At 37.0% G+C, this 260,292-nt stretch overlaps 1 protein-coding gene across 50 annotated transcripts; it reads left to right on the top strand.

Moving 5' to 3' along the window:
* Window positions 1-54,671: 54,671 nt before the first annotated feature.
* On the top strand, window positions 54,672-203,823 carry COBLL1 (cordon-bleu WH2 repeat protein like 1). 50 transcript variants are annotated; one of them, XM_070241920.1, is made up of 16 exons: window positions 54,926-55,500; window positions 82,237-82,357; window positions 142,705-142,893; window positions 156,379-156,580; window positions 158,503-158,731; window positions 159,506-159,544; window positions 164,352-164,449; window positions 164,561-164,797; window positions 182,027-182,180; window positions 182,659-182,733; window positions 184,026-184,163; window positions 187,926-188,160; window positions 189,184-189,278; window positions 193,169-194,736; window positions 196,814-196,990; window positions 202,543-203,823. In XM_070241920.1, exons 2-16 carry the CDS (start codon window positions 82,245-82,247, stop codon window positions 202,627-202,629), a joined length of 3,636 nt encoding a protein of 1,211 aa, XP_070098021.1. In that variant the 5' UTR covers window positions 54,926-55,500; window positions 82,237-82,244; the 3' UTR covers window positions 202,630-203,823. The 50 variants fall into 50 exon arrangements, with proteins under 50 accessions (XP_070098070.1, XP_070098065.1, XP_070098021.1 ...); XM_070241957.1 differs by lacking the exon at window positions 82,237-82,357 and adding an exon at window positions 149,419-149,459 and having other exon boundaries at window positions 55,406-55,500; window positions 184,044-184,163; XM_070241955.1 differs by lacking the exon at window positions 82,237-82,357 and adding an exon at window positions 149,419-149,459 and having other exon boundaries at window positions 55,409-55,500.
* Window positions 203,824-260,292: the final 56,469 nt, after the last annotated feature.

Here is a 260,292-nt window from a genome sequence, read left to right as displayed (position 1 = left end):
GGAATCTATCTAATTGAGATATATTTAACTCAAGTTTATAACCCACCAGGAAAACTTACGTTAACCCCTTCATTTAGTATTATTTCTAAAGAAACAGAGAGTCAAAACTTTAAACTGAAATGTATTTATGGTTTAAATGCAATTATCCACTGGCTTAACCTCTGCAGACAGCTCAGTAGTTTGATAGAGCACTGGAAAGAAGAGTTGCTTTAGGAACACACAAGCAACAATTGAAGAAAAACACCTCAGGCAACATGTCAGTTTGCAGTTTAAAATTGGAAAGACTTTGGAAATTTTTATTTGCAAAGCACAGTGGCAGCTATGTATTTATCACTTTTTAATTTTGTTTTGCTGGAAGACAACAGAGCCAGTGCCAGAAAAATGAGTTCCATCTAGGCTTCTCATAGTCAGGTCCCATCGCATAACAACATTGTTCTTTAATTCTTTAGGTTCTGAGAGGGAAAATAGTAAAGCATCTTCTAAGAAAAAAAAGAAAAATCCCTTTTTCCCGGAACAGCAGCCTTTGGGTGACTTCTGACTTTTCTTACATAATTTTGGATTCTTATAAAGTCTTAACAAAAATTTTCTGTTACCTCTTTTAACTGTTATTCCTTCATGTGCAAGATGTAGACAAATGGAAGTTGAGAATATGACCTTGGGTTTTCTGTGCTCTATGTCTCAAAGCATTTCCAAATGAATTTAGATTTGTTTCAAGAACTATAAGTATAGACAAGGGAAGGAAATTAACTTTAAACGTTTAGAAAAAGAGGTCTTAGAAAATCTTTGGGTTTCATAGAAGGGACTTCTAGATTGCACAATCAAGTGGGAGGTGCTCCCTCTTCTAAAGATAATCTGCCCTTTCAAAGTAGACATTTTAAAGAAGAAAATAAGAAATTTAAAAATATTAGCTTCAGGCAGAAAACTTCCTTGGAATAAATGATTTTATATGTGTAACCTAAATGTCAGCTGAGGACCCCTTACCTCCAAGTGATCTGTTTAAACTTGATCTTAAAATCCATTCCACGATCAGGAGCCTACTCCATAATTTTGGCAAATTTTTCTGATGTGCTTTCTAATGAATCTCTATGCCACTATAAACCTGTGTTCTTTCGCTTTGTACCTGTAAAACTCCACAGTACTTCAGATGCAAAACACAATCCCTTCATCATTTTCCATAAAAATCCACTCACATCATGCGTTGTGCTAACTTTTCATTGTTGTTGCATCTTTCGAAGATTTAGAGTAGTTACAAGTAAGGGTCACATCCTAGACCATGGCTTTTGACCAGTCTTCAGGCTTCTCCATCCAAATTCCTCCTCTGCTCTTCTCATTTTCCATCTCCTTCTCCAGATTAACAAGCAAATATTTCCCTCTGACTTCCTCAATGAAGTCCCAGCACTTCCAGGCCTCTAGAAGGCCACTCTCCCACTTTACCCCACACCATGTCATGGTATTTTTCCAGTACAAATGCCATTCTCTTCCTAAGAAGAAGGAAGATGGAAGCTGTCAACACAGCCATATTTTTCCATTTCCTTACATATAGGTGCCCTGTCATTTATATTCTGAATTGCATTTCTGATGACTTGCTCTCCATAAAAAGAGAAGCCCAGAAGACTTCTGCCTCGCCTAAAATTAAAACTTGGCTTCATGGCTTTAAATAGGACCTGTTCCATCAAAATAGGGAACAGAAGGTTGACCAGCTCCCACTGTGGTTTCCCAACTTGGTAAACCCACATGGGTTAAAGCTGTGCTTCCATCGGCCCCTATAGCTTATCTTCAGCCATTGTAATTTTTCACCTCACCACCTGTACTATTCTCCAAACATCAGCTGTGTTTCTGCCTACTTCCTTTGCACTCTGGATAAATTTGGCTTTTCAGAATTAATTAGCTGTAGTGGGTGAATAATCATCTGCTTTATAAGTAAGGGGAATCTGAAAAGTCTCTCTACTCATTTTCTCATATATCTTCTATGGAATGATACCATGGTATCTGACATATTGTTGATTGATCGTTAGTATTTAAAATAGAGACATCCTGGGGTGGGGGAGGGTGAAGGGATTGGTGAAATAGGTGAAGGGGATCAAGAGGTAAAAGCAATTCCAGTTATAAACTAAATAAGTCACAAGGATGTAATGTACAGCATGGAGAGTTTAGTCAATAATATTGTAATAACGTTGTAAGGGTACAGATGGTGACTAGACTTAGCATGGTCATCATTTTGTAAGGCATAAAAATGTTGAATCACTATGTTGTACACCTGAAACTAATCTTATATTGTAGGTCAGTTATAATTCAATAAAAAAGTTAAATTTAAAAAGTAAAATAAAATAAAGCCATCCCTTAAGACTGGGGCAATAATTAGAGAATCCACATTAACAATTAGGATCCTCTAAGAGGATGAGAATGCTGCCCTCCCCATTTCTCTTCACCTCCCTAAATTCCAGCAGAACTTAAGATTCTGCCCAAATGCCTTATTCTCTGATGAGGTCATTCATCTCTTTTCAGTGCTTAGGCAAACTTGCACAAAATAAGTGTCAAAAAAATGTATGGGTTGAACCATGACAGCTGGTTTTGAGGGGGGCTTAAGAAAGGGAAGGGAGGACAACCTGGAGTCAATAAAGCATATGTGGAGCAGCCCTACGAAGCACCAGATCTCTGGGGATTAGGTCCCACGGAAGAATGGAAGCTCATAGGGAGTGAGAGGGCCCTTCAATATCTTCATTTATTCTCCCACTGTGTCCGCACAGGAGTCATTGCCACCACTGCTAACCAGCATGCAAGCCCAGGTTTCATTCTCTTCCTTCTTGTCATCATTCTTGATTTTCTGCTTAGGGGAAATATATTTGCAGGAAACACTAAACCAGCTGTTTAATAATTGTGGCAAATAGATTCATAAATTCTTTAACTGCCCCCTTTGATTGGAGGAAATTCCCTAAAAGCAGAACAGAACCCAGTCACAGACAAGATACAGACAAATGCGTCAAACCCATAATTGGATTCACAGATGTATGGCATCTACTGGCGATTAAGAGCTGGGAGGTGGTTATACTGCTTCGGCTGAAAAAGTATGGTCTGTGGACCAGCAGCACTGGAATCCCCTGGGAGCTCTTTAGAAATGCAGAAGCTCAGGCCCCACCCCAAACCTGCCAAACTAGAATCTGCATTATAACAACAGACACAGTTTGGTTCATGTTCGAGTTTGAGAAGCACTATTGTCCTTTGGGGTCATATCGGAATCAGCTATGAAACTGTTAAATAAGAAACCACCTCTCAGAGTCTACCATGCCCACACTAGGGCTTCTGGCACTGATGAGAATGTGTGATAACACATTTCTGGAGATTTGGGGAGGTAAAACAATTGTAAATCATTGATTCATGGCGATAGCACAATTTCTGTTTGTTCTGTTTTTTTGCAGAACAATCATGCAGTCAAAAAATGATTTTTTTCCCCAACATTGTCTAAAATTACAACACACTGGCCATGCTTCCTCTTTAGCTTATAATGGCAATTTCTTTTCAACTACAGTAGAAACAATGCTACAAATGAAGAAAACTTGCAAGACATCCTGTTGACTTCTAGTTTGTATGTGAAAAAGCCCCAATGAATAAGTCAGAAAGTTTTTAGTGTGAGAATGTGCTTTGAATTTATGGTCATATCTGTAATCAAACAAACATGGGGGGGGAGGGTGGAGGAGCATCAGTGCAATGAATGTTTAAATCCTGAACATGGCATTCATATTTGAATGCATTACAAGGACAACGTATTAGATAAATGTATGAAAGTCTTAAAAAATACTCTCCATGTTGCTTCTAGATTGAGAAAGTGGTTGACTAAACAAAATATTCACTATCGTAAGACATGTTCTCCAATTAGACTGAGGAAGAGCTTAAAATACATTTTACTTTAATAGAGATACACACGTAATTACTTTTTAACATTAAAAGCTTAATGAAAGAAGCATGCTCTATTTAGAACCCAGTGATAACTGAGTCATACAACTTAATTTAAATTTAGTGAGTGTCTGGTATTTAGAGAAGGGAAAATATTCCTCATTCTAACCACAAGAACTCTTGACTAGGAGGTTGAGCCACAAAATGTCTTGGCTAGGTGGGGGCCACCCAGGTTTCCTCAGTCATCAGTGTAATAGGTTTTGAGGTCTGAGTCCAGAGTCAGAAGGATGAATCTCAACTTTGTCGTTATTCATGTAAGCAAGTGATTTAATCTTTGGATCCTCACTTTCCTCATCTGTAAAATGAAGAAATCATTATATACTAGGTTTCTGTGAGAGTTTTTCCTGTGTTTATTGATCATTTGAATTACTATATACTATTTATTACATTTACTTATTTTCTCCCCATAAGGTTTTTGCTTTTTCCTTGATGAATTAATGATATCATGCCTTTATGAATAATGTTTGTAGTAATTTTAAAAAATTTTGGTATTTACCTTTTAACTTTGTTAATTATTATTTTACCTAATGATGTTTTTCATTTTATATAGCCAAAATATATTGTTTTTGTTTTTTCAATAGTTCTTATCAATGTTCTTCAACTCTAGATAATACTTTACATAAATTATCTTCTAGTTTTGAATTAATTACAATTCACTCATGTTCTTAAGTATTTTTATTATATAATTATAAAGTGCATATTGTAAATAGAAGTGGAATAACAAAGCGTAAAGAGAAAATAAAAATCACCGCTCTGTTAATAATTTGGTTTACTACCTTCCAGCCATTTTTCTTTGTATATTTTCTCCAAAATTGGGATAATGCAATTTTGACATAATAAAAAATATATATTTGGTCTCTGCCCCCAGTCCCTGACACAGAACTCCTGAAACCCTTGGAATTTCCTAAGTGATATGGGTGCTAGGAGCATCTTTTGTTCTAATTTTGGTCTTGGACCCAGATTCCTGACACAAGAGCTTCTGAAATCCTTGGGATCTCTGGAGTAATAAGAGTGCTTTTTGTATGCTAATGAGACGAGTGGTGACTAGGTGTCCCCAGACAGCTTCAGTATAGGGATTCATCACCAGAAAGACTAAGGCATGATTAGAAGGTTGAACTTTGATCTCCACCTTCAGACTCTGGGGAGGAGGAGAGGACTAGAGATTGAGCTAGTCACCAACTGCTAAGGATTTAAGCAACCTTTCCCATGGAATAAAGTCTCTGTAAAAGCTCTAAACAATAGAGTTTGGAGAGCTTCCTAGTTGGTGAATACATTGAGTTGCTGGAAGGGCGGCATGCCTGGAAAGGATGTGGAAGTGCCTTGCCATGCCCTCCACCCCAATACCTTGCCTATGCATCTCTTCCATTTGGCTGTTTCTGAGGTGTACCCTTTATAATAAACTAGTAATAGTAAGTAAACTGTTTTCCTGAGTTTTGTGAGCCCTTCTAGCAAATTATCTGACCCAAGGATGATATTGTGGGAACAACTGATTTATAACTGGTTGGTCAGAAATATGGGAACCCTGGACTTGCTTTTGGCATCTGAAGTAGGGGCAGTCTTGTGGGACTGGGCCCTTAATGTGTGGGATCTGATGCTAACTCCAGGTAGATAGTGTCAGAATCGAATTGAATCGAATTGTAAGACTCCCAGGTGGCACCAGAGAATTGGTCAGTGTGGGGAAAAAAGTTCACGCATTTGGTGACTAAAGAAGCGTTGTGATGTCAGAGAAACAGGTTTTCCTTTAGCTATACATAATGTACAGGGTCCATTTTTTAAAAATATTTACATTAGAGCATTTTCTCTTGTTATTAAAGTGTTCATGGTAGACATTTTTAACAGCTGCATAACGTTCCACTTTTCATATGTTCCATAATCATTCTCCTGTTGTTGTTTTTAGGCTATTTCTCATTTTTTCTATAAATAACATTAATGAACAATCTTTGACGTGAATCTTCATACCATATTTCCGTTATATCCTTAAGAGAATTCCATCCATTATACCATTATATCCTTAAGATAAATTCCTAGGAATACCATTACTAAATGAAGGAACATAGAATTTTTAAGGCTCCTCTTTTTTTTGTTCTGAAAAAATGAAATCTAGGTGTCACTGACTAACTGCCTCTAGTAACTCAAAGGAGATTTTGAAAGCACTTAACTGTTTCTCAAAGTTGCTTTCAGTTATGTTAAGAGAAGCAATCACCAGTCACCTTGAATCAGTCCAAACCCCACCACAAGGGTGACATCTTCACAGACAGGTAGAGAAGTGTCCAGAAGCTACCTTTGCTTCATTTTAATGTTAAGATCTCTGCTCCAGGAGGACTTAAGCCTTATTAGCATAACATTAGATGTATGTGAAAGTGGGTGTTCAAACTATGCCTGTGTGAGCTTATAGCTACCTCTACACGTGATGATGAAAATTCCCTTTTGAATATTCATTCCCCACCTGAAATAAAAGGTATCTGTTTTCCTTTGCTGGGGGAGCCATGGCTTTAGAAATGATTCCCCATGGTCTCCTTAAGTGATGCAAATAAATTATACTTTGTGTGACAACTGCTTCTGGGAAAGGCTTTGATTTTAACTCACCAAGAAGCGAACTCACTTTGGTTCAGTAACATGAGTAAGCTATACTAATTTAAAATTTCACAAGTATGCATGAAGGTCCATTTGCCACACATTAACACTATATGTTACCATTTAAAAATATTAGCCATCAGAGAGGAGCTGTTCTAAATGACTTTAAAACACAATATTTTGACTGTACACCACTAGAGAAATATACTTTAAAACAAAAAGAACATTAACAAATCCCCTGCAGTTTGATATAATCTTATTGATGGTATTTGTGGTGGTGTAGGAATTGCTATTCCAAGATTATTATGTAGATATTGTGGTTTAAGGCAAATGAGTAATTATGATGATGTCCTTCAAAATCAAGATTTCTGACATGGGATGCAGATATAACATCAATAACATTTTGTAAAATTCCTGTAGTCCTAAAATCGAATTGAAAATATTTGTATAAATTCAAAAGGTTTTTTTCTTAAAAGAATTAAAAATATATTTCTTAGTTCTGTCCACTGCAAAGGCCTAAAAGCAATGATGAATGCTTAACAGGTTGAGCACAGCAACGGCAAGACTGTGGCTTCCAAATACCTTTCCCACTAAGAGGAAGCCAGGCCTCTTGAAGAAATGGCTTATTTCAGGAGTAGAACAGAAAATATACAAGATAAGAACGGAGCATCATTTGATGACAGAAACAAAGAAGCAAAACCATCAAAAGAACTTGGAAGTCAACTTAAAGAGGTTTTCTCCCATTGGTTAAGGATGGGACAATATGAACATCAATTGGGACAATAATAGCAGTGGTTTAAATTAAATTCTGTATATGTGTTTTAAAAACCCAACTCATTCATCATCTTTGAAGGATTTGAAGGAACCAATGCATTATTTGAAAACTAATAAACTAGAGGAAAATTAAGCAGTTTTAGTCTTTCCTTTACAAGATGTACTACTAGGTAACCAAAGATTTGATGGGAGAAAGTTTCCCTTTTTGAAGTATTCAAAATAATAAATGAAAAGGGAATGTAGAATTAAAATATCACCATTTTTTACTCCTAGTGAATGAGCGTAAGCAATGATCATCAACTGCTGTCACAAAAAGAGGTAACCTGATATTGTATGCCATCAATGGAAAATTGCAACCCCACCTATCCAAAAATAAAAAAATAAAAACTCAGACCTGAATTATCAAGCTTCTAAATCTAACTTCCAATTTGTAGAAAAGAAAGAGGACAGAGGAACTATTAAATGACACCACTGGGATGCAATTGGCAAAATCCAGACTATATAAAATTCTACAGAGGAAATGATGTAGTTTCTTCAACAAATAAATTGCAAAAAATAAAGATGAGGAGTGAAGGAAGGTGGGGAAGAAGGGGGAAAGAGAGAAAAGAAGAGAACTTATAGATTAAAAGAGACTTAGGAGGGGGCCAGCCCCATGGCTGATTGGCTAAGTTTGCATGCTCTGCTTCAGAGGCCCAGGGTTTCACTGGTTCGGATCCTGGGCATGGACATGGCACTGCTCAACAAGCCATGCTGCGGGGGCATCCCACATGCCACAACTAGAAAGACCCACAACTAAAAAAATGTATATACAACTATATACTGGGGGGGTTGGGGAGAAAAAGCAGGAAAAAAAAAGAGACTTAAGAGACATGTTGTCCAATCACAATGTGTGACTCATTTAGATTCCGATTAAAGCAAACAAGTTGGGGTAAGGGGTGAGATGGGAAAATTTAAATGCTGATTGAATACTTGATGATATTAAAGGATTATTTAATTTTTTTAAGTGTGAAAGTAGTATTATGGTTCTGTTTTGTGACGGATTTCATCTTTTATAGACACACACTGAACTATTTATGGGTGAAATGGTATCTGAGATTTGCTTCAAAATAATCCATCAGGTAAAAAGCAAAGTGGATGAAGGTATAAATGAGAGAAGATTGTTCATAAGGTGGTAATTTTTGTCTACCTGGGTAATAGGGACATGGGCATTCATTATTCTATTCTTTCCTTTTGTATGCGTTTGAAATTTTCCACAAAAAAAAATGTTTTAAAAAGAACAAAGTAGTTTTGGAGTGTCCTCCAAAAGGGGAGAAGAGGGAATGAATCTAATTACAAAGAACTTTCCAGGCCTACAAGGAGGAAATTGCATAATGCGACACTTTTTGAAACTATTTTTTTGAGCATTAAAAAAATGTGTGAGGGACTGGCCCAGTGGCATAGTGGTTAAGTTCATGTGCTCCACTTCAGTGGCCGAGGGTTCACAGGTTCGGATCCTGGGTGCAGACCTACACACCACTCATCAAGCCACACAGTGGCATCATCCCACATACAACACAGAGGAAGATTGGCACAGATGTTCGCTCAGGGCCAATCTTCTCACCAAAAAAAAAAGTGTGAGCTCACAATCTTCGGGTCATTGTAAAAGAAATGTTATCTTTGAACCAACACCTGTGCCCAACTTAAAGGATGATATAAGAGGAGAGAAACAGCTCTCGGTTCCCAAATAATAATTATTTTCTTGGGTGCAAAACTGAAATGGAAGTGAAAATAACTATCCTCAAATATTCTCCCTTCTTAGCTTTCTATTTTTTCTTTTTTAATATTAAAAATGGAGTTTGCTAGAATATAGACAAAGCGAGCTTGTCTTCTAACAGTGTTGAAGACATAATTATTATCTGCTGTGAGTTTTTTTTTAAGTATAGTTTGCCAGCGTACACATGTGACTAAAAGACATACAGTGTCCAAACAGGGTACTCAAATTTAAGGCACGAAAAGAAGCCTCTCCTTAGTGGGTTCCCTTTGACACTTGCTTTGGAGAAGTTTCTGGATAATCACAGGGCAGGATAGCTCCCCACAAAACCACAGAGGGAGGATCACTGTCTTCTTTTTTCACTTTTCCTCCCAGCAATACTCAACCTTCATGCTGTTCACAGCAACACAGCATCCTCAGGATGCATTAACACACACAACTCTTTAGGATCACAGAATCCTCGACTGAAACATTGGGAAAGGCTCTGAATCTCTATTGTAGTGTGAGAAAATTTCAGAACACAAATTATATAACGTTGAGGTAATTTGCAAGTACACAGTCTCACATTCCTCAATAAACTTGGCACAAGTTTAAAGCCTTAAACAGTCAGTTCTTGGATGGCTTACTTTTATTCCCTTTGGAGGCAGCTGGCCCCACCTTTGGCCTTGACCCAGGGTCACTGTCCTTTCTGGCTAGGCCTACCGTCATCCCAGGCCTCCTCTGAGTTTTATTTCCACAGATTTCCGCAGCCCCTAGAAAGCCAAGCTCCTTTCCAGCCTGGGGCCCGAGTCAGGTTCTTTGTGCTCACTTGAAAACTGTTCTGGTAGCTCCAAATGTGAACTGAAAATTTTTTCACCAAGCTTCCTCTGGAGTGTGGGCAATAACACAGTTTACCTGAGCTAAGCATCCTCCTATAATGAATATGTTCTGAATGAATGTGCTCTGAATGCACATGTTTCTCTTAATTATTTTGCTTTTTTCTCCTCCCTTTCCTATGTTTCAAATTTTAAGTAACTAACATTAGCATCTTCTTTCCCATCCTGATCACAGACACCTAAGGATTCCCCCCTACCAACCTCCGCTCGCAATTTCCATTACAGTTTCTCCGAAAATGCCCAAGTTCCAGGTGTGTCCTCGGACTTGTAACCTCTGCCTCACAGTTGAAGCCTTTGGCCCAGAAAACCTGGAGAATCATGGTTCCCAGCTTAACTGTAGATTTATGGCAGAATTGTGACAGCCATGTGTAGCAAAACCCCCTGGGGATCACCCAGACCCCCTCGGATCCTCTCTTCCGAGGACTGACCTTGAGCTGCTACAGCCCCTTCTGCCCTTGTGTTCTGTACAGAGAACCGGAAGTGCCTGAGAGGCACGACATTCCCGGGAAAACTCATAACCAAGTACTGACTTGTGTGAGAGTTTGACAGCCCATCCTGTACCTCAAAGTGGGACAAATCTGAGATGTAATTTATGTTCCAAAGCACCGTGCAGAATTGGTCTGAGGCTGAGAAATCACCTGAAATTTCTCTTGTGCTCGTCTTCTTCCTTCTTTCCAGTCCTGCTTCCTCCACTCCCTTTCCTCCCTCTCCCAGGAGCACCTCCTTAATAAATCTCGAAGATTTATGCATGAATCCTCATTTCAGGGTCACCTTCTGCAGAATTCAACCTGAGTCCATGCCATAAAAATGCCAGTACTTCATTACAGTCAATCTTTTGCATTCTGTACAGATGATCATTCCAGATTTAGCAAAATTTGGGAGAAAGTTTGCACTCTATTCTTGCCCCAAAAATCTAGAGATAAAATTATCCCCTGCTAATTTTTTATATTGTATTATTTTCTTGAGTGATAATTTTTTAAAACACTCGTGTCCAATTTTCATATTTTTAAGAATCAAAACTCATGTGGAGGGGTTTTTTTTAAAATAAATTTCCAAGAAAAATAAAGTATTTAATTTGTCCATAGAGTTGACTGAAAACAATCTTTCGACCTGTCACTTTGCTCCCAAGTATTCTGGATTACTTTTATTTGTAACACATTGTTCAGAAACATGATCAGTTCCAGAAGCCATTTCAAACAATTGGCTTTAGTTTATAAGTCAAACTAAGATGTTTCCAAGTTTATTATATGATATTTAAGTATAACTATGTATATAGAATTTCATATTGTGAATTTTTTCACTTATTGTATCCTTAAGGTTTTTTCATGTTATAAAGATATGTTGAAATACATCAAGGTCATATTAATGGACACATTTTTATGGTGAATAAATCCACTTTAATTTTATTTTTTCAGATTTTTCTCAGTTATGAATATGATACATATAGACATTTTTTAAACTATGTATAAAAATCTGAAAGGAAATACACCAAAATGTTATATTTATGTTGGGTTGTTTTCCTACTTGTCTATTTTTGAGACTATTATAAGAATATTCTATTTTCATAATGATAAATTTTAAATACATGTACAATAAAATCAAAGAAAATAGAAATATTTAAATAGCAAAACTTCCTAAAATACGTAAGTTCAATTTTAACAGTTTTTTCAAGACATCTCCTATAATAGCTCATAAAGAAAAAAATCCTAGATTACTGTTATTTATATTGAAAATCACAGGTTATGCTTCCTCCATCTAGTAGATTGCCTAATACTGGAACACAATTCATATCTGCCAAATAAATGATATTTTATGGTTGAAAAAAAGTAGCTCTTATTTAGCTTTGTGTTCATTAACTGATTAAGCAAGATATTTCACAATGAGCATCACCAAGATATGAGGAAGGGTTTTGGTGCTTATATTACAGATAGAAATTCTAAATTCCTATTCACATGTAAAAACTCCTAATGAAAAAAGAAACATCAAGAACTGGCCCTGATGGCCTCGTGGTTAAAAGTTTGGTGCACTCCACTTTGGCAGCCCAGGTTCCGTTCCCAGGTGTGGAACCACACCACTCATCTGTCAGTAGCCATGCTGTGGCAGTGGCTTATAGAGAAGAACTAGAAGGACCTACAACTAGAATACACAGCTGTGTACTAGGGCTTTGGGGAGGAAAAAAAAAAATGGAACATCTATTTACATAAGCAGATGAATGTTAAACAGAAGATACAAGAATTTAATATTTGTCTTCCCTAAATGCAAACATTGATGTAGTAAGGACTTGTTTTTGAGATTTACACTTGTCATAATCTGGTTATCATTTTACAAATTTAGTCACTGCTTTTAATATTGTGGTTCTAAGGAAAGCCTGTAGAAAGTGCTTTATATGCTATTGAGTACATCTGACTTCAATTTCAGACTTCTCATACGTCAAATGCAAACTTGTCTTAATCCATTGGCAAGAATGTAGAGACTTGAGCTAATTTAGGAAATAGAACACCTCTGCTGAGAAGAGTTGCGCTCTCCTATCAACAGTAGATAAAAAATGACACAGTGTTGATGTAAGAATTTCAGTCATTTGTAAGAGAGGTTCCACAGTTATTCTTCCCTTAAATTTGTATGAAATAATTAAATTAGTTGTGACATCTCTATATCAACACTCAAAAAGCATTCAAACATCTAAAATAGCAAAATATCACCAAATCTCAGCTCCTGCTCAATTTTCACTCAGTAATCACTGTCATAGTATGTCTTTTGTCCAGCTGTTCTGTCTTCAAGAGCAAAATCATAGCAAGAATGGGCATAATTCTTAATAACAGAAATTAGACAGATAAAGCTTCATAGAACAAACAAACAAAACAGGATGATTTAACATGAGACAGGCTACTGTAGCAAGAGGCTCTGGGTACTTTGTCTCAGGGAGTCTGAACAATACAATAACTGTCCATGTGTAGTGGACCCATCTGGATTCAGGCTGAAATGTGTCATTTTTTTTTTTTTTTTTGCTGGGAAAGATTTGCCCTGAGCTAATATCTGTTGCCAATCTTCCTCTTTGTGTTTTTTCTCTCCCCAAAGCCCCAGTGCATGGCTGTATATTATAGTTGTAAATCCTTCGAATTCTTCTACATGAGCTGCCACCACCACATGGCTACTAACCAAAAAGTGGTATGGTTCCATGCCCTAGAACAGAACCCAGGCCACTGAAGCAGATCTTGCCAAATTTTAACCACTAGGCCATCAGGGCTGTCTCTGAACTGTGTCATTTCTTGACGACTTTCCAGTCGTGTGAGCTTGTACTTATTCACGGAGGAAACTCTTTTGTATAATCTACAATATTTGACCTGTACAACTTCAGCTTTATGGAAAAAGTGAGACAAATTTATTTTCCAAGCAACGATTTAAAGAGGAAAAATATTTATGAGGTACTAGATTGTGATGTCTTGCAAGGCAAGATGCAATAAAACAAATGAGATTTTCTTTCACCTAAGAGGTATTTTTCACTAATTCAGATTAAAAAAATACTTAAATGTACTTGTACATTACGAAGGAATTTGAAGGGAAAGTTAACATTTTAATAGCACGTGTAATTAATGATGTCTTGCATGAAGTCAAAACAAGAAAAGTCAGTGTGAATAACCTTTGGATTGAGAAAAGGCAGCTGAAATGTCTTCAGTAATTATTTTGGCTGCGTAAAACCTGAAGCAATGAAAGCCGTTTCAAAGTTCTTTTACAGAACCCGTAGGACTCAATATAATTCATAAGCAGTGAAGTCTTGAGAAGAATTATGGCAAATTATTTAGATTAAAATATGAAAACTTGTAATAACTTTATTCTAGTTGTAGTCACCATGTATAGCCCAGCTTTGTCAACTTCATGAAACAAGAAACAAAACAAAAACTTTTTCTTAAGTTATTCTAATAATTTTGATCAGTTATTGCTAGTCTATGAGAACACAAATTTTTTCCTAAGGTATTTTATCATGCCCTTTATTTAACAGCCAGTACATATTCCTTATATTTACATACCAATTAATCTTTCTCATTTCTCAGAAATATAAATACATCTAGACGACCCAATGACAGTGCCAAGCCTTTCACGTTGTCCCTTATGTATTAATCACACATATGAGACAACTAAGATATTTTTGCTGGTTAAGAGCAGCACTTAGGGTGTATCCCTGGCCTGATTCATCACCAAAGGGACTAAATGTAGAGCACCCCGGGATCAAGCCTTCCTTCCAGCATGTTCAGGCCCATTGTAGCATTCTTGTAGCTTTTGCTGTTTGTTCAAATCTATGCAAGTAAGTTATGAAATTTAGCTCATGTGTGCCCCTGGCCAATTTCCTTTGCCCTACACCCCTCTCTATTACTTGGAGATTCACCCCAGCTGCCTCTTCCAACTCTAATCTGAGGAGGGCCCTTTGTTGCCTTGGCTGTCTGCCAAATTTACCCAAGAAAGGCCAAGACAAACAGTACCATCAACAGACGTTACAAAATGGCTGTCAACTTAGCCAGGAGCTCCAGCAGACTCACAGGCCCTCAGGGGGTCTTTAGGGGTGAGATGAGTCAAACATACAAATCTCCAGACCTTCTGGAACTCTCTGCTGCCTAAGGATCAATGCTCTTCTCCTAAGTAGGAGGTGAGGATAATTTCAGGACGACTTTTCTGAGTCATTTACAGAACTTGCCCATGACCTCTGAGTATAAGAGGTAAAGACAATATTCCTTCAAAAGGAGGTAGGTAGGTAAATAAATGGCTACTCAGTCACACCAGGAAAGCAACAGCACTCCAAATGCACTGGGTTATGCCTGTCCGCTAAGAACCCACGGTATAGTATTTTTAGGTAACGTAGAACTTTACCAACAATAGAAAACCACTGGAGGGCTTTAAGAAGAGGAGCTGTGTTTTTAGAAGGTATTCTGGCTGCTCTGCAGAATATAAACTGAAGAGGACAAGAATGGGAGTGAGAAGATCAATGCAGAGTCCATTGTAATGGTATGGTAATAGAAGATTGTGACTTGGTTTAAGGTGCTGGTATGTGGGGAATGTCTATAAGAAAACAGTGTTCCACATTAGAAGGGCTTATCTGAGGACTGTCTTTGCAGCAATAATCACATGGCAGAGCTGATTACAAAGGTCACTTCAGTACCCCAAAATACAACTGTGTCACCAAATATAACAGTGTGCCGATTAGCTAACCACTCGGTTCTTCAACTTCTCCTTCCATAAAATGGGCTGATAGTAGTACTTACCTCATGAGGTTGCTTTGAGAATTAAAAGTATTAATACATGTAAGGCTCTTAGAACAGAGTTTTGCACATAGAAAGTATAAATAAATAGTTATTATTATTAACCTCACATTATATAGTGACAAACGGAAAGGCACAAATCAAAGATAGAATTTACATTAAATCAGTACATTTTACATTGCAACATAAAAAGAAGGAAACAGGGATAACCTTGCTTTGCCCCACAGATAAATATCTGATCTCTGATAAGCCAGTCCTTCTGCTTACTCACTTGGGTCCTGTAGGACTCGGAATGTCTCTACTGAGCAAAATTCAGTTTAGCTCATGGCTGATTCCTGCCCTCAGAGTCAAAACACAGAAGGAGCCTTTGAGGGACACAAGCAAGATTCTGTTATCCTACCACAGTTTTCATTACAGGGAGAAATTAGGGTATTTCTTCCCTTCTCTCCTGGTGTCCTAAGGAATCTCTGACACTGCCCACGGCTCCAACTCCTCTAGGCAGCACCCCCACCCCTTGCCCCCAGCAATCACTGGTCTGCATCTCATCATGGTTCAATCTCCAACCTGAGTCCAGCTTCTGGTTTCTGGTAACCACACAATCACCTGTTGTCCTCCTCGGCTGAGGGTGATTAGCGCTTCTCTGCGTTGCCTCACCAATCCATGTTTAGCTGCTTTGTTTTCCATCACCTGGGTGATCAATTCCCTGTATTAACTCCTCTATTCCAAAGACTGAGGGTGGTTTCTGTTTTCCTGGCTAGATGCTGAATGATAGACTATTCATGGAGTTGACAAAGTGGAACACAGTGGCAAAGATCAGAGCCCACTGTTCACAGCATTACATAAACATTTGGAGGCAGAAAATTTGGGGGAGGTGGGGGATAACTTTATCTATCGAGAGCTTTCAAGCTTTCAAAATAATTTTAAATAATGCTTAAACTTTTGTTGTAAAAATAATAACTGCTTATTTTAGGAAAAAACAGAAAAGTGTCAAAAAATAAACTTTTCTATTAATCACAGTTAATATGCCTCTTCTATATTGTACTTGGCCACTTCACAGTAGTATTTGGGATACGGGATCCGGAGGGGGAAGCAGTATTTACATTTAACCAACTAAATTTCAGCTTGTTAGGTTTGACCATTTAAGATAATGTAGATACCAATTTAATTTAATTCTATAATAGCAGAGCTCAAGAGAGGTGGGAAGGAGAGGAATGAGGATCTATTAAGACTCATTTGACTTCCTTTCCTGCTAAACGAAAGACCAGCAGGAGACAGTGACAGTTACTAAGGAGGAACAAGCAGTCTTCAAAATGGGGGCTTTCTGCTAGCATGGAGCAAGAAAACATGGAGGAAGAGAGAGAAGATAGTTCCTTCCAGGGGCAGAATGGATATATTCCTTTGACGTACACTCAGGCATCACACTTCACATTCCACCTTAATTCCTAAATAACATCTCTTCAAAGACTTATCTCTTGAGCTTTTCCTTCTTATCCATGAACACAGAGCACTGCTTGTATATTGCATTTAATAAGAATACCAGCATGTCACTCACGTGACTTTAATTAAATCTCACAAATCAATTATATTCTTCGTGGTAATTGACACATTCCTAAGACCTCAAAAAACATAAATTAAATGTTCCAGAATCACTCCATTTGAAAGAACTTACCTCCAAAAATATAAAATATTCTAGAATTTGAAAGAATGTAAAGAGTTCATTACATCTATCATAAGCCAACCAAGAAAGTTTATGTGTCACCCAACAATCATTATGAATTCATCTATAAAGTTCATCATTGAAATGTGTCCTTTAATTTCTCTTCATTACTTGCTTTCTTGTTGTCGGTGTCTATTCTACCACCTTAAGATTCTAGGAAGGGATCAAATAGCAAATGAGGGTCTTATCCTCAAGGGCAGAACTACCTTCCATTTTACAAAGGCTACAAGCAGTCCATCTTCTGTGCTGGAGGCGGGAGAAGAGGGAAGCAGACACAGCCTTGTCGGTAAGACAGAGCTGGCAGCTGTCTCTGAACAGCTGAATTCCAAGGTCAAACAGCCCTGCAGCTTCTTATTGCATCAGTCCTGTGGAGAAGGTTGGACGGTCCCATTTTTTAAAAGATTTAAAATAATAGATTTTACAACTTTCTACTATTGTCTTTTAAAATCAGAATATGTTATCAAAGGCTACCTCATTTTGAGGTTGATAATAAAGAATCAAAAAGTGTTGCAAAATTATAAACTGGCCAACAGAATGTTGACACAATGTATATATGTGGTATTGACTACTGGCTATATATAAAAGAACATAGTTTACTTATATTGTTCTTGTGCCTGAAAAAATACTTGATTTTAGGAGGTGGCCTGGTGGTGCAGCAGTTAACTGTGCCGGGTTCAGCGGTTCAGATCCCGGGTGCGGACATGGCACCGCTTGGCAAGCCATGCTGTGGTAGGTGTCCCACATATAAAGTAGAGGAAGATGGGGATGAAGGTTAGCTCAGGGCCAGTCTTCCTCAGCAAAAAGAGGAGGATTGGCAGTAGTTAGCTCAGGGCTAATCTTCCTAAAAAATAATAAAAAAGAAAACGATTTTAAATGCTTTCCGCCTTAATTCCTAAATAATTTCTCTTCAAAGACTTATCTCTTGTACTTTCTCTTCCTATCCATAAGCACAGAGCACTCTTTGTACACTACATATGAGAATACCAGGATATTGCTTACATGACTTTAATTAAATGTTGTACCAAGTCAATTATAATAATTAATATTTTTTACTGAAAGGTCTTTTTCTCTCTCTCTTCATCTTCCCTTCTCTTTCTCCTCTTCTCCCTTCTCCCATTCATTCCACTTCTCTTCCTCTCCATCCTCCTCTTCCTTCTTCTTAATGTTTCTTTATTTAGCATAAACCTGATCCTAACACTCTCTCAAGTTCCAAATGTAGTCCTGATGCCCACTCCTTTCCTTCTCCACAAAATATCTTAAAAATTTATCTGCACTCACTTCCCATCTCTTTAAACCACTTCAAATCAAGACTTCATCACCATCTTTTAAAATTTCAGTTGTTATTTGTGAAAATTAGCGACAATATCCCAGTGTCACTAGCAATCGAGAATAACAATGTTAGAGTATTAAGAAAATTCTTCAGCTATTGGAAACTAATTTTGATACAAAATGTAATCTGTCCACTATACTCTGACTATGATCAGGTTTGTATTCACATAACAAAGTTTCTGCAGATATCAGAATAACTCCAATCAAATCAAATTTGAGTCACATTTTGTGATACACTCGTCAGGGCCACAGGCTCACTATGGGTGAGGCTTGGGCATCCCTTAAAAGAAGTTAATATTCCCACTGTCAGTCATGGGAAATGAGAAAATGAAGCCCAGAGGAAGGAGGCCTTATGATGGATGAGGAAAAAACATGCTCGGTCTGTCTCTGGGACCGGTGGTCTGCTTAGACTCCAGCCTTAGAGAGCCACGGGATTTCTGGTGGTGGGAGTGAACTGCCCTGGTCATGGAAAGAGGCCTGGAAAGAAAAAGCTGGAAGCCAGTGCATCTGGGCCTAGAGTAGTTGTAAATATTCTGTGTGTTTTCCTTCCATTGCATCATGCCCTCCCTTTGTGTTGTTTTCTTTAAAGCTATAACACGGTCTCAGTTGTACAATGAGTAAATAGAAAAAGATCTGTGCCCCAGTACAGAGCAAAAGGGTAGTGAGACCAGTGCTTCCTCCCCAAAGTCTGGAATGGGCAGAGAGATAGTCTCAGCAGCATCGGGGGCAGCAGCTCAGAGGAAGAGATGAAGAGGCCAAGCAGAGGAACCAACAGGAGGGCCTGGTTTCTAAGCACCCCCGAGGCTTAATAAAACCGAGAAACTCTCTAGTTTCTGGCAGACACAATGGGAGCTCAAATCATTGTGATTTGGGTTACATTTATGTCCATATCAAATTTAAAGAAAATTAAAAATAATTCACAGAAGCCTCAGATAATAGGAAACTATATAGTGAATGTTATAGATTTTAATACAACACAGTAAACATTCACTCAATGTTTATGTATAGAGAAGGAAGGAAGTTACAGACTGAAGGAAGTTACAGACTGCTCTTGAGGAATTTACAATCTACTAAAAAAATTCCAAATAACAAGAGGAAATCATAAGGACCTTAAAAGTAGCCCAGAATTTTATGGAAGTACAGAAGAAGGAAAAATTTATTTCTGAGGTGGGGATTCGAGTAAGGTTTGATTTGCTCCATGAAGGATGCAGTGATGATGTAGTTTAAAGTAGAATCCGGGTGACACAGATCTATGGATGAAACCCAGATCTATCGAGAACCAGCTAGAAATTGTGACAAGTATGAACAACAGAAAACCCGATGAATAGGTTAGCCAAGTTAAGCTTTAGTCCTTTTACCCAGCAAGAATTTCTGGACAGGTGACAGTACAGCAGCTCCCAGTATCATCCCAGCAGGCTCTTTTCATCTTTTTGCTCTACCTTCCTTAGTGTTCGACTCAACCTGATAGTCTCAAGATGGTTCCTGCTTCACCAGGCACCTCGGTCCTGCTTCCTAAAGAATAAAGAGGAAGGAAGTGACAGGGACGAGACAACAACATATTGCCCAAATCCCCAGAAGACTGCCGTTAAGTCTCCTTGGCTAGAACTATGTCAAAAGGCTCATTCCTTGCTATAAAGGAGGTTGGAATATGTAGTTTTTTGTTTTCTTTTTGTCTTAGCTGGTCAAACTGCTACTCCCCTTCCCCAAAAAATCAGGGTTCTGCTGAAGAAAAAAAGGAAGGAAGAGTGTAGGTTGGTAAGTACTCAGATGTGCCACATACCGTTTATTAGTTGTACAGCCTAGGGTAAAAATCACTACCATTCGCGAATGTCCATTTCTTCACCTGTGAAATGGTTGTAACAATATCTTGCTAGGAGGTGTCTGGGTGGGAATTACAGATTATGTATTTACAATGTTCAGTATGATCCTGACATGTTAGGAGCTCAGGGCAAAGCATAGCTGCTGTTATTATTGTTTGGTGGGTTGGGTCCTTGGTTGTTTGACTAGGACTTGAAGGAGGAGTCAGATTGCAATACATAAATATTGGCAGAATAAAATTTTAGATGAAGCAAACAAGATTGCAAAAACATGGAATTAGGAAAAAAGTATTTAAGAAAATTTCGAGTGTATTCAGGAAATTTTGTATAGTTTAGGAAGACTGTCATTCATGTGAAAGAGAAAAAAGGGATAGTAAAGCTGGAAAGTCAGGTTGGAACTGGGTCATAGGATTTGTTGGCAGCGGCCAGAGAGTGGTGGAAGAGCCACGTCAAGGAGTTCGGATGCCTCAGCAGGTGGTGTGGAAGCCCCAAAGGTTTCAATGCAGGATTAAGCCCAAGCTGTGCTTTGTGCTGACCACTCTGACAGCAGGGCTAAAATACTTGGGAGCTGGAGAGAAACCAAAGCAAGGAGAAGAATAAGGGATTTATTTATATCCAAGCAAAACATTTAATAAAAGCCTGAAGTAAGATAGTGGCAACAGGATGAAGAGAAACTGATTCAGGAGGCATTTTTTAAAGCAATAATTGCAGCTTTGGCATCCAACAGAATATAAAAGGTCAGGGGAAAGAAGGTGCCAAGGTAGCAGGCTTTAAACTTGGAGTTTAGTGGTGTCATTACCATTAAATGGGCGGAGGGTAGAGAGCAGGCCAGGAAGAAAGAGGACAGCCTTGAAAAAGTGAAAGCAAAGAATGGAGAGGGAAGTTAAAGGGAGGGGAGAGATGGAAAAATACTGAGAGTAGAAATGTTTATTCATGGAAAATAAGATGTATAAGAACGATTATATTCTATGGGGTTGTTTAATCCGTAAAAGGAATTTTCTCAGGCAAATTAATGATTCTGTAACAGCTAGATGCCTAATCCTAGTCAGGCGCTCATCTGGCTGTGTGGGGAGGCACTGCCCTCTACACTTTAGAACATTTCTTCCTGTTGCAATTTCATTAGCATAGAAATGGTCCAAAAGTATGCAAACGAGTTTCTCAAGGAAATTCCTGCTTCTTAGTTTTTCACTCTCATTAGGATGCAAAATTAATCCTTTGGAAATATTTGGGCACAGCTTGCCCTTCCTAGAGGCAGAGGAATGAGTTCATTTACCTCTTCCGAATCGCTTCTTGCAACGTTCAGATCCTGTGATCCTGGGCTCTGGGCTCAGTTTCAGCAGTTAATGGGTCACAATGGAAACCCGAGGAGAAAGCAGACTGGGAATCATGGCTGGAATCAAGGCGCTTTGTCACTCTGAGAAGAACAGTGTAAGGAATATAAGCGGTCTATTGACAGAATTGTTTGCTTATCATTTTTAGCACCAGACATTTCAAACAGGGCAGGAAAGACCTTTGAAAAATGATAAGCTCAAACAGTTTAGAATTAATAGAGTACTTTCATCTCTATTTCTCGGATTTGGGGTCATTTTGATTTTAACATCGTATGTTGCCTCAAATCATCTAAATACATTCTTAAGGTTGCAGAAAGGGATAATTACAGTCTAGATTCATAATTTTAAAGAATTGTTCTGAAAATGATTTTAGCGAAAGCTTTTATACAGACACACTCTTTTCAGTAATTATTCTGTATTATTTCAAGTAAAATCTTAGCTCAATTTGAGCTTCAGAAATCCCTTTTAAAAATGTCATATGTGTTTTCTTCCTATTTTTTTAGTTTGCTTTAGAGTTAGTCATTTCTCCCCAAATGAAGACACGGGAATTTATTACCCTAGCATTTAATTTGGTACTTGCTCTGCCTCAGGCACTCAATTAGCACTGATATGAAAAGGCATAATTTTGTTATGCTAAATTATCTCACTTGTAATGTGTGATTAGGACTAAATCATCTTAGGAGTCGAAGTGGTTGTAAATAAATTCATATTAGAGGGCCGATTGGTTGAAAATCACGTGTTTCTCATCTTCTGGATTTTATTACGTGTGAGTTTACAGATCCCACGAGCTTATGGTACTTAACCTAAAGCACTATAAATGCCGAGCTGCATATATGATGATATCCATTAGTCACCTGATAATAAAAAAGAAAGACTGTGGCACATCCTCAAGTTGGCAGCTCTCTGGAATAAAACTAAGCTCCCAGGAATAGAACTCTTTCCTATTTGTGGAAGTACTCCGTTAGTCTGTCTCTCACTCTGAGGGTCCCAGCTTCTAAAGTAATAATGTCTTGAACGTAAATAGAACCTTCCTTGTACAGTTTTTTGGCATAAATACCAAGGAAGGAAATAGGAGATACCTGTTATAATCTCCTCTGCATTCCTATGGCTACGTCTTTTATAGACTTAAAAAGTAAGGGTTAAATCAAGGTCATCCAGTTAGAGATTAATTTTTTAACACAAAGTCTAGTGTTCCATTTATTACCTTATCTTTATTACCTTAAAAATCACACTCAGCATGCATTACAAGTGTAAACTTTGTAAAACACTTCAGATGGTTAGCATCTGAATGAAGGTATCACGCCTTACAAGCAGCTTGCTTAATAAACCCATTTGCTCAGGACATAATGCCAAGTTCAAAGAATCCAAAGAACTCGGATTGTGTTGCTTTTAGTAATTCTCATTATGACCTACTAAATCAAATTACAAATTGAAATGCAGCAGAAATAACCCTGTAACTGGTGCTGTTATGGCTCATGAAAAGGTTTCAGTCTCTAACACCCATCTCTGGGACATTTATTTTCATGAAAGTGAGGTCCATTTGCCAAGTACTAATGAGACATTTGTAGGACTGAAACTTTGTGTTTGAGTTCTTCAGGAAATCACAGCACCCAGGGAAGTGTGGGATATGGATGGGACTTCAATTAATTGGCATTGATTTCAAGTAGTTCTATTGACCTCCAACGACATGCCAGAGCCTGTGCCAGGACGCTTCTTGAACCTTATGACATTTAATTCTCCCTCAAACATGGTGGGATAGGCATGGCAATCTCCACTTCACAAATGATGACATTTCAGGACTCTGAAAGTTAGTTTAATGTTTTGTCCATAAGCTTCAGAGCAGCAAAATAGGTTGATGTTGTCAGCACCTTGCATTGGGGCCCAAGGATAAGCTAATATATGATCAAATGTTAACATTTATCATGAGTTAGTTAATTCATTTATAAATTGGGCTGATATTATTAGCAAACCGCTGAACTTATACATGAATAACATGCAACTTCAGCTGGGCTGTGGCAGTGGAACATATTGTAGGACTTTATATATTTCTAACTGTTTAAATGTTTATTAGACTAAATATTAATTAGAACTAATACCAAGTAAAATATAAGAAAATGGTAAGAAAACTTTGGTTAGATTTCTTTAAAATCTGGCACATCCACTTATTTTAATTTGATGCTGATTCTCCATACTAGGTGTGGCAGAAATCAATAATAATAACAGGAAACATGTATGTTCTATATATTCCAACATATTACTACATGCCATGTATGTTCTCTGTATAACTCATTTAATCCTAACAACTCTTTGAATTGGAGATTATGATTATCCCCATTTTAGAGATGAGGAAATTGTAGCACAGAGAGGCTAAAGAACTTTCCGAGTTTATAGATGTAGCAAGTGACACACAACCCAAGGATGCCTCCTAAATACAAGCCATTTAACCCCTACTCTTGATTCTCATACCTGCTTGAACTCCCCTATAGTGTAGTGTCATTTTGATACTGGTACTTTGTCAATGAATCTGCAAATTTCTAATCTTTGCCTGATTTAGTAATTAGAGAACCAAATTACATTCAATTCAATTCAACACATATTTCTGGAGAACCTGTCAGATGCTAGACAATATGCTTAAGATATATTAGCTATGTTTGGGTAGCTGAAGTGGTAGAAGACAGAGACAAAAAAATTCTTCATCTGAATTCTTCATAAAGCAGCACCTGTGACCAAGGCTTAATTAAATATAAGTGGTTAAGAGTATGATCTCAGTGGATGTGGGAATGAAAAAAGAATGGTGAAAGAATCCGTTAATGGATGCAATAAGTTGGCCACCACTCTGGTTAACTGGGTGTTCTATTCCATGGGATATTTCATGAAAAGCACCCTGGAACATCAGCCTGAGGGAAGAGAATGCCCACCGCCCATTGGTCAAGGGTAGTCCTGCAGGATTAACTCCTCCACCTTCAGATTACACTAATTTTGTACCCAGAATGTTCCCAAAGGCAGTCTGCAATATCAGAGAAGCCCTAAAGAAGGAATTTAAGATGTGGGTCTGAGACAAGGCACTATCAGGTTGCAACTGCATGGAGCTGGTCAAAGCCTGCAGGACACTAGTGACCACTGCCAAAGCTGGAAACATAAATGAGGCCAGCAGGATTAAAAGCTGTGCACAAGCTGTGTTCAATGTAATAACGACTAAAGGTGAGTAAATCCCATAGTATCTGAGAAAGTGGCAAATGCTATTGATAAATAAAAAATAAAGTAAAGCAGTGTAGGGAAATTTGGAATGGGTAGGATGAAAGCATTAGGCTTAACCCTAAATACATTGGTCAAGGTATCCTTTGTTAAGAAGGAAATAATTGGGACCAGCCCAGTGGCATCGTGGTTAAATTGGTGCTCTGCTTCAGCAGCCCAGGGTTCACAGGTTCAGATCCTGGGTGAGGACTTAGCACCGCTTGTCAAGCCACACTATGGAGGCAACCCACATAAAACAGAGGAAGATTGGCACAGATGTTAGCTCAGGGCTTATCTTCCTCAACCAAAAAGAGGAAGATTGGCAACAGATGTTAGCTCAGGGCCAATCTTCCTCCACATATAAAATAGAGGAAGATTGGTACAGATGTTAGCTCAGGGCTAATCTTCCTCAGCAAATAATAATAATAATAATAATCTGAATACTATCAATTATTAAGAACTGTTGAATAATTTCCTTCTGTAATCTTTTTGCTTCAACATCTGAAGTTGGGGGGGAGATTTTAAGTGTTCATTAAAATCTATTATTAACTAGAACTTTTGGTTTGTTTTCCAGGCATTCCATTAACTTCTTTCAATTTGCTGTTTTTGTTTATTTCCTGTCAAATATGGCAAGCTTTCATTAACCTTAGGTAAGAAATTAATATGGCAATAATGTAAAGAATGTATGTTTCCAACCCAGACTTCTCCCTTGGACTGCAGACCTCCAGAGCCAGCTGTGGACTGAACACCTCCATTTGAATGTCTGATGGACTTTTCAAACTTATCACATCCAAAATTAAGCTCCTGATATCCTCCTCATCTCAAAAGTGCTCATTTTACTTTTCAGTTCAGTACAATTCCATTTTTCAAGTTTTCAGTACCAAAATCTTGGTGCCATCCTTGATTCTTTTCTTTCTCTTACATTCCGCATCTGGTTTGCTATCAAATCCTGATGTCTCTGACTTCAAAATACATCCAGAATTTAGCTCCTTCCTCACAGTCAGAGGCTGGTTTAAGTCACCACCAGCCCTCACCTGAATTACTGCAATAACTTCCAGTGGTCTCCTTACTTCCCCCCTTTCTCTCCTACAGACTACTAAAGCTTGCTTCAGATCACGTCATTCCTCAGTTGAAAGCCTCCAATGGCTTCCTGACCCACCCAGAGTAAAAACCAAAGGCCAGTTCTGGCCTTCAAGGCCATACATGCTCTGACTGCTCATTGCCTCTCTGACCTCATCTCCTCCTCCTCTCTTGTTTCAAGCAGACACACTTCCTTCCCTTAAGCCTTTGAACTTGATATTTTTCTCTGCCTGAAATGGTCTTCCCCTAGATATTGGATGACTAACTCCTTCAATTCCTTCAGATTTTTCTCAAAAGACACATTCTCAGTGAGACCATCCGCCCCATGGAGAATAGCACAACTTCCCCACACAACACTTCCAGTTGCTCTTCTCTGCTTCATTCTTCTCTTTAGCATTAATCGCTTCCTAACCTTTCTTATCTCTTATTGATTGTCTGCTTCTTCCACTAGCATATAAGCACCTGAAACTGTGCCAAGCACATAACATATGCTCAATGCATTTTTGCTGAATGAAAGAATAAACAAAGGGTTTCAGAGGCATCCATTTGCCTCTAGGATAGTTATGATGAACAGAGTAGAAATCCAAAGAAGAAGAAAATGTTCAGCTTTTGACAACCAAGGTGTAATTTTTCAGGTAATCAATAGGTTTCAATATCAAAATTTGTTGAGAAACAAAATATTTTCCAAATTATTTTAGCTCTTCAGATGTATATTACGATCTGCCTACACCTCTCAGGAGTAAAATCATGGCAGGTGGGATATTAGTTAGGTTGAAAGGAGAGCCAGAAGCAGGAGTTTTGGCCCTATCTCCCAATTAGTACCGTGGGAGTAGGTACTGGGAGACCATCCTCACACTGACACTGAGGCAGGGAGAGGAGAGTTGTAACAGTGTTGAGGCAGTGGAGGGAAGTGGTTAAAAAGGTGGTTACAATGAGGAAATCAAAGCACTCCCATATTAAAGAAGTTTGAGGCAGACACTCAGACCAGCCAGCAAGAGGGAGACACACCCAGAACAAATGGGGGATCCGTAGTGCTAGGATCAAGATCGTATGTAGTTAAAGGGAAAACAATTAGGTTCTGACTTAGTCAAGATAGACCATCATTTCTTAGCCAAAGACTTCACTGATGAAAACCAGCAAGATGCTGGTGGACTGGACCAGACTGATCATAAGTCAGTGGATATCAACCACCAACCATTGTAAATTCAGACCATCGCAAAGAGCATCATGAGGATACTTTCCCCTGCTCTAGATGCCCTCTTATGAAGGAGGTAGGCACAGGACAAACAGTCCTGATAAAGAGTTGATCTTTGAATGGACTAAATGTCTGCCTAACCAAATTGTTTTAACAGAAAGAAACTGTCTAAACTGAAAGAAAATGATATACCTCGAATTGGCAAATTGAAGTTTTATTCCCTACCTCAATTACCCCCACTGAGTGAACTGAGGTCTCAGGAAAATTTTATCAGTTATTGTTGTTGGGAAAGATTCACCCTGAGCTAACATCTGTTGCCAATCTTCCTCTCTCTCTTTTTTTTTTTTCTTCCCAAAGCCCCAGTACATAGTTGCATATTTTAATTGTAAGTCATTCTAATTCTTCTGTGTTAGCTGCCACCACAGCATGGCTGCTGACAGATGAGCACTGTGGTTCTGCGCCTTGGAACCAAACCTGGGCCACTGAAGCAGAGTGTGCTGAACTTAAACCGCTAGGTCATCAGAGCTGGCTCAAAAGTCATGCGTTCTTTGCATGTCTGTATAACAATGAATTTTCTACCCTACAACCACAAGAGATCCATCACACCTTACCTCTCTAGCCAGTTCTGAATTAAAATACTATGGCTGATGACAAACCAATCTAAATAACCAATTCTTCATCAGTTACTTTACACTGATCATTATAGGGCCCAGAAAGAATTTCAAACCTGTCCAGGGTCTTAGAGTCTACACTTCTGAGAAAAGTTATGTAGACAGGAAAACTAAGCTTTTGTAATAACAGAAATGTTGATTCTCAACATAATCAGAAGTTTATCAAATACAAAATTATATGTGTAGAAAAAAGATGTATACATAGTTTAGTCTACTTTCTTCTCCCGTGGTTCCAAGGAAATTCAGGACATACTTTCCTCTATATTCATTAAGCAGTCAGTCAATCAATATCCAAAGTAGGAACTCACACCCTAAAGTGTCTCCAAATGGAACACTGACCAAATATATGGTCGTGTGACTTCAGGTAAAACGTACAAATCAGGAAATCCCTTAATAAACATAACACTTCTGAATGAAAAAATTTCCTTGAAAATCATATAAAATATCTTGTTTTTATTTAATGGCAGTTTCTTCCTTTAACTCTATGTTTAATCTGGGAAAGTCTAGTTCAATGTCATCTGTAATAGAATCTCAGCTTTTGCATTGATCGTGTAATAAAGGAAGCTAACCTATCATTTGATGAATTTAATCACTATTTTTTGAAATAAAAATAAGGAATTATATCCTGTTGTTGTTTTTGTTTGTCCGTAACTGATTAGGAAGAGTTTCCTGGCTAAGCAGTTAAGCTAACGCCATAGTAATTACTTAAATTATAGATTGGTGTCTAAGACTTGCTGGGGAAAATTGATGGTCACGAAGACTTATTGACTAACCAAGACGAACTGTTCTATCCATCTTATAAAATCTCTCCCCAGAATAAGACAGGCAAGAGTAATTGAAATATCATTTGACAAAATATCATTTTGATCCAGGTATTCAAGTCATTTAAAATACTGTAACTGGTTTTAATGTGTACATCAAAATGAAAGACATTGTATAAGAAATCGAAGGTGAAGTGAGATACATATATTTCACTGTTTTTTTCCCATTTGCAATTTACTAAAAAGTTATCTCATTTGCCCCATGAAAAATAATTTTTTTAAAAAGTTTTCTTTCACTGCTAATACTCTATCTACCTGTTTCTCCAATTGACCACATTCTACGCTCAACGATTGGTATTTACTCCTCAGTCTCCAGTACCAGCTCGCACTTAGCCAGTTACAGGTGCTCCTAAATAGTAACACCTCATACTCAAAAAGTATGCTCTCTCAGCTTTCTTTAATGTAAAAATGGCTAGAAATGTATGTAGTTTTCAAAGTAAGCAATGAATTTACTGATGAGAAAATACTGTTGTAAATTTAAGACAAGTAAGGAGATGACAAGTTACCAAAAAATAGATCTGGTGATTTTTACGTTCAAACAGAGTGATAATCTGAATTAACCAGTTGGTTTAGAGAAATACAATCTTTTCTTCTCATTTAACGTTACAGAAATTTCAGAGATCAAGAGCAAGGTGACCCTCAAGGTGATCAGGTGATACAGTGTTTCCTTTAAGATTTTAAAAGTTAATGGTTTAAAAGTTAAACAAGCTTTATCTTGGAATAAAATCCCAAAGTTAAAAATCATTAATCACAATAAAATTGTAAAAAGTTAGGTGTGAAACCTAAAGTGGATTTAATTATCTTTTTATATTGTATCATTTTCAAAAAGTTGAAAACATGACGCTAATACAAATATAGACTAAACACGTGTCAAAGATTTATTTAGCTCATTAATGGGGGAAACAGGATGTTAAATGTGGTTCCAAGAGAAGAAATACCAAAAGTTACCAGTCCAGATCTCAAAAACGTGTTCTTTTCAGTGGGCATAAAATATTTTCCATTTCACTTGAACTCACAAATATACAAAAAACAAACACCAAACAAATAATCTCCAAAGGTTATTCTTGGAAACAAAAGAAGGCTGGTCTCCTTTTATCTTGACATGTGGGTGTCACAGGAGATGTTAATTAACCATAGAAATCTCCTTGCTGACGTCAGCTCATCTAGAGCCATACAGTGTTGAACAGCTTACCCAGGCCAGAAAATTTACTTCTGTGAAAATTTCATAAAGAATCTCAGGTTGCCGTTTCAATAGCCTCTATTACTCCAGAAATAGTTTTTAAATTGCTCTTATTGGCTATTTTATTCTGAGACTAAGGATCCAAACCAAGAAATTCATCTCAACAGAGTTCACCTGTAGGATCTATAAATTTGGGTAAATTCTCTTCTCCTCAAAGTCCCTAAAATACAATGAGATTTCTGGTCTGCCACAGAATGACATTATTTATAGCCTGTAAGTTCTAGAACGCATATCAGACCAATTTTCTGAGACTGTTTTATGGGCATTGGTTTCACCTTAGAAGTATAACCTTTGTTCCTTCATGGTGGGCTTGTCAGAACTGATGAAATGAGATTTCCTCTCACATTTATCACTTCCAGATATGGTCTTGGTTGCACAATCAATTTATCCAATTACGTCCTGGTATAAAGAAGGACAGATTCTTATTGAACAGGTACAAATTAACTATCATGCCATTAAAAAAGAAGCTAAAAGACTGAGGAAAGTATTTGTTCCCGAACTCTGAAGCCTTAGGAGAATAAGTTACCATTTAAAGACTGTTTCATTTCAATTTGCAATGAGATAGTCTCCTAAATTGAGGGCCAGGGAGAGAGATCAAAAAAAAGAAAAAAACTTCCCTATATACCCAATCAGAAAAAAATAACACAAAAAATAATGTCAACAGTTAGATTTCTCTATTATTTGAATCTTAGATATTACGTCAAGTCTGCTTTGTGCAGTTGTCTTTCTCAGGATTAAAAAGAGTATTGAAAATCCTGACTGGATCTTTTAGTGCCATCTGACAGTTGTCTAACTGGTGACAGTTGTCTAACTGGTGACAGTTGAAGATCCATATCCTACACCTGCAAGTCTCTGTCTTGAAATATCAATAGTTAAGAGTACAGGGTACAGTCCATATTTGTTTCCTATTGCTGTATGATAAATTATCACAAATATAGCAGCTTAAACAACTTCCACTTATTATCTAACGGTTCTGTAGGTCAAAAGTCCTCATGGGCTCAGTTGGGTTCAATCCTCAAGGTCTCACAACGCTGAGATCAAGATTTTGGCTGGAATGGGCTCTTAAGAATCCCACTTGCAAGCTCATTTAGGTGGTTGACAGAATGCACTTCCTTGCCGCTCTAGGTCTGAGGTCTCATTGGCTGTCAGCCGGAGCTCACTCTCTGCTCCTAGAAGCTGCCTGTGTTCTTCCACATCTAGCCCCTTCTATTTTCAAAGCAGCAACAGTGAGTGGAATCCTTCTCACACTTCAACTATCTCTGGCTTTCCCTTCCGCCACCAGCTAGAGCAAACTTCCTCCTTTAAAGAGCACATGTGATTCAATTAGGCTCAGCTGGATATTCTCCCTCTTTTAGGGCAACTGATTAGTAACCTTAATTACCTCTGCAAAATTCCATTTGTCCTGTAACATAACATAATCACAGACCTGATAGCATATGACATTCATAGTCCTGAGGATTAAGAGGGAAATCTTGGGGGTTGGAGGGGAAGCATTTTAGGGTTCTGCCTACTACATAATCCTTTTAACAAGGCTCTGAGATTTTCTTTTTTCTTTCTTTCTAGCCTATAGTTTAGATCAGAGCATTCAGAGAAGGAAGAGAGGAAAGAAGTCACATGCTGATTATATGACAAAGTTTAAGGTTAATTTATTATAATAACTACCCGTATCAGAATGGAAAAGAGTAAAATCTTCTATTGAAGTGTCACATAACTATTTCATATGGATTTGATCAATGTATTTCTTAAGAAAAAAATATGGAAAATGTGGGAATTGACAATTCTACATAGAAATATTCTGAGTATTACAAATGAATTGCTACTTCATAATTTCACACTCACTTCTCCTTACCTATAAATGACATTTTCAGAGCAGTTAGAGTCATTAAATAATAGCAGTGTGGGAGATTTTTACATGTTTCATATTCTTTTTTTTTGAGGAAGATTATCCCTAAGCTAACATCTGCCAATCCTCCTCTTTTTGCTGAGGAAGACTGGCCCTGAGCTAACATCCGTGCCCATCTTCCTCTACTTTATACGTGGGATGCCTGCCACAGCATGGCTGCCAAGCTGTCCACACCCAGGATCCGAACCTGCGAACCCCAGGCCGCCGAAACGGAACATGTGCACTTAACGGCTGCGCCACCGGGAGGCCCCTCATATTCTTCTTAAACCTCTCTCAACTACATAGAAGATGCTGAGTTTGAACACCAACATCTTTCCCAATCCACGCGTTGCCTTCTCCAGCCCCGACAAAAGATTTTAAAGGAGAAAAAGTAGTTAAAGGTTTAGCTACACTCCATTTTCTTTTTATTTGAGTTCTTGCTATTAGAGTCGCACCAAATCACTATTTTTTTTTTGAAAAACCGACCAGGTAATAACAATTTCTGTTCAGCAATAGCTTCTTTGTTAAAAAGAAGAAATGTTGCCCCCCAAACTCCTATTTTGTCGTCTTTGTCCTCTTCTTTTCCTGTCCGTGTCTCTCATTTTTAATTCAAAATGGTGTTATCCCTCCACATCATCCACAGAGCACAAAATGTCCTATGTTATAATAGAACAAACACTGCTTTATTTTTTAAGGCCTTTTAAAATGTTTGAAATGCTCATATTCATGAGAACCCACAAGATAAGAGGTGCTACAAAAAAGGTGTCATCTTTGTTTTCAGAGACGATGCTATTAATTACTCTCAGCAGGACAGTCAACAGTAAATTATTACTCAAACAGTGCTGATGAAATTACACAAATCCACTTCAGTTTATACTCTATTTTTATGACTGCTATCCAGGGCTCACTGTGAATTTAGGGAACGTGAAACAAAGTAATCCATGCGACACAGAATCTTTAGCCTGGCAAAAGAACATGTGGCATTGGACTTCTTCATTGTTTTTCCCCAGACACATATATTTGAAAACATCCTGCCTATGAAATTTTATCAGATTTACACAATATAAAAATTAAAAGAGAAGATTTGATATGGCATATTGACATGATAGTTCACTATACCAGGGACTGGCAAGCTTCTGGAAAGGGCCAGATAGTGAATATTTTAGCCTTTATGAGTCATCTAGTTTCTGTCTCAGCAACTACTTGATTCTGTAGTCCCATGAACATAGCCGTGGAAGATATGCACAATAAACATATAAGTGTAGTTGTGTTCCAAAAAAATCTTTCCTTATAGATGCTAAATGTTAATTTCATATAATTTTCATGCATCACAGTATTTTTTTCTTTCACTATTTTTCAACCATTAAAAAATATAAAAATCAATCTTAGCTGGCAGTTTGCTGAGCCCTCCACTACACCATCTATTAGGCAAACCCTAAGAGTGCTTCTCAAGCCAGCATCTAGTAGTCATGGGGACAGAGAATGGAACACTGCTCTCATGGAACAGTGCAGCCACAAAACTCAACCTCTCTTTAGGGCTGATGTAGGAAGGGAAGTCTATCGTCTCCATTTCTCAGGTCCTTTTCTAATAGGGAAAAGTCAGTAAATGTTAGTAATTGCTATTATTATATTTGTCATTTCCCAGATGTTATTAGCACCTACTATGCACAAATCACTATGATAGGTACTTTGAGTGCCTGACATCAAGGGTGTGTATATTGAAAAGGAATAAGGGAAGTACAAGTAAAGACAGGACAAGACATAATAAACTAAGAGACTGTGCAGCTAACAGTAAGGCAAAAGCTTGTCTGTTTTGGGGTGGGGAGTGGATTTTAAGAAAGGCTGCCTGACGGAGGTATGATTTGACCTCAGCTTAGAGAAGAGGTATGACATCAACATTAAATATTGAAAAAGGACATTCTGGTTATAATTTAACTAATGAAGTTGCATAAAAAGCCCTGTGCACAATCCAAATCCTCTCTTTTTTAAACAAATGATACTTATCCACTAATAATCTGTGAGCTCAAATATTAGAAAGCACCAAGAGAAATACTTTAGGCACCCTAAAAGCCTTGAAAAAAAACCTCTGTATATTCACAAAAATATCAGTCTTTACTAATTATTAAACCCAGAAAAATCCGTCTACCTCCCCATTCAGTTCAACCCAGTGCTAAACCAATGGCTTTCCATTTTGTGTTTATCTGCATAATACTTCCGCAGTGTTTCAATTTGTGCTGTGAATTTAGTACGTACATAGTACTATGAGGACGTTTGTACCAAATGATAACAATAAACTAAGTGCTATGTAAATAGATAAGATTTTTCATTTGTACATTGTATATTTGACTTTGCTCTTTGCATTAGACGTAGTCCATTAAATCATCACAAAAAACAAACATCTGAGTGTGATATCACATTTTTTCACCGACTTATAGCAACATTTCAGAGACACTTAAACACTAAAGAAAGTTTATCCAAAAACATTGTTACAACACATTTAATCCTAGCATTTACTTTAAAAATCCCTCTTTACATGCATATGGTACACGTTCTCAAGATTTGCCTGCATTTCCACTGACGTTTTTCTCTAAATTAGAGAAGGTAGCTAAGCTTTGAAAAATCTAATTAAAATGAGTCACCCTAAGATATGTAATAGTTGGTAACGATGTTAATTTCCTATAGGCACTGCTTAAACTGCATTCAACAAATTTTTATCTGATATATTTTCACTAACAAAGTTAGAAATATTTTCTTTTTCTTTTTTTTCGTGAGGAAGATTGGCCGTGAGCTAACATCTGTTGCCAATCTTCCTCTTTTTTTTGTTGTTTGAGGAAGATTGTCCTTGAACTAACATCTGTGCCAATCTTCCTCTATTTTGTATGCAAGACATCACCCACAGTGTGGCTTGATGAGCAGTGTGCAGGTCCGTGCCCAGGATCGAAAGCTATGAACCCTGGGCCACCAAAACAGAGTGCACACACTCAACCACTATGCCACCAGGCCGGCCCTGAAATATTTTCCAATTTCCCTTTTCATCCATGATTTCACTCTGATTTCTCTTTTTGCCAAGAACTATGTAGAAGTATATTAATTTTCAAATATTTAAAATTTTCTTTAAATACATTACTGTTACTAATTTCTAGTTTTGTCTCATTGCAGTTGGAGAATATACTCTGTATGATTTCAGATCTTGTAAATATACTGAGGTTTATTTCATAGCTCAGCATATGGTCTATACTGGTGAACATATCATGTACATTTGAAAATGTATATTCTGCTCTTTTGGGGGGCTATTGGACTATAAATGTCAAGTAGGTCTTAATGATTTATAGTGTTGCACAGATTGTCTATTTCTTTACTGATTTTGCTTTTGCCTAGTTAATTAGAACTAAATGTGGTACATCTCCCTTCTTTAGCCCCAGTCAAGTTCTTATAGGTGCCATGCTAAAATGAAAAAAAAGCAATCCAAGAGAGCAATAACTAGCTTTAGAATGAGTTTAGGATAAAAAAGGAAAAGGAATGATTCATATGCTTGTTGAAAAATGGCATTTTGGTTTTTTGGTTTGGTTTTTTGACAAGAAGCAAGCAGCTGTTGGAGTATTTCTTAACTAAAACAACTTCAACAACCAAAGACATCAAAGAGAGCCACCCTTGCTTCCTCAGCCAAACCCTCGCAGTTTACAGCCAGCCCAACCACGTCAAGTTGAAAGAGGACAGTTACAAACGGAGGGCGAGGATGGAAACAGCTGCGCAGAATCAGAGGATTGGGTACCAACTTCCTTGCTTTTTTCCTGTCTCCAGACTGCCGCAAGCAGTGGTTGATCATCCCTTTTTCTGCCCCATCCAGAATAAGCACATTCTGCTTGATACCTCGGTGTATTTAAAGGAAGGATGGCTGAATCATGCTAATCGTCGTGAGCTCCCACCCGTGAGTGACATGGCATGAGGGTTATGAAGTAATCTTGCTGTTCCATGTATCAGTTTTAAATGGTTCAGTCTCTTTCAAGTAAACTTTAAGTTTTTCATATGTATTTCTCTGTGATGTGGCCTCTGGGCATATAGGGGCTTATGTGAACTCATGGAGGAAAGGGATAATGGTGCCAGAGATGCACACATGTGCTGTCTGCTGGGCCAGGCTGATCTCTGTACTTGTTAGCACTATGATGCAACTGGATGCTTATTGCATGTGAGGCATCCTTGTACACTAGCGCTCTTTGTCATGACCCCAGGCCAGCCTATATCAGCCTTATGGTTCTCTCAACACCTTCTAAGAGCATCTGGCCAAGGAAGACTGCATGAAGGCTGGAGCACTAGGTTGAGCTCGCTTATCTCACCAATCTCTTACACCAAGGCACCACATTGGTATGTCACCAAGCTGGCTCCTTCTAGTGACCTCAAAATGTAGGCCACATGCTTTAAGCATTCTCAGGCTATCTTGTACTTATCTGAGCATTTCTAATACATTCCCCTTTCTGGAATTTGCACCTTTCAAGAGAGGAGATGAGGACACAAGATCTGACTTTCTCCCTCTGCCTCTATCAGTTTTCCTTACTTCCCAGGCTGGAAAAGCTAAGTTTTCTACTTCCTCTTCCTCTCTGGCAAGGACTTCAATTTAGTTACAGCCTCTTTCTTCAAGGAAGACTTAGCTGTTGGCTGAGCCTTAATGGTGGGTGTTATGTTTCTCTACTTAGTGGCAGATACCCTAGGATCTGGCTGTATAAGGCACGTACTCAAAAGCAAGCAGCTCCAGGGGCTGGCCCCGTGGCCGAGTGGTTAAGTCTGTGCGCTCCGTTGCAGGCGGCCCAGTGTTTCGTTGGTTTGAATCCTGGGCACCGACATGGCACTGCTCATCAAACCACGCTGAGGCAGCGTCCCACATGCTACAACTAGAAAGACCCACAACGAAGAATATACAACTATGTACTGGGGGGCTTTGGGGAGAAAAAGGAAAAAATAAAAAATTTTTAAAAAAAAAAAGCAAGCAGCTCCATCACCAGGATCTGGAGATGACTAAGCATGAAGATATATTGGTATTATGCCAGATAGAGTATTTCTGTTACAGACATTTACAGTTTCCAGCATCTGGGAACACATTTGCTTTTTAAAGCAGGGTGAAAATATTTGTGGGAGAGACCATACCATTGATTCTTTATTTTTCTCTTAAAACATGAATGAGGTTATGGATTATGTGAGAATGAGAACTATTTGAGTAAATATGTATCAATATTCCTCGAATAGTTAAATGTATATAATAGAATATCATACATTTATTCATTCATCTCTCAAAAACTTACTGAACACTTATGAATTGCAACAAAATTTACATTTCTTTAATTTTTATGAATTGAATTGAAGCTCTTCTAACCTTTGCCAGTCCACCTGGAGGGAAAGCCATCACCAACCTATTGTTGGGTTATCCTCGTGCCATCTCCCATTAGTTGGAGAACACATGGACTTAAGCAACCCAAGAAAATTAGGGGAGGGCCCATCCTCGGTTTGCTTTAGTCAGTGGTGTTCCTGTAGCTTCTTTCTGTTCAGGCTCCTCTGTTGTATAGGATAGTGGTTCCTCCGTGGACAGACCCACAGGTTCTTTCCAGGCACTATTTGAAATGTCAGAGATACAGCAGTGTAAAAAGCAATTAGAGCCACTGCTCTTAAGGAGCTTTCACGTGAGGCAGGGAGGTCTACGCTGAACAAACATAGGGCATAAAATATAATATCCTTAGAATCTCATTACACTACTGTGGGAACCATGGAGAGACGATTTCCAAGGCAACATTATATTGGATTGCCTTACAGGAGACACAGTGATCCTTTTAGGGAAGTTTAGTTGCTATCGAAAAATATTTTTTTATCTCCTCCCTTATCGGGAATGAAGGTGCTAAAATGTCTTTCCTGACCACTGTAATGATTGTAAAGTCGTTTCCTGTCCCTGGGTGAACAGGCTGGCAACGTGTTTTGCTAAAATTAATTTTGGTGAGGAATACCCTACTACTACAATAATAAATGCTTGCTAAATGTTAGTTTTAATTATTTGTTCAATGCCATCACATGCCAGGTGATGTGAACCAAGTATTAACGGACTTGAGGACTGAAAACTTGAAATATTACTGAGAAAAGGGAAGAGTCAGCAATAGTTGATAAAAGACGGAAGGAAAACTGAAGACATAGATTTCAAAAGCTGGTGGTCTATGTTACTCAAAAGATAATGATTTATTGGTGATGAGAAAAGTAGGAAAACAGTGATGAACTCAGATTTCAACTTGCGAACTTTCATAATTTCAATATGTAATATATTAAATATCAAATCATTGTATATATAGATGTAAAATTGGGAGAACTATTAGTGTCGATTTGGGAGTTATTAAAAACATATGCTGAGGCTGGCCCCGTGGCCGAGTGGTTCAGTTCGAGTGCTCCGCTTCAGCGGCCCAGGGTTACGCCAGTTCGAATCCTGGGCACAGACATGGCACCGCTCATCAAGCCACGCTGAGGCGGCATCCCACATGCCACAACTGGAAAGCCCCACAACTAAAAATACACAACTATATACTGGGGGGCTTTGGGGAGAAAAAGGAAAAATTAAATCTTTAAAAATAAAATATGCTGGGGCAGGTCTAGTGGTGTAGCAGTTAAGTTCACACATTCTGCTTCAGCAGGCCGGGATTTGCAGGTTCCTATCCTGGATGTGGATCTACGCACCTCTAGCCAAGCCATGCTGTGGCAGGTGTCCCACATATAAAGTAGAGGAAGATGGGCATGGATGTTAGCTCAGGGCCAGTCTTCCTCAGCAAAAAAGAGGAGGATTGGCAGCAGATGTTAGCCCAGGGCTAACCTTCCTCAAAAAAAAAAAAAAAAATATGCTAGGGGCCAGCCTGGTGGTGTAGTGGTTAAGTTCCCATGCTCCACTTCAGTGGCCCAGGGTTCATAGGTTCAGATCTTGGGCACAGACTTAGCACCTCTTGTCAAGCCATGCTGTGGTGGCATCCCACATAAAATAGAGGAAGATTGGCAACAGATGTTAGCTCCAGGCCAATCTTCCAAAAAAAAAAAAAAAAAAATGCTAGGTGAAGCCATGACAGTGGATGAATTTCCTCAAAAACTATATATAAAATTGAAAAATACTGAAAAATATGGGTCCAGTATTAAGATTGAATCCATAGATAGGAAAAATAAAGTCAGCAAAGAGATTTTCACTCATTTAGAAGTAATTCTTTCACTGCCTGACAAACGAGAGTGGAAGTGCTCAAAATACAGTAGCAGGGTAAATTATTAATAAATTAACTTAGGCCTTTTTTCTGACAAGGGTTCATAAGCAAAAAGAACATATATTTATTTTCATCTTCTTTCTTACAAGGGGTATTTCTAGCCTCGTCATGATCTTCGTGAGGTAGGGTGGGGAGGAGATGCTGTTATTTTGTTCTGGAAGATTCTGTCCATCAGGGAATTAATTGGAGTTGATAAGAAAGTGGAGGGCATGATTGCTGGTGTATTGAATTGAAGGGAGGAAGTAACCCAAACCCGTTAGCGCCTAAAGTGAGAGATGGGCCGCGACTGAGAGATTTGTGCAGGCAGCAGGAGCCTGGGAGTCACTCAAAAGTATGCTGCCAGAGGAAGCATAGTCTTTGGGAACTGATAGTGTATCAGACTTGCTAAAAATGGAAAAGAACCTGCAGGTCTGTCCGCTGGCTCACACTGAGGAGCCACTGTCCTTTACAACAGAAGGAGCCTGAGCAGAGAGAAGCTACAGGAACACCATTGACCAAAGCAAGCCAAGGATGGGCCCCTCCCTAATTTCTTGGGTTGCTTCAGTCCACGTGTTCTGCTCCAACTAATGGGAGATGGCACGAGGATAACCCAACAATAGGCTAGTGATGGGTTTCCCTCCAGGTGGGCTGGCAAATGTTGGAGGAGATTCAATTCAACTCGTAACAATTAAAGAAATGTAAATTTTCCTGCAATTCATATAAGCTACACAAAGTGATTTAAGATATAATCTCTGCCTTCAGACAAGTATGGCACCTAGACAAGTATCTGTCTAGACAAGTATGGTGTGATAAATGTTACACACAGGATACAAAAGGAAAAGAATGTCACTGCTTAAGAAAGCACAATTCGGGGTCTGGCCCTGTGGCCGAGTGGTTAAGTTTGCGCGCTCCGCTGCAGGCGGCCCAGTGTTTCGTTGGTTCGAATCCTGGGCGTGGACATGGCACTGCTCACCAAACCACGCTGGGGCAGCGTCCCACATGCCACAGCTAGAAGGACCCACAACAAAGAATATATAGCTATGTACCCGGCGGGGGGGGGGGGGGTGCTTTGGGGAGAAAAAGGAAAAAAACAAAAATCTTAAAAAAAAAATTAAAAAAAGAAAGAAAGCACAATTCTTAAGCACACTAAAGGAAAGTACAAAGAAAAATATCAAACACTGAAAATGATGACTGTTAACATTTTGATATATTTGAATTTTAAGAAGGAATTTGCTTTTTCTGGCCCATTCACCCTACAGTCTTCTTACCCATGATAGTAATGGTAGCCAAAGAGACAGGAAATTTGATTCCAACCGTACCTGCTCTTTGTAATTTTGAAATATGTAGAGACTAAGGGCACTGGCCGAAAGAGAACTCACTTGTTCTGAATCACATCACATTATTTAAGGGGATAATTTTACTTCTTTAAATAAGAGTCTAAACTTCATCTAGCATTTCATTTGTATCTTGCATACTAGAAAACTATAAATCTTTTAGATCTCATCTAGGATTGCAAACCCTAAAGCCAGGGATAAAAATAAGAGGAAAATACTGAAAAGAAAACTCACCAAAGACCCTGTGTAAGGCCATAAAAAGCAAATATGCAAATTGTGGCTTTGCGTTGAAAAATTCCATAAATTGCATAGAGCACATATTGACTCCTTTATAGTCTAATAGGGATTAAATTCCAGGCCCCTGACAGCTGAAGGAGACAGGAATGGAGCTTACGGAGACTAAAAAGAGCAAAGTACGGGAAGGGGTGATTTCTTAGGAGTACAGAATTGGTTTATCTCTTTTGTGTCCCAGAATATGATTACTTCTACCCCATCAAGGGCCAGGTCTGGGATCATAAGGAAAAGATGGAAGACTTCAGGGGGTATTAAATTTATGAGACAGTGATTAACCACTACTGCAATTAGGCTCATTTTATACATATTTTTATATAAATGTGCAATAATTAACATGAAAAAACTTGAGACGCATGAGGCGCTTTAAGCCATCTGCTCTGAAAGACAATTTCCCAGTGCCTCTGACTATATTTGTTTCATTGATTTCTTGACTATTTCATCTTTATACACAACAGCTCAACTATTTAGTCAACCAGTCCTAAGAGATAGCAGCTATCTAAACTGTAAGTCACCTCCTTTGCTGTCTGTTGTTCTTGTTTTTATTAGACAGAATAAAAAGTTGAATTTAAGCCGGGATAAAGGATTTAAAAGGTGCAGGTATGCACCTGGTTTTGGCTGAATAGAATCTCCAGTTTATCCCCTCAAGAAGTAAGTTAATAACTAAGCAAGGTGGATAATTGTTAAAGGGGAGATTATTATCCTAAACTATAGCTAAAGTTATGCCAAGGTTAGCCTTTGGCTGCGTTAGACTCATTTGTGGAGTCAGCATTTCCATAACTAGTAGGCAAACAAAAGACTGGTTATCTTAGTTACATGTGACACATATCAGAATTGGCCTGTTTGCCTTGTGTGACTTTCCACATTTTGAATCACGATTATTCATAATTATGTTAAATACCAGTAATCATAAATTGGCAGGTACAAATCAGTAGTGGCGTGACTATGACTCGTTTTCACATGTACCCTGCATAGGGCAAGAATCTTTCAGTGGAGGGAAATGTTTAAGTTGGTAAAAACAAGGTATTAAACTTTAGAGTCAGAAACATCTACCCGAATTTGTCACTAACTCGACTTTATGTTTTTTTAAAAAAATTGGCACCTGAGCTAACAACTGTTGCCAATCTTTTTTTTTCTGCTTTATCCCCCCAAATCCCCCTGGTACATAGCTGTATATCTTAGTTGCAGGTCCCCTTCTAGTTGTGGCATGTGGGACGTCACCTCAATGTGGCCTGATGAGTGGTGCCACGTTCCTGCCCAGGATCCGAACCAGCGAAACCCTGGGCCACTGCAGCGGAGCGCGCGAACTTAACCACTTGGCCACGGGGCCGGTCCCCCGACTTTATTTTTAATCTTATGATGAATCATGGGAGTCAGACAGGTTTACTTATTTATTCAGTGTACAACAACAAATATAAAACAATATTTGCACAACTTTGCCCTCTCGAGTAGACTGATATCTCGTGTGGCAGTACTCATGAAGAAAAGATACCATAATCTCTTTCCAAGAAAGGAACCTCTTGTCTCATATATATAGGATGGCTGCACAAGTATAGTCATTGGTGCGTTTTTTGTTGAATGAATGTTACTTTTTTTAATGAGAAGAATGATTGATATTACACATTTCTTTATTGAGAAAAATAACAATCAGAATAGGAAGATATCTATATGGTTTTTGTGTGAGGAAGAAATCTCTAAGTATAGCTATAAAATAATATAACACAATTTCTTCTAATTGTACTGTCTAGTACTGAGACTGGCAAATGGAATTTAGACAGCATGGTAATAGAATTCTAACAAACCTCTACCTTACAGGGTAGTTGAAAAGGACTAGGCCTCTCTTCAATAAAGATCAATAATTTTAGTAACATCAATGCAAATAGAGACCTCACTGATTTTTTCTTTGGATAACCTTTAAACTTACCCCACAGTAAAAGTGTGGGGTATGTCCAATAAAAAACGGACAGGTGTAGAACTCATTTGAGGGCACTGAGGCCAGAATTATACAATAAAAGTTCAATTACATATTTAATAAGAAGTTAGGAGGCCAGCCCCATGGCCCAGTGGTTAAGTTCGTGTGCTCTGCTTCGGAAGCCCAGGGTTTAGCCGGTTCGGATGCCCAAGCGCCGACATGGCACTGCTCATCAAGCCATGCTGAGGCAGTGTCCCACATGCCACAGCTAGAAAGACCCACAACTAAAATATACAACTCTGTACCGGGGGGTTTTGGGGAGAAAAAGGAAAAATAAAATCTTTAAAAAAAAAAAGTTGGAAAAGAATAAATGTCATTTGTTTCCATTTTGTCCGACCAAAGCTTCCTTTACCTAAATGTCTTATGTGAAGGTAATCACAGATATTTGAGGACAATACAATTGGATGAATGTGGGACAGAAATTAAAAAGACTAGTGAAGGATCTGTCTTTTATTTGCCTGTCATGGGCCATGGCCTTCTCTTCTTGGATGAGAAACGCTCTAAGTCAATATTACTATTTATATAAAAACTCATTAGCGTCTTTTAATAAGAGCCTATTGTGGTGCTCTACTACACCCCACCTTAGGTTTGTGAAAAACGTGCTAGTGGCTCATGCATGTTATACTATAATACTCTGACGTGCTTTTTGCGATAGTGATTATGTTTTTTCTCATCAGTAAAACGAAGGTAATGATAACCATGCTGTATTTTTTTGACTCTTAAATAACGTCTACAAAGTGCTTAATACAGTGCCTGCAATACAGTAAGTCTCAAATATATGGTAGTTAGTCGCTATTTTTTTTCTTGGCTTCTTAGCAGAAGACAGATGATTTGAGGTTGTTTGAAGAAATCTAAAAGACTGCTTAAAAAGTGACTGTAAAGAAGCCAACTTAGAAGATTTAAATAGTCTTTTTGCGTCTTGTTCTCCTGGCGCTGGCTGGCACTATCTATTACAATTCATTATGCATTCGTATTGTTCACAGTTGCATCAGCTCTCTGTTCCCACACGCAGCCCTTTGAAGTGCCTCACCAGAGTCTCTCTCGGAACAGAGTTCTGTGAGTGCAGCCACAATCTTCCAGCACAGAGCCGCCAAGGAAGAGGAGTCTGAGTTCTTTAAAGGAGTCACAGTTTGCAAAATTAGTTGAACTTAAATGGAAATTTCTTAAATGAAAATTCTCCATTACTTTTCCAGGTATTCAAATATGATGAGGTAGTGATTTCCAAGAAAGAAGACTTTTGTGAAAATGGATTTGCCTTTTTTTGCCCTAAAACTTTTCCCTCTAGGAATCATAAATGTGTAATTAGAGTCAGAAACAAATACATGCATGCTCTTGCCTGTCTTAGCCTCAAGTTCGTTTGAATTTCAAGACAGAAAATGTTTGCAGTCTACATGGCTAGTTTTTAATCTCCTGTGGTAAAGCAAACGTGAGTTTGTGCCTGCTGAGTGTCACCTTATGGAGCAGTTTGCTTAAGTAGCAGTCAATGGCGAGCCAGACAGGAGAGGTAAAATGGCGAACGTTAAAACTGGAAGAGACACTGAGATGATGAAAGACCCAAAGAGTGTGAGATTCAAAACATTACAGAGCACATCAATTTCTATTTTAAGACAGGGTGGGAGAGGATGAGAAAACCAGGAATCAATATGTTTAACATAACATGTACACTAAGTGATTATACTGCTCAGCCAGGTATGAAATCCTGTCTTTGATAAAGACCAAACCCTAGAAAGGTCACAGAATTATTAAACTCCATAATTGTGGCCTTATCTAGATACTTCTTTTAACCTCTGCTTTAAGCAAGACTTTATTAACATAATTAGTGGCCAATGATAATAAACTAAACATTTTGAATTTATCTTTAAATATCAGCTCTGCCCCCTAATCTGGGAGGCTGGCCATGGTATTTTACTGCTCTGAGAGTCAAAATGGGGCTTAGATGAGTGACTCCTCAGGGTTTTTGCCAAGGTGATATTGGAATCTTGACATTATTGGTGTAAATCATCATAGCAAGTATTTACCAAATATCAAATAGTATATTTTGTTTAGATATGAATATTAATTTTCATTAATATATTTTTGTCAAATACCTAGGTAGTAGATGTAAATAAATAATAAGCATAAATAAATAGTGAAGGCATAATACTACATAGCAAATGTGTAATACTGTTATTACACATATGTATAAAATGTAGAAGTAAAACTAAATATATAAATAAAACCAAATGTATAGTACTAAGCAGTAAATATATAATACTGACAACATAAAAATAGTTCCCAGACCCTGGAAATATTCCCACACACCACTCAGCTGTTGTTTTAACAGCCCCTCAATTTATCTACATTTAGTAACCAAAACCCTCCAAAAGTACCAGGTACTTAAAAGCATCTCCTATGAGCTTGAGTAAACTTGTTAAGATAATTATAGAAAAATACTGTTTGTCTACAAGTGCCATCTACTTATGAAGACAAAAAATATGACAAGTAAACAACATTTTGACATATTCTTTTAAAAAGTGATTTACCCATTTGTTCTTTCTTAAAAGATTTCAAAATATATAGTTGATTTTGAGATCTATTTTAAGGCTTAAAAGACTTTAAGTTATCTGTATATTGCACTTTTCTTATAAAACAGTATGTTTGGATAATGCCATCCTGGCATGATTGATTATTTTTATAGGAGAAATTTGAACAACGTTCTAATCCATTTTTACTCCATTTTGTTATTTTTACAGTGATTCTATTATCATTGATTAATTATAATAAATTAGAATAATCTTAATCTAAAATAACTGAAAATAAAGTTATATTCCTTAAGTAATTTAAAAATAATTCCTGGCATTAAGGTAAGCTAACGTACTGTGTTCTTTACTAAAGATGTGGAGACTTAAGCACTACTCTTCCACTAATTTGTGGGTCCTTGGGGTAATACTATAACAAATCTGAGCTGCATTTTATTCATCTTTAAACCAAGAATAATTATGCCATCTCTTTGCCTTATGAGGTGTCACAAGAATTAATTACATCTTTAAAATATATAGAGCTCTTTACCACCTTACAAGTAAATATAACAAATACCAAACATATTATTACTGTAACATTAGTATGAGATTTTTCTCTTTCTTTATAGCTTGCTGGAAGGCAACATGTCTTGTAGTTTGCATTTTGAATAAAATCTCTTCTATAGAATTTCAAGATCTTTTATTTTTGATCATGTTTTCTTATTTCAGATATCTAAGGACTACTTTTATAAAAGAGAATTATAATTTGGAGTTAGCTACAATTACTAAATGCGCACAGCTCTCAAAAACAAAGCTTGTTAGATTTGGAGAGTATCGAAAACATTGGTCCAACTTCCCCTTAAGGGCAGGTAATCATCTCTATAACTTGCCTCATAAACTGACTTCTAACTCCAATTTGACCTTTTCCTAGGGACCATTTCACAGAGCAACGCATTGCATTTAAAAAATTTGGAAATAAATATGCAGTGGAGATCAATAAAGCCACAAGTTGGTTATTAAAAAAAGTTTTATAAAATCGACATAACTCTGACAAGGTTAACAAGAATAAAAGAGAGAAGACATAAATAAAAGCATTTAGAATGAAAAATGCAGTGTAATTACAGCTTTTCAGAAACTAAACAAATAGGATATTATTATCAATTTTATGTTGATAATTTTGAAAACCTATATAAAATGATTAAATTAGAAATTTCAGGGGCTGCCCCGGTGGCACAGTGGTTAAGTGCACACATTCTGCTTCGGTGGCCCAGGGTTCAGCCAGTTTGGATCCCGGGTGCGGACATGGCACTGCTTGGCAAAAGCCATGCTGTGGTAGGCATCCCACATATAAAGTGGAGGAAGATGGGCACAGATGTTAGTTAGCTCAGGGCCAGTCTTCCTCTGCAAAAAGAGGAGGATTGGCAGCAGTTAGCTCAGGGTAATCTTCCTCAAAAAGAAAAAAAAAATTCAAAAAAGAAATTTATATGAAAAGGATAAATTTACTCAAGGAGAAATGGAGAAGCCTAAGAGCTTTGGTGACCTCACTAGGTAAGGCCAATTCAATAGGCCCTGCCTCAGTTTCCAGGAAGTCCCCTGAGTGACATCCCTATCTGCCTCTGCAACTGAGGCTGTTTAATATACTAGCACTTCAATGCTAAAATCTTGGATTTGTTTTAAGTTACACACAAAAATGAATAAAGGTAGTGAGAAACAAAAATATAAAATAAGTGACAACAATCTAAAACATCAAGTTCAGATCAGAATAGAGCTATAAAACGATTTTGAAAGATTCTAATTCTTATTTTTTTTTAGCTAAGATTTTAACTACACTTAAAAATGACTTTAATTATTGACTAAAAGTATTCAGAAAACATGCTCTGAGGAATGGCTGCTATTCAGCTCTGGTTAACAGTGATGTCTAACCGAGCTACTCATGTTTTGACAAAAAGAAAAAAAGAAACCCTGATCCTTAAATGTGAACAGTTTTCAATTTCTGAGAGAATCGAGTAATTCAGAGCTTGGTAACTAGGGTCAATAGAATCAAAAGTTTCCATTTTAAATGATTAGACTGTTTTCAGTTTCTTATGAAGTTAAGGTTATGAATATGGTTATTTTACTTTTCTAAAACATACTAGTATAAAACTTAATCTCTTGTAGGAATGCTCTGTAACCTCCTTAATTATTCAGATTCTATTCCTGCATCAGCATATAGTTAGCCGTATGCCCTTTGAAAAGAATTATGATACATCTATGGGTAGTATCGCCAGATAAAACACAGGATACCCGGTTAAATTTGAATTTCAGATAGACAACAAATAATTATTTAGTATAATTAAATATTTATAACACATACATATGCCAAAAATTATTCATTGTTTTCCTGAAATTCAAATTTAACTGAGCATCCTGTATTTTTATTTACTAAATCTGACAATCCTATTTATGTCTCAATTTTCTAATAAATGTAATGGATGGCCTCTAAAGTCTTTCTCAAATTTAACATTGTATGATCCCTATCTGTTACAGTTAGACTTTTTTTATCGACTATAATCATTTGTCATATATATTCATAATTCAAACCTTGCAACATAGTTTATCACCATTTTATTTATGATGAAACTAAAAATTACAAAATTATTTTCCAAATTTTCCTTCAGATTTGGGATTATGAATTCCCACTAATAAAACTATGGTAATTGTAGAAGGATTAGCTTCACTGAATTGACTTGACTTTGAAATTTAAAGACATGTTAATACTGAAATAATTAGGTAATTTATTGTTTTTCTCTAGCCTGCTATAACTAATGTCAATTGAAACACAGAACTCACCAATAGAAGAATCGTATTTCAAACCTACCATTAACATGTTTCACCAACTTACTTTTTAAATTCCTCAACTTCCTCTAACATTGTGGAAAAAAAAAAGGTGAGCTATTTCAGAAAGAATTGGAAGGAAGCTCTTGGGTGTTGAAATCGTGTTAGTAATAGCTCAGCTTGTTCTGCAGTATTGACAGATTGCAAAATTTAATTTATAACATGCAGAAGAATCATGCTTCGAGCTATGAGGCAACACTTAATCCAAATCAAGATATATAGAGAGGAAAGTAGCCTCACATTTGCCAGGTGTAAAACTATGTCTTAGTAACAGTCCAAGGAAAAGGTCACTGATTGTCATGAATAGTTCCTATGCAGTCAGGGAATTCAGAGGTTAAAACCAATATGGTTGTACATCATTTCCTTTAGCACCCTTAGAAAGAACATCTTAATCCCATTTTCATGTTTTTATTCCAAAGGCAACCATATGTTTATTTAGTACATTCTTAAATCTCTGTATGAGAATATTCTTTCCTTGCTGACCAAAGTCATCTACTTTATTACAACAGAAAATCGTAAAGATCTAGAAAATAGCTATTACTACCCCTGAAATTTACCCAATAGCTCCTGTAAATATGTAATCATATAAAAACATACCAAATAGGAAAATCACCTTACTCAAGTAATTTCATCTTCTACCTACTCGTTTTGTGATGTCTGATAAATACTGCAAGCCTAGAAGAAAATATTTCAGTCAACAGTGATTTCTGCAAAGCTCTTTCTAGTAACTTTTTAATTGCAGACTTAGACTCATATGGCCAGAGCTGCTGGAGTGTCTTCTGTGTGCTAGTTCCGTCCAGTCTGTTAATGAAATAGGTATTATTTTTCCCATTTACTAGATGAGCTTAAAAAAAAAGACTCAAAGTTGACATGCTCACACACATAAATCAGTTTATAACTCCATTCTTTTCTGCTTTCCTATCACATCTTTCCACTTCTACTACAGTCACCAGAGCAAAATAGCTAAAATAGCCAATAATTAATATTCAAAAAGATATAAAACAGTACAGTAATTTCTACACACTAGATGGACTTTTGGTGGTGTGCTCTTTCCATCATACTATCAGTATTCCAAATATACATTTTGTGCGTTATTTTCCTTGTCTGGCAGCCTTTGTGTATGCAGATAGATTTTGTTTTTTCTTGTAAGGAGGGGGAAATATACAGTGTAATTAATTTAACTGCAAATACCTCACAGGGCAGATCTTAATAGGAATACAGAAGCATGCAACTTAACTTAACTCTGTTCTGTACAATTCTCAGAATATGTTGGGCAGTTCTGTGATCTCAGAATAGAACACGGATTGTTAATAACAGGATTTCACATTTTATAGCATCTGCTTTCTTGGTTTGGTCAAGGGTAGGTCACTCCAGAATGCGTCTGAATTTCTGATCACCCTTGAATTTTTCTGTTTTGTGTCCCTGACCTTCAGATTCCTTGGGTGAAACTGGAAACATCCACAATCTCAAAGTCTCCCCAGACGAGAGTGAGTCCTTTGGGATAAGGCAGGTTTGCGTAGCCAGTACCTTTGAAGCTGACAGCATTCAGAGACGGGAAAAGATGTTCAGCATGCTGTTTACACAATAACATTAATTTGCTGTGGAATAACTTTTAAAAAAATGTGCTGTGCTTGCAGCAAGTTAGCTGTAATATCTCTAAAAAATAAAAAATAGAAACAAGAAGTAATTTTTTTTTTTTGAGGAAGATTAGCCCTGAGCTAACATCTGCTGCCAATCCTCCTCTTTTTGCTGAGGAAGACCGGCCCTGAGCTAACATCCGTGCCCATCATTCTCTACTTTATATGTGGGATGTCTACCACAGCATGGCTTGCCAAGCCGTGCCACGTCTGCACCTGGGATCTGAACTGGCGAACCCCAGGTACCCAAAGCAGAACATGCGCACTTAACCGCTGTGCCACCAGGCCAGCCCCAAGAAATAACTTGTGATCTTAGTTTTGCCACTTCACTAGTATCGAGGGTTCAGGCAAGTCATTTGCTCCAGTTTCCGGAACTGTAAAGTAGGGATATGAGTGTCTATCTCTGTAGGCTCTTAAAGGGCTCAAACTAGACTCAGTAAATGAAAGTACTTTGCAAGGTATTATAACATAAAGTCTTGTTATTCATTGTCCATATATATAAATTCAAAAGTTTTTAACACAGTGAGTTTGATTACTCAACATAGAAAAGAGTTCAGATCATAGAATATTTATAGATTCATTGTAGAGGTAAGAAAATTGAAGATTCCACAGTTAAGTCACTTAATCAAAGTCATCATGGGAATAAGAAGCCAGACCTCTCAGCGTGGGCAAGACTTCTGCTTTACAGACCCCACCTTAAGCAAAACACAGGCAGCTCCCATTTGTAACATTCTTTAAAAAAAGGGTCTCCATTACCCTCACTGGACGCTTATTGTATCTTCACTGGATGCTTTTTCTTTGCTAGGAACAGTAACTCTCCTAATGTCACCCAGACAGTAAGTGGCCAAGCCAGAGATGTAAACGCAAATCTGTCTGGCTCCAGAGGCTGAGCTCTTAACAGCTGGGGTACTTAGTTAACCACACACATGCTCAGCCTCCCAAGAGAAAAGGCAGAGGAGGGGAAGAGAGCCCTGCAAGAAGGAAATATGCCAAGGCTTGTTAGGTTTTAGGCCTGGAAAGCCAGAGTCAGTGGCTGCCTGGCTCAACGTTGTACATTTTGAAATACATGGAAACTGACAAGCAGTTAAAAGTTTACCAAACTCTTTAAGACTTATAAAGGGAGAAACACAGCTCTCAGTTATGGTTACAATTTAATAGGCAATATTAAAATGCTAAACACCAAGATTTAGTTAATAGTATCATATCAAATAAACATAATTTGAATTTTTTTTTTATCCTTAGACTGTTTGGGTTCTTTTTTAAGAGAAGAGAAGAAACATCTATATTTGAATGGTGTTTAAATTTTCAATCATGAGGGTTCTTTAAACAGAGCTGATACTATGACATAAAAGGGTTTATTCTCTTCTGATGAGTAAGAAAATTACTGCCAACCAGAACAGAATTATAGAATCCAGAAACAGAAATTCACTGTGACAAAAGGCCATCTTAAAGAGGGCATGAGAAAGTGGATTTTGGACAACTTGGTGCTGATACATCAGAATCTGTAGGCTGGTATTTGAATAGGGACTGAAAACTGTGCCCATAGTACTATATATTTTACCTGTCTGCATGCCCATGCACCTTTCTCCAGGCCTCACCTCTATCCTGGAATGTGTGCATGTTAATAAGAGAGTCTTGGCCTAGAAATGTATATGATAATACAAAAATATAGTGTCATTTATAAGAGATATAGTATACTAACCTCAGTCATTTCTTCTTTTGATAATTAGGATTGAAAAAATGTTTAATTTTATCTTTTAGAAGAGAGGTAGAGGTTCCTACACTGATCGTTGACCTATTTCCTTTAGATTTTCACTTGACCGAGGGCCACAAAAGCATTATTACACCCAGAAGTCTGTGAGCCCCTCAGGGCAGAGGCAATGTCTTTGCTGTCTGTTTCCCTAGTCCAATGCTTGGTATTGCAGACATTCAATAAATATTCCCTTTATTGAAATAAAGTTTAATTCATGAATATATAATCTACTTAGAAATTCTAAGAAAATGTACAGTGGTTGTCCAAGTTTCAACACATAAAATCTGGTGAGTTAAAAGCTCATTAAAATTGACAATAAAGCACATCTAATTCTACATTTAATCTCTAGAATGCTTGGTTATAAATAGCCTCCCAAAAGATAAAATGTATAACGTGATAATACAATTATAATTCCAAACATAGGGCCATGAACAGTGTAATTTACATTTTACCTTATAAATAGTATTGTTCTTATTTTTTTCAGTCTGATATAGGTAAATATTAAACTTCACAGAGGAAAAACAGGGGTTTACTTATATTTAGTAATGTAATAGCCAAATAGGACTTTTCTTTCTTTTAATAGTGTAAAAACAACTGTATAAAAATATAACGTCCTCCACACTCACCCTCTAAAAACATACCTCTGATCTACAATACTTAAAGAGGAGGCCTACATTATAGTAAACACTTGATAATATGAATAGTTGTATAACCACTTCATTAGAGTATGTCATTTATTTTATATGTTATAAATTATAGCAACTTGGATTACCAGTTTGCTAATGAACTATGTACCCAGAAGACTACGGGGGGGATAGTTTAGCATCACATGAGAACACCAAGTCTAGCCATTAGTGATTCTCAAAGTTGCCAAACATTATTATACCCAAGGTCAGCTAAGTAACGCTGGGCAACAGACTGCTATGGAACCAAAGTGGGTTCCCTACCTGGTGAGTTAAAATCAGACACTTCACCAGAAGTAGTTGTCACACAAAGTAGTTTCTTTGCAGCAAATAGGAGACCGCAAAATCATTTCCAAAGCCGTGGCTCTCCCTGAGCACAGGACAGCAGGGGCCTTTGATTTCAGATGCATAATGAATATTCAAAAGGGAGAGGTGGGAATTCGCTTGTGCAGGCTCAGATGGAAAACATGCTTCCACATACATCGCAGGTTATGGTAATAAGGCCTAAGCTCCTCACTGTGGAGATCTTAGCATTAAAAATAAGCCAAAGAGGGGCTGGCCCGTTGGCGCAGCAGTTAAGTTAGCACGTTCTGCTTCTCAGCGGCCTGGGGTTCACTGGTTCGGATCCCAGGTGCGGACACGGCAACGCTTGGCAAAAGCCATGCTGTGGCAGGCGCCCCATGTATAAAATAGAGGAAGATGGGCATGGATGTTAGCTCAGGGCCAGTCTTCCTCAGTAAAAAGAGGAGGATTGGCAGTCGATAGCTCAGGTCTAATCTTCCTCAAAAAAAAAAAAAAAAAGTGAGGCAAAGGTCATCTCTCAGGCACTTTTCAGCCCAACTGCGTAGGAGTCACAGGCGTGGCTCTTGTGGTGGGGTTTGGACTGGTTCAGGGTGGCGGTGATTACATCTCTTAACAAAAAAAAAAATGATTTAGAGAAAGTTAAATGCTTCTGAAATCTCCCTTGAGTTCCTCAGGGCAATTAGTCAATGACAAGATAGCTCCAATATTTCAGGGGCTTAACCCAACACAAGTTTATTCTGGTTTATGAAGATTCTGTTGTAGGTCCTGGGGCTCTCCAGGGCAGCTGTGCTCAGGGTAATAGTTTAGCATTCCAGGATCCTTCAGTCCTGTCCTACCTCCATCTTAATATGTATTTCCATGCTCCCAGCAGCAAGGGAAGAGCATAGAGTCAACAGTAGCCCTTAAGTGATTCCACCAGGAAATGAAACATTTCACTGTCTGCTCACATTTACTTACCCAAACAAGTTACATTACCATACCTCATTTCAGGGGAGGTGGCAAGGTGGGGGCAGAGGGGGGGCTTAGTACAATCCTCCCCTAGCCTAAAACCAGGAAGGGCAGGAAGAATTGGTGAGCAATGAAAATGCCTTCAGCAGATATGAAAATGTTTTATGTTTCAGATTAGCTTAATGGAGTCAATATTACTAACGTCATAAATTAAGGTAGAAACTAATTAAAGATTAATCTTGATCTCGTGATTGAAAGTTATAGACTTTAAGTAGTTTCACTATTACTCAACGTTTGCATTATTGTCTGAGCAAGCAACTGGAAAAGCTAGTCATTTAGAGGCATAAGTGATTCGTGAAACTGTTTAACCTGAGTTGTTTGAAGGCTAAAATCCAGACACATTTAAATGAATTGATTTAATATTAAGTAAAATATTAAATAGCAACTTTTTCTGACACGGTTCCAACATTGTAATCCAAATAAACCATTTTTTATTTTCCTATGTAAAGATACACTGAAAGGAATATATGATGCACAGGAAGGAATAAATACCAATGAGTGTCCATAATAGACAAATGGCATATTACTGGGTATTTAGTATGTTACTTAATTTCAGCAATCTTTTTGGTTGCTACAACTAAAGGAGCATTTAGTCTAGCCTTAGTTCTAAGTACCAATTTAATTTTCACCACCTACCAAATATTATCCTACCGGTAGGGTGAAGTGGCTAACACAGATTTGTTACTTGATGCTAATACCACAGTAGAGGCATCCTTTAGGATGCTGTTTCATCTACCCTCTCTACAACAGTTTATTGCAACATTTTTTTATTTTTAAACTGTAAAGTTAATTTCACGTTATTTTGCTGAAAACAAGCTTTTGGATCTTCAAAAATTGCTTGCACCTTACAACAACTGGCACTTATAATAATATACAAGATATGCAAATACACCTGTTTGCCAGGTGTAAAGAACTAGCTAAAGAGCATGCACATGGGAACTAAAGCGTACAAACAGCACGCAGCTCTGTATGTGATTCCTTTATTCGTGTAAAACTTCCAAGAAGTGAACAAAATCCATCATTCGCTTCATGGCTTATAAATCGTCATCAGACACGCTATTGTTCAGTTCTCATGTCACAGCTGTTACAGGCTTAAAAAAAAAAAAGGAAATATTCCTCTGAAGACAGGGCAAGCTTAAACCTGCCACAGATCAGAAAGATCAGTGTCACAGGTACGCTTTTAACAGACTAGCAATCTTTGAGGTCAGGTTGAAAAACAAAACACCCAGAAGGTGGGAGGTCAGACTGCAGGAGGGCCAGCTGCAGCCCGGTTCCTTCTGCCAGTTTCTCTCCCCACTTCCGCGGCAGCCCGGGCGCTCCCGTCGTCCTCGCAGGGCAGGTGCCCTCCCGGCCTCCCCACCTGTCCCGCGGGCGCGCCGGGCCAAGCGACGCCCTAGCGGTGGGAATGGGAACACTCCGCACGGGAGCTTCCTTTCCGTTCGGCCGGCCCCGCCGGACCCCAAAGACCCGAAGCCCTGGGGGGGAGGAAATGCCAGCTCGCTCCTCGGCGCACCCCACCCCCCGCCCTGTTTCTCGCTCCGGCTCGCTGCCTCCCTCGCTCCGATGCCGCCGAGCCTCGTCGCCACTTGTGGGTGGCCGTCTGGCGGAGGTGGCAGCGAGCTCCGGGGCTCCGGACAGGGACATGGGGCAGGGTGAGTTAGCCGGCCGGGGGGAGCCCCGCCGGGACCCGCAGCCCGGGGGAGGCTGCGCTCTCTCCTCCGTTCAAGTCCCGGCTCGAGAGCGGCCGCAAGCGCGCGGCCCGGGGAGGGCAGAGTGGGAGAGGCAGCCGCGGGCGGGAACAGGCGAGCCACTGTCTCCTTTCGATAAGCAAGTCGGAGCCCTGGGTGGGAAAAGAGAAATCAGCCCTCCCGCCTTTTCTCCCCGGAAGGAAAGTTTCCCCGAGGCGTCTGGTTTGGGCCAGGTCGGCCGCAGCAGCCGCGGGCTGCGCTGCCGGCGTGGCGGCGGAGCCTGGGCGCCTCGCCCCTCGCCCCGCTGCTCCTCCTCCTCCAGCCTGGGCCGTCCGCTCCCTCCCCGAGACGCGCCAAATGGCTACCCAGTAACCCCGCGGGGCGGGGGCTGCAGCGCCGCCTCCTGCCGCCCGCAGCTCCAGCCAGCCGCCGCCTGGGAGCGGGGCCCGCAGGTGGACGCGCCCCCGGGAGCGAGGCGACGCGAGGCGAGGCGGGCCGGCCCCGGGGCTGGGGCGGCTCGGGGGGGCTCTTGACGCGCGGCCAGGCGCGCTCGGGCCCGGGCCAGGCGCGGCCCGCCCTGACCGGCCGGCCTCTCCCCCTGCAGCCGCGACGCGCCGCCTCGGAGCTGGAGCCCGCGCAGCGGCCCGCCGGGCGATGGACGGCCGAGCCCCGCGCGCGCAGGACGCCCCGGCGGCGCCCCCGCCGGCCGCCGGCCCCGCAGGGTAAGCCGCGAGCGCGCGCCGCCCGCCGGGGAGGGCGAGGACCGCGAGGCCGCCACCCCGGACCGGGCTGCCCTGCCAGCGGCCGGACGCGCTGGCCCCGACACGCGGCCGCAGACGCGGCTTCCCCCGGCCTCTTCGGAGGCCGCCCGGGGTGGGGGCTCTGGCCGGTTGCGATCGCTTTCCGACTGGGGCGGCCCTGGGTTGCTGGAGGGCAGTTGAATGCCAGGAACTGGGTGAGGAGTCTGGGAGCAGGAATGGTAACAAAGGGCCCCTTGTTGGCGCTCTGGAAGAGCGGCGGGCGATACCTGTAAGTGAGCTCCTGGGAAGGGGGAGAAAAGTTTCCTCGGCCAAGGGCTGAGGCCCAGGCAGGTGAGCAACGTCAAGGTGACTGTAAGGAAGGGGTTTTCTGCGGGCGGGCGGAGGGCGACGGGGGGTGTGCCAGCTGTCAGCCTGCTTGACAGTTCCCGACCCGGCGGGCAGCGCGCCTCTGATTGGGGGGTGTGTGTGCCTGTGGCCAATTGCTGGTGCCAAAGCCCAGCGCAGTCAGGCTGGAAACAACGAAACTTTTCTTTGTATCCTCACGTGTTTGAGGAGAGATTGGAGGGGAAGGGGCTGTCACATGGTGAGTTAATATTAACTGAAGCATGTCTTCCTGCCAGATATGCTAATAATCACCTTGCTAAGCGTTTGGGTAAACAGTAATGAGAACAGGTAGTTCTGCGGGAGATGGGGAGAATCTGAAAATAACCTTCGTCTTGGTTAACAGTGGAGGCTTAAGCTGGATGCTAGTTGAGCTTCTGAAGTGGGAAACTCCTTTGTTGGAGTATAACTTTTTCTTATGAGTGTTGCCCCAGCTTACTTTCTTTTCTGGTAGTTGATCTGAACGCAGAAATGCCCTAAAGAGAATATGAACATCTCAGAAAAGAAACGTTAAGGAAAAATCGACGTTGGGACTAATGAATGAGAGGAGTTGTACAGTTTTCCTGATTTAAGCGTAGAGAAGTCATTTTTCCCTGGAACATGACAGGCGTTTCCTTAGGAGCCAGTCACAGCATGTTTATTCATCAGAGAGCATGCGAACATTGGCAGTTGTCTAGAGGAAACATGGAAAAGTCTCAAAGAAACATGACGAATGTAAAAGATATTTCATATGGTGCTTACATGGAAGGAATATGTAGTGTATGAATTCTTTCATTTTGTTCCAATTAGTTAACTTCTCCCCTCTGCAAGGAGCTTTATTACTGTTGACTTCTGCTCCTGCTCTTTCCCCAGTTTTTTCATTGTTTAGACATTATCATGTATTCTGCCATATATTCTCACATTAGGATGTAAGAGTAAAGAAATACATAGGTAGAAAGATATTAATCATAAAGTCCTGGGCCTGTAAATGGAGCTGTAGTTATGTAAGTTGAAGATGAGAGAGCTTTCGGGAATACTACTGAAATGTATTCAGGTACCACAACATAAGATAGTGTTAAATTGGTGGATTTGAAAATGGATTAGGTTAAGGTATTATTAAAAAAAAAAAAAGAACCTAGCATATGCACATACACCAAATCCACTTAGGGGTGTTCAGAACTCGAATAATACATTTGAGTAAAATAGTCAGGTGACATCAGGTGCTCTGAGATGAAGGAAGTGAGAAGAGCTTCCTGGTGATAAGCAGACTGTAGTAAGATACTTCAGATTTTACTGTTGAGAATTTGAAGCTTAACCTGATAAATTCTTTACTTCAAAAGAATGTACAACGCTGCTTTATCTAATTTCTCGAATATAAAGAAAATACCTTTAAGGAAATTTTGCCCTCCCCTCTCCAAATTTAAGGAGGAACATCTGGAAATGTGCTTCTACGTCTTATCTAAAGTAACACCCCCACTGTGTCATTTTACTTTGCGTTACTTTATTCAGAGGTTATCCATTTCTGAAAAGTATAAGCATAAAAATATTTCTTCTCTACTTTGTCTTCTTCCACTTGTCTATCTTGTCCCCTAGGCATACCCAACTGCCTGTGATACAATGTTTATTGAATATTCAGTATTCCTTTTCTTCTTTTGCTCAAAGACCCAGAACATTAAAAAGGTTTTAATTGTGGGGAAAAAAATTATCCTAGATGTGAGTATTCGGGAGGTGGCAGGGACCAATCGCAATCAATATGTTATAATAAATTGTTTGGTTTGGAAAGTAAATTTCTTGCTATAAAACTAATTAAATCATGACTCATTACCCTAATAGCCTATGAGGCCTAGTTGAGTCCTTATCCTTGGATGTTACTGCTCTCAAGAATCTCTCTGTAATTTTCCAAGTTCTGCATTGTCATAACACCATTTTAAAGAAATTGAGTGCAACTCCATATTTTACAAATGAGAATCTGAAGCCCAGAGACACTGAGTGACTTTGCTGAAGACTCAGAGCAAATTGTGACAAAACCTGAAGGAAAACCCAGTACTTTAGTTTCCCAGTTCCTTGCATTAATTGCTTTTAATCTTTTCCTGGCCACAATATAATATATTTAAATTTCAAAGAGTCAGCGTAGGTACCTTATCTTTAGAACTACTAGTGCTTGAGTTTTTTACTTGCCCAGACAGATAAGTACTTTTTTTTTTAACTCTTTGAAATTTAAGTGTCAAAAGTGTAGGTGACCTTGCTTTAAGGAACGTTAACGTTTTGATCCTGAAACAATCTTTCAAGAATGATCAGGCAAAAAAAACCTGTCTTTATAATGTTTGCAGCTTTGGAGCTGTGGAGTTAATTGAAAGTGTGGTAAAAATTAAGAAGGGATTTAGCAGCTGCTTTCTTAAGCTTTTATGTGGGTGTGTTATTGGTTCTAAAGTTTTACTGATTGTAGAAACTTGAGTTCTTGTTAGCTAACATTTATTGAGTACTTAGAAGTTGAATGCCTTAGCTGAAGTTTCAGCCTGAAAATTACCTGGGGATCTTTAAAACTAGACCCACGTTCTCACACCCCTACATATTCTGATTTTAATTGGCCTGGGCTGGGCCAAGGGCATTGAGAATTTTGAAATGCTGCTACGTGATTCTAATATGCAACCAGATCTAACAGTCATTGATTAAGTAGATGTCAATAGCTGAGATGGAGACGAAGCCATAAGTGAAGTGGAGGCTGCTAGTAATCATTTTTAGGGAACTCAAGATCCTAAATTTCGGCTTTATTTTGCCTTTTTAAAGATTCCATTTAGGTGCTTTACAGTATTATTACTGAAGAAACTGTGCTACTCCTTTTTGAGGAAGCGTGTTAACTGCATTTTACCGTCTTGGAAACTGGGGTTCAGAGAGTTTAGTTAACATACTCAAGGCCACACAAATCTAACAGATGAAAGTGTCAGAAACAAGGTCTGATCTCCAAACCTATGTTCTTCATCACTAGGCCTGTTGTCTCCCAGGGTGTTTGCTACCATGGATTATACAGAATGGCTAAAGAGTTTTTATTTCAAGTGGCTTTCTAGATGCATTGTCTTGATTCTTTTTTCTTTCTTTCTTTCTTTTTTTTTTGCTGAGGAAGATTCACCCTGAGCTAATATCCATGCCAATCTTCCTGTTTTTTAGTATGTAGACTGCCAGCACACTACGGCCACTAACAGAGCAGGGTATGTCTATGCTTGGGAACTGAGCCGGGGCTGCCAAAGCAGAGTGCCACTGAACTTGATCACTAGGCCATTGGGGCTGGCCCTTCTTGGTTCCTTTTAAAATCATGTTTATATTATATTTTTAAACAACTCCTACAAATTCTAATGCATATGAAAAAACCCAAAGCCTAGCCTTTAAAGGGAACTTAAATATTTGGTTTATGTCTTCAAAATCATATTTAATACTTTCATGTGTTTGGGGTGATTTAATTTAACTCATAGTAAATGGACAGCCTTCTTTTGTCATATAACACTCTGTACTTATTTTTGCTATTAGGCAGCTATTAAATTTATGGCATCATTTCAAAAGTAGGATTTGACTACCAAATAAGAAAAATGAAATTGTTTGTTAAGATAATGCTAGACTTTTTGTTCAAAGTCTAATTTCCTCTGAATGTGTTAGAGGGTAATTGAATAACATTGTGATCTGACCTTATCGAAATTCCGGGTGCATTTATATAATAATAAATGTCAAGCTTCATGTTTTTTTTTTTTTTAAAGATTTTATTTTTTCCTTTTTCTCCCCAAATCCCCCCGGTACATAGTTGTATATTCTTCGTTGTGGGTCCTTCTAGTTGTGGCATGTGGGACGCTGCCTCAGCGTGGTTTGATGAGCAGTGTCATGTCCGCGCCCAGGATTCGAACCAACGAAACACTGGGCCGCCTGCAGCGGAGCGCACGGACTTAACCACTCGGCCACGGGGCCAGCCCCTCAAGCTTCATGTTTTTGAGACAACTTCTTTCATTTATTTAGTCAGAACTTGTGAGCCCTTATTTTACGTAAAACACATTTTTCTAGGCACTGGGAGATTGGCTTCTGATCTTATGAGCTTTACTAAAGAAACTATCTGTAATTATGCCAGAAAAAACAAAGGAACATGATGTTAGCGTAGAAGTGGTACTTTGATGTTAGCTTTGAAACATTGTGTTTATACTTAGGACTTAAAATGCAATAGCCTAACTCACTGGTCAGCAAACTATGTCCAGAAGGTCGAAGTGGGCCCTCCACCTGTTTGATTTTGTTTTTTGTCCAATTATTTTTTTATTGTGTAAATTTTATAACATAAGATTTACCATCTTAACCATTTTTAAGTGTACCATTCAGTGATATTAAGTCCATTCATATCGTTGTGCAACCATCATCACTATCCGTTTATCTTTTCATTTTGCAAAACTGAAACTCTGAAACCATTGAACAATAACTCTTCATTCTCCTCTCCCCCCACCCCCAGCCCCGGGCAACTGATGAGGATTTTAGGCTGGTTAATTTTAAAACTGCAGATGAGAAGCAGGCTCCGAGGAGTGGAGTTTGCTTGCCCTTTGAGAGACATTTGCATTTGTGAAGGAAATCTCCATGCCTCCCCCTCTGCACCAGGAGGAAGGCAGGATGGCCTTATATCTGGAAACTCTTAATGGGGAAGGCAAGGACTTAAGTTGGTTACTGTCTGGCAACCTCATGTAACTGATTTAGGGTGGTGGCTTCTGGCCTTTACTTAATCCGATTTGATTCTTATCTAAAAGTTGTGGGACCACCCAATGGTCAGACCCCACCTGCACTGATACCATTTTAACTTTTTTACATGTTCTTTCCTTTGTCTTGTACAAAGATGGCTCACATACCTATGCCTTAAATTTAGCCTTACTCTCCACCCATGTTTGCAGCAGAAGCGGCAGCAGCATCGGCTCCTCCTGCCGGTGGGTCCTGTCCCCACACAGCAGCTCTGACTGCCCGTGGGTCCTGTCCCCATGCCAGCAGCAGCAGCAGCAACATGCCGGCACCAGCTCTGCCTGCCCATGGGTCCTGTCACCATGCCCACGGCAGCAGCAGCTCCCCATGCCAGCAGCAGCTCTGATTGCCCATGGGTCCTATCCCCATGGCAGCAGTAGTAGGGGCAACAGCAGTGGCTCCTCCTGCCCATGGGCCCTGTCCCCACGCAGCAGCCTGACTGCCCATGGGTCTTGTCCCCATGTCGGCAGCAGCAGCTCTGACTGCCCATGGGTCCTGTCCCCATGCTATTCCACACTATTCTCTAAATAAAAGAGCACTACCGCCAGATCTTGAGAGTCCAAGAAATCTTTCTTTCGACTCCTCAGCTCACCAACCCTGCATCAGCAACCACCATTCTACTTTCTATCTCTGTGATTTTGACCATTCTAGGTACCTCATATGAGTGGAACTAAACAGTCTTTGTCTTTTTGTGACTAGCTTATTTCACTTACTGTAATGTTCTCAAGGTTCATCCATGTCGTCTCATATATCATCATTTCCTCTTTAAGACTGAATAATATTCCACATTTTGCTTATCCATTCATCTGTCGATGGACACTTGGTTGCCTCTGATTCTGATTTCTCCACATCCTCTCTAGCTCTTTTTGATAGTAGCCATCCTAATGAGTGTGTGGTAGGATCTCGTAGTTTTTTTTTTTCTGCTTTTTCTCCCCAAATCCCCCAAGTACGTAGTTGTATATTCTAGTTGTGGGTCCTTCTAGCTGTGGCACGTGGGACACCGCCCCAACGTGGCCTAATGAGCAGTGTCACGTCCGCACCCAGGACCGGAACAGGTGAAACCCTGGGCCGCTGAAGCAGAGCCCGTGAACTTAACCACTCAGCCACAGGGCTGGCCCCTCATTGTAGTTTTGATTCGCATTTCCCTAATGATTAGTGATATGAAGCATTTCATGTACTTATTGGCCATTCATATATATTCTTTTGAGAAACGTCTATACGAGTCCTTTGTCTTTCAACTGGGTTTGCTTTTTTAATTTGTTGAGTTTTAGGAGTTTTCTGTATTTTCTGAATATTAATCTCTTATCCTCTACCTGTTCTTGTAGAGTTTTGTTGACACACAGTCATAGCCACTCTTTTGCATGTTGTCTATGGCTGCTTTCACATTATAGATGGATAGGCCACACAGAGATCATAGGGCCCACAAAGCTAAACGTATTTTCCCTCTGCCTATATATGGAAAAAGTTTTCTGACCCTCTGACAAGTTGGCCTAACTTGTGAAATCAGTAAATGGAGCAGAGATTATTTAATTCAAAATTTATTTACTGAGGAGGACTTCTAAGTATTGAACTTAAATATAAATTGTAACAAAAGGATTAATATTATGTTTGCATAAAGCAAGATACATCTTACAGTAAGCGATTCTGCAGAATGGTGATAGTGATTGATTTTTTTTTTCAAGTAAAGACTTAGGCTTGGCCCCTTGGGAAGCATTATAGAATTTTAACATTTGTATGATGTTGGAATATATTTTAAAGAGAAGTACTAAACTGAGCTGGAGACACTTTCACAAAAAATGACTGCTCCGTGGTTAAGATGTTTAGAAACAAATGTGCTTAGGAGGAGCTGGACCAAAGGTGGAAGGAGTTCCTATCTAGTTTTCTGAGTCTATACTTATTTTATGAGTTAAGTCAGACTGTCTTTATAATTTCCAGCAAGTTTTTTTGTTGTTGTTATTAAAGATATTTCATATCCTTAAGCTTTTAGTGTTCTAACATTAGTATTATAGTTGTAAGACTTTCTTTTTTTTTATGACTTTGCTTTGCTAAATTTTTTTCTCCATCTGTTACAGTAAAAACAAACTAAAAGTATGGGAGAAAGAAGTTTCCCATGACTATTTATAAAGGGCCAAATGTCTTCAGTTTTGCCTATAAACTTCATATCTGCGGAATGAATCCTTTGGAAAAAGCTCTCAATGACTTTAGAAAAATGCTAGAGTGAACTTGGGTTATTATTTTTTTTCATATAGTTTAAGTTTACAGTGCTGTTTATAAATTTAAATAAGCTAAAATTATTAATTGACTTAAGACATAAAAAAAAGGCTGTGGAGCTGAATTATGGAGTAGTTTGACAAAGGAAATACTTTAATTGGATGGTCATCTCAGAAGATGAAGAATGCAAAGGCAAGAGAATTAGTTTAAGCTCAACTCATGGAAAGCTGAAAACTTAGTACTATTGGTAACTTTTAACACATTTTAAATAGTTGTAAATCTTACAAAGATCAGAATTTGCAAATTTCTTAGGTAGCAAATAAAGGTATTTGTCTGTGCCTTATGCGCTGTAGCTAAGGGGTATGGTTCAGAGGCAGGCCTCTAGGAATTAGGTGGGAGGAAGGCACAATACCCTATAGAACTAGGTCCATTCTTAACTGCCTACTCTCTAGAAAAAACTGTAGCCCATTAAGGCTTTCAGGTTTGTGGTTGTGAGGTAGTGAGGATGGGGTTGCTAGGTGAGCAGGGGGAAGAATGACCTCTGAATCCCTCATTTTAATTTCCTCTAGTTACTCCTGTTCTCTCCCTATTGGAACCCCCTATTGAAATCAGCTTTAGAGATAATATAAATAATTATATTTTAAAAAGTATGGGTTAATAGGACAGAAGTTTTCCTTTATTATTGCCTCAGACTTGTAGAAAATTACTTTGGACGGAATTAAAAGGTGAAAATGCCATATTTGGGGGGATTTGATTTTTTTTTTAAATAACCAAAGTGGTTCAGAGGCAAGCCTCTGAAATAGTGTTGAAAAACAACCTAAGTGATAATAGTTTGGGTCCAAAATATGATTGTGCTTATAAAATAATGATTCTAATTTTCTTGTATGGGGTGTAAGTTGACTTTAAGTAGGGTTGAATGCCAAAGAATATGCCAAAGAAAATTAGAATCTGTTATTTAAATGATAGAATCATTGGAAAAAGTGCATTGCTTCTCAATGTGATTAATTTGAAATATTAATACCAAGTAATTTGTATGCATTCCGGTATATTTGTTAAAATTAAATACACCATTTCACTTTGTAGTCTAACATTACAGCTTCTGTACTTACACCAAGATATATTTGCAAGAAAGTAGAGTTACCACGTTCAAACCTGGGTGGGACGTTTATCACTAGTCCTTGAGGATTTTCGTCTCTCTAGCCTGCACACGTGTTATCACATGCCCATGCACACGTGCTATGATTTCAGGAGAAATGGAAGTGAGGAAGTATTAGATGTGCCCAAGGGGATAGTGGTGACAGGAGCCAGAGTTTTAACAGCTGCTCCAGTCATGTATCAGTTCAGATATGCTGGAAAAACAGGAAATTGAGTTGCTAAATCTGAAAATGGCTACCACCCTGCCGTTCCCAGGTCTGATGGATGTGCGGTAGTTTCTAGACCAATTGAGTCAACAGTTGTCAAGATAAGTATAAGAGCCACTGAATTTATTTTCTCCTTTGTGCTAAAGTAGATGCAGGTTGTACGGAAAGCACACATGTCAGAGAGAGGGGCGAGCCTTTGTTTCTCTCTTTTATGCCTGATAGTCAACTGCTTTAAAAGAATTAGGAAAGAGACAGGCTCACTGTCTTATGGGACAGCATCTGTATTTTGTGGTCTGAGGCTGCCCTAATTATTATTAGGTGTTCATGATTCGGTTACTAGTTGGCAACAAAACTACGGAGCAAAGTGTTGTACCAGATTACAGGAGTGGTTTCTTCCCGTCTTTTGCCTACATAAGATGTCCATTCCCAGAGAGCAGCTAGCTCGTTTTTGCTGTGTTTCAGGAGAGCATAGTGCAGAGAATAAGGTTAGCAGGTGAAAAGAAACTGATTTTTACACTGTACTTTGTGACCCTATGCTATCCGTCTTCTATCTTCAGTTTTCTCTTTCTCTAAAAGAGGGTAAGTTGGGCTATGGTGGTTTATTACCTATGAACTTTTTTCCCCCTAGGAAAGTAGGGTGTGGCTTCATCTGAATGAAAAATATGTAACACTAGTGATCCGAAAGGGGAAACAGGTGGATTTTTTTTCTCCTCACATTTTAATTGGGACAAATTTTGTCTTTAGAACCTATTCCAACCTGTAATTTACTCTGTTTTACCATATATTATTTTTGAAATCTAATCTGGTCTGAAAGGAGCAATATCCTAGAGTCGTTCACATCATCTGTTTGTGATCCTGTATGTATGTAGAAATACATGGGAAGTTCACTCTTAGATGATGCTAAGAAAATGCAGTCCTTAAGTTTGTGCTGGTGTCTTTGTGATGCCTAGGAACGTGTTTCCAACTAACTGAATGGTTATAAGTGGTATAGCCTTGAATTTGCTTAGGGACCTTTTTAGAATTTTGTAATCAAATTCAGGATTTCATATATATGTTTGGGGTGCCAGACTTTGGGATTTTCATTTTTTTATGAATCATAGTTATTTAGGACACTAAGCTGATTATGCAAGTTAGACTAAGCGGCAATTCTGAAAGTTATCTGAAGGTGTTGAATGAATATTTGCTGTAATTTTTGTAATCCAAATCCATTCTTTTTTGTATTCTTCCAGATATTAAGCATACCAAAAGTTGAAGTTGCAGGAATGCATATTTGAATATCAGGGATTTGGGTCATTCACAGTTTCCTTGTATCACTGGAAAACCTTGGCAAGGTAAAGAACAAGTTTCTGGATCCCCACAGATAATTGGAATGGTTCCAACACAAAGGTACCCAAATACCGTTGGTACTAAAGGAACAGCCCTGGGGCACCAAGAACTGATGTGCCGTGCTGAGCCGTACCTAGTTTAGGAGGCAGTACAGTGATACCTATTGAATTCCATTGGTGACATCTTTTACCATCGGTCTTCATAAGATTCCCTGTCAAGAAGCAGTTTTTAAAAATTCTGGCACTTAGCCATTGTGTTTTAATAGTTAAAGGCTATCTAGCATGCCTTGCTCTCTGAATTAAGTACCAAAGCCTCTGTTTATCGTGATGATCATTCATTCTGGTGCGTGATTTCGTGACTGATGAGGAAGCTGTCTGACCCAGGGGCTGAGCTGTCGTGGATGGCTTTGCACACGTGGTCTCTGTGGCCTGAGGAGTATTTCCTCAGTGATACTCACCAGCGCAGCCCTATGTCGGACATTCTTGTGGAAGAAGGCCAGTGAGTGAGAACAGGGGGAGTGCTTAGAAGTTGAGAATGAGGCTTTGTTTCTTCCTTAATCCTAGAGAACCACCCAGCTGAAATTTAACTCTGCTAGTGAGAAACAGTTTTCGTTGATATATGCCTTTTAAGCTCTAAAATTGGCCATGACTAAGTGGAAAAATTTTTTTAAATTGTCTATTTTTAAAATAAAATAGGAAAATTTGGAATAAGTGGTAACACCCTGTAGATAAAGCAATTTGATTTTTCATTTTATATTTATATACATAAAGAGTATCTCAGTTGTGTATATAATACTCATTAACTCCCTTTGCTTGAGACCCATGTCATCTGCTTATGTTTTTACACTACTGCATCATGGAAAAAGAATTAAATTTCATGGGTTATGAAGGGGAGAATTTTCCTGGCTTTTTTCCTTCTTTGGTTAGCCAAGTAGATGAATCCTGTGCTAAATGGAAATGTAGAGATAATTAAATTTTTACTTAGGGATGTAAATGAAGAAAAGAACAAGAAATATATTCAGTGAATGGACAAATGGAAAACAGAAGAGTCTCTGATGGCAGGAGAAAAGGCCGCAGTGCTAAATGTGAGGCCGTGCTGGCGTTAAACTGGCAGTTGGTGGTTGGAAGGCTTTAATCTCTTATGTTCGATTTATAACTCTGATGCTGTTAGTTTGTGAAACCCTTCTGTGATCTTAGGTTATTAGAAAGCATTTTCTACCAAAGACCATCTATAACCTCTTTAGAAGTACCATAGATGCTGTTTAGGGGAGAGATTCCATCCAAAATTAAACTGATAAGTATGCAATGACAATAAATCTTTACAGTGGTATTTATAGGTCACATCATTTATTCATTATTTTTCTAATAGGCAGTATATTCAAACAGCACAAAATTCAAGAGCAAAAAATGACAACATAGTGAGAAATCTACCCCCAGCCCCTTGGCTCCTGTCCCCCAGATTTTCTCCCCAGAGGCTATCAGTGTTATTGTTCTTGTGAACCTTGGTAGGATACTCTATACCAGTGATGTGCAATGGAAACATAATTGCCACAAATGCAATTTTAAATTTTCTAGCTGCTACATTAAAAATTCCATTTCAATAATATGTTGCACGATACAATGGTTAACATGATTCCAGTTCTACAAAACAACAAAACGGTCCTTAATACAAAAATATTTTACACTGAGTCAGATTTGAAATTTAAATTAATTACGTAAAATTTCTTAGTCACACTAGCCGAATCTCTAGTACTGAAGAGCCTCATGTGGCTGGCGGCTACCGCATTTGACGGTGGATCTCCTCACACTCAGGAGCAAATGTATGTGTAAGCGTATCGTTTCTCCCTCTTTTCTACACAATTAGTGCTGCTTTGTACCTTTTCTACTTAACAATATAACTTGCTGATTATTCCATTATATACAGGGCTCAATTTTTTCTCCCTAGCTCTGTATTATGTCTTTTAGGGATGAACCCAGAATCTGTATAACCAGTCCCCTATTGATGGATACTTGGATTTATTTCTCTCCCCTCACGCCCTGTTTGCTGTTATTAAGTGGTCATTTTAGCATCCTTTATGCAATTTACAATCTACTGTGCTAATACTCTTTGCTGGTGTGTTTGATTAAATTAACTAGATTGTGAAACCCTAAAAAGCAGAGGCCATATTCTTGACTACTTCTTTTGTGTGTACTGCTGGGTTTAATTTAATTTCCTGCACATACCTAGACACATAAATATTAGTTAGTGGCTAGATATTGTTTGAATTTGCGTGAACTTGAGCAAGAGGTCAGTATTGGGGGTGGAAATCATTGAATTACTCATCCACTAGCATGGTAGCAGGTCAGTTATGCAAAGAATCGAACTAAGTATTTAACATTCATTTTTGCAGCCATTAATCAATGAGTTGTTGTTAAGCCACCATCAAATGCTACACCATTAAAAGGGCTGTTGTGAATCTCTCAGCACTCTATTATTAAAGATTCCATTCTTGGTTTGAGATTCTTTTTCAGCATTGTTCCCTGCAGTGGTGTTTATAAAAGAAGTATGCATTTCATTAGTATTATAAGTGAAAATTCTGAGAAATGTTATTACCTCCTCAAATTTAGAGAAAATGAAAAGTTTGGCTATCATGGGCAGTGTTGTTTAACAGAACATAAGTGTTTTATTATTATTTACAGCCTAAATATTCCTATTTGAATAATGATAGCAGAGTAACATTTGATTTATAGAATAAGTTATTGCTTTTGAGAACAAAGCATTAGTTGTTAATTATATGATTAATTGGCGGATAAAAATTCTAATTATTTGTGTGAACACCCTGCAATCTAAATTGTCAGGAGCCTTGCTGTTTTGATCTGGTTCTTCTGCTGGTGGAAGAAATTAGCCTTCTGATGTGACCAACAATGGCTGAAGGATAAAACCAAATAATAAAGGGTATTTTCTTCCAGCTCCTGAAAGAAGAGATTGAGAATTAGAGTTAGTATGAATGGAAGAAATTAAATTGTTAAATAGGCACCTAGGGCAGAAAAGTCAGTCTGAGTGCTTCTTCTCCTCAGTATTTTTGAGAGTTATACTTCAAAGTGGATACAAAACTGCAAATATCATAGTAGATAACAATTTTGTCCATTTTTTCCTAAGAATGTGTTTTTGGCAATAAGTTGACATTTTACGTTGTCCTAAAATAAGATGAAATTCTAAGCCAGGATTCATCAGGAAAAAAACTTGTTCATTTAATGTATGGGCAGGTGACACCACATTCCATACAGCATTTGAAGTGAGCCCAGTACTCTCCATTTAACTCTGCAGGCTGCCTTACAGTTGTCTCGTGGGGTGAACCAGTGCACTTGGCTCTCGGGCATTTAACAGCATTGGTTTTGGTTTCAAATAAAACTGGTCCAGCCAGAAGTCAGAATAGCAGCTCTTGCAGAACGGATTTGGAAACAGAAGACCTGGAACCCAATCTTGTATCTGCCACTTGCTGGTTAAGGCACCTTCTTTCCCCCTCATTGGGCTCAGTTTCCTCCGTGGTGGGACAAGATAATAATACAAGAATGTATAATTATACAAGATAATTATACAAGAACAAGAATGAAAGTGTGGAAGTAACACCAACACTTATCAGGCATTCAGTATATGTTTGTTAGTTTTTTTTTTCTTTTTGGAGGAAGATTAGCCCTGAGCTAACTGCTGCCAATCCTTCTCTTTTCGCTGAGGAAGACTGGCCCTGAGCTAACATCCATGCCCATCTTCCTCTACTTTATATGTGGGACGTCTACCACAGCGTGGCTTGCCAAGCAGTCCCATGTCCGCACCAGAATCTGAACCAGCGAACCCCGGTCGGCAGAGAAGCGGAACGTGTGAACTTAACCACTGTGCCACCGGGCGCCCCCTGTTAAACTTTAAATATTGTCTGCTTTGTTAGAAAACAGCCTTTTGTAATGCTGGCATCGATATTATTCTAATTGGAAACCAAGGAGTGAGGGAACATGCCATGTTCCTTTCCCGGGAAGTAGAAGATGGGGTTGGTTTTCTTCGTAAGTCCACTGTGAAAGTCCCTGTGCGAGATGCAGGGAAGTTGTTCTTGGAACACTGAATAAAAAATGGGTACTAATCTCAATGAAAATCACATTCTCTTTTAGAGGAGAAAAATGCCCCCTCTGAGATTAGGAATATGCTACCAGGGTGATTGTAATTCTGGCTGTTTCCTCACTTCCGCGTTCTGAGAATTGCCTTACCTTTTCATGTTTCACTTTTTTTCTATGTAAGATGAGAGTAACTCTAACTGCATTTCTTTGATTTTGTTAGGACTGATGTGCAGTGACTGAAAATTTTCAGTTGTAATGTCACACACAAGAACATCATTATTCAAAAGAGGAAGTGGGAATTTGAGACACTGTTCTAATTATAGACTATCATATATTGAAGAGAGCTTCTTTTTTTTGACACATGGATTAAAAATCAAATCTTCCTCTTCCTGTAAACTAGAAATTGAGGCCTTATACTATACCACACATGCTGTAGAATTAAGTGGCAATCTAGAAAATAACTTTAGCTATTGATAAGAGAAAGAGGAATCTCTGAGTCCTGACTCCTTCATCCTTAAGGATGACTGTGACTGTATCATTTAGTCACAGGGGAGGGAAGTGGGCAGCATTTGTCCCTGGTTGAGTCAAGCTGTAACTCTTTAAGTTCTGGTGGCAGGATGATGACACAGTCTGAAAAGTAACCCTGCAAACCCTTGACAAAAAGCCTTTATTATAGCAAGTACAGTTCAGTAGTCTTATTTATTTATATTTTTCTGGATTCACTCTTTTTTGTAATTTAGGAATATTTTCCATATTCTTGCAGGTGAGTTTTAATGTCAAAGAGGAAAGACTCATTCACAATTTCTTTTTTTTTTTTTTTTAAAGATTTTATTTTTCCTTTTTCTCCTCAAAGGCCCCCGGTACATAGTTGTATATTTCTTTTTAGTTGTGGCATGTGGGATGCCGCCTCTGCGTGGCCTGATGAGCAGTGCCATGTCCGCGCCCAGGATCCGAACCTGCGAAACCCGGGGCCGCAGAAGCAGAGCGCACGAACCCAACCACTTGGGCACGGGGCTGGCCCCATCATTCAAAATTTCTTAACATGATTGTGATCTAGTTTATCTTAGTAAGTATAATGAAAATTTTCAGGCAGAATGAATTATACCCATGCACAGACTGCATTTGGAAAGTTTCTTGAGCATTAAGGTGTTCCTGGTAAGTTTACTTTTAAATAATATGTTTTACAAGACAGTATGTAAAATAATATGGAGCCTTAATTGCTTCAGAGGTTGAATGAATGTTTGTAAATTCATTCAGATTTCCACTAATTAAAAGCATCAGGGTCACTGTAATTGAAGGATAATGGGCAGTGATTTGTATGACTGGTCACACAAGTTACAAACATTTACTGAACACTGAGTATTCCCCAGGTACTGTGTTAAATGTACGACGCATATTCCTGCATTTAATAGTCCTCAACCACTCTGTAAAGTAGATGTGGTCGTTGTCCAGCTTGTGCGGAAGAGGAAACTGGGGCTTAGAGTGTAACGTATCCAAGGTCGCATGGCCGGGCAGTGGCAGATCTGAGACTGGAATCCAGATGCCATTTGAAATCCGTTTGCTTTGACCACTTTGTGTTCTACTCCCCTCCCCTCCACCCTTCAAAGTGCCAGGGGTGGCAAAGCCAATATGATAAATAACAGTAGGAATGATGTTAAATGGGACTACACATTTTTTTGCTCTTTTTTTTTCTGATTACAAAGTTGACGTGCTTATCACAGAATATTTGAAAGCAATAGGAATATGTAAAGAAAAATAATCATCATCTAGACTACCTGGAAAGCACAACTGTTAACATGATTTGCATTTTAGCATTTTCCAAGGTGCATTCTGAATAAGATCCAAGTTAACATGTTTTCTGCAAAAACAACTTCCATGGTCAAATAATCTTGGGAAAGTCTGGGTTAAACAAAATTAAACTGTTTTCTTCTCTTTAGGTCTTTTCAGGGAATTTAATATGCTAATATGCATACTGGGCTTCCAAAGTGGAAACATAGAAAGTAAAAATTTCCAAATTTATTTATCTGAAGAACACTGATTTATGTCTTGAAACCAGTGTTCTTTCAGATACAGTTTTTACGTAATGCTGTGGATAGAGTGCATACTTCCAGACTTTTAAATAAACATTTAGATTTTTAGCTACATACTCTATTTTTATATTCCTTTTCTCCAGTTTTATGTTATAGGTTGTTTTAGTTATTTAAAACTCATTTAAAAATCCTTTTTGAAATAGTTGTAAACAAACCATATGTATGTCTGAGTGTGTGTTTGCATTTTTTTTTTTTAACCTTTCGCCTATTGTGAAACATTTGGGCTATTTCCAATGAAATCCTTAACTGTGGAAGAGTATGAGTTTCAGATTTGGGTGAACGTGATTCCAGAACTGAAAGACTGCAAAGTCTACAGCAGTGAGGAGACCAGCCCCAGGGTTTGTTCCAGTTAGAAACTGTGAAAGCCATCACAAGTTTCAGAGAAATCTGTATGGGATGGCCCTATGACATGCTGTCAGGGAGAGAGACATGCGTAAGAAAGGACATTCTTACTGGGAAATAGGAGTAGTCAGCTGTTAGAATGAGCTGAGAAGGTAGGGGTGTGTGTGCAATTACCTATTTGGTTTGGAAGTACACATTTCTTCAAATGCAGCCTGGGTGGTCCCCAGGCCAGGCTTGGTCTCCACCCAGCAGCACTGGGGAAGCTTGGACGCAAGTGGAGTTCTGGTTATTAGACTTTGCTGAGGTCAAGGATGGTAAGAAAGCTCGGGGTCTCAGGCTCCGTTGAGGAGTGAGGAAGCTGGGCTTGGGGACACGTATGGATTCTGAGAAGGGAGTTTTAAACTTGGATTAGTTGGGGAGGATTGAGTTTGGAGCTACTTAATAGATAACCCATTGTCACAACAACAAAAGTAAGAAATCGTCCTAAAAGAACCAACAGTTCCTGTTTGGTTTTTTTCATTCAACAGGTACTTTTGACAGCTAACTATGTCTCAGGTGCTGGGCTGGGCACTGACAGCTAATTGTATTGAAAATATTACTGTACATTATGTGGAAATTTTATTCATGGGATCAAGTCACTTTGGCTGGAATGAAAACATGATTCAATCTTATTAAAAATACACATCTTTGAAAACCTCCAAGGCAGTGGAAACAATACTCTCTCTGTTTTAAAATAAGTCCAAATCTCTGAATTGCCAGTTACTACGCAGCTTGAAATACTTTTTTCTTTTTTTTGCCTTGGTTAACGTTATATCTGGTCCCTCAGATTTTCAGAAGGTTTACACAAATATAGAACTTGTAAATGTGTATGTGCCCTCTCGCTGCCCCCATCACACTTCTCCCTGAGATGAGTTCTTCTCACTGGACTCTGGGAAGTTGTTAGTATTGACTTTTCTTGGCCAGAACTGCGTGTCGAAACTGCCTCTCTCCGCTTAGGATTGTTAATGGCAAAACTGCCTCACTGGGGCGGTGGATTGCAAGGTTCGAGGACGTGCCAAGGGGAAAATTCCTAAAGGGAATATCCAGCAGCCCAGCAGGTCTGAGGTTCATTGCTATGACAGCAAGAGGTGGTTGGCTCTGGCCTCTTCCTTCCATGCCCGGACTTTCAGGGCCTCCAGCTCAGCAGGCACGGGGCAGAGCTGCCAGCTTGACATCAGGCAGCAGCGCTCACTCTTCATCTGACTAGACTCTAGCAGTCACCTTTGTCGCCTTAAACTTACGACTTATCTATGTGAAATGACAATCAAGAAGCCCTGGGAATAGTCTAAGGGGCACAGGGTTGGCATTTCAGGGAGCCCTGTTGTTAAATTCTGGTTCAGCCTTTGAACAGTTAGGAAATTTTGGACAAATTATCTAACCTCTTTGCATCTGTTTTCTTTCCTTCTTTTTGTTTTTTTCATCTGAAAATAGAGCTACCTATCGAATTGGCTTACGCCTGGGATTAATTGGAAGTGTTCCATGAAATATTGACCAACTAATAAGACTCTCACTGACTGTGATTTTAATTTCACAATTAATTGTAGCTGAATTATTAAAGTTTTTGAACATCAGTCAAATGAAAAATTCACAAGATTGGTTTAAGCTGACCACTCTTGGTTTCTATTCAGTAAATTATAGTTGCTATTTGGTTAAGGACCATTGTTTCCCAAATATAAATAATGCTGTTTTGTAACTCATTAGTTCATAGAATGTGATTCTCTGTAAGCAGATTTTCTTGCCCTTTACAATCGTTAGAAAAAGCTCTACCCGGTAAGATGTGTAGATAGTGAGCACACAATGTGTATATTGTAAACTTTCATTCCTTTTTCTTCTAGGAAAGAAAATAATCAACTAACCAAATATGTTCTTTCACTGGCCTTCATTGTTGGCAGCGGTGCCTAATGAAAAGACCTTATCTTTGAGACTACCAGACAGTTCCCTCTTGTATGAGAAGACTAGATTTTTATTTTGTACCTTCCTATCCACAGCTCAGGTTCCATCCCTTTTTTAGGAAGCTGCAGTAACAGAATATAGGCTGGGAACCTCTCACCACATGGTCACGTACTTTCCACATCTGTAAACTACAAATAGCCCCTTTACGTTAAAAATGCTAGGTTAGATGAGAACCACATATGAATTTTTGGTTGATAATAATTGTCTTGAAATGAATGATTCAGTTTGAATAGGTTATGCATTTCCTTTCTAAATTCTTGATGAGGTTGGTTCTCTTGACAGCACAGATTCTCTTGGGTATGGAGTGTGAGGTGACATCTGCATGAAGATGTTCTTTCTCATTGAGCTTGTTGGTGTCATCTTCATGTCATGTCAGATTCATTTCCACATGGATACTCATCCAATTAAAAATTGTCAATGCCATTTCTGAAGGAACGCAGATTGTTACTTTGGTCATAATGCAAACAGCTGTGTTTTTTCCTCATTAAGGTATCCCAACCAGGTTACCACTGGTCATAAACTATTAAAAATTGGTGTGAACCCTCAAGGTCATCGAGAAGGAAGATATGATCCTGGAAGAGGGTAGCCTACTAAAGTGTGTTCACATTTTGAAATGGTGTATTTTCTAATAAATGCAAGCATTCTTATTGAAACTGGCTGTTATTTGAACTGTATGAACACTTGTCACACATTACTATTTTGTGATTTCAGAGAAGTGGGCAATTTTAAAGGTTTGTCAAGCATCATTGAATTTCCTGACAGTACTTGTATATTTTATGAAAATAACAGGATTTTGCTCTTTGCACTAAACTGTTCCAAACAGAGAAAGAGTACATGAAGTTAAAAAAAAGACAAAAAACAAGGGGCAAAACTAGCTGTTCCTCCCCCACCCCCCCAAAAATGAACAAAAGCCTATAAAATTTTTCCATCTTTTTAAGTCAAGGACACACTTTAAATGACAGTCAATGAAAGCCTGGCCTCAGGATTATAAAGAGTAGAAACATATCCAGTTTCTGAACAGTTATTTCCTTCTCCACTTAACATTCACATTGTGTTTGACACTTGAGCACGTTTCCTGACATCACGAGCCTTCATTGCATTTTTCCAGTTTTGAGTTTGATTAAAAAAAAAAAAATCACTTTCTACATTGTCAAACCTAGATGGTTTCCAGTCTGATAGAGGAAAATGATTATGATTATTTAAATTTGTATTTTTTAGTTCATTGATAATGTTTGAGAAGCTCTTAAAATATTTAATTTTCACTTGCTTTTCTCTTAAAAATTCACCTCATACCCTTTATCTCTTCTATGTTTTTATATTCATCTTTGTCATTGATTTTGTAAGAGCTCTGAATATGTATTTTTCTCTTAAAAACCTATTGAATTTTTATATTTTATGTTCTAAATATTTCCCCAGTTTTATCATTTATCATACAGTTTTGCTTATGGAAGCATTTTAAGCATTCTAGTTTCATATTATTTTAGAGACAATTCCAAGTGTTTTCATTTGTCTTACTTGGAAATGCATGTACGTTATAGGTCTTTGAAATATTCCCTGAAGTTTATGATAGATTAAATATTGGATGAAAACAAACTGAAGTTTATTCTCTTGTGGTATGAGATAGGGTCTAAATTAAAAAAAGTAATTGCCTGAGCATTGTCTATTGAACAGTTGATCTTTTCCCACTGATTTTAAATGGCACCTTGATTATATGTTAAATTTATTTTAATTCATGTGTGTGTTAGTGGGCTTTCCATTCAGCTGCACTGATTTTTATGCTTTTCTATCAATCCAAAATATTTTACTTGCAGTGTCTCTATAGTATGTTTTAATGATCTCGTAGGGTAAGTCATCACGGTCAATGTTCTTTTTAGAAATTCTCCTAGCTGCTCTCAGGCATTTGTTTTTCCATGTTGAATTTAGAATTGGGAATGAGAATTGATTACTTGCATTGAATTTCCATATAGATTTTTAAGGAGTTGATATTACTACCATGTTGAATTTTTCCATTCAGGGACATGTCTCCAGCACTATTTTCTTCCCCTGATGGCTCACCTCTCTGTCATAGGACATCAGATTTTAGAAAAGTATGCCTTTGTAGGTGCCCTCCGTCAAGAGCAAATCATATTGAGGGGTGTTGAATTAACCAAATGTATCCTATTAAGTAACTTTCTTTGTCATTGTGGTTTTCAAAGTGTGATCCCTGATCAGCAGTGTATCCACTGGAACTTAATAGAAATGCAGATTCTCAGACCCACTTCAGACCTACTTAATCAGAAAGTCTGGAGAAGGAGCCCAGCGATCTGTTTTGCATGGGAAAGGCTGAGAACCTCTGGTGTAGTGTATAGGGCATAGGCATTGGAGTCATATGGTATAAAATCCTGTTTTAACCCTTTACTACAGTGTATTTTGCATAAGTTACTTTTATATTTGTCTTAATATCCTCATCTGTAATATGGGCTGTTACAAGAATCATCTGTATCATAAACAAGGAGTGTAGATACTGAGTAGCTGTGATTGTTTCTAATAAGCAAGGGCTGAAGTAGTGCACAAAATAAGTATTAGATAGTAGTGGTGGTGTCTAGGGTAATGGAGGGAAAGGTCTGGAAAGCAAGGGGTGTTGCTGGTTTTGATGGGTTCTAGATAATGGGTGATGCCAAGAAGGGCATAAAAATAACCTGGTATGGGACGGTGAGAATAAACATTTTCAGTCTTGTTCATGGTTGGCACCTTTTAAGTGGGCAGACACACAATGGCATACTATTAGTGAAATCCCTGAATTTCCTGTTAACAATAGGTGGAGGATTAAATTGTTGCAGTTCCATTGTTATATTGAATGAAATTAAAGACTGTTATATTTCTCTAGTTTTAAAAAATTATCATAACAAATTTTTAAGAAATTGAGGGAAGGGTAACTAGAATATGCAAATGAAATAAGGGCTAATATCTTCATTCAAATGGTAAAGATTAAAATGAAAATGTAAATACAAAAAACCTTATCCGTTATTGGCAAACTAGAAAAATGTTAATTTACTCAACATATTGATAAATTACTTTATGCCAGAAACTGGGCTCTAAGTAGAGGGTATAAAATGATGAGTAAGTTTTAAATGTGGCTCATGAGTGGTTCACAATTGGGTGGTAGAAATAGCCAAGTGATGTGAGACTATCAATTGCAAGGCTAGGAATAAAGACAGACGTGGATGGCTGTGAGAGTCTCAAGGCTTCCTGGAAGAGGGAACTCTTGAGCTGATCTTGAAAGACAAGTACATCCAGGAGAAGTATGTAGAAAATGCTATAGGAACTCATTCAGTGATTAGTTCTGCTTGAAGGCACCAAGACTCTTACAGCATATGTGACTTGAAGGTTGAATGGGAGTTGCCGAGCCAGAAAAAACGACAGATATTCTAAATGAAGACCTCAACACACCAGAGTGACCTGAATATTGTGGAATGTGGAGTAGTCTGGTGTGAGTAGAGCATATGGACTGGGCAGGGGCAGGTGAGGCTAGAGGTGAAGTTGGGCCCAATTGCGCAAGTTCTCCTAAGGTTATGGTAGATTGAAAGACTTCTCATTTTAATATTTAGATTTGTTTTTGGTAAAAGTATTTTATCTCAGTTGTTGCTAGGTCTTCATCTTTCTTTCCTTTTTTTTTTGGTAACCTATGTCATTACACTCATATCAGATAGGGAATTTAGGTTAGGAGTTCAGAAAAACATTTCTGTTACAAGTTCATGTTCATATAACACAGTTTTAGTTTGGGTCCTATTCAGCCTTTCTCAATATTAAAGACTTTCAACCTATGGGTGCGAAAGTTCATTAGTTAATTCAGACAAAGCCTCTTCCACCAGTTGGTGTGGCCTGGAATTATTCTTGCCTCCTGAAGCTTCCTTGTTAAGTGTGCTCTCAACATCCATATATCCAGGACTTTCCCCACTGAGCCCCTGGATGTTTCTTATGCTGCACTGGAGTCCTGTCCTAAACTTTTGGTCATTTGGCTGGGCCCTGACTCCCTGGCTAGCTAATTTTTTCCCCTTGTGGCCTGGATTTCTGTGGCCTCAGTAAGCAGTTGTGAGCCTGCTGTGAATCAGAGAGACCATTGGGAATCTTGACCACACCCCTAACCTGACTTATACATATACCACAAGTGCCTTGAGAGCTTGGCTGTTATTTCATCCACCAGCTGACACCCCTTTAATATAGCATAGGTACCCCTTAAAACCAATATTGAACCTATTCTTAGCAACTGTTGGGGGTTATTGTGACTTTAGGTTACACATGACTGGTCAGGCCCTCTTGTCTCAGCCCCACTCAGCCTGCTATTAACTTTTACTCCAAGTAGAGGAAATGTATTTGTATATTATAAGAATTACAAATTGCTAAATCCTGTGGGCTCTTGCAGTATAATGTCTTTTCTTATTTCCATTTTTTGATGTCCTAGTGTAGGCTTGGACTGTTTTGATGGCTCCTTCTTACCCTTAGTTTTTATTTTTTAAGATTTAATATACTACAGGGATATTTCCAAGCCATGAGTCAATTCATTTCAAGCTCCCCTGCTCTCCCCCAAAATAATGTTTGCTACCTGTACAATAAAGGCCAGACTCTGTGGTAGGCATTGAGAATGCATGGATGCCTGGTCCTAACTTTCCTTTCGGGTCTTGGCTCCTACCTACATTCTTTTCAGACCTGGGAGACAGCCTGTGACATCTCCTGAATACTGGGGAGTTTCAACCTCCTTGTTTTTCTCTAGTGTTTCTTCATTGTGGAATTCTACTGGCCCACCTCACTGCCCAGAGGAATCCACACATTTTTCAAGGCCCAGTTCCAAATTCCACCTTCTTCTTGAAGCTTTTATAGATCCTCGAGCCAGATGCATTTTTTTCTTGCCTTTGCTTTCATGGTACTTTGCCTCTAACTCTGCCAGAGCATGTATGACTGTCTATCTTCTATTTTTGTTTTGTTTATAAGCTTGTTTTCTCAAGTTGTAAGCTTTTTAAGAGTGAGATTTAGTTATCTTTTTATCCATGGTAGCACTCCCTCACATTATTTTGTCCATTTGGGTTTTCAATAAATGCTTTGTTTGTGTTAGGATTTTGATGGTCTAAGAAACTTTGGTTTTTACAAAAAGGGGTGCAGTGGAGGAATAGAGGATTTGGGTGAATGCTTGAGGCTGTGTGAGAAGGAATGGTTTGGGAAGGGACACTCTCCATGGACCTTTAACTAGTTATGGTAGTTGTAATGCTTTATTTGAAAATTGCTTGAAAATAGATCATAATCCTTATCATTTATTGATATTATTAATACCAAGTACCTATCTTGGTTTAGCTAATCCTCCCAACAACTCCACGAGGTTCATGTTATATCCCTTTTTATACAGGAGGAAACTCTGAGGCTCATACAGATTTCTTAGCTGAGATTAAGTGAAGAATAGAACCAGGTTTTCATGTCAGGTCTGTCTGATTCCAAAGCCAGCATTCTTCATCACTGTGTTCTGCTTTACCTAAGCATTTGGAAAGTAGGTATTTCTGACCCCACCTTCCTGCTACAGGGAACAAGTCAAGTTCTGCTTCAGATCAGCTCACAGCAGAAAAATTGATTTGTGTGTGCCCATCTCCAAACTAGTGCTTATCAGATTATAGATGCTTAAGAACGTCAGCAAGGTACCTTAACCTATCAAATTGAATTATAGATAAGAAAATGAAGTTAAAAATGTAAATATTGGTTTAAAGACATTTATGTCATGTGCAGTCAGTCGATGGGCAAACACAAAGAATTGATTGATTTTGGCTCTTCTTTCTTTGTTGTATGGTTAGAGGACTGGTAATTAAGAGATCCTGTTGGAGGGTAGTAGAAGATTTAAGAGGACAGTGAGAATTTATACATTTTTCTAGAGTGGAGGGTGATTTACTTTCAAGTGGAGAAGAAAAAGCTGTGAATTGAGGTATTTTTTACATGCATGTCTGCCTGGTTTTTCTTTACATGATGTATGGAAGTTCTGGGGGGGTTTTTTTGTTTGTTTTTCCTCTTTCTTTAACCAAGTAGGACTTCCTCTGAAGGATCTTTTGTCCTCAGAGAACTTTTGAATCAAGGCATCATTGTAGAGAAAAAGAAAGATCAGCAAGATGGATACCTTCTTAGTTAACTATCCATCAATGTTTATATGTTGAGATAAATGTGAATGTTAAATTATTAGATGATTTGTTTATTCAATGACTGTTGACTTATATTCCAGACTCTCTATTGGGACAGGGGATAAGACAGACCCAGTGACTTCCTCAGAGACCTCTCAATTGTTGACCCAGCAAAGAGTAAAGACTCTAATTTTACATATGACAACAAGAGTAATAATATAAAAGTTGACCCACATTTATTAAGACCTTATTAGATGCTAGGTCTTAATGCTAAGTATCTTAAATATATTATAGAATTTTATCTTTATAACAACCTTTTGTGAGAGATCCTTCTGTCTTGGTTCTTATTTATCAGATGAACAAAAAACCTGAGACAATTAGAGGCAGCAACTTCTCCAGGATCATACTTGGTAACCTTGCTACTGTGATCCATCCATTAAAAGTATACGTATATGACTTTAGTATGTTCCATGTGAAAGTGAAAGACTTTCTTTAGAGATTAGTTTTCCAAAACTTCTTGAAAAATAGCGTTCTGTCTGCCTGTTCTGACTTTGTCACGTAGACTTTGGTCTGAATCAAAGATGTGCCATTTTCTTATTGGTTGACCTTAGGCAAGTTACTTAACCTCTCAGAGCCTCTGTACCTTTACCCATAAAATGGGGATTAAAACCACATTTTGCATGTATATGTAAAGCACAGGACCCTAAAATCTTAGTTCCCATTTCTTTTCCTCTTATTTTTCCATGAAATGAAAGATAGTACTGAATTTTTCAGCTTGACTACCAACAATTTGCTTGTAAACAACTTGAGGAGTTCCAGCAACTTAAGAAGTCCAGTTGTGATACTGGAGAGTAAACGTTGGACTTGAAATTGGAAGTCTTGTATTTAGGTTGCTACTTTGTGGTCCATTTCTTATTTTAAGAGGGATGGAAATATTTTCATCTAATAATTAACCCATGACTTTTTATTACTTCTTGATGCTTGAAAGGGCTACCGACTCCGCAGTCAGGCGAAGAGCAATAATCAACCTTTGGGTGTTCCATTTGGATAGTGGGAGTCAGTTGCATAATAGGAATAATGCTGTTTCTATCTCTTTAGCTAAACTAAACAGCCTTGATTCTAGATAAAAGCTTTCCTCACAGATAAGCTTCTGGAGTGCCCAGTTTGACTTTATAATTTCGTAACATTTGGTTACCCCCATGAGGTCTTTTGAAGGTACATGATTGTTTATCTAGTGGTTAAAGTAAGTACATGACTATGAAATCTTTGTTGTTGATTAAACGAAGATGTCATATGACAGTGTGGATTTTTTGAGGGTATTGTTCCGTTTAGCTGTGCTGAAAAACTAGATTTAAAGTAACAACTGACTACAGTGAAGTTGTGTAATACCATATTAATTTAACATTTCCATGTGCATCAATCCATTTGATGATATACCTATATGAATCATAATTAGAAGTATGTAACACTTTCTAAAATATAATTCTGGAGAAATTGTTAAAAAAATCAAGTTTTTTAAAATTTGGAAATTTAATTTTGGTCCTATATGGACTGAAAGAAGTTGTTATTGAAAGAAATCAATGGTGAAATTTTTGGTGAGGTGAATGATCAAGTCCTAATTTATTTGAGTTTGCATAAATGGACTTTATTTGGTTATGCCATATTTATGGGAAAGATACAAAAAAGATTAATTTATTTCTATCTTGGTATATAATGGTTTGCAACTGCATAATAATCCTTAAACAATGACTTTTTTTTTTTTGCTGTGAAAGATTTGCCCTGAGCTAACATCTGTTGCCAATCTTCCTCCTTTTTTTTTTCTTTTCTCCCCAAAGCCCCAGTACATAATTGTATATTCTAGTGGTAATGACTTTCTTTTTATAAGGTCTATGCTATGTTAAAATGAATCCGGGCCCTAATTTTTAACATAAAAATCAGCTAACAATTATCAAGTGCTTACTATATGCTAGACATTGCACTAAGAGCTTAATGTGTGTTTTACTTTTGTAGCAACTCAGAGATGGGTGCTAAGATGCTTGTTTTACAGCTGGAGAAATGCAGGCAGAGAAAGGTGAGATCTTGCCAAAGTTGCAGATTTGGAAGGTGATGGAAGCAGCATGTGGACCCACTCACATTCCCTTAACCGCTGGGCTGCCGTTGCTTCTACGGTATTACAAAAATGTTTTTTCACTTTGCTGTGAGATTTTTTGTGTGTAAATGAAATTTATCTTTAATATTTTATTCTAGAATATAACTAAATAATAGATGTGAACCAAGTAGATTCTAAAACCTTAGGAAGACAGGGACAACGTATGCCTTCCATATTTCCCTACATTGATCACATATGCCTAGGACACAGTAGGCTAGTTCATTCATTTTTAAAATTGAATCAACTAAAACATGCTTTTGTAGAAAGTGGTATAAAAAAATCATATATGATGATTTTAATTTTGTCTGGAAAACAGGCATTCACTATTGAAAGGCGTTCAAGTGTTCTTGACTGATCTAGTTTCTTATACAATGCAATGAGTGTCAGAAACCAAAAGGGTTCTTTTATTTGTAGTGCTGGATGTTGGTGAAAATACATCACAAAATACCTCTAGCCAGTTGTGATGTCTGACAAAAATGCTACCATATAGCATCCATACCATATAGCATTATGAATTTAGATTAATAGTTGTGAGTAGATGTGTCTAGAGTTAGAGTTGGAGAATATAAATGAAAACATTTTATTTTCCTGAACTTTTGCAGACTGTTGCTCAGGGTCTTGACTTACTCTTAGTCTTACCTTGATGACAGAAACCTGGATTTACCTTTTGAATGTGCCACTTTTTAAACTTATCTCTTATTGATTCTATCCTTAGTATATTTCAGAGAGGGATTTTTGAAAATCTAACTTTGATTTTTTTTCTGGAAGTCAAAATACCTTTTTAAAAACAGTAGTCATAGAGCCAAGAAAATTGAGAGAGAAACTAGTGCACATATTTGCATTTGGGTATGGAAAGTAGAGCCCAAAATAGTACACTGGTCACACATGATAGATTTTAGCTCTCTAATAGAGTCAATCTTTAGACATACTGTATTTCATTGAATCTAGGATGCAGTCAAATTTCAGATTCACCATTATTTTATGTACCTCTAAAAGATAAGACATGTCCAATTAAATTGATACAATGCTCTTAAAAATGTTTTTATTAAGGCATGATTTATATATGCTAAAATTTACCTAGTTTAATGTGTAGTTCACATTTGACAAACCCATGCCATCATGACACACCATCACAGCTACCATCGCAATTGAGATATAGAACAAGTCCATACACAACATATTACGACTTAGTTTTTATATTACATTTAATGAAATTGAAAGGTATTTTAAATTAATTTCACGTTTTCATCATGTCATTCTTGTGCAATCTTAAAAAGGAACATATAAACAATAATTTTACAGTTTTTCTTAAACTTCATATTCACAGTCTGACTCTTCTTTTGAATTGAATTGTCAGTGACTGTTATTTCACTCACTCTTGTCCTCATGCAGTCCAGAGCATGGATACAGCACTTCTGGAAATATATTCTACTATGGCTCCTGGGATTTTCATGTCCATTACATAAGTTTCAGCCACCATTTTCTTATTTTAACAACTGTGGTTTTTGTTTTTTCCTCAATAGTAACACATCACTGGAAGTTAAGCAGCTTCGATTCAAAGTCAGTAGGAACTTTCTGACAAATTGATGCTTGAAGCCTTAATGTTAGCCTTGCTGGATGTATGAAATGATTGGTCTCATTAGCTTTTTGTTGCTTTCACATATCTTCATATTGTCCAAGAGATTTGGCAGTTACTTTGCCTCTTGTTGTTTTGCTTGGTTGGCAGTACTAATGTGTAGCAGCAACGATGCACGTAATTCTCTGGGGTTGGCGACAACATGGACACCTGGGACCACATATGGGCATACTTGCATCATGACTATCACCTGGGCAACAGCAACTGAAAGCTGCCGTTGAGTGTAAGATACAACTAGATTTCACACTTATTAAAAAGTGAAAAAAGTGTGGCTTACAATTGGTAAAATATGGTTTTTAGGTCCACCACTTAACAATTTTATGCATGAGGAGATTTAGGTACACAGGGATTAGTTTGGGGTCAATACAGCTCTTTGGAAGCAAAGCTGGGATCAGAAACTGGGTTTCTGTGTGCTCGTTTGAAGTGCTTTTCACAATACTCCTGGGAGAGATGTTTTGTTCTAACAGGAGGTGTGGGATGGTAGCAAAAGGATTGGCTCAGTGGTCTGACAGACTAGTTATTTGCATTTTGGTTCTGTGCTTACTAACCTGTGACTCTCGAAGTTATTTACTTTCTGAGTCTCATTTTTCTCATGTGAGAAATGAGATGATGATGATACTTACCTCAGAGGATTGTTAGGATTAAATGAATACTAGCATAAAAGATTTCACACATTATTTCTCTTTTAATCAGTATTGAAAAAAAATATTATTCTCTTTTCTTTACAAATCTATTACCCTAAAATGAATGGTTTGTAACTCTCGAGACTTTTAAGCTTCTCTATCATCTTCTGAAATTCTGTGTCCCTGTACATGTAGTGATGTGTCCTGCTGTGACAGAAAAGTCCAACATGAGTTTGACCATTGACATGAGATAGACACGTGGTAGTTCCTTCCTCAGTCATGGCAGCTACCTGATTCATAAATGACTTTAGCATAATACTGCTCAAATGTTTAAAAGATTTTTGAAATGTTCTTACACTCTTTGTATTTGTTTTGCAAAGTTAAATGCTGATAAATTCAGAAAGTACAAAACACTCAGATTTCCACCACCCAGAAATCATTTAACATTTTTTTAAGTCATTTTATCATCTTTCTTTAGGAAATAAAACATTATAGGTAACCACCACTCCTGTCCTAGTCACATTGTAGAAGTGACCAATATCGCTTAATAATGTTCATCTTTCTGATCTCATTTTTGTACTTAATAAGTATAAACAATATATGATACTGAATGCTTTTATAATTTACTTAATTGGCACATGCTTTTCATATATTTGTTTATTTTATTTTATATTTCTTTTCAAACAACTTTTGTTTAGGATAGAATTATTTTTTAAAGCTCTTGCTGTGAACCAGATTTCTGACATCTGAATTCCCTTTAGAGAACTGAAGAAAATTCAACAGTAAGAATTTTGAACTTTGGTGATTTGGAGAATTATAAATTTTTAAAATATATTCATGGCATAAATAACAATAAACAACTAACTTTAACGTTACCATAAAAAGAAAATAATTATTTTGATTAAGGTGTTTCTTTTACCTGTTTAAAAATTTTAGATCCTGTATTTTTATTCTATGATAATCATAAATACATTGCTTCAGTCTTCATCAAAATTTTAATAGCTACATCATATTCAATTGCATTGATGTGTCATTTATTTAACTCTTAAATGGCACATGCTTCATTATAGAATTACTTTTGGATTATTTTCTAATAACTTGGATTTTTAGAAGTCAAACTTTTAAGTTTCCTGATAAATATTTGCTTTGGTAATATGACATATAAGCCACACATATTTTTAGAACATAACCCCCTGACCCCAAATCTAATTTTCAAATCTCTTCTTAAGAAAAAAGATCTTGAATTGAATATATCTCAAATACTAGAAAAGGAAAAATATTCCATAGGCGAGCATACAAAGATATGTATCTTTTCATTAGAAGTATAAGTAATGAAAATATTATGATTATAAGATGATATCCATTCAAGTTGAGATTGATAAAAGTGAATAATTCATTTTTTTCTTATCTAACTATATTTTTCTCTTTCATACATATGAAAATATATCTAGTGATATTAAGTTGATGTTTTACCTTTTTCTAAGATAAAATTTTCTGAACATCTCAAAGTAAAATAAGGTACATGATTTTTAATGAATTATTTGGAATTAATTTTAAAGACTTGATTTTTAAAATTCTTACAGAGAGTTTAAGTGAATGTTACTAGAATTGTGTGGCTCTTTAAATACAAAATTCTGGATATATGATATTAATGTCGTGTGAATATATTTATTGCGTAAAATATTGAGCTGAAGTATATAGGGTACTTATGTTTGAAAGATGATATATCATGATCAGGACAACTCACAATAGTAGAAAGATGCTGAATCTGGGTATTTCAAAAATAAATAATCTTGTGTTATATTTAATGAAAATGACTGAGTAATGTAGTATGTAACTGGACAATTTATTCAGAAACTTAAAAAATCGTATTTGTATATAACTTTGAAGTTCACTCGTATAATAGTACGAGAAAATGCTGTGTTCTCTTGTCTAATAGGTACATCAATACATTTGTCTTAAAATGATAATAAGAGACAGATCTCTGAATGAAAGAATTACAAGTTTGTTTTGTCACCATTTATGTTCTTTAGAACCAAAGATATGAAATTTACTTAATGAAAAAGTCAGTTACTTAAAAGTTAAATATCTTTTCGTCATTGTCATTTTTGGATTTCTTAATACTCTGAGACTTGGGTAATTTTTGAAAGACCAATTCTGTAATTTTGAGCTATTTTACATTTAGCTTAGGCATGTAATCCTGTAGAATTTTAAGCCAAGAAATGATTTTTATATTAATCTTCTGATTTTATAGATGAAGAGTAGGGACTTCCCAGAATGACAACCTCAGCAATAGGGATTTTGCTGTCTAGGGACATTTTATTATATAATAAACAAATAATTCACCATCAGATGTTAGTTAATAGTGAATGTTTATTTCCTTTGTAGTTGGGTATTTTTTAAAGTGCTTATATAAACATACCTACCAGAATACTAAAATTTGTAAGCTGCATATATCTTTCAACTTTCTGATTTCTACAGAAATGTGGGCATAAAATGCTGCAGGTTAATTCTTTTCTTAAAATTCATCAAGTATACATTTTATTCATATCTAATTTAAATGATAGAATTTATCCTTTAAGTCAAGAAAATACTGTTTTAGACAAAAATGGAAATATTTAAGGTACTTAATGTATTGGTATTTTTTGAGGATGACAGAATTACAAATGGTCTAGTGCTATTGTCTAATGTACATTGAGACTATTTAGTGAATGTTGTGGAAAATACCACATTGTTTAGCTATAAAAAGAAACATTGTTTGTACTTTTTTAAGACTATGTGAGTGGGGCAACAAACCAGCTATTTCTGGTTGAAACAGCTTCACTTTAGTTAGTGATAATCTTTCAAATGAAGTGATATAGAAAAAATTATACTTTAAAATACTGTGGACTTTTGTGCTATATACTTAAAACAAAATTTTCAACTTTTAAAAAAACAATAGTGTAGTATTTTTATTTTTTCCATGTACTTAAGTACTTTAAAAATCTTTAAAAATAAAGTACTGAAGTACCTTTAAGTATTTAACTAATCTTTAAATACTAGTTAAAGTTCCACTGTACCTTGGAAAACTAAACTGAGAACAAGGAAGTAAGTAAATAACATAAGGTCAGAGTAGCTAAAGCAGATATTCCAAAGTTCAAGTGTTTTTCTCAAAGGGCACCTACAGATTCCTTACTCAAACCTGATCAGATTTTAACTTTTAATTCTAATAGACAGGACTATTTGATTTCAAAACCAAAGGCAGATGCTAGAAGTACTGATTTAGCAAAGTGGAGATGGAGTACTGAAAGTGTGACACACTAAGTGATGACTGGAAGAAAGTGAGGAGACAGAAAAACTGTTAGAACTAGACTCAAGAACTCCACGGACCTTCCCATGAGGGCCCATGCACATTGGTAAGCCTCTAAGGTGTTGTGTAATCCAGCAAGGACATAACACTGAAAATAATATTTACCAAGTTAAAAAAGAGACCATAAGGCACTAAACCAAGGGAAAATGTGTTTAATATATTTAAGAAGGTTGTAAAATTAATTATAGACTGGGCCAGAAGGAAAAGCTAGTTCATTTCCACAAGTATGAAATTGTACAGAGACAGTCTTTGACCCAAAGATATTAGTTAAAATAAAGCTTAAACAAAAACCACTCAACCACATGGAAATAGTAGACAAAGTGAAATTTAATCAAAGTGAAATAAGAATCAAAGTGAAAAATAAGAGAACATGAGCTAAGAAGTTCAGCTCATGATGCTAAAACAAAACAAATGAAAGGAGGAAGTAAATAATACATATATAAGCAGAAATCAATGATTTAACAAATACAGAACTGCAAAACTATGTAGTTATTTTTTTAGGAGGGGAGGGCAACACAGCTCTCTTTCAAATTTGATGAAAAAAGAGGAGAAAAAGAAAAATCTTATAGATTCCAAGAGTTTTTAAGTTACAAGAATAATAGGTATAACTTATGGTAATAGGTTAGAAATTCCAGATGAAATGGATGACTATCTGGAAAATGCATGAAATAAAAATTTGAATCAAGATTTAGAGTTGTTAAATCACTTGATTATAGAAAAACAAGATGAAGAAGTTATCAGAGGTTCTATCCTCCAGAAGGTTCTGGGATTAGTTATGGAGGCAAGCCTGTTTGGTCTTCTAAAGAATAGATAACACATAACATTCTGGGTTTTTTTTGGTTTTCTTATTGAGCTTACTGGAAAAAAAATTTTTATGTTTAAGGTATACAGTATGATGGTTTCATTTACATATATTGTGAAATGATTACCACAATAGGTTCAGCTAACATCCATCTTCTCATATAGATACAATAAAAAGAAAAAAGGAAAAAAAATTTCTCCTTGTGGTGAAAACTCTTAGGATTTACCTTCGTAACAACTTTCCTGTATATCATACAGCATTGTTAGCTATAGTCATCTTGTTGTATATTACATCCCTGGTACTCCTTTACCTTATAACTAGAAGTTTGTGCCTTTTGACCACCTTCCTCCAATTCACTCTCCCTTCACCCTCTGTCGCTGGTAACCACAAGTCTGATCTTTTTTTTCTATGAGTCTGGGATAACATTCTTTAAAGCTTTACAGAACATAGAAAAAACTAGGAAGTTTCTGACTTTATTCTACTTAGTGAGCATATCTGTACTGACATTTTGCAAAGAAATTGTACGAAATGAAAAAGGCTATCCTCTCTTTTCAGTGCAACTGTAAAATTGCAAAATAAAATTAAATTCATCAGCATATTACTCTGTCACTAAGTAGGATTATTGTGGGAATCCAAAAATGGCTTACAAGTAGAAAACTGTTTATATATTACATTAATAACTCAAAGGGAAAGTCATGCTCAAGGTTACATTGTGGCAAAACTAGGTGTCAAAGTCAGTTTTGCGATGCACATGTTAGCCAGTCACTATCCATCCCTGGGAAGTCACTCTTATTTCTCCTTACAAATTAAAATACTTCTCCTAGACTTCTCTGAGGCCCCCTGTCCTGCCCTGTCTCTCAGTTTTATCAAATGCTTATCTCATTCATGCTGCAATGACTCCAAGACAAGGGGCTCACAGCCTCCTGAGCCAGTCTAGGTCTATATTGCATGCTTGTCCATTTATCCTGTGAATGTTTGCTGAGTGCCTGCCCAGCACCAGCCGTGGTGCTGGTGTCTGGGGCGACAAAGATCAATAAGAGAGTCTTCCTGCTTGGAAAGGCCCCTGGTCCGTCAGTACTTCTCAATACTGTAATAAACTGTTTTTGAGAGGGTATAGTTTTTTTCTTTTAATGGTCATGTTTATTCTACTCTATTAGGAAACAATATGTATCAATTCATGGGTTCAGTATGTTATTGCTTAAAACAAGAGAAAGTAATTAAAATACATAAATAAAACATTAATATTACACTAATATGGTGAAAATCTTGAAAGGAAACAAAGATTGGGAAAGGTCATATGGTATAATAGGACAGCTCAGAAAGTGTGAACAGTATGGAACTGAAGTGTGTGTCTTTATAACTTCTAGTGTATAATTATGTATAGTTATATACATATAGCTATATAGTTATATATAATTCTGTCCTCTAGAGAGACAAAACATTAAATCTGGTTCTTCTGGCCACTGAATAGTTCTTCTCAAAATATGATGGAAAATTAAAACTGAGAAACCTAGAAATGGAGGGATATTGATTAAACAATTAATTAAACAACATATATATTAAGCCAATAGAAAACATTATAGTTAATGATGAAATATTAGCAGTTATATCATTAAAATCAGGAATTAATTAAAGATGCCTCCCATTACCGTTACTAACTTTTTTTCTGAAAGTTCTAGATAATGCCATTGGATAAGATATGACAATGAGAGGTATACAGATTCAAAGGAGTGTACTTTTTTCCCCTCCCTTCTCTCTTTTCTTTTTTTTTTCCTTTGGTAAATAAACTGCCTAACACCTAAGATAATCAAAGGAAAACATTTAAAACCCATACAAAGGTTTAGAAAGTTGTTGGGATATAAAAATTGATAGGCACACACCTATTAGAATAGCTAAAATTCAAAATACTGACACCACCAAATGCTGACAAGGATATAGAACAATTGGAACTCTCATTCGTTGCTGGTTGAAATGCGAAATAGTATAGTCACTTTGGAAGACAGTTGGATAGTTTCTTACAAAACTGAACATAGTCTTAACCGTACAATCCCGTCATCACACTCCTTGGTAGATATGAATTTCAAATGAATTCAAACCTTATATCCACACAAAAACCTGCACAAGATTGTGTATATTAGCTTTATCATAAATGCCAAAACTTGGAAGCAAACAAGATTTCCCTGAATGGGTGAATGGATAAATAAGTTGTGGTATACCCATTCAATGAAATAGTATTCCACAATAAAAATAAATGAATGATCAGGCCAGCCCAGTGACACATCGGTTAAGTTCAAATGTTCTGCTTCAGCGACCTGGGGTTTGCCTGTTCAGATCCCCAGTGCAGACAAGCCATGCTGTGGTAGGCGTCCCACAAATAAAGTAGAGGAAGATGGGCACAGGTGTTAGCTCAGGGCTAATCTTCCTCAAAAATGAATGAATGAGTGAATGATCAAACCATGAACAGATATGGAGGAAATTTAAATGTATATTGCTAAGCGAAAGAAGCCAGTATGAAAAGGCTACATACTATATGATTCCAGTCACATGACATTCTGGAAAAGGCAAAACAATGGAGACAGTGAAAAAAATTCAGTTGCTAGAAGTTTGGGATAGGAGAGGGAGGAACGGATAAGTGGAGTGTAGGATTTTTAGGGTGGTGAAACTATTTTGTATGATATAGTAATGATGGACACATGTCATTACATTTTTTGAAACCCATGCAACTGTACAACAGAAGGAGTGAACCCTAATGTAAACTATGGACTTTAATACTAATGTATTAATATTGGCTCATCACTTGTAACAAATGTAAAAGGTGTAAACAATAGAGGAAACTTGTCAGGGGAAGGGATTAAGGGTATATGAGAACTCTTTGTAATTTCTAATCAATTTTTCTAAAAACCTAAAATTGCTTTTTAAAAAAGTCTGTTAATTTAAAAAATTAATATGGAAAAATCTGCATCCTTGCCCCTTAGCCACTTTAGGCCATCATTATCTACTTCCAAAACAGTGGCATCTGCAGAGAAGGGAACAGGAGATGACTCATTGGTGAGAGAAAGAAAATATTAGAACTTCCATTAATATGTAATTTTATAAAACTAGAAGTTGGGGCCAGCTCCGTGACCGAGTGGTTAAAGTTCTACACACTCCGCTTCAACGGCCCAGGTTCATGGGTTTGGATCCCAGGCACTGACCTTCTCCACTCATCAGCCATGCTATGGAGGCATCCCACATACAAAGTAGAGGAAGATTGGCACAGATGTTAGCTCAGAGCTAATCTTCCTCAAGCGAAAAAAGAGGAAGATTGGCAGCAAATGTTAGCTCAGAGGAAATCTTCCTCACCAAAAAAACCCAACAACAAAAACCCAGAAGTTAAGCTCTATTGATATTTAAAGCGTGGTTAGGCACTGAAGAAGTTACTCAGTTTGTGGGTCAGAGAGTTATGTCACAGCAAGAGAGGGTGAGTGTGCCGTACTGGGGCCACCTTGCTAACCTCATGTCGTTATTATCTTTCAGTGTATTGCAATTTACATGTTTGTCAGTGTTTTACACATCATATTTATAAACTAATGTTCAGGATGGACAGATGTGAATATCTGCAAAGAAATCACACGTTGAATATGATAAAAATACAAGCACAATTGAACTACATGGAAACAGCAAAGTTGACACTTATTTTAGTATAAGCTTGTTGTCAGCCATGCTATAAGAAGCAATCAGATCTGATAAGAATTGGAGCCCCAAAAGCAGTTGACTACTTGAAATAAGAATTTACATCTACTTTTTACTAATAAATACCATTAATACATAAAACATATTAAATGTTTGTTTCATTTTATCATACTCTTCAATTGCACTTTTTTTATTTTTTGCTGAGGAAGATTCGCCTTGAGCTAATATCTATTGCCAATCTTCCTCTTTTTTTTGCTTGAGGAAGATTAGCCCTGAGCTAACATCTGTGCCAGTCTTCCTCTATTTTATATGTGGGTCACCACCACAGCATGGCTGATGAGTGGTAAAGGTCCATGCCCAAGACCCGAACTTGTGAACCTGGGCCACCAAAGCAAAGCACACTGAATGTAACCACTAGGCCGTGGGGCCAGCCCCTTCAATTTCACTTTTGAAAAAGGACCCATGAATACAGCAACACATGTTACTTATAATTGAGTTGCTGAGTCTACTTTTTCCTTTCACTGATAGAATTGTGTGATCAAATAAGATCCAGATTTCCAGTCTGGATTAGTCTACCTGGTTTTCCTGCCTCTGGTCTTACCTGCCTTCAATCCAGGCTCCATATTAGCCAGGGAAAGCACTCTAAAATGCAGCTCTGATTCTGTCACTTTTTTGATTTAAACACTCCCTCTTTTTTTTTTTTTTTACTTAGATTGGCACCTGCGCTAACATCTGTTGCCAATCTTTTTTTTTTTCTTCTCCCCACAGCCCCCCAGTACATTGTTGTATATTCTAGTTGTGAGTGCCTCTGGTTGTGCTATGTGGGACGCCACCTCAGCATGGCCTGACGAGCAGTGCCATGTTCATGCCCAGGATCCGAACCAGCAAAACCCTGGGCTGCTGAAGTGGAGCGCGTGAACTTAAGCACTCGGCCACGGGGCAAGCCCCCTCCCTACTTTTTTATGCTAAGGCCCAACTTTGGTCCTGTAAGATACACTGCTAGGGGCCCTGTCTTCCTCTCCAGGCCTTACCCTCCCCCATCCCTGTCCCTAGAGGATCTTTCTCTCCCTTAGCACTGCCTAGAGGACTTTCATCCCCCCTTCACTAGGCTGTGTCTTTCTCATTTTTCAGGTCTGTTGAGCTGTCAGTGCTTCCAAAAGGCCTTTTCTACATCAAACCTGGGTGAGGTGCCCCCTTATGCAGCCCACTGTCCAGTCAGCTTGGCCTAGACTATTGCTATTTGCTTGTTGCCATTGTGACAGACTTCAGCAGGGGTCTCTAGGAATTACCACCATGACTGTCCTAGTGTTTGGAACACAAATTTATAATTAGATAAATTGATTAAAACCATGTTTTAGGAGAGAAATGGTATGCAAAAAGGACCCTATACAATGTTAGTTGATAAAGATATTATAAGCCTGATTATCTCAAAACATATTAGATGAAGAATAATAAATAATGCTAGTTTTGTTTGCCAAACTTTGTTTCTTAATTCTTTTATGACTGTTTTATCACTTATTAAAGACAATATTGTATATTATTACTAATAATACAGTTATTGAAAGGCAGGGAAATGTGCAATAACTCAACTTACTTAATGTAAAATAGTTAAACTAAGTTACTTCCTAGCTTCCTCCAGAAGTTCTGGTCGTTATTCTATGACCACGTTTACAATCTATGATAAGATTACTAAGCCTTTAGATAGTGAGAAAATTTTTTCCTGTATTTAAGGAAATATTTATGTCATAAAAATTGAATTAGAACTCTGTATTGTAACCTTTAATCCTCGATTACAACGGCAATTTCTGTTCTTCAGAAAGGGAAGGACCATCTAGTACTATTATGTGACCTGATTATTATTTGATTTTGGACAACTTCTAGACATGTCTTGCCTTAATTATTCATGTCTGTGTGCCTTCCTTTCTCTTTCCCTCCCCTTCCTTCCTTCCTCCCTCCCTCCCTTATTTTGAGTTTGATTTTAAAATGTTATTCCCAACTTGTTGGTAGCAAATCTACCTGGATGTTTCTGGGAAAATTGTATAGACCTAGAAAAATAGTTATGTATCAAAATACTGGTATTTCAAAGTACAAAAACTGTTAGTATTAAAATAAACCACCCCAGAATTCTACTGTAATTTGTTGCAAATTTCCTATAGCCTACATCCCTGAACATATTTATGCTCTGACTTCCTCCATCACATCATACAATGGACCTTACTTGGAAAGTAAGTCAACACTGTCTGATGAGTGATGCAATGGAAGCTGGGCACACAACCTTCTCGTGACTTCAATAACCCCCATCCCTTGCTTTTTCCTGCTGTACTGGGCCACGTGAACGCAGTTTTTCCACATTTAGATCATCCTCTGCCCCCAAATTCATTACTGGCAGGTGCATGTGCACGTTTGTATGCGTGAATTGTTAAAGCTTAGCCCTCAGTAGAGGTACATGTTTGAGCTATGGGCTCTATGTTGAATATTCCTATTCACTGCTATTAGATAATATCTTATGGACTTATGATGAATGCATCCCACGTGCCATCCCATGGCTGAATGCTATGAGGTTTACAAAAATACAAGTTTTTTTCTTCTTTTTTGCAGATTCTTAACTTTAATTTCTCTAAAGTTATGCTTTTCGTTTTGTTACTAGCATTAATTTGTGAATGTTAATTTGCTCACTGGATAATGGAGTTGACTGTAAATAACATAAAAGATGGTTAAATATTTTATGTCTATTTTTTCATGTAAATTTTGATTTAGTTATTAAACTCTATTTCTGGACACTAAGCTAAAATGAACTTTTACGTTTACTTCAAGTCAGGAAAATTCATTATTATCTTCTTTTTTTTTATCCTTTTGAATGCTCAATAAATAAAACATGTGGTTCAAAGGACTAGCAGTTTCTGTAGGAGTTTGTACTATAGGCCAATCTTCCTTCAGCCTCTGGAGCCCATCATTCTGCTAGAAATATACAGCATGTTCACAGATAATGGAAATAAATGTTATTTACTTGTGCAATTGCCTTCTTCTGTCATGGATAGTTTTACGTTAAAGTGGAGTGGAGGCAGGAATAGAAAATTATGTGGCAGTCTGGGTATCAATAACGGCCATTCTATTAAAGTTTTTTGAATAACATACAGTAAAATTAACCTTTCTTGGGAGTATAGTTGTAGGAATTTTAACCCCTGCACAGATTCATGAAGACTCCACCCAAGTCAGGACACAGAACAGTTCCATCCTCCAGAAAAATCCCTCTTTGTATTTAGACCTTCTCCCATCACTAACACCTGGTGACCACAGACCTGTATTCTCTGTCACTATAGTTTGACTTTTTTAAGAAGGTCATAAAAGTGGAATCATAAAAGTGGGACCATCTTCTTTGACTCAGAATAAGGCCTTTGAGATTTATCCAACTTTAATGTGTATCAGTAGCTCTATTTTGTTGCTTAGTGTGGTATTCCATATAATGGATGTGCTACAGTTTGTTTATCTGTTCACCCACTGAATGCCATTTGGGTTGTTTCCAGTTTTGAGTCATTATGAATAGAATATTTATGTACAGGTTTTTGTGTAAACACTGAGTTTTCATTTCTCTTATGTCTAGGAAGGTAATTGTTGAGTCATATGGTAAGTGTGTATTTAACTATAAGAAACTTCCAAGTGATTTTCCAGACTGGCTTTACCATCTTGCATCCTGCCAATAATGCATGAGCGTTTTATTTGCTCTCCATCTTATTGGCACTTGGTATTGGCTGGATTTATTTTAGCCATTCTAATAGGTGTGTAGTGATATCTCATTTTGTTTTTAATCTGCATTTCCTTAGTGGTGCTAGGTGTTAAAGAGCTTTTCATGTGCTTATTTGCCATCTGTAGTGAACTCAGTCCTTTGCTGATTTTTAAACTGGGTTGTTTATTTTCTTATTGTTGAATGTTCAGAGTTATTGATATATTATGGATATAAATTCTTTGTCTAATGTGATTTGCAAATAGTTTCTCAGACTGTGGCTTATCCTTTCATTCTCTTAACAGTGTATTTTATAGAGCAAAAGCTTTTAATTTGGTAAAGTCCAATTTATCAAATTTTTCTTTTAGGATTATTCTTTAGTGTCTTGTCTAAGAATTTGTTGCCTAACCCCAGATCATGAAGATATTCTCCTATGCTTTTTTTTTTTTTTTTTTAAGTTTTACAGCTTTTCATTTGTGTTTAGATCTAGCATTCATTTTGAGTTAATTTTTGTTAAAGGTATAAAATTTAGGTCTAGATTTATTATTTTTTTTTAGCATATAGATGTCCAATTATTCCAACATCATTTGTTGAAAAGACTATCCTTTCTGTATTGAATTTGAACCTTTGTTAGAAATAAGTTCTTTATACTTGTGTGGCTCTATTTCTGGACTCTATTGTGTTCTGTTGCTCTCTCTGTCTATCCATTAGTCATTACTACACTCTTGATTACTGTAGCTTTATAGTAAGTCTTGAAATCAGTAGTGTGGGTTCTCCAGCTTGCTCTTGTTTTTTAAAATTGTTTTTCTATTCTCATTCCTTTGCCTTACTAGATATTTTGGAATAAGCTTGTCTATATTTACAAAAATCCTGCCGGGGTTTTTGTAGATAAAATTGGGATTGTGTTAAATGTATAGATCAGTTTGGGAAGAACTGACCTCTTTACTGTGTTGAATCTTCTAATCCGTGAACATTGTATCCCTCTCCATTTGGTTAGATCTTCTTTGATTTCTTTTATCAGTGTAATGTAGGTTTTAGAATACAGATCCTGTATACGTTTTGATGGAGTTATACCCAGGTAGTTCATTTTTGTAGTATTTTTAAATGGTCCATTCTATTCTATTCTATAGAAATACCTTTGGTTTTTGCAAAATGAAATAAAAAGGGCATTTTCCTTCTTCTTTCTGTGCATTGAGACCCCTTTCCTGCTCCTTAACCTTGGAACTATAGGGCTTCTCCTTGTACCCTCTCTTTGCATCTATTGTCTACTTCTGAGTTTTAGGCTGCCTTGAGTCCTGGCTGGGATATAGTGGAGGGGAAAAGTGGTTAGCTCACTGCCAATTCAGTGGTACTTTGAACGCTGATCTTCTCCAATCCACCTGCTCTAATTTACTTTCAGAGTCCTCAAATTAACACTTCATGCATTCTGTCTGAATTTTAGAGCTGTATTCTGCTGAAGAGACAGGGTAGGGTGTGCTTAACTCATGTTTCCTGAAACTAGAACTAAGACCAATCTCTTTTGCAGTGACTGAAATTAAGTATTATTAATCACATCTCAGATTTTGTTTGCTGTTAGCAGACAATCCCCCTCTGTGTTGAGATCTGGTAACATTTCTTCCTTGTCTACTCCCTTTCAAGAAAGTTACCAAATAACTCTTTGCCCAACTCTGAATACCCAGCTCCTATTCATAGTTGTAAAGTATCTATTCGGGGAAAATAAAAATTTTTGGTTTGCATAATTGTAATTGAGTATGTGATGTCAGAGTAACATATTTGTGACAATTTTCCTTAAAGAAGAGAAATCATGGTAGTATCTGAAAAATTATATTTGAGTTATTTAAGACTGCTTCTGCTGGCAGCCTTGGCAAATATAAGAGAGGATTGGAGGATTGATATTTTGAAAACAAACTTGTCTGTATGAAGCAAATTATGTAGAAATTTGATGTTACTCATTTAAAAAAAATTTGTATAAATGATGAGATGTAGAGGCAGATATTCTAAAGAAGGAAGAAACTTTCTTAATTTGCATAAGAATCTCAGATTTTATTTATTTTTTATTCACTACCGTAAAAACTGCTCATTTATCTAGCCAGGAATTTTGCATTGACAATTTCTGTGTTGAAATTAGGCCAGATAGAGACACTTTCTTTTAAACTTGTTGTTCACTTTTGTGTTTAAGGTTTGCTTTAGGTATGCTAAGCACAAGCCAGTATAACCGTGGATTTCTGACTTCATCTCCAGTAACAACTGATCCTTTCAATGTAAATTTTGATAATACTGTAGCTCAGCATAATCATTTAAGGGTAGAGTTATATAGTTTCAGTTTCAATCTGGTTTTACCTCAAACTGAAAATACTTGTAGCATGTTCTTGCATGTGGAAAAAGAAAGCAAAGTTCACTTCTGTCGTAGGACAAGAAAGTACTCACCTGCTTTTTCAAAAGTGGGTAGAGTGGTCTATATTCTTTCTTGCTTTCTTGGAGGAAAAGTGTACCATAGTCCAAAAAAATATAATCAGAACTTCTTGAAAAGACTGACAAAATATTTGCTATGTCTCATTTTGAAGAAGGATAGGAGTCTGAAGGGAGGAATGGGTGCATGATCATGATGAAATAAGCGTAGACTTTGGGATAAGAAAGACCTGGATTTGAATCTAAACTCTGTCACTAAAATGATGGATATGTTGCTTAATAACCGAGGTTCTTCTCTTAGGTATGCTTGATTTACCTACTTAATTCATACATGTATTCTATGAAATTCAAGAACATTTGTAAAGGGACCCAAACCTGTGCCTGCCATGTGGTGATATACTTATTAAGAAATAGTGCCTTTATTGTACATCAGCTAGAGCAAAAGAGTAGGTAGTTTAATAGCTCAGAGCTTTCTGAAAGATCACTTGCTAATATTCAAGCTTGATGAATAGCAAGGAAAATGTTTAGCTTATTTAATAGGGTGCCTAGTTTTTGACCAGAGTACCCTATTTTGCTTACATTCCCTAAAACTGAGACACAGGGGAGTCGTGGGTTTAGAGTAAGGTTCAGGCAGGATACTCTCCTTGTGTCTGTGGTTAGCAGGCTCTTTTTTTTCCATCTTTTAACTTTTCTCTTTTGTGACTACATGAATGCCATCTCACAAACACAAATGTTCTAGGCCCCATCTCATCTGTATCACATGATGGTGTCATTAAAGACCCGTAGTGGATTTATTTAGACATTTTAGTCTTTAAGGTGAGCTTGTGAAGATATTAGACTGATAAGAAGGAGCAGAATAAAAAGTAATAGGCCAAGGGGTGATTATATGAATTTCTCACTTGCATGTGCCTGAGAAAACAGACCATATTATTTGGCATCTCTAGCTGTTTAGTCCAAAGAGGAGATAGAAAACACATGGGAAATGTAATATAAAGAATTATTAACTGCGATAAAAAAGTAACTGTAATATATAAGGAAACACTAGGGTACCCTAGGACTGAGGGAGAGTCACCAAGGAACAACACTCGCAAAGGGTTCAGACCTCCTTGGAGGAGGTGTGGTTCAGCCTGTCGGAGGGCAGAGAAACTTGCTAGTTTTGTCAGGCTGGGGCTGGTGTTGAGTTGTTGGGCAAGTCGTCCACCCTCTGCAGTGCAGGTGGGAGCAGGCGTTCACGTGTAGTGGGAGTCTGAGTGCTGGCAGAGGCAGAAGTCCTTCCCATTGCATGGGATGCCTGGGATGGGAAGGGTGGAGGTGATGAAGGTTTGGGGGGGGGGGGTGCTTTGTAGAAGCAGCTGCTGCCCCGAGTGTGACCTTCCAGGCCACAGGTGACTTTGTGCATGCCGCAAGGGGTCCCGCCAAGAGAGTACAGACACCAATACAGGCAAGAGCCTTCAGAGCGTTCTGTGTGTGTAGAAGCTCTGGTTTCTATGACAAGAGGGCCTCCGAAAGGTTATTTCCAGGAGGAGGCTGCAAGATCTCAGGGGGATGGTGTTTTATGGCTGTGGCTGGGGCTTGGTTCTACCAGGTCTCTTGACCCGTATGCTCCCAACCCCTCAGCCCAGGCTGGAAATTCCAGGAAGCCCCTTCCTCTGCCGTGTCCCTCCAGTGCCCTGTATACAAAAGCTTAGCATCATGCCTACCTTAAAGGAGAGATGCTTAAAGGCATTCCATGGTTTATTGATCGCAGGACCTGCGTTGCAGGGTACATTTGGAACTGAGAGCCGGTAAATTGATAACTCACACAGCATTTTTCATTTTGGAAAGGGAGTGGTTATGCCAGCATATTGAATCTGTAGACTATGCGAAATGTTAACTTGATACTCATTTTTGCCTTGCATACAATTTCCTGTCTTCTGAAGGAATGATTTAGAAAACTGAGAACTTAAATCATACGAAAGGTACATGAAAGACTTGCTGAACTTTGATCCTAACATCCCTTGAATCTTCTGGAATGTCTTTAGGTTTGCAGCAGCTGGTCTCAAGTTACTGATGATCGTCTTGGTGGCAGAGGGTGTTTGGGGTTTATAGTTTATGGGAGAGAAGCTTCAGGTCCATCTCTCCCTGTCTGTTACTTGTTACCATCCCCTCTCCAACCTTGCCTGGCAGAATTATCCAGCAGAGACCCAACATTGCCTGTTTTGGTACTGCCTACACAGAAAGGACTTTTAGTTACTTTGACATTTTATCTGTAACTGATGACATCAACAAGATTCCTAGAAGTAATGCCTCATTTTCTTCTAGCCTTGTGAATAGCATTGACTTTTAGAAGATTTATGGGCAATATTAGATGTGAAATGATTTCAATTAATTTTTTTCCATCAGGCAAGTTTATTACTAAATCCTTTCCCTTCTTTTGGAAGGCCCGCAACTCCATCTGTCATCATACACCATAAAATTTTATAACAGATTGGTTGCCTGGACGGAAACTCAATCTCTTTTTAAGGTTTTTATTAATTGTAATAAATTTATATTAATATTACTTTATTATAAATAGCATATATTCATTGTAGAAAGTTAGAGGATATTAATAAGCAAAAGTAAGAGAAAACAACATTCTCTTATCTAGGGATTATCTTATTTATACTTCAGTGTGTAGAATTCTAGATCCATTTATTTCCACATAATTTATTTTTACAAGATGGAATGCTATTTTTGTCATGTTGATTTATCAACCACTTTTTTCTGATAATACTCTTCACCTTTCTATGTCAATACATTTTCATCTTTTGTAATACCCAGCTCCTCACTTTGGCTCAATGGCCCCTAAAACATTTACAAATACTTTATTCTAATTAGGATCTAATCTAGGACATTGCTTTACAGGTATGTACTGTAAACTTCTTCAAGTAATGACACTTACCTTTTGAAGAGACCAGGCAAGTTGCCCTATAAAATATTGCACTTTCTGGATTTTTCTGTTGCTTCCCTGTGGTGGTGGTAGTAGCTTGTTCTTAAATCCTTGAATATGGAAAAGTTGGATGTAGGCAACATAGACTCAAGTTAAATGATTTTTGGCTAGAATATATTGTAGGTTTGTCATTTTTTACAGCACGTTACATCAGGAGGCACAGTATCCAGAGGAGCCACCATTCATGTGGCACACTCTTTAGACCCCAATATCAGAGCTGCTTTCTAAGTCTGCCAAGCTTTTATTTCTTGTATTTGGCCTTACTACATATTGAAGATCATAATTTTTCAACCTTATAAGAAAGTTATACATTTCCTTTAAACATTTTTTTTAGTGTCTCCAGTGAAACTTTGAAATTTTTTTTCAAATATACATTTTAAGGTTGTCAATAAACTATTGCTTATCGGATGCTTTCTCTAACGTTAAGCATGTATTGTTTTAGACTTCATCATGTGGGATCTTTGGTCTGAAGAAAATAGTAAAGCATCTTAGATATTTTAGATGTATATTCTGTAGGATTTTTTAAAAAGAAATAGTATGGCAATTTAAAGCCTGTAAGGGGCTATGATGAAGATGTTGCATACAATCCTGGAGAGAATTAATTTAACTGGGAGGTGACTTATTTGTCAGTCTATCTACTCCCGGGGCAAGAAAGGTTTAAAATATATTTGAAATGATAAGTTTAATAAAGTATAATGAATAAATGGAAATAATGAGTAGTAATGCCATGAAAAAAAAATTTGTGGCATTTAATTCATTTTCTAAACCTTGAGGAAATTGCGTATTTTTATCAAAAGTAAAAGGTATCATTTTTCCATTGCAATTTCTGTCTCTCGGTCTCTGTCTCTCTCTCTATATATTTACACATACAAAAAAATGCATAATATTCCTCTTTTGTTGAAGAATTTTCAGTTTATATCTTTTTAGACTTGTGAGTGCTTCAAAATACCGTGTTGCCTTTCAAAAACATTTTAAAGGATCTTCTTTTAGAATGTTGTTAAAAAGAACTAACTTTAAAAGAAACATCTAGGGTAGTTTCCCTTTCAAAATAAACATATTTGATTACTTGATATGTGGAAGCAACTTTTCCCTAGCTGTGAAGATGAGAAGAGTCCTAGAAGGAAATGGGCCTAGTGAAGACTGGTAAATGTGATAACTATTTCTCACAATTCCCTTTTGTTTGTATTGGCTCTCACTGTTGGCATTGATTTAGAAGGCTTAGAAAGTCATAGTCTTTGCTTTTCCTAACAATACTAGGTCTTAAACACTAGTACTTATTGGGTGGGGAAAGGATTTGTGAGTTTAACAATGTCTTTTGCTCTTATATATAAATAGTATTGACTTAATAAGAAAACAGTAGAGCAACAGGGCAAGGAGTGTAGGGAGGGGTAGTGGGAGGGTGTCCACGTCTTTGAACCGTCAGCTTTTGTGGAGGAGAATGAAATTTCCTTGTGATTCCTGGGGAGTTAAGAACCTGTGCCGTGTATGTCCTGAGCCCCAGTTAGTCCTGTTCTTTCTTCTCCTTTCTGCGCTCACTGTATCATTCATGAGCTTGCACCTGACTGAGCAGTGGAATTTGCTGGGCCATCACTGTGCCTAGTAAAGGGTCACTGAAATGTCAGAATTCTAAATATGGCATTGTATAATTCTTCAGGGTGTGTCTGCATTTGCCCTCATCTGATTTTTGATTTTTGTCTTCGTACCTGCCTCACCTTATGCACCTCCCCCAAATGACCTGAAATGAACTTTTGTTTGTATACTTCTGAAGATTCTTACCAGAACCTCCACCAGGTATAAGGTACCTCTCAAACATAAGGGCATTCTTTCTATCCCTCATATGGAGCATTTAGACAAGCACAGTTTTCTTTTATCTTACATCTGTGCAATGATTTATGGTATACAGAACTTAAGCCTTACAATGACACTGTAAGAATAGGCACAGCTATCACAGGATACAGATGGGAAGGCTGTGCCTAAGCTTCCACCCCTTCAGCTTTGAGGTTTGGGTTTTTCCTTTCAAAGAGACGGGCACATTAAAAAGGCAATTTTTTTGCTTGACACAGAGAGTTCTGCTGTTTCTTCCTTCAAATTCATTCTTCCTCTTCTGAGTCTGTATGACCTTGTGCTTGTAAATAGTAAACCATATCATTTGAGGGGGAGAAGTTCTAATTATGATTAAATAATTAAGTAACTTACGTAAAAGCTGTTTTAACCGTCGGCAAAACTGCCCATAATATGAATTTGGAGACATACACATACACAAATCTCTAATCTGTAATTGAAAACTGCTTTTTGTCAATGACCCTAATAATATTCATACTTTGTAACAGCTTACTAAGGAAAATATTTATGGTTTTACTAGTTTTCTAGATAAACAAAGTGATATTAATCCCAGCCTGCTATAAAATAGACACTTATGCTTGGTTTTGATTTGTTGAATGGTTCTTCATACAAATGTCTTTCTTACTGTATGACATACTAGGGGGATTTTTTTGTTTTTTGCATTTTATTTCTGGTCACATGTAGACCCATTAATAATGGAAGGGGATTTCACATAGCTTATCACATGAAAGCTATAAAAACAAAAGTCTTTCAGTGCAACATGTTTCCAGGTCACTAGTGATTTCAGTCATAAGGATCAGGGCAAAAACGTAGGTGCGTTAGGGCAAAACCTTATCACAACAGTATCTCATTTGTTTTTCCTCTAGTATTTTCCAGTACTTAAAATATATGTCAAAATTACATGTGAAAATACTTGAAATTAAGTTTTAACTAAAATATATCACATTTGTCAAAAAGTTCAGTTTTGGTCGTGCTGGAAATCTGAGATGGTATGAAGTCCCTTCTTTTTAATTTCTTTTAAAGAGAAGACTGCAACCTTTCTTTAAAAGTAGTGTTTTATTCCAGCTGAAAAAAATGTTCCATTTATTTCTACAATTTAAATACTGTAGAAGTCTCGTCAGAAGGAATAAATTGAGTGTTTCAGAGAGATTAGTTGTATTTAACTAGGAGATGGGTCTGGGTCCTGAGGGTAAGTTTAAGAGTTGCTGCCCTTGGTGGGCAGCTCTAGGGGTTTATTATCTCAGGACTGCCTTTTGGAAGAAAGAAGCAGATGAGCTTGGTGATTCTTTTCTCCCCCAGGCTAAATAGTGATCCCTGAGTGGAAATTTAGTGGAGTTTTGTGGTAAGAACATTTATGGGTGGGAGCTGTAGGGTGTGTCTTCCAATGGAATGTCCACTCCAAGGATTCCAGGATCTAACAGGACTGGAAGGGGATTAACCCTGGGATGGAGCAGCAGTCAGTCACTTAATCTTCCTAAATATTGAGTTTAGGGCAGGAGTTTCTGAGGGAGAAGATCTCCACCGAGAAAGAGTATATGCTCAAAAGTATTCTCTCTACATACGAAACATTAGTAAAAACTTGATGTTTCAAAAATTTAAATATTCTAGAAATCTCTTTGAAGCAAAAACTTTTAAGTGACTTGAAAAGGGAATTTTTTTTTCCCCTCATGACATCTCATGCTTGTTAAGGCACTTTATATATGTGGTTTTAATACAAACACTATGTGACTGGCACTGTTCAATTTGAAAGTTGAGGAAATTGAGGCTTACTTCTGTAAATTAAATAACTTGCCCGAAGTTACGTAGTGAGTAATGGAGTCTGAATTTGACCCTAGGTCTTTCCAACTTGGATTATGTTTCCTAATCTTGACCCTATTGTCAAAAGCTGACCATTTCCAGTTATGAGATAACCCAGAGGCTAACTCTGTTCTTTCAGGAGCCACTGGGAATTGGTTTGGGAAGTGTATTTACTCCTTACTTAAAATAGCATCTCTTATTGTGTTTATCAAAGGAGGATTTGGATTACAAAATAAAAGGAGCACTTACCTGATTCTTTTTGATATCTTAATATACATATATTATTGTCAGTTCTTAGTTTTAGAACTTAAAAACTACCAGTTTTAAACAGAAAAGAATTTAGTACAGAGAATAATACTTATAAGAGTGTTGGCAGTTTGGGGCTGCTGGACCCAGGCTAGGCCTTTGGGTGTGGTAGCGCCATTTATCTGGGCTGCAAGAGGCACTGCTGCCTCTCTACCCTCCGGAAGGTGGAGAAGCTGCCCTGGAGCTTAGATGTGACCCAGGAATCTCGTAGACTTCATTGCAAATGGTCACTCCGAAGCCACCCTGTGCAAGTTGGATTCATCTCAGCAAAAAAATGAGTGTCTCATGCTTTGCTTTTTTACACCCATGAAATTAGGGACTGGACAGTGGAGTGCTCCTGCCACAAAACCCAGTGTCTTCGTGACCTTGCTTAGCTCGCTTTCTCCTTCCTAATCTCATGCCTGTGAATCTAAACCCCTAGTTGCAAGAGAGCCTGGAAAAAGAAATGTTTAGGGTTTTGGCCTCTGTCATACAGGAGGGCACGCAGGAGGGAAGTTGGTACAGAGGCTGAGCGCCAGTCCACTCTATCCACCACACTGTGAAAAAAATCACCACAATGGATGAGACTTTGCTTTATTTTCCATGGTCACATTTCCTGACTTTCTTCACCTCCAGCCCTCAGTAAAATGTCACCTTTGGCCTTTCTGGTCAGGGGTCCTGTGGAAGATTTTTTGACTTTTCCTTTCTAATGTTTTGAGTGTGTAGATATATAGGTGACAAGAATTTTTTTTTTTTTTAAACCAGAGATATTCTCAGTGAATAAATACTTTAAATGTTTGATTAATATATGCAGTTATACTTATTTTTTTTTAATTTTGAGAAGTTGGATATTATAGCAAGTGGAGCAAGGGATGCTAGAGCTAAGCTCTAGCACTTAATTCCAAAATACCAGAAAAAAACTAGTTAGTGGCTATAACTAGAAGAGTGTTCTAAATCTGTTATATCTTTGGGGGAGTATTCTGCAGGGTACTTTTTCAGAGGTAAGCTGCAGAGAATCAAGTGTGTATACACAGTATAAACTTATACATATATATTTATATATATTTTTTTCTGAATGAAAAGTAATTTAGATGTGGATTTTTCTGGAGATTTCTGATGGGAGTTGTCCTTTGGAGAACACCTTATGAAGAGGATGGTTCAGGTGATGCAGAAGTGTAGAAAAGAAGGAAGTTATTTCTAAGCTAGAATTATGTCTTTTGGTGTTTTTAGGTCAGGTGCCTAAAACTGTCAGAGGTTGAATTGGTTTCTAGAGAGAAGTAGAGTGTCCCCCACAGCACTTTCCCTCAATGATCGGTGCTGTGTTATGTAAACCATGTTTTCTGAGTTTCTTGTGTAGTCTTTCCATTTTCTTTCTTTACTTATCCTCTTAAAAGCTTTTATATTTGATGAGCAAATATATGATTACTACTTTATAAGTTAAGAGAAAAAATTGAATAAGGAATCTTTGGTCATGTTTAATTATAGAGAGTATTTGTATTTCATATTTTTATCTTGATATCTATATTTTTATCTCCTTAATCTGTTTCCTTTCAATGCATTTGAGTATGAGGAGAAAAAAAACAACTGGTAAGCTAAAAAAACCAGCTGGCTATTTTGGAAGTCTTCACAGTGATGTAATCAGCCCAATATGTGTAAAACATCCATCAACTTAAGGGCAGGAAAATAAGTAGTAATCTTAGCTGAGAATTATCCAGTTGCACTCAATTATTACTTATTTTTGAAAATGCTCTATAAAAGGGGTAATTGCAGACAGAATATCTGCAATTACAATCTAGATTTTGATAGGAGAAATAGGTTTGCTGATTATAGGTTTTCAGGTAGATATTTAAGTAGTAATTAAATTAATCTTATATTCTCACCTATTCTGAAATCTGAATAGAAATAATACAATGCTAAAAATACAGACTTTTGAGAATTAATGGATTAGCTACGTGTTCAGCTGTCCCCTCTGAACCTCTACTGTATGACAAACACAACTTCAACTTCCACCTCCCTCTGTTCCTTGCGTTATTCTTGTTCTTCGAGAACGTTGCATTTCCTTTGGAAGATATTCATTCTCCTGAGCACAGAGATAGTATTAGTACTGGCTTTTCCCTATGCCTTGTCTTTACTTCATATTATTCTACACTCCTTTTAAGACAAGATGTAAACAATCAAGAAGTCTCTGTACCTTGGAGATGGATCTCTTGATCACTCTTGATCACCTTCAGAGCTGCCCTTCCAGTTTTTCCTCATTCTCCTCTGACCATCATCATGATCTCCATTAAGATGGGGTATTTGACTCGTTCACTACCATATCTTAATGTTTTGGTTGTTGTTTAAAAAAGACAAAAAAACTTCTTTTATACCTCTGCAAACCATCTCCCTTGATACTAACTGGAATTAGCATACTTCTGAAATGGTAAATTCAGAAATTCTACTCACTCAACAAATTCTTATCTGCCCTTTCCTACTAAACCTATTCTGTTGCTCTTTACCTCTCTTGAACATTTTTTATTTTTCGAGTTATCTCGCTTCTCATGCATTTATTTCTCTCTTCTACCTAAACTCCAGGGTCAGTCATTTTAATTCCCTTCAATAGTTGGCTCAATTTCAAGCTTTCTCTTCTCCCTGGACAAAGTTTTGCTCAACATGCCTCTGACCATAAAACTGAATAAGCCTAAACTGTAGTATCTCCCATTTCAGTTCTTCAGCTGCTGGATGCTATTGGAGAAAGAAAGTGGGTCTGGATAAACTGGTGGCAGATTCTTTGCATGTATCTCATGTAATTTTCATAACCTCCCTGGAAGCTATTGCTATCACTTTTTTTTTTTTCAGATTTAAAAAAAAGAGAAGGTACTGCAAAGTTGGGTTTGAACCCAGGCTTTCTGATGCAAGACAGCACAATGGATGCAGTGTTCCAAATGCCACATCTGCATATCAGTCTTTCTTGGAGAAGAAAGTCTCACTTCCCCTCATTGTCAAAAAGACTCCCCGGCTTCACTCTGGACCGGCTTTAAGCCAGTCTCCATAGCAATTCCTATGCCAGAGTCATGCCAGCCTCTAATTGGTTTGCTCTTGAGTTATTGCTAATCACAGTAATAAGGTTGTGAGATTTTGCTACTTCTTTTAGGCAAATTAGGGCCCACTTATGTGGCTAGTTTATGTGAATCCATCCAAACTAGTCACCAGGACTGCTAAACTGTGCAAGAAGTATGAAATGGGTGCTGGGGAAGCAACTGACAAGAGTCTGTTCCAGTGGCTGATATTTTTACTCACTATAAAGAAAGGGCTTCTCACATTCTCAAATTCTAATAGTTTATTTCACGTTTGTTTACAGAAATTTAGAAAATTTATTTAAATCATGAGAGAAGACAGTCTGAAATCAATAATGGAACAATTTTGCAGGGTTTACTTTCTTCAGAAGTCCCATATGAGAGTAGGGAAAGTGTTATAGTAATTCCAACTTGGGCTTCTATGAGTCCTACAAGCTGGACGATCTAGAATGCAGAGTAATCGAGATTGTAGGTGAAAGCATAGCTCAGGTGATTTGCAAATAGTCTACATGGATGGCAAGTAAATGAGGCGAGGGTATTTATTTTAGGAGTCAAGTACACAGAGCAGGGATACAGGAGTGGAAAAGATATAAGCAGTTATAATCGGAATGGGGTATTAAAGTTTGATATTTCTGATGTGGCAGTATTTCAGGCAATGACAGGGTCCTGTGGTGATGGGCTACAGGTGTGAAGAGGCCGGTGAACTAGGTAGGATGTTGAATGAACCATCAATATGGGCACTGAAATTTATAGAGTAGTGACAGCAATAGGCAGGGTAAGTGTACTACGAGCCAGATGTAAAATTCCTCAATGTTTGTAAAAGGCAGTGTGGAGTTAAGTGATTAACATGGATAAGGTGGCAGTGCACCTAGATGGCAAGCCTCTTGGAGGAAGAGGAGTGGTTGTTAGTGAACTAGAGTAATACATTAGCATGGAAGGTGCAGGAGGGATTCAGGAAATGCTGACTCTGCTGACTCTGCTCCCTTTCCCCGGTCTTCAGAGGCAAGGGGAAGATGAACAGACTCCATTTGAGAAGTTTATGATGGAGATGGCATAATTGAGGAGAAGACAACATACATTAAGGCAAGGAAGTAGAAGGAATCTTTGTAGAAAATGTTAAGAATGGTGTACCAAGCTTCTTGGGAATTAGGTAGCAGTTCAAGAAGTATGATAGAAAAGGGTATAGGTCAGGTTTGGTGAGAAAGAACCTGGAAAAATGACACTTAAGCTACTCCAGGCAGTGATTAGGAATTGTGGGCCTGAGAAACATGGAGTTGCAAAATAAAGGCTCTTCATTCAGGCTCTCTCTGGTGTGATTTGAGACTATTTTTTTTCTTTTAGTCTTATCATTGGCTATTGCTTGAGCCACTCCTCCTAGACTACCCCATGAACTGAGCTGCTCGCTATTCTCCAAGCCCCATTTATGCCTGGCTCTGCTTATACATCCAGTTTTCCAGAAATGTCTCTCTTAGTCCATCTCACCATCTATAATCCACCTCCCATGAGACTGTGTCAACCCCCACCACCTCCAGGGTGGTTTCTTCATACTTCTGCCCAGATATATCCTCTGTTTTATTTGGCATGACTTTGAAGATGTTTTGCACCTGTGTTATTTTATGTCTGTTTATGGCCAGACGGTACTTTTCCTATACTATCCAGCGTGGTGCCTTGCCCTTTGTGTGTGTAAAATTCCTTTGTGAATAGGGCAGTCAAAAGGGACTCCAAGTGCAGTGTAGGGAGAGCCCTCCAGATGAGTGGAGTTTTGATCCATGTGTTAAAATATTCCTGATTTCATTTCTCCATGCAGCAGGGTCAACTTTCTAACTAGAATTATTTTTATGCTTAGAAAAACTGTAAATTGAACTTAAGACATTTTATTAGTCTAAAAAGTTAGATTTACTATCCTTTTTTAATGTCACTGCTTTATTTCAGTCCCTTTATCACCTTTAGCTGCCTGTTTTATACCTGTCTGGTATAAAAATCCCCCCCTTTTGGGAGGGTTTGGGGATTTCCTCTAGCTATTTTTTAATCAAAGCAGGTCTTAGCTGTAGCCCATGTATCAGCTTCCTATTTTCTTCTGGAGAATATGTCTCAGATGTTGTTTTTCCTTTCTTGGGCTCAAACATCCTTGAAAACCCCTAGCAAGTGGAATGCATAGTTAAATAATGACTGGAATATCTGTATAAGGTTTATTTTTGCTACCATAGCAACTACCAGCAGTTACATTGTCTCTCGCTTTTGGAGCTCCTAGCTCCCATGAAAATGTTCCCGGTAACTTCCTATGTTAAACCTTACTGGAAGTTGTGGCTCTCTCCTTGTTTCATCATGAAGAGCTTTACCTATTGTTTTTTTGCTTTAAAAACAAACGAACGAACAAATAAACACCCCAACTCTTTAAATCTTTGACTACTTCAGTTCATTCATGGGGTTCTCTAGAAGTATTCTTGTGAATGTCTGAATATCCTTCCTTTTATATCCATTTACACTTTATATTCATCGTTTTAAAAATCTTTTATGGCCTCTTTTAGTGCCAATGGAATTGAACAATGAAAATGTTAAATTTCCTACCTTAAGGGAATCCACAATGTAGGAAGGGAAATAGATTAATGCATAATAAGCACTGTATAGAGCTTTTGTACTCCAAATACCAGTGACTGGCCTCCTCTAAGTGCTTGGTGAACGCACGACAGGGGTCTAGAGTGTTCCACTGGGAAGAAGAGGGAGAGAGTAGGATGTCTTCTTAGAGGAATTAACATTAGAACTGCCTTGTTAGAGAGAACCAGTGCTTTGGACAATGGATATGCACACATCACCAAGGAATTCATGGAAGCAGCCTCACAAAATAGTTATGTATGTGGATTGAGCACCTTCTGTATGCTTTAGCAGTGTAGAAGGAACTTGAGATACTAAAGAAATATGTATGAATTATTCTTTAAAGGAAAGAACTTAAAATTTAGTTAGAGATACAATCTGTAGATACAAAAATAGAGTAGTAAGACAATCTAGGGTTATAAGCATAGGAAGTGTTTATTGAGGGACTTCTGTGTACTGTACTTGTGGTGACTGTTCTCACTTCTTTGAGGATCTTAAAGTCTATTTGAGAATATAAAACATGCATATATCAAAACTTAGCATTTTAGTTACTCTATAAAATTAATATGAATGAAGTTAGAGATAAGTACTGTGAACACTGTGAAATGAGAGAGATCCCCATGAGTTGAGGAGAGAAAGGAAGCCTGAGAAGGTTATAGCGATCCACTTGGATCTGCTGCTTCTCCTGCCTGGACCCTGGTCTTGCTGCCACCTCCTTATGGCCTAGCTCAGCGCCTGTAAAGAGAGTGTGACAGTATCCACTCCCATCAGTAGTGTTTGATGGTTTTAACTTCATTTTTACCTCTTGCTCACACTATTAAAATGTCTGATGCCATTATCTCTCAATCTTGGATGTGCTTGGAATGTCTGGGTTGGAGGAGGAGATTTTAGTTTTGGTTCTGGCCAGCCCAGCTAGGACATGTGTTTCTGATGCTCCCAGTTGACTGGATGGCCTTTGTCAGGGCCGCAGCCCACAGCCTGAGAGGCGTGCATCTTGCCTTTTTGAAAGACCTGTGGGATTTTGGCATTTATTGTTGGATTATTGCTGTGGAAGCCCAAAAATACATGGTTATCATAATCACATACTGAAGGCTCAATTGTCCCTTTACATCATATAAGAAAAAATGTTGGAAAGCTTGACAATCTACTGAACTATTGAGAACATTTTAAACATAAGCATTTTGTTTTAAATGTATCTTTCCTTAGAGGAAGTTATAATTTTCCAGGAGATAAAACTGTACCTGCAATGGATTTGCTTAGTATTTCAAACATGCTAATCCTTTAAACTTTTGTTAAACATTATTTAATACATAATGTATTAATAGACATGTTACTTTTATATCCTAATTGCTATTATCTAAGTATAAATCTTTCATCAGAGATCTACCTGTTATATTAATAGCAGTCTTAAAATATCTGGCTGTTTTTTTTTTTAAATTGTGGTAAAATACACATAAGATGAACTTTATCATTTTAACCATTTTAATGTGTACAATACAGTAGCATTTGGTACAAGTACAGTGTTGTGCAACCATCATCACTATCCATTTTCAGAACATTTTCAACATCCCCAAAGGAAACCCATACCCATTAAGCAGTCGCTCCACATCCTCCCTCCCCCATGGCCTGGTAACCACTAATCTGCTTTCTGTTTGATTTTTGATGTAAACACTGATGTCATAGCTTGCAAATTCAAGGAAATATGATAGTTTAATCTTTATTGCTCAGTTTATATGGTGGTATAATAATACTTTTCTATTCTGTTTATTAGACTAATTTTCTGTTTAGGTGAGCATTTGAAAAAATATGAACCAATTTAGAGAGGTTATTTAGAAATGTTATTTAATACTAAAACATTAATAATTAGTGGAGTAAACAAAACTCACAACATTAAGAATAAGTAGTAATAGAATAAAGGTCAGGCATTTTTTTTTTTACAGGGGAAGATTCGCCCTGAACTAGCATCCATGCCAATCTTCCTCTATTTTTTAGTATGTGGGCCGCCAGAACAGCGTGGCTGCTAACAGAACAGTGTAGGTCCATGCCTGGGAACTAAACCTGGCTTGACAAGGCAGAGAGCCCTGAACTTAACCACTAGGCCACTGAGGCTGGCCCTCAGGCATTTTTTTTAAGCTTTCGTAATACCGAGCATTAACTACTATAATCACACTAGCCATCAAGATTATTCACACTTTCATCATCTTTGGAAATCTAAAATTGTAAAACAAAAGTAAAAGGCAATGCAAAGTAAAAGTATTGTCTAAATGAAAAATATCCTGTATTACAAGGATAAAAATTCCCTTTTTTCTACTGGATAGTCTTCTCTGAGGCTAACGAAAAAACACCATTAAACAAATAATGCATGGCTTTGTTCAGTTTTTAAAATTGTATATATTGATAATTAATAATTTTATCAATTATTTAGGAAAGCATTTTTACATTTTCTCTAAAAAGCAGTAGTGAGGTTTGAATACCTTTTTATGCTTCTGATATCTGTTGAAAATAGGTCTATTTTATTGGTTTTCTCTGTGTGTATAGTTCCCGTATGCTTTTTTTTTTTTTTAATATTTTGAGAACAGAGTGCTTATGTACTCAAGCTGTTGCACAGATAAGGCCTTTGAAACAAAATCAGGTTGGAAGATGTAATTTTGGAACACATTTGGAATTAAGTTTGACTTTAAGTTTAGTGGATAAGCATGCAGTTCTGGAGTCAGACTGCCTGGGTTCAAATCCTGCCCGCCCAGGTGTATGCCCTACCTCACTGACTCTCTAAATAGTTCTCATCCTTAGGTAAGAACTAGCTTTCTTGCAAATAAGCAGCAGGCCTGTTTGTGGGTTGTTGTAAGAAGGAAAGAGTGCCTGAAAAGCCCTTTACAAAGAGCCTGGTCTGCACTAGGTGCACTGTGAATGTTAGCTGCTGCTTAGGGTCGTGGTGATGCCAAAGCGTTCTTAGTCTAAAAAGTGAAACGTCAGCTCGACACTTCTACAGCTTGTTAGGAGCAATTTTATTTTCAGCGCCCTTTCACTAAATTGTTCTAACCTCTCTCCCTAAGTATTCACATATTTTTTCTTTGGACATGGGCCATTATGGTGCTGGTTTTCTCATATGGAGATGAGGCACCTAAAATATTAGAGCCTTTTTGATTAAAAAAAGAAAGTCTTATAACTTAAATCAGTACAAAGAAGATAATTCTCTGTTTCTCTATTCATTGTGATCTCTATATAAGGAGTTGAATCTTATTTTCGTGCTTTTGATTTTAAAGTAGTGAAAATTACTGTTACAACTAGAATGTAACTTTACGAAATTCACACTATTACAGAGGGCAACACATTATTCACTGCTCCTGAAATTCTAAAGGGAAGTGTGTGTATTTGGAATTCTCCCAAGATGAAGGAAACACCCAGGGGAAAATATGCACATCGCAGGCAAGGTATTCTTAAAGGGTGTCTGTTCTAGCGATTGACTAAGTGGAAGAGCAAATTACTGACTGAGAATTATATGTACCCCTTGCCCAGAGACCTCACAAGGCGACAGTGTGTCTTCACGAAAATACAGCCTCTCCACTGTGTCTTTGCTTACGCTGCCTTTGGATTTCCACTGAGCCCGGCAGAGACACTGACAGCACCGCCCAGGGCAAACACCATTTGGCTTCTAAATAAGGCACAAAGCTGAAAATAACAAAAGTGGAGTGGTTGCTAAATAAATAGGAGTATTGCAGCTCCTGTCCATACTTGGCAGTAATAATGTCTGTGTCTTTGTAGAGCTCATAACCCAATATCCTGGAAGCCAAGGAAAATAATATTTAGCTCTTCAGTTAATGTTGATTATTAATTATTTTCCAAGGAGAGACCACAATAAAAAAGTTGATTTAGAAAAAGCCCTCATGAAAAAATCTCAAAACTTTTCCATGTGACTCACTTAGTGGCCTTAAAAAATATATAAGTGTGTGTCTTTAAGTTTAAATTGACTAATAACTTATACACTTAAAATTTTTAACTGATTTACCCTTTTTTAAAGGAAGGGATTGCATAGAATTAATTCATATTCAAAAATATTTGCTACAAAGTTCTACTTAATGTTCTCTTTGGGAGCATTAGAACGCTTAATAAGTGCTAGCCATTTCTATGCTGCAGACACTGTGCTAAGGACTTTCTCCATGTAAGCATATCAAATTTCCCCAGTAAACCCCTGAGTATCCATTATTGCTACCCCATTTTACAGATGAGGATCTAAGATAGAGTGAGGATAAGTAACTTGCCTTAGATCACACAGCAGTTAATGGCAAGCTGGGAATCAGCCCAAGGGGTTGGCTCTGTCTTGCTAGACTGCCTCCTATCTAGCAAAAGTAGCACTTCGCTTGAATTGTAGGATCAAGGAGTGAGGCTGTAATTATGTCTCTAAACTACAAAAGAAATAAGAGTAATCCTATATTTTTACCTTTGAAAATATAAAAAGTGTATGAGGCAAACTTTGTTCTCGATCGGCCTCATCTCAGGCCTAAGTGCAACATGGGAACGTTCCCGCAGATGAAGTCCTGACCCACGTTTTCAGCTTGCACATCTCTTACTCTCCGTTTAATTTTGCATCTCAGCTAGTGGCGCTCTATCACCTTAACTCTTCCTCTTTCCTCCTAGACTGAATGATTGGGACAGTGGCTGGCGGAAGCACCCTAGTCTGTGCGGTCTCTGCTGCAGGAGCTGGAGGGCCTTGTTGGTGGAGGGACTCTCAGGGGAGCCTCCTGCTCTGACGAGACAAGCCTGAGTGTCTGTGGGAGGCTGGGAGGCATCCTGCTGTGAAAAGACTGACAGGGTATCTCTTCTCAGAATTTAGATTCTGAGGGGACCAAGGTTTTGGGAGGACACCCAGACAAACAAAATAAATAAAAGAAAAATAGCAGTGATAAATGCTTTGAAGAGAATTAAAATAGGGTGATGTGATAGCAACTGGTTTGCTACTTTAAACAAGATCTCTGAAGATCTTTGTGAGAAGATAACATTTAAACTGAGATCTGAGTGATGCGGAAAGCTCAAAGGGAAAAGAATTCCAGGTCTAGGGAAGAGCAGAGGCAAAGCCCCTGAGAAGGGGAGGGTTTATGGATGATAGACCTACAAGAAAGTCCATGTTGCTGGAGCATAGTGGGCTGATGAAAGGGGTGTGAGAGCCAGATAGGACCAATTTGGTTGGGTTTCATTCCCTAGGATGAGGCTTTTGGGATTCATTCTTACAGCCGTAGGAAGTCTTTGGAGGATTTAGAACAGGGAATGAATCGATAGAGTTTATATTTTAAAATGATCACCACTGAAGTTTTTGGAAGAGCTCTGATTGCAGTGTGAGAGCAGAGGCAAGGAGGCTGTAATGGTGATGTAGGCGGGAGGGGATGGTGGGTTGACCTAGGATGCTTGTAATAGAGATTAAGTGTATGGATTCAGCATCTATTTTGGACTGAATGTGGGCAGTGAGGGAAAGCGCAGAATTGAGGTTAATTCTTAGATTTTTGGCTTTCATAGGCTGTGTATTGAGATGGGGAAGACTGAGAGAGGAGAGGTGAAGATTTCACTTCAGGCGTTGTCAAGTTTGAGATGCCTAATTAGACAGCCAAGAAGAGATGTAAAGAAAATGGACAATAGTACCCCAGGTAGGGTGACTATGTAATTGTGCAACTTAGGACACATTTGAGAGTAAAGGTGGGGTGTGGTGGGATTGGGGTTTTAAATACTAAAGCAGGCACAACAGAAGCAAATTGGGACTCTCTTGACAAACTGGAATGCATTACGTGTAGGAGTCTGGTTCTGGGCAAAGATTTCAGGACTGGCAATATCAGATGTTTAGAGTAGTGCTAAGAAGTTAAGTGTGATAAGAACAGAGAAGAGGTCTGTTCTTCAGTATCCAGAGCAACATGAAGATCGTTGGTGATAATAAAAATATAGGACAGTCTCAGTGGGATTTGGGCTAGCAGCCAAGTGGGAGTGGACTCATGAGTGGATATGAGGTAAGGAAGTAGAGACAGAAACTGTAGACATCCTTTCAAAGAGATTTTGTTGTGAAGAGGATGTTGGTGAAAAATAGCTAGAGCTTATAAGAGACCATTGAGTCTCATCAAGCCTGCAAAGGAAGTCCCAGGGGAAGTTCTTGTTCTATTTTAGGCTATAGCTGCATCAGAGTCAACATTGCTCGTGTGGAAAGAGAAATAATGCTCCTATTAGTGAAAATAATGGGACATAATTTTGGATCATAGTGTCTATTGCTGTTATTTGAATAATCTGTATTCGATTTTGAACATCCTAAAAAAATATGAATTGTTGCACAGATGAGCTTTGATTTATAAAAGCAATGACTGTAAAATCTAACCTTTCAGATTCCACTGCATTCACTTGAGGGTCATACTCCTCTGGTCTAGTAGGTGTGAGGTCGTGTAACTCACGTATTAGCTTCCATTGGCTGTATTGGGGTTTTCATGGTGGAAGATGGTGTTTCCCTTGAAGCAACTGGGAGAAGTCTTAGAGAATTTACCTGTTTTCTTCTCCTTTTTACAAAATTAAATGGCTGATCTTTTCTCTGAATTTTATTTTCACATACCCAGCTTTCTTCAAACTATCATCCTACAAGTAACGTTAAGATTTTTCTTTAATATTATACAGATGAGTTTCTTAATACTAACATCTAATGATTAACTAAATTACCTAGTGAGTGAGATGTGGCTTAAACATTTTTTAAAATATTTGTCTACGTTGAGAAATCTGCAAGCATTTAGAACTTTATAAAGGAGACAAAAACATTCAATTCTCTGTTTTTTACATTGCTTGATAGGGAGCTACTTTTTAAAACTACTGTGTAAAACACATTCTCTTTGGAAAAAGGACCTGTGAAAATGTTACATGATCATTCCCGGAACGATTTTGTAAGACCGATGAATTCCTTCTTTTATATATTTGCCAGAGGTAAGAAGTGCCTGGCACTTACACACATGATAAACAGTCGAGTTAGCAAGAGAACAGGGCTGTCGGTTTAGCATTCTCTAAGAGTAAATGGCCACAGGAACTGTACTGCCTCATAGAGACTTTCTGAAAGAATTGTAAGTATATACGATTTGTTAACTCAAAATAATTTAATATTTTCTACTCATCTGCTTTTAAAAAGGGTCTAATATTTTCATTTGAACTATTATTACTTTTAAACATTTTAATATGTTTGAGGACTCTTTCAGTCAAAATTTTTGTAGAAAAAGCTAAAGAACTCATGGTCTTGTGAACTGATGTTTTGGAGGGTAAATTACATAATGTATATTCTTTGACACACTAAATATATGTGCTTGTTGTAATTTATGCTTGTTGGAGAAGAAAAAGTAATTGAAATATAGTGCTTAATCCATTAAACTCCGTGAGTATATAAAATTCGTTGCCGCTGCTTGTTATATTCTTATTTGATACGCTTTCAAGCTTTAAGATGTGAAGTTCCTTTCAAATTATCATGAACATTTCGATGAACAATATGATAATTACAATTATCTAGGGTTTTCACTTTTACAAAATACTAATCACCATCTTTTTCATCACTTACAAGAGGCCTGTAAAGCAGACTTTGAATATTTTCTTCATTCAACGTCAATAAGTAAGTAAACTGAGATTCAGAGGTGCTAAGTTACTTAGAGAAATTCAAGCTAGAATTAAGCATTTTGATCTCTAGACTGGTCCTCTTTCCCCTGTACCATCCTGCATAGGGCCTCTCTGTATTAACACGCCTTTAGGTAGTGAGTAAAAATAGCATTTAGTCAGATTTACCTGAATTTAAAACAAAAAAATGGTAAGACAAACAACCAATCCTTAACACATTACTCTCAGAGCAGACCTTGCATTATGTAATATTAAGTCTGTCAGCATGAGCCGTGAGTAAGAAGGTTGCTAGTGGAAATTCTGACTTGGCTGGTACTTGATTACGTGTGACTCGGCTTCCTTAACTAACCCAAGAACATAACCTGACTCATCACTTTGCTTATAGTACTGTACTTCTTTTGTTAAAATGTGTGTGCTGAAACTTAGTTCTTTTTTTAAAGACCACACTAACTTCATCCCAAAAATAAATGCCTGGCATTATGTAATCTTAGATGAAATGTGAAAATGAGTCTTTTTGTGTATGGTAAAATTTGGGGTTAGAATATCTGTGGATAATCGAAATGCTCCCTTTAATTGAAATTCCAAATGGTTCCCATTGGAGGTTTGGTGACTTAAAAGAAATAATAAGGTGAAGAAAGATGTGAGCTAATAACATTGTCTTGTGATAGAAAGGGTTTTTTTTTTCTGGCTTTATTGAGATATAATTGACATATAACATTGTGTAAGTACAATATGTTGATTTGATACACATATATTGCAAAATGATGGCTACCATATCTTTAGCTAACACCTCCATTGCATCACATAATCACCTTTTTTTTTTTTTTTGAGGAAGATTAGCCTTGAGCTAACATCTGCTGCCAATCCTCCTCTTTTTACTGAGGAAGACTGGCCTTGAGTTAACAGCTGTGCCCATCTTCCTCTGCTTTATATGTGGGACACCTGCCACAGCGTGGCTTGAGAAGCAGTGCATAGGTCCACACCAGGGATCTGAAATGGCAAACCCCAGGCCGCCAAAGCAGAATGTGCAGACTTAACCAGGCTGGCCCCGACCCTTTCTTTCTTCTTCTTTTTTTTTTTTTTAATGGTGATAACATTTAAGATCTACTCTGTTAGTAGCTTTTAAGTATATAGCACAGTGTTATTAACTATAATCCCCACCTGTACATTAGATCCCCAGAACTTGTTCATTTTATAACTGTGTGTGTAGTCTTTGATCAACATCTCCCACTCCTTAGCTCCTGGTAGCCACAATTCTAGCCTGTTTCTCTGAGTTTGGCTCTTTTAGATGCCACATATAGGTGATATCATACAGTATTTGTCCTTCTCTATCTGACTTATTTCATTTAGCATAATGCCCTCAAGGTCATCCGTGTTGTCACAAATGGTAGGATTTCCCTCTTTCTCATGGCTGAATAGTATTCCATTGTGTGTGTGTATAGGTGTGTGTGTGTATGTGTGTATCACATCTTCTTTATCCATTCAGCCATTGATGGACACTTAGGTGTTTCCATATCTTGGTTATTGTGAATAATGCTGCAATGAACATAGGAGTGCAGATATCTCTCTGATATCCTGTTTTCATTTCCTTTCCTTATATAACCAGAAGTAGGATTGCTAGCTCATCTAGTAGTTCTCTTTTTAATCTTTTGAGGAACCTGCATACTGTTTTCCATGGTGGCTGTACCAATTTACCTTCCTACCAACAGTGCACAAAAGGATTTCTTATAACATAGCTGTTTAGTATTTTAAAAAGTCTTCTTATAAGTGATAAGATTATAAGAACCATAGAGAGCGGAGGAGAAGTAACAATTATTTGTACCTAGGAAAGATTCCAAGTGTTCAAATTATAAATCAACTTATTACTATAAAATATATCTAAAACCTGAAAAATAATAGTTCAGTAAGATCAGAATGGTTACTTTTTTTTTTAGCGAGGACTATGTTCCTAAATACCTTGTAGAAATCTGGCCCGCGTAATTCAAATTCAGTTTTCCCATAGAAATAAATACATGAGATGTTTATTTTTTAAATTTCACTCACAAAGAAACCTTATCATATTTAAAGTTCACATAAATCAACACAGCAGAAAATGCAATCACATCATATTTTATTTTAAAGATCAAAAAGATATATCAAGTTATTATCTGCCTCTGGTTAATTGCTGCTAAGCACACACTGAGGATTAAGAGCTAAACAAATCCATTTATCCGTGTAGGCCGGGAGGTCAGATAGCTGAGACTATAAATAGGCAGATTTAATAATGTCATTAATAAGGAAGAGGAGAATGTACCTCTGGGGTATCTTGTTTACTCCCACTAAGCATATGTTCTTTGGAAAGCAAATTACTGAACCAGATGAAATAAGGAAAAAAACTAAGGTGAGTAATGGAATTATTTAACATAAACTCATTATACATTCAACATTAAGAATATAATTATATTCCATTTTTATGTTTGAAATGATTATGCATTAATCTTTAGAATTAAATTTGGGTGAGTGTTTTCCACAGAGTTGGAGTTATATAGTTATGACTCTAAATGGGTGTTTGCATTCCTTCTTATCCCTCTTTAACCTTGTCAAAGGAAAGAGGATAATTATTCATACAAAGACAAAATGTGGTGGTTAGTCCATAAATCGTATATAGGGAGATGTATAGCTAGAAACTCGTTCCTTCTAAACCCTGCTGTTTCAACCTTCCCACAATGCTTTGCCTGGTACTGACACCCTTCTCTCTTTTTTTTAACTTCATTCTATTGTCAATTACGTCATGGAACTCTCAAGTCATTTGGAAAGTCCACTAATAATTCCATTTGTTGGGGTAACTTGTTTGTCAAAGGTTTTCACCTCTTGTAAAAAATGTACCTGTTTATTTTTTTCCCCCAGAAAGAAACTCTAGAAAATAGTGTAAATTGTTGTTTAAACAAAAAAAATTTGGATGGAGTATTAAATTGAGGACTGGTTGCATTGGTTGTTTCAGGCTTTTTGGGTTTTTTATTTTGAGAATTTCTCTTGGGGAATCACATAAAGATGATTTTCCAATTTTAATAGTGAGTTGCAAAAGAGTTAAGTTGTTGGTCAAAGTTAGCTCTCATTTCTTAAAGTGCAAACACAAGGTATCCTATCAAATTCATGAAAATATGCAATAATCTAACAAAGAGAAATAGGATAAGAATTAGTTTTGCTTTTGAGGTAAAATATAAATGACATTCTTTATCTTTTCTAGCTTTTATTTTTTACTTTTTTAGTTTTCCTTAAGAAAAGTGGTAGATAGAGATTCAGAAAATAGAGTAAGAATAGCATGTGAATAGCACTTATGAAATTTTGGGGACAAAAAGTAGAATGTAATCTTTTTGTGAGATCATTCCAGTAAATATATCTGATTGGTTTTTGTTTTAGGATCAAAAAATGAATGTGTCAGTTATTATTTTATCTTGGCATTCATAATACCAGGACCACACCTATATACCAGAATACTTGTGCTAAAAAAGTTGTTCTAATGGCTTTGATATCGTAAGAGTTATTTTTGAACACAATCTTTGCTAAGACTTTGTGCTGTATTGACCACCGGTACTTGGCATGTATATATGCCTTTGTTTCTAGATCCACCTATTTCCTCAGGGAAAGTTTGTATAAATGAGGCCGCTGTATATTTCTTTGTCATTTCCTTTTGTTGTTTCTCGGAAGAATTGCAATGGATTTTACAGTATTTCTACGCTAAATTAGTTACCTTTCTGTGGAACTGAAATGTGTGGTGGTTGGGAGGGCCAGGAATAGTATTTTAGGTTGTTTAAACCAGACAGATGACACATTATCAACTTTTTAGAATGTGGGTGATTTCCTTTGTTTGTAAAGACGATAGTTTTATAGATCATGAAAGCTGTGGTTCTGCTGAATTAGTCTTTAGCATACACATGTCTCATGGTTTTCTTCTGGTGAGTCAGTGCTTCTTTTAAACGTTATTCCAGAGAAAATAATAATAAATTGTACTTATTGGGTAGGTTCACACAATGTTGGTTTTTGGTTTTTTTCCATCTGTCACTCCAAATAGAATTTTGAGGTCTCCGATAGTTGTTTCACCAGTGCTGGACAAACACAGGGGACATTTAGTAGCAGATGACATGGGGGGAAGGAAATGGGCTTGGAAATGCACTATCCTGGGTTTAAAACCTAAATCTCCAGTTTACTGACTGTGACCGAGAACAAGTTAATTCTCCTCTCGCTAATTTGTTCTTCACGCTGTGTTGTATACATAACAGCAACTCAGAAGGTTGTTGTAAGAATTAACTGTAATGCATACATAGCTTCCTGCCCGTTGTAGCTTAATGAATTGCACTATTGGTCTTATTATGGGTGCTTCACCAGTGCTCATTGATTGATCATACTGAAGACACCAAAAGAGAAAGGGAGAGCAAGGTAACATTTGGAGCTTTTTATGTGTAGTTGAGTAAAACTGTACAATATTAAACTATTAATTTTTGAGGGAAGGAACTTTTGTATTTATTTCCCTACCCAAAGCCAGTGTAAGTGCTTAATAAATGCTCGTTGTGTGGGAGTGTGTGTGGGAAAACTCTTGTTTCTTTACTTCCTCATTCAGAATTCTTTCACACGTATCATTACTTTTAACTCTGGACAATTACTATATTAAGGGAGCTCATTTTGTTTAATCTATAATTTGCCCTTCTTCACAGACAGGAATATCAAGTACATTCTTATTTGCTGATGATTGGGGGAGAATATATATAAAATAATTTCTTTGGAAGAGTTGTCAGACTAACAATGTGAGAAAATATTAGTAAAAGGTAAATGACTCTTTATGATAGATGGGAGGAGGAAGAGAATAGATTTTGGAATGCTAATGTTTGGTTGGTTATTTCATACATTGCTAAAAGACAACCAGATTTTTGTATGACTGAGAATAATTTATTCCTTATGCAAGTTCTCCTTGTTTTCTGAGAATCACAGTCAAATGGTGAAAGGAGACCATCCTTTCACACCAAATACATCAAATGTCCTATCCCAGCATGCTTTTAAGAAATTAGGATTTTTTTTAGTTGGTAAAACATTTGAAGACCTGACTTTCTGTAGGTGTGTGTGTACTCATGCAAATGCCAGTGTGTGTGTGACAATATTTATCTGAAAAAGAGAAGGAATTCATTCATTCAACAGTATTTTATTAAGCATCTTCTTTGTGCTAAAGAATATTCTAGATCCTTCAGGATATAGCACTAAACCAGAGAGTTAAAATGCCTGGACCCGGTGAGCTTCCATTTACTATTCAGAGTTCACTAATCTGAACTAATCACTAGTCAGACTTGTGACTGTTTACAGTAAGGCATTTGAACATTATTGTTGCTGTATGAAAAATATATAGTATGTAAACAGGGATTTCTTTGCATAGTATACCATTGTATGCTTGTGATAAATAAAGAAATACCTAAAAATAATTAAGGAAATAAGAAGACCATCTCTTTCACAGAGTTCTTTGTCTTTTTATCAATATTCTTTGTCAATAATTATTACTTGGTTTTCAGTTTCATTGTAATTTTCCAGTTCTGATGGCACAAATAAGATTTTTTTACTTTTATTTACTTTGGGATTGAAAATAGTCATGAAAGCATTTAATAGAAATGGGATAGCTCCAGATCATTTCTCTCCCAAATAAAAGGGATTGTTTCTACAGAAGGAGAAAAATGATGGTTTCTGGAGAGTTATACTTACGAATTTATATTGTATACTGCTTAGATAATTATTCTATTGAGAGAATTATTAATATCATTTCTGGCATGTGATCTGAACCACAGTGTTCTCATTTTTTATTACGTTTCTTAAAAATCATGTAATAAATTAAGGGGTAGTTGGTGTGTTTTTTACTTGGCCTACAAGTATGAACTAAAAGAATGGAGTTTGGGTCCATGATTTCTTAAAGATTTGTCAGTGTATGGATCAGAGTTCTCCAGCAGTCCTACATCTAGTGATACTTAGAAATTCTTAAACTTCAGTCAGCTCACTCACTGGGTCAAATAAGATTTCCACTCCCTTGGTAAAATATACTCAACGGCTCTCGTTGGCACAATGAACCCCCAAATCCAGTAGGCTACTCTACATTACCTGCTCTTGCCTGTTGTTATACTTCATCAAAAATTTGCTTTGACTCTTTCCTAACCTGTTAAGGCCTGTTTTTACAATTACTGATTATAATAATGTAATTTAACTAAATATTTTAAACATGTGATTTGAATTCAGTAAGAGTGTCGTTTTTATAAAAGCAAAGTTAAATACTTTAGAAAGAATCTTTGGTGAGTCTCCCCTCCAAAAAAAATATACTATTGAATTATATATGAATGAGACAGGTAAAAGAATGAAACAAAATTATGAAAAATCAAGGAATTTACACTCAAATTGCTTGTGGGTGTCTTGAAATCCTTAGTTCACTTTAAAAAATTGGAAGTGGAAAGCAAGCCCTTCTTCTGTGTGCTTCTTATTCAAGAAGGACAGGGTGAAAATCCCATCATTGGGTGCATTTGCAATAAGAAGCATTCATTCTACATTGAAGACCAATGAATTAATTTATATCTGTGTATTTTAAGTTAAAATAAAATGTTTAAAGTTTACATGAACTTTTGATTTCCCACTTTAAATGACTTTTTTATAATCTAATCTAGATTAGAAATATTAGAGAGCTTTTGTTAATTTGCCTTCCTTTTTGATCATTTTCTTAAATCATTTTTCTCAAACTGTTTTCTGTAAGATAATGCTAATATCCATTCTATTTATATATGTAAGAACTCTAGAAATTCTTTTTCCCCAAAATGAATTTATTTAAATATGTAAGAAAAATAGTAAAAGCATTGATGCAGTTTTATGTGCGAGTTTAAAAGTACAATTTTGAGGGCTGGCCCTGTGGCCTAGTGGTTAAGTTTGGCATGCTTGCCTTTGGTGGCCCAGGTTCAGTTCCTGGGCATGGACCTACACCACTCATCGGCAGCCATGCTGTGGCAGCAACCCATGTACAAAATAGAGGAAGACTGGCACAGATGTTAGCTTAGGGGGACTCTCCTTCAAGCAAACAGAGGAAGATTGGGAACAAATGTTAGTGCAGGGCAAATCTTCCTGAGCAAAAAATAAGTACAATTTTGAACTACACATTGTTGCATAAGCAACACTTATGGAGAAATCCTATCTTTTCTGTGTGTAAGTAGTGAAACCAGTGCATAAGTTAAATGTAGTTTTTCATTTTACCAACTACCTCTTTCTTTGTTCAATATGTTAGTCTATTCAATGATTGCTGCTTTGTAACTTTTCTTAAAACAAATGTGTTTAATTATAGTATTCATTATATATAGTGTATTTGATATTTATACTGACCCATTAATCTGTAGTTGAAAGAAGAATTGTTCAATGGAAAAGCAAAATCTTATGGTTTTGGAGCTATTTTAATCATAATCAAAATGTTTCCTGGATAATCAATTTGTGTCTGAGGCTGTTTTGTATAGTCTAAGTGTGTTTTATAATTGTTAAATATCTATTGGTTTTTACTGAATATGTTGTAATTTTAAATGCCAGTAACTTCAAATTACTTTGGGAAATCATGGCTTTGAACTATTCCCGTGTATCTAGAGGAAAGTGGGGAAAATTACACTAAGTACTAGGAACATGCTCTGTTAATTTTGTTGTGAAATCTTAACAAGAGTGACATACCAAAAGGGGTGTGTACAAAGACTTGCACGTGAACATTCACAGCAAACTTTATTCACAATTGCCAAAGAGTGGAAACAACTGAAATGTCTATCAACTGGTGAGTGGATACATAAAATGTGGTATAGTCATACAGTGGAATACCACTGGGTAATGAAAAGTAACCAAGTATAGATACATGCTACATCATGGCTGAACCTCAAAAGCATTATGGTCAGTGAAAGAAGCCAGGCACAAAAGGACACATATTGTATGATTCCATTTATATGAAATGTCCAAAAAGGCAGCTATATGGAGACAGATAGTAGATTAGTGGTTTAGGGCTGAAGATGGGTTAGGGCAAAGATATTAGAAAGAAAAATGATGATCTTTGCTTATTTAAAGCACTTAGTAGGAATGTTAGAGTGGAAGAAACTACACAATTTTTTTTGCACAGCTTTTCATTTTACATATAAAAAGACAGAAGTGACCTTCATTTAGGAGATCAATATTTATTTATTTATCTATTTTTTGTGCCCAGTCACCCCTTTTGCCTTCCCTTCCCCCTTCCCCTCTGGTGATCGCCAATCTAATCTCTGTATCTATGTGTTTATTTTGTATTTTTATCTTCCGTTTATGAGTTTCACACATCTCTTTGATGGTTATGTAACTTAAATCTCTCATTCTTTATCAGTTCATGCCCCACTCCCATCCCCCCTATTTTTCCCACATCATTGATTTGTTAGAGAAACTAGGTATTAGTCCTATAGACTATCCACATTCTGGATTTTGCCGATTACTTTCGTGTGGTGGTGTTTATATTGTTTTTCAATTTATCGTAGTTGAATCAGATTAAATTTGTTTAGGCAAGAGCACTTCATAAGTGATACTGTGTATTTGTCATTGCACCACATCATGAAGCACATGATGTCTGTCCAATATTTAGTGATGTTAAATTTGAAACATGGGTTCAGGGGGTGTCCATCTGATGACATTCTCCGTCAACTTAGAGTCCATTGATGAATGGTTGCTTAAAGCCATTTTTGATTAAGGGTTGAAACCAATAATTATTTAATTCTTTTATTCCTTATGCAGTTTATTAGCTGGAATTCTTTAAAAAAAATCTTTGCTCATCAAATATTTTGTTTATCAATGAACTGTATTTCAGGCAGCATAAATACTTGATTCTTTCCCTACATTTTCAGAGTACTAAGTGTACCTAGCAAACTTCAGTGGTAACTGTTTAGTTTATTATTATTAAGAAGACAAAGATTTTTATAAGTTTTATGTGTTTCAATGTAGTCATTTTTTGATGTTCGACTTGTCCCGTATTAGGTCAATGAGAGCCCCTTCCAATTGCGCCCCGACCCACACCCCCACCCCACAAGTCCTTTTGACATGACCTCACTAGTCTGGAATACCTTCTCTGACCTAGAACATCTTGTTTGCCAAAAAGGTCTTTTATGCTTCCTGGCCCATACCTGGAGTCAGCCGTTTTTTCAGGGAACCCTCGTTCCTTTGGTGGAAAATATATTTACAGACCATCTGTACGTGCTCATTGTTAATGAATGATTACTTTCAGTGGACAATTGGATAATGTATATTTTTGAAAGAAGAAAATCATGTCCATACTAATAATTTTAATCAAATTTAAGATTACAGGTTTGTATTGAACTTTGATTGTATACATTTATCTCTTCTCATGCAAAAATCTTGATTCTTAAAAATAATGCTGCAAGGAGTAACCTTACATGTAGTTCATTTAATAGGTTAGCTGGTGTTCTTTGGGATAGCTTCCTAGTAGTAGTATTACTGGGTCAAAGGATAACCTCATATTTGATTTTGTTAGATATGGCCAAATTTTTCTCCATAGGCAAAATTTCTACCTTTAGCTCTCCCACCATCAGTGTATGAGAGTGCTTGTTTTCCCAATCTCACCAATAGAGTATGTTGTCAAATGCCTTTTTTCTTTTAATCTCATAGATGAGAAGTGTCTTTTTGTAAAATCGAGGATTTTTAAATTGTATAATAATTTTGTTATCAGAGATGTTACCCTTTATACCAGGGACCAGCAAGCTTTTCCTATAAAGGGCTAGATAGTAAATATTTTAGACTTTGCAGACCCTACGGATCTCAGGCACAATTCCTCAACTCTGCTGTTGCCACGTGAAAGCGGCCATGGACAATAGGTGAACAAGTAGTGTGCCTGTGTTCCAATACAATTTTATTTAAAAAGTGAGTGATGGGCTGAACTTGGCCTGCAGGCCATAGATCTGACCCCTGCTTTATGCCATCTCCAAAAATGTAGACAGTTTAAAATGACCAGATATGTGTACCAAGCTAGCTAGTTTCTTCTCATATAATAGATGCGCATTTAACATCACTTAACGAGTCAGACTCAGTATGTGTTAGATGGATACTAGAACTAAAGTTTACCATCTCATAATGCAGTGCTTTTTTCTTAGTGCCCCACTGCCCTTCCTGGTTTGTTCGGGACACTGTATATTAGATTGTGTTTCATCTGTGGTAGAGGAGATGGCACCACTGGCCAACCTTATATTGAAAGTACTTTTTGAGTTGTCATAGAGGTTTCCTTCTTCAAACACACGTGCTCAGTTGGCTTTTGTTTTGCCCCAGTGATGCTCACTTTTTACTGGCTTGGTGGTTGGCACTGTCACCTGTGAACAAGGAGCATGGTCAGATTACATAGGCCTATAGGGAGGGATTAAGCCAAAGATTGAAGATTTCCTTGAAGCCATAGTAAACAGCTGAAATATTTGAGCATAATCAGAAAATGACTGTAATTTTTCATCCAAAAGAATTTATTTTTCCACATGGCTGAGAGCAAATGAGCTAGTATTTAAGAGCTTGTGGTAACTGTTTAAGGTAGAGATTAGCGGCATTTCAGAAATGGTGTTCTAAGACTTTGATTTATTCTCTGTTACATTGCTACATTTCTTCTGGTAATAGAATGTATGGGAGACAGTAGGAAACTGTGATTCATTCCTCCCTGAGGAAAGGTAAAAGGGGCCTAGTAGGTGCTTGGCATAAAGACATCTGATGTCAATGTGAAAACCGTGGATCTGGGTCTTGAAAACGTGGGCTCTTACCCATTCCTGTGAGCAGCCTCCTAGGAGGGAATAATCGAAGGTTAATCGAAGGATTAATTGAAGCCTACTTTTTGGGTTTTAACTCTTACTATATTATAATATATGTGGGTTGATCTTTTAATGTTTTTTTTTCCCCTAACAAAAAGAATCTTTTAAATTAAATGCCTTGATCTTATAGATGTGCATGTGATTTGGCAACAATCATTATTTTACACAGAAAGCAGGTAAGTACCTTTAATAGACTTTAAAAATGTGACCCTTGTTTCTTATGAGGATCTCTTTTCCCTACCCGCGTTTGTTTTAATAGCATTGGTTTTTTCTTATATTAGCATTTTCGATTCTGTGTTGATATATCAGATTTCTATTATGAGTAACAGTATTCATGTTTTTTAAATAGATCGAGAATTAATTTAATTTGCCTGTCTTGCACTGTATCTATAAATGAGAGCCACTTGGCCCAGTTATACAGTCTATGAAGATTTTGAAGTAGGACTTCTTTGGTGCTTAGCCACTAAATAGAACAATACATATTGATGTGGATCATTATTTTTCTTTCCGATACTTTTGCCTTTTTTTTTAGTTCCTTGCTTCTCAAACAGTAATATTCTGGATCATCAGTATATATCACTTGGGCCCCATATGCAGACTCTACTTAAATAGATACAGTGTGGGGCCACCCAGGCAAATCTGTATCAGAAATAATTTCCATAGGTGATTCTAATGTCCATTGAATTTTGAGAATCACTACCTTAGATATATTTTTCGTAGTTTTTATAAAATTTTTAAATAGTTTGATTTGGAAGAAGTTGAAAAATTAGTGCAGAAAGTTTCCCTGTGTCCTTTCTCCAAGCTTCCCCCAGTAATAATATCTTACAAACCATAGTACATTGTGAAAACCAGGGAAGTGATGTTGGTACAATACTATTAACTCAGGTGCAGACCTTACTTGGATTTCATCAGGTTTTACGCACATGCCTTATTATTATTACTATTATTATTTATTTTGATTTATGATTCTAAGAAAGTTTACTACATGTGCAGATTCATGTGGCATCACCATAACCAGAATACAAAGCTGTTGCATCATCACGAAGAAACTCCCTTGTGTTTCCCCTTAACAGTCACACCCTGCTTCCAACCTTTGGCAACTAGTGATCTGCTTTCACTTTGGGACTCATATAAATAGAACCACGCAGTATGTAACCCTTTGAGACTGGCTTCTTTCACTCAGCATAATGCTCCTGAGATTACCCAAGCTGTTAAGTGTATCAAGACTTTACTGCTTTTTTTGCTGAGTAATACTCCATTGTGTAGATGCACCGCAGTGTGTTTATTCATTCTCCCACTGAAGCACTTTGGAGTTGTTTCCAGTTGGGGGTTATGAAGAGAGCTGCCATAAACATACCTGTACAGATTTTGTGTAAATATTTGTTTTCATTTCTCTCGTGTAAATACTCAGGAGTAAATTACTGGGTCATATAGTATGTGGATGTTTAGCTTCATGTTACACTGCCAAACTATTTCCCAAAGAGGCTGTACCAGTTTGCATTCACATGATACAAGCCACATATGAAAGATCCAGTTTCTCCACTTTCTTGTCTGCACTTGATATTATCAAGTAGTTTTTGATTTAGGTGTATAGTGGTATCTCCCCAAAGCTTTAATTTGCATTTCCTTAATGAGTAATGATGTTGAACGTCTTTTCATGTGCCTATTTGCCATTCTTATATCCTCTTTAGTAGAATGTTCAAACCTTTTGCCCATTTTATATTTGAATTCTTTGTTTTCTTACTGTTGAGTTTAGAGGGCTCCTATATATTCTGGATATAAATCTTTTTTGTTGGACATGTGACTTACAAATATTTTCTCCCTGTCTGTGGCTTATCTTTTCACCTATTTAGCAGGGCCTTTCACAGAGACAAAATTTTTAATTTTTGATGAAGGCCAGTTTATCGATATTTTTAAAATTCTTTTATGGATTGTGTCCTTAGTATCATGTCTAAGAATCTTTTGCCTAAGGCTTGGTCCCAAAGATTTTCCCATTTTTTGGTATAAACATTTTGTAAGTTTATGTTTTACATTTAGATCAACTTTAGGTTAATTTTTGTATAAGGTACTACTTTAAATTTTAATATTTCTGAACTTTGAGACACTATCTTCAAGTAGTTCTTCTCACCAGTATTTAACAAAACTTGCAGCTAGGAAAATTAGAAGGACTTTTCTTTATCAGTATGCAGTGAATTTTGATCTTGAATATGGTTTCCTCCAACACACACCAAAACAGATTTAAAACTTTAAGAGACTAATGACTAAATCCTGTTTAATATTTACCAAAGTATATATTTGAGAGTAGATTATTGAGACTGTGACTCGAAAGCAACTTTTGCTTTCATTTTATGGTTCGTTAACCTACCAGTGTGCTTGCTTGGCTGGCATATACATACCCACTACTTGATATGAATATGTGCATATACTTTAATAAGTATAGTATCCACATTCAGTGATTTTTAGTTCCTAATCTAGCATGCTTTTGAAAATTGGGAAAACATTCCAACTAAGAGCATTTGTTCTGAAAGACAATTTTTTAGAGCAGTTTTAGGTTCACAGCAAAATTGAGCAGGAGGTACAGAGATTTCCCATACACCCTCTGCAGGCACACATGCACAGCCTCCCCCATTATCATTATCCCCCACCAGAGTGGTACATTTATCGTAACTGATGAACCTACACTGACACATCATAATCATCCAGAGTCCAAATTAGGGATCACTCTTGATGGTATACATTTTATAGTTTGGACAAATGTATAATGACATGTATTCATCATTATATCATTTAATATTTTCACTGTTCTAAAAGTCCTCTGTGCTCAACCTATTCATTCCTCTCCCAACCCGTGCAACTCCTGGAACTACTGCTCTTTTTATTGTCTCCATAGTTTTGCCTTTTCCAGGATGTCATATAGTTGGAACCATACAATATGAAGCCTTTTCAACTGGCTTCCTGCACTTAGTAATTTCTATTAAGGTTCTTCCATTATTTTCATGCCCTGATAGCTCATTTCTTTTTAGCAATGAATAATATTCGATTGTCTGGATGTACCATAGTTTATTTGTCCATTCACCTACTGAAGGCCATCTTGGTTGCAACCAGGAACTTTTTAACTTCCTAATTTTAGGGGTGAACATTTCTTTCTTTACATTTATAAGATAAAACAATCCCATGGATAATTTTTCATCTTAAATTTAATCAGTAATTTTTTCTTTGAATTTTTGTAAGTCTTTAACCTTTTTTGAAAAGTAGAAATATCTCTTTCTAACAATGCTTTTTATACTTAATATTTCTATGGCAAGGGAAAAAGCCTCAAGCAGTTTTGCACAGTTTTCTCTCCCCATGTTTTTGCTAATCATTTTTGAATTTTTAAATTGTAGTGTCAATCACATTCTTTATTACCTTTTCAGGCTAATTCTCATAAACTGCGCTGACTCTCCCACATGCATTGCCTGCAAGGCAACACATACAAAGTGAAAAGGAAGCTTTCAGTGGATGATGGTGAGCCCATTGCTACTGATGTTTATTGCTCACTGGACAGAAGTCTGTGCATAGAGAGAGTGGAACAGCAAGCGAGCACTGGGTCACAGTTTTGGAGCTTCAATTTATTTTTGAGAGAAATTATTTGCTAATTTCTATCAATGTTTATGAATTTATTAAGGTACCGAAATATATTTTTTAAAAAGAACAGTATTTATCAAGGGATTACCAACGTAAAACATTTGCACAGTTCCTGGAACTAGATAAGCATTCAGTTAGTTTAGAATTTTTTTATAGGGTCCATTTAGAGTATCTTTGAAATTGTTTGGGTTGACTCATTTCATTTTGAAGCTACTGGTATCTGAGCACTCATATAGTATGTCTTTAATCTACCCAGTTTTTTTCTATAGCACTGAGCACGCAGTGGGTGCCCAATAAATGCTGTTGACTGTCTTGTGACTCATTGTTTATATTGCTTTCAAGTCTGTTTTTTTCCACTTTGCTCATTTGTTTTGATTAATTTTTTATCTCCTCCTTTGATATGCCCATTTCTACCAGAGGCTTTCTTCGCTGTTTTCTTGTTGATGTTTGACTTTCTTAACTCTGCATAAAATAAACATCCCCATAAGATATTTAGGAAAGCCCAGAGACAAACTGAAATTGTGGTGACATTTATGGGACAGATATGAGAAATTTAATCTTTACTTTTTAATTTATCGATACATTATCCTACTCTATATCTTAGTCCCTGTGATGGTTCCTTGAGTGTGTGTATATATGTTAAAATGTATTCACTAATATTTATAAATTTCCTGTATATAAATTATGCCTCAGTGAAAAATATCAAGGGAAATTTATGTTTTCCTTCTTTTCGTAAGGAATTTCCTTCTTTGATAAAAGGAACCAAAAATATAATGGGGGTTTGAATTTGAAAAAGTTATTACTAAACTTTTGCACAACTTTTAAGATTTGTTATATTCACTGATTCTGAGACCTTCCTGAATTTACATGAACTTGATTGACCCTAGAGAGAAACCTGCAGGCAGTGTTTCAGAGTTTACACAGTTCTTATCGAGGTGTATTATTAACTCTAATTGAGTATCACCGTGTGTCACGCATTATGCTAGACCTGTGGTTCTCCAACTTGGCTGCACTTTAGAATCACTTGGGGAAATTTAAAAAATTCCCACAGCCAATTAAATTAGAATTTCTGGGAGTGGGACCTAGGCTTTAGCATTTTCTAAAATTCCTCAGGTGAATCCATGGTATACCCAAGTTTGAGAACCAGTGGGCTAGACAATGAATATACGTTACCCATTTAACCCCCTCAGCAGCCTGTGAGGCAGGATATATTATCCAGTTTTGCAGTTGGAGAAATCTTTTCAGAGAGATTAAATGACATAATAACTAATAAGCACAGATCCAGGTGCAAACCAAGATCTCTGATATTTTGAAATCTTAAACTCTATCAGTAACACTTGGTGATTAATATGTAGTTTTTTTTCATTTTTACTTGTAAACGTATACCTTTTTTCTATCACTGTACCTTTCTGCCATGTCTTAATGTTGTCACTGGAAGGTTATACTGTGTGTGTCTATTAAAGAAAGGAAATTATAATTAAGCATGAGTCAGAACTATTTATAAGATGTATTTGAGATGTATTTTGCACTCGTAGTGATTTATATATATGTATATATGTAAGTGTAACAGAATAATAAGTATTGTCAATTTGTTTATATGATTTAAGGGGACAGTGTATTTAAGCAGCAGCTGAACTGTCTAATTTGATTTAAGAAATATCAGCTTTTGAGTCGATACGTAAGTTTAAAGAGTCCAGTGAGGGAAGCTACAGCCAGGACATCTGAATTCTGACCCACAGATTGGTTACGTGGCCTCAGCCAAGTCATTGAACATCTGGGCAAAATGAAGGAAGTGTCTTTCCACTATAGAATTCATTCTCTTTCAATTTAATCCCGAGCCCTATTTTTTCCCCAAATACGTAGAGGATTTAATATCTTCCTGAGGATTAAATACTTTTACCTATGTAAGTCTCTGTGGAGTTCTTATACGTCTGACGGGTCACAGAATAGCTTGTGGTACAAAATAGTTTGACTCTCAGCAACCCACCAAGCTCTTACTCTCCTATGAATCATGGAACTGATGTAATTTTCCCTCTCTTCCTCCCTCACTTAAATCAGCAAACACTTATAGAGCACCCACTCCATCTTGTGTCAAAGTTCTAGGTACTAGCAGAGAATGAGACAGACCAGGTCCCAACTCTCATGGAATTTTTCATTCTAGAGGCTAAATTCAAATAATAAACAAATAAATAAATAAATGAACAGGATGATATCAGATAATGATAAATGTGATGAGGACAAAACAGGGTTATGTAAAGAATGGGCAGAGATGGGTAGGGATGGGCATTGGCACCTCTTTTGAGTGGTTAGAGAATATCTCCATGAAGAGGAAATATTTGATCTGAAGTCTGAATGAGCTCAAGGAGCAGGCAATTTGAAGTTCAATGGTTAAAAGCATTTTGGGCAGAGGGAACAGCTGTGAAAGTCCTTCAGCTGTGAGGGGGCTGGATCTATTTGAGGAAGGAAAAGGATGCCAGTGTGAATTAAACAGGGAATTGAAACTGAGAGTGGTAAGAGCGGAGCTCAGATGTTGGCAGAGGCTAGCTCAGTGGTTTCTTAGACTTTAGCATGCATCAGAATCACTTGGAGGGTTGTGAAATGAGGATTGCCGGGCTCTACCCAGTGTATCTGATTATATAGGTCTGGGGTAGGGCCTGAGAATTTGCATTTCTAACAACTTCCAAGGTGCTGCTGCTGCTCTGAAATCACACTTTGAGAACCACCAGGCTAGCTCATCTGGGGCCTTGTAAACCAAGGGAAAGAATTTGGGTTTTATTCTCTATGTACTGGGAGGCCAGTGAAGAATCAGATGTGTCATGTAATCTGATTTACATATTTAAAAGATTTCTCTGACTACTGCAGAGAAGAATAGATTTTAAGGGACGAGAGGAGAAACAGGAGAGACAGTGAGGAGGCTATTGGAGCAGTCCAAGCAAGAGATGATGGCTTAATTGCTGGGGTTGGTAGCAGAGGAGCCGGTGAAAAGTACACAGATTCAGGATATGTTTTAGAGTTAAGAGTCCACAGGGCCTGATCATGGATTGGAAATAGGAAATAGAGACAGAGAATAATCAAAATATGCCTAGGATTCTTGCTTGAGTTAACAGGGCAGTGAGTGCGGTGCCCTTTGCAGAGATGAGGAATACTGGGGGAGGTTTGGATGAGAATAGGGGTTGGGGGTGGAGAGGAGATCAAGAGTTTTGGTTGTGAGATACCTATGGGACATCCAAACGGAGATGGCCGTGAGATTACTGGGCATGTAAATCAGAGCTCAATCAACAGGTCAGGATTGGAGATGTGAATTTGAGAGTCATCAACTTGTAGATGTATTTAAATCTATGGGATTTGTTGAAATCAGGTGGGGAGTGAGGGTTGTAGAAAGAGAAGAGAAAAGGACAGAGAAAGAGCCCTGGGGTGCTGAGAAATCAGGCAAGGAGATCAGGGCGTTGGAGACTGAGGAGTGTCAGTGAAGAGGCAAGAAAGCTATAGATTATGTTGTCACATAAAGAAGCCAAGGGAAGAGAAGGCCAAGCAGAGAGCTTGGGCAGCTGTGGAATGTGTTCCTGATTGGAACTTAGGAACTTGCTTAAATGTGACCAAGATGAGACAGATAATTGTCTATTAGATTTAGACACACATAGGCGATTGGTGACCTTGACATGAGAAGTGTCTGTCAAGAGTCATGTAACGCCTTGAGTCTCTCCTTGTTGCCTTTCATTATTGCTTATCTTTTAAAGCCACTTTGATATATTCCCTCTGATCTGATATTAGGTTCATCAGGAAAAAGGACCTTTTGGTGTTCTTAATTGCATTTCCTCAAGCACATAGCACAATGTTATGCCCACTATTGGAACAAATTTTTATTTAATAAAATCTATTTGATTAAGCCCAGAGAGAGACACCAAGAAATTGTTTTGAGGAACTGGTCTCCACTTTTTAGTTGAAATGCGTAGTTTAGGGACCGTCAGAACATTGCCAGTTATTTTGAAGGACTTCCTCATCAACGCTTGTCACAGTGCATTTGCTATTGGATGATCGGTACTGAGAGAAGGTGACCATTACAATCCTTTTTGGTCATTATAATATTAAAACCAGTTTGCATAGTACTTCTCTTAGTGAATTTATAAGAATTCTGCATAGATTTTGCAAACACATGAGATTCTGTTGGATTTGAGTAGCTTATTAAGGATGTAAGTATATCTCGTATACAATTTAAGGCTTTGTTTTTTTTCAAACCAAGAAAAGGTATTTGAGTAGATTTTTGTTGTTTTTCTCTTTTATTCCCTCTTTTCATTGATTTAAGGATATTAATATTGACGGAAATGGAATAATGATTAGTATGGACACATGATTTTGAAGTGCTTTATAAATCAATTGATAAAAAGACCAATCAGTAGTAATAGCAGCATACCAATTCTGTGTTAAGATTGTTTTGATATTTTCTAAGTATATTATTGCATAATATGAAATTTCACCTTAATTTTCATTATGAAAATCAATCATCATATTGAGATAATCTTCATGAATAAAGCAGTAATTTACTTAAGCCATAATTTACTATGGCTTGTGATTTTTAAGGCTTGATTAGCGAATTTTTGCCCTGACCTAGACAAGTTTTCTGTCCCAAGTATCTTTTCAGTATAACCTCCTTTCCACCCACCTTTGTTGAAATTTGCTATTGTTGACTGTTAAGAGTAGCACCCTCTAAGGTGCAGAAACTGATAGTCAAACTAGGCCACTGGTGATGAAGAGCTTATGTAAAAATCCCTTGGGTAAGAAAACTGCACATTCCTGTTTAAAAGTCGTGGGGGCCTTCAATGGCAGTTATGGTGATTTTAAAATATTAAAGAAAGCTAGTATTCTTAAGCACTAAATTATAGTTATTGTTGCAGATTCATGTGTTAACTTTTTTTTTTCTGCTTTCCCAGGATTTCCTACACTTTAGTTATAACCTTTGATTATTTTCACTAGATCTTTGACTTTGGTGACATTTAATTTAATTTTGTTATTGCTTCAAACTGTCTCAGTCAAAAAATTAAGAATATTGGGAGAGATGTGACTAGGTAAAAGGTATTTTAAAAATTTTGCTGGTGAGTAAAAGGTCAAATAAGTTAACAAAGTCTTAAAGCTACTTAGGATTCAGGCCCAATCCAGGCCTCTACCTGTATTCTTTGTACTAAACTGTACTATGTGCTAAGCAAACTTTAACCAGATAGACACATTCCTAAATTTAATGTAAACAGGTCACAATTGGGAACCAACATATACCTGATCCTACAGGCTCTACCTGTTTAAATTCTGCTTTCCTTTCGAGAACTGAGTCACATGCCTCTTCCCTTTGAAGTGCACCTTGATACCTGCTTCTCCACCCCCACAGAGCTAGTTTCAGCTTGCGCTCATTGCTCTGAATTTTCAAGGTTGCCCATCTGTTTAATGACACTTCTTTTTTGAATTGTATTCCTTATTTAATTACTTACACATTGCATCTTCCCTATTGGATTTCTAGTTCAGTGTGGAAGGATCTTGGTCTGATTCACGTGTGCTTTCCAATTTTCAGGACCAAAGATGACAGATGCTTTTATATTTGAAGTAATACTGGGGAATATTAAGATGTTCTTAATAGAAGTTCTATGCAGATAATATTTCAATTAGTGCTTTGTTCTGCTTTCCTTTTTTTTTTTTTTTTTAAAGTAGGCTTATCTTTAGTAATTAGAGATAGGTTTTCATCACAGACGCAAACTACCTTAGGAAATGAGACAGAATACACAGAACATTAAAACTATGAGCCAGAGGAGTTCATTGCAGTGTGCAGTGGACAGGGAAGACGTCCCAAGGAATTGTGACTCACTCTGGACCTTGAAGGATAGATAGAATATGTAAAGGCAGAGAGGATGGGGAGGGCATTCAAATGGAGATCATGATGAGCACCACTTGACCATGGGAAGGTGCCTGGAATCATGAAAGCAGGGGCGGGGACGATCCCCCTGACAGCTGGAGGTGCCGATCAGACCTTCTTCACTGCTGCTTCTCCTGAAAGCCTGGTCCTCTGTGGACCGAGTTTTTCCTGCTGCTTCACCTGCCTGTCTGTGGCAGCTGGGCCTCTCTTCTGGCCTTCTCCATGAAGCTCTTTTAAAGCCCTGAAGTTCCCAGTTACCCTTGCCAATAAATCTAGTGTGTATTTGTCAGTACTCATCTCCTTAAAAATAAAATATAATCAATTTCCAAAATCCAACAGAGATAATCTGATATAAAATTTCATTTTCCTCCTTCGTGGTAAGAACTTTTCTCCTTCCCAACTGTACACTCATCTTTGTGGAAGTATTCACCGAATTCATTCATTCAGTAAATATGAGTGCCTACTATGTAGCAAGCATTGTTCCAGAGGTTCTATGCATTTGCAAATATGTGTGACACATGGCAGTGGACACAAGTCTCTATTCTCATGGGATGAATTACTCTTTAGTGGAAGGAGACATGATAAACAAGTGTGTTAAGGGCTGGTAAGCCCTAAGGCAAAAGTAAAGCAGAGAAATAGAGGTGTTATCTTAAGGTCCTGAGCCAACTCTGTAGAGGGTTCTGAGTCAGGGTTGTTCTAAGTGTGTTCAAGGAAAAGGCACGAGTCATAAGATTAGAATGCAGTGAGCCTAGGGAGAAAGGCAGGGAGAGGAGACTGGAGAGGCTGGAGGTAGGAGAGGACAGATCATAGGACTGTGCATGTTACTTTGGGTGAGGCCAGAAGCCATTGGAAGGTGGGAGAGGAAGTGTGGTGCTCCAACTTACATTTTGGAAGGGTCACTCCAGCTGCCATGTTGGGAATAGAATGTAACGTGACAAGGTTGGCAGGAGGGAGACCAGTTAGCAGCTGGAACAGAGGTGTTTGTGAGCAAGGGTGTTGGTGGATTCCGGGTCTGTTTGTAGAAGAGAGAGCTGGCAGAATTTGTTGATGGTTGTATCGTGAGGGTGTGTGTGAGAGGGGATTTTGGGCCCAAGCAACTGAAAGGATTGTGATTTACTGAGATGGGAAGACTTGGAGAGGAAAAGATTTGGTTTGGAGGAGCTGGGGAGAGGAATCGGAAGTTAAATGAAGTTGTAGATTCCAGTTAGTGATCTGAGTCCAGATGTCAAGTAGGTATTGGATTTACAAATTTGGAGTCAAAGGGAGAGATTCCAGCTGAATATTTTGTGTTTAAGATTTCCTTCATATAGATTTTGCAAAGTTCTTGTTATATTTATTGTAACAACTTTTACAATTCATTTTTGTTGCTGTAAAAGAAGTTTTTTCTTTCATTATACTTCCTGACTAGTTTTTGCTTATGTTTACAGAGACTATTGACTTTAGCTTGTTACCTTTGTACCAAGCCAATTCTCTTATTTATACAATTCTTGCCAAATTCTCTTATTTATAAAAGCTTTTTAATTGATTCACTGATTTCTTGTCTCCTGTGAGTTCTCTGTGGAATTTTACCAAACTGTTCAATTCTAAAAAGTGCCACTTTGTTTCATGGCTCCATTTGCTTTCCTCTGCCTGCAATATCAATTATTTCTTGTTTTTTCCCTGAGTTTCTATTCATTCTCCAAAACCCAACTCATGTTTCTCATCTATAAAACATTTCTGGATTCCTAAGAAAGTTTCTCTTTCTATGAGCATTAGTGGTGCTGTCTGCAGACCTATATTAGAGCAATCATCAAACTTTATTGTAATTTTGTGTATATCTATCAGTCCTTTTTGGGGTATGAACCCTTTAGGGGTAGGAACTGACGACTGGGTCTTGTCATCTTCACATCCCCAGTGTTTAGCTGAATCTGCTACATGATTGTCTGTTACAGGATAAATGTTTCTTGAATACATGAGTGGTCAATTTCTGTGGATTAAAAATGTTGTGAAATTGGATAAAGTTTTCTTCATATAGATTTTATAAGCTTGTTATATTTATTGTAACACTTTTAAAACTTCATTTTTGTCACTATTGTTAAAGAAATCTTTTCTGAAGTGCAATATATCTCTGAAATTATACTCCTAAAAATTAAAGCCCTATTATTTTAGAAAATTTATGTACAATGTAGGAAACTTGCTTCTATTTTTTCATGATGCTGAATGTGTAAACGTGCTTAGATTTGTGAGGCCGTAAATTTTGAACATACTGAATGGCTGGATGTTACATGTGTACCGACAAAGAAGCCCTTTTATCTTGTTTGGTTTTTGTTTTGCCTGGGAAATGGGGAGAGGGAAGAATCAAAATTTGTGTTTTTTCTGAATAGAAAGCAGTAGTATTTATTCTTCCAAAAGCAATCGGCCTGTAATGGTAACATTTTCAAAAGTTCTAATTTGCAAGACTTTCAAAAAAATATGTGTATGTTATTACTTGTAGTTACTTTATATTTATTTTCGTTTCCTTTTTCAACCCATCAAATCATTGAATTGGCCCATGTGAATTTTTTCAGAATGTTTGCTACCTAGTTCTATTATAAATCAGTTAAGGGATCGTCCTAGTAAGGGACACTGAAGTGTGTTTATTAGAATAATTATTTGTAACATTTTTCATTGAAACAGAAAAAATAATTTATTAAGTAACCAATCACAGTTCATCATTGATTGTGAAGCTCAGTGGGAAATACAGCATGCTTCTTTCTTGCAGAGAGTTATAAATGGTGGCAAAGAGGTGGAACTGACACCCAGGAAAAAATGGAAAAAATATTTCCTTTATGGAATCTGTTGTCTGTGCTCTATAGGGAGAGACTCTGTGTAGGGGGTGGGTGGGAAGGAGAGATTGGTTTCAGCTAGACTTTGAAGGATATGTAGGGTTTATCTGGAAGAGAGGCAGAACACACTAGATTAGAAATTAATGGATAAAAGGCACAAGAGCTATAACGAGGTGTGAGAATGAGATATTGACAGGAAGGATATTTTTTTTTTTAAAGGTACGCTCTTTGGTGAGGAATATTGGTCCTGAGCTAACATCTGTTGCCAGTCTTCCTCTTTTTTTTTTCCCCCTCCCCAAAGCAGTGGTACATAGTTGCATATCCTGGTTGTAAGTTATTCTAATTCTTCTATGTGGGATGCTGCCACAGCATGGCTTGACAAGTGGTGTGTAGGTCTGTGCCCAGGATCCAAACCGGTGGACCGCAAACAAAGTGTGCAGACTGAACCACTTGGCCACGGGGCTGGCTCCCGAAGGAGGATTTTTATAATTTATCTCATCAAAGAAAATGTTATACTTTTGCTTTGCTATAGTGAGCATGCATTAATTGAACCTAATGGCTGCGAATATCAAATCTCTTTATCATGTTTCTTTTTATTACCAAGTAATGTAGGCATATTGTTGAAAACAAACAAGCAAAACTGCTGATTAAGACAAGCCAAAAAGAAAATCCTTAATTCTATCATCCCTAGTAAACTAACAGTTAAGGTTTTGGTGCATTTTTTTGTCTAGATGTGAAAATCATATATACATGCACATTTTGTGTTTTTATGAAATTTTTTCATAGTAAAAATTTACTTTTAAAATACATATGTTTTATTTTTCATGTTTTGTTTTTATTTTAGGAAAAAAACAAAAGCGAAGGCACCACTTCCTCCAGCTGAGACCAAATACCTTGATGCCTCTTCAGTTGATGATTCTATAGAATCCTCTGCTTTTATCATGGAACAGAAAGAAAACATGGTAGATAAAGACGTTGAACTCTCAGTGGTTCTGCCTGGGGATGTTATCAAATCTACTACCGTTCATGGCAGGTATGGTGGAGCGCATGAAATACCAGGAATTCTCTTTCTTCTTCTGTCATTGAAACCCTCTGTTGTATACTTCTTGATTTTTTTCTTTGACAAAATATGTCATTTATCACTTAGTTTAGTTATCTATTTAAAAAAAGTGCTAAAAGGTATTAAAATTTTTCTGATGATGTTTTAATATCAATGCTATGAATTCCACAACCCCTGTCAAGTAACTCTTGAAATTTAGAGCTATTTTATATTTAGTCATTTAATAAATTTTTTTAAAAATAGCCTTTCCCAGAAAAATGGTCATCAGTTATATTGCTTTTGTAAGACAAACTTACAAAGCAAGTCAATGACCCATAAAAAGAACCCTTTCCCTTCCTCTCCAAATTATTCTTTCTCTTTTAAGCTGCTTCTCTGAATTTGATTTTGCAGAAGTTACTAACTACTTTTAAAATGTAATACTCTATTTTTTATCAAAAGAGATAAATCCATCTGTAAAACTAGCAGGATTTTTAATTTCATTGAATGATTTAATTAATTTATTTAAAAATGTGGATAAATTTAATAGAAATGTAAAATTAAACTTTAACTCAGAAGTGAAGATGTGATTTAGGAGGCCTATTTTTAATAACTGCATAAAAATTGGAAAAATGGAATAGAGCCAAGTATAATTTTCCATTTCATTTTGAAGTGGAAAGTTACGGGAGTTGTGTATTGGTCCTTTTCCACATTTCACCTTCAACTGCGCATTTGTTATCAGGAGTCAAGTTGTAGAAATTCAAGCTATTTTGACCTTAGTATAGTGTGTGTGTGTGTGTGTGTGTGTGTGTGTAAAGAACAAAAGAATAAGTAAGCAATATATTGGGTATTGCATTCTTACAGTGTGCTTTTATCTAGAAGAAACTCATTCAAGATAACCTTAATCTTAAGATTTATTGTCAAGGTTATCTGTAACTTTACAGACTATTGCAAGAACATGAACATAGAAAAGCTCAACATTAGCAAACAATACGTAGTATTGTATATTAAATTCTCATCAAATTTAAGTAAGTCGTGTTTTTCCATTTATTATGTATCGAAAGTAGTTTTGGAGATCACACACTGAAGCATATTTGTGAGGTTGAGAAACCTCTGAACGTCCTTGGGGGCTTTCGACCTAAGACACGGGTAATCACATGGGTTATTCCTCTGTTCGGTGAGGAAGGCATCTTGTAAGTCATCATCTTCAATCCCTGAAATAATACCATTACCCCAGTTTTAAAATAATAACAATAATGGACATGGCTGGGGGTAATAAAGGCAATTCATCTAATTTTCCCTGAATTGAACGTACGTTAAAAAAAAAGAGGCAATGTCTGTCCTAGTTCTTGATGCTGACAGGTGACAGTGGTTTCATTATCACTACTCCTCAAAATTTCTTCTTGGACACGCCAGTCATCTGTTTACACTGCCGTCTTCTCTGCTATCAGCCTTCTGAGTTCTTTAGATTTTTTTTTTAACCTTAATGACTTCAGTATTAGAATCAGGGTGTCCTCTCCTGTCTCCCATCATAATTATTTTAGACCTTTCCACATGCTCCCCTGGGCTAACTTTTCTTCCATTTCCTTAACTCTGGGAACCTACATCCATAGTCTACTTCCCCTGTCCACCAGGATGGTGGTAACTGATCACTTCCAACCTGTTCCATTCCTGAGATCTTAAGGTGTTCCCTCTTTGGACACAACCTTTTTGACATCTAGCTTACCCACTTTCTCTTTCTTAATTGGATTTGTTATTCATCTTCCTTGTTAAGTCTACTTTGTGACTGGTCTTCCAGTTGCTGCGTTTTTCCTCATGTTTAACTGGGATTCTGCATCAGTCGTTTCTACCACATTCATACTTACAAGGACCCTAGATTTCCCTCACCCTTTTGACCTCCCAGCATAATTGCCTGCCAGGTCCCTAAACCTGAGTAATTTTTCATCAATCAGCTTTTTGTTTCTGGGCGATGAACTGTTGTTGAATTATTTTTCTTATCTATAAAAATGTTTTCTAACTGAATTCTTCCTAGGATTACATGAAATACTATCAGTGCCTGGCAAGTATTGGCTTCCTCCATTTTCTATTGAGAACTGCTTTCCTTATCCTAGGCTCTCCCCAGTTACCCTCCACCCTCGGATTAATCTGACTGAAACACCCTCTGTTTGTGGCACTACTTTGATAAAAGACTGCAGGAAGAGCAATTCAATACCAAATTAAGGAAGTCTAGAGTACCAAGCCTGGAGATTGGGACACCTTATTTTCTTCTCCTCTGAAATTAAGTAGGCTTTTCCCTTGATACTCCCCTTTGAATATCTTAAGCTTTCCAAACTCTTCTGACACTTCATACCATTGATGGTTATCAAATGATATATGTTCTATGCTATAATTTATATGTATGTCTTCTTGAATAAACCATAAGCTCATATGGACATCATTACTCTTCTTCATAGTGTTTAGCACATTCTTGCAATGTAGTAACTAAAGTCTTCCTAGACCCTTATACGTAGACGGAGGTAGCAACTTAAATGAGGTGCTTTGAAGAGGCATTTGAATGGGCCCTAGTTGCTTCCCCAGGATCTTTTAAATATAGGTGTTTTCTCCAGGTAGACAGCAAGGCAAGCATGCCCGGAATGCAAATGCCCCAAATACTGATTGCTTTTTACATTTTGTTTAGGGCTGAAAAATTTTTCTGAGGGTAGAATTTGTTTTATATCAATGTTTTTCTAGGGGGGTTGATTTAGGGACTTTGTTCCTAATAGTTTTATTCAGGAATGACTCAAGCTGTAGATGCTATGACTAAAGTTTTTATATTAAGCTTTTATGATTAAAAGTGGTTCTGTGACTGAATATCTTAGGAGTATGATTCTGGATATCTTAGGAATGATTCTAGATCTTTTAGAGTATGATTCAGGATATCTTAAGATTGTGATTTGGGATGTATTGAATGTTGCAGCTACTCTTGGCCCATTGTTTAAAAAAAAAGTTTAACAATAACAACAACAACATAAAGGTTTAAATAGAAAAATACATTCTACTTCTGAAAAATGTTAGCTACCTAATGTGAAGACCTGTGACATAGATAATTTAAATTTCTTCATGGCTTTATTACTATAAATGGAATAGGAAAAGTTTCAACAAAATGATACAGGAATTTGGTGGGGGCCTAGGGAGGAGTAATTTTAAATAAGTTTGAGTGCATAAGGTTTTCTTAGGTAAATCAGAGTTCCATATGTCACTGTGAAGGGTCTCTAGTATAATTTTGAGACCATCTTTTCTTAATTTGTGTAAATATTCCTTTATAATTATGTTCCAATGTAGATCATATTCCAATATAAATATGTTTATCTTGATAGTATTATTTCTATGCATTTCCTTTGAAGAATAATATCAATATTAGACTGAAATAAATATTTAGGAAATTTATCATATGTTTCATTTAACTTTTCAGAAATATTGTTTTTGCTCACAATGTATTCTTGGAGATTGTTAGAAAACTCCCCTCTGTCTTCCTAATACAACTCATGCAGAGTTATGCTCAGAATGTTCCATTTTCAAGAATGTGAACACACAGCATTATCTTCAGAAGAATGCACTTGCTGTACATTGGTTTTTCACCAAAGAGCTGACTCAGATTAGGGAACACAATAAAGTTGGAGTTGGTAATAGACTTTATGCTCAGGGGGAGACTAAAAGCTTGTTATCCTGAATTGGGTTGGTATCCTTCTTCTGGCTTAACAATCTTTAGGTACCAGAGCTTAGTGATACTGGCTCTTTAATGACCAAAAGTCACCTCGTGTCTGCCATCTTGCCTTTGTGATCCTTTGCAGGGCCAGCCGGAAAACTCTTGAGCATTTCTGTGTATCCTCATATGATGGATGGTTGGGCTGAAGGAAGGAGGAATTAAAATATTTTATTTATATATAACATAAAGTATACTGTAGTATAGCTATATATGTGTATGTGTATATGCGTATATATACCTATATATATTTATGTATATATGTACGAGTGTGCTGGTATAGTGAACGACCTTTTTCACCTGACACAGCAACTCTGTGCCTTTCTAAAGTGAGCGTTAAACGTGACTGTGGCTAGAGACCAGCTGCCTAGAGGCTGTCCTCCTCAGAAAATGCCACCCTACACAACAGCCTAAGTGGTGGTGTGTACCAGGACTTGGGAAAAGTTAATTTTTAATGAAAATTAGCTTATATGCTGAACTGTGATAAATACTACAGAGAACAAGGAAATATGGGGTCCTTACCTTGTAGCCAGTGTCTGCCCCGTATGTAATTATTCCTCACTGAATAAGTGTTCACTCCGTTTTCCTCTTTTCTCTTCCTCTGGGACACTTTACAAGCAGTTTTCATTTGAGAAATTTGTTGAAAGATGGGCATTAATCCTCTTTGTTAGCCTATAGGGAGAGCATCCTATGGCTATACTAGCACACTCGCTCTCCTACAGAGGAAAGGATGGAATCAATACCATTTATCACAGGGGAGAATATTTCTCTCTTTTATGCCCCTACCATACATAGGAATTTCTTTTGATTTGAGCAAATCTGAGAATGCCATGAATGGAAACACAAATAAGGAAAGCATAGAACTTGAAGTTAGAAATCTCAGGCCCTATAGTTGATTCCATAACTTGCTGTGTGACCTCAAGCAAGTCACTTCACTTCTCTGGCCTTTGCCTGTAAAATGACCCAGGGATATGTTGCACATGATTTGTGGCCTGATTTGCCTGTCCAGTAGCACAGTTTATAGCAGTGTTGCGAATAAGCCCACAGATTTGACTGGCGCTGGGTGGGTCAGATAACTAGCTTAGGAGCATTTTACGTGGACTGCAGTGCCACCTATTGGAAAAAAGTAGACTATGAAAAATGACAAGATAATACTGGATCATGTGGGTCAATTGTGTTTTTAAAAAAAAAAACAGTAACACAGCAGTATAGATCTCAAAGAGTTTCAAAATTTCCTTCCATACTTATATTTATTGAAAAGTGTCAAATGATGACAAATGTGTGATAAATACATTATATAATAGGCTAATAGATTTCAAAGTTGAACTCTGTGAAAAAGAATTGATTTAGATACTAATTCAACTGTAGCTGCTTTAAAATAAACGTTGGAATTTTAACTGTTATTTAAGTGTAACAGTGCTGCCTGAGTTTTCACTTGGTGGAACTGAAGAATGCTGTAACTGAGGCCCTGGGACTGCCCTGCACAGCCCTGAGCCAGGGAGCATGTAAGCATCTGTTGGCTGATTGCTCTCCGGGTTGAGAATGGGTGACAGAATCCTCACAAATGCTCTCTGGGTATCGTTCCTAGGAGGGCCACCGTCTTCCCTATCCTTTCCTGGCAGCTTCGCCTTATAAGAATGACCCTTGTTAATTTTTGTTTTTGATTTTTCATGGCTACAAATACAATAGTTGAACATTAGAGAAAGTAGGAAAATACAGAAAAGCCAAAAAAAATTCGAAGTGCCATGGCATTATTAAGCAGGTAGATTACAACGATTAACATTGTGGTGTATAACCTTTTATTCACGTACACATGTATGCACACACACACAAATGTTTCTGTATCCATATGCCTATATAGGCACTTTTTTTTTTTTTTACCAATATGGCATCATATTGCACATGCTATCTGTTTACCTGCTCTTTTTTCAGTCAATGATTTCTAACTTTCATGTCAATAAAATTTTACCTTATCCTTTGTCCATATTTCAATTGCCCCAATTGCAGTGAGATATATTTGTGATATTTCTGTTTTTATAAGGGATGTGTATATGTTTTAATTGGTATGTCCTTAAATCACAGTATTTATGCACTTAATTATAATTATCTCCTAATATAACATCCACGATAATTGACCAGGTAGAGTTTAGTCTAAAGCAGTGAATTTCAATTTTTTTCTTTTTTACTTTTAGAAATATCTGTTTTTAGTATTTGATATAAGAACTTTTGTCCACTTAATGCTGATCTGATCTATTACCAATTATCTTCAACTCTTTATTGTGCATAATTCAATAAGCATTCTCAACTTTGAGACAAGGTTTCTTTGTTTTCTGTACCTGATCCACTTCATTTCATGTATACAGGCATAGGTAGAGAGCATTGCTTCATTTACAAACTCATTACTGAACTAGATGGGTTAGCATAAGACAAACAAACATCAGTAACTGTAGGAATGTTCTAAAAACCCCCATACCATCATTGGTAAGTCTAATTGAGTTGTTAGTGTGCGTTTGTAAGGGGCAACTAGAACCAGTTCAACCAAACTCAGTTTTGAGGATGTATTGAAAATGGGTAAAGTAGTTTATTATATACTGGGGGAGATTTAAAGAATCATAATAAGGAAGACCCTTTTTCATAGAGTTCAGCCCCTTATAAGATGCTTGAAACTCATCTATTCATAATAAGTACTTTTCATCATGCATCCACGTTTTCCTATGACAGTCCCTGTTTTAACCTATTATCCCAGTGTAACTACTAATAGTGCCCCCTTTCACTCTCAGGTGTCCCAGGTTGGATGATAAATTACATAGCCACCTTATTGGTAAGTGACTTTGTTTAAACACCTTTGGAGTTTGGAAATTCACCAAGGCAATTGTTGGACACCTTGCTGATGTGAAAGCTCTGTGGTGAACCGTGACTTTCATTTTTGGTACCCAACTGGATCTTTAAAACACAAAAATGGAAGTCTTCTATTATCTATCAGGTAGCAAAACTAGGACAAGATTACCTGTGATATACGTCATGAACGCAGAAAGGGTTACCAGAGGATTTAGGAGGTGAGTTAGTGATGTCATTAATCCATGAAGTAAAACTACAGCAGATAGCTTGTTGCAAACCATCCGCCCCAGCCTGAATCCTGCCTTATGGTATCATGAGACTAAATGTAGCTGCATTAGGAATCAAGACGTTCTAATCCTGACTGCACCCTAATTCTATGTATGCTCTTCATAATCTACTCATGTAACTTCTCTAACCTCAATTTTTTCATTCATAAAATGGGAGTAGCTTTTGTGGTGGTTGTGAGCTCAAATGAAGTAACAGATATGAAATTAATATAAAGGATTGTTATTTATTTTTAAAAGGAAGTGGGAAATCTCATAGGGATTTCTTCCTTTCAAAGAAGAGTTTTTAAAGAGTCTTAAAAACAAATTTGCCCTCCAGGAACTCATTATTTTGCAGGAGAAAGATATGTAAATAAGACTCATGCAAAGCATGCTCTGTTAAGTACTATAATAAACCCAAAATTCAAAGTGACACGGTGGTATAATGGAGGAAGAGACTGTTACTTATTTGAGTGAGGAAGCGATGATCAAGTTCAGCCAGTCCTTTTCAACTTTTAATAACTTGGCTCAGCTTTCAGGTGGACTGCTAGAAGTACTCCCGCCTTAGCAAACAAGAAAACAAGCATCCTTCCTATGGTGATCCTGTGGTTGAAACTGTGAGCCAACTGCTGTTTGGTGCGTCAGCTCTGATAATTATCCTCAAACCAAAATGGTTGTCTTTGGTTGAAGTAATTTGGCATCCGGGTGGATAATTCTAAACAACTATGCTCAAGATGATTTCATTTTCTGTGGGTACACTTTGTGACTTAAATAATCCTAACGGCAGCCCCACTGGATGGACCCCCACTTAAAAGTAATGTCCTACTTTCATAGGGTTACGGCTCCTTTCTGGTAGAGCTAGACAGTCAGTAATTCCCACCCTCAAAATCAGCTAGGTTAGGGTCATCTCTTCTGTGCTTTTAGTGCCAACTGCTGAGGTTTCAATTAAATGCTTCAAGCATTCGAACTGGTCTGAGGCTGTTTTGGAAAAGGTCTTAGCCCAACTTAATGCTTAAATCTAAAGATGTCATGGCTTTAGACACAACAAGGCTACTAGTCAAGTCTGTTGATTAAAAAGCAACACAGCTGGGGGGCTGGCCCCGTGGCCGAGTGGTTAAGTTTGTGCGCTCCGCTGCAGGTGGCCCAGTGTTTCGTTGGTTCGAATCCTGGGCGTGGACATGGCACTGCTCATCAAACCACGCTGAGGCAGCATCCCACATGCCACAACTAGAGGGACCCACAACGAAGAATATACAACTATGTACCAGGGGCTTTGGGAAGAAAAAGGAAAAAAATAAAATCTTAAAAAAAAAATAAAAAAATAAAATAAAATAAAAAGCAACACAGCTTTCACACCTGTATGGTGGTTTTTAAAGCCTCTGAATCTCCTTTCAACAACTTTGCCTTTTCATGCATCAGATACTATACAGAGATCTCAGTTGTATATTATCTGTTATATGTTTCAGCTCATGGATATTTACGCAGAATTACCTAGAGATAGATGGTCGCTGGTTCCTATAAATTCCTCATTCAGTGATGTTGACCGCACTATGTGCTTGACATTGTATTAGGTCCTGGGAATAAAGGTTGCTAAAAGATGGCCCTGCTAGACAGGAGTTCACATCCGGGTGGAAATGGAACCCAGATACCAGCTTGAGGTCACTCTGCTCCTTAAGGTCTAGATAAGATTGACCTGAACCCCACCTTGTGGAAAGTTCAAGACCCTTTATAATATTATTGTAAATGCCCAAGGATTTGTTTTCTTGGAGCCACCTCTGGCTCTGACGTTCTTATTTTCGAATTCTTGTTTTTCAGCCTCTGTCTTCTGAAATTTCCTTTCGTTCCTTAATTTAACCTTTCCCAAGGCTACCAGGACCTTGGTGATGGTTTATAGGTCACCAGGGAGAGCTTAGTAAGCATATCACATAGCAAATAGTTTAAACTAGCGTTTTAGGCCTCCCGTCAGTCCTCTCAGCAACCCCGCCACTTTGTAGCGCCCCTGCAAACCTGGCCTCTTTGCACTGGCTAGCTCTTCTCTCTGTTTCTTGTGCCTTCTTACCCCTTTCCTCTTGTGCTGGCTTTAATCTTATCAACTCCTTGCAGAATGTATCTGGATTCTGACGGGTCATAGCCACCACCATCTCCTACCTAAATTTTTGCAGTAGCTTTGTAACTGCTCCCCGCCGGCTACTCTGAATACAGCCATCAGAATATAATCCTTTTAAAATGTGAAGTAGATGGCATCACTCCTCAGAACTCTTCAGTGGTTTTCTGTCTCACTCAATAAAACCCCAAGTCTTCACCAGGCCTTTAAGCTCTGTAAGATCATCGCTCTGATTTCACGTCTACTGTTTTCACCCTAGAGGACTGGTTTCTGTTTTTCCGTAAACACGTGGAGCACACTTCTACCTCAGAGCCTTTGCACGTGTCAGCTCTGCCTGGAATGATCTTTCCCCAGATGTCCCATTACATTGAGTTCTCTATTCTAATGTCATTTTGTCAGTTAGGATGTTTCCTAACCTCCTTCCCTATCTTATTTTTATCATAGCATTTATAATTATCTGATATACTATATATTTTACTCGTTTGTTTATCCTCTTCTCTCTAGATCACTGGTTTGAAAACTATAGGATGCGTCAGAATCAGGAGTGCTTGTCAAAGCACATACTGCTGCGCCTCACCCTCAGAGTTTCTGATTTAGTGTCAAGCCTCGGGTTGAGGCTTGACAACATGCATTTCTAACAAGTTCTCAGCAGTACTGGTGCTGCTGGTCCGTGAATCTCACTTTGAGAACCAATGCACTAGAACTGCTCTGCCCAATACAGTGGCCACTCACCACATGTGGCTACTTAAATTGAGTTGAAATGAAATGAAAAGAAAATTCAGTTAGTTAGTCCACCAGCTCAACGTATTTCAATTGCTCAGTAGCCACATGTGGTGAGTGGCCACTGTCCTGGACAACATGGATACAGAAAATTTCCAGCATTGCAGAAAGCTCTGTTGGACAGCACTGTTCTAGAACTAACCTGCATAAAGATGAATTTCTATCCTGGGTTTTTTTTTCCCCCTAGAGCTATATCCTCATATTTTTATATGTCCTCCACTTGGAGCTTACTTTAGTGTAGGAAATAAGTTAGATGCATAACTTATTTTTCATCAGATGGCTAGTCAGTTTTTCCAGTATCAGTTGTTGAAAATTCAGTTCTTCCCCCAGAAATCTGAAATACCATTATCATATGCAGTATTAAATTTCCATCTGTATTTGTGTCTGTCACAGAACTTTCTGGTCTGTTGCATTTATCTGTCTGGGAATAGGAATATTTTCAAGACAAAATTGGGCTTCTAGAATTATTAACTAAAGAATTAAACCTAAAATTATAGAATGAGAGAATAAAGTCGTAAAGAAGTTGTATGATTTCTAATTGTCTTTCAAAGAGGCATTTTTACTAGAAAATATTTCGGCAGTTTTGAGTTCAAAGGTCATGATATAGCTCTAGTCAGCATGCAACCTTCTTGCCATGAAATCTGGTCTAGTGTGCAAAGATTACAAATGACCAAGTTGACTGAGGGAATAGGCCCTTATTATAATATTCTTGGTCCATTAGAAAATTAATATATCACAGTTATAAATACAATAATTCATTAAGGCATATCAGAAGAGTTAAATAAGAAGTGTACATCAAGAGGGTTAAATTGTTCTTACCTTTTAAAATGGATAATATCTTTTTCTTTAAATTTTTATATGTTTGTACATAAGGGGATGAAAATGGCACAAAAATATGGATTAACAAAAACAAAACTTTAATAACTATTTTTGTCTTGTTAACTTTTGTGTAGCTCTGGCAGAGATTCTAAAGAACTGTACCTTTAAGAAGTAAAAGATGTTTGAAGTATAAGTTTTAACTTTTACATTTATTACTTGGCACATTTATACATAGAAAGAGAAATATAATCTGAACGTGTCACTATTTATTCATAGACAACAGTGGACAGCTCTCCATTCAGTTGGCAGTGAAAGTTCTCTCCTCTTCCAGCTTAACTGTATTTATAATTATGTTGTATTTATGTAGACATTACCTAATCCTTCCTAACTATATTTGCTATCAGAAAAAGAAGGTACCATTTCCATGTGGCATCAAATTTCTCTCATGGCATACTATGTTATTAAAAAATAAACTTCAATAATACCATTATGCTAGTCTCCCTCTGGATGAAATTTAATATCTACTATCCAAAGCCAAAATTTGGGCAATTATAGACAAATTTAGGTATAAGCATCCTAGATAGCTCAAGAGAAGCACATAAAACTCCTGAATATTATTGTGGAAGCATCTAATAAAGATGTAGGGAACACATTTTGAGGACTGAAACATATTTCAGAGAACTTTTTCTTTGTGAGGGACTTAGAGTCTTTTATTTATTTATTTTTCTTGATATTTGTGTAAGGGGTGCTACTTATATGGGCGGGAGGAGAAGAGACGTGAGGGTACCATTACGAAACATACCTCTTGAGATTGGAATGGCCTAAGAATGGGCAACAACCACAGAAGGGGAAGATGAGGTAGGGGGCTGGACACCGGATGGTTTGAGAATCTATCGAAAGTGCTGTTTGACCTCAGGAACACACACTGTCAGACAAGACTGCCTCTCTGGAAAAACTGAACCAGAGAGGCTGGAGACCCGAGGACTCCACTTAGGAAGGTGAGGGTGAGGTGCATATGAAAAGATTTACTAAATTAAAAATGGCATGCTGAATGGTGAGATTCCTAGCCTCATTTCCCTGTCAAGTTTCTGAAAGCCAGTAGTCAGGTTCATATCTCTAGTCGAGAAATCGGAGAATTGTTTTTTATTGACATTTATATTTCCCAAGGGAAAAATATAGCTGGCTACCTGATTACCCTCAAATAAAGCCCATTAACCCGTACTTCAATCCATGAAAATAGGACTTTTACACAGTGTTTTAGCACCTCAGTATTAAGTATGAACTAACAGCTTAAGTCGGCAGACATTTGAGGAAAGCAGATAATACAAAATATTTTTCAGTGTGCTTCTCTTAAGGGCTGACAATTAAGAAAGACTCAGAGACCACATTGTTCTGTTGTTGGTGAAAATGAAAACACAAGTCTATGTCAACAATTGGAGTCTATGGAAAGAGAAGTAAAAAATTGGGTAGTGTCTCTGAATGTCAATTTGGGTGTGCAATTTCCTATAGAAATAGGTTCTGTATTACCATTAGTACTTAACAATTACTATTTGAAATTATCTCATGCATTTGCTTGGTTACTTTTATTTTTTTTTGAGGAAGCTCAGCCCTGAGCCCACATGTGCTGCCAATCCTCCTCTTTTTCTTTTTGCTGAGGAAGGCTGGCCCTGAGCTAACATCCATGCCCATCTTCTTCTACTTTGTATGTGGGATGCCTACCACAGTGTGACTTGCCATGTCATGCCATGTCCACACCCAGGATTCAAACCAGTGAACCCCGGGCCACCAAAGTGGAATGTGTGCATTTAACCACTGTGCCACTGGGCCGGCCCCAACTTGGTTACTTTTTTATTGTCTAGTTGAAGAGCCCATAAAATATTTATGTCAAGGACTCAATAGTAAATATGTTAGGCTTTGTGAGCCATACAGTCTCAGTCACATCTACTCAAATATGCATTGTAACATAAAAGCAGTTCTAGATATTATGTAAACAAATAAGCATGGTTGTGTTCCAATAAAACTTAATTAACAAAAACAGGCTGTAGGCCCACGTTGACCTGTGGATGGTAGTTTGCCAACACTTGATCTAGTTCACCTTGTTGAGTATTAGATCTATGAGGGCAAGTGTGCCATAACACTTGTACTGTGTCTTCAGTGCCTAGAAAATATTAACTGGTGTTTGAATGAATTAAGAAATCTAGGGGGCCAGCCTGGCGGCCAAGTGGTTAAGTTCGCACGCTCTGCTTTGGTGGCCCAGGGTTTTGCTGGTTCGGATCCTGGGCGTGGACATGGCACTGCTCGTCAGGCAGTGCTGGGGCAGCGTCTCACATGCCACAGTTGGAAGGACTCACAACTAAAAGAAATATATGTATATATAACTGTGTACCAGGGGGCTTTGGGGAGAAAAAGGGAAAATAAAATCTTAAAAAAAAAATCTGTACTATACTCTTCTTTAGGATTTTGTGGGCTTCCTCATGTAGATACTCACTATGCTTTCTAAAGCCCAAAGGATGATGATGGTTCTTAATGCTTTATTCTTATGAGAACTTTGGAATATAACCAGTTCATAAGCTAAAGACTGCTAGTATTCAAAATAGTATTATGAAGGAGCAACTGCTAAACAAGTCACTGCTCAGGAAAGGACTTCTTCTAAATTTATAAAATGGAGACAATTTGGCAGATAAATTATAGGTAATTATTAACGCTAGGATCCAAGCTCTCTTGAGTACTACTCAGAACTTTTTAACTATTAAAATTTTGTCTGCTTAAATATCTTGCAGTTAGATTTTAAGCTGCTTTCACAAATACTGTTTTATAGCCTTATTGTATCTACTGAAGTCAGGAAAGCCCTAAGAAGAATAGTCGAAACGATAACTTTAACAGTTAATGAAATTGTTTTATGGACCTTTATGATCAGCATTACTTTTATTTTACAGTAAACCTATGATGGACCTGTTGATATTCCTCTGTGCACAATATCACTTAAATCCATCAAGTTACACAATTGATCTGCTGTCAGCTGAAAAGAACCCCATTAAATTTAAACCAAACACACCAATAGGAATGTTGGAGGTGGAGAAAGTAATTTTAAAGCCAAAAATTTTGGATAAGAAAAAACCTATACCTATAATACCGGAGGTAAGAATTTCACTGTAGTTTTTGGTGTCTTGTGGCTAAAATACTAAGTTGATTTTTAAGTCATTATCTGCAGCTCAGTATAAATGAAATAAAAATTGGCTTTCTTGCTTAAATTTGATGTGAACATAGTTATCATGTTTTCCTAGGCCACATTATTTAGAATTCATCTGGTTATTGGTCCTTCATTAACTAGAATTTGGGGAATACTTAAGATTTTAGATGATCCAAAGTGATCTATATATGACCATATCAGAATCTGACAATTAGGAATTATCTGTATTTTAAGCTACTCTTTTAAAAAGTATTTTATACTTAAAGGAAGATTTTAGAATCTTTTAATGAAAATTCACTTAAGAATTTATTAAAATAATTTTTTGCCCTCTCTGTACTTGATAAGCACTGGTTGTAACTTCTTAACTTCTAAATCATTGTTAATTTGTGCTGCCCAATGACTCAGTTTTCTGTAATATATGAGTTTTAAGCAAAAAATTTTAACCACAATGAGTCTAATATCATCAATTCTTTATAAAATTGTTCTGTTTCTAAAGCAACAAGGATAGAAGTTTATGGGTTTCAAAAAATACTCTGGGGCCAGCCCCATGGCCAAGTCGTTAAGTTCACGTGCTCTGCTCTGGTGCCCAGGGTTTCGCCAGTTTGGATCCTGGGCGCAGACATGGCACCACCCATCAGGCCATGCTGAGGCGGTGTCTCACATAGCACAACTGGAAGGACCTAAAACTAGAATATACAACTATGTACTGGGCGGCTTCGGGGAGAAGAAGGAAAAAAAAAAGAAATATTCTTTCATTAGGAACATCAACTTTTTTTTTAACTTCAGGAAATATATAAAGTTATATTTACTAAATATTACCTATATTAATAATAACTGATCTGTATATTAAATTAATAGTTTATCTACATATGACTTGAGAACATATTTTCTTCATATTGTTATGAAGTTTTTTACAAAAAGGTTAATTTTTTATACTATTAAAACATTTGCTTTCTATAAAATGTGAATATTAAATATTAGAATATTGGGCTATTTTCTATCTAGGTACATGTGCTATGTATCTAAATGGAAATCATTTATGCTTTATGATGCGATTATACATGGTATTTTAGTTTAATGAATACATGTTAAGCTTTAGAGATCTGCAAACTGTAGATTTTATTTAGCATGGTCATGTTTCTAAGTTACATTTATGTACAGGATTTAATTATATTAAAATGCTGATGTTGAAAATCTCAAAAATTTTGAATTAGTATTAGGTGTCTAAATAAGGAATATTTTCATATTCTTCCTTACTATATGAAAATTAGTCAAAGTAGTAGTAGTAGGGACAACAATAGGTAATTATAATACCTAATGTTTATTTATTGATAATTTACTATGTGCCAGATGTTGTGCTAAGCTCTTTATATGGATTATCTTTTATTTCCAATAGAGAGAAGCACCAAAGTTTCATATTTTAACCAAAATACCCCTTTTTTCCTTGAGACAATTGACAAACCATTAGACAAATATTCCTCAAGTAAAAGATAGAATAAACCATGGATAATTCTGTATTATTGCATATGTTTGCTAATTTTAAAGTAAATTTTAAGGAACAAAACAGAAATATCGTCAGTACCAGGTGAGGCTTTTGTGTTCCCTTTTGCATTTAGATCTACCTAATACTTTACTGTATGAGGGTAATGAATTTAACCTAGATTCTATAATAAGCAGAATGTGCTAAGAATCTGCTTTGGATTTAGGAAGCAACATTAATCAAAAAGAGAATTTTACACCAAAATAGAAAAATACTCTTTATTATATGAATATGAAATTGTAGATTATCTCATTGTTCTAGACATCATTGTAGAAGGTTTGTCTCGGTAAAGGAATTATGACATAACTGTGGCTCTAATCTGTGTTTCAGAAAACTGTGAGAGTAGTGATCAACTTTAAAAAAACGCAGAAGACGATAGTGAGAGTTAGCCCACATGCACCACTTCAAGAACTTGCCCCCATTATATGCAGCAAATGTGAGTTCGATCCGTTACATACACTGTTGTTGAAGGATTATCAATCTCAGGAGCCCCTCGATATGACGAAATCTCTTAATGACCTGGGACTAAGAGAATTGTATGCCATGGATGTCAACAGAGGTAAGTTACTTTTTGTGTTATTAATTGACAGGATGTGCGTACACGTATATATGCGTGTGTTGTGTTTATGTATAGATTTTCTCAAGTTCGTATTGGCAAGTTAATGGATCCTACAGCTAAAAGTCAATACATGTCACTGGGAATAAGAAGAGAAAAGTAAATATAATGAAATTTAACTTGATTTCAGTTATTTAAATTGGAATAAAAACTTGTCTTTCTTGGCGGTCATCCACATTTTACACTTTTCCATCTCCCCTTGAACAGAAAATAAAAATTTACATGTCAATTCATTGTTCTTATTAAGTGTGAATTACTGCAGATTCACTATGGTTTATTCTGAGTCTTAATTATCATTCAGGTTTGGAAGTTTCTTGACATATTTTTTTCTGAGTTCAGCACCGCAAATCAACTGACTTATAAAATGAATCAGTCTAATTCCAAACATTTTTCTAAATAGATACAGCTTGCAGTATTCATCTATAGAAATAATTTAATGTATTAAAATTTGGAGACCTTAGGTAATGTTGGTTTCTATGATGTCTAATAGATAAATGCAAGCTTCTTTATTCAACATGAATTTGTTTGATTAGGAGAAATAAAAGTTTAGTGATGGATAAGTACATACACCCTCTATGCATTGAGACCTTCAAATTTATCCTGAAATTGTGGCTTTAAATAATCCATAGACGACTATTTCAATTCAGTGATGTTTTATACTTGAGCAAACATCATCTTTACAGTCAATTTACCCTCTTTTACCCCCTCCTTCTGTAGCCACTTCTGTTACTGCCTTCAGTAAGTCATCTTTACAAGGTAAGACATATGAATCAGTAGAAACGAGTTATAACATGAAATTTCTATTTCTGTTGGGTAAATTAAAAGTAAGCTTCTAATTTTATCTGTTCTTAACATTACTAATGTGTACATTCTGTAAAAGATTTTAACCTAGAAGCTCTTTGGTTTTTACTTCCTGAAAAATAATTTACACAGCACCTCCTTGATTTCTAAATTTAATACCATAATTATGTTTCAGTAATTGTTTAAAAATTAATATCATCCGTGGGGCCAGCCCAGTGGTGCCGCAGTTAAGTTTGCATGTTCTGCTTCGGCGACCCGGGGTTCACCGGTTAGGATCCCGAGTGTGGACATGGCTCCCCTTGGCAAGCCATGCTGTGGTAGGCGTCCCATATATAAAGTGGAGGCAGTTGGGCACGGATGTTAGCTCAGGGTCAGTCTTCCTCAGCAAAAAAAAAAGAGGAGGATTGGCAGCAGATGTTAGCTCAGGGCTAATCTTCCTCAAAAAAGAAAACAAATTAAATTAAAAAATTAATATCATCCTAAGAATGTTGTGAAACATATTCTTAACTCTCAGACAAGAAAAAATGATTTTGCTAGGATCTTTATTGGATACAAATGCTGAGAGTGTGGAGGTATCATGGAAGGATCTCAGATTATTTCCATTGAACACTTATTCAGAATAATCAAGGTATATTCATCATCGGAAATTTTGGCAGCCATTAAATTGTGACTGTTTTGTAATAACATGGAAAGTGCTTCTGCTAAAATTAGCTTTTAAAGCATTTAGGTGTGTTTAATATGGTATGTAAAAAAAAACTTCTACATGAAATTTATGAAAGAAAATATATAAAAAATTTTAATAATAATTACTTTTGGATATAGGGCTTCAGGTGACTTTTCATTCTTTTCTTTATATTACAGAATTTTATAATGGGAATGTATTACTTTCATAGAGGAAAACTTTATTAAAAATTAGCCGATCATAATAAAACCTGAAAGTCTTTTTCCCCCATTAAAAAAAGATAGGCTCAGATAATTTATTACTGTAATAATTACCACCCTGCTAAAAATAACCCTAATAAACTGTACATATTATGTGTTATTGGAATCTTCTTTCTTTACCCTTCCAATTTTCTCATCACACAATGAGCCTCTCAGTTCCAAGATTTAAGCCCACATTAGTAATAGTGTGATTATTTATTACTAGTGGCTATTATAAAGACTACCCTAATCAAAGGAGTTGAAGATCCTTAAGATCGTAAAGTGTATGCTGGCTAATCATCAGAAGATAGGCTTTTTAATTCTGACACTATTCTAGCTGTCAAACTCATCTGGCAAGCTGAGAGGACAAATAGCTTTATGTGTCTGGATCTCACCTTCACTTCTGTAATAAAGAGGTTGGAAAAAGTAGTCTCTGTGATTCTTTCCAGCAAAAACATTCGTTACTTATACTTGGCTTTTGCTCCTAAATTTGCCGTTCCCTACCTTCATAATCCTAAGCAAATTCCGTAATCTTGTTGATCTCATTTTGAAGGTGTTGAATGCATCTTCTCATATCTCTTTCAGCCAAAAAAGTAGATGGTTTATTTAGAACGTTAAGTGTTGTGAATATAACTTTAAGAGATTGGAATAGGAAAATTAAGAAAGCTCCTTTTACAGTGTCAGAATCTACAAGGTCAAGCCAATGGCTCTAACTGCCCCTGCCTCCTAATTTTGTCTGATATTATCAGAAGGTTTAGAACTTTGCATGCAGTTACTTATAGCCTTTGTTCTGGAAACAGGAAACTACAGTATGTGAGTTGCTTTCTAAGTAAGCTCAAGCCCTTATTTGTCTTTGTCTTTAACTCTGACTTGCAGTGATGCCTGACACAGAGCTTTAAGTGGAGACTTAGGGTGAACTAGTGTGGAAGATGACTGGGTGCCTGGAAATTGCTTTACCAAAAATAACTGTATGAAATACTCTCGTTATATTTATTGCACTGCACCACCATGTGAATTTTCCATCTACTGTTCCAACTAAAAATTGTATATCTGTATTCAATTAGTGGAGGATTCTATTTTAAGATGAAATGGTAGCATTTCTTTCTTTCTTTCTTTCTTTCTTTCTTTCTTTCTTTTTTTTTTTTTTGTGAGGAAGATTGGCCCTGAGCTAACATCCATTGCCAATCCTTCTCTTTTTGCTTGAGGAAGATTGATGCTAAGCTAACATCTGTGGCAGTCTTGCTTTACTTTGTATGTGGAATGCCGCCACAGCGTGGCTTTATTAGTGGTGTGCAAGTCTGTGCCCAGGATCTGAGCCCACAAACCCCAGGCCACCAAAGCAGAATGCGTGAACTTAACCACCATGCCACCAGGCCAGCCATGAAATAGTAGCATTTCTGAAAAAAAAAGGAGGGGATAAGTTAAAAGTGTTATAAATCATCTTTAAATACATACTAGATTTAATTCCACCATTTAATGCCTATGTGTATTAGTGCAAGTTATTCAAACTCTCTGGTCACCTAGGTCCTCAGATATGTAATGGGGTGATACCATTTGCTTCCATTTCTTTACATCCGCCTACTGAGACAAAGGGCTCAGAATGATAAGTTATGATACCTACTTCGTAGAATTGTTCTGAGAAATAAATTAGGCATGAAAAAAATCTTTAACCGTGAAGTGCTATCCACATGTTCATTCTTATTAGTTGTTAGCATTGTCAATAAACTCATTGTGCAGAATGCATACTGCTTACTCAAGATTTGAAGCATCAGATTTATGAAGTTTTATTTTGTGAAATATAATTCTCCTTTAATATGTTATTGAGGCATATTGCATTAATATATTTATTGGCGTTAACTATCTTTTCTTTCCTGGAATAACCCCTACTTTGTTGTAATTTATTTTTTTAAACATTTCTTTTAACTAAAAAGATTATACATTTACCTCTAAGTAAGGGATATTTACTTAAGATTTAAATTTATTTAAGACTATACATTTACCTCTAAATTCTGCTTAGCTGTATCCCACAAATTTAGATATACTGTACTTTTTTTCCAATGTTACTGAAATTATATTGTGATTTACCATAAAATCCATGTTTCTTTATAGAGATGTTTTTAAAATTTACAGATCCTCACTCCTTGTCTAACTTTTGTTTTTAAATTTGCTCTTTATTTGTTAAAGAAACGAGGTCATTTGTCTTATAGATTTTCCTACATTCAGAATGTTGTTGATTGCATACTGTGGTACCACTTAGCATTTTTCTCTACCCTCCCTATTTCCTGTAAATTGATTATTAAATCTAGAGACTTGCTCAGATTTAAGTGAGATATTTTTGGCAAGAATGCTTTGTAGGTGTATTGTCTATTTCCATTGGCAGACATGTAATGACAAGTGATCTTTTTTGATGTTAGCTATTGATAATCATTGCCTCTCTCTAAGTTAATTAAGAGTTGAAAAATGGCCATAATCTATTGCAAACATTCCTTTGATTATTGGTTGAGATATTTCTGAGAAAGCAAATTTCCCCATGTCAGCTATTTGTCTACTTAATTAGAATTCATTTGGAAAAGGTAGGATAAAAGTGTGATTTTTTCTCTTCATCAGTTTTTTAAAAAATGAACTCGTTCCTTAGCATTACCCAGAGGTGAACAATGAGGATCAGTTATTATTTTAGTATCACTATGAATGCATGGAGTTAAATGTATGTGATATATTTCAATTTATTGAGTTATTCCTATATGCCCAAATTGTCCTGACTTTTGCTAGTAGAAACCATATCAGATTGGTTCCTGAGTTCTTTTAAAACAATCCCACTAGACTTTGCCTTCTCTCTGGTATGACTAGATAGTCCAGGCTCATCTTGTACATTCCTTGATGTCAACAGAGAATCAGCCATTCCTGAGCAATCATGTTCCTTTTAGTGGGAAATGGTGTTTAGAGACAATTTGGGCCAAGGTGACTCAACACTGCTGGGTTTGTAATTATTTGTAGGCCCTTTCATTTGACATTAGGAAATACTTTTTTGGAAAATGAAATATTACATATACAGCCCTGAGTTTGACATTTGCCATTCTGATTAAACTGTGGTTTCTTAATTTCAGCACTATTGACATTTGGTGCCAGATAATTCTTTGTTGTTGGGGGGCTATCTTGTGCATTGTATTAGGTTTGGCAAAATCACTGGTCCCTACGCGGTGGATGCTGTAACACATTCTTCCCACCCTACCTCCAGTTGTGACAACCAGAATTGTTCCCAGACATTGTCAAATGTCCTCTGAGGGGTGGGGAGGTAAAATCACCCCCAGTTGAGACCACTGGATTAAAGAAACAACACTTATGAAACGTTTAACAAAGTACTAAGTAATTATAATACCTCATGTTCTAGAGAATAAAATATTTCATGATAGCTTAGCTCTGAGACAAAATTATAATTCAAAATAAACAATGGGACAAACTGTATGAGAGCAACTTCAAATTTTAAGTGTCCTTTTTACTCTGAAATGTTGGTAATTATGTATAGAACACAGACTCCGAGTCACAAAGAATTGAGTTTATGTCCTAGCTCTCTCATTTCCTGATTGTTGATCTTGAATATGTATCTTAGTTTCTTTAAGCTCCAGTTTCCTCTGCTGTGGAATAGAAATAATAATACTAAATTTACTTGTTGCTTTGAGAATTAAATCAGATATAATGTGCCTAGCAGAGTGTGTGGTTCATAGACCATAATTAGTAGCTTTTATCATTAGAAAAATTTTTCACAGCAAAGCAATTGAGGGAACACTTGAAAGTGAACATACAGTTCTGTGTACAAAATTGAGGTGCTTTTCTTCTATTTTAGAGTCCTGCCAAATATCACAAAACCTCGACATTATGAAGGAGAAAGAAAATAAAGGGTTTTTCAGCTTTTTTCAACGCAGTAAGAAAAAGCGGGAGCAAGTAAGTATTTTTTTATGTAGCCTTGTAGTCGATTTTTCTAATGTTTTTTAAATTGCATGTGCTTTTTATCCTGAAATTACATACAGATTTTGCCTTTTTATTCTTTATTAGACTGCAAGTGCCCCTGCAACCCCTCTAGTAAGTAAGCATCGCCCAACTTTTATGAGGTCCAATACCATTTCCAAAACTTATGTTTCAAACACCCTGCCGTCGGATGCACCCAAGAAGAGGCGCGCTCCATTGCCTCCCATGCCAGGGTCACAGAGTGTCCCCCAGGACCTTGCTCACATCCAGGAAAGGCCAGCTTCTTGTGTAGTGAAGTCGATGAGTGTGGATGAATCACATAAGGTGCGTAATTTTGTTTTGTGTTTTTAGAATGGGGCTGGTGACCATCTATTTTTCCTCTTATGTAACTTGTCATTTTTCGAATAGACTACTAGTAAGGTTAGTAACAGTTACTAATGTTACAATAAGATGAATAGCTAGTTGCTAATTAGATTGGTACTGAGAAGAGATTCTCTATATATGTATAGTTCTGCAATGCAGTAAAGAATAAACATGTCAACTTTAAGTAGCTTTCATATTCAAGCAAATAAATCCTTCATAAACTGTAACGTCCTGGTTTACTAAGGCCCAACCAGAGGCTCTTGCTTGATGTATATATTAGGAATGAAAATACTTATTTTTGTACACTTTTTTTTTAAACAGCGATACAGTGTTTGTGTTGTGTTCATGGGTTTTTAAGTATATATATATTCTTGACCAGACTCAGATTCTCGTTGGGGGGTAATCCTGGTGTCTGCCTGGTACATAGATACTCTACAGTAAAACAATTTTTTTTAAAAGACTTCTTTTATATAGAATATGTTATAGTTACTCTTATATGCTTTTATGTTCAAACCACTTTCTAGGTGAACCTTTTCCCCAAGTTTTATTATCCCTCGCCTTTAATCCCAGATTTTCATGGAGTATGCTGTTTTGTGGAAATCCATTTGCAGACTACTTTTCATGCCTATAAAATCTGTACATTCCTTGCTTTATTCATGTGAGCTATAAATGAAGTTTTAAGTAAATGCAGCTGAACATGAGACCATGTATTTTGTTGCTTGTAATCAGAAAATGATTTAAGCAACTTTGTGAGCAAATTTTATTTTGAGATATTTGAGACACTGAGAAGTTTTCTTGTATCTAGTTGGAAGGTTTTATTTCCTCCTTCTCCACTGGAAGCTTACTAAATTCAATGCTCAAGTAAATTAACTCTTCACAGCCGACTAATAAACATTTCTATCCTTCCTAAACTATCATATGCGTCTTTAGAAAGTAAATAGCAACTCGAGTAGATAGAAATGAACCCTCAAAATGCTTAAACTCAGTTGTTACTTGGAAAATTATCTATTAAGCTGCCTTCTTATTTCTGTTAAGATTCTTTTGTCTAACGGTTGTGGTGTAAAATCTCATCAAAGCAGGAATATGGTTATTTTTTCAAATCATAGAATTATCCAGTGACAAAGTTTTCCAGGGTGACTGCTTGGTAGTTGGGTGATATGTCACAGAAGAGGTGATTTTTGGGTTCAGTCTTAAATTGTGTGGGAGTGTGTTCATCAGTCAAGAGGAACTCTGTTCAAAGATGCAGGAATGTGAAGCTATGACATGCCTGGACATGAGCAAGAAACAGAGATTGAAACTGAGGGATATGAGCCGAGGGCAAGTCAGGGTCCCCAGTGACTTCATTTTGTGTCTGTAACTCCCTTATATTTCTTCATAGTAAGTCATTTCAAAGATAGAACTTTCAGAATTGTTTTATTTTTTAATTACCATAAAACTACATTCTAAGCGTGTAAGTTATTTTACCTTTGAGAAGCTACCAAAGTCTACTTTTTCTTTACTTAAAAATAAATCTTAGCCCCTGCTCACAAATTTTTATTCCCGCTGTCCTCATCCAGTCTATTCCAGTAAACTTCCTTTGTTCTCGGATCCCAAAGAGGTCTATGTTGTCTTTCTAATAGTCTGCTTGTTGAAATTCTGTTCTGTGCTCTCTGTGACCTCACCAAAAGCTGTTTCTTTTGATTCTCGCCCTCTGCTCTATGACCAGTTGATGCCCCATGTTAAGTAATCGTTTTTTTGGTATGTTGCCTTTGGCAAACTAGCCATCTTTATACAATTTTCTAATTATTTTTTCTTTTGATCTGGACATCTGGATAATTCTTTGATGTATTGTTCAGTAGGACCCAGAATTATTTGCTTTTCCCTAGAGAAACTGAAGAACTATTTTTTATTTATTCATTACAAAAATTCTTAACGATTAAGCTGTGGTTCTGTTTGTGAGAGTGTGTGTGTGTGTGTGTGTGTGTGTGTGTACATACGTACACATGGGCATGCTCATGTGAATTCATGCCTTCCTAGGCATCTCAGCACTTATTTCCTTAACTTCTTGGCTGTACTTGATTTGGTGAATCACCCCCTTGGTCTTGATTTTTCTCTCTTCCATGATCCTGATTCTCTTCGTATATCTCAGCTCTCTTAGATATTTTTTTTTCTTGGCACCACTTCCTTTACTCCTTTTCTAAGTTTGGACATACCTGAACCCATGGTCTTAGCTTATATTTACTGTACTCTTTCAGAGAAAACATCTATTCTTTGCTGAGTTCTCAACTGTAGTAGTTTTAACAGTGTCTTCCCAAAAGATGTGTCCAAGTCCTAACCCCCAGCACCTGTGAAGGTGACCTTCTTTAGAAATAGTTTTTGCAGATGTAATCAAATGAAGGATCTAGAAATGAGATCATCCTGGATTTAGGTTGGGCCCAAATCCAATGACTAGTGTCCTGATAAGAAGAGACACAGAGACACAAAGGAGAAGGCCATGTGACAATGGAGGCAGAGATTGGAGTTAGGCTACCACAAGCCAAGGAATGCAAGGAGCCACCAAAAGCTGGAAGAGGCAAGGAAGAATTCTCCCATGCTGCTTTCAGAGGGATATGGCCCTGCCAACATCTTGACTTTAGACTTCTGGCTTCCAGAACTGTGAAAGGATAAAATTCTGTTGTTTTAAGCCAGCCGGTCACAGTAATTTGTTGCATCAGCCCTTGGAAACTAGTACATCAACTTTGTAATTCCAATCCCGATATTCTTCCAGTTGCAGTTTGAACTCACTGTTGTTATTGACTCGTCACTACCTGAAAATCAGCATATTTAAAATCAAACTCATCTTTTTTCTCCCAGATTGAAAAGCTTGAGATGTTGTTTCCTTTTTCGTTCCACATCCAATTAGTGACCAATCCTTCATTCAGTCTCCCTTCATAATGTCTCCTTGCCCTGTCTCCTGTTCCGTCTGCTGAAGTCATGCCTCAGAGAAACCCAGCGCAGTGAGTAGGGAGAAGACTTAACTCATCTCCCCATTTCTTGTGTTCAGAATACAAAGAACGTGGTAAGCTGCCATGTTTATATTTTGTGTTATCACTTCCTAGTTCAGAAAATTTGAATAGCTGGCTATTATTTTCTGGGCATGTAAGGTCCTCTACAATGATCACAATTTTTGGGGGGAGGGTGGTGTTCTAATTTCCTTCCATCACTCCTTAGCTTTGTTGAGGTACAATTGACTAACAAAGTTGTAAGATATTTAAAGTTTACATCGTGGTGATTTGAAATACATTTACATGGTGAAAGAATTCCCCCCATCTAGTTAATTAACACATCCATCAGCTCACATATTTACCTTTTTTGTGCGTGTGGTAAGAACATTTAAGTTACACTGTCTTAGCCAATTTCGAATATATAATACGGAGTTACCAACTGTAGTCCCCATGTTTTATGTTAGATCCTCAGACCTTATTCATCTTACAGTTGAAAATCTGTCCCCTTTTACCAGCCTCTCTCTATTTCCCCCATCCCTTAACCTTGGGCAACCTTTTCTACTCTCTGTTTCTGTAAGTTTGACTCTTTTAGATTCCACATATATGTGATAACATACAGTAGTTTGCTCTTTCTCTGTCTGGTTTATTTCCTTTGGTGTAATGTCCTCAAGGTCCATCCATGTTGTCGCAAATGGCAGGATTTCATTCTTTCTCATGGCTGAATAATATTCCATTGTATGTATATATACATATATATATACCACATCTTCTTTATCCATTCTTCCTTTCTTGGAGACTTAGGTTGTTTCCATATCTTTGCTATTGTGAAGAATGATGCAATAAACATGGGAGTGAAAGTATCTCTTCAATATCCTGTTTTCATTTCCTTTGGATACATACCCAGAGTAGGATTGCTAGATGATATGGTAGTTGTATTTTTAATTATTTGAGAAACCTCTATACTGTTTTCCATAGAGGCTGTACCAATTTACATTCCCACCAACAGTGCGCAAGCGTTCTCTTTTCTCCACATCCTTGCCAGCACTTATCTCCTATCTTCTTGTCGATAGTCATTCTAACAGGTGTGAGTTGATATCTCATTGTGGTTATGATTTGCACTTTCCTGATGATTAGTGATGTTGAACACTTTTTCATGTACCTCTTGCCCATTTGTGTATCTTCTTTGGAAAAGTGTCTGTTTAGTTCCTCTGCCCATTTTTTAATTGCATTGGTTATTTTTTTGCCATTGAATTGTATGAGTTCTTTATATATTTTTCATATTACTCCCTTATCAGATGATTTGAAAATATTTTCTCCCGTTCCATACGTGGCTCTTTCATTTTGTTGATGGTTTCCTTTGCTGTGAAGAAGCACAGTTCTTTTTTAAACTTTAATTCCTCATCATTTTCAGCATGCTTCTAACTCTGCCCAGAAGACTTGTCTTGTCACTCATCAAAATCCTGTTTCTTATCCTTTCAGTGTAGAGTGACCTCCAGCTCCATCATCTTCAGTTCTACTCACACATTCAAATTAAAACTATTCTTTTGTGTGTGTGTGTGTGTGTGTGTGTCTGAGGAAGATTTGTTCTGAGCTAACATCTGTCCCAATATTCCTCTATTTTATGTGGGATGCCACCACAGTATGCCTTGACGAGCGGTGCTAGGCCCACGCCCAAGATCTGAACCTGCTAACCCTGGGCCACCAAAGTGGAGCATGCGAACTTAACCACTATACCACCAGGACAGCTCCTCTTTTACCTTCTTCATAGAGAATTTTCTAAAGATTCCAGCCCAGAGTGATCTCACTTTCTCTGAATTTGTCTCTCTTGTGCCTTTTTATTCTATTTATTTTTTAATTTAGGTATATGTGTAGGTAGTATATTCATGGGATATATATTTCTAAAGATAAAAAGGAGAATACGGTGAAATCCTTCCCTTCTCTACCCTGCCCCTAGCCAAATTCTTCTGCCTAGAGGCAACCTCTACTACCAGTTTCTTATATATCCTTCCAGACATAATCTATGCATTTTAAAGCCAATCTTCATGCTACATATGATTTTTTTATCAGGTGATCATATGCTATATGTGCTATGTCATACCTTACATTTTGGTACCGAATGAAGTATTTTGGATATCCTTATCAGTACATAAAGGGCTTCTCCTTTTTAAAGGATGCATAATATTCCATTCATGGATATAACGTGTTATGGGTTAAGTTACCCCATTCTGTGAAGATAAACAGTCGGGTTAGATTAATGCTTAAAGCTTTTAGCATTATTAATTTTTCCCCTTTTCCTCTCCCCAACAGAAAGCAGGAATTGTGTTCCCCAGCAAAATTCTGTAACATAGTAGATGTTCAAGAGAATCAATAAGTAAACTTTAATCACAGCTTTCACATAGCCAGGTATAGTATATACAATGAGAATGTCTTCACACAGAATATCACAAAATATTAGTTTTTCATATGTATATCTGGTAAATTTTCAGAAATACCTGGATAACTTAAAAATTGCTTACATTTACTTTTATAGTAAGTGGCCCAGGTAACTCTTGGCAATATTTTTCCTAAGCTTTTACAGAAAAGCTAGAATTTTGGCAAGGTTGTAATGAAAGCTTAAGGACCAACAACTAAAATGTAATGTGCAATACATAATGCATAGAAATAAAATTGACCCTTGAATTGAAACTGTTTATATAGCTAGATGCAAATATTCGGGAAATTTAGTGAAACATTTAAGTTTATGGGTGAATTTTACTTATTTTACTGCTTGCTTATTTTAAACTTAAAATCAAAGATAGTCATCATTGCTATAGACATTTTATCTCTATTTCAGCAACTTAGTTTTGAATTTGAAATTTTAAAAAGATGCTGTTTTTAATGATTGAAAGTAATAGCAGGCTGGGGAGAAAACTTGGGGGAAAAAAGTAAATGACAAAATCATTTCCAAGTCCATGAATAATTTTGAATACATTCTTATCCTGTAATTTTTATTGTTCAGGAGGCAAAATAAACCACAAGGGTGCGCTGTTTAACAGAATTACAGCATACTGATTTTTCTAGTTTCTTCCCCAGCTCATGCTTTAATAAAGCAGAAAGAAAATATTGGCAATAGTTATATTAGAAATAGCAAATGCTTATCTCTTGCAGGTGAAGTGCCAGAAAATAGAACTCAAGAGATAAATAACAGTAATGCATGACAAAGTGATTTATAATTAGCCCAATGTTAGTCCTTTTGAGCTTTTATTTCATTTTAGTGTTCTAAGTAGTCATTGACATTATATTTACCTTAGACAGGCTTACGGATAAGTCAGTCTATCGCTTGGAAAAACTTTTGTCACCCACATCTATTTTATACTTTTTGGCTGTCTATATTTAATAATTTGCCTCATTCCTCTAAGGCATTTCTCAATACTGGCAAATTAAGGTATTTGGATAGTGATTTTGGAGCTTAAACTGAAATATTCACATAAAAGGCTGTTGATTTTCTGAGCTAATTTTGGCAACCGATTATGCGGTTTCCAAAGAGGATTCAATGAAGATCCAAGTTAGGAAAATAATTTATCCTAACGTTTTTGGGGACATTTCTGCATCTAAAATTATTTTGTCCACCTGAAGAATATATTTTAGAGAATGCATAGTTTACTGTCATTGCTACAGCGTCCTTTTCATGTCCCTCAATTTCTCTGTACTCTCTTTCACATGATTCCAAGCCTTGTGTCACTTTCCTTATAAGGGTGAATATACTGTCTTCTATGGAAATGTTCATTTGGAAAAGGAAACTAATTAGAAATTTTCTGGCAATTTTTCTTGGTACCTTTGGAGTATTTTGTGGATATGATTCTGCCTAAAGATTTGAAATGCCATTTGTGCAACAACATATGTAAATAGCCGGCTCATGCTGTTCTTTATGTGACCCATATCGCGTGTGTTACTGTATGAAATGTATATCCTTATTTACAATAAGATTACATGTATGTAGTTATTTACATAAGATTGTCATTTATTTCATACATGACAGAAGTCAGAAATGCAATGACGTTGACTTAAATTGAAAATGACTTAGAATTCTGGGGTTGAAACTAAGTTCAGAAATCCAGTTTCTGCACCGTAACTGCCAACCACACGTCTGTGAAGAGCACATTGAATAAAATCAGTGTCCAAAGGATATCCTAGTATTATTGACAAATTATCCTTTTCAGCTAATTTTAAAGCATTTGAAGAAGAGGAAGAAGAGTTAGAAAGAATTTGTGGGTAATCTTGACCCATAGAATTCACAGAACCTTTTGAAGAATTCTTCATTTTTGCACATTTGGTGTGGCTTTACCGCTTGAAGTTGTGTGTGTATACGACAGCAAGCAGCTGTTCCTGAGCTGTTAACGTGGTACCACATTTTCTTCAGGATATTGACTTTGGACTGGAAATTCCGTACGGAATAATCTTCATTGGGTTTTCCGTTTGGTCTCATTTTGCATTCTACTGCAGACAAACACTCAGATATTGAGAAACTGAAATACTTTGCCATCCAGTATTATGCAAGTGAAATTTAATACTTAGAATGTTAGTTTTTTGACAACTGACTTGATTCTTTTTAAAAAATGTTTCACATTATTCATCTTTTACCCAATTTTATCTTTTAATATTTATCATGGTTTACAAGCAGATGATAGATTGTCATATGTTTATGAAAATGCGAACGTATATATTTGGTCTTAGTTTCATTTAATGAGTTTTAATCCTAGTTGTTTTATGCAGAGTCATTAAGGTTGTTGTAATAGAGTAGATATTTGTAATCTTTAAGAAAGATACCTCCTTTTAGTTTTTTTTTTTTTTTAAAGATTGGCACCTGGGCTAACAAGTGTTGCCAATCTTTTTTTTTTTTTCTGCTTTATCTCCCCAAACCCCCCCGTACACAGTTGTATATCTTAGTTGCATGTCCTTCTAGCTGTGGGATGTGGTACGCCGTCTCAACGTGGCCTGACGAGCGGTGCCATGTCCGCGCCCAGGATCTGAACCCTGGGCAGCCGCAGTGGAATGCACGAACTTAACCACTTGGCCACGGAGCTGGCCCCTCCTTTTAGTTTTTTCTCCGGGTTATCACGTAACAAATGATTTTCCCTTCCACTCTCCACTTATATTTATTACATAGGAAATGGACCACAAACATAATTCTACAATTGCCTAGGAACAGTGGTTACCATGGCATTTGCAGTTTGATATATGGGATACAGCTGTCTGTACTTCCAAAAATATGACTTGTTTCATTCAGTAGAGAAATGCAGCAGCACAGTACAATATTTAATCTACTTCCTTTTTAAGGCTTTCCCAGATATAAGATATACTTTGTCATTGTAGTTTTTATCAGATTTTCAAAGGGTCATAATCACAATAGCAAAAGTAATGACCAATGCTTATATAGCACCTACTAATGTTCCAGACAAAGTTCTAGGCACGTTACTCATTTAATGCTCACAAAAATCCTCTGAGCCATTACTTTTTAGGTTTCTGCCAGCTTTACCTGTGACCTAAAAATAAAGAACTATACTCATTATAAAGTTGTTAAACTTTAAAGGACAGTACTATTCAAAGAACAATAGGTCATTTATGGAATTAGTGTGGATTCCTCTTCCTTATCTACTAGTATACAAAAGTTGTGCCTCTCTGAAGTGCATACTCTCTGAAGTGAAATATCATTGAAAATAATCAGTGTTAAGAATCTGCTTTACAAGGTCCCATACATAGTATGAATTTTACTTGGCCTTTCTACCACAGTGACGTTTGGGACCTCATGCAGGAGCCATGCCTTTCTCTGATAACCAGCAGGTATTATTAGAGGCCAGAGCAGAGAGAAGCAGGCCTCTTTCCTGGAGCCATGGTGATAAAACTATGGAGTTACTTGGGTAATGCCTGCCGTACAACCTTGTCTCCCTTTCTGGGAAGAACTGAGTTGGTCCCAGTTTGCTCTCTTGATTGCTACTTACTCTAGCAGAGGCCTTAAACTCAGCTCACCTGTGTATGTTCAGTATTCTCCTACCTGCCCCTAGACATCCTCTGTCTTTTTAACTTGATCCTGAGCTCTGCTTCCTCCTGGTTCATCTTGTCTTTTTTCATCCAAGATGTACCACTGAGTTAGGCCCTCATCGTTGGGCATTTAAAAAATGTTGCAAGTAAAGGATTACCACTAATAAGACTTGGTTATGTGCTGTCTCAAAGTATTGTAGGGTTGATGAAATGAAAGCACAGATTGCCTCAGGAGGAGAAATGTAAAAACCTCCCAAGGGTATAACACAGGTTGTAAGATTTGTTTTGTTTTCTCTCTGATGTGCCTGGAGAAGGATTGGAAAGGAGGTATGTTGTGGCAGAAGAAGCCGTTACCAGGCTTGAGAGAGAGGCTTGCATCTACTCCTAGGTCTATTCTATTCTTCTTTGTGTTGTCATTTTTCTCATTGTATTCTTCATCTTCTACCTTGAAGAACAAACCATTGAACTTCTTTATGGCTTGGGTTTCTCCTGTATAGAATGACGTTTTGTAACTAAATTTCCAAAACTCTCTTCCAACTTTAGTATTATAAGATGATTTTATTCTTTTATTGTTTTTTGAAATTGGCCTTTAACAGATGAAAGTGGTTTGTTTCGTGGACCTTTGGTTAGATCAGTGTTAACCGGATAGTAATACTTAGTCCTGGTCTTAGTCCTCTGAGGATTTTTGAACCTTAAAGTACAATAGCAAAATAAAACTTGACTGACTGACATCTTTCTCCCTGAACTCCTGATTGTAACACGAAAGTCAACACAAGTGCTTTGGGCATCACTAAAACTGGGTAGAAAATACAAAGTTTGAGGAAGATATGCTCAGGTTAATGAGCTTGTTACAGAGAATACAGATGTTATCATTGACTAAGGATGACTTTAAAACGACATAATTTTGAGAGAAATTTAGTGGCAAGCTTGGCCACTCAGATTCCTTTGAAAGGATTTAATTTTAGTTAATTCAAAAAGGCACAAGTTAAGAGTGGTAGTAGTATTTAGACACCTATAAGTGAATCCAGCTCTAATCTCAATGCTTCCTCTCATAAGTTTATTTCAGGAGATTGATAGGAACACCTTTAAAATTGGCAGAATAGATGACTGCTCACATAGTGCGGATTGAAGAGCACCAGGCTCAGATGATATTGCCCTATTTCTCCTTTCCCGGAATTGAGTTGTCTGGTTCCTGAAATGTCACCCCTATTTCTTATACTCCTTCACTGATAGGATTTTTTAAATGTAAGTTGACCTAGACAAACAAAGACTTTCAGTGCTATCAATGAAGGATCTTAAATCAGGATTATGGGGGTCGGCCCATTGGTAAGTAGTGGTTAAGTATGCTCGGCATCGGTGGTCCAGAGTTCACGGGTTCAGATCCCAGGCACTGACATATGAGCATGGCTATTGCTCATCAAGCCATGCTGAGGCAGCATCCCACATACAAAATAGAGAAAGATTGGCATAGATGTTAGCTCAGGGCCAGTCTTCCTCACCATAATAACCCCCCCAAAACAACCATGATTCTGTAGAGAATAAGAAAATAGAATACATAAGTCCTAAATTTTTAGGAGTTGAGAGAAAGTGCCACCCAAGAGGAAAAAGGATCCAGAACAAGGAGACTCAGGGCAGCAAAGGAAACATACCCTGGTCCACTGAAAGATAGCGTTTCATTTTATAAAACATCATAAACAAAGAAACTGGCATGTATACTTTCATTCAATAAAAGCCAAAATATGCATTTATGTGTATGGAGATATAAAGGATATGTGTCAAAGCCTGGATACCAAAACTTCTTTGAGGTGACCTGTATTCATTGGGATTAACAGGGATTTTTCTTTTTTCCCTCATCAATGTATGCATTGTTTGCATATTATATGAGATTGTGCTAATTTTGTGATTAAATCAGTAATAAAACTGATTTTGTTATGATTAAAAACACTTGCCTTCATAGCTTTGCCTATTTTGCAAATTCAATACCTCATACTTCTATATTACATTTTTTATATCATACGTTTTGGAGTTTAAGAAAATTGATTTGTTGTCTAAGTTGTAAAATTATTTTAGAAAGAGTTCTTCCATCAATAATTAAAAGAATTCAAGTTTAACCTTCAGTTATATGAAAATTCAGTCACTGGGATATAATTCATAGTAACTTAAATAATATGTCATAGGATTTATAGAGAATGTCCCGATTGGAGAAGGATAATGTGAGTCTGTCCCTTAAGAAGAAGAAAAAAAAGTTTTGTGAGTTTTAAGATAATTTTAAGAGATTTATCAGGTTCTCTCCTCTAACCCCAACCCTTCCCACATCTAGAAATAATATGAATAAACAGAAATAAAAAGCCAAAAGCTTTTAATAAAAACATTTAACAACATCATTGAAGTTGGGCCACTGTATTTCCATCCTTTGATCCAAATTTTTTTTATTTTTCTATTTGTATTCTTTCACTTAACTTTTTTGTCCAGAATATGTTGATTTCAGTGACCCACATCTTATAATTCAACTATGATTAATAAGTGACCTAATAACTAGTACAAAGCTAACACTCAGTAAATCTATTGAATGCCATTCAATTCTGTTTTCTTCAGCTAAATTTAGTTCCATTTTGAACCAGTGAATTCTGAGGGATTAAGTATCTGGCATGGTTTTCAACGTGACCTTGCCACTTTCCCTAGTGTATTCTGTTTCTCTACGCAGTGTTTTCCTTTTCACAGACCGTAAAATTTAGTGATGTGCGTTCCTGTTAGAGATGGAGTTTTCGCAAATAGCAGGCAGACTTGGTGACTCTAACTAAAGTAAATAATTGAATATCTCTAATAATTAACCAAAGCATTTTTCCACCACTGAGTAGAAACCTCTCTTATTTTCTTGTTTTGTAAACCCTTTGGACTTAAATATAATTGAATCTCAATCCCTTTTTAAAAATTTCAGTCACAGTTTGACCAAAGGAAATTTATCTTGGTGGTAAAAACTAAAGACAGTGGTAAACAGTTCTTTCATTTAATTCTTCACATTAAATTTATAAAATAGTTCAAATTTATATGCTATTATATACATCCAAAATTGTTGTTAAATATTTAGCTTTTATTAAATTCCTTTCAAGTACAAAGGAGCCGCCTGAGGTGACTTACAGGTGGAATTTTTCCACACGGTGAATTACACGCAACGAATTTGGCTTATGCAGTGGACCAAGCACCAGTTGCCGACTGTTGGACGCTGTCAGGGTTTTAAGGCTGATTGTAACTGAGACTGACTCTAATCAGACTCCCACCACTACTGTCATGAAAGAGAAAACACAATCTTAGAATAAATACCTCCTTTTATCCATACTTTTTACTTTAATCTCTACATTATAACAATAATTTGCTTATTTTATTTACAGAGCAATTTCACGTACTTTAAAATGGACAAATCATGTGGAATAATGTTAGCTAATATTTATGGAGCATGTGCTGGATGCTGGGGACAGCACTATTTTTCACGTCATTTCACTTAAGCATCCAACCCCTTTTGAGGCGTAGGTACTAGGAAGAGTCACAGTGCACGCTCCCTGGGTCAAGCCCTGGCATTGTCCCCAGAGCTCATCTGTTTGGTAACCATTACACTGGGCTGCCTTCCAACTGGCAAACCCTCTGGAAGCCTCTCTGCAATTAGACAAACTCACACTCGGACATACTGGGTAGCTCAACCCTGACTAATGCAAGAAGAGAACTAGTGGGAGCCTATTGGGAGCCTTCTCCTGAGGTGCAGAGAGAAAAAAAGGGTTTGAGAATGCTGCTGGTTATGCTTTGGTGGCCATCATGGCCTTTTTTCTTTCCTTTTTCAACATTTTACATAGGAACTCATGATGTGTTTACTTAAATAACTGTGGTAGTTTAGTAGATCTGCTTTTTAGCAGGAGTCATTCTTGGGTCAGGAGCCTCTCCAATTTTGTGTGTCAGATTATGTATATTCCACCCAAATCCCTCACTACACACTAGTTTTTTTGTCTACAATCTGTTTAGAAGCACCTAGATCTTCTAACTTAAATGCCCCTTCTTTTCCTGCAGGCTTTTCCCCAAGAAAAGGATGTTTTCAGTACATATAGAACATTTCTTTCTTAAGGCCTAGGGTTTCTCCATTTTGGTCTTAAAGTTAGGTCTTGAGTTAGCACAAAATAACTCCAAGTTTGATTTTTATTCTCTTAACTTTCCTTGGTTGCTTCTTAGCTGATTGAAATCCTTTTCTAACAGTCTTTGAAAAAAAAAGAAAAGGAAAGCTCTTTCCTCTCCCTCTTAAAGGACAGGAAATATATGTGAGCTATTTCCTTGAACACTAACATTGATATCACTCATATCTCAGGACAAAACTTATATTTCTGTCATTAATCTTTTGGTGTTTATTTAAGCTTACCATTCATATTCTTTGAAAATGCCTACCTTTGGCCCATTTTACATCAGTTGTTGAATTTATATTTTTGTCATAAACTTAGTAAGTTTTAACCATTAATTGCAGATAGAATCTAGTTATGACAGGTCACATAAGTCTACCTGGTGTTGCTCAGTGACAATCATACTCTCTTCCCCTAAAGTCTTCGTTTCTAGTCTCTTTGATCCAACTACTGCTCTAGAAATATATGTCCATTACTTTCATGATACACCCACACAACAGGTTAAAGTGGATAAGTCGTAAAGAATAAAGTCATAAAACATGTGCTCCTCCAAAATGTTGATGGCTTTGCCCTTCTTGTCCTTCAACTGTCTTCGTGGATGCTACTGAAAATTTTTTGGCGTTTGTAAAATAACTCATTTAGTGGTCTTTTCTTTGACCTGAGAAAAGCAGTCATGGCATGAATTTCTCAGACAATAGTATATGTTTAGGAGTTAGAGCTCTTAAATTTTGGTTATAATATAATAAAGCAGACAGTATAGAAATAAAAAAGGGAAGAATTTGTATACACTGACTCACAAATTTATATGAACCTACCCATAATTCAAAGACAGAATAAAAATAGACTCATATATTTCATTTATGACCCTAGAGGTCTTAAAATAAGCTCACTTGTTTTTGTAAAGGATATTTATATTTCTATGGATAAAGAATTTAAAATTTGTCAAAATATACAGATCAGTGAAAACGTGGGAAACGAGTTTTCAGCATGGAACCAGGAGGTTCATGCATTCGGCTGTTACTTATTGATCACCTGCTGTGTTCTTCCTGATACGCTGGGTCTGTGCAGTGAGTGCAGCATGCTAATAGGGCTTCACAGAAGCACATTCATCAAGAAATAACATGATAGATTCTACTGCTTTTGATTTTTAGATCAATATTTTAAAAAGTGAAGTGCCACATTGTTTTAGGGAAAATTTTGGCCTTCTTCCTAATGATTCCTAAATTTGTTAGTTTTATAAGCTAGCAAATGAAAATGTCCAAACACAGAGATATATCATCTGTAAGAACTTTACATTCTACTCAAAATGATATTTAAATACTGCTAATCCAGCTCTATTATACTGCGTTTCTCTCCCAACTCTTTATGGCCGAGGGCCCTTCTCCTGATAGATTCAAAAGTCCACGCTGCAATTGCGGATCTGTCCCCACATCCACTCTGGAGGGAGGTGTGGGGCTGGGCAGGAAGGGATGTGGAGGACTATGGAGGAATGACCCTCAGATTTAATCAGAATTGCATTTAGTGACTTTGAATCAATATGAGTTTGGGTGGCAGGCTTTAACTCTTTTCTTGCTGGATTGTGGAGAAGTCTTAAGAGTTCTGGAGGAGGGACCAGAGTAGTGAGGGGAGAGGAGGTTGGTGGCTGCAACTGTTTACCAACTGGTATGGAAAAACTTTAATGGTTTGACTCCCAGTAAAGTCAGCCCGTGCTAACCTGTCCCACCCCCTTGTTAGGAGGAGCTAACGTTAGTGAGAGGTGTGTTCAGTCAACACCCTCCGGCTGTGAACCTAACTCTGCCTCTGTCCCTATGAAATGAGCTGCCTTCCCCTTTAGTTCCTAACATAGCTGCCAGTGGTGAAGACTAACTCAAGCTTTTCTTTGTTGGGGCAGGCTTCCTTTCTTCTCTGGCAGGTATATCACATAATTACCGAATAGTAAATTTGCTAAGTTTTTCTTGGTGTGCAGCAAGATATAAAGACTGAAAGACATCTATGAACTAGTTCACTTCCCTTAGGTGTGCTTACATTGTCTCATAAGATTGGAATGGCCTAAGCTTTACATGCTCTCCTAGTTTATCAAGGCTTTTTGTTTGTTAATGAAGAAAGCAGTATCTCATTCACTCTTTCATTCCCTCCACAAATATTTGTTGAGAAACTTCTATGAGCCAGACATTGTTCTGGAGAAACAGCAGGGAGCAAAATAGGAGGGGAAGAAATCCCTGCCCTTATAGTCAACCCTAGTGGAAGGAGAAAATAAACGAGGTAAATAAGCCAACTATATGGTGTGTTAGAGAGCTATTAAATGCTGCTCATCAGGATAAAGCTGGGAAGAGGGAGAGGAAGTGTTGGGGGTCAAGGAGGAGCTCCTTGAAAAGGTGACACTTAAGAAATGACCTGAAGGAATTGAGGGAGTTATGCCTCAAGTTATATCAGAAGAGCATTCCAGGCATATGGAACAGCAAGTGCAACCGCCCTGAGGTGGGAACACTCTGGCGCATTTGAGGAACAGCATGAAAGGCCAGTGTGGCTGGAGTGGAGTGAGCTGCTCCACCCTCGGAGAAGGAGTCAGTCAGAGATTAAGGGGCCAGGTCGACAATTGCCTTAGAAGTCATTACACAGACTTTGGCTTTTCTGTGCCAGTTAGGCAACCATTAGTGGATTTCTAACAAAATGACCTAATCTGACTAATGTTTTAACAGGATCCTTTTGCTGATATGTTGAGAAAGGGCTGTAGGGAAGCAGTGTAGAAGCAGAGTCCAATTAGAAGGTTCTTGATGATAATTTGGACTACATGGTAGCAATCAAGCTGGATGAGCCAACAGGATGGACTTTATGCAGAGTGTGAGAAAAGGAGATGAGGGTGACTCCAAAGTTACTGGCCTAAACAGATGAAGAATGGCTTGTTCTTTATTGAAACGAGGAAAACTGCGTGAACAGGATTATTTTTGATGGGGGAGGGGAAAGGAGGGATTACCAGGATCTCAGTTTTAGACACCAAGTTTGAGATGGCCTTAGACATTAAGTGGAGATCAGATAGAGGTCCAGGATAAGTTTGGAGTTCATTAGCATATAAATAGTACATGAAACGAACAGAATAGGGGAGATTACCAGAGGAATGAACAAAGATACTAAGGAGACTACGTCCAAGCACTTAGATGAAAAGGAACCAACAAAGAAAACAGAGTTTGGATCTGTGCAGAGTAAGGACCTGGTGTCCTGGAAATAAGAAAAAGAGAATTTTAAGAGGGTGGTCAAGTCTGTTTAATGCTGCTAATAGGTCAAATAAATGAGTTCCAAGAAGTAACCATGGATTTAGTCATGGTGGAGGTCATTGATGACTTTGGTAGAAATAGTTTTGATGAAATGAAGGTTGGGAAAAGTCTGATTGGAAGGGTTCTAGTGGGAGATGAAAAATTGGAGACAAAAACTATGAATGATGCTTTTATGCAGGTTTGTTGTAAAGGGAAAGAGCAAGATGACATGGCACTGGGCCAGGAGGCACCAGCCAACCTGCTGAGGGAGGATTGTCTTAGGGTCTGCTGACACTCACATGCTATGAGTGTGAATGTTAGCTGTGCATAGAGTCCGTGGCCTCCAATGACCTTGCCTTGGGTAGACATATAGATTTTTGAAATGTTTGTCATTGATTCATTAATGCTAAAAAGAGAAAGATGAATCAAAAGCTATCTTAATGTACAGATATTCTTCACTTTCTCCCTTCTTACTTTACGTCAATATTTTCTCCAGATTTTTCTTTGAGAGTTAGTTTTTAACTGTACTGCTTATGAGTCCTCTACACTATAATTAGTTGTTTGCATGTCCGTCTCCTAGCCTAAGTTTCTTGAGAAGGACCATATTTTATCTTTCTTTATGTATCCATCTCTCAGCCTAGCTCCTGGCACATGGCAGATACTCCATATGTGTTTTTCGAATGAATGAATATGACGTTCCATGCTGGCATATGATGCATTAGACATAAAGATCAGAGGCTTCCTAAAGTTTGCTATTAATTTCTAAATAGAGATTGGGTGTGGTCATTTTGTTTTACACAGGGTCCCTGTGGAGCAGGCATAGTGAGGACAGGCTCGCTGCAGCTCAGTAGCACATCTGTTGGGAATTCATCGTTGAAAAGGACCAAGCGAAAAGCACCTTCCCCACCCTCTAAGATGTCCCTGCATCAAAGTGATGAAAACAGTCCTGTGACTGGTAATGTTACTTTTCCCATTAACATTATATTTGCATTGTGTTTTGTTTAAATAGATGGTAGAAATGATATAGGTTATAAATCATGTCATTTTATTAAATAGTAGTACTTAAACTTAGGTTTATAATTAATTAATTTTAATAATAATACTTAGTCGCTGGTTATTCTCAGCTGCCTTTTTAAAATCTGTAACGTAACAATATCAAATGAAAAAATTGTTCAGCTCCATTATACTAAAAAGAGCTTGTGATAATTTGTGAATCTATTCAGAAAGATCCCGCCTTTCTGGGATTGACTACATGTAGGAATGGGAATCTAAGTAGATTTTAATTGTATTAAAGCTGGACAGTAAAAAGGCTTCTAACAAGGTTAGGGCTATCTCTTTCTGAGTTATATAAAAATAGCTAAGTTAAGCTACTGAGGCATTGTTTCATTTGTGAATGTGACTTGTTTATAAGTCGTGTTGCTTCTGTCTTCTAGCCCTGGAGTCAGTCCATGCAGTTCCTACTGACAGTGTTTCTGAAGCAGACTCTCCTGAGGGTCTGTCCAGCCCAGGTAGGACACCTGTACTCCATATTACGTGATTACTGACAAAGAGCTTTCCTGACGGTTGAGGAATGAATCTAGTTATAATGCTCTGTATGTGAAAGAGATACTTGCTTTGACTCCATTTCCCAAATTTTATTTTATTGAAATGAAAAAATTCCTCCCCAGTATGAAACTGGCAGAACCCCAAATTTCAGTTCTGTGTTGGTGCCTTGAGTACCTTCCCCGTTAGGTCTCCTGTTTTTCCTTACGCAATACCGGGTTATCATTTATTAATCTCCTTCCCAAGAGGAAGGAGACATCTTTGTTGGGAATGTATCTTGGTGTGTGCAGAAGAAAACTGACATGAAGATGTACAGCACTGTTCTTTATGCAACTATCCTAGCTATGAATTCAAGTACATAGTGTCTTAATCTAATGGTAAAAATTTGTTATCACGAAATCTTTTCCATTATATGGTCTCATTTTGGATTCTCCCCAAATAAATGAAATTCTAGTAAAAATAAAATAGTTCAATGTAGTACTGTTTGCTAATATTTTTAATAATAGCTATTTAGTAGCTATTATAAGAATAAGTATGATAAAATTTCCTAATCCTTAGACTTAAAGTTAGATATAAATGAATATGATATAAATTCATATTCACAAATACAGGAAAAATTCAGAGGAACCCGAATGCCCCCAAATCTTTAATCCTTAAGTGACATTTAGGACTTTGGGATTTTGACACATCTTATATGGAGGAAAGAAGATTTCCTCTGTGATTAAAAATATTATCATTAGGGCCAGCCCGGTGGCATAGTGGTTGGCTTCGCACACTCGGCTTCAGTGGCCCACGGTTCGATGCTTCGGATCCCAGGCACAGACCTACACGTTGCTCGTCAAGCCATGCTCTGGCAGTGTCCCACATACGAAATAGAGGAAGATTGCCACAGATGTTAGCTCAGAGCCTATCTTCCTCACCAAAAAAAAAAAAAATTACCGTTAGATAACTAGTAATGATTTTTCTTAACTCCAACCCATGATACTGTCAATTATACTATTTTACTCCACAAAGGCAATTTATTAGATAATATCAAACTATATAAGTGAAATGAGAAGATTCTGAAGTATCAGTAAAAAAGGTATGACTACTATTTAAGCTTTGCTTGCTATCTCGTTATCTTTCTCTTCCTTTTTTTCCCTGTTACCTCTTCTTGTCTAATGCATTGATAATTCTGAGCTAACAAATCTGATTTCTTCTGAAATGCTTCGTGATCTCTGCTTGCCTTACGTCTGTTGTCTAAGTACCATTTCCACAGATTTTGCTTCCTTGGCAGAAGCCTCCCTTGGCCTCGCGCTCCCCAGTCACGAGCAGTGCTCTGTGCCCACACTGACGGAGGAAACCTCTCTCTCGGAGTGCCCTGGAACGCCCGAGGCAGCCGTGGCCTCTCTGACATGTAGGTGACCCGGCCTTTCCTGCCTGGTGCTTTGTTTGATGTAGGTCAAGTTGTCATCACCTGTAGATTCAGTTACTTGTTCATCCCTTGGGTAAAAATGTCTCATAAAGAAACAGTACTTTCCCCCTTTTCACTTGGAATTTTATTACAGCTTTAGAATTTGATATTCTCCCTAACTATATAGATGAATATGGCAAGGTGCAAGATAAATAAAATCAGTGGCTCTGAAGGATTTCAGCTTCTTCTCTATGTGACTTTCTGCTTTTGGCAAAACCATTTGAACTTTATTATTTTCGATGTGTAACTATATAATCATAAAAGAATAGAAGCCAGCCTGGTGGCATAGTGGTTAAGTTCATGTGCTTAGCTTCAGCAGCCCAGGGTTCGTGGGTTCAGATCCTGGGCACAGGCCCACACACTGCTCATCAAGCCATGCTGTGATGGCGTCCAACATACAAAACGAAGACTCACATGGATGTTAGCTCAGCGACAATCTTCCTAAAGCAAAAAGAAGAGAATTGGCAATGGATGTTAGCTCAGGGCCAATCTTCCTCACCAAAAAAATATATATATATATATATTTATATATATATACACGTTTTTCTTTGTTGAACTACTCTTTTGTTATCTAGGCATGGCTTATTTTCTATAATATTGTTTTTGAATGGGATTTTTACTTTTAAATTATTGAAATTATTTTGTTACCAGATGCAAAACTTTATAGTTAGGTAATACTTGAATTTTATCATAAATAGTTTCTCAGTGACTCAAAAACAGTCCTTATCACCTCAAACCAGTTATTTAAAATCACATACTGTTTATAGGAATGCAAAATTGTGTGGCCAGTTTGAAAAATAGTTTGTCAGGTTTTTTTTAATTAATTTTAAGCATTCATTTTCTATACCACCCAGCAATCCCACCCCTAGGTGTTTTCTCAAGAAAAATGAAAAGCTACTTGCACACAAAAACTTCCACGTGAATTATTGTGTAGTTTTTATTCATAATTGCCCCAAATGGGAAACAACCCAATGTCCCTAAACTGAGGAATAAACAAACTGTGATCAGTCCATCCATACATTGGAATACTACCACCTAGCCATAAAAAGGAACAAATAGCTAATACATGCAACAACATGGCTGAATCTCAAATGCATCATGTTCAATGATGGAAGCCAGACTTAAATGGCTAGATGCTGTATGATTTCATTCAGATTCGTTCGTGCAAAGGCAAAACTATAGGGATAACAGTTGCCAGGGGCTGGGCTTGGGGGAGGGGTTGATTACCAAGGGGCATGGGGGAATTTGGGGGGCGGTGGAATTGTTCTATATCTTGATTATGGTGGTGGTCACACAACTAGATTATATATCTGTCAAATCTGTATCCCCAAAATGATCAATTTTACTGAGTATACCTCGATTTAAAAAAATGAAAGGGAAAACAACTTTGTCTGGCAGCAACTATAACAGTGTCTGACACAGTAAGCATTTTTTGAATGAATGAATGAATGAATAAAAAAGTAGTTCACCAGAATGGATTTAATTTAATACAATTCTGTTTTAGCAGAGTGGTATTTGTCAGATAACTTTGCCATTTTAATTATCTCCAGGAAAATAAGCAAGGTATCCCAAAAGTCTTAGTGAAATTTTAAGCTTTAATAACTTGCAAGTAAAATGCTACAAACTTACAAAATGTCTCTTGAAAGTTTAATTATTTAAATTCCTTTTACATTTTGTGAATTTTAAATAATTTTTAATTGAATTTTATTTTAGAGGGACTGAAAAAATTAAGATAAAAAGTATTCAAGTATTAAATTAAAGCTAAGTAAATGTAAAAGAAGTTTCAATAATTACACTTTCAAGTGATGTTTTTTGTAATTTTTTAATGTTTATACTTTGGAAGTTATTAAATCTTAAAATTACACTAAGATTTTCAACTGTGTTCTTTGAAAGTGAATATTCTTCCTTTAGAACTTATGAAACTGAAATATGATAGTTGTAATATAACACTTGTGAAAATTAATCATTGTTCACTGCCTCCACCCCAATTTTTTTTATTATAGTCCTAAAATTTGGCCATCATATCAGTCTGTTAGTACATACAAAACAAATATGATTTAATATTTTTCAAAGTTTGGGGAAATCTGTACTAGTTAAATAGCAAACTGAAAGTTCTCTTGAATGATTAGAATTTTTTAAAAGAATCACAGCCTTTTCTAAGACTTTTAATAATAAGAATGCTTTTCAAGCTACTGAAAAATATATATTTAAGCAAGCCTATATGATGCTTGTAACTACCAACTCAGAAAAATAATTTGAAAAGACTTGAGACATATAACTCCTTCTCCATACTTTAAGTAATTGAGAACACTTTCTCAGAGAGGGTCCATGCTTAAAGAAAAGTTGTATATCTCTGAAATACTCATGAGAGGCAAGAGAGAAATAGGTATAATGATTAGTAATCTCCTAAATGTTACCTCAGTTAATCTAATTTCCAAAAGAGCTTAACATATATTGAGGAGCCATTTATAAAACACATTTGCGTCTAAACCAGAGCGGCCATTCATTTTTCTCAATGTACAGTTTTCAAATTATATAAACACACTCTTACTACATAAATGTATTATGCTATCATAGACACATAATATTGTACCTTGGCATCATAATGACTATTTCACATGTCATAAAATTTGCCAAAAATATATATATTTAAAAATTCACACACTCAAATTCTTTATATTTTTTCTGTTAAGTAATCTATTTTTTACTACAAGAAAAATGCCATTAAGATTCCCCATATTTATTTCTGATAATGTATAGGAAAAATATGTTAAAGGATTTGCCTCTGAGAATCAAACTGGATGGTAATAAAAATTAATTTTCATTGTATAATACTTGTTCTATTGTAATTTTGAAAATTATTTTAAGCATCTAAATCAGTGGCTTTTAGCCCTGTTGCATATTAAAATCATCTGAGGAGCCTTAAAATTCTTGGTCCCACTCTTTAGACATTCCGATTTACCAGGTCTGGGGTAGGGAATGGGAAGCATCAGTGTTTTTTGTTTTTTGTTTTTTTAAAGATTTTATTTTTTTCCTTTTTCTCCCCAAAGCCACCCGGCACATAGTTGTACATTCTTCGTTGTGGGTCCTTCTAGTTGTGGCACGTGGGACGCTGCCTCAGCGTGGTTTGATGAGCAGTGCCATGTCCGCGCCCAGGATTCGAACCAACGAAACACTGGGCCGCCTGCAGCGGAGCGCGCGAACTTAACCACTTGGCCACGGGGCCAGCCCCAGCATCAGTGTTTTTAAAAGGGGCTCAGATCATTCTCAATTGTAGTTACTGATAACTACTGAGCCAAATTTTATAAATGCGCTTGTAGACAATATGAAAATCTCATGTTTTTTTTTGTTTTTTTTGTTTTTAACTTGTATTTAGAGCTATGGAAGAATATAAAAATCATTTGAATTTAAAGATATATTCTTAAATATATAACTCGAAGTTTATGAGTTTAAATAATCTCTTTTTTCTACTATGAATAAAACCTAGAGTGACGGCATATTATTTTTCGGATTATGTGTGTCTGAGATAATCTGATTATATGTTAACATGATTAATCACCATTAAAAAAGTATTTACTATTAGTTTTGAACCAGAATTTTTAGAAGTCCAGCTAATTATTATTTCAAAAATTCCTTCCTTGCCAGGATTGCCTAGGACGAATGGGGCAAATTAATATTTAATATTGTATCTTCATTTCTTTGTAGCTGGCATAAGCTCTGATTATAGCCTCGAAGAGATAGATGAAAAGGAAGAACTGAGGGAAGTGCCTAAAGATGAGGCTGAAAATATTTCTCTGAAGTCACAAGATATTCCGTGCGGGTCTACTGATAGAACAAATACACTGAAAAATGATGCCGACGCAGCCCTGGGCAATGGCACTGGCGGGTCCTCACCAAACTCCGCAGAAGAAAAACAAGAAGCTGGAAACGCAGATGGACAGTAAGTCGTCTGGGTGCCAGAAGGGTTGGGAGCACTTTGTTTAATTAATACTAGTCTTCTGAAATAGAGATCTGATATTTTAAACATAAATATGGTGGTCCCTTTAGTTTAGACTCTATCCCTTTTGCCATCATTATAAAAATATTTATTTATAAAGTATCTATTTGCATGTAATTGTTTCTAAATAAAATCAAATTCAACAGTTCTGGTATCCCTGTGTCAGATTAACCATAAAGTGTACCTGATTTTTATGACTCAAATATAAACATTTTTATTTGTATTCTATCTGTTTTGCCTACTAACTATTTGACCTAAATGAAACATTTACTTTTTAACTTTCGCCAAATGCTCCCCAAGGATTTTCACCGACTGATATGTAAGACAATTCTGCATATTAGAATTTAACGTTAAATTACTAATATTATTTTCACAGTCAACTTTATGATGCAGAGAATGCACTTTCCATTTGATCCTAGGAATTGAAAGATAGAGTACGGTACACTTACATTATGTTAGACATGCCACACCGTGAATAAAGATGAATCAACTAGGCAAAATAAACCATCTTCATCAAAGTTTTACTATAATTTGCATGAGATTGTCTTCAAACTAAACTCTTCTATCACCAAAAAAAACCAGTGAGGTCAAACCACATCCTGACTTGCTACAAGTTGACTTTGCCAGATGCAGGACTAAAATGTTTCATTTACTTTCCTTTTTCTTTAAAAGACAAATAATTGATAATAACAAAAAGACACTGTTTTTGGGAAAGTGTCTATTTTACCAAGTTTCTTGCATCTTTCTCTGTAATAAGACCGCCATATGAAAGCTAATGTTTCATAGCAGCATTTCCTCTCTGTTGTATTTTTTCTTTTTCTTTGCTATTACATTTCCAGTATTTGGCAGAAAAAAAGATTATTTCAGTCTATTTGTCTTTAGAAATTACTGCCTGTTTTCTCATTGTGTATTTGTGTATATGTTTGGATAGTATCAATATATTACATACAATATCGTATTTTGCAGGGGACCACACGTTATGGTATATAATGCAAGCAATGAAGAGAAGGTAGTTGACAGTGTAAGAAACTTGAAGTCATTGGGCCCAAACCAAGAGAATGGTGAGTTCTATAAACACAAATAGCCGACACTTTCACAGCACTTACTATGTGCCAAGGACCATTCTAAACACTTTAGTCATGTGTTGCTTAACGATGGGGATATGTTCCAAGAAATATGTCATTAGATGATTTCAGTGTTGTGCGAACATAGACTGTACTTACACAAAGCTAGATGGTATAGCTTACTAGACACCTGGGCTGTATGGCACTAATCTTATGGGACTACTGTCATATATGTAGTCCATTGCTGTGAACCATCGTTATGCAGTGTGTGACTCTCTATATCTAACCCATTTCATCTTGTATATTAACTCATTTATGGGTATTATTATTTTTAGTACCATCTTACAGATGATTGAGCCCCAAAGATATTATGTAACTCACTTGAGGTACCACAATTAGTAAGTGGTGGACCTCGGATTTGAACTCAGGCAATATACTCCAAAGTGTGCTTTTAACTACCGTGTGTACTACTTTTGTTATTGTTAAATCTTAGAAGTTACCTGTCTTAGATCTTGGGTCTTAAACTTGTACACTCGGTGAGTCTACTTGTGATATATTTCTTTTTTTTCCTTCTACTGACTCCCTAGTCCAAACCTGTTGTACTTCATACCCAAGTTGCTATATCTTGGGTGAAACTTATCTGCCTGATTTTTAAGGCTCAAATCACCTAATTGTGTAATGTTATTACCCAGTATTTCCCACTCCCCACCCCCTAAATCAACAGATTCTTCTCCTTCTCATCCTGTATTTCACTCAGTTCTGTCATTAGACCTATGCTCCTTTTTGTCTTTGCATGGAAAATAATTTTCCACCTATCTTCACCCGTTCAACTACCATCCAAATCCTGCCACTTCACTTATTTTGTTACTTGATTACTAGAAGCCTTGTAGTTCTCTGGGCTTGACTCCTCGACTAGACTGAACAGTCTTGGATCAGAGAAATTCTATCTGACAGTTTGTTTGAACTCCTCAAAGCACCTAGCAGAATACCGAGATACTGTTAAAATATATACTTAAGATTGAATTTCAGAAAAATGGATACTAAAAGATACAAGGAATGCACAGTGGTATTTTAAGGGGATATGAAGGAAGTGGCTTATGAATTCTCATGGTCTATTATGTTAATATACAAATATTATGTTAATTTATGTATGTTAATATACAAAACTAGGTTAATAGTCTTAGAAAACAGGAATGTATGTATTCATATTCAGATAAAACATGGATTATCTCAGTGTCACAAACAAATAGAGAAGTGGATATACAGGTATATCTCATTTTATATATATAGTATGTGTTGGTTAATTTGAATATGTATGTGTCTGATTCATTTTTCCCATGGTCAATGCTGTCTTGAGATACAACACTGAGAAGGCCTAAAAGTATATAATTTCCCATTCTTTTTCCTCTTGATTCAGTTTTTCACAACATATACTATGAAGGCAATAGCATTTCTATTGAGAAATAATGAATTAAAAGCTGCTTCCTTCTTCTTAAAAGCATAGTCAAATTGAATCATTTTTGCTAAGATTTGGCATCAAGTTAATGCTAGGGTCACAAGTATATTTCTGTAATAATATTTATTTTGATTTGCACTTGATTTGCAATGACCTTTGTCAACTCTAGGTGATCTTTAAAATAAATAGTTTCTGTTATCCTTAAAGTAGTCTTATTCTGTTTTCCTCTTCCTTTTTTACCTACCCTGTGTACCTACCTAAATCATCCTTTCGTCAGGTTGTAGGTGTTGGTGTCATAATAGGGAAAGGACAGGATAGTACAAAATATACCTTCTCCCTCTACTGGCCATTCTTGGAAAATGGCCTAACCATTCATTAACATTTGGTTAACATCATTATCAGGTATGTATGAGGATGGATTAGCTATGAATTCACTAGTGATTCTAGCTTTCCAGGCCTGACAATCGTTGGGAATAATCATGAAATTTTGTTGAGACATTCAGAGTTAGACATTGATAAAGTAGGTGTAATCCACCGAAAATATGAAAAATAGAAAACTGGAGCTCTAAAACCAATAAATTAGGGTTTGTTACAGGGGATTCAGTTTAAAATATATTTTTACATTGATTTACTTCCTTTTGAAAAACATTTCTATTGTATAGCTGGGGTATACCTATATTCAGTGAAATAAGAAATAAACAAGAGAGAAGGAAATGCATTTAGGCTATTTCCTGGTGCCAAGGACCATTTCTTATATTCTTTTGTACTCATAGCAGTGTTAAGAGCACCACTTTTCATATAGATATTAAAAATACTTATAAACCAAGTAAATAAGCACACAGGCAGAAATGTACTTCTTCCATGGTTCCTAATCATGTGTCCTTAATTTTATAAGTTATAAAAGTTGGTAATTATTAGTCATTGAGTGAAGTCACTCATACAGACAATACATATCCTGATAATCAGTTGCATTCTATTTGGGAAGAATAAAAATGAATTCTGTTTTAAATTATATGTTTAATATAGGGAGCTTGCAGCATAATATAAAGTATAACTATTATGACCAAATGGTTGTACAATTAGGCAGGGTTTAAAAATATGAAGATATTTTCAAAAATTATTTGTATACAAATTTACCTGGCAACATGACTTTTTTTTTTTGCATGCATATTTTTCTTTTTTCTTTTTTAACAGAGGAACTATTTTAAGTAGCTCATGACATTTTAGGCAGTGAATTTGATCTTTATCTTATAGGTGAAAGTGAGTGATGATAAAACTAGAGAGAAATACTTGACTTTCTTTCCCAATTTGACTCCCAAGGCCCGCATTTCGCTCATGCTGTGCAAATTACACAGCTGAAAGGGGAGGCCGCTAAGGATTTTGAAGATGAGGGCTAGTTGGTCATTTAGGAGAAATGGTTCTTCAGGGCAATTGACTAGAGGAGCACATTATAGACATCACTTGGCCCAGTACCAGACACATGGTGCACACTCAGTAAACCTGTGTTTCCTTCCAGAAGCCTCATTCCAATTCTTTGTTATCATGTTGTTGGCTGGCAACTGTTGCTTTGTTAACCTGGACACTGGCAGACGGTCTTCATTTTCAGGAGGTCTGAATTAGGATGAAGAGGAAAAGTAGTGCAGGGGACAGGCGGGTCATTTTCTCTACTTGGCCTCTGACAGGAGAAGAATAAGGATATCTTTTCCCACAGAGAAAAATCAAAACCCACATGATTGTTTTTATGTAATTGAAATCACCCATATTATGACTAAAAACAAAGTCCTCTAAAGCTCTTTAGCAGGCATACCTAATTAACAAGACAATCATCTGAGATTCTTAAAGATAATGTTTCTGTTATCTCCCTTTATTCAAACTGATAACATTTGCTGGGGTTGTTTCCGTTTTAATGTTAGGTATGAAATATAAATACAAGGGGCTATAGAAAAGACAGAGGGAGAATCAAAATGGAAAAAAACCCAGAAGAATACAAAATACATTTTCTGAATTTGTCAATTTCTTTCATCAGTCTTAACAATGACCGAAATACTAAATCTTATAAGAAACATAGCTATCTTCTATGAAGTGCTTATTCTGGGTAATATCCTATCCTAAAAGCATGTTATGTAAGTGATATAAAAAATATAATACATATTTTCCCCTTTTTACATCCGAGCAAACTGAGGTTCAAAGGGGTTAAGGTACCTTTTGTTGCCACAGAGACTAATTAGTCAGGTGGGTTCCAGACCGAGGTCTCTATGATACCAAAGCCCATGTCGTTTTCTCTAAATGCCAATACCTGCTTTTGTGTAATTAATGAGCTGAAAATTGGCCGTAGAATTCAAACTAACTGTGTCAGTTTCAGGGAGACAGGCATTGAAAACTTGAGATTTTTCTACTTTTTCATATATTTGATGACATTTTTTTCTCTCAGTAGATGAAAATGAAATAGTTGTCATTCCAATGAACACAGAAGATAATATGAAAAATGGAGTGTGGAGAAAAGAAATCAATGCAGGAGGTGTTGCCAAAAATAACAATGTGGACATGGAAGTTGACAGACTATCAAACTATGAGGCACATAAAACTGATGGTGCTAGAAGTTACAAGGAAAATCATCCAGCTGCTTCATTAGTACCAGATCAAAAACTGAATCAACCCAGTGCAGAAAAGACAAAAATGCAAGATGCAGCAATTCAGACAACGCCTTCCTGTACCAGTTTTGATGGGAATCACCAAGATCATAATTTGTCTGACTTCAAAGTTGATGAAAGCGTGCAAACTTCAAGTAACAACAAATCAACTCAACACTCACCTTTAAGTCCACAAGATTCTATAGATCTCTCAAGAGAATTCAGGAGTCAGGGCCCTCTAACTCTACATTCAGAAGATCAACTCACCATCAAAGATCCAATTTGTGCACAAAGTAATGATGGTCTTTTGTCTCCTGTCGATGGGATTGATAAAAATTCAACTGCATCTTATATAAAGAATTATCCACATTACAGACAAGACTACAATCCCAAGCCAAAACCTTCAAATGAAATTACAAGAGAGTACATACCCAAAATTGGGATGACTACTTATAAAATAGTGCCTCCCAAATCCCTGGAAATATTGAAAGATTGGGAATCAGAAACCATAGGGTATAAGGATGATCAGGACAGACATACTTTAGGAAAAAAGCACCCTCATGAGAATGTGAGAGAAACGGCAATGCAAACAGAAGATCTTATTTCTGAAAGCTCAAAGGAGCCACAGGCAGCCCTTAGACAGAAGCCTGCCCCGAGAACAGAGCATCAGGTGCACAGTATGGAGAGCTCACCCCACAGCACCACGGCGAACCCTCTGAAACTTACTCCCAGAATGACAAGAGACACTGGCACAGCTCCTTTTGCACCGAATTTGGAAGATATAAACAACATTTTGGAGTCAAAACTTAAATCTCGGGTTTCAAATCCCCAGACCAAACCAAGTTCTTTTTTCTTGCAGATGCAAAAAAGAGTTTCCGGTCACTATGTGACATCTGCAGCTGCCAAGAGTATCCATGCTGCCCCTAATCCTACTCCAAAGGAACAAATAAAGAAAGAGGTGGAAAGAGATATGATACCTCCTCCAGAGCAAACTCTTTCTCCCTTAAGTAAAACAGCTCACTCTCCACAGCCCCACACTAAAAACACTGATGATGACATCCTCAGTAAGAAGCCCCCTGAAACCTCTCCTCCTCCCGTAGCTCCGAAACCTACTCCTCTTCCCACGAGTCAATTAGCTGCACTAAATCTGAAGACTTTGAAAACTTTTGGTGCCCCACGACCTTACTCCAGCTCTGCTCCTTCACCGTTTGCCCTCGCTGTAGTGAAACGGTCACAGTCTTTCAGCAAATCACGCACAGAGTCGTGCAGTGAGGGTGCATTGGACCAACCTCCAGCTGACACAGAGGAAGGGAAGACTCCTTCTGTAGATAAATTTGTGGACATCCCACAACTAGGTGTGAGTGATAAGGTAAATGTTACCTTTTTAAAAATAAGGGATTCTTGGAGACCAGCCTGGTGGCATAGTGGTTAAGTTCCAGTGCTCAGCTTTGCTGGCCCAGGGTTCATAGGTTCCAATCCCAGGCATGGACCTAGTGTGGCTCATCAAGCCCTGCTGTGGCAGCATCCCACATCAAATAGAAGAAGATTGGCACAGATGTTAGCTCAGGGCCTATCCTCCTCACAAAAAAATTAATAAGGGCATCATATACAACATGGTTTAAACGGGGGTGAACAAGCTTGTTGGTATGTCTGTTACTTATTTCTGAATTCATATTAATCTAATATTGAGCTGCTGTAAGAAAAAAGAGTGGTAATACATAGAATCCGATTATTCACTCTCAGAATTATTGTAATTCACATAACTTGATCAGGTATTACTATAAGGTCATCATTATATAATTGTATCCTTAGCAAATATTTTAACTTTTCTTTGCTCGTACATTTGTATAATGTACTAGTTTGTAGTTCTGACTCTATATTTTCCTGTGTTTTGCTATCTCAATTTGTTTATAACTTTTCTGGATGTTCTAGTTTACTTGATTTTCTTCTCCAGTTCTACATAATAGCAAGATTAATAGTTTCAACTACATAGAAACATAAGCAATGTCAAAGACTAGATAAAATAACCAAACATATCTCAGCTACGCGTTTTCTATCCTATACATTCAACTTCAGCTTGCCAAACATTTTTACATGTAAATTTAAATTGAAACCAGAGTTTAAATATGTAATTTTTGTAATTTCCCACTTTGTTAATTCAATGTCAACTTTTCCAGTTATATGTATGTTGGCCAAAATATCATTTAACCACTATGTAGCCGTAATAATTTACAAAAAGAGGGATTTGTTGACTTAGTGTTCAGTTGACTGAATGTTCTAATTTCCTAGGTTGAGATAGTCTGGTCAAAGGAGAAGATGAAATTCACAGTATGAATTATGATAATCCACATGCAACTTTTAAAAAATGCTTTGTGTACTTTTACTCTGATAGTGTTTAAAGAATATGTTCATATTTGTGTGACAGATCCAGAAGTATTTTATATTACTTTTTCAAACATTCTAGAGTAACAGAACATTAACCATATTGCCAAGTAAAGATTTTTCCATAATTTTAAAGCAATATTTATCTTGTAGAATATTTCTTCATATATTTCACATTTATGTTTATTACTTTGTTATAATGTCAGGAAGAGATGTATGGTAGAGAGATTAATTCTCTACTTGGGAACAAAGCCTGTGTTTTTTCTTGGAATGGAATACCATTCCTAAACAACGGAAGCTTGGTTTAGAAAATACAGTTTTTGAGCCATTGCCTGAGCTCTCTTTAGCTCATCTTTTGTAAGGATATTTGGCACTTTGAAAAAGACATTTTTAAGATTATTTGATAACAGTTGCCAGTTAAATCAGTTACTAAATATTCTTTGCTAAGAAGTTTAATTAATTTTTTGATTCTTCAATTTGGAAATTCCTCATATTTTAGAAAATATGGCCATCACTTGGTCCCTGTGACTTCCAGAAATAAGCTATTATGTGTAGCAAAATAAGCTGTTATGTGTAGCATAGTAATTAGTATTCCTTGATTAGAAGATATGCTAAATTCAACCAATATGAAATTGCCAATATTTGTCCATTTTTTTCCTTCAAAAATAATAATTTCACAACCTAATATGTTGGAACTATGAAAAGGGGTTATTTTTTAGTCTGTGGAATATTTCTATTATTAATTTGGCTCTTCTAGGCAACTCCATTAGAGAAATTAGCATTATTTGACTCAAGGACACTAAAATTACCCGTGTGTTCATGAAACAAAGAGAGGTACCACTTTTCTTCCTTAGCCCCCTGAGTTCAAGAGAAGGGAAGTTAATGTGCTCATCTTCCAACTGAGTCCTGGCAGCAGACATAATGCAGTGAGTGAGGAAACAGAGCTGTGCCTCGAACAGCAGTGTGGCCAACGGTGATTCTTTAAGAACTGATAATGAAAATTTTTGAAAACTGGCCCATTCTTCACTTGGTATTCATATAAATATTTTGCATTATTTTTATAGGAAAATAACTCTGCACATAATGAACAGAATTCCCAAATACCATCTCTGACTGACTGCCCATCATTCACCCTTAAGAGACAAAGTTCTTTACCATTCCAAAGCTCTGACCCAGAACAGGTCCGGCAGAGTTTGCTGACGGCAATCCGTTCTGGAGAGGCTGCTGCCAAATTGAAAAGGGTAAGTTTTCTTTATCAGATGGGTGACAGTAGGTTTATTTTCAACATTGTCAAACTAATACTTAGGGGAAATTGTTTTCTGGCATTTAAATCTGAATAGGGAAGATGCCAGAAGTTATTTTTTTATGTCAGGGTCATTTTAGAAGTATCAGCTGAGAGAGTCCAGAGTCTTACATGGAGTTAAAAATGTGTCAGGTCTATTTTCCGCAACACGGGCAGGTGCAGAACATGAGTTTTGCTCATTATTATGTAACTATATAGAGAGAGTGCCCTGGTCTCTTACTTTTAAGAAATTATGTTAGCACAGCAAGAAGGGTTCTTTTGGAAAGAAAATCCCTCCCTATTTCAGAAAAACTGCCCTAGCAATAGGAGCCTGCAAGTTTTCAGTCATCACTCCTACAGCAATCAAAGTTACTACCCTATGTGGGATTGTGGGTGGGGGGAAGTTTTACAGGTTAAACCAAAAAATGTAGGGGAAATCTAGAGAATTTAGATGAGACCTAATGCAGAAATTCAAGTCTTAATCCTCCCCTGCCAGAGCTGCCTGGCTCCTCCTTAACTGAGGGGAAGCAGAACTTCAGGAGACCAGGTATGCTGCTTCTGGGGCAAACACCCACCAATTCTTTCAGGGAACTCTGCAGCTGAGTTTCCTCCCTCTGTCACCGGCATCCACTGAGAGAGGAGGTGGGGAAGCCTGAAGCCTGGCGTCATCACTTGGACTTCCCAGGGCCTGTAGTCTCCCTAAATGTCTCTCTTGTTCTCTCCTCAGTTGTCTTGGTTGCCAGTTCCTCAACACCCAAGACAAGAAAAGTGCTCATTATTCCACTGACTCCCTAGGCATTTCATTTTGTGAATTCCTTCCCTCATCATTTTAGAAGCTATATTTAGAGAAGAGTAAGAGACTTGTTGAGTAAAACACTGAGCTCAACAGAAATGAAATCCACGAAGGAACAGGAATGCTGCAAAGGCAGAAAGAAAGGGGAAGGCCCCCGGACGCATCTACCTCAGCCAGGCTCGCCCACACCAGCCAGTTTCTGCAGCGTGTTTCCATGCAGCCATGAGTGACAGCCGTCCTCACGGAGGGCTTGGCGCTCCCATCTGGGCAAACATGGAGACAAGGCAAAATATTGCGTGCTGTCTGGAGTGGAGGAAACACGAAGGAATAATTCAGGGGATTAGGTTTGAATTCTGTAGATTATTTGTAGAGTCTGAATTTATGTGCCAGGCAGCAAAAAAATTTGGTATAGCTTTAAATATTAAAATTGGTACCTCACAGGTCACAATATTTATATTTTTGTGGGCAAATATGCCCCTGTTAATCACACATTCTCATTTATAAAAATTTTTCTATTTCTCATCTTGTAAATTAAGGACAAATTTGAAATCAATCATTTCCGATCTAAAGCTTTTTCTCAAGTCTATAAATTTGACAAGCATTTTTTTAAGCACATAAGGACCAAGCATTGTACCAGATACTAGGGCTACAAAAATGCGTAAAATAAGCCTCAGCCTTCTGGGTGTTTGCAGCCTGGGACTGAGAAACAGTGGTCCATCAGGCCTGCACAAGAACCGAGTACCTACACAGAAACTAATAGCAGTGTCTTTGTACTGTCAGTGGCTGGATTAATCATTTCAATGAATTAAGTGCAGAAAACAGTGCATTAAATTGGAATTGCCTTTTAGGCCAACAGAATTGTACAGGCAAGCAGCTGTATGCTTGGTGTGTTATGGGCCCTGATTTGGCAGTCTCTTCACATATAAAACTCATTGCTTCCAGAATGAGCCTGGATGTGGATCAACACAGAAAAACAGGCCCTAACTGATGATCCTATAATTGTATCCTGTTTATAACTCATTACTTTAGGTTCTATTGAGTCTAAATTTTCTCTCTTTCAGTAGGAAGTTATTGATAGTTCTGAGTCTATAAGTCTATACAGGGCCAGCTCCTAAATTTTATTTAATGAAAATTTGTTACATTTCCATTTTTTTCCCACTAAAAATGGACACAGGGTCTAGTCTAGTAAAGTTCTCAATATCCCCACTCCATGATCAGCATTTTCACTTCTAGTTACGTATCCTAAAAAGGTGTGTGTTTGTGTACCAGAACTCACATATTAAAAGAATATCCTAGAATATTGTTTGTAATAGCTCCAAATAAATATACCCTTAATATTCAAAAATAGTAGAATTAATAGTATATTCAAAGAATAAACAATCATTTAGCAATAAATTGGACAAAATACAGCTAAATGCAACAATGTAGATAGAGACATATAAAAATATAGGTGTAAAGTTTGACAGCATGCAGAACTAAATTATATTCTTTAGTGTGCATGCATAGGTAGCAATTATTTTTAAAAATGATGAAATAATTATAAAAATCTTGATAGTGGTTACTTCCAGAGGGGAAGAAAAGGGGTTGTTAGGGGCTTATTGGAGCAGGACAGGCATACAATTTAACAGGGAACCAAAAAAAACTAGGTAATCAAGATAAATCTTAAGGCAGTATTTTTTAAATGTCCAAATTAATGTAAAAATCCATGATGAAGAAAATGTCAAAATTTTAACTAAAGACAAGATCCGTGGGGAGCTGGAGGTACTCTGTCTCTGGACCTGGGTGGTGGGTTATATACATGTTTGTGTTTCCTTTCATTCGGCTGTTTATTTAAGTTCAGTGCATTTTTCTGTACGTGTATTTCAAAATATTGGAAAAAAGTGGTTAAAGATGGACACAAGAAGACTCTCATTTCTTGTGATCTTTGCTTAAGTCCCAAATTTCTGTCCTGTACTGAACATTTCTCCTGGTTTGTTTTAAATTCTAACATTTCTTTTATAGAACAGCAGTTACAGTGCCAAATAAAATCTCCAGTGATTTTGACAGTTGGTTTAGATTGTTCATCAGAAAGTTGGCTCTGTGTTTGCCTACATTTTGGCACCCAAATGTTCAATTTAACTCCAGGTACCAACCTGCCTTATGGCTCTGGTTCATACCCGAGCGATTAACCTTCATTATAATAGTTGGTTCACATTAGAACAATTATCTAGTTGATTGCTCTAGTGTAAATGTAGTCAGGAGCATGCTATGTTTTTTCACATTTCTTAAGGTTTTTTCCATACCTTACCCCTGCTTGACCCCCATGTGGTCACAGAAATTTGTCTTGTCTTCACAGAAGCACTAATAAATCTACCTCAGTATTTTATGAAACGTGTTTGATGTCAAGATTTATATGTGAGTCAGCAAATTGTTTTTCAGAGAATAAGGCAGATTAAGTAATCCTTTATTGTCGACTAGACAAGAAAGTTCTTGTCGGTGCTTGAGTTACTAAAGATTATTACACGATTACAAGTCGAATATAGGTTTGTAAAAATAAAGTCTGCGAATACACTAATGAATGATAATTTAGTACTTGATAATAAGTGTTTCCTCAGAATGTAAAACTTATCTTTGGCTAGATAGAAATCTGGAAGGAAGAAAAAAACTGAATAAGTCACCCAGAATCTTGCTGGTTTGTTTTGTTTTTTAAATTGGTCTGCCTTTTATTCATATTTCCTTGGTTTGAATTTGAATTATCTAAGGGTTTCAGGTTGGCAGTTCTTTCCATATATTTTTAAAGCAAAAATAAATGATAGTTTCATAGTTAACACTCCTTGATGGAAATCAGAAAGCTGTGTGAATATTCCTGAAGATTCTTTCAACTTAAAGGGTGGACAGTCAACTAGTAGATGCTCCTATCAGTAAATCCTGAAACGCTGTTTTTAAGAAAGATCTTTATTATAAGTATTGTATGTTTATTCAAAAAATTCTAGCAATACTTTCTTATTTTATAAATGTTTGTAAAAAATAACCATATTCCATTCAAGAAGTATTCATTGATCTACAGTGTGCCAGGCTCTAAAATAAACATGAGAATAAAGTGGCATTAAAATAGACAAGTTCTCTGACCTCACAGAATTTATATGAGTCTTCGAACGATGCCTTCTCATGTTTGAAAGTTTAGTAAACAAATTTTTAAATATCAAACAAAATACCACTTTCCCCCCAAATTAACTACTCTTGATAAATTATAGTGTAACCTTCCAGACCACTTTTGTAGTATGTAAACTACATACTACTATTTTACGAAGATAGAATCCTCTGTGAATCATTCATAAACATCTCTCTCTCTGAAGCTTTCCATCTTATTATATATATATCCGTGCTATTTTTTTAAGACTACGTAACATTCGACTATATGAATGAACTGTAGCTTATTTGCTCCTTATTGGTGGACATTTAACTAGAGTCTAGTTTTTCATTCTACGAATGATGCTGCAATGAACATCTTTTACTTGTAGAAATTTAGAGCCATCGGTATGTTTTTTAAAATGCTTAAAACAACTTTTCTCTCTTTCACTTTACAAAGAATTAGGAGAACTGCAATTTGGGCAAGGATTACAAAAATAACTCCTACATACAGAGACTTCTCAGACCAGATTACACAGTGAAAAGTTCTTACCTGTCTATTGTTTGTTGGCTTTACTTGGAAAGAATTCCACCTGAATGCTAAACAGGATGCACATGAGTTTTCCTTCCCCTGGAATTCTTAGGAATGTTAGGAATTTATTTCAGGTGGATGGTATCAACCATTCTACTCCATCCTAGATTGATAAGACAGTCAAGAAAATTGCTTAGTTTAGATGACCAATCTTCATTTAGTAAAAGGCAAGAAATGAAGCACAAGAAAACCAAATCCAAACTAAATTTGCGAATCTTGTTTTCTGTTTTGCTAACTTCCTCTGTTGCTAGGCAGAATCTGTGGCCTTTCTTACTTCACTTCCCTACTTATGAGAAGATGATTGTTTTTAATTATGAATCTAAACTAGTCAGATTATAATCTGGAGATAAACCATTTTTCTTAATATATTGTCCTTATATGTTATGTATAATATTTCTAAATATTATACCTATTTCCTGTTCAGAATCCAGGTGATTTTTCTTTATATTCTTCTAAATAATATTGGAATTTCAAGCTATTTAGAAAATTTTTATATTAGTGTATTTCTTTCACTTACAGTTTGCAAAGAGGAGACTTTGCCATAGAATTTTGGAACTTAGGAGTTTATTTACTAAAGAAAACAAAAACAAACAATTCCTTATACTATCAGTACAAAAATTGTAAAATTCATTGCTATGTGGAATTCATTTTATTTTTCTACATTCTCCAAGGCATTCTGGGAAGCCAGAATTAGTGTAGCTAAAAATGCCGTTAACAGCTTGCCTGCAGTCTGTTTGTGTTCTTGTCCTTTGAGTTGATTTGGTCATTTTGTAAAGACTATGATGTGTTAATGGATTACTTAACTTGTTTGTTGTGGAAATAACAACTCGCTCGTTTTTTAATTTCATGGTAGAATGAACATTTATTCTCGATTATTTGTAATTTATTGAATAAAAAATACTAAATGTTAGCATTTACAATTAAACAGAAGTTAAAATGTGGTAACTGTTGAAAATTGAAAATTAGATAGCTGTCCTGTTTTAAATTGATGGGTGCAAAGTATGTTTCTTTCTCTCAGGTGACTGTTCCATCAAATACAATATCTGTGAACGGGAGGTCAGGACTCAGCCGTTCCATGTCCTCTGATGCCCAGGACGCCCATTAAATGTTGCCCTGCCCTTCTCCACCTCCACTTCACAGAACAGCTTCATACTGATGGAGAATGTCGGCAAATGTATATTCAGATGTACACTAATATATTATCTATTAAAGTGTAAGAATTTGTGCTGTGGCTTTTAATGCCAAAAGAAAGAATTACAAGAGTTTATAATTTATAATAATATTTTTGGCCTTTTTTGCCTTAAGAGCTGAGTATGCTGCTTTAGATCTTTAAGACAAGGTGTTAATGACTTTCATTTTTTTCAAATGAGAAATAGTCACCTTTTGTTGATTCCACTTACTTATTGACACATTCTCTACAATGGTGACTTAGACAAAAGGATAAATTAAGATTCATAGACGTATATTTGTATGTCATATAAATAACTAGGCAAACATAGATTGACGTGGGCTGCGTCAATGTCGCAGTTTAATTGGAAACGTTTATAAGTTATATTAAAGCCTGTTTTGTGCTGAAAGTAGGATCTAGAAAACTAATGATATCAAATAAGTATATTCAGTTCCACAGTTAATTTCAGTGATGAATCACTTAGCGTGCAAGTCTTATCTTGCACATTCTTTATGTAATCACAAGATCAGTGTCAAATTTATAGGACGCTCATAATATTTTAATATTTTATCAACGTGGAACACTTGGTTTTTTAATCTTTAGAACTTAAGTTGCACAAAGAGAATTTTAAATATTTTCTGTATATAATTATGACATTATTGTCACACAGATATTACACATTTTATGTGCCAGAAGCCTTAAAAATCTTCCTGTGAAAATGTTGATATATTGTGACAACTGTTTCACATTCAATATGTAGAGAGGAATAGGGGTTAGTTTATGTCCATATTGGAAAACTTTAAAGACTACTTGGAGGTTCCAGAAATCCTGGTTTTACTTAAAATAAAATGATAAAGTTATTATGTAGTTCGGATGCTAATATTCTAAATAATAATATATATTTACATTAAAGCTAAAACTGTTCAGCAAAACGATGCCTAATTTGTTGTTCTGGGGTCTAGAGCTTGTTGATGTTCTATTCCTACTTTAAGAATTTAATTGCTCACTTATTCTAAAAGCTTTGTCAAACAAGCTGATGTTAAGCTGGTTTTCATTAAAGCTACTGGGATATCTGTCTCTTTGGAAAATGTGTTGATTCTTTTGCCCTGTTTAATAAAAGCAAGTTATATATTTGGGATGCTTTTTTTTTAAATGCAGTTCATGTCAACCAGCATATTTGTGTACTTGACCTGACGACCACAGCTCTATCAGCCAGTAAACAAACAAGTAATAGGAAGGCCTACCATTTACCAGAGCTCCCCAGTATACATTTCAGCTGAGGCATTCCAACTCCAAAATGCATGAGCAAAGCATGTAAAATGCTTGGTTTAGTTCCTGACAGAGGGCAAGTGCACATTAAGTGTTAACTGTTGATGCTATTTCTTTGAATCAGACTTGGAGAGACCTTTATATATAGAAACTTCAGTTATGTCGTTATAAACTAGTAGAAAAGGACTGGCTTTTTGAAAAATGGTGTTTATATGATTGATTTTCCTCTTGGTAAAAAAAAACAAAAAAACTGGATCCCTACCTCAAACCATAAATATATCTGGATTGGATTAAAGATGCCTTTTGAAAGTAATATTTTAAAACTTAGATAAATATATTCAACATGCTTTCAGACCTCAATGTGGAAAAAGTTATTTAAGTAAGACACAAAGGTGCTTAAGGCACAAAGTCATAAGAAATAGATATGATAAATTTATATTAAAATTTAAAACTTATGTACATTAAGTACTATAAAAGTGGAGAAATAAGCACAAGTAAGAAGATGTTTTTAATATATATAAGGGTTGATTTATAAAAATGTAAATATTCCTATAACTCATGAAAAATTCCTATAACAGTAGAAATAAGCACACACTGAAAAAACAAAGATTTCTTACAGGAGGAAATCTGAACGGCCACAAACATATGGAAAAAATACTCTTCACTAATAATCAAGGAAATACAATGTAAAAACACAAGGAAGTACCATATCACACCCTCAAATTAGCAAAAATGTGTCAAAATAGTAAGAGTTGTCAAGGACAGTGAAGCAATGGGAGTGTTTCTGCTGTTGGTGGGAAAATACATTGGCATCTAATTTGTAATATCTAGTAAAATTAAAAATCTCTTACCATGTTACCTTAAAGAAGTACTTATGAATGTGCATGAAGAGACATATACAAAGTGTTCATGGCAGCCTTGTGTATAAGAGCAGAAAGGAGCCCTCACCAGCACTCAACATTGGTAGTTATTAACCTGACAGACTTCTGTACAACTGTCAAAATGAACAAACCAGAGTTATGCATGAAAACATGGATACATCTCAAAAATAATGAGCAAGAAAAGCAAATTGTGGAAAAATGTGTGTTTTATGATAGTAGTTATGAATAGTACAAAATATGCAAAATGATACTATTAAGCATACTGTTATGGCTGTGTATATAGAAAGTAAAATACACAGGTTTGGTGGTGGGAATGAAGAAATGAGCATTGGACTGGGGAGATTTACAGGATGCATCAATTGTGTTTGTAGTATTTTATTTCATGCCACTTGAAAACAAAGTAGTTTTATTCTAGATTTTAGCATACTTGAAATAGTTTATAATTAAAATATTTTTTAAAAATCACATAGGACTCAGGGGAATATGTACATGAGCCATTAATACACACACATTCTAAAAATATTGCCTTCTCCACAAAATTTCAGGAGAAAAACGTGTGCTACCCTCTCTAGTCAATTGGGAAAGAGATTTGTGACAGGTAGTTTTCACCAGTTGTATCTCAAGTAATAGCAAAATTAAGATACAGGAATGGTCTAGAAACAAAGTTTGATTTTCATATTTAATTTTTGGCATCTAGGCATTTTGCTTTTCCTTTTTCCCCCATCAGGTTATTTCTTCATAATACATATTTTAAAATTCTCCAGATTCTATATAAATTGTAGGGTACAAAATGAAATACTCTCTTTTCTGTCTCCAGCATCTCAGTCCCCTCTCCAGAGATAACCACTGTGAGTGGTTCGATATGAATCCCTGTATAGGTGTACTATTTACATCCAATATATATCTATAGGTTTGCTTTGGGCTTTGGTGTTTTGTGAGGTTTTGTCGTTGTTACTGGGTTTTTTTTAACATTAAAAAAAATCACACTCTAATACCCTTTAGCAACTTGCCTTTTACACCAGTGGTGTTCTGGAAGAGCTCTTCTTTGCGCATAGACAGATCCACTCTATCATATTTCAGTTTCCCATTCTTCTGTTGTTTGTTTCTTGCAGTGGTACATAGTTCAGGCTAGAGCCAATATACTTGGGTTCAATCACAAGTCTGCCACTTACAAGTCATGGGATCTTGGGCATATCACTTATTTTCTAGATACCTCCTTTTTATCTCTGAAAAATTGAATTATTAATATACCTACCTCATGGGAATGGTTGTAAGGATTAAATGAATTTTTTAAGTGTCTAGCATATAATTAGTTTTAAAAAGCTACCTATTTTTAATACTACTATTAGTGAACAGGTATTATTTATTTAATATACTCGCCATCCTTCTAAAGAGTGACCCTCCCTCCCATTTGAAGGCCAGATCTGGCCTTGGCCACCAGGCATGGCAACCGAATCCACACTCTGCCACCTGATCCAAGTCCTTGAATGAGACCAGTCTTTTTCCTGAGACATAAAGTTGCCTATACTGGAAACTGGAAGAGTCCCAACTAATACAATTATTTGTCTAATGCCAGTTCGTTTTCTCCCCACTACCAGTGGATACAATAAATACAAAAATAGCTAAGAATCAAACATCATTTTTACTGTCTATTGACTTTGATAAATGACTTGAAAGAAAAGGGAACTTGCAATTAGAGGTCACAATGAAGATTTCCATGGACAGAAGCTTTTTTTCTGAGGTTATTTTTGAAGTAAAAATAGCTCATTTATTTGGTTCTTCAGAGTTTACACAGAACTTTTATGCTATTTGATCCACATATGGAAGCAAAAAAGTACACAAAGAGACTGCTACTTTACAAAGGTCACTCAACCAGACAAGTGTCAGAATCCCAATCTGATTTCCAGTCTGCTCTTTCCGATAGCCAGACTTTGCAAATGATGAGGAAAATGGTGCTAGATTTCAAGGGACACCAAAATAGTAACCTGCTTATTCTGGATCTTCAGTTGGTCTTTTTTTTCTCTTAAATGTTACCACTCTCCTGCAAGTTTTCATCTTTAACACCTCACACTCTTCATATGGATAGATGTATTTTGTTTATGGCAAGAAAAATGCCACCATGTGCTCCCTCAGAAGAACTTTTCTGCAGGTATTTCGAGAGGAATTGTGAAACATTCTGGTAATTTGTGTAGAACTGTTGGCATTTCTGCTTCACAAACTGGAAAAATTCATTTGGAAGTCTTGCAAATTACTCATCTTGGAGAAGAAAAAGTGCTACAATACCAAACAAATTTGTAGTTTTCAAAACAAGCAACTTCTTTACTTCCCAATTCATGTTTATGTTCCTACCCACCCCTTGTGGTAGATTATGGTGATTGCCCCAATTCTTTACCTCACCTGCATCCACGCCTTTTGCCATGTGACTTTGCATTTCTTCTCACTAAAGAGACAGCTTATTTCTCCACCCATAGAAGCAGGTTTTGTAACTAATGGAATGAGGTGAAAATGATGCTGTGCCCGTTCTGAGATGAGGCCTCAAAGGCTTGCATGTTTTTGCTTGCTCGCCCGGTGCCTGAAATGTTGCCGTGAGAAAGACATCTCTGTTAGCTGAATGGGCCTTAGAAAAGGCTGAGAGGTGCCTGGAGGAGAACTCACAACTGAGGCCAGCCTAAAGCATTCTACAGTCAGACCCCCAGACGTGAGCAAGTTCAGCCAAGACCAGCAGGGCCACATAGCCACCCCATAGCTGACTCTGATGTGTGGGCGATGAGTGCTTACTCCCTTTCATGGCTGGTTGTTCCACAGCATGAATGTGGCAATAGATGCCATATGCTCCCTTAAACTCTTTCACATATGACTCGACCCCTAATCAAAAATTTACTCAATTTGTTCAGGTCCACACACCCTTTGTCCCACAGAGTCCCACAGACTATTTACTAAATCCAACAAATACACACCTCAGGCTCACTGTCTAGCTCCCAACTATTTCAAAACAATTCTAACTTAGTCAGCCCTTTATTATTTGTAGTACAGAAATATTTTCTCTCCCTTTCTCTATCCTTCTGTCTCATATTAACTTCAGACCTGGTAGCATGAGAGCCCAACTATCAAAGAGGTCCACAGCCTCCTTGGAAGCTCTTTGGATTTGTCCATTTCATAGAATTGCCAGACAGAATACAGGATGCCCAGTTAAATTTGAATTTCAGATAAACAATGAATTACTTTTTAGTATAAGTGAAACCAGCAAACAGCCATTGATGATTAAGTCGGTAGGAACTAAAGGTTTTTTTTCTTTTTGCAATTACTGATTGTAGCTTTTAGCTGTTTAACCCACCAATTGTTAACTATGCTGTTTAGGCAATATGCTATCTGACTCCCACTGGTTTCCTATAGATAACATCTCCCTGGAGCCTGGGTCACCATGGTAATGGGTGTGTGAGAGGTTTTTTCAGGAATTAGAACCCTTTGTCCACTTCAGGCCAGTTGAGACCACCAACCCATCCACTGGGGCCACGAAGATGCCCAATAAGCGACCTTTTGGCATCAAGAAGCTAAAAACTCCACCCTCAGATCATGCCAACGCCACCATTTTGTGGACATGCATCCTATGAAGAGGCGTGGAGTCTGACTACACTTGTACAGATCATCAGTTACCTCACTTCTCCTCACCCCCAACCACCTGTCTCCACATTTCAGACCACCTCCCTCATACCCCATAAATATCCCTGAGTCCCCATTTTTGGGGAAGCAGACTTGAGACTCCTCTTGCTTCCTCACATGGCTGCCTTGTGATTAAAACCCTCTCTCTGCTGCAATCTCATCATCTCAGTGTTTGGCTTTCCAGGTGGCGGGCAAAAACGAATCTGGGACAGTAACATAAGTATGTCCCATGCAATATTTGAGACATATTTATACGAAAAAATTGTTTTTCTGAACTTCACATTTAACTGGGCATCTTGTATTTTTCTTTGCTAAATCTGGCAACTCTACTATTTCATTGAAAATCTTGAAGGAGTAAACAGAAGCAAAAAGGAGCATCCATCATGTGGAGAAAAGAGAGAAGCGAGCAGGCCCAGGCTCAGCTAAGTCAAGAGAGCAAGAAGTGGCATTATGGAAAAGAGTAGTTCAACCTTTGTTCTCCTTGATAGTTCACCATCAGAGTAACCCTCATGTAATGAGTGTGGAAAAGTTCATTGAATAGTTCACAGTGAAGAAACCCTTTGGATGACTTCTGTTGGTGGGTTTTAGATAACTTCAAATCATCAGGAAATAATATACTTAACAAATTCTGCTAATATCCTCATTAACTTCAGCATTATTATTATGATAATTGTTATAACAATTGTTAAATCTAGGTGGGACGTATGTGGTTATAATTATACATGATTTTTAACTTTCCTGCATGTTTGGAATTATTCATAATAAAGTTGGGAAATAAATTATTGAGACATTCCTATTATTGCAACCAGCTGCACTATACACATGTCGGGAGAAAGAGATTTAATTTGTGGTCATTTGTTTCCCTTCTACAAATTAAGAATTTTCAGCAAGTCAGGGTAGATGATGCGAAGCAAGTATTCATTTGGCAAAAGCAACTTGCTGTCAGCAAAGTTTATTGAAGGGTTTTATGGTTCAGTCTTAACTAAAAAACGTACACTCCAAAATCTGACTGAACACAGCATTATTTGTAAGAGGGAGGAGAGAAGTGAGGAAAACAAAATTTAAGTACCACCGATACACCATTCACTCTGCTGGGTGACCTTTGAGGTGGATTTTATCATCTTTCTTACACTTGAGGCCCAGAACAGCTAAGGAACTCACCTAGGGTGGTTCTGAGGTTGAAGACAGATATTTGATTCCATGGCCCCCATTTTTTCTACTATACTCTGCTGCCTTTTTCCAGTCAAAAATTTGTACTTGAACAATCTTCAAAAAGTTGTTTTTTCTTTGCAATGATTGTCTCTTATAGAGCATATCCATAGCCTTTGTAACCTGATCTCAATTGCCTGAACCTGGGAAAAATCAAAATGTAGTGACCAATATTTCTCTGAGACAAGTTATTCTGCCATTTTGAAACTTGAAGGATGGCTATTAATTTTGCTAGGTGTTGTGCAACATCCCCAGTGAATGTTAATTGAGCATCTCATAGAGCTGCTGGGTATTTAGACAAGAGGATGGCCCCTGCCCTCAAGGAGTTCAGAATCTAAGCCAGAGAGAAGTGCCACCAATGTGAAAATGTGGAGTAACACAATTCAACAAAGAGTAACACAACTCAATAGTGCATGAGGTGTCCCAAAGGAATATCTGGTAGATGTAAGGGGCAGTGAAGACTTTATGACATAAACAGGAACCATGATCTGGACTTCCAAAGATGGATAGGAGTTGGTAATATGAATATAGGAGGAGAGGTGTTTAAGCTGAGAATGTGAGCGAGGACCCTGAGGGTAGTGGGCATATGGTGAGTTTTGTTAACAGAGTCTACATTATTCTAGAATGGCAAGTTTGCTCGTTTGTTCAATGAGTATTTATTGACCATTTTCTTTCCACCAGGCACTGTGCTGGGTGGTAAGGAAACAAAGATAACCAAGACACAATTCTAGTCCTCCAAGAACTATAAACTAGCAAGAGTTTATGACACATGGTCGTAAAAGAAAAGTATGCTAGAAAATTTAATTGCCTGTTTTTCCACTGGGTCATTGTCTTTTTATTTTTGATTTTTTGGAGTTCGTTATATATTCTTGATACCAGCCCATTATCAGTTATGTGTATTGGAAATATCTTCTTCATGTTTGTAGCTTGTTGTTTCCTATTCTTTAAGTTGTGGGATTTTTTTTGCTGAGGAAGATTCGCCCTGAGCTAACATCCATGCCAATTTTCCCCTATTTTTTCATCATGTAGGCTGTCAGCACAGCGTGGCCACTAACAGAGTCGTGTAGGTCCACACCTGGGAACTGAACCCAGGCTGCCAAAGCAGAGCATGTCGAACTTAACCACTAGGCCACCAGAGCTGGCCCTTTAAGCTGTGTTTTTAATGAAAAATTCTTATTAAAGTAATTAAATATATGAGACTTATAGCTAAGATTTTTTGCATCATATTGAAGAAATCCTTCCCTAACCTGAGGTCAGAAAGGGGTATTCATTGATATTTTATTCTGAAAGTTTTAAGGTTTTGTTTCTTAAATTTAAGGTCTGGATGCATCTGAACTTGATTTCTTGTATGGTATGAGGTAGCAATCTGTTTCTCCTTTTGCCCCCTATATCAAGGGTCCATTTTTCCAATGCTATTTGTTAAATAATCATGCCTTTCCCCAATGACCTGACATCAACCCCACCATTTTTGAAGTTCTTGAAATGAATTGGTCTGTGTTGGGTTCTTTTTTTCTGTTCCATTGGTCAAGACGTCTATTCCTGCACCAATATCGCACTGTCTTCATTACTATGGCTTCATAATAAGCCTTTATATGTTGAAGGGAAGTCGCTCCTTTTTCTTCTCCTTCAGAAATGCCTTGGCTGTTCTTGGCTCTTTCCTCTTTTTATATAAATTTTACGATAAACTTGTTAAGTTCCACAGAACATCAATGGGAACTTTACAGAAGAGTTAATGTTTCTGGCTAATAAACACAAAGAATAGCTCAACTTCATTAGTAATCAAGGGAAGGCAAATCAAGACCACAAGGAGATACCACTTGAACATATTGACACAAATTCAGAAATCTAATAATGCCGTGTTGGAGCAGATATGGATCAACAGAATCTCATACACTGCTGGTGGGAGTATAAATTGGTACCAACACTTTGGGAAACAGTATGGAATTATATCATATTTAATATTTGCACATATCCTTTTACCTCTCTAGATCCAGTCTCCAGCCTTCTCCACGCTGCTCTGTGTTCTTGGAAGACGACCTTTATAATCTTCATCAGTGGGTTCCCTCACATTCTGGCTTCTGGTTGGGTTCAGCCAATAAGAGATGCTGGCAAAACAGGTGGAGAGTGAGGTCAGGGTTTTTAGTGAGATCAGCTCCCTCTGTGACAGGCTGTTGATTCGCTGAGTTCTTCTGAAAGCTAGAGCTCTGTTGAGTAATCCTCTCCTACAGCTGCATCTCTCCTCTTTGGGTTCCAATAATCATTCTCCCCCCTTCTACCTCTTCAGGGATAGGGGTGGTTATGGCTCCCTGCCCTTGCTAGTCCTAGCAAGCTTCATTACCCTGTAATAGTGCCTGTACTAAACTTTCCTCAATCACTACACAATTTGATCTTGTTCCTGCCGGGACTCTTATTGGTACAACCTAAAACTCAACAATTTCACTCTTAGGCATATGTCCAAGAGAAACCAAAGCAGGAATGCATTCCAGGAAACACGTTCAAGAATGTTTGCAATACGCTTTGGTAATAGCAAAAAAAAGAAAAAAGAAAGAAAGAAGGAAAAAAAGGGAAAGAACACAAAGCCAATTGTGATATATTTGCCCAACATAATATTATACAAAACTGAAAATTAGTCAGCTATAACCACATGCAACAACATAGATGAGTCCTAGTAACCAAATGTCAAGGGAAAAAGTTTGAAGCAAGTCATAGAAGGCAAAATATAGCATGATAACCTTTTCATAAAATTAAAGGTCTATTGTTTATATGTACATATATGTGCTAAAACTTTTAAAAAGTGAGGCATGATACACACTAAAATTAGGACAGTGATTACCTCTGAGAGGGAAGCAAGAGGATAGGATCAGTGTAGGCAAGGAGCACTTGGGTAAGTTATTGGTAATTGTCTTTTTTTTAAAAAAAAAATGGCAACCGAACTAACATCTGCTGCCAATCTTCTTTTTTTTCTTTTTTTCTTTCTTTCTTTCTTCTTCTCCCAAAAGCCCCCCAGTACATAGTTATATATATATTTTTAGTTATGGGTCCTTCTGGTTGTGCTATGTGGGACACTGCCTTAGCACAGCCTGATGAATGGTGCCATGTCTGCGCCCAGAATCCAAACTGGTGAAACCCCAGCCATCGAAGTAGAGCCACTCGGCCACAGGGCCGGCCCCTGGTGATAGTTTATTCTGTGTTATGAATTGGATTGTGGATTTAGGGATTAAAATTAATAAATCGGTTAAATAGAAGTGAATGTATAATTAATTACTGTTAAAAATGAAAAGTGGGTTTAGAAAGTCTGGAATTTTATCCTAACAGTCTAAAATTTATCCTCTAAGTAATCTTCTGAACTTTTTGTGTGTGTGTGTGAGGAAGATTGTCACTGAGCTAACATCTGTGCCAATCTTCCTCTAGTCTTTTGTATGTGGGATGCCACCTCAGCATAGCTTGATGAGTGGTGTGTATGTCCCTCCCTGGGATCCAGACCCGCAAACCCCAGGCCCAAAGTGGAGCATGCGAACTTAACCAGCAAGAAATGGACAAAAGCAGAAATTCAGAAGTTAAGAATCTTTGCCAAAATCCAACTGTGAACTGAGGGAGTTGTGGCCCTAGGCGTGGCTGTCGCATCAGAAGAGAATGGGAAGGAAAGAGAAGCAGGGCTAAGAACTGAGAGAGTGTCCTTGGTGGAAATGCAGAGGCAAAAATAAGAGAGGACTGAAATAGAAGGCCAAGAGTTAATAATCCAGGAATCCAATAGTTTTCCACAACAGAATTTTTGAAACCGGCATTTGAAATACGGTCTTTTAAGGAGATAAGAAGAATGTGAAATCAATTGATGCTGTCCATAGTGGCTAAATTTATGCTAAATGATACAGAATGCCTCCATTTCTTGGGCTCTTCCCAGTCCTTACTACGCACTGGGAATTGAAAACAAGACCAAAGCTGTGACACTCCAAATCACCGCTGGGTTGTAGATGCATCTGCTAGATCAGATGTTTTTATCTAACTGATAGATATTATCCATGTTTGGTTTTTTGTGGTATTTTTGTCTGTTTTTATACCAGGAGGAGTATATTAAAAGATAAAAGGGACATCCCAGATGAAAAGGTTAAAGAAACTCTATTCCAAATGACAGTGTAAGTTGTCACTGCTTGAATGTCAATCATTATTAAATTCAGAGCACACTTCTATAATCAATATTTCTCTTAAATATTTTAATAGTATCCTATTTCCTGCATTTGATAAAAATAACCAATCTTATTAGTGAATTCAACCCTGCAGGTTGTTAATCCCAGGACTCTATTTATACAAATTATTTTTCAAGTTTATTTCCTATTTTTATCTTGTCCTTCAACTGCGGTATAGTTCAGGGTTACCTATTTTTAGCATACTCAAGTACCACACGGTGGAAATGCTGTAACACTTCCCTATATGCCCGCGGCCGTCCTGGACTGCACCTTCCCTTCCAGCAGGCGGCCCGGGCTTATATTATCTGTGTCTTCCAATTGAAAAGATGAGCCCAAAGTTTCCCATTCACCCGTCATAAAGAATATCCATGTTGTTGCAAGAAGAAAAAAGAAAGGAAACATAAGATATTTTGATTACCCCTATATTTTAGAAGAGACCTCAAAAAAACTTGTCTAAAAATAGGATAATATTTTTAATACAAGTGCCGATGATAAAGTAAATCATTGTTAGTAACCCTGGAACTTTTGACTCACTCTTTGTCTGGTCTTGATTTGGGGAATCCTAATGTGAAAATCGTTTTGTTTCATTTTTTAAGAAAAAAAAAAAAATCAGAGAAATAAGCTTGACTTCTTGAAGAGTCTTTGACAGCATTCTTTTCTTTTTAAATCCTCGTCTAGATGAGCTGTCTGTGGAACAGCCAACAGTCATGTAAATACGGATTTAAAATCTGCCTTAGACATTTTTGATATGTGAATGGGGGCCAAAATGCCAAGAGTGTTTAGGGATATCTGGTTAATATAATTTTTTTCTGCTTTTTCTCCCCAAATCCCCCCAATACATAGTTGTATTTCTTAGCTGCACGCCCTTCTAGTTGTGGCATGTGGGACGCCACCTCAACATGGCCTAACAAGCGGTGCCATGTCCGCGCCCAGGATCCAAACCAGCGAAACCCTGGGCCGCTGCAGCAGAGCCTGTGGACTTAACCACTCAGCCACGGGGCCAGCTCCACTGGTTAATATTTTTGCAGATTACCCACATAGGCTTGCTTCTAGAAGGCTGAAAAGTGGAATCAGAAGAAGAGAAATGAGTATGTAATTATGACGTGGTGTTGTGGAGTAAGATGATGGTGGTTGGGTAAATGGAAATGTATGTTTCCTCCTTCGGAACCATCAGGCTGTCAATGCCATCTGCTGCATAATGTGAGGAACAACTGAGTTCCTCTTCAACAAACACTAGCAGTTGGTCTTTTCATTTCTTCCCAGAAGTACTTGCTCTTATCAGGATAAAGGTTGGGAGCATAACAGAGATTTGTGCCTCAAGGAATGCAGCAAAATGAAATTAGGATTGTTTTCTTGAAACTTTAAGTGGTCATAGAAAAATGAGAAGAAAAATGGAAAAATTAATTATTCCAGGGCTGTGTGCTCAACACAATGTTTGTGACGGGAAATTCCACTTGCTACTCACTTGAAAGGGTATGTTCACCCTGGAAATAGCAAAGATTTAGAGACTCAGTCACCAGGGCGTGGAATAGCATAGCGAAATGTGGTTCTGTTTGGTTCCAAAGCAGAAGAAAATGACACGTGAACATTTAGAGAGATGTTACATCTCTGTTACATTGTTCACACTATACTTCCCTTACCACTTAACGTAATTGTAATTTAAAAGTATTCATCCAATTATTTATTTAATGACTATTTCCTAGTACTAACTTTTATTCTCCATGAGGACAGAACCATATCTATCTTGTTTATTCTCCATCCATAGTCCATAACACATAATAATAGCAGCAGCTAACACTTATTTTCCCGTATGATATGCTCTTCAAAATGCTTTATTGATATTAATCACTTAATCTATAACAGTAATAGCTATTTTTGTTGTTACCTCCAACTTACAAATGTGGAAACTGAGGAACAAATTACCCAAGACATATCTAGTAAATAGAACAGAGCATAACCCAGGTACTGTGACTCGATTCCTCCTTCTTCTATATGACCTGTCGTCTTAGGCAGGCATTATAAATATTTGTTGAAAGAACAAATGAGCCATTCAGTAAGTTACATTTCTTTTTAGCATGGCTGAGTAAAATAGATCATTTGAAGTTTTATTCTATCTCTCATTAGAAATATTGATCCACCTCCCTGCAAATGTTGTAAGAAAATAGTGGTAGCCAATAGTATTAATGGCATAATAATATGACAATGGCCAAGCTTCAATCTCGATGTAACTATTATAGAATTTTCTCAGATTCTAAGAAGATATCAGGCAAATGTTGGTCATTTAGATTAAATTTGCTCAAAGTAGCCTTGATTTCCATTTAAACATATTCTGCCATCAATACACATAAATACATTAAAAAGCACAGAACTCTTCATAGTACTTGTAAAAGTGGTTTACACACTTAGAAATTCATATAAGTGAGTTCATTAATCTATCCTAAAAGCATTCATTAAGTGCCCACTCTGTAAAGTACTGTGGCTTCTAACCAATTCCCCACCCCTCGCCAAGCCTTTATTTTTAATTCTATGGAAGAGAATAACTCTGAAAGGCCACTTTCTCTGAGTTTGTATTCATTGTGTATTTTAAGCTTGACTTGATTATTACTTGTCTCCATTTTGACAGATCTCCATAAGGGAACAGACAATTTTCACTATCTCATAAACAATAAAATTATTTTAGACTCATAAGGAACAATAGATATTATGTGTACTAATAAATATGGTTGCTTGTTCCAAAATTCTACTTCATGATATAAGTTTAGTAACATTTGACTGGGGAGAGGTTTCATTGCCTTTGGTAGAATCAGTTTCCTTTGGGAGCACAGAGAGTCTTGAGTAAGGTGCTGAGGTTTGCATGCTGGACCAGGACACCAGAGAGCTGAGTTCTAGTCTTGGTGAATCCACCAACTTACCTGGAGATCTTATCCAAGTCACTGAATTCTCTGAGTCGCAATTCCTTCACCGGCAATACCCAGGTTCTGTTAAATGACCCTTGTCTCTTCCAGAAAACATTAATTTTTGTGAATCATCACACAAATACTGTGAATTTAATAGTAACATGTTTTAACATAGCCATTTTAAGGGGAAAAGAAACCTGTCCTTTCTTGAAATCTAGATTCCATCTAAGTGACCCTGTTTCTCTATGAAGAAATAGAATGAGCTATGGGGAAGTGACTTGTGTAAATGATCTCATTCAGAAGGCACCGAGGGGACAGAGACTTGTCATTGCCAAGTAAGTCACATTTAAATTCCCTCACGCCTTGAGAAATAATGTGAGGGAAAGTGCAAAAATAGCACAGTCATTCCTTTGGACCCAGTTGACTCCTAGGCCTCCGGAGAGCGCTGCAGCTGTGTATTCATCTATATGCAAAGAGAATTCATAAGAATCATCTATATTTGACACATGGTGCTTTTCTATATAGCAGGGTGCTCATCTAACAATATATTTTACGCTAAGACTTTCAGTGACGAAAGATCCACTATGCACATGCCTTGTGCACAGCTACAGGCACATATTGAAGATGCTTTTTACCCCTGCAATACGGAAAATTGCAAGAGCACACAGCCATGCTAAACCATCCAGAATGAAAATAGAGGCAGCTGTATCTGATTGAAACCATGGAGAGAATTGAGATTGACAGAGTTGCAGGGCTAGGAGGTTAATGAGTCCATAGTCCTGCCTCCAGGCAGAACTGTCCTGAACCATTCCAGGCAAATGACAGCTCAGCCTCTTGGAAAAAAAAAATTTCATAACGTGCTTCGGTAACATATTCCATCATCTAAATGTCCTTATCCTCATAAAGTTCTGAAAGCAATATAAGTCCACACTCTGCTCTGTTTAATCTCCATGTTGACAGACATAGAGAATAATAAATTGACAGAAACGTCAAAGATGATGAGAGCCTTAGAGACGGGTCACAGAATGGGTTATCATCACCTTTCCAGAGACCTCAGAGGAGAGAATAATTAGCACGTCTGTGGATTGTGGTTCTAGTTACGGCAATATTATGGTTCCAACTATTCGTTTTTATAAATAAGATCAACTATTTATTGAGTCACTAAATGAAATTTTGCCTTGCACGTCATAGCAAGGACCATAGGTTTGGCAAACCCTTTCTTGAGCTGAAACATGTAATAAAAAAATAAGTTCTTACATAAAAAAAGCGAAGGAAATACAGATTGGTGTAGTAAATGGACCCATACTTCTTTATTTACTAATTTTCTTTGCTAATAGGTTTCCAATTTATGGATACTTTCTTACACACAGTACTTCTCATAATAGATTACTGCCTGTCTTTTACTTCTGGGCATTAGGAACGAAGAATGTGTTGGCAGCCTTACATAGAGAAAAGAGTAGGAGATTTGGAGACCAGGGTTCGAATCCCTTGTCCACTGCTTATCATCTGCATAGTTTCGGGTAAGCTGCTTGATCTCTGAGCTTTATTGCCCTCACCTGTAAGGTGGGACTAGCAATACCAGTTTCACAGTGGTCTTGGAGGATAAAATGGGATAATACTGATAAAATCATCTAGGGGCTGTAGGCACTAGAATAAATGGTAGTTGGCCGTGAATCTGATCTGTCACACACTGCCTTTCTTTCCTCCTCTCCATTCCTTTGCGGTTCTGGAAGTGAATTAGTGAGGGACAAAGCAGCCTCCTCTGAGAGAGTCCCCAGGCTGTGTCTCTGCTTCCATTCGGCCTCTCCTCCCTCTTGCTGGTCCCCATGCAAGCTCATGGGGGGATTTCCCTCAGGGACATAAAGGGTAAGAGCAAGGAGACCTTCTGATGCCGAGGGAAACCTGATGCTGGATTTTAACTTGAATTTTAAAAAATCTGTGCATGTTACATTTGTGCTAAGAACAAATAGATGGAGTTCAGATTCTGAAACACTATATTCATTTTTAGAAAGCGGTAATAGAACTGCTTTGTGCAAAGGATAAAAAGACCTATTCAAAGATAGATTACTTTTTAGTTCACAGGAGTGAGCAATAACAGTAACTACTATTCACTGTGAAGTAGAAATGCTAATATCTACACAATTTGAAATCGATTTAAATAACTTATTATTATCAAAGAAATATGTACTTATTACATAAAACAGAGGTAAATGTGGAGACATTTTAAAACATCACTCCTAATTTTACGATCCAGAAACAAACACTGATGATATTGGGGCACGTTTTCTCTCGACTTTTTTCTGTACATATTCTGACAAGCAGGACTGATTTCAAGTTCAAGTTCTCCCACTTACGAGTTGGTCTTGGGCACGTCATTTAGCTTCTCTAAGCATCCATCACTGCATCTGAAAACTGGTATCAACTTCGTTATTGTGGTGATTAGTGAGATAATGCATGCAAAGCCCGCAATACTGTGTGTGAGACATAATAAGCATTGAATAATGTCAGCTATTGTTATTATTATCTTTGTTATGTATTATATTTTAAATGGAAAAATGGCAATTCAAGGGGAGGAAGCTATTGTGACTTGGGCTTTTGGAGTCAGTGCAGTACAGAAAAGTCAGTTTTCTCACATAACAGCGCCATAGACAATTTATTGAATACTTTACTGTATGGTTCCAGACACTGGGATAGCATAACTCCTTTAATCCTCACAACAGTCCTATGAGACAGGTGGTATTATTATTATCTTCATTTTGCAGATGAGTAAACTGAGTCAAATACAGTTTAAGTAACATGCAAGGTCTCACAGCTAAGTGACAAAGCTGGAATTTGAATGCAATCAACCTAGTTCCAGGGTCCCTTCTTGTAAACAGATACAGAAGAGTTTATTATTGAGCAGGTATTTTTGTAAATGTTAGTTTAAGTCAAACATTCTAAAAAGCACATGATTTGTAATTAATTCGAAAAGGATCAGATAGAGAAATACCAAGAAAAGAATTAGCTAGATGTCCTATACCTTTAGATAGAATGTTTCACAACATTCCCAATAGGCCCATTATGCCCATCCAGCAAAATTAGAGGGTTTCACATTTAATTCATTTCTTCTGAACTTTGTAGGTGGCTAGAAATGGTTAGGCAGCAAGCAGTGTTCTTGGAAAAATAGATTTGTATTACCCTTGGAAACAGACTGTGTTGCAAGAAAGTCTTTGGCATAAAACAAGGCTGAGAATACACAGTTGTCTCTCAGATGGTGTGGGTTTGGAAACATAAGTGGACAAGCCAAACCCTTTAAGTCTTCCTTTTCCTTTGAATTGAATTCCAGAATGTGTTTTTGATGTCACTATGCAGCATTTGTGTTTATCCTTATTTATTCCTGCATAATATTTCATTGAGTAGACGTAACAATGGCTATTGAATGAAAACAACAGGATTCCTCAGTCATTCCAAACTAAGTTAGAAGTTCCATGCTTTCTATGTTCATTTATTCATCCCTTTTGGATAGTGAGAAAGAGGGAAAAGAAAAAGCAGCCCCAAGCACAGATGTGGTCAAATGATAAAGCAAAATTGATGTCAACTTTTGCAGAAAACTGATATGCTCAGGTTTTGCTGATGAAAGTGTAAATTGGTATATTCCCTTTAGAAAACAATTTGGCAACACTTACAAAGTGTACTATAAATGTTCATACCATTTGGCACAGTTCCCCATATTCCTGGGAATTTATCCTAAGGCAGTAATTAAGAAGAAAAAACCCCATAAATGTAGAGAGAATTCAAATGCAGAGTTAATTATAAATAAAAACTAAGGAGCATACTGATTGTTCAACAATAGACAAATAGATAAGTAAACATCCATGGAATATTTTATCCCCTCAAATAATTATAAACATAAACTGTGTAATAACATAGAAAAACAAAAAGTTAGGAAGCAGAGCACTTGATGATCTGTATACTTTGATTATACCACATGACATGAATAAACTGGGAGGAAACATTGACTGACAGAAGCAATGGTGTTAAAATAGGAATATGGACTCTGTAACTGTTTCTTCTTCAATTTTTTAAAATGCTGCTTGAAATATGCAAAAGAATCAACAAATAAGATAAATAAATGGATGAAAAGTTTTCTTTGTCATTAGAAGAGCGAGTAAATCTTCCTCGGCTCACCCCCCCATGATGGATGCCAACCAACCAAACACATCAAAAACTAAGCTCCTTGCCATTTGCCTTCAAGGAGAGCTGGTGATTTTAGGGCTTATGTATGAAATAGTCACTCTAGCAAGAAAAGAGATTGAGAATGATCTTCTGGAATCGGGTCTTCGATTTTCAGTAAGATATCACTTCAAAAATTAGATTATACCCTTTCTTTCTTCCTGTCTTTTTCTTTCTTCCCTTCTTTTTTTCTTATTCCACAGCAGACGTGAATGTTGCTTCTTTCCTCCTTCCTCTTACAAATTGCTTTCCCCGCCATCAACGTGTCTTCAAGGCTCCCTTTTTAGTACCTTTTTGTACATTTTTTTTCCTTCAACTTCCATCTTGTTATGATTATTTTACCTGTCATTTCTATTTGTTATTCATAGTTGATTCTCTAATGTACTTTGACTCTCGTCCTGCTTTGTGTCTTTTTTAAAGATACCTTGGCTGACTGGCTGCATTTCCATTTTCAGTAGTGGACATAAATAAAGGTTAACTCCACTCCAGCTCTTAAATAACACTTTATTTGGTTAAGCAATTTCTCAGGAGAACTAAATGAGAATAGCTTTGTGTCACTGAGAACATCTCATTATTCCTGTCTTTTATTGAAACTCTCTGTTATAAACAGAGGAAATGCTTTAAATTTCTGTAGGTTTATTTAATATAAATAAATGCCTGTGAGAAATTAACAGTACTTTTTCACCTGCTATTAAAATAGTTTTTGTCACTTAGTTTATACAGTTTGTCTTATAGTTGAATAGTAACTCTATTTTTCAGTCATGTTGGAGTAAACGAGCAAGGTGTCTACTGTTTAGTCTGTCTGCAGTCATTGTACCCCCATTTTGGAGTTAGCAATTCAGTTTCTGAGTTATTCACATTGAAACATTTTCTTTCCAAGTGGATCATTGCCCTAAAGCAATTTTCAACTTAATACATATAAGTACTAATTGGGCTTTTCATTTTTGTCATAAGGTCTTGATTATAGGCAAGGACTGCTGATTTGACTCCATGCTTTGACTTAGTTCTTTTAGCATTTGAAAATACCAGATATTAGTACAGAAACTTATGCTTCTCCAAATGGAAATGTAACTCCGTGTTTTCATAGGCGACATGTAAGTGCACTTCTGAGGGCTAATTTAACCATCATAGGTGAACATTCGAGCAGTGCCATCATGGAATACTATGGAAACACTTGGCCTTCATTTAGCAATACTCACCGAGAACCTACTACATGCTAGGCTCAATGTGAGGCCCTGGGTACAACAGTAAGCAAAACCTTACCCTCTCCGCATCCTATGCTCTTCACCTGCAAAATGGGAAACTGACACTTTATCTATAAGGGCCCTTTTAGGTGTCAAGTCTCTAATAAATCTGATCATTTTTATTGCAAGAATCAGATAAGATTACACATTTTAGTAAAAGCAAAACTTTAAAAAAAAATAAAGATATTTTAAGAGATGCCCGATTCAATATTTAGAGTTTACCATGGTAGACAATACTGGTAAATGTTAGGGTTATCTTTGAATATGGCTACAGATATGTGTATTTATATTTTCAAAGATATGTGTATTGCACAAAGAAATTTAAACTATAGGTTTCCCTATGCCCTCAGAAAATTGAACAAAGGAAATGAAACATAATAAGCACAACTCAACACAACAAAGCAGAAGTTAGAGGTTTTTACCCAGAGACTAAAACCATTCCCTCAAAAATTCATTGCATACACTGAATATTTCTACAACCATGATACTGAGATGAAAGGATGGCACAATAATATTATACACTGACTCTTGAGGAAATCTGAGAGTAAAAATTTTAAATACATATAAGAAGTAAGTGTATAAGTTGCATGTGTCACAAGGAGTCATTTGCAGGTTTTCTTTAAAAGGAACCATTTATGATCCCTCCACCAGTACATTTACAACACAATTGCATGTGCAAAATTTCCATTTCCACACAGTTTCTCAGTAACAAATCTATTGTGTAAAACATGGTCTACTTGTAATCTTCTTATACCATACAAGAAAGTAAGGCTGAGTAGCCTCAAGGTCATTCAGACTGGTTTTTGGCTTCTGTGTGAAGACAGCCCCAAGCTATTTAAGGAATATCTGGCTGCTGGAGAGCTGGGAGCCAAATTTGCAGCTCATCGCTAGTAAGTGTATGTTTTTTAGATATTAACCTCCCTCCTGGCTCCATTTAACTTTTCCATTCCTGTTGTTCCTTTACCTTATTTAAAATCGCTTACTGATTTTTAAAAATTTTAAATATTAAGAAGACTTTTAGTAATCTTTAAATTGTTTTTAGTGCATATCTGGGTGTAAATAAATAAATAGGGACTACATAATTTGTATGATGATTAGGAAACCCAAAAGACCAGAACTATAAAGCAGCCTATTGTCTTAATTATGTTTATGCTAAAATAGAAAATGAATAACCATAAAAAAGCATCACTTTTTAACAGACGTTAACTCACGTTTTGATAAACACAAAGAGCTAGCATAGGAAAACGACTTACTTAAACATATGGTTTTCCTTAAAGTAATCTTACGAGTACTTATTTATAAATTAAATTCTAAAAATCTGGTGAATGTGCATAAGTAGACTGACATTTTGAAAACTCTGCTTCAGTCTCTAAAATGGTACATGAAAGTCCATTTACAGCCTGATCCTCGTGAAGGCATCTGTGACGTCTACATTAACACACAGTGAAAGGATAGTAATCAGCGAAACTTCTGTGATTTCCACAAGAATCAACAGTCGTGCGTTGCTTAATGTAACACTCAATTACATCATGCTTAATTTATGTGGAAATGTTTGGATATGCTTAAAATGTCTGTGGTAGATCATTTTGGAATCTTAATTGAACAATTTTCTGTGATAAATTACTCTGTAAACACTGAAATAATATTCTTACATAACTACCAATTTATTTTGAAAGGCCCCAACAACCCCAAATCATTATCCTATTTTCTTTGCATGAGCCAAAGTTTGTATCCTTCAGGAATTTATTTTCCTATCCTGTAGCAAATAATCCTAACATTTATAAAATGCTTATTTCTATCCCATACCTGGTTCTCATTTTTTAAAACTCAAAATATTTGTGTTATTTTAATACAGTAAATACTATCATGGTGAGCTATAGTGTCTCCAATAATGAAAAATGCTTAGAATTAAAATTTGCTGAGATTTAAAATCAATACTAAAGTAACAGTGCTCTATTTCCAGACTCAGTTACTTTATCATCAAAAATATTCTTAAGAAAGGAGTTCACTTTCATGGTGGAGACTAGTTGAAATGTCATTCTTATAGTTAATAAGGAAAAGTTTTATGTGAAGCTGAGAAATAAACATTTTGTAACATAAAAAACTATCTAAAAGTCAATAACTTCCCAGGTACAGTCTCTACAACTACAAAATCCAAAAATGAGAAACTCACTGGGGCTTAAGTCACTGCCTGATGAAATATTTACATCAAATAAACTCTATTTTGAAATTTTTTATATACCCATTTTCTTGGAATAGAGCTATAATTTGTTTAATTAATATAATTTTATTAAAACATGCAAATTTATATTATTCCAATAGTTATAAACTTAAATTGGACTAGCACTTTTGTATCATTTAACAGAAAAATGAGTCAACAACAAATTAGGTAACTATATCAGTCAGAATTCTTGGTTGCAAACAACCAAATAAACAGTGACAATGAGAAAGCATCATGATACAGCAAAAAGGGACCATGGGAACGACCAAGATTGTTCTTCGGCTGAGGCCTTAACTGGATTTTTGCGACTCCCCTCCTCCACTACACTTTCCTTTGCCTTCAGCTTGAACCTCAGTGGATCACGATTCTTTACTCAATATGGTGAGGGATCTGAGCCCCTGGTGCCTTCACTTAAATCAGGTTGCAGTATATTGACATTTTCTTCCTACCCACAAATGTGGCAATAACTCTCCTTTCCCTTAAGGAGAACAAACAAACATAGTAACGGTAATAGGAGTAACAATCTTTTCTTTTTTTCGTTTTTGTTTTTGCCTGCTTACATAGGACATGAAGAACCCAAACTTATTAGGTACAGCTGTAGCTTGCAATTCTATGGACTTCCTCTTCTCTTGGTGCTATTCTATCAGAATCCCAAATCTAAAGTACAGAAAGCAAATAATTGGCAAGTGAGTAAGTGTAATCCTCAGAACCTCCATTCCAGTTTTGAACCCTATGATTCAGACTCGGATAGTCTGGCCAAGGGGAAAAGGAACTCCACGTGGTAGTTATTAGTTCTGAGCATAAACTGCATCCTGAAGGACAGCACCTCAAATCCCAGGTCGTTGACCCTGGTTAAGCTCATCTGAATCTTCAACGACCACTTCCTTCTGAGTAATGGGGTGTGCAATATGCCAATAACTCCCTTGAACATTAGCCCATTGCCTTGCTTGTTTCTTTAGAAAATTAGTTATTTTAAACTGAAGATATTTTGTGTGGGATACCATGGCTTTGCTTAAGGCAACCTATTAATCTGCAGATAGCATAATGACGAAGAAAAATGATCATGGAAAACAAAAACAAACCCAGAACAAACACCTACTGCAATAAGGAAAAATTGTTGATCCCCAAAATATGATAGATATCCTGTATAGTCAACTTGACACCAGATAGTTCTTTGGTTCCTCAAGGTATAATGCTTTTCAGGAGCCCATGATCAGTTACTGATACTAGAAAATGGAGCATTCCTCAAGGCTGTAGCCAGATGGCCATTGATGAGACCTCCATGTGGTTGAAACTGTGGATAATCTTCACTCCTTCCATGGTGAACATTTGTGGAATGTGAACATTTGATGAATCCACTGGCACTGCTGAGAAAGGAAGTTGACCTATATCTACGGAGTGGGTCATCTTATCCACACTCAAGGCCTTGTGGTGAACAGATAACTTCCCAAGAAATATACTGACATTCCAGGCTCGTCACGAGAGGTCATGTCACTTCAGCAGACCCTTTCCCCCAACTCCCTCCACAATGCTCCAGTCTTGCTCTTTCCAACCACCTGGACATCCAACTAGTTCATTAGCCTCTGAATTGGTGTAGATTCCTGTTCTGGCTATCTTTGCTACACAAAAAAATTAACCTACAATTTAGCAGCTTAAAACAATCATTTTATAATGATCATGGATTCTCTGGGTAAGGAATTCAGGTGGGACACTGGGGATGGCTTTTCTCTGCTCCACCATACCTGCTGCCTCAGCTCGGAAATCTTGAAGACTGTGGATGTCTCGATGGCTATGGCCTGGAACCATTGAAGGCTCATTCACTCACATATCTGGTACCTAGACTGGACCGATTCAAGGACTAGGACTGGCAGCTGGAGCACTTACATGTGGCCTCTTCTGGCAATCACATAGCATGATGGCAACAAGGCGCAAAGATTTCACTCCCAGTGACTGCAGGAAAGAATTTAATTCGATCTTTCTCTTTTGCATACTAGAATCAGGCAGGTGTAATTTCTATCCCTAAAATGACCAGGATTTTAAATTCCTTCACCTTCAGGCAGGCCAGATAAAAGCCTTAGATTCTGCCACTTTCACTGAGGGTCTGTGCTGCAACTCACTACTGGTAATAATTTCTGTTTAAATGGGGGTCTTGTTTGCACAATGGAAACTGACTCTGGTCCTGCTAAGCAGAAAAATACTACATTGGGAGAATATGGGTTGGCTCGCATAGTCTATACAAGGGCTAAAGAAACAAGCTTGGAAAATAGGCCTGAATTAGAGACTGGGAAGCAGAGAATGTAGCCAAGTTCATGTCTCAGGATCAGCCCAGGTAGGCCATTGCCACTAACAGTGCCACCACTGGATTCTTGCTGCTGTTGCTGACATGAAGACATGTCACCACTGTGGCATAACTGCTCTGTTGCCTCCAGACAACTCCTAACTACCCCTGATTCCGTCACTTCCCGCAGATCCAACATTCCTGCACAGAGCTTCCTGCCAGCCAAACCTAAGTGAAATGCATACATCTTAGCTTTAGGGTGAGAAAAGGACATAAACGCTCCTTCCATTTCTCTAGAGGGAAGTGGGGCTTTGCCTCACCATACGCACACAGCAGAATTCCTACCTAGTAGGAAGGGGGCTTAGATTATGGGCAGACAAAAACCAGGCAAATACCCACTGAACATGTTTAATCTGATTGTTTACTAATTAAAATGAATGAATGCATTAATTAATTGTAAGATTTAATTAGTTCAAGCAACTACTTGATAAAAAGAGCCCCCAAATTCTAGCTTTGGTGTTGTTGTGTGTCTGGGTAAATCATTTAACCTCTATAGATCTCTTTTCTCATATATAAAATGAGAATTTGACCTCTGATCTCTGATTTTCATTATAACTAACTTTTCTTTTTAAAAATTACTGTCAGTGTTATTTGCGGAAGCTCATCCACATGGTGGAGCCATATGCCTGGGACTTGGCAGTACCCACTGCACTAGTTTTAAAATATTAAAGAAACTCTTAGTGAACCAAATTGGCTAATTTTTTTTGTTACAATGGGTTGTTTTTATGTTTGTATATAAACATATAATGAAAGATTATTGAACAAAGTTGGCAAAATTTAATGGTCATGAATACGATTTTCCATTGTACGTGTGGAAATTTGGGACTTTTTTTGACAGTCTAGTTTTATTTTCTGAGCTCCAACACAAGTTGATTGTCTGGAGATAGGCTCTAGTCTGGAGAACAGCAAACTCAGGAAACACCCTTCCCAAGAGAGTGTGGGTTCTTGGTACAGAAATCTTCATGAGGGACTTGGTGCCAAGGTTCTTTATGAGGAAATTTGGGGACTTTCCATTTAATTCACCTCATCTGAGTCATTTCTCCAGTGGCTTAGATGTCACCTCCGAGGATGGTCCAACCTTTTCAAGGCAACACAGAATCTCTTCTCTCTGCTTTGGGAAAGATCGTACATATTCTTTGGAGGAAAAGATGACGGCACTCCAGAGTTGTTTGGCTTCCCCTTTCATAGTGTATCTACTAGGGAGTTTCTCAAGCTTACAGGAAATCCCCCCGGATCCATCTTCTGGCAGCCAATACCGAACCAAGACCAAATCTTCAGAGAAGATTTCACTTGCAATGGCTCCTACAGTCCTCCTATGTGAGCCGCACAGAACTTTCACAACAGAGCAATGTCTTGTGAATTCAGAGAAGCATGTTTATCTTTCGGACAAAAAGATAATTGACCAAAATTTTGCACAGTTTTTTATGCTGTTTACTATAGGGTAGATCCAAATTCCCAGATAGGGTTACCATAGAGAAACCAGACAATTGGAATAGTCATTCAGAAATGGCTGCTCAGCCAGCAATATGAAATTCCCATACTTGGGGACTTTTGGTTTTATTTACCTGACCTGAGTCATGCCTGTGTTAAAGGGAAATTCCCAATGAGGTCCTGGATGTGACCACTGGGTGTGCTCCAATCTCCTGAAGCCAATGCCAGATCAGAACAGGACTTCATTCAGTGAAGCTTATAGTCAGACTGGCTCCCACAGTCTCACTGTGAGACTGGCTCCATGGTTATAGGGAAGTTCACACAGAAGGAATATGCATTCAGAAAGTTGCTTTTCCACCAGCTACACTAAATTCCCACATTGTGGCAGCCAATGGTGGTCGCATTTTATCACAGATACAACTAAAGATTAGTGGTCAATTTAATATATAATATGGACAATTGATGGGTAAATTTCATAAGTGACATAGTGTTGTTTGAAACATTTTAGTTTTCCCATACTGCACCAAGATTACAAAAAAACCAAAAACACACAGCTGAAGTGACTAGGAATAATGATACTCCGAATGAGCCGACGGAGGGAAAAATCAAGAAGATAGTAAATGTTCACACTTGTGTTGGGTTAAAGTTCTTCACACAGGGCCTGGCATAATATGATCATAACAATTTATATCAGTTAACTTTATGACATGGGTATATAATTACATCTACTTTCTAGGGAGAAAAACTTGGAACAACAAAAAAAATTTAGTGGCCAGCCCTGTGGCCAAGGGGTTAAGGTTCTGCATGCTCTTGCTTTGGCAGGGGGGTTCACAGGTTCAGATCCCTGGTGTGGATCTACTCCACTCATCAGCTGTGCTGTGGAGGCATCCCACATGCAAAGTAGAGGAAGATTGGCACAGATGTTAACTCAGGGTCAAGCTTCCTCATGAAAAAAAAAAATAGTTACATGGCTAGTTAGAGATGGGGTTGAGGTTTGGACTCAGGTCTTTTTCTATCACAGTCTATGTGCTTAGCCACACCACTGCCTGTGATGCTTGCAGGCTGAATAATTTTTTTTTATGAAATAAATACATTAAAAACATCAGTGATAGAATATATAACTCCTTTTTGGAATATCAATTTTTAAACCTCTTCTTCATTACAATATATTTTACTAATTTATTTTGTTAGTGTCTCAAATTCAGTTTAGCAAAAGATATTCCTCCTAAACTTTAATGAACTCTGTTGGTTAATATAGACAACCTGCCTTTTGTTAACTTTTTATACGTGTTTACCTATGATGTATATACTGTGTAGTTGTCTTAACTCTCAAATTTTATGTATATATAAACAAAAACAAAAGCTCTTGTATTTTTTTAAAAGGTTGATGAAATGATAGAGTGCACTGAAGACCTATGTAAATACAATAGATTGGCTGAAGGATTTCAGCGGCCTTTACATAGGGGAGTCAAATTCAATCTAGCATGGTAAACTTATTCCACAAATATATGTCATTTTTAGGTGTCCTATTTATTGCTGAAGGGATATTCTTATGTGCTGTAAAAATGACAGTCATTTTACGTAGACTCTTCTACTCATTTGTCATTATTCTCTGTTCCTTTTCAGAATTCCCAAGGATTTTTATTTCCCATTGTATGGCCAAACCAACCTCATTGTGTCCCTCAAAATGAACTTTCCAGAGAAGTATACAGAAGTCAATAAACAAGCAACAAAATATTTTAGATAAGTTTTCTCGATTGTTCAACTGTCACATATGCCACAAAAATCGCTGTTTTTGTATGGACTGGTAATTAAGTGACATGATAATCCGTACAGGAAATGAGTCATTCTATTCACTTTCATCTTATCGTATTATACAGTCATCTACTGCTCTGGGAATAGAATACTTACAAAATATATTAATTAAAAGGTCTTTGTCAAATAAGATAAAATTTACTTTAGTCACAAAATCAGGAATTGACAAACTTTTTCTGTAAAGAGCCAGATATTAAGTATTTGAGGCTTTGTTGGCCATATGGTCTCTGTTGCAACTAGTCAACTCTACCATTGTAACACAGAGCAGCCATAAACAATAAACAATTGTCTATGTTCCAATAAAATTTTATGGACAATGAATTTTGAATTTTATTTATTTTTCATGTGTCACAAAATATTATTCTACTTTTGGCTTTTTCAACCATTTAAAAATGTGAAAGCATCCTCAGCTTGTGGGCTCACCAGCTATAGTTTGCTGACATCTGCAATAAACGTGAAATCAGACCTAGGTCACCTCATGCCCACCAGAATGGCTATTATTAAAAAGACAACAAATAACAACTGTTGGAGAGGATGTACAGAAAAAGGAACTCTCATATCCTGCTGGTGGGAATGTAAATTGGTGCGACCACTATGGAAAACAGTATGGAAGTTCCTCAAAAAGTTAAGAGTAGAACTATCATATGATCCAGGCTCTGGGTATCTCACTTCTGGGTATTTATCCAAAGAACACAAAAACACTAATGTGAAAAGATGTATGCACCCCTCTGTTCATTGCACATTTTTCACAATAACCAAGACCTAGAGACAACCTAAGTGCCCAATAATGGATGAATAAATAAAGAAGATGTGGTACACATACACAGTGGAATACTACTCAGCTACAAAAAAGATGAAATCTTGCCATTTGCAACAACATGGATGAACCTTGAGAGTATTATGCTAAGCGAAATAAATCAGTGGAGAAAGTCAAATACCATGTGATTTCACTCATAAGCGGAAGATAAAAACAACAACAACAGCAACAAACAACACATAGATATAGAGATTAGACTGGTGGTTACCAGAGGGGAAAAGGGGAAGGGGGAGTGCAAAAGGGCTAAAAGGACACAGGTACGGTGACAGATGGTAACTAGTCTTGGGGTGGTGAACATGATGTAGTCTACACAGAAATGGAAATATAATGATGTACACCTAAAATTTATATAACGTTATAAACCAATGTTACCTCAATAAAAAAAAATCCACCAGTGGAATAATTTTTTAAATGTTGATGATAAAGATGCAAAGATAGTGGCATTTTAATCATTCTAATTTACTTTTACTTTTTATCTCTGCAGAGAATTTTCATCTTAAACTCATAGATTCACTTTTCTTCTTTTGTTACTCCTTATGAACTTACAGTGTTTTCCAAATTCACTACCTTTTTTTTTACTGTCAATCAACCATTTTACCTTCAATCTTGTGTACTTCAAAACTTGCTTTGATTTGCTGTATTATTATTTATATCAAGGAAATAAATGACAGATATTATTTATATCAGGGAGATAAATGATAACAAAGGATATGTTTGCTTTTTCTTTATCCTTCCCCTGATAAAAGGCATCATTTTATGTTTTAGGTTTTTATAAATGCAATGTGTGTTTCTCTGTCCTTTTATTAAAATAAAATTTTCTTCCCTCACCTTTCCCTTTACTGACACATTATCTTTAAAATATGGCTATGTAATATCACAATTTTGGCTAATCTAATAATAATTTAGTCTAAAGTGAGGATTAATGACTGTTTATAATATTGGCCCTGGTGGAAGTGGTCAGCACATGGAAGGTCAGAAGAAAAGGACAGGGAGGACTATAGTTTAGGCGAAAACTTGAAATATGAACACACAAGGATAATTGTTTTAAAGATAAGGAGTTGAAGATATGATATTGAAAGAGAGTTCAAAGCTTGGCCATACATCCAAGGAAAAAGGACAAGCATATCAGAAGAATAAGTGACAAAAGTTCTAAAAGTTCAAAGGTGTCTTCTCAGGGATGGACAAGGCCATTGGACACAGCTAACGAATACTGAGCTGACACTTTAATACAGATTATGGCTAAGATTCATAAACATCATTGTGTTTGAAAGATGTTCGTTTTCTCATAACATCATTCATGTTACCAAAAAACTCATAGCAGAAGGGAAGAGACCACTAAGTATGAACAAGTTAATGAACTGATAGATTGGTTTGGCAGCTGGTAATAGAGATTCTGAGCTAGAGAGGCCAGGGTTCAGAGCTGTGTGAACGGCAGGCATTGCAGGGTGGAAAGGCCAAGTGTAGAAACTGGCACACTAAGTAGGATAATCAGAGACAAGATAGAGAGAGGAATGGGGTCGAGCAAGATGCTCACAACCTGGAATCTGAGTTATCAAAGATAGACTGAAACTTGCAGTGAAACCACCCGAATTTTGAGTTCCTGTGTTGGAAGAACACAGTCACAGATGAGGTTCTTCTGATGCGGAATTAGAATTGGCAGGAAAAAAAAAAGAGAGCGAGAGAGAGCTGTACTGTAAGCAACTTGAGATAAGAACGAAGTAACACCGGAGGTAGATTACATATTTTTTATAAAGTGAAACCTGGGTCTTTCAATTTCTTCATTTAAATTATGTCACCATTCAAATTAATTTGTGTGTCATCAATTAGAGGTCAGTTGATATTCGTTTTAGTCATTTTAATTCAAAATATGGTCATAGAAAATGCATATTTGATCGTATATGTCCTAACATCTAGTACTCACACCTCCTTTGGAGAAGCCCTGGTCACATACTTGGCCTCACACCTTATCAACCCATAACTAAGTCTTATCCCAGCCCTGGAACTTCTCTCTACTCATCTGCTTCTTTCTTTTCCTGTTGCCTTGACTTACCTCAGGTCTTCAGCTTACTTCACGTGGATTACTGAAATGTCTTCTCAAATTCTTTCTTCGCACTCAAACCAAATTGATCTTTGTAAAACAAAAATTGCATCAAGCCTCTTCTCATTACCTTTAGGAGCCCAGCTCCATTACTTCTTACTGTGCAACTTTGGCAAAGTACCTTTAGTCTCTGTGCTTCAGTTTTATTATCTACAAAATCTGGAGTAATAACAGTACCTAGAACATACACTAGTTGTGAAGACTAAATGAGATAAGTTTAGAACAATGCAGAGCCCATAGGAAGCACTAGAAATGCTGCTTATGTTACTCATTATTTAGACATCCAAATGGACTTTTGACATCCAAATTCCTTTCAGGGCATTCAGCACCCCTCGTGATCTTGCCCTCCTTTCCTGTCCAGCATTAACCCTCATCACTCTCCATACCATTCCCTCCCTGGCACCAGCAACACTCAGCTCTAGCCATTCTGAACTACTTGCAGTTGTTTCGAACCTTCCATTTTTTCTCCTGGGTTAAGGCCTTTACATGCAGCTGTCCTGTCTGGAAAGTCCCATCCCACATAATTTGCCTGATTAAATTCATTTCTTCTTTGAGACTTAGCTTCATGGTCATCTTCTTTGCAAAGGCTTTGCTGTTCTCCCAAACCTGGACCGGGGGCTCTTTCTGCCTAGATGCCCTTTAGTATCTGTGTTCACACTGTCCTTCATGAAACTCCATGGTAACTGCTTGCTTCTTGGGCTGTCTTCCCTATTAATCCATAAAATTCTTGGAGTCAGAATTTTCTGAGGGCAGAGCCTATGATAGTGCCTGGTATATAGTGCACATGTAGTAAATATTTCTTGCCCTCCTGAGTGAATAGGTTGCTTATGACATAACACGGTTGTTATTTCAAAACGGAGAAATAAAGCAAGGCAAAATATATTGGAGGCAATTATGCAAGCATCCTATTTGTTTCCTTCCCCAATATTCAAGCACACTGGAAATACATAAGTAAATGCAGCATTTGAAGTATAAATATGTCTTATTCAAAATGGAAGCTTGTAATCATTGTACATGACACATTTTCAAAATGTACTGCAAAAATGCATTTAACGTTACAAGCTACAAATTATTGCACCAGATAGGAAAAATAAAATTGGCAAATTGACTCATTATATTTCTATATAATTATTTCTGACTCTTTTTTGTCTTTCAGTTAGAGCCCCTGCCTTAGCTTTGAGATAAACATGTTCACTGAGCTTGTCTTACCGGACCATAATCCAGGACCTACTGAAACAAAGCACGCTGGGGAAATACAAATATATTTTTACTCATTGTGGCAGATGCTGTTTGAAACTTGAATTGTGAGAACAGAAGTTCAATTAATGTGTTTTACATTTGTTCTTCTGACAGATAGAGGCCAAATGACACAGTGGAAAGATCCTCAACTAAGTGTCAAAAGAAAAACTCGTGTTCTAGAGTCCTCTTTGCACTTAAAATAGCCTGGTTACAGTAAGTGCATCATCCAGCATCTCTGAGGTTTAGAAGTGGAAAAGAAAGACAGTTTGTAAGCGGTGCACATGGGTGATGGAAAGGCTCTGACATGTTGGTGCCCGGGTAGCGCTGGTTTTGCCACCACTACTTGGGTGACCACTGAACAATTTGTTTCCATTTTCTCTTTTACTCATTTACATGTGCTCAGTATATACTGACATTGTGTTAGGGGGTTCAGAATTAAAATATGTGGCTCTCATCTGGAGGAGCTCAGAGTTCAGTGTACAAGACAGAAATCCAAACCTCCGATCACATATCTCTAACAACACATCTCAAACTTTTATGTGCATAAGAATCACCTGGGGATCACCTTAAAATGCAGATTGGATTCAGTAGGTCTGGGGTGGAGCCTGAGATGCTGCATTTCTCACAAGCTCCCAGCCTGTGGAGACTGCTGACTGATGGACCACAGTTTGAGGAGCAAGTGCCCTGACATGTAAAGAGAGAGATGCTAGAGGAGCACAGAAGAAAGGAAACTAACTCCACAAGGAAGGCTCCACAGAGTGAGACGGAGATGAGGGATGAGTAATAGAAGGTGAAAGGGGAGATATTATATGCATTTGAGTAGAGGGAATATCTTATATAGGACACGGAAGTGCAAATGGCCATGGTGTGGGTGTGGAAAAAAGATAGCAAATTGGGGAAGGTATGTGGTAGGGACACTAATTTCCAGGAAGTGCACTGGTCCTGTGGGGGATGATGAGGACTTAAATTGCCTTAATTTATTTATCTGATTATTCATAGCTCAGTTTCGTAAGAGGTGTGTGGTGAAGAGGGCATGATGAAGGCAGGGAGAGTAAGGATGCAAAAAAGGAAATAGACTTCTCCCAGTATATTTACGAGGTCAAACATGACAGGACCAGATCTCTGACTGGATGAGGTTGAGGGTGCAGGATGAGGCATGCTGGGGTGCCTGAAGCTCAGATGACTGGAAAACAGGGTTGTTTTTTAACTCAGGGAATCCAACAGGAGAAGCAGGTGTGGATTTGGTGGAAGAAGTGAAAAGTGAAGACGAAACGGGTTTTGGACACGTGAAATTTAATGACTGAGGAACAGAGCTTCACATCCATTCGGCTCTAAAGATCTATTCTTGCTCCCATTTGTTAAGTCCATTGTCCTCGTATGCTGCACAGAATTACGACTTTCTGTTTAGTCTATTTAAGAAACAAAAGAACAACTTTGAAAAAGAATTAACATCTTACCCTCATTTCTCAAGTTCCTTCAGGGATTTTCTTTCCTCACTTATAAATCCTCTTTGTGTATTCCTTAAAAGTTGACTGCTATAACTTTTAATAGTGTTAATTTTTTTTTTCTGAGTACAGCATCTTTTTATTTTGCCCATGGGTGGGTCGTATAATACAAATCATTTTTTTGTGTCTCTTCCTCTTAATTATTGCCAGCATCGGTTCAGCTGCTTTTGTTGAAAAGTGATTATTGACCTTATTTTCTCCTTTGACACTACCTTTGCATTTCTCATGGGCTATATCTGATGATACTCCAGACTCTATAAATAAGCCATTCTGAAGCAAGTTGTCACGAATAAAGTCTTTTTGGTAGTAAATAATATTGTGAGTCTTAAAGAAAGATTATACAATAAAATGAATTTAGTAAACTTTTTTTTAAAGATTTTATTTTTTTCCTTTTTCTCCCCAAAGACCCCCAATACATAGTTGTATATTCTTCGTTGTGGGTCCTTCTAGTTGTGGCATGTGGGACGCTGCCTCAGCGTGGTTTTGATGAGCAGTGCCATGTCCACACCCAGGATTCGAACCAATGAAACACTGGGCCGCCTGCAGCGGAGCACACGAACTTAACCACGCAGCCACGGGGCCAGCCCCTGAATTTAGTAAACTTTTATCTCCATCTATAGAGCTGATTCTCTTTCTTTATAACAGGAGTTGCAGAATCATAAATCATCAGGGCCAGAGATGTAACGCAGTGGAGAGAGGTGGGCTGAGTGTAAAAATTCTGGCATTTTGATGCTGTCATAATTAATGTTCAGTACTTGAGTTGAAACTTGGCCTTGGCGTCAACTGAAGTTGAAACTTGGTCAGGGAGACATCAGTGATCAGTGGGGAGTGTGGCAAACTGGAGAGCACAGGCCCATGTAAAGGGGCAGCTATCTGTTAGTTCCAGGGGATTGATACCATTTGGGAAGACAGATCCTCTCTTTCAAGATCTTCTGATTTTTCGAGAGAAGTAGAAATCCAGATATTCATTTGAAGTCTACTTTTATTTGAAGTCCACATCTTATCAACATTGGGTCAAATATTTAAAAAATACTATTCATATTTGATATGGGTTGAACCGTGTTGCCTCACAAGATATGTTGAAGTCCTAACCCCTAGTACATGTGGATGTGACCTTACTTCAATATATGGTCTTTGTGATCTAATCAAGTTAAGATGAGGTCATGAGGGTGGGCCCTAATACAATATGACTGGTATCCTTATAAGAAAAGAATAGAGGAACTTACAAGGAAAAGGCCAAGTTAAGAACAAGGCAGAGACTCTAGTGATGTGTCTACAAACCACATCAGGAGTGGCAAGGATTGCCAGCCATCACCAGAAGCCAGGAACAGAGGCATAGGACAGATTCTCCCTCACAGCCCTCAGAAGGCAGCAATCTTGCTGACTTCCAACCTCCAGAACGGTGAGACAATGAATTTCTGTTGTTTTAAGCCACACATTTTGTGGCACTTTGTTACGGCAGCCCTAGGAAACTAGCACAATAGTAAATAAACATGCCTCTGAGTGTTATGTCTATGTATGTACATATACAGTTTACCACCATGTAATATTAAGTAATTTTGTTACAAATATAAAACCCCAGGAATTTGTAAAAGTACATATTTTTGGCTATGTTTTTCTGGAATATGGCAAGTTACTTTGTGTCATTATCAACATTTCTATTTTCATCCGATGTCTTAACTCAATAGATGACCAGAAAGTTAAGTATTTGAATTTATTCCTTCAATAAAGATTATGCAATTACCAGGTGCTAGAGACAGGACTAGACACAATGGGTAAAACTATGAGTAGGGACAGCCCTTTTCCTCAAGAAATTTACCATTCTAGGGGCTGGCTGCATGGCCAAGTGGTTAAGTTCATGCGCTTTCCTTTGGCAGTCCAGGGTTTCACCAGTTCAGATCCTGGGCATGGACCTAGTACCGCTCATCAAGCCATGCTGAGGCGGCATCCCACATAGCAGAACCAGAAGGATCTACAACTAGAATATACAGCTATGTACTGGGGGGCTTTGGGGAGAAGAAGAAGAAAAAAAAGAAGATTGGCAACAGATGTTAGCTCAGATGCCAATGTCAAAAAGAAAAAAAAGAAATTTACCATTGTAACAGTAGTTATAACACAATAACTGCAATGATGGGATAGGAGCACAGATTATGATGGGAAGATGATAGAGTAGGGAAGGAAGACAAATCCTCTACCCTCTGGGTCCTTCTGTCTGGGCTATGAATTAAATTGACATGAGACAGCATAACAGGAGAAAATCAAACAAAGCTTTATAACATGTATACAAGGGAGACACTCAGGAAAACTGAGTAACTCCTCTAAATGGTGGAGGCCCTCATCTTAAATACCATCTTCAGCTAAAGACAAAGGAAGATGTTGCAAGTGGTGGTTTGGGACTTCAACGGGGTGGAAGGCAATTTACATGGAGATGGAAATGTAAATGGGCCAACTACAGACAATGTGACCTGAGAGACATGTTTTGGGGTGGCTAATTCTGATCCCCCACAATAGAGTACAGGCACATAACACCAACAAGAGGTCAGGAAAATCATCCAATTGTGATGTGCACAATTAATTGTGCAGAAGGAGTGACATGTCAGCTGATTTGTCTGCCAACTAGTATATAACTGAACTGACGTTCCAACCCAGGACCTCTGACCCAAATTTCTTTCTACCTCACCACGCTACCTTGGTTTTTTAATCTGCAAAAATGAGGATACTACTCCTTAAAGCTTCTGTGAACATTAAATAAAACATATATGAAGCTCGATGTCTAGTCACGGCAGACCTTACTAGTGCCCACCAGAATCCGCTTCTCCCACCTGTCCTGCATACTTGGAAGACTGTATTTCCTAGACTCTTTGCAGTTAGGTGGAGCCATGTGACTAATTCCGGCCAACGTGTCAAAGCACATCAGTCAGTGTGTGATTTTTCATGCTCTCTTCCCCTGATGCTGGGACCAAGGAGACCATGTGTTCTAGATGGTGGGGCTATAGATGATGAAGCTTCGGTCAGCCAGGGTCTCTGAGCAGCTGTCAGAACAGAACCCCTGCCAACTCATGACGGAAATAAATCTTTGTCTTGTTAAACTACTGGGATTTGAGAGTAAATTTTTTACAGCAACTTATCTTAGTCTATCCTGACTAATACACTGGTCCATAATACGTGCTCCACAAATTTTCTTCTTTCCTTTGACGATAATTTAAGTCACAGAGTGATAGAAATAAGGTTTAAATTTAAAAATATATATTAATATTTAGGTCATACATTACCCAACTGCATAGAATATATTTTTATTCCAGATGCTGAAACAAACCAAAAGCAGCTTATGAAAATGGAGAAAGTAACTGTGTCCTAAGACACAGTTGAAATAAAAAATCCATTCGCTGTCAGAAAAAAGTCACCTCTCATTAAAGATCATTTCTCTCATTCCTCCAAACCAAATTATTTAAGTTTAAAAATAGCAAAAGGACCTTATGAAAAAACATATAAATGCTAAAAATCCCAGCATGAGGTTTCGGCCACTATTCTTAACATACCTTCAGAGGGTTTTGACTGTCATTACTACAAATAGAAGACTTCCAGGAAGGAATTATTCAACAAAAAGAAGTCTTTTTATTTTCTCTACAAATTTGGGACATGGGGAGAAAGATGAGAGTAAATATAATTCCAAGTTTTCTGCTCAAACAAATCTAAATGCTTCTGTCTAGCATTCAACGTCCTGATGATATGTTCTCATTTGCTAACTAACCGCATTTTTCACTTTTTTCCAGTGTAGACTCCATTTTAATCAGGTCTCCTCTAGGTCCACAAACAAGCCATATTCATCCTTTATGCCTTCATCCATTCGCCTGAAATGCCCTTCTCTCTTACTTGCAGAATGAGCTTGAGGGCCACATCCTGTAGTTGTATTTTGTCCTCTAAGACTCAGTGCTTCTTTTGCTTTTATTTACTGATTTTATTTTACCATTCCTTCTTTTAAAAAAATTGAGATATAACTAACATATAATATTATATTAGTTTTAGGTATACAACATGATGATTCAGCATAGTTATATACTGTGAATGATCACCACAATAAGTCTAGTTAACACTCATCAATGCCTTTTCATGCCTACTAATTTTGTCTCTTATCTGGACTATAAGTTCTCCAGGAACAAGAATGATTTTTTACACTTCACATGCAAATCCCCAAAGCTCTGGGACAGTACCGAGCACACCATCGTGGTAAATAAATACTTCTTGGTTGATTGGTTTGCAAGTGCATGTGGAGGTGGATGAATAACACAGTTTAGAACAGGGAGAATGGAAAACTGCAGAGGTTCAAGCAGAAGCACTTGTGAGTAAAGTCAAAACCACTGTCTGTGGTGGGGGAGGGGCTACTTGAAAATCATCTTCCACAGTTTTTTTAAAGCTGAGTATTACCAATTTGGGACCATTTGACACCACAACTGCCCCCTAGAGAATGAAAGTAGGCAAAGAGCCACCTCAAAAACTTTCCTGCTGGGAATAGCCCCGGGTAGCTGGAGAAAGATGCCCTAAAAATGATAGTGTTCACATTTTAAACCATAGGCATTGCATTCTCTGTTATTGCCTCCACTTTTGAGAAGCAGATACATGATCCCGGGGTACATTGTATGTATTAATGTCATTTCGCCCAAACTGTCACCCAAATCACAGATGAGGCACAAAGATGTTTTCTGTAACAATGGAGCTAGTTAATAATGTTATGATACATATTCATGTGAAGTGTATTAGCACCAAGAAATACAAATATTTAAGATGTATGGGTAGGTTTTTCTCTGCTGCCTAGTTGTATTACACTGTCCTTTATCTTGTGATGATGGCAGTTTTCAGATATATCATGTTCAACTAGATGTTGAGTTAGATTTGACATACCTAAAAAGGAAAGGTTACATGGTCGACAGAGCCATGAACTGAGCTGCTCAAGTGGAAGTAGAGGACTTATTGAGATAGATGCTAAATTGAGCTCAATTTACTCATTCCATAAGTTTTTTTGAATGCCAGGCACTGTTCTAGGCATTGAGGAGCTACAGGTAAACAAGGCAGACTTACCCTCTGTAACCAAGGGGCTTACATTCCATTTGGGGTGATAGACAATAGACAAATGATCAAGACAGATTCAGACAATGCTAAATGCTATGAAGTAAATAAAACAAGGTGTTGTAACGGAGTAATGAGGGAAGGGGTGGCCAGCAAAGACTATCTGGTGAGGTGACATGTAAACAGAAGCCTCAATGACACAAGGGAGCCACTTTACCCTAAAATGGGGAAAGAGGGTCCCAGCAAAGCCTTTAGGCTGGAGTGAGCTTGGTATGTTTGCATTTTAGGAACAGTAGGAAGGCCAGTGAGATCAGAGCATGGCAAGGAGCAAGGCAGCAGGGGGATGAGGCAGGAGAGAATGGCATGGGTCAGACCTGTAGGCCATGGACGGAGTTTGGGTTTTGATTTCATTAAAGATTGGACCCCTTACCACTTGTTTTATTGATTCTGGTAGTACTTGCACATAGTCTGCCTTCGTTGTCCACCTGTTCCTAGGTTGTAGCTTCAGGTCCATGTTCTCTTCTTTCTCTTGTCCTAGCTGCTGTTCTGAGGAATCCACCATCTTTCAAGCAGGAAGACTTAATGTCTTTGAGGGATTACGTGGAGAAAACACATACCCTGTAGCACATCAGCCCTTCCTCATAAAGTATAACTGGTCCTCATGCGCAGCTATTGTGTAACAAATAGTGTACTAGTTATGAAATTCAAATCTAAATATGAGAAGCTTTATTTCATCTCTTACGGTGTTGGTGTCAGAGCCAACTTATCCATGTGGCATTGTACCTAGGGCCCACAATACTTTTAGGGGCTCATAAAAATGTTTTAATTTATCTTAAAATTAGAAGAAAAAAATTAATTTTTAGGTTAGAGAACACAAGTAGCATTAATACATTCATCTTTATACCAATGTAGTCATAAAATATAATTTTAAATATTCTTATGGAAGAAGAGGCCCATGAAAGCAAAAGTGCCTAGGGCTCATGAAAGTCATATTACAGCCCTCGGTGGTGCTTATATGATAACAGACACTACGGTGCTGTTTACTTTTCAATACAATTATTACTCTCAAAGAAAAACATTTTATTTTGTTCCTTCTAGTTTACTAATTTACTGGACTCTAAAATATATGAGTAGTAAAACCTTAGTAGTGAAAAAATTTTGTGTATCCCATAGGTGTATATTTACTTATACAATATACACATACCTACTACTGTACTTTTATATTGTATAAAATATAGCATATACATAGTTATAAATATGTAAATAGAAAAATTTAAAGGCTGGATTAAGGATAAAATAAATAATGTTTCAAAAATTTTTAAAGTTACTAAGATATATAAAATGTTTGCTCTTAATAAAGTTATGATAATTGTTTTTAGTGAAAACAACAAAATCTAATATGTTGAATTTCTATGAAAGTTTTATTTTATCATTCAGTGATCTGAGAGTCAAGTTAAAGGTTCAGCTTTTTAAACTCGGTTTCAAGGGCTAACACAGATGAAAAAGATACTTCATAAAAAATCTGTATATTCCAATGAAATGAGTATTTCAATGGAAGCATTAGGAAAGCATGATACTCATTTTTCAATCCTGTCTACCAATTACGCAAACATTTTGTTGAAATTCTGCAACTTGGTGTCTTCTTTGGTACCAATCACTTTTTTTTTTTTTAAAGATTGGCACCTGAGCTAACAACTGTTGCCAATCTTCTTTTTTTTTTTCTGCTTTTTCTCCCCACATCCTCCCAGTATATAGTTGTATATTTTTTTAGTTGTGGGTCCTTCTAGTTGTGGCATATGGGATGCTGCCACAGCATGGCCTGACGAGTGGGGCCGTGACCTCACCCAGGATACGAACTGGTGAAACTCTGGGCTGCCAAAGCGGAGCATGCAACTTAACCACTCAGCCATGGGGCCGGCCCCACCAATCACTTGCTTTTGAGACCTAATCAGAAGTTGTTGCATCGTTATATTTTTAGCAATGAGTTCAAGATCCACTGAAATCTTCATTTAGAAAATATTTTAACAGATTATAAAATTTTAGTTATTTTTTTAAATTAAGGGGCAGCTATATGAGTATTTATAGATGATATATTTACATCTGCTGTTAAAATGCAGCAAAATCACATAGCAATGGAAACATCTCTGAAGATTCATTTTCAAAATGTTTTTGTGATATATATCTTCCTCAACTCACATATGGAGTTACAATGGGGTCATGTCCTGATAAACCCATTGTAAGTTGAAAATATTCTAGGCATTTAATACACTTAACTGACCAAACATCATAGCTTAGCCTAGCCTACCTTACTGTGCTCAGAACACTTACTTTAGTCTACAGTTGGGCAAATTATCTAACTCAAAGCCAACTGTATAATAAAGTGTTGAATATCTCATGTAATTTATTGAATACTGTGCTGAAAGTACAAAAGAGAATGGTTGTATGGGTAGCGAATGGTTCTAAGTGCATTGTATACTTTTGTCATCGTGTGGCTGACTGCGAGCTGCAGCTTGCTGCTGATGCCCAGCATCACAACAGAGTATAGTATTGTACTGCATATCATTAGCCCAGGAAAAGATCAAAATTCAAAGTACGGTTTCTACTGAATGTATGCGTGTTGCTTTTGCATCATCGTAAAGTCAAAAAATAGTAAAGTTGAACCATCATGAGTTGGGAACCATTTGTATTAATGAGTTTCAAAAACAGTGAATCACTCAACTGTTGATTAAAATGTCAACTTTGTCCTGATGAGATGGATTAAAATATGTCTTTTTTGAAAAAGTATCTACAAGGTAGCATTCTATTGAGACCACCCATCATTGCAGCAAAATTCAGCAAATTTGGAGCACTAATTTGTAAAAGAAAAATGTATAACTCACCTTTTATTTCCACAACCACTTCAAGTACTTCAACGAGATAACTAGTGAACTTCTTTGTAGGATCAGACAATTTTGTGATCATTGTCTTCCTTGTTACAAACTATGTAAAGGCAATAATACTTAAAATAATAAATTTTAAAATTCACTTAATGTGACTAGGAAATTGCAATACATGGCAAAATGCTGAAAGAGAACCCAAGAGCGATGGAAGAATTCTCAAAGAGCTTTCGATGGCACAATATGCTCTTGGTATATCTTGCACACCTTATATGATCCATGTCTTCCTGATACGTACAGGAAGTGAGGGTGCCAATGTAAATATCTATATTAAAGATTGGTACAGCTTAATTTCTTTTCTATTTTTTAGACAAGAAATAACTACAAATAGGAGGCTTGATATTTTCCTCTTGCACTATAATGGATTATTTGAATTTGGAGACGACTCTGTTAAATTGTCATTGGGCATTTCTCATCCTTTTTTACTTTTTATTCTAGTTGTCTTCTCTTAACATATTTACTATGACATCGATTCCTTTTCTTATTTTTGCCAATCAAAATGTTCTTTAAAAATAACAATAACAAATAACCACAGAGATTACAGACACTTTCTAAAGAGTCTATGCATTTATATGGATTCTTTTCAGGGTTTCTCATATCAGTTGAAATTAATAATAGAGAGTAATTGAAGAAAAGTACTTTCTGCAATTAAAAAGCAATTTTCCAAAGCCTCTGTTTATTATTCAAAAAGAACAAGCCTGGAGTAGCAAAAATTATTCAGAAAGCTATGAAATATGCATATTCTTATTAAGACTGAGCAAACGAGCTTTGATCTAGAGCAATAGAGTTATTTTTCACTTTTTGCTTGCTTTTTAAAAGAGTATTTCATACTAAAACAATAGAAATATGCTGTGTGCTTATCAACTACTGGAAAACAGAACAGTTTTTCTGTGGCTTTAGCATTACGAAATGATAGTGAAGCAAATGTTACGTCAAATCGAAATTTTTAAAAAGTCACATGACGTTATCTAACTTCTTAAAGGCTGGAAATCAGAAGGCAAAGAGGAATTAGTATTTCAGAGATAAAATATTAGAAAAATAAAAGGGTACATTAATAGCTGACATATAGTCATTCAATTAGTTGACTATTTTCAATTCAAAATCCTCTAACATCACTTGCTTGGAGTTCAATTCACATTTGAATCAAGTCTAAAACTTAGCTTGAAAGAATATTCCTGAATGTTTTAAGAATTTACTAGGAATCCAATATCCATTAGTATTGCCTATTACTTTTATTCAAAATAAGGGGAAAAGCCTGGGAAAATAAATCCAGGTTTTGAAGTAGCATTGTAAAAAATGTTTTAAAAGTAAATGGCCACACAAAAAAAATTCTATTCAGCTCATCAAATTTGCCTTGGTGTAGTCCATATTTACCAATGTACTTCCTCCTAGCTATTTTCATCATCTACTATCATTAAACTAAGACAGTACTTCTCAGTCTGGAAACCAGCAGAAATAACCCCCTGCGGGAAGTAATAACTACCTACCTCTTTGACCGCGCCCTCTCTGTCTACTTTGAGGCTGCTTCTTCCTCCTTCTGCCCTCTAAATGTTCCCGCCTGAGGTTTGTTCAAGTTTTTACTCTTTACTTTTCATCCCCTCGCCTGTGATAATTTCATTCACCCCATGATTTCAATTATTGCCTCCCTGCAGAAGGATCTCAAATAGGTGACTCTAGCTGAGACTTTTCAAGCTACAGGATCACATTCCAACTTTCTGCTGGTCATCTACATTTGGATGTATTACAAGCAATACAAAAGTAATGTCTGCCAAACCAAAAGTACCGTCTTCCTACATCATCAATTTCACTCCTTCGTTTCTGTTAATGCTCCATTTCCCTACCTATGTTGCCTTGAGAATCTGAGCTTTTTGAATCCTCTACCTCCTTGCTTACTGTCCCATCCTTACTATCATTACATACACTATTTTCAATAGCATCTTAACTAGTCTTCTTACTTCCAGTTGAGGAACATGTCAACTATCATTCTAAGGCATGGCTTCAATCATGTTTCATATCTTCTTTAAAAACCTTGGTTTGCTTCTGATTACTTATAGAAGAATATTCAAATTCTTCAGTCTGCCATTCAAGAATTTAATGATCTATTACACTTTTCTAGATTCATTTCCTATTGGCTTACAGCTTAAAGCTTATACACTAAAGTTGAACTTTTTATTACTTACTATTTTCCCAATATAACATGCAATATCTTGTCCCTCCACTTTTGCTGACATCTTGTATCCTGTCTCTAGGTTGAAGTACTGCACAACCACCAAAATCTAGCTCAAAAAATCTTTTCCAAGAAGCTTTACCTGATAGCTCCAGCTTAGCAATGATCTCTAACTATTGATTTATTCCCATGGGAACCATAATGTGATGGAAAGGGTATCGGCTTTGGAATTCTCTATGTCTAGATTCCAAAGTCATGCTGTTAGTTTTGTGACAACAGGAAAGTTATTCAACTACTTTAAGTCTTAGTTTTCACATCTATTAAATAAGAATAATAAAGCTTACCAAGAAGTTCAAAAGAAATCCTGTGTGGTATGATTGATGTCACCGAGAGAGGCCAGCTGAGTGGTTACCAAGAAGCCTGAGAAGGTAGAATTTTCATTCATTCAGATATATCAAATGCCAACTAAGGCCCAGGCACTTTAAAGTAGAGGATGATGAACAAGACAAACACAGTCCCTGCCTTCAAAAAGCTAACAGGCTTAGAGTCAAAATTCACCACAGCCCAAAGTCTAGTCCTCTACTTTGCAGACTCAGAAATGATCTGGAATTGACTGGATTAACAGATATGACTCTTGCTGACAACACCTTTAACACTGATATTTGAAACCAGAATAACAATTTCTTATTTATACTGAAAATGTAACTGTCAAACCAACTGACCCCTCAACATGGTCTAACCAGGTAGCTGTATGGAATCAGAATGAGAAGGAGAAAAGAATCAAATATATGATGGACTTGGGCTCTGATAGCCAGATGAGTCAGTATCTACAACAGGAAGACAGACTTTCTTTCTTAATACATGTGTATCAAGAGATGGTACCTGGAATATCAAGTTCAAGAGAGGCCCCAGAATGATACTCCTCTCCTATTTTCCTCAATTCCCTAAAGAATTTGCAGAAGAGGTTCCAAATATTTCTATGGATCTTAAAGGTATGGATGGAAAGGCTTGCCACAGATCTCTGCACAAGGTGTTACCTCATGGTGAGGCTGGGGCTAATACTGGGAAAAGGAGACAGAACTCAACTAAATTTTGAGTAAGACTTATGAATCTTCATGTGGCAAAGAGGATACTGGTTAAGAAAGAATGATGGCATCTGCCATTGGGCAAAATAATAGCTCAGGGTCACAGACTAGATTTTGGTATCAAGCCAAAAGAAATGTCATTAATTCCACACCTATTTTTAAGTTGTGGATTGTACTCCTATAAAATTATGTGTTTATTAATATGTTATCTAAATTTCTTGAAGGCTGAGACAGGCCTTTGGCTTTCTATTAAAACACTACACTCATTAGATAATACACTCTGCATCAATGCTTAAGAAAGGAATGAATGACCCATCTTATCCTTCGAAAAATGGCATACATATTATCCAGGCATCATTTGCACATTGAGTAAACTCCCTTATGAGAGAGATGTTTGGGGATTGGTTTAAGTAGTCAGAATTAAGTAGTACTATGTTGGCACCAGAAGGGAGGTTGAAATCTTATCTTTAGCATCCTCTTATTCCTTTGATATTTGAGTGTCCAATAAAAGAGAGATCCCAAGACATATTGTCTGGGCCTAGGTAGAAGAGAAAATATAGAGTCAAAATAGCCCTAAGAAAATAACATTTCTCTGGCTTTGTCCATATCCACTCTGCAGGCCATTAAGCCCCTCACAAAACTGTAGAGTACATCGTGATCGTTGTAAGTGGTGAAGTATTATTACTATACATCCTTCTATCCATCACTAGGTTCAGACCAAAAAAATATTTGAGGTGGCTTGTACACATACAGCAAGATAACAATAAAAATAATAGCAACAACCAAAATATACAGAAGGAAGTCAAAGTCAATGCTGAGAATAAGAAAAGGAAAACAAACTACAGCCAAGGATAGTATTTATACACAGAATGCAGGTTGGGGGATCTATGTATTTCTATAAATGGACTACAATAGTGACACTGAGGTTTATTATGCAAGCATTTGAACTTTGCAGGTATATTCTGATTTCCTTGGAAAATCCAATTTCCTTGGAACATGAGCAAAAAGAGAATCTTTAGGGAGAGAAGGTATGTTAGCATTTCTTTAGGCATACTGTTGGATTTCCTTAGGCCTAATCCCATGGTGCATTGCTGGTTTAAAAACTGTTACCTGAGATTTCAATTCCTGCAGAGAATTCCTTAAGTGTATTCCTATTTCTGTTTTGTCTTGCCACTATCCCAAGCTTTTTTCTTTTTCTTTTTTTTTTTTAAAATCTAATTCTGATTCTTGATTAAGACATTCATTCAAAGGCTAGCCTTTGGCTTTACTGGCTTTGCTATTTAAATAAGAAATACCTAATTTGTTTATATTAAAAAACAAAATGAGAAGGGAACTACACCCAGCCACTGAAAGTAATAAAAGTTGAAATATAAAATAGCTGGACTTCACACTTTCATCTAAAATGTTGGTGGCAGAATCTGTGAGTCATCTGGCGCTCAGGAGTCTGAGAGTGCACATTTTTGATGTAATAAAGGCAGGCCAGCACAGGTGTGCTGCTAGGCACTCACGAAAGTCATGCTTCCAGGGCTGGCAAATAAAGCATGCTCCCTGGAGTACTGTTGTGGTTTTCTTTTCCACTTTTTAAAAAATGATATTGTACTGAATGTAGCTCATAAAAGTGTCAGACTCACAGTTTTAGAGCCCTAAATTTCTTCCTGTAAAGCAAGAGCAACACAGGCAGAATATTACAAAGTTGCTGAAACATTTTTAGTGATGAGACTTAATTGGGACATTATATGAACTTATAACCATGCCAAAATTTTGGCATGAATCAGGTTGAGCATCTGAAGTCTATGGTAGTAGATAAAGGAATAAATTCATAAGAAATGCAGGTAGCTTTGCAAGTCAACTCAATTATTGTTCCAGAAATTTCATTTTTAATTAGGCAAAAAGATTATTTAAAGTGGCCATTTGTGGCAGAGGGTCACTTAACAGAAGATAATGGGATGTCCAATAGACTGTGCTCCTATAAAATAGGTCGTGTACTAGCTGGTCACTGCACCACCCTCCTATCTTAGAAGAATTTAAATTGTTACTATTATTCATCCATGCTTTATATTATGCAGGTGTGGACTTTACCTTCTAAAAGCCACTGAAAAAAATGCATGGCTCCCAGATCAGATAAAAAATGCTTAAGCCGTTCCCACAATCACAGATTGCTTTGGTAGCTCAGCTAGCTATAAGCAGAGGAGTTAGAGAAGCCGTGTCTTAAAAGGAATAAAATATAGACTAGGTTAAGATTTGATGAAGAGGCTTCATGAAATAAAGCATTTATCAATTCTAGAGGATAGCTGAAGGGCTAAGAAACTTTATACACTGTTGGGGGTTTGAAAACTGGGCACTACCAAGGTAGAGAAAGGAGTCCTGGTTAACACCCCTTTATTTGGGATGGGTCACCAAAACGATATACTCTGGTGGTAATGGCGAATCAGAAGCAGGTTAGTCTTTACAGGACCTAGAGCTCAGCTTTGAGTCATCTCCAGATGAGATAACTGCAGAGTGCTAGTGCTTCCAGGAACCAGGCAGAAGCAAATGTAATACTTTCTAAAGGAAGCTAGTATCATCCTAGGCCTCCAGTTATTTCTAAAAGTTATTTTGCAAATCAATGTCAGGTAAGCAATGAAAGTAAATAACCAGATGTTCAAAGAGACAAAAAGACATAAATAAGATATAGCAGAAAGAGCAAACAATAAAGACACACAGGGGCTTCCAATATTGGCATTATCAGACACAGGTTCTACGTAACATCCATTATTTTCAAGGAGATAAGAGACAAGATTAAGAATTTCAGCAGGTATTTAGAAACTAAAAATAGGATAACCAGAATCATGTATGAATGTATGGGTTTATTAATATCTTGGATTCAGCTGAAGAAAGATACATGAGGAAAACTATCCTTAGAATAAAGCATGGAGAAATAAAAACGTTGGTAATACATGAGAGAGTTTAAAAGACATGGAAGGCACAGTGATAGGTCTAAGATATGTGTAATTAGAATCCCAGAATAGGAGAAAAGAGAGAAAGGGGAAGAAACACTACTTGAAGACATAATGGCTGAAAACATTTCCAAACAGACAAAAAATAATATGTCATAGACTCAAGAGGACTTACAAAGTGCAAGAGGAACAAATAAGAAGAAATGCTCACCTAGGAACATCACAGTAAAATTGCGAAAAACCAAGAAAAAAGAAACCTTAAGAGTAAGGAGGATGGATAGGAGTCAAATTACTTTCAAAATAAATGACAATTAGGCTCAGTTGATTTCTCAATATAACAATTAGGCCAGAGCAATTGAAGAATATATTCAAAATGTTGAAAAAACATAGCACCAACCAAGAATTCTATAGCCAATGAAACATCCTTCAAATATGAAGGTGGGCAGAAAAGAACATTTAACAAAATTAGACACTTCTTCATAATAAAAACATTCAAAAACTAGGAATAGAAGTTAAGTTTTTCAACTTGATAAAAGACATCTATGAAAACTCATAGTTAACATCATACTTAATGCTGAAAGATTGAATATTTCCCCTCTAAGATAAGAAATAAGACAAGCATATCTTTTCTCACTACTTGTATTCAATATTATACTGGAGGTTCTAGCCAGAGGGATTAGGTAAAAAGAAAAAAAGAAAAAGAAAAAAGAAAGAAAGACAAAATAATAGGTATCCAGATTAGAAATGAAGAACTAACATTGTCTTTATTTACAAATGACATGATCTTGTGTATAGAAAATCCTAAGGAAGTCAGAACTAATAAATGAGTTTGGTAAGGTTGCAGAATACAAGATCAATATGCAAAAGTCAATTTTATTTATATAAACTAGGAGTGAGCAATCCAAAAATGAAATTAAGAAGACAATTCCATTTATATTAGCATCAAAAAGATAAAGTACTTAGTAATAAATTTAAGAAAAGTAGTACAACATTGATAATCTGAAAACTACAAACATTGCTGAAAGAAACTAAAGAAGACCTAAAACAATGGAAAGAAATCCCATGTTCATGGATTGTAAGAATATTTTTAAGAGGATAATACTCCCCAAATTGAACCACAGATTCAATGCAATCCCTATCAAAATCTCAGCTGGCTTCTATGCAGAAACTGACAAGCTGATCTTAAAATTCAAGAGGAAGTTCAAGAGACCCAGAATAGCTTAAAAAATCTTTACAAAGAAGAAGAAAGGGAACCAGCCTAGTGGAGAATGTGGTTAAGTTTGTGTGCTCCACTTCGGCAGCCAGGGTTTGCAGATTCAGATCCTGGGCACAGACCTACACACCACTCATTAAGCTGTTCTGTGGTGGTGTCCCACATGCAAAATAGAGGAAGAGTGCCACAGACGTTAGCTCAGTGATAATCTTCCTTAGCAAAAAGAGGAAGATTGGCAACAGATGTTGGCTCAGGGCCTATCTTCCTCACCACCCTGCCTCCCCAAAAAAGAACAACAACAACAACAAAGTTGGAGGACTCACAATTCCCAATTTCAAGACTTGCTATAAATTAACAATAATAAAAATAGTGTAGTGATGGCATAAGAAAAACATACAGATCAATGGAATAGAATTGAAGGTCAGAAATATATCCTCATATTTATGGTCAATTGATTTTTGACAAAGATGCCAAGACAATTCGATAGAAAAGGAATAGTCTTTTCAACAAATGATGCTAGGACAAGTAGATATACACATGTAAAAGAAAAAAGTTGGACTATTTTCTCATATAATATATTAAAAATGTATCATAGACTTAAATGTAAGGACTAAAACTCTAAAAGTCTTAGAAGAAAGTTCAAGGAGTATATAGGAGTATATCTTTGTGAACTTGGCCTTCTTAGATATGACACCAAAAGCACGTGACAAAAGAAAAGAAGTAAATTGGATTTTATCAAAATTAAAAACTTTGTGATTCAAAGATATTATCAAAAAAGTGAAAACATAATCTGCAAAATGGGAGAAAATATTTGCAAATCACAAATCTATAACGGATTGCATCTAAAAAATGGAAAGACTTTTACAAGCCAATATTAAAGTCAATGATAAAAGATAATCACCCAGTTAAAAAATGAGAAAAGGATCTGAATAGACATATCTCTAAAGAAGATATACAAATGGCCAATAGGCACATGAAAAGATGTTCAATATCATTAGCCATCTGGGAAATACAAATCAAAACCATAATGAGATACCCCACTTGGCACCCAGTGAAATGGCTATACTCAAAAGTCAGATGATAACAAGTTTTAGCCAGAATGTGGAGAAATTGAAACTCTTACACATTGCTGGTGGGAAACTAAAGTGGTGTAGATACTTCGGAAAATATTCTGCTGGTTCCTCAAACGATTAAACACAGAGTTATCACATAGCTCTGCAATTCCAAAGACAAATGAAGACATATGTCTACACAAAAACTTGTACACAAATGTTCATTGTGGTACTCTTGACAATAGCCAAAAAGTGGACAAAATCCAAATATCCATCAACTGATGAATGGATAAACAAAATGTACATACATACAGTAGAATATTATTCCTCAGTAAAAAAGGAATGGACTACTGATACATGCTACATGAATGAACTTTGAAAACTTATATTAAGTAAATGAAGCCAGTCATAAAAGACAACACATTGTATGATTCCTTTTATATGAAATATCCTGAATAAGCAAATCTATAGAGACAGAAAGAAGATTAGTGGCTACCTAAATCTTTGTGGCTTGAGGTAAAATGCAGTGATTGCTAATGGGTCTGGGTTTCTTTTTGGAGCAATGAAAATGTTCTACAATTGATTGGAATGTTGGTTGCACCAATCTGTATACGTACTAAAGCCCATTGAATTGTACATTTTAAGTGGTGATTGTATGGTACGTGAACTATATCTCAATATAGTGTTTATATACAGAAAAAACAAAGGTGAAATAAAGACATTTTCAGACAAACAAAACAGATAATTAATCACCAGCAGACTCATTAACAGAAGACATATAATTGTAGATTAAAGTTTGACGACTTCAGAAAGAATGAAGAGCAACAGAAAGGTGAATATGTGAGTAAAAACAAATGAGTATTAATGTTGTGAAATGATATTGATACCTTATGGAGATATAATACTCATGAACACAGACAGAGATTCACATACAAAACAGTGGCATTGAAGTTAAGAGGAGGGTAAATAGAGATAAAGTGTTCTAAGATCGTTGCATTGTCTGCTAAATTAAATAAATATATTTTGACAAGTGAAGGATATATGTTGTAATCTCTGATGTAATCACTAAAAGAATAGTAAAAATGCGTATTACTTCCAAGTTAATAAAGCAGGAAACAGATGGCACACTTAAGCTGGGTAATTTGAAGAGAGTTTAATAAAAGAGCTCTCTACAAAGATGTGAGCCAGTTTAAACAAAGCAAAACAAAACAAAATACAACAAAAGGAGATAGCAAGATAGCACAGAACTCCATTGTGTCAAGAACTGTGAAAGGTTTGAGATTTCACTCAACTTGCAAGGTGACAAATTATCTTGCTGTAGCTCCAAGGATGCTGGCAGAAGACAAAAGACTCCTGGGTCAGAGACAAAGAACAGTTCATCACTCTCAGGAATAGCAATAGGTAGCCTATCAGCATTTGTGCAGTTCTTCGAGCCTGAAATTCCCATAGGGTTACACGAAGAAGGTCAGGTAACACCTGCACATGCAGTGGATTGCATTGCAAAGAGGAATCTCACAACCTGGCAGACAGGGAAAAAGAGCATAAATACCTCAACTTCATATTCTTCCCACTGCTCAATCTTTTGCTGGTGCCTTCCATTGGACAAAACCAACCAGAAGTCAGAAAGCAAGGAAGCACTTTAAGGTCATCCATAAAGTTGACCTTCCTGGGGCCCAAGGCAGGGTGGAGAAGGATGGAAAGTGGATCTGATGGGACAAATGGATAAGCCAAGGGGAAAAAATGGAGTAATACAAAATAATACAAAAGGAGATAAGACAGAAGGAAAAAAGGAACACAGAAAAGGCTAGACAAGGAGATAGCACTTAATGGGATATTTAATCTAAAATGTTTAAGTGCTTCAATTAAAAGCAATGATTGCTTGATTTGATAAAACCAAATGAGCAAAAAGCCCTAATCATATGTCATTTACACAAAGACACTTCTAAAACTTGGAGATAAAAAAATGTTGACACTGAAAGTATGGAAAAAAGATGCACCATAAAATATTAGCCAAACTGTATTAATATCAGACAAAGACCTGAAGAGAAAAAAAAGTTACTAGAGATAAAGGAGGTCACCTCAAAGTGTTAAATGCTTTCAATTTACCAAAAAGACCTAATAATTCTACATTTGTAAAATAACATACTAAAATTAACCTCTAAAGATATAGCCTTAAAACATGTAAAGGAACAATAGAACATATAGAGCAAAAATAAATTTAAAAATCCACAATCATAGTGGGAGAGTTTAATGTAATATCTCTCAGGAAATGATAGGACAAATAAATAAAAAATAACTACAAATACAGAGAATTTAAACACATTTGACTTAATTGACATATTAATTATATAACAAGAAATCCAACAACTGCAGAAAATGCCTTCTTTGCAAGCATAACATTCTAAATATTGACTATATGCTAGGCCATAAGGCAAGTTTCAACAAATTTCAAAGGACTGAAATCATATAGAGTATATTCTGTGACAACAAGGTCATATTTATACTTCAAAAAAGAACAAAACAAAAAGACAGCAAGAAAAACCTCTGTCACAATGGAAAATACAAAATATTTTGAACTGAATAATAATAAAAATACAACTTATTAAAGCTTCAAGGATCCAGCTAAGGTCATACCTGGAGTGAAATATATGTCTATAAATGTTAATATCAGAAAACGTGAAAAGCTAAAAATCAATGAGTTATAAGCATGCATGGCAAAAACTTATGGGGGCAAAAAAAGAACAGCAAATAAAACCAAAGAAAGCAGAAGTGGGGGAATAGAAAATATAAGACTAGAAATAAACAAGATAGAACACGAACAGACAATAAGGTCATTCCTGAAAAGCTTTAAAATTTATACATTATAGTGAATTATTTATGAAAAAAAGAGAGAAGGAACATATATCCAATGTTAGGAATAAGGAATAAGGCAGCAAAATAAATCCTTTGGGTATTAAAAAATTAAGAGGAAAATATGAATAATTTTCTGCTAAAATATTTGAAAATTTAGATGAAAGAGATAAATTCCTAGAAAATACTACTTGTCAAAATTGACACTAGAAGAAATAAGAATTCAGAATAGTCCTATAACCATTAAAGATGTTGAGTCATTTATTAAAAACTTTCCCTCAAACAAAACCACAGGACCAGATGGCTTTATAAGTAAACTGTATCAACTATTAAGGAACAGACAATACTTATGTTATACACCCTCTTTAGGGAAAGAAAAAGAGAGGAACACTCTTCGCTTCTAATGAGGCCATCATAACTCTATACCAACACCTCATAAGAACGTTATAAGAAAGGAAAATTACAGGCCAATCCCATTCATGAACATAGGTGCAAAAATCACAAATAAAATATCAGCAAACATCAAAAATATATAAAAAAGAATGAGTAGGGTTTATTCTATGAATGTGTTTAGTTTACCATTCAAAAAAATCAACATAGTTCATTACTTTAATAGAATGAAGGAGAAAAACCATATAATCAACTCAGGAGATGCAGAAAATCTGTTTAATAATATTCAATATTCATTTGTGATAAAAATTCTTAGTAAACAAGAAATGCGAGGGAAACTTCCTACCTTATCTGATAAAGGACATCTATGTTAAAGGTATGACAACATTATATTTAATATCTATCCCTTTAAGATCAGGAATAAGACTAGAATCTGTGCTATTAACTCTCATATTTAACATTGTACTCAAATTCCTAAGCAGTGTAGGAAGGCTAGAAAAAGATATAAAAATTAGAAATACATAAATAAAACTGTTATTAGTCATAGATAACATGGTCATGTATATAAAAAACCTAACAATGTATTCACTTAAATTTTTAGAATTAACACATGAAAGTAATTATGTGGATAAAATGATCAATACACAGCTGTTTTTCTCATCACAACAAATAGTAGAAAATCAAACCGAAAAAAGTATCCAAAATAGTGTAAAAATATCAAATATCTAAGAACACATATAAAAATATATATGCAAGGTATCTATGCAGATAATCATAAAACATCCTTGCAACAAATTAAAGATATAACCAAATGGAAAAATATAGCAATTTCATGGATTGGGAACATTACTTTTTAAAAATATTATTCTCCTCCAACTCATTTAGATTTAATGCAATCTAATCAAAATCCCAGCAGGTCTTTGTAGAACTTGTGAAACTAATTCTAAAATTAATAAATTGGAGAAGAACAAAATGAAAAGCCTTGCTCTAATGAATGTTAAGATTTTCTATAAATCATAGTAATTAAGGCAATGTGATATTGGTATAAATATTGATAAATAAACCAAGGGAATAGAAGAGAGAGCTCAGAAAAGACCCAGGGATAGATGGACAATTGACTTATGACATAAGAGGCCCTGTAGAGTTGTGAGGAAAGATAATCCTTTCAATGAATGAGGCTGTGACAATTACGTATTTGGAAAAAAAAATTAACCTCTACACCTTCACACCTGCACACCTTCATACTATAAGAAAAAAAAATCAGTCTTGAGTGGATCACAGATTTAAACGTGAAAGGCAAAACAATAAATTTCTGGAATATATAGGAAAAATTTCTAAGCAGGATATAAAAATATAATCATAAAAAGATAAATTTGGCTATACTGTACTTAAGAGCTTCTCTTTATCAAAAGATACCATTAAGAGGTCTAAGATGGAAGACACAAAATGGGAAAATATACTTACAAACTATAATTAACAAAGAGCTGGTAACTGGAATATAAAAAGAACTCCTATAAAAGAATAAGAAAAAGACAGACAACTCACCAAAAAAGTGATCATAAAAATCTTCAAAAGGGGGCCAGCCCCATGGCCTAGTGGTTAAGATCCCGAGAGCTCCACTTTGGCAGCCTGGGTTTGGTTCCCTGGTGCAAACTAACACCACTACTTGGTGGCTGTGCTGTGGTGGTGACCCACACACAAAATAGAGGAAGATTGGCACAGATGTTAGCTCAGGGTGAATCTTCCTCAGCAAAAGGCGATTTGCATTGGTCCTTACTGAAAGAGGATGTCCAAATGGGAAATAATCATGTGAAAAAGTGCTCAATCTCATTAGTCATCAAGAAAAGTCAAATTCTACCATGAGATACTGCTCTACACTCACCAGAATGTCTATTGTGAAAATTCTAATAATATTCCAATTGTCAAGGATGTGAAGAACTGGGGAAACTTTTGCATTGCTGGTGGTGGTGAAAATTGGTACAACCAATTAGGGAAACGGGCAGCATCTACTAAAGCTGAACATACACAAAGCACGACCTCACAATGCCACTCCTGCATATACACCATCCTGAAACGCATGTACATGGGCACCAGGAGAGATGTACAAAATGTTCATTGCAGCAGTATTAATAATAGTCAAAAGCCAGAAATGTCCTGGACGTTTATCAGTAGTAGAATGGATAAATAAATTGTGATATTTCCATACAACAGAAGAATGAAAGAACTGCAGCTACTTGTAAAAGCATGGAAGACTATCATAAAAAATATGTTCAGGGAACCAAGTCAAGCACAAAAGGGTCATACTGTATGATTCCATTTATCTAAAGGTCAAACTTCACTCTATTGTGCTTAAGCATGGATACTTATGGTTAAACTATGAGTTGATCATTTCAGAAATCTGCACTGGAGGGAGGGGCTTTTGGAGGACTGACCATAATATGTTTCATGACCAGACATCAATGTTTGCCTTGTGATAAGTCATCACACGATTTTGTTTGTGAACTTCTTTGCTTTATGTGTATCTTTCCCAGCATAAAGGGTTAAGAAATTTGATTTGATAAGAAAGGGAGAGTAAAGCAAGAAGGACAAATTTTCCTTGAGGGGTAGGAAGGCTAGGATCCCTGGGGAAAGACAGGAAAGGGAGGTGCAAAGGGGCAGAAAAAGCTCACAGTGGGGGAGGGGCCGGGAGACAACTGCTTTCTTTGTAATTTTACAGGCTCAAGTCAAAAGGGACAACAGCCATCCAGCGGAGGACCCCTTTGGTACCGAGATATCTGCCTTATTGTTTCAGAAATCTTTGTTAGTTGTGGGAAGCAAACTGTCCCTTTTTAACTTCCCTTTTGATAGAAAGATGCCTCTGTATTCTCTTAGGCTGTCCTAGGTCTGACAGTATTGTGCACCTTCTAAATTGCATAGTTTTTTATTTAGAATTATTTTTTTGTGAACCTCTTGGATACAAAAACTAGTTATTTTATTGGCTTGCTTCAAAAATGTGAATGAGCTAATTCTAATAATTCTTGGTACAGATCCTCAAGGTATCTGGGAGTAAATGCAACATTTAATGCCAATCTACAAGACTAAACTATTTAGGTTCTCATTCCTCAGAGACTTGTTCTTTTCATTTTTGCCCTTGATGATGCAGGTATTATAATTTTTACCCGTGGGGGTTGGAGGAGGAGCATAAAGCCTGCACATGGAGACTCCCTGTATTGTCACTAAAGGAGAAAATGCCTGAAGAGGGGAGACACAATTGAGATCTCATTCCAACCAATGGATACTCTTTCTTGAGGTTAAAAATTTATGCTGGGAAGTGGAGCAGGATGCACTATTGGGAAATAGTATTTCCAGGGATTCCAAAGATATACACAGTTTCCAGCTATCTTTTTCTTCAACAAAAAAGACAGCCTGCTCTGTGTGTGTATCTATGTGTGTGTGTGTAAGACAGAATCGTCGGGAGTAGACACGGAACAAACTTCAGCTATTGATTCATCCTCCTTTAGAGTGCTCAAACTATATCATTTTTAAAGAGAAGAAATGGCTGCCTGCAAGAGTTTTGGATGAAAATAGGTGTGATGAGGAAGAAGAAGAAAATTTCTTTCTTTATGTCTTTAGTTCAAGTTGTCTGCAAAAACATACTTCTTTTTGGTTTTGCTGAAATGACCTCAATATATCTGCATGCTTTTACATTAAACTCTCTTAAAACCCACTCATAGAGTCCAGCCCATAATTCAGGGGATTGGATGGCACACGCTATCAATCCATGTTAGCTATCATCATGATTAGTATTATTAATTTTATCCTTCAGGAGAACTACCATTTTGTTCTGGCTTGGCCATTGCATTGTGTAAAGGAACCTGGAGACCACAACCACCGTGGACCCAGACCTGTATTGCTCTTTATTGGGTCTTAATTTTGACATCAGGAAAATGAAGAACTTGGATTCTGTAAGCTCTTTGATCACAGATCTTTCTGCCTCCATGGAGCACTCCAGGTTTTCTCACAGGCTGGGAGTTAGCGACCCCTGGGTGTCAGCCGTGCTTGGTGCCCTGGGGTGTGGGGGGAGTGGGGGAGCGGGGATCGCACGGATATGGAGGAGGGGGTTTTGCCAGTTTCTTCAGGAGGCAGTGTTTGCCTTTCCCTGGGCAGAGGTTGTGGAGGTTAAGAAAACCTGGTGAAACAGATGCCCGGGACAGATGTTACCTAATTTGGTCAAAGAACAAAGAGTATGCAAAACATTTGGAAATCCTCAACAGTGCACTGGGATGGGGGCACTTTCAGGAGGAGCAGAAACAAGAGTATCACCCAGAATTTCAGAGTAGGGTTGCTGCATCTTAGAGAGTGAGCATAATGTCATTTCTATTTCAAATATTCTGGGTTTTTGAGAAGCAATCTGTGTTGGAAGCTTGACTGCACCGATTATGAGTGCTCTGTTGCGCAAGGTACCCTATGGCTTTGAACCGCAATTTCCTTATCTGTGAAATGGGGTAAACATCTACTGTAACCTATGAGGCTGTTGTAAGGGTGGAATAGGACACGGCAGAGTGGGGACTCATTAAATGGGAGCTGCTCTTATTAAGAGAAAATTAATAATTTTTCAAATTCCCAGGACACCTTCAGGTTTACTCATGCCTTACTAAGAAATCTCCCACATTTCAAGAGTTTTCTATACTGATGGTACTCTCTGCTCTTTGATCCACCCGTTTCCCCCCAGCCCGGGTCCTGGGCTGCGGAGTGGAAAGAAGAGGCACGTGGGGGAAGGACTGGGGCAAACCTAGCCCCACAGCCCCTGGCCTCCTGGCACAGTGGGGCCTGTCATGGCGGCTCGGTGACAGCTTAGGTGAGCTCAGATCGCAGAGCAGCAAGAGAGAAGGGTCTGGGGGTCAGCGC

Source organism: Equus caballus, chromosome 18 (assembly GCF_041296265.1).
Source record: "Equus caballus isolate H_3958 breed thoroughbred chromosome 18, TB-T2T, whole genome shotgun sequence".
NCBI lineage: Eukaryota > Metazoa > Chordata > Mammalia > Perissodactyla > Equidae > Equus > Equus caballus.
The sequence above is the reverse complement of the archived record's forward strand: the minus strand, read 5'-3'. Positions and strand labels throughout refer to the sequence as shown.

Coding starts and splice junctions, on each gene's coding strand:
- COBLL1 (XM_070241920.1), top strand. CDS start 82,245: ATGCAGGCAGAGAAAGGTGAGATCTTGCCAAAGTTGCAGATTTGGAAG. Junction 182,181..182,658: donor TGAAAACAGTCCTGTGACTG/GTAATGTTACTT, acceptor TCTGTCTTCTAG/CCCTGGAGTCAGTCCATGCA. Junction 182,734..184,025: donor TGAGGGTCTGTCCAGCCCAG/GTAGGACACCTG, acceptor CCATTTCCACAG/ATTTTGCTTCCTTGGCAGAA.